The 288358-nt window shown below is 38.7% G+C and overlaps 1 protein-coding gene across 1 annotated transcript; it reads left to right on the top strand.

Moving 5' to 3' along the window:
* The first annotated feature begins 52301 nt into the window (after positions 1–52301).
* Positions 52302–236532, top strand: sgcd (sarcoglycan, delta (dystrophin-associated glycoprotein)). Its single transcript, XM_067608896.1, has 8 exons — positions 52302–52840; positions 85213–85398; positions 138113–138214; positions 149861–149948; positions 153135–153254; positions 207431–207503; positions 222825–222948; positions 231624–236532. Exons 1-8 carry the CDS (start codon positions 52838–52840, stop codon positions 231807–231809), a joined length of 882 nt encoding a protein of 293 aa, XP_067464997.1. The 5' UTR covers positions 52302–52837; the 3' UTR covers positions 231810–236532.
* Positions 236533–288358: the final 51826 nt, after the last annotated feature.

Consider the following 288358-nt stretch of genomic DNA (forward strand, 5'->3'; position numbering starts at 1 on the left):
ATATACGGATAGCAATGACTGTATGTCAGTCTGTCAGTCCAATACTTTGATCCAGGTTGAAATATCTCAATGGATTTTCATAAACTTTGGTTCAGACATTCATGTTCCCTAGAGGATAAATCCTAATGATGTTGGTGATCACATGACTTTTCATTTAGTTCAACCAAAATATCCACTTGTCCAGCACTTCAGTAAATGGTGAGATATGTCTAAAACTGAAACTGATGAGAGAATTTCCATCAGCCTCAGTGCACTTTGACATTAATTCTAACAATGTGCTTGCTACACATACTACATGTTAGCATGTGATTTTGGTGACATGCTAAATGTCACAAACTACATACATACTAAAAGTAAAATTAGACTGATGACCTGCTAATATTCATCCACCTCAGTGTCCACCAAGTCTACCTCAGACTGATGAAAGTTGAGTCTGAGACGCTCTAAAATGGCAGATGTGCTTAGGATAAGTCTGTTTGATTTATGTAACCACCCGACCTTTCCTCTGGTGCCATCCTCAGGAATAACTTTACACTTTTTGCCCATCTAGTGGTAGTAAGGTTTCAGGTTTGGCGTTACATCAAAGATGCCGTGTTATAACCATTTTTAAATGGATGTAGCCCTGACCTGGAGGAGAGGTCATCAGGTGTATTTCAACCCTTATCCACAACGCTCACCAGTCGTTCCTCTTATGCCGGAGCCTACAGGAGGCTCGTTCTGCCGCAACCCACAACCTTCGGGCAGCTGTTTTGCTCTTGTGGCCCCTCATTCCTACTTTTATCAGCAGATTCCATACAGACTGGGCTGGGAATCCACAACATCTCACCTCCACTCTAAACAGCCGTGCTGTCCACCCTTTATCCCGGCTATCCTGGACCAGTTGTTGGTCGTTGGTCTTCTTTCTCTCTGCCGCTTCTTCAAAGCCCTCCTCCCATGGAACTGTTAGTTGTCATTGTCAGTTGTACATTTTCCACCCATAAATTCATTGAACACTTTTGTTTTTTGGTGTGTAATGAACAGCGTTATGATGCTGCTATCATGTATCATATCAAAAAAAAAAAATAAAAGCTCAAGTAAAGTAAAGCTCAAATTATTTATCTGTTACTTTAAGGGAAAGTGTAGGATTACAGAATGAATACAGTCAGTAGAAGGTCCTCATAAGGACATACTGTAGGTACAGTGTGTGTGTGTGTGTGTGTGTGTGTGTGTGTGTGTGTGTGTGTGTGTGTGTGTATGTGTGCATTTAGTGCCAGGTTCATTGCCAGAGGTTCGCTTCACGACTAATTAAGCAGGTAGGCGGTGCAGACGGGGAAACTGCCTGCACAGGATGAGCTGATGGCCATTAACACGACTTCTGCCTCCACTTTAATCTTTCTTAGCTGGAGAGAGATGGATGGAGAGAGAAATGGATGGAGAGGGAGAGAGAGAGAGAGAGTAAACTCTGTGGAGCTGATGCAGAGCGGAGGAGAGATAGGGAGTGACCTAGAAATCTGGAGATTGGAGAGAAAGAAATAGAGACTCAGATGGAGAAAACAGATGGGAAAAGGAGTAACAAGGAAGAACATCTGAGAAAGGAGGAAGATGAGGGGAATAAAAGGAGCATAAAAAGGCAGAAGTGAAGTGTTGGATAAGAGGGAGATGGGGAAGAGAGAGTGAGACGATACCATGAGTATAGTGCGAAACAGAGGGTGAAAGGAAATAAGGGCAGACGTGAAAACAAATGAAGTGTCAGTGAAAATTATACGGCTACTTTTTTGTGTGCATCAGTTAAGACAACCACAGAGAAAAGGTTTCGTTTGGCTTGTTTTCCTTTCCTTTCTTTCCCTTTCCTTTCTTCCTCTAATGTTCTTTCCTTCCTTTCATTTATATTCCTTCCCTTTCTTTAACTTCTTTTCCTTCTATTTCTTTTCCAGACACTCTTATTCCTATTTGAGGTGCACCTTTAGACTGGCTGAAACATCTGGAGCAGTACTGTAGTGTAATCAAGTGTATTGTATTTCACCCACAATTATCCATTAGTTTAATGCATCCTTTATGCCTCCTCCAGCAGTTAATATAGTCAGTCACAATGGAAATTAAAAATAAATACCATCTTTTGGTGTTGAGGGCGAGACTGTGAAACACATGATTCCTCCCCAGTGGTGATGTTGGTTTCACTGTGATCCACATTTTCTGCCAGAGAGAACAGAAACTGAAAAGTCTAAATATATAAACCAAAAAAGAAAAAAAGAAGAAAAAAAAAGATGGCAGGGTCTTTGCTCAATGTCTTTTCCCCATCTCTGAAATCAGGTGTCCTTTCATGTGCGTGCAGCAGACATGATCACCCCCGCTCTCCACTTGAAAAAAGCTCGGAGTGTTGGTTCAGTGCAGCTTGATTGGTTTGCAGTAGCTCATTTCTCAGCCAGGCTCTCGCAGGATATTTGCAGTGTTCAGAGTTTCTGAGTCCTTTTGAGCCCCTTGTGCCATCAGCTGCTGCTTCTGCAGGCTGCCCAGGAAACTGAAGCTTTCATTTTCCCCAAAGGTTTTTGCCTTTTTTTTTTTTTTTTTGGGTTAAACAATTGGCTGTCAGTTAGAATCACATCCTCCCCTGCAGTCTCTTGCTGGATTTTTTTTTCTGTTAGCTTGTTAGGTTTGCAAGTTTGTTGATGTTATCTAGTTTCTCTGTCTGCCATGCGAATCTGAGGATTTGTGGATGTTTTTTCAGTCACCTGTTTGGGTTTCCTGACCTGTATTTTGCATTCGGATGAGAGCACATTCTTAATAGCTCCAAACATGCAGACACACTTTGAGCACTAAAAAGAACATTTTGATTAGGATAACTACGTTACAAGACAAACTGCAAACTGCTCCTTTGTTTACTATATGTTTATCAGCTCTTACAAATGTTCCACTTATGCCAAACGTCAGAGCTGAATCTTAGACTTTTCAAAGTACAAACGATAAGGTGTAATCATACCTGCTATTTTAATATACAAATACATTGAGACTGCTGTGAACACTAGAGGAAAGTGATGTTTTTAAAGAGAAGGTACAGCATGTCATTGAAGTTATAAAGTAGGTGTCTCTCCTCACTAATATCTGGCTGACTTTTGTAGGAGTTTTAGCAGAAAACTGTGGCAGCACAGGACCACACTGCAGGAAAATTGTTTCAAACATTCTTCAGATGCAGAGCTGCTTTCAGGACTGAAAAAACTTTAGAAAAGTCACACTAGTCTGTCTTGGTGTTTAGCCCAGCTTTAGGCGCCGGTTTATTACAACTTTTCACTCACCAACCACCAAATCATGCTTAAAGGGTACTTACTGGGACTTTCCAGGATCAAGGATGTAATTGTAATTGATGGATATACCTTTGTTTTAAGCAGAGTGTTTGTTTTTTCTCTTCTGTCATGTTTGCCCTGTAGTTAAAGCTGCACTCATTGATTTTCTGGCCACTCGGGGGCAGCAGAACAAGCTGTAAACACAAAAATGAAATATTTTCACTTTATTAAGTTAATATACTGAATGTGTTGGCAAACAATTGCCTGTAAGTCCAGCAGACACAGAGCAACATTAGCATTCGTTTGAAGTCTTGTTTTAGTTGTTAAATCCCATTTTTACTCCCCTTTCTGCTCTGTTTTTGGTCTCCACCAACTCCTGAGAAAAAAACATATCTGGCTGGCATACTATAAATCCAAAACAATGAGCTTAAAGATGCTAAAACACTCCATAGGGCTGAGGGGAATTGATACCTCTCACATCGTCAATTTATCCACTGTTAATATAAGAATCAGAGCAGCTTTAATGGAGTCTTTTTTGGAGTCTAAAAGTATGTGGTGCAGAATACACAGAGCCACACTCTAAGTATGTTGTTGGCAGACATGGTTAGGATAAGTGTGATGTTTTTAATTTGGTTTCATTCGGTCGCCTGTCAGTGGCATCATATCCCCTCTGAGCATGTGTCAGCATTGTAGTTGTTGCCTGAAGCTGCCACAAATTGAATTTTTATCTAGTTTTAATCCACACTTTTACGATATACTTTTCAGACGTTGGTCGTTTTTAACTATATCTTTTAACTGAATGAAGGATTTTAGTCATCAGACGTCTGGATCTTAAGTTATCGGAGAGACAAGCTGAGTAAATGTTAGCGACAGCTCAGCTCTCAGCCCCTCCAGATGTCCTGTGTCCACTGAACAGCGTGGGAGAAAAACTGATTTTAAACGTGAAACTGCTTTATTCAGTGCTTTTACTGGTTTTAATCACTGGGTCCATTTGTTTTGGAGAGAAAGAGACCTCTGTGGATAATTCGTCTCCTGGTAAAAAACCTCCTGAATAATGAACACTGACAGAATCCTGACCAGGAGAAGCTGATTACAATGATGAAGACGACTCCTCCCATGATCCCACGCTACTTCACAATGTCATCAAACTCTATCTTTTGTTATTATTTTGAATGATAGACCCCCTAGTGGCAGAAAATGACATATTGTGTGTTTAAGACGTGCACAGCAAGCACAAAACCTGCAGAGGATGGTCTTTCAATCCAACGTTAAACACCCGCTCTTACAACATATTCAGCAGCAAAAATATTTAGAGAAATTATTTCTTAATCCTAATTCTTAAATACAGATGAGTTCAATAATAGAAATCGTCCCCTCAAGTTCTTTTGTCTGTAAGACCTAAAAATCCTCATGTCAGGGGTTTCATAGCATTACATCATCTGTGGTGTGTGTTTTGAACTCCCTTGCACACACAAAAAGTGCCATTTAGATGGAAGAAGAAGTCAAAATTATGGTCACTGGGATGTGCTGATCTGAGGGGTGAATGTGATTACCGCCACTACTGTTGCACAGGATGACATGTTCCTTCATTACCATGGACACACACACTGTAGTTTATTTTGACACAATCCCGCATACACCGTGCTGCTGCCACAAATGTTCACTAGATCGCTAAATCCACAACTGACAATAATCCCAAACAAATGCGCAATTTACTCCTGAAATTATGTAGCTTTTTGTTAAAAGAAAAAAAAGAAAAAAACTTTGTATATTTGCAACCCATTTTTCAAGACTTACATTTTCAGTTTCAGTGGTCTTGGTAGACAAGCAGATTTCAGACAGCATTGATAGATAGACCAACATGTTGCTGGTTTTGTTCTTTTCATGGGGTTTGATGACAATAAGAAAAATACATATTCCATATACCAATTACCAGATCTGTGATACCAATGGACGCTAGTCTTCTAAACAAGAACTCTGTTTGACAGGTGTTGTCTTTTCCCTCTTGGGTGATGAAAAAGTCAATAAAAGTACATAATCAAACTGTATTAGGAAACACCCCTGGCAGTGTTATTTTCACTGTGACATTAAAATGAGGCTTGTAAGGATGGACATTTTTTGCAGTGTACTTCAGGCTTTGAAATGATCTAAAGTTGATGATAATTCCTCCCCTAAACTGGCATATAAGCATTAGATTACTTGTAAAATCCATAAAAATTTCAAATAAACATTCATTAGTAATTATTCTAAACATTACTTGCTCGTTTCTGCCTCTTTGCCCCTTCCTGCAGTAACCAGTTTATTTAATTTTCCTTGCATGAAACAGTGAAAATAAAGTCATGTTCAGGAGGCGACAGCCCCGCAGGGTGACAGCAGCCTATAAAATATGACACATCGCCGCCCGCCCTCACAGCAGCCGCTCAGCGCTGCATGATAATTTAAAAAGTGATAGCACCGACACAAGACGCCACTAACATGATAATAGCAGGGAGCAGCTGCCTCAGTGAAACTTTATTTGGACAGAGGATACAGTTTTTAATTTCAGCCCTCAGCAGATCAGCGCCACCCTTCATTAACCTGCCCCGACCTGCTCATTAATTCACATTCCTGCTCTAATTGGGTGGCGGTGTGTGTAATGGCTGCTGTATTCTTGTGCTCTTCATGTAGAATAGAAAAGAAATGATTAAGTAAAGTGACATCGGTAAGAGTGTCATGCATTCACAGCTCCGTCTCTGTCAGCAGGATGGCCATGAGCCACATGTGGGAAATGAATACTGTTTTCTGAAAAGATGAAAATCTAATTAAATTAAGGAGGAGGGGGTCAGCTCGCTCACTGCATCACAAGTATGAAAAGCTAGAGAGCTGAAGTGGCTCGAGCACTTTTGACTGGCTGAAGTATCTGAAGACAATGCAAAGAAAGATTTCTCCTCTACTGTCTTTTGCTCTTTGTGAGTGAGAGAAACATGATGTAATTGTTCTCTATAAGTGATTCACTCTGCAGTTATTGCCTGAAAATAAGGTTATGTAAATTTTTCATTAATTACTTCTCATTATGTATTAAGAAGTATAGCCCACCCACACATAAGCTGTCTGCATTACACTGCCAGTGTCTTCTGGAAACCTTGAAGAACTGTAAATTACAAATAGTTTTTGAGTATTCATGCCAAATGGATGGAAGAAGTTTTTCTTCAGGTTGCATTAGATATCTTGGAGCAGTGTATGCACTCTAATTGTTATGGAATTTTCCATCTTTAGGGGTTACAAATTGGGTTACACAGGGTCAAATCTGGGCCTTGAGGTCACACTGTAATTCTTAAGCAGGAAGGAGGACATATTCTCCTCTCCTTGAGACTCCAGCTGTCTGTGATGTTTTGGGGAAAGCAGAAACCTCTCTGATAGAGGGTAAATCAGCATTGCCAGGGTCACCAAGGTCACCAAGGAGGCTTTCCTAGACAACACAGATAGGTGGATGCGTAGATTCTATTGACACAATCAGACATTCAAACCAAAACTGCTGAATTTCCACGCAACGTGACCTTAACTGACACGGGTAAAATGCAGTTCCTTGTTTAGAAACTAGTGAACCAATTAGACTAATTTTTCATATTGTAGGCTGATAAAGACTAGGACTCAGACTTTCAGAGGACAGAACGGAAAGAGACAGCATCCGAGTTGCAGATGACTTCGATGTTCGCTATTTCAGTTCTCGTTGATCACGTGCTTCGATAAACATTTTCAGCCTTAAGACATCAAAGGCTCATGTGCGCTTTTCTCCACTGAGGTGTTGACCATTGCTCAAAATATCCACAACACTAATAGTCTGGATGCTATGGTTAGCAAAGGTTACCATGTTACTGATAACAAACAAAAAAAAAAGGCCTGTGTCCTCTACTTTCCCGCGCTAAAGAGCATTTATATAAAAATCCTCCTTGATCTGATCTACACTGTCTAAAAGGGAACATATACAGTAACATCTGACCGCTTTGTCAGGAACAGTGTGTGTGTGCATGTGTCTGTGTATATGCAAATACATGTGTGACATGACACAATTACATACAGACACATGTTCAAATACACACAGAGAGACCGTTTCAAACGTTCACCGCTTTTCACACTCTATAAGTCTTGAGATTCAAAGCGATTTCATGCGTTGCCGTTAAGTAAAAGCTGCTGATTCGTCCACATTTTAAAACCTCCATATGCTGCATGGCTCCACTCCACTGAGCTGCTATTTCCTCCAACTGTATTTTTATGACCCAACCTAAAAGGGAATCATTAAAAGGCTCAGTCGAGGTGTGTCACCAGTGTCACTGATAGCTCTGGACACTGATACTGGATTTGCTAATGAACAATGTTTTTTTCAGCCCTCGACTTTCAACAATACTGTAGTACTGCTGCTTATAATCCTCTGATGCTTGTTAGATACATAGCTGAGTGCTTGGCTGTATGTCTGTATGCATGGGCGTGGGGTCATCCATCGGAACAAAAAATAAAAACATTAATAATATTTGTAAATCTAACCCTGTGCGCAGGCAGGGTCGTTTGCGCATCCACTTGATTTGTATCACTATGAAATCAGGAGATTAAGAGGAGAAATTATCAATCAGGAGCACAGCGGGAGAAAGGGTTAAAAATGAGACTCTGCAAAAATCGTGAGTGTTGGCAGGTATGCCTTAAATAAAGGACATCAGCATTACACCCCAACAAGCTCAGCTGATCACATTGTGAGAAAGGTTAAAGATGGTTAACATCAGGATTGGAGCCATGGTTGGGATTAGAGTCTGTGAGAGAGTTTTTCCTGACAGACTCAACTCGGGGCAAAAAAGTCTAATATATGGACTGCTGCTTATGAAAGGTTTGGTGTGATGATCATTATACGAGTGTATCTGGATTTTTATCAAGTCAGCACATATTCAATTCAGGATTATGACAGCTGTAAATTTAGTAAATGATATATATTGGTAGGATTTTAGAAAAACATTCACCCAGCCTCCAATACATCAGAGATGCAATTTCACCATTGTGTGTGTCTACTTTCTGTCTTCTGCTGTTGTTTTGTGCTAAAAGTGACACTCATGGCATCGTTTCTGTAAGTTTTTATATTCATTATGAGTCTGGTAATATTAGACACATGCATCACTTTCAACAAGACAGATTTTGCCCCAGATTGGTTTATAGCAATGGTATCACTTTTATGTGGGAACATTTTTTGTCAGAAAATTCACAAAACATACATTTTGCTTCTAATTTGGACATCTCATCCAACTTTTGGAGAAGGATTACAGGAATTCAGTCACCTGTGATCTTTACTCTCCAGTTAACCAGTTCAATTCGGCAAAAAAAACAGTTATTTCCTGATACATGGTATATGATATATAACGTGACATCTTAAGAGACATTTACAATCTGTTACAAGCTTACTGGCCATTACTTTAGCTCCTCACCTTTCTTGTTACCAATAAAATGTCCCTTTCTCCATTACAACCAATAAACCCAACAATGAGAACCTGCCAGGAAAAGCAAGGACATATTGTTTATAAATGGCTAAACCACAGTGATTTAACATGAAAGCACAACAAAAGTCCACACAGTGCAACTTTCACTGAAACGAGGGCTGAGAGTAGAAAACGACCTCCAGAGGTCTGTGAAGCTTCATTTGTGAAGGATTTTTGAGGAAATCTGCTGATCCGGTCCCTCGGTTCTTCACGGTTCTGCCTTTTCTCTCTGTAATGAAAGCGATGACTGCGGGAGATTTGTGAACTGATCCCACATCAGCACACCCTAATTGGAGGGAACCTGGGAAATAATAATATGGGTCTGGGAAGAGATGATCAGCTTAGAGGCAGCCCATCCCTCACATGCTGACCGTATCTTTCTACCTCCTCATCTCAGGTGATTAGAGCAATCCCCCGGACCCTGTCAGAAACTTCGAATCAGCACACTCATACACTGAGGTGAGTGTGATTTGTGTGTTTCAGTTTGTAACCTGTGCGTGCATGTAGTTTGATGTGTGTATTTGTTCTATACTGCATGTCTGCTTGGGTATAAATGCACAATGTGATGTTCAGTGGCGGAAGAAGTATTCAGAGCTTTTACTTTAAAAAGTAGCAATACGATTAATAATAATAAAAGTCCTGCATTCAAACTTTCACTTAAAGGAAAATTCTGGTGTTTGTCAACATACTGTAGGTGTTGTATTTTTGTCTATTATATCTATTGGTTATGACATCATTTTTATTCAACACTTCTGTTGAATTTGGGAAGTACAGCAAGAACAAAGTCAATCAGGACCTCTTACACCTTCCCAAGACACATCATTTTAATAGAAATCAGAACAGAAAGTAGTGTTTTGGAGGTTCCCATGGCTGTTTTAGCAAACTGCATAGCATAGTGAGTCCTGTCTAGATTTCAGGTACAAGTGCTTTGATGTTTTGATCCAAACTGATGTACTTACATACTCTTTATTTGTAGAGCAATAAGCCACAGCTGGAGGCTCTTTATCGTAGCAGTTGTTGTGTGCCCCATAATTTCCTGTAATTACCAATAGTTCACTGTAACACCTACATAAATTTCCAGAGTTGACTTTCTGTGTTTACTTCCAGTGAGACTAAGAGTTAAGTGACTGAAGTCATCCTTGGTTACAAATGTTATCATGACAATTAGTCATAATAGACAAAAATACGAGAATAAGACCCTGGTTGACAAAAAATATATTTTTTTTCTCCAAAATGTAGTGAAATAGAAGCATACATGTAGATTCTCAAAGTACATGAAAACTGTGCTTAAGTACAGTACTTGAGTAAATGCACTAATTTACTCCCCACCTCTGGTGATGCAGCTTTCTAAATAAGTGAAGCAAAGCAGAAAAGCACAGTTTCCTTTTACTGCTGGTTTTGTTTTACTCGTTCGAATAAACACAAAGTCACAGTGCAGTCAGTTATATTCTGGCACATACTGTCATGTTGCCAAAGCGGTTAGACTGATTTCACAGGTGTTTCCTGAGGCAAGAAAACAGAAAATGGCTTTATAAAATCAAATAGAAGCACACAGAGAGAGAGAGGCTACGCCAGGAACAATAAAAAAATACTGTCGTGTTACTCGACTTGTTGACTCGAACATATTTGGCTTACTTTGCTGCCAACAGACTGTAAAATAAAAATGATGAATTTAACAGGAAATAAAGGTTTGGTAGCAATCATGCCGGCTGCAGTGTGCATTTACTCAGCATTTATAGCAGCATCTCATCGTGTTTTGGTTGCTTATCTTCGCTCCTGCTGTAAGACTTGAAGGAGCAGGGAGGTGGTTAGATTATCTTCAGTCTGAAGACAAAGATACTGGTCAGGTTTGAGTCAGCTCAGCCCCTACTTCATCTGAGGATTAACTCTGAGGAGACTGTGAATGCAGAGTGCACAGGTCTCTTCGGTTTTCTTATATCATCCATGAAGAGTTCACTGCACTGTGTATCAGATGGTAACTAGGCCATTGTTGGTGAATATGAAGCTGAGATTTAATTTCTTGTTTGAATGCCAAATCACATGCAAACAGCAGTTTTTCGATAGCAAAACACTCATTATAGCTTGTTGCTGTTTCATGCTACAAGAAGACACATCAGATGAAGATCAGAAACTGCTTTTGTTCATATAAAGTAAAGAAAACAAATGTTGGAGAAAAGGCAAAAGAGTCCCTCTAAAAGTAAATGCTTAAACCTGCGAGTGTTTGCCTTTTCTATAGAACAGAATTAGCAATGGTACTGTCCAAAACATATCATATGTAAGCAGGTTTAATGCATTGCATTCAATAATTAGTCACCTGAACTTAAAGGACAGGTTCACAATTTTTCAAGTCTGTCTTAAACCAACAGTCAGGTGTCCAAATGAACAGTGAAAGAGGTTTTCCTCGCTGTAATCATTCCTCCTGTTCATACTGGCTATCAAAAGATCCCCTTCAAATGTGCTTTCAGTGTAAGTGATGGAGGCCAAAATCCAGTGTGTCCACACAGTCCATTTGTGCAAGAAAAACAAAAATGCATTTAAAAACGTATGCATTATGTGTTATGAGGGGATCTTCTAATGGTCAGGAATGATTACAGCAAGAAAAAACCTATTTCAATGTTCGTTTTTGGGCATCTGACTGTTGTTTTAAGACACATTTGAAAAATTTTGGACTCCTTTAAGGTGATGCAAGCATGAGCTGCATTTTTCAGCATGGCCGCAAGGGGGCGCTGTACCAGTCAACAAGAGAATGACACTATCGTAACTGATTCCTGCTTTCAGAGGTGTTGCATGTTTTGATGTTTTGTTCTGTTGCTGTAACGCCATCATGAGGGTGTTTACCTTAATATAACAAAAACTTCTCGCCAGAAAAAAGCTTAAAACTATATTCACAATCTGTTGTAAAGAAGGAAGTAGCATAAGGTTTCTCAGACTGCCACAAAAAGAGTTGGAGAGGATGTCTGACTTTGGTTTTACCAGTCAGGATTTACATCTTTTCCCCTGTTGGTTTTGTTTAACCTTACAGTGATGAGATTTGTGATGCTGATGATTCACTTTTCTTTATTAATGTATTTTCTCCAAACCTTGGAAAGATGATTCTCCACAGAGACATGAATATTGACAAGTCACTCTTGGATTCAATATTTACCTCATACATCCGTCGTTCTATGTATGAGTGTGCACATTCCCCGGAGCAATCCATGTTTTTGTCTTTTGTTTTTTTTCTGTCAACTGTGCATTCTTGGTGTTTTCCAACAAGAGCCTGCATCATATTTCATCAGTTTCCAAACTTTCTAAAAGCATTCTGACATTGAATACGCATTTTTCAACACTTTGAGACAAAGTGCTTTGCTCAAGGGCAGGCTGTAGAGGGACCAGAAACTATTACTTGTGCAACTCTGTGTGGTGTTAGCATGCTAATGAGACTGAGGAAAGGTACAGTAAGTAAATAGAAATACATAAAATAAGAGGAGAGAAATGTTAGAGGATGGTGAAAGAGACAGGGAGGAGAAAGAAACAGTTGAGAGGGAATCTGGCAAGAAAAGGAGAGACAGACAGGGGGTAAAAAAACAGACCTTTAAAGGCAAGATGCTGACTGACAGATTGCGTGTCTGCCTGAGGTCCCTGATTATGAGACATTACGTTCGGAAATACACACCGGAGCACAGACTGCGCCGCGGAACAGGCACTGCCAAAATCTTCTGAGTTCCAAGTTGACGCATCAAATTTACGATTTTTATCCCCTCACTACCTGGAGTAAACAAAGTTTGTGTCATGACATTTCTTCAGCTTGAAAACCCCTTAAATGCTAGAATGTGATGTATGAAGAAGCAGGAGAAGCAAACACTTGGGGCAGGACTTCTATCAGCGTATTTCCTTCAGGAGCCGGTGGCCAGATTCATCATCACATCCAAACAAGCACTGACTTTTCAGTGTCAAACAAAAAAAGAGATCACCTATGACCAAAAACTTACCTTGTCTTTACGCAAAATATATATTTTTCTTCAATGATAATTTTATTAAAGGGGACGTATTATGCTTTTCCTTATTTTCAGACATATGTATAATGTCACAATGTCAGATGTTCATGTACAAAGTGGCCGACATGTCAAATAACGAGGTAAACGTATGTAGCAGTAATCCCTGTGAGCAAAAAGCAGCAGTTTCAGACTGCTCTGAATGCTTGGTTTCCAACGGTTTTTTCTACTTTCGGCCCGAGCTGACATCAGTTCATGACGGATTTCTTTATATGGACATCTGAAACATGCACAGCGTGTGAGTTCGCTGCTCTGCTCTAGGAATAGTTACGCCAAGCTACGACGCAATTACACAGCACAGCAAAGTAAAATAAGTAGTTTACCTGTTGGAGGTGTTCTGGTTGCCTGTAGCTCTTCATAAAATATCTCACTGTGGCAGTTTCTGCTTGTACTGTTCCTCCCTGCATTATTTCTAACTGATCCGCTGAACACATAGCTCCAAATAGCTCCATATGTTGTTGTTTCGACCGGTTTTTAGCGCCGCTGACGAAGCTCCGCTAATTCAGTGAGGAACACGTTTTTACTTCCTGTTAATTCTTCACAATAAAAGTCTCCCATTAGTTAGTCATTGAAAAGCTTTTAATTTGAAGCAGTAAAGCAGGAAATGTTTGGTTTGCATTGACAGTTAAGTTACACAACTCGTAACTGATACGTAAAGCTGACCAATCAGAACAGAGTTGGTTCATCAGGAGGGGGGCCTTAAAGAGACAGGAGCTAAAACGGAGTGTAAGAGAAACTGTGTATATTGAGGGGCTGCATAAAGGGCCAGTATAAGATAAATAAGGAGTTTTTTTTAACTTTGAATCATGCAGAGCTACTCTAGTGGAGTCCAATAATAAACATTTAGAGCTGAAATGAGCATAATAGGCAATCTTTAACTTTATAATATCAACAGAACCCTTATAAAAATACATTAAGACTCAACAACATAACAGCAACAAAAACAAAAACACAACACAAAACTGTCCAGAAAAGTCCAGCCGCATCCCGTACATCCTTGTCTTAGAAGACTTTAGCTTTTAGTCCCATCATCAGTCCATCACTGGTCACAGTTCAGTGTTCCTTCTCAAAGGCTTTCATTCCAGAGAACATTGTCCTTTCAAGAGGGTTTTGTACTGATCCTGGAAAGACCTCCAAATGTTTATGTATTATTGAGTACAGAGTTAGTTTTTTGATGCGGAAACACTTTAAAAACTTCTCAATACTACATTGTGGCAGTAGGAGGAGTGTCCTTAATCCATTTCAAAAGAACACATTTTCCTGCCAAAAGTAGCGGTTTTTCAAGTAGTTGTTTCAGAAAAGGAAGTGACACACTTTTAGCAGGTAGACTCAACAAAAAGAGTCCTGGTTCTTTCTTAATTGTGTGCATTGCCAAAAAAGATGAGGATAATTCTCTTGCTCTTTCTGACATTTAACACATAGAAGTGATTGATTACGATCCATTTTGTTTTGAATAACTAGAGTTATGTGTAACCTATGATGAATTTTATATTGAATTTCCCGCAACTCTATCGCAAGTTCGTCAAAGTCACTTTGTCACACAGGCTTTCAGTTAACATGACTAAATGATGCTCACAATGACAATGTTAACATGCTGATGTTATGTTGGAATGTTTACAATGTTCAGCACCTTAGTTTGAGGTGTTAGCATGCTAACATTGAATAATTAGCACAAAACACAAAAAACAGATGAAATTGTGACCTTATGATTGCACTAGTTGAAAAGTTCCCAAAGTTATAACAACTCATCCCAAGAGAATCATAAATATCTGAACCAAATTTAATGGAAATCCATCCAATAGTTGTTGATACATTTTACTTCAAACCAAAAATGTCAGAAGTCCAAGGATCACCAGAGATAGGAGGATTCGTCCTCTGGGAACCTTGAATGTCTGCATAAGATTTCATGGCAACCCATTCATTAGTTGTTGAGATATTTCAGTCTGGACTAAATTGGTGGACCGACCAACCGACAAGCCAACATTGTCATCCCTAGAGCCAAGCCGCTAATGTGGACAAAAATGGGTTATAGCCAAGCACAAGTTGAGATACTGGTAATACTGGTAATGCCATTTGTTAAGTAATTCTCTCCAACTTGTCAAACCTCACAAATAAAACCGGTGGAATGTGCCTTTAATAAACCAGGTATCATAGCCATATGGTGCTTATCTGATGAAAAACATTCATAGTTATTCTATAAATAACTATGAAACTGACACATTCTGGTAATTTACAGTACAGTACTAATGCGTACATCACAGTGTGAATTGTGATTAGTTGCTTGCATGCATCAATTAAAGAGTAATGTTGCTCTCCCTATTATTAGCACTACCTGAGCTAGTCTTGATCCTGAAGAGGAGAAAATGAGGTGTAAAAATGAGTTAATAAGGGAAAGAAGCTGAAGAGAAAGAGAGATGGATGAATGTTGGGAGCATAAAGTACTCATGTCAATGATAAGAAGTCCTTCTTTTTACTGCTGGACAACAGTGGCATTTGGTTGCCTTCCCTTGGATGTGTTCAGACAAAAACAGGTCGTCAAATTTATAATAGTTTGGTGAGCAGCTAGTAGAGCGCTGTTATAGTTTAGCTTCATGAAATCCCAATTTTGTTTTTGACAGTATAATGTTCAAGAAAGATTGAACAGTGATTTTACTGCGCGATAGATTCTGAAGGAAAAGAGCAGTGAGAGATGAAAAGATGGGAGTTGGAGAGGAGAGGTTGACAAGCAAAAAGATGCAGGAGAGTGAGGAGGGGAGATAAGTAAACAAGTAGACTGAGAGAGGGAGAGAGGGGGAGGACGGATGAATGGTGGCGGAGGGAAAAAAAAAAAGAGATTAAAATGTGTAGAGGAGGAGAAGCAGAGGTGGGCAGGCGTAGGAGGATAAAATGGAGAGGGGCATATGACGGCCTGGCAGGTCTCCAAAGGCTCCCGGCGGCGATCCAGCTGCTTCTGAAGGCCACTTCGAAAGGCCCGTTAGCAGTGCCAACAATACAGGAAGGAAAGCAGAGAGCCTGAGAACGAGAGGGAGAACAGGGGAGAGTGAAAAATGGTAAAGAAGGAGAGAGTAAAAAATGAAATACGGAACAAGAGAGAGAGTGAAGTGCAAAAAGAGATGCTCTGCCAGGACACGGGGGGGATGAAGGGAAATAATGTTCCTGAGAAAAAGGTGGCAAAGAGGAACAAAAACATAGACATGAACTCCAAATTCTCACCGCTGAGACTCCTGTGACAAACAGAAAATACTAAATAATTCAAAATAAGCAAGACAATTGTTCATTCTGGTGGTTCAGCTTTGAGAAGCTCAAATTGCAGGGATAAGCATTTAGGATGGACCTTGTCTAATTAGAAGTACTCCCAATATGTGTGTTTCATGTTTATTTATTTATTTGTTTATTTGATATTTGATAGGGACAGAGCACATTAATGAGCATCGGTATACAATACATGCCGAAGTTAGCAATGAATGCTAATTTACATCCATAGTCCCTACGCAGGTAACAAAAACAGAAACAGTTTAAGTAACAACACGCAAATACAAATATACACATACACAACATAAAAAGACAAAATACATTGTACACATGTCCGGTTAAAAATGATTACAGTTCTGGTTTGTCTTGAGCCGTAGAGACTTAGAGGTGGGATATGTGGGGCACTCCCGTATTGAAAGGCCGTTCCAATATTTACTTCCCTTTACTGATAGCGCAGTTTGTCCAGATGTGGTGTGTCTAAATGGCACCACACAGCCCCCTCTAGTGGTGGCCCGGTGTTATTGCCACTCTGATTAATTAATTCATTTAAAGGAGGTGTGGTATGCAAAACCATATACATAAAACAAGCATATTTTACATTTTCAAAACTATATAAAACTATATAAATTCGAGGATGTTACGATGATGGAATGAGAGTATTTTTATCAAGAATTTTTATAGCTTTCTTGAAGAGAAATTCTATTGGTTTAAGTGCCATTACACCTGTAAGTGACCAGTTAGTAAAACATTGAATGTAAAAATCATTGAGTGTAAAAACATCCTGGCAGCATTCACTGTCAGATATGGCCTGATTTGCTTAAAGTTTTGTAAATTAAATTTTACTGTGTTTGACACCTGTAAAACAAATAAATAAATAAATTCTTGACTCTCCACTGCGGTAACGCAGTTGTATAAAGTCCAGACTTTACAGCTTGTCTCTTCTTTTTTTCAGAGAGCTGTATCACCTCTGCATATTTTACATGATCAGACAAAGATTAAACAATCAGGAGTTCAGAAGAAAATTATGCTCAAATGAAATCAGGAGACTCTTACTTGCATCTTCACTAAAATATGCAAGTCATCTGTGCTTTTTGACATCCCAGCTGGCATATTCTCAGGGGATTGAAATCAACAATTAATTCCCCAGGTAATAATTATTGCTGTGGTACTTCAGGCACCAGTTGGAAATGTTCCAATTTGGGCCAGGTTTGCTGATTTTTAAAGAGTGTTTTCCAAGTTTGATTATGCAGTAGGGACACTTTTAAATTTTAACTTCTGTCAAAGCAGCAAAGACCTGCAGTTAAGCTCAAACATCAGTGTCGCTGTCCGCAGTGCTGAAAAGATTGAAACGATTGTGAAGTATCTTGGCAAATGTAACTGTGTGTAAGCTTTTTTGCTTTCTAAAATAAATCAAATACCGCACAATAAATATATAAACTAATATATTTTCAACAGTGACAGCTTCCTGCTTGCTTTGTTTTATATGACAAGTGTTTTTAAGTTGGACACATGATCAGAAAAGTCAAGCTACCTACCTACCTGCTTCACTTTATTAAAGTGCAGCTGCCAATGTCAGAGATGGGCTGTTTGGACGCATATTTGATTGATTTTGTTATAAATATGACATATTAAATTAAATCAACCAAAATACATTACAGTATTACCTTTAAGATTTCAGTCCTGGTAGATTTGGCCACAGCTGTGGTTACTGGGTGCAGCTGGGATGCATTTTGATAACACAGGTTTTATAGTAGCATAGTTCTCTTGGAAATGATGTGTATTAATGAAACAGACAAATAGCAACTAGTGAATCTTTTTGCAGTGCAGAGAATCAACTGTGGGCTGCAAGGATTCATTCTGCTTTAATAAAGACAGTAAAAAATGTCGTCCAACACAGAAATAGTGAACTCTTGCACATTATGTCGGTGCATACATTGTTTCTTCTAAATAAATCCAGTGTGGGGTAGGTAGACTGCACCAGTAACTGTGAAAACAACTCTTTACTTACAGAATGCAAGTACTTTAAATGGCTGAACATAAATAGTATCCAAAATGGAGTTTGATTTAAGAAACTCTTAAGGATTCTAATTTAAAACAGATATGTATTCATCAGCTATCTACAACTGCAGGTGGGTACCAAACGCTTGTTAATCTGGATCATTCTCAAGGTGCCTTTGTGTGCAAAGCTTTAAAGAAGCAGAAATGTGCCGTCAATGTAAAAGGATGAATAAGTTGGCTTCAAGATCATCTTAGACTCAGGATGCTTCTGAGAAAATGCTACTTTTCCTCCCACTTTCTCTTTCATATCCTACCTTTCTCTCTGTACTGTATCTTTGAAGCAGAAATCTTGTTAAGAATAACCAACAAACCCTATCTGCTCATCTCTTGCCTGACTACAAGACCATCAAATGAGTGAAAGAAAAGCCTGTTGGCATTTTAAAATGTTCCCTGTCACTTCCCACAGAATAATGGTTGCAGGAAATATCCTCCCACGAGGCCTTATGATAATAGGCCTATATATGCCGGACACACTGACGTTAATTAATTGCTACACAAAACTTGTGAGGTCGCTCTGCGGAGTACAGTGACCTCCAGACACGAGTTCAATGACACAGTGAGATTTTCACAGAGCAGAGAGCAGCAGAGAGCAGCAGATTAGTTAGCAATTTGACTTTTCCCAGAAGGCACCAGCTCATCGCCTTGTTCCTTTTGTCACTAGATTAGAGAATTTAAATGCAGTGGGAGGTCATCGGGGGATTTACTGCACAGTACTGTCGACCAGACTCTGTCACCAACTCTTCTCTGCGGTTGTGTCGCCATCTGAAATCCGCAAAGGCCCGGCAGATGAAGGTAAAGGAGACGAGTGAGGATACAGAGGAGATTAGAAGCAAAGGACAGAAAGAAAAAAGAGAGAGGGCAAAGAGGGAGGTGAATAAAGAAAGACATGAGCTAAGAGATGAGGAGGGAGGGAGGGAGGGCGGTGAAGGACGGGGAGGGAAAGAAAATCAGTGAGACGACAAGAGTGAAAGCAAGAGAACAGATCAGGAGAGTAGTCGGGGACAGGTGAAGAAAAGAGGAGAGGAGAGAGGATGAGAAAGCAAGGAAATGACGAAGAAGGATGAAAGGAGAGAGGGAAGAGAGGAGATGGTGATGTAAAGAGGAGTATTCAGATGAAAAGGGAGAGTGAAAGAGTTGTGAGGGAAGGACTGATCACAGATGAGGTGAAAAGGAAGTTGGAAGAGAGGAAAAAACCAGCCAAGGCAGAGGAACAGAGGGGACGATGAGAGGAGGGGTGAGTAAATGCAGGATGAAAGAGTGAAATGAGAAGAGGTGGAAAAACACAAAATCAAGCAGGGTTGTTCAGAATCACCAAAATAAATAAGTAAAATCAATGAACCTGCTCCTGGACTAAAAGAAACATGAGGGATTTTAGAGCCCTCTTATCTCCACATTATCAGTTTCAGTGCACTTGATGCTCTTAAAGCTGTTGAAGTAAAAGCAGCATCAAGAAAGCCTCTCACCAACCTAAAACTGGACCAGCATGTGCATCCTTTGATCACCTCTCTTCAGGTGCCTTTGTGCAAAGAAAGAAAATTGGGCTGAAGGTTTTGACATTAAAATCAGGGTTACAGTTCTACAAAACAACACATGATGTTCAATTATAACGATTTTGTGTCATTGTATACTGACGACAACTGACCCTGACTTGGAGGAATCATGACAGTGTATGCGACTCTTCTTGCTGACGCTTGGCCATCTCTCCATTAGCTCTCTGGTTGTTTTAAATACATGCTTTTGTAATGCAGCACTAGGCTATAGGCTTTAGCTGTCTTGCTACACTAGCTTAGCAGACAGTAAAAGCTCTGTGAATACTGCTTGTGTTCACATCTACGCCATATCCTGATCCTCACCAGATTTTAAAGTTATATAGTTTTCTAAAAGACAAATATAGATAGAAACTTTTCAAGTAATCCTTAAATTCTGTTGTTTCCTTCACGGAAGCTGACTATTGTTTTAAGACAGACTTGAAAAATTGTGAACTTATCTTTTAAAATGCTTAAACTACCCACTGTGAATGTGTGGAATTGTACAAAACTGGCACAGGGATTCGTTTTCTCAACAAGACTTAAGTCTAGAAAACATCACCACAGAATTAACGACCAACAACTATGTCAGCAAAGTGTTCACATGATGACATGACTCTCACCGCCTCTCTGAACCTAAAAGGAGAGCTACGGCTTGATACAACTTGAGTTTTATTTCCTTAGCATCAGCCATTGTTCTGTCAGTTATAACAACCTCATACTCACCAAAGTAATTTCCGAGATCTGCAACCTCGACAGTACGACTCTAAAAATAGGTCAAACATGGCAAGAAGAACTAGCAGATAGCTACAACAATAGAAGCCAAGCTGTAATAGACCTTCATTTAAATCATCACAACCGCTTAAACTAGATTTAATAGACGTGAACTAGACACCTGTTCAGTTTCTGAGTCATGTTTTATTTTGTAGATGATTTTGTTGGAGTTGCCATGTTTCGAAAAAATTGAAGTGAAGATCAAAGATGGCCCAGCAAGTTGCGTGTTTGTCCGATCAGGTGTGAGCTTATGTGAGGGTTGTGAGTTTTGGAAAGATCACTTTAACATTTGTCTTTCAGACCTCACTAAGAAAAATTAGATTCTTATCTGACATCAAAATGCTAGATCCCAATTTCCTTTACCATTTGAGAAAAAAAATTCTGACTGAAATTCAACATTTGTTTACACAGAAAAACTACAAAACAAAAAAAAAGCAACACCTCCACCCTATTATCAATCACTGTAAAGCTCATTCAGTATGGCACTTCAGCCTCTTATTGCTCAGCACCAGAAGTTCAAAGTGGAAAGCTTAGATGTACAAATGTGTCTTAGGTTTTAAGTGTGATGTTATGAAAACAGCAAGGTTCTCAGTCAGAGAAGATGGGGTTGTGGTGCTGCTGGGTGCCAAACCGTTGTCACGGCAACTCGATTGTCTTCAACCGTCTCTTGGTCCCTGGACACAGAAAAAAGCACGGAGGTCTCAGAGGACTTCGATGCAGTGAGTAAGGAGTCACTAAAAAAAAATCTGAATAAATTTGGCTGCTGGAGTCATTTTTAAGAAATAAAAATGCCTTTTATATCAAATCTGGAGGGTGATGAGAAAGTTCATCTCAGAGCAGAAAAGCTCACGATGTCATTTGTGTTTTTTCCCATTGTCCGATCAGAAGAATTGAGGGGCAGGTCTTCTGTGGTAGTGACATGTACCCACATAGATCTCCATTTCCCTGTGTCCAACATACTATAGGGGAACAGCCTCTCACCCTCAGTCAAAGTCAAAGTGCCCTCCACCTGTCCATTTTTTATGCAGATGTTTATTTACTAGGTAAGGTAACTAGCTACTAACTAGCTAACTTAGGTAACAGGCTAAGGACAGGTAGTTTGGTGGTTGCCTAGCGACAATAAATGTTTGTAACGTCTCGCGTTTTGCAACCTGCAAAAAGCGCTCAGTCTGCTTGGGGCTTAACAGTCATTTACTGGGCAGTCTTGGGAAAGATGCTGCTGAATTGCATTATGGGAATTGTAGTATGTAATGTTTCATTGACACTAGAGACTAAAAGTCAACATATTTCTCCCTCAGCTGCATGGATTTTGGCCATTCTATTTTTAATCTGTCTCTCAAGTGCAATACTAATTTGCTACAATAACCCTTTAATAACATGAACTTTTACATAAAGAATAAAAAATGATCAAGTTTAACTATTCTCTTTCCTTATTCGGTGCTTTAATAATGACGTGGGTCTTCGCTGGTCCCAAACTTTAGACCTGACCAAAAACCAACCCAAACCCAATGTACATAATCAAATTTTCAAAAAATACTTCAAAAGGGATCCAAAGAGAGTCAGTCTCAGCCCAAAACGACATGAAAATGACATGTTTTATATGTATATTTATTAATTAATTTGAATTAAAAACTGAAAAAGCATGATGTCAGCACTAAAGACTCCAAACTTTTGAAAGATATGGCTGGTGATTAGTGGTTAATTAATTGCTATCAAACATGAAGAAATATTCTGATCTAAGACACTGTGGAAACAGCTCTGGCTACATATTTGAAGAATGATGAAATATATCATTTTAAATGTAAAGGAAAGACATACTGTCACTTCCTGGGCAGCGGAGCTGGGGAAATAATGAAAAATAATAGAAATGAGTAGTGGACCTATTTGCTGCACAGCAATAATTTTATTGTTTAACTTTGGTGAACTTTAACAAATTTGCACCTTTGACCAACTGCCTTTAAAGTGCTGACCTTTAAGAGAACATCTTTCCAGAGTCCAAATTGGTGGAGGAGGTCTCAAACCATCCAATTTTATAATCTTCACTGTCAGAGTATAAACTGCTCCACAAAATAGGCATTGTTTCAAGTGTTGAGATACCAGTTGATAGTACAAATATGTCTCTGTATATACTCATTGTCCAGTTAGCAACAGCTTGCTTGGCAGGCTATTGTGGCTCTTGCATGCTTGCCGCTAACTAGCATGTTACCAGTTAGTTCACCAGCTACAGTAGCCCAGTAAGTGCTGGTACTCACTAGCTTCCAGCACCATTTATGTCACAAGGCTGCACAAAATAACACAACACAAAATATGTTTTCATTAATTCCAATTATTCAGTTCAACAAAGGTTTTTCAACTTTTTCCAAAGGCCATCAACAAATAAAACACACCAGTAGATGAATCGAGTAATTCCTGCAGTTTATGCACATAAAAAGAGAATGAATGAGCTATACTTGATTTCACAGACTACTACTACAGAAGGTAACTAGAGGGAGGCATCTGGTGTAAAAGTGAATTTTTATCATTACCACAGTGATTTGTGCTGTTTAAAATTGTGTGTTTTTCAATTCATGTATGAGTCGTCCCAACGTTATGTGACATCAAATCAGACTTCCAAACCATGTTTATGTTTAATTCTCTGACAGCCTGCAGTGCTGTTCGGCAGCCATCACTCTAATTTTGGTCCTGAGCTTCCCAATATTGAATGAACACATCACTCCAAACATTATGATTACTTGGGTCTGGCCTCTTGACACAGATGTGAATCCAAGTTTGACATTTTCAAGTATTTGTAAAGCACACTTTGATAGGGTCAAACAAAAGTAATGGTAAAAAAAAAAATCATGAAAAAACATTGTTGTTTGGTCTCCGTTCTAAACAGCAAGCAGTATCTTTCATGTTGTGAAAATTAGATTAATTTGCTTATGTCTATTTCAGGGTGCTGTTCTGCACCTCCAGAGGATGAAGAGTGTTGAGGAGGTAAAGTACAAGCAGTGAAAGAAACAGGTGAAACAGGGTTAATCGTTACTGCTGCAATTCCTGGTCGCTGACAGAGAGTAATACAGATTGTGAATTATCCACATGTACCTCTTAACTCTGCAGAAAGAAAAAAAACACAGGGTAACTTTAAATACATCCAGGCATACTGTACATGATGTTTTGAATGACAAAACACACACACACATGCACTCAAGATGCAGAGAACAAATAAAACAGACACAGAGGATGTTCTACTTTCTTGTGACTGGCTAGAGTGCAGATGGTAAAATTAATTAATTGGCTTTGTCTTCAGGCTGTTGTAGGTCTTTATCTTTTTCTTTCTTACTCATCTTTTCATCCTTTCCTTCTGTACACACTCCTTCACACCCTTCTAGATCAAACCTCACCCGATTCCTTCCCTGTGCATACAGAAACACAATATGTTGAACATATGGAGACACACTAAGCAACGCAAGGCAAGGCAAGTTTATTTGTATAGCACATTTCAACAACAAGGCAATTCAAAGTGCTTTACATAAAACATAAAAGGCATCAAGACAGAATGTTAAAGCAACACAAGGCAATATAAAAAGACATTTAAATACAATTAAAAAGTGTTAAAATGGAAATAAAAATAAGCCAAAATAGAATGAGACAGATAAAACAAAAAGAACTGAGAGTTGCAGCAGACCTGCAGTTTTCTGGGAGTTTCTTCCAGATATGAGGAGCATAAAAACTGAAAGCTGCCTCTCCATGTCTAGTTTTGACTCTGAGGACAGGAAGCAGACCAGTCCCAGATGACTTGAGAGGTCTGGATGGTTCATAACATAGCAGAAGATCAGATCAGATGTATTTTGGCCCTTGTTTTATAAAACAACAGTAGTATTTTAAAATCAATTCTTTGACAGACAGGAAGCCACTGTAAAGATCTGAGAACTGGAGTGATGTGATCCACTTTCCTGGTCTTAGTGAGGACTTGAGTAGCAGTGTTCTGAATCAGCTGCAGCTGTCTGATCGATTTTTTAGGGAGACCTGTGAAGACACCCTTACAGTAGTCAAGTCTACTGAAGATAAACGTATGGGCAGATTTTTCCAGATCCTGCTGGGACATAAGTCCTTTAATCCTTGATATATTCTTCAGGTGATAGTGGGCTGACTTTGTAATTGTCTTAATGTGTCTATTTAAATTCAGGTCCATGACTACAACAAGATTTCTGGCTTAGTTTGTGGTTTTTAACATTACCAATTGAAGCTCAGTGCTGACTTTTAATCATTCTTCTTTGGCTCCAAAAACAGTTACTTCAGTTTTATCTTTGTTTAACTGAAGAAAATTCTGGCACATCCAGTCGTTGATTTGTTCAGTTCACTTACTCAGTGCTTGTATTGGACCATAGTCCCCTGGTGATATGGATACGTAAATTTATGTGTCATCTATATATTCATGGTAACATATTTTGTTGTTTTCCATTATCTGAGCCAGTGGAAGCATGTAGACGTTGAACAGAAAAGGCCCCAGAATGGAACCTTGTGGAACTCCGCATGTTGTTTTGGTCCACTCAGATGTCTCAGTATCTCTCCTCTGCTCCACTGTTACATCTATCAGCAGGTCTCAATAAGGGGAGTCACATCCACCTGCTACATGACGCACATTTCCTTTTTTGGACATCACTCCTGGAGTTGGGGGTGTTCCCCAGAGATAGAGCTGAGCTACTGACACAAGTGAAGTGCTCCCAAGGGACTCTCCATAACCTGTTGTTCCCCTTCTCCTTTCAACAAAGTTAGGTTGTAACAAAATAGGCAATAAATGAAAAGTGCAAAGCAAGAATCGCCATTGAAGTTCTTCTCTACACATTAGATGCTGTGCTGTCTCTCTGTTATGGGTGTATAAATAAGAGGTCTGTTGGCACATTTGCGACACACTTGGTTTTAGCTCAATAGTCAGCGCAGTCGTCTATGATCTGGGAGACTGGAGTTTGAGATCTGGTGTGGGGACCTCCTTCGTAAGAGTTTATTCATAAACACTTTAACACTTTAATATCCTAAAATTAGAAGAGTAATAATAACAAAAACTTACACCTATTTCCACTTTTATTCAAATACAAATACAAATATAAATAATTTTGTGTCAACAAATATAGATACAAATACAAATACTTGGCTCTCTGCATATCCCTATTACCTATAGACACAAAGTAGTCCCTGTCCTTTAAGTAGGATTCAAACCAGTCTTGTACTGTGGGAGAAAGTCCCACCCAGTTTTCTAGTCTGTCTAGTAATATGTTGTGGTCGAGTGTGTTGAATGCAGCACTGAGATTCAATAATACTGTCTGTGTTTAAGTGGATGTCATTGAAGATCTTAACAAGAGCAATCTCTGTGCTGTGGTGTGGTTGAAATCCTCACTGGAAGACATCATAACAGTTGTTTAGTCCCGAGAAGTTGCTGAAAGCAGCTGAAAAACTAGCCCACAGGAGCTGATGTTCAAGGCTAGCGGCCTACACTGTAAAGATCTTCACATATGAATACATAGTGCAGATGGTATTGTATGTGTGAACCCAGTAATTAAACAATATGTGTTTTCACTATTTTAAAGAGCATACCACAACTTTTTGAATTGATGAAAACATTTTTCCAACCTTACAGCTTCCAGCACTTCACGTCAGCACAGTATGAAAATCAATTTACTGAGTTCTGTACAGAGTACTCCATCACAGGGAACATTAGCACTGCATTGTGATTTTCAAAGACATGTTATTGATGAAGAAGCACATATAGCTTTGAAAATACTTGTTTTGCTATATTCAAGTGCCAGTGCAAAGCTCTGACAATGACAGACTTACAAGTAAGTGGCTGCTAAATTCAAATGGTCCAGTGATAAATTTATTACAACTCAGGCTGTGAATGAAACAATCATTTATCACTCAGTTATTGTAAAAAATAAACAACATGATATATTCCTGAATATTGTCCCCCTACTGTGAAATCCAGATAAGAGAAGAGCTGATACACTCATCATATTGCCTTTAGTTGTTATTGTTTGTTTTGTGCTTTTTTTTTTTTTTTTGCCTTGGGTTTTGCCTCTCTGGCTACATACAGGTTACCCTTCCGTGTTGATGGAGGTTGTTTGGGCTGTATACAGCCTGAGAGGAATACTGCAGACACAACTAAGACCCTAAAGGAATTCCACCTCCTCTGCATATTTTAGAGTTTAAAATCAATGAATCCATATTTTTATTTACAGTTAAAACTCACCATGAGACACTAGAATTCATTATCAGTCAAAGATAATGCAGTAAAGGACAATATTCATCCAAATACATTATACCTTATAAAGTACCAGGTCTCAAAGAAACTGAACTGTTTACATAGCAGTTTTTATATACTACCATCATGATGGAAAGCACAATATCCAATTCCACTATAATCTGCAATTTCCTGGATTGATTTAAACGTATATGAATGCAAGATATAACAATATATAACATATTGCAACCTTACAAGGAGATATGTCAGGTTTTTATCCAATTCATTCATAATCAGACTGTGTGATGTCAAAATATTTTTGTGCTATGTTGCACTACTTTGACTTTTTAAATTGCCAAATATCCAGATAACTGAATAAGAAAATATATAATCATGGGAATTTCCCAGTAGTGGGTTTAGTCCAGTGGCGATTCCTGATGTATTCATCCAGTTGCCCGGCGCTATTACTCACACACACACAGCAGTCATACTCCCCGCTCAGTATTAATACCATCCTCCAGACTTGCCTTCGGCGTCTTCAGTCTGAAGGAAGAGAGAAGCAGTAGCTGAATTATTTAACAAATCAAGGTCCCAGGCTATGTATTTATATGATATTGGTAATGAGGCCGCTGGAGATCGTTCCGTCAGATGTAGAGCGAAATAAGATCTTTATAAGCTCTGCAGCATGTGTGTGTGTGTTGGCTTGATACTACATTGAACCTGAGCACAGATGATGACTTCGTTGAGTGCACCATGGTCTACTTACATGCTTCCCCCTAGACCTGCTGCTTGATCACTACATTCGTTCTCTGTAATATCTCAGCATACTCAAGTGGAGTGCCACTAAAAGTTTCTGTGTGCTGGTTTTGGAGGACATTTTCTAGTTCAGAGAATTTTTGTCAGGTAAATCAGAGCTTCAGAGCCTTTAATGGCAGGAATCCAGCCTCTTCATACAGTTGTTAAATCCATATAGCAAGCAATATGTTGACTTGTTATATTCTAACTCAACCATCTAAGTTGACAGTTGCATTAAAGCGGACATAAAATGCTTTTTGGGATTTTAAACATAGTTAAAGTTCCAAAACCTCAGGTGAACGTATGTATGTATTCCCCCTGCAAGTCAAAAGCCAGGGCGTCAACCTACACTGAACTCTTCATTTGCAAATTGACCTCTACTTCCTCTTGGTGATGACTTCAGATTGTTCATGCATGCCCACAAACAGCTGTCCGTTCTGTAGTCTTTGTTGCTAAGGTTGTTCCCTGGGCCGTTATTTTTAGTCAACAGCATGCATGTACGGATGTATTTGGGAAGTTTCCATTTTGAGTAAAGAATGAGAAAAGGAAGTGCAATCCTACTACCATGGTTTGTTTTATGGTTTGTTTACGTAGCCTGCAGAGAAGGTGGAAGTCAGCTGAGATGCAGCTTCCTGAAGCCGACCAATCAGAACAGAGTAGGTTCATCGGGAGGGCAGCCTTAAAGAGACGGGAGATAAAACGGCTTGTTTCACACAGAGGCTGAACTGAGGGGCTGCATAAAGGGCCAGTATAAGATAAATAAGGTGTTTTAAACTGTAAACCAGGCAAAAGATACTCCAGTAGAGCCCCAGAATATAAATATAGACCTGGAAATGTGCATGTTACGTCTCCTTTGAACATTTTGTTTTGGTTGATAAAGCAATCTCACCTCAACACAGACCTCATCAGCAGATTGAGTTTGCACAGTTGTTATGGAACTGTAGATGTTTAAACTTTCCATGATTCTTAGCACCTTCTGGACTTTTCATCCATGTTGACTTGTTGTTTTCAAGGTCAAGAATGAACTTTGAACAGGCCAACCCAGTAGCCCACTGGTTAAGATGCAAATCACATGACTACAAAGTCTGCAGTTCAATTCCAGCTCCATCTCTACCACTTTTTCCTCTTTCTGTACTGTCAACTGTGGAAAAGCCAAAAAATAATCTTCAGCAACAACAAAAAAAAAAAACTAAAAATCAAAGTCTGCTTTCAGCATGTGACCATGGACATGCTTGTATGTGTGTGTCACTGAAGTCTTTAGCAGCCTTTACTCTTGCTGCAACGTCAACACATGAAAGAAGAAAAAGACAAGCAGCAAGTTGGTCTTACATTTAATTTGTCTTTAACTAATCAATCACATCACTTCTCATTTGCAACAGCTCTATTTTACTGTATTCTCCTACACATTTTATACTGTATGCACTATATACAATTCATTTCAATCAGGGAGATCAAGATATTTTTTCAAACCACTTGATGAAAAACAATTTAATTAAAATTGCAAAGAAAATACACAATATCATTGCTAACAGTAGGAAATGTCTCTTTTCCGTTGTAATTTTCCTCTGGTTCTGGACTGCTACAGTTCAAAAAGTTATTACCTGTCTTGTCTGTCTCTAAAGCTCATATTTCGGTCCTCCACTACTCTTTCTGTGATCTATTAAAGCACTTCCTCTTTCCGTGGATCACAAACTCAAACACGGCTGCGGAGTGACAGAGTGAAACGAGCCACTGTAATGCTTTAAGTTCAGCCTTTTCCTCGCTCTCCTCCCCGAGAAACAACCGCCAAGTTGGAGAGAAAATACATGATTGTAAGTGCACACACACACACACACACACACACACACATTCTCTCTCTGACACACACTCCTCTCGCTACAGTCGAGTGGTTGGACGTGACGTGACTTCCCCCTGCACTCCGCCGTCTCGCCTGGTTGTCCATAAAAGATTAGTTTTCCCTGAGAGTTTCATCCCTGATAATTTTCTGCTGACGGGCAGCGCTTATCAGATCCCACCTCTCCCCTAACCCTGGCCCTTATCCCTCCATCCCAGTCTGTGAATCTCTTATTTGAACTGTGATTTAAATTTTAAATAACGGAGCCGGTGTCACGGTTCTGCTAAGGGACGACTGCGAAGCATAATCTCTGTCTAGTATTTTAGGAAATGTTCGCGCTTTACTGTAGCTGAGGAAATCTATCACAGTGATGACGCGCAGGATTAGACTTAGTCACGGCAGAGGAGAGAGGCTCAAGGATGAGGTGAATCTTTGGATGTAGCGTTAAAGCCTGGAAAGTTGTTTTTTTTTTTTCCAGACACGCTTAAATTGTAACCTCCAGGTGCATGTTTATGAATGTTAAATCACTGTAAAACACACTGAATCACTCATCTTCTCACAGACTGGGAACACGTGATTTTGTGTTTTGAGGCAAAACTACATGTATATCACAACTGTGTAATGTCCTTACTGTGAGTACAGTGTCTCTGCTTTGGGGGCCTGAAAGCTGATCATGTTGTCTCATGCATGAATTTGTCTTTAAGGAGCACCAGAACTGCAATATCATCTAAATCAAATTGGCAAATCAATCGATGATAAGAGATCATATCAAAAATATCACAATATGTTTTTAATAAATACAATATTCTTTAAATCTTGAGCTTTCTTGCTTGACAAATGCTAAGTAAAGTTTTTCTATATACTTTTTTTAACTAAAAGTCCATGATCTATATTTTAGCAACTCATTCTCCAGCATGTGTCATATGTTTCACATCAGCAACTTGTGTGTTAATGAGATGCCTTTCTGACTGGCAGCCATACTGGAGGAGAATGTTCTCAGGTTGTCATAGCATACATTTCTTAATTAGTACAGAGCTTCAACTGAACCGCCATAATGGCTGCTAGGAGATTTTGCGACACAACTCCAAAGCTTTTATCAGGATGAAAGGAAGGCGTTGCTGTATGTTATAAACACAACACCGACTCTCTCTTCTCTTCTCTCTCTCGGGCATAATGCTTAAAGAAGACGTATCATGCACATTTCCCAGTCCATACTTATATTCTGGGGCTCCACTGGAATATCTTTGCATCATCCATAGTTCAAAAAACTCCTTATTTATCTTATACTGGCCATTTATGCAGCCCCTCAGTTCAGCCTCTGTCTCAAACAGGCCGTTTTAGCTCCTGTCTCTTTAAAGCCTGCCTCCTATTGAAACCACTTTGTTCTGATTGGTCAGCTACAGGAAGCTTCCTCTGGCTCTGGAGGCTACGTAAACAAACAATAGTAGTAGGATTTCACCTCTTTTTCTTTATTTTTACTCAAAATGTCAACTTCTCAAATACATCTGTATGTTGGAGCCCAAATCTGACCTGGAATAATCTTGTTTTCCCTTCCTTTAAGAGGAAGGGAAGCAGTATATATTCAAAATGAAATACCAGCCAAAGTGAGATACAATTTAATGCCTGCTGATATTGAAGTACTTTGGTTGTAAATTAATTTATCACATTTTAAACCTCTGCTGGTAAGATGTTGCTACAGACCTCCGAATGCAAAGTTAATTTATTTGGATAAATTGTGTGGAATGTTAGATAAAGTGTGTGATCTTGATAATGAGATTTATTTTCTAGGAGATTTAAACATCGACTGGAGTATGTTGCACTGTGCACTTAAACAGAAGCTGTAGGCTATAACTAATGCATGTGAGTTAGTGCAAATGGTGAATCAACAAGAGTTTGCATAAATAAAGATAAGTCCAAAAATGCAACTTGTATTGATCATGTGTTTACAAATTTTAGTCATTTATGTTCAAATGCAATATCAATCCCAGTGGGGTGTAGTCATCATAATTTAGTGGTGCTTGCAAGAAAGACAAAGGTTCCAAAAGTGTAACCTAGAGTCACTGATAGATGATGTTAAAACATGTATGTTAGGAATGTATGCCAGAGAAGTATAATGCAGATGATGCCCTTGAAGTCTTTAATTTGTTGTTTATGCCAGTGATTGAGAAACACGCACTAATTAGAAAGAAAACAGTCCTGAACTTGAGATCACTCTCGATAGATGAGGAACTGATGGAATTAAGAGAAAAAAAGAAAAAGATTGTGAATTAAGTGTTTAGGGCATCTGAAACCTGGGCTTTGTCTGCCGGGGAGCATTTTTGCAAACAATCATGTTTAACATCCGACATCATAATAGTATATAAATGACTAAAAACCACAAAAAGAATGATATATTCTCTTTAATAATATATAATCCCAGAGTAGCTCACACACAAGTGATACGTGGCCACATTAAGGCCAAAACTAGGTGGACACTGCTGTTTACATACTTTTCTGGTCTGCATTGGAGAGAAATCTTAATGCTACAACATGTGGAAGAACTTGACCTTGACCCAGTTCAACACCTCTGGGGTGAACTGGAACTACGAGCCAGACTTTATCACCCAGTTTCAGCGACTGATCCCACTAATTCTCTTGTGGCTGAATGGGAGTAAATCCCTGCGGCCGGGCTCCAAAATCTTGTCAAAAGCCTGAAACCAGAAGAGCGGAAGCTGTTATAGCAGCATATTAATGTCCGTGGTTTTAGAATGACATACTCAACATGTAGTACATTACTTTGAAATTGCAGTACACACATGTAGTTCCAAAACAATTAGTAGATTAATAAATTAGTCAAATGAAAGAATATTCATCACTTTGATTTGATTCATTATTTCTAAAAACAACACAAATGTATGATTACTATATTTAGCGGTCGATATTTTCCAAGTTCTCTAGTGACTTTTATTTTGGTGTAGTACTGAATACTCAGTCGAACATTTTGTTTGCTCTGCTCTAAACTCTTTTACTCTGTTGTCCTTAGATTGCGCTCACAGTATGTTGCACATTGAGTATGAAAGCGTTGCACATAAAATGCACAGATCCGCTCATTCTCTCTCTCTTTCTCTGTCAGATGCTCTCTCTCTCTCACACACCCTCAAACAACTCACAGCTCAGCTGGTTGACTGCCAGCGCTGATACGTTGCTCAGTCTGCATCTGCCAAACGGTGCGACGCACGGAAGTGTCTGACATTCAGTAGCAACAATCCCAACAACACTGATCAAACAGCAGATACAAGGCTTACACACACGCACACACACACACACACACACACACACACAGCGCTCCGCTTATCAGCAACCAGCAGCACAGGTCTGCACTCTCTCTATGTTAGGTTCATTTCAATAGATGGCAAAGTCAATGGCACTTCACCTCACTTCAGTCCAAGTCAGTTCAGTTTGATTTTATTTCGCTCAGTTCGCTTCAGCTCAGTGCAATTTAATGCATTCGATGCATTTTTCACTCTATAAGAAATTAATGGCGTCCGTCCTCACAGGAAGAACGATAGTATAGGTCTAAAATTTAGGCCGACAAAGATGACATATAGTTACATTTACGCCATCTAGTGGCCGTAGTAATTATCACCCAGGGAAGTGACGCAGTTCAGATGACGTCAGTATAAGGTGAATTGATAAGATGATTTTGCCTTATTAGGAGGAGGCGGGTTGGGTGGATGGTTAGGTAGTTGTTCGCTTCCTGTTTCCGTTTCCAACCATGACTCGGGACATTTTTTCAAAAAACTGTAACAGCGTTGTGTTTACTGTAGCCATGATGACAATGATTGTGTAACTTTAAGGAAGTAAAAACCACATTTCAAGTGATCATTTTAACCCAGACCATGATCTTTTCCTAAACCTAACCAAGTAGGTTTTGTGCTTAAACCTAACCAGACCTTCCTGATAAAACAGTAATTTGTAAAAGTTTTTGAAAGCTGCTAGATGGCGTGAACGTAACTAACAGGTTGTTTTTGCCAGCCTGAATTTTAGATCTATACTGTCATTATTCTTGTGAGGACGGGCTGGACTGCTGCGCTGGCAACATTCACATTAAGGGGATTTGTGGATGTGTTGAGCAGTCTGTGTTTGTTACAAGCAATTTGATCTGAACAAAAGGGGCGTTTTAATCTGCACTGTAGTCCTGATAAATCATATCTGGACAGAACGCTGATATGAACACATGCTAACACTTATAGTACAACACTGCTGATTCAGTGAGCTACAGCCCCCTCTGTCAGGATGTTGTTGGACCCCCCAGCTCCAAAAAACAATAAAAAAACCAAACAGCTGTCAACTGTTTCATTCAACTCCATTATGCACATACACTGCTCTGTCAAGAACTGAAGCATATTGAACGGTATAAGTGCTGCAAGCTGTTGTTGAAAGGTGTTTTATGTGATGTTCCTCCAGTATAAATATTGTACTGTGTAGACTACACACTTCTGATGTGTATGGTTCCCTTTTTTTTGCCCAGATTTACAAATAAATTCCATCAATCAAGAGTCAAGGGTGTTACACAACATGACAGATCCCAGGCCAGATTCACACCCGGTCAGAGCATGAGCAGCATCAGCGGCCATGATTCATCACATAAATACAAAAACTCAAACTCAGCGTTGCTTGCTCTTGGTAGCATGGGAACACTTGTTTTAATTATTTAATTACTCCCTCTTTTTTTTTTTTCTTTTTATGACGTGAAGTTTTTGTTTTTGTCTGGTCTGGTGTGGTCTGGTCTGGTGGGAGCTCACCAAACCAAATTTCCATAAACTATAGCTGCATCTGAAATCGCATACTATGCACTACTTACGCAGTATGTGTGCTATCATTCAACATACTTTTGTGTGAATAAATAGTAGTATATATCTTTTCAGATGCACTGAGCTGTAATTATCACATCACTTACTGAGAGCCTCCTTGCCGGTTGGAGACCCGTAACCATGGTAACCCATGCCAACCGTAAAGTCTGAACTAATTTAAAAAATGTATTACACCAAGCAAAGTGAAACCTTACTTTTAATTTAAGTTAATTAAAATAGTATGCACCTCACGTACTATTGGTTTCATACTACGGTTTTGGACATACTAAGAAATCTCACATACAGTTTTAGTGAACTAAACAGCATGTTCATATGGAGTTTAGGACGCAGCCCATGTTGAAATAGCAATAAACTACTGAATCTTGAGAAGAAAATACAAAGAAGATACATCACACCACACATTACAATACAAGCTCCACTTTTAGGTTGCCAAGTGATCTCCGGGTAGTGAAGTGCAATTAATCCGAAGGAACAAAAAAACACAGAAGAAAGTATTTCCGCCACAGTTGCCTACTTTTCCATATTGTTTTTTTAATGAGAGAAAATGCTTAGAAATGTTTAATCTGGATCAACATCTGCGTTAAAATACACAGAATACACAGTGACAGAAAATCATAGGATAGTTGAATAAGTAGGTTCAGAAATGCTCTATAAACCAAATACAAAAATCTGCTTTTAAAATTAAACAAAACATATCATCATTGGTGGAAGTAATAAGCTCTTTATTTAGAAGAAAGAAAATGTCAGAATGGAACGAAAGATTATTTCAAGGATTGCACCTTCAACCTGGCAGCTTTACAATGGAGTAAAGTCACAGTTAATGGCAGATTCTGACATTTTTGGAAAATGAGAAATGTTTTGTTGTTTTCAGTCAAACCTTGGTAAAAGCTATGATTTTGTAATGAACCTTGAATCGACTGAATCATTACACCACCAGTCTGAGATGTATCTCTGTCTCTCCGTGCATCAGAATCACTTTGCTGTACTGTGAGAAATTAGAGCATCGCCAGCAATAGATGAACTTCTGATTCAGGATTCTTTTCTGCAGGAAACGGGTGAGAAGTAACCGCTTCTTCCTCTCTAAGTCGTTCAATAAGCCGTTTGTAGAACAAGGATTCCCATTTGCATTTGGAAGCAAAAAAGAGAAGATCCTGAGATTGTGGATTACTCCTCTGGCTTTACTTTTGAAAGGAAGAATTAAGAAGAGGAGTTTTGGGAGCTTTACGGAGCAAATGGAATTCAAAGTACTGTGTGTGTGTGTGTGTGTGTGTGTGTGTGTGTGTGTGTGAGCTTTCAAGCTTTCTTGTCCTATTTGTCTCACTCTGTGTGTGTTAACATGTCTTGTAAATCGTGTGTACGTATGTATAGGTGCACAGGTGTGAACTCTCCACAGTCGTTCTACAGCACTTCTAAATGAATTTGAAATGTGAAAACTGTGTAAATGAAATTTAAAAAGTAGATAAAAAGCTTTCATCGGTGTTTGAAGAGCTCTGTTGTGCAGATTCAGTCATCTCTCACTCAGCCATCCTTTTTCTCCTCCATTCACATCCTTTCTCTGCCATTTAAACAATTTATATTTCAAGTATTCAACTGAACCTCTTACAGCAAAGAAATAGAGAAGATAACTCCTCTTTAAAGGTCAGGGGCCGTATTCACAAACTGTCTGAGAATACTCTCAGAAAGCTCCTAACTAGAAGGAGTCCCAGCTTAGGAGTGATTTAGGAAAATTCTTAGAGAAACTCCAAGCAAGGAAGGAACAGAAACTTTTATCTTAATGAAGAGGTGTGGTTGATCCTGTTGCTAGTTATGACTCATTCTTTTAAAAGGTGTGATTGGTTGATCAAAAAAAAAAAAAAAAAAAAAAACACTCTTAGTGATAATGGGCATAGAGTAAGACAGTGAAATTGATATGCTTAATCATAAAATTTAGTCTCTATTAAGACATGATGTAATTATAAATACAATTTTATGTAATGAACATCTCTGTTGAATAAATTGTGAGACCTACTTTAAAAGTAGCCTATGAAATGTACTTGTGCAGTAGCATATTCACATGCTGATAGCTGTTATATTTATTTTCTTATGTTTATTTATCATGCTGCTCATTTTATTTAATCTATTTGATATTAACAAGGGAAAAATGGCTCAACATTCATCAGTTTCTGTGATCGCTGGCCAGTCTATCTAAGGAGCAGCGTTTTTCAGCTGCCAGCAAATTCCAAATTTTTCCAGTGTTGTGATCACTTTCATTTCTGGCGTTATAGCGTTATGGTGTTATTGCACTAGGGTGGGAAGATGTGAGTGCATCTCTAATGAGATCGACCATAAACATTATATGACTGTCTAATCTGTAGCATTTCATTAACTCGCTGTCATTCAGCGTTTGGGGAATATTTCTCCTTTGTCTTAAGAAACTCCTCTTTACTCCTAACAGTGTTTCACCTTAGGAGCTGTCATAAGGGCTTTTATCTTTAGTCTTAACTGTAAGGGGAAATTCTTAGAAAACATCACAATTGTAAGAATTTTCTTAGAATTTCATCTTTAGGAGCAACTCTTTGTACTAGCAAGCTTTATGACTAAGACCCCTGATATTTAAAAAAAAAAAACAACAACCAGAGAATACAGAGAAAAACATGATATCCTGTGTCTCCGCACCGCAAACACAATTAACTCAGTGGAAGTAATTTCCTGTAGAGTGTAAGTGTTTGCGCTTTCTAACCTTGTCACCTGAGAAGATAATGAGTCATCACTTGTCAGTAGAGTTCCTACTGATGCCATTTACAGGGATTTCTATTCATGAACACCAACCGCAAAACGAATGAGAAACTGATAAACACTTTTCAATCCATTGACTTCTATCCATGTAGTCTCACTCACATCCAATAGTAGGAAAGATGAATAATAGAATACAAGCACACAAATTCTTGGGAGTGATGGCAAACCCTGAATTAATTAACTTATTTTAATGCCATGTTTACGTCATCGGAGTCTCGTAATTATAAGATTCTGACTTGTAAATACCGCTAATGACAACTTCCAAGTCATAATTACGACTGACTCTTCTGAAAGCACAGATGTGTCCGACCTGGCGCTTCAAAATACGGAAGTACTTGAAAATGTAGCCAATAGAGACGCCTCACATCACCCAAAATTCGTTGTTCATGGTGATTAAACACAAATTTTATGGATGTATCTTATCAGTGCACAATATTTTTAATCATCATCACTGCCATGACAGAACAAGTCTGATTTATGCCCCCAACCAATGTTGAGCAAGTTTCTTGAAAATTGTAATTAATTACTTATTACATGTTACTCATTGTGAAAGTAATCACATTACTTATTGCTCAGCAGCAAAAGTAACAGATTGCATTATTTGTTATTTTACTTATTTTACTCAGTCGCCAGCTCTGTCAAAGTTTCCTTTAAACAACTCAAAATCCTCCACACACTGACGCTGCATCTTTTGTATTTAACACATGTAGAAATAGAAATGAGAGCTTTGTGGATTAACAAGCAGGCAGGATACAATTCATAAGGATTTACTGACCATCCAACAGCTAGCGATTGTATAATCTCAGTAGAAGAAAGAGATTGGCTGACAGAGAGTCACTACAGAAGTCCTCAGCTGCACGATTCACACACCCTCCGATTCAATTAACGTTCTGATTGTAGGCGTACCTGTAGCTAACGTTAGTAAGCCAGCTAAAAACACCCAATATGTGAATACTGCAAGTCGCATTTCTCAGTCAGCTGAATGCAGAGACCACACTGATATCAACAATCCATTAATCCTGCACTAAAAACATTGAGAATGCCGACTCCCAAGTGTAAAAGTAACAGAGCCTTACTGGAATTAGTAACTCTAATAATACGTTATTGCCCAACACTGGTCCCAATACAGTAAGATTTGTCAAAATCTATTTACAGATATTTGTGGGACTGGGCAGTAGGTTCCTGTGTGCATGCATAAAACAACTGATAACAGTGAACACGGTGGTTTTAAACCAGCTGCAGAGAGAGTTTGTTTTCATATGTTCAGAACATTTGGGTTCTGAATCTACATAGGTCTCTGCATCAGAGCTTGCTTATGATTTACTAGGGGTGTGCCCAAATACAAATTCATTATTCAGCAAAGCACAAATAGTGGGTTTTTTACGTATATTTGTTTCATACAAATATTTTAAAAATTATTTGTTTTCGGGAAGAAAAATAAGCCATGTCAAATTAAAAGCGTAATAAAAACAAAAACAGGATTTTTAAGCCTCTTTCCACTTTTATTCGAATACAAATACAGATAATTTTGCTGCCTAAACAAATACAGATACAAATACAAATACTAGGCCCTCTGCACATCCCTACCATTTACATCATTCATTTTATTTTAAAACTACATATTTGACTCACTTTACAGGATTGATAGACAACTTCCTGGCTCTGATTTAAACACTCTTCATGTAACTGTGACACCTCAGGTTGCTTATTAAACGTGGCATGTCAGTCCTCATCTACCTCTGACCTTTTCCATTAACCCCATTTGCACTGTGTGCTGTGGAAAAGAATAAATGTAACTGAAATAACAATAAATGCTCCTTGTGCTATTTAACAGCTGTTTACTGTTGGCACCAGTCCAGTCCTGAACGGCCCTGTTGTGGAGCAGTGTGTTTTGTAACAAGGAGAAAGGTGGAAAATCTAGCTGAAGGCGAAATACTCAGAAAGAGAAGCTGCACAGTCGAGGAAGCTAATGGCAGATTCTTCATGCTGTTTATGTGTTCTTGTCCCTGTCATCGCAGCATTCAGTGTCTAATTCAGTGTCTCGTTCCATTTGCGCCACAAAAACACTGAAACATCACGTCTAATGCTTTTCATCTGTATCCTATCACAGCTTTCTGCTAAAGCATCCTTTGAGCATCACTAGACAGTAAAAAGAGCAGTGTATTTCTAAAAGAGAGAAATCAGATGAGAAAGGACAAACGTGTGCTCTATCTCCATGCCTTTTCTCCCCTTTCCTCCTTCCTCCCATGTCCTTCCACCCATTTTCCATGACATGGAGTTGTGGTTACATTCAAAGGAAGTCCCTTTGATATTCTGGTTGTTGCAGACGACGGTTGTTCGTTTAGTCTGACAGAAGCTTTTAGATTGAGAGGTTCCTCCATTGCCTTTGTAACTGCTCCCATTATTGGTTGCCCTTGGTAGAACACACTTGATATGCGTTGTGCTTCAGATCCATAGAAGCCTCTTCTCCTGCTTATGCTCTTAAATTAGGATTTGAACTCTTATTTACCCAGTCAAGATGAGTAAGAACGGAATAAGAAGGTTCGCTTAGCATGCTTATGCACCAACTTGCCTTATGTATGACTTTGCCAGGGTAAGCCTCAATTTCTAGATTTGGATCAACTGATATGAAGTAGTGACCGGCAAAAAAGTCACTGGCAGTTTTCCTGTTATGCTACAATGATCATGTGAGAGCTGGGAGGAAAATGACTTGGAAATGTGTGCTAGTGAGGAGATGAACCACTTCACCAGCTTGTCCCACCGCAGGGCAAACTCAGCATGCTTTACTGTACAAATAAAGCCGGTGCAGGAGTCTCACACTGTACTGCTTAATCACTTTGCTGTTAGCCGGAAGATTTTATTCTCTTTTTAGAGCCCTATATGGTAACAATGGATCATATGATTACATGTAATGTGAAAGTAGTTATATTGACGAACCCACAGAGAATTATAACTAGCTTTGTAGCTCATTGTTTTGGTTTTACTGTAAATATGAGCGTTATGGTTCAGTCTTTTCGAGAAGCAGCAGGAAGCTGGTTTCAGAAAAAAAAAATCTGTGCAACCTTCCCAGAACCAAACAGCAGACAAAGTTAGCAACTGTCCAGTGAAGAAAGTGGAGCATTTTTCAGCTAAAGAGTCTGATATTTTTCTCAGGAGTTGGTGGAGACTGAACCAAGTAGAGTGTATATTGGACTTTCATTCATATTAGTCACAACAGCTGCATAAGGCTATATTTTATTTAGTTATTTGTCTGTTTGTTTGTTTGCACATTAAAAAAACAATACTTTTTTTTTACTTTAGAAAAACAAGATTTGATTTATACACAAGGTCATATAAAAACACGCTCTTAGCTACATACAATGAACTATACATGAATTCAGAGTGAACAAACACTCGCACAGGAGAGGTAGGGAGCTAACTCAAGACAAGATAAACAGAAATACAATAAATAAGAATAATGAGGTGTTGCACAGGCTACAACAACATTGATTTTTTAAAGTATTTAGTATTATAGAAATATAAATTATGAATATACACAGTATATAACATATTTTTCATTCCAGTTGTCCAACAGTTAATTCTGTACTTGAGAAGTAATCAATTTTTGTTTAAGATGTTAAACAATACCACAAAACAGCGACTCTGTATCTAAATAAAAATTTAGCCAAACTACTGGAACATAAAGGAAGATGATGACGTTCAGACTGTCTAGTCGAATATGAACGAATGCTCAAATAAGTTTGAAAGAAATTATGAAAGGTCTGAAGTACAATTGAGTGCTGAAATAAAATTTAATTCTGTATGTCAGCATGTAATGTGCAGGTTGTTGTGTTCTGCCCCTAGTGGTCAAAAGATGAATTAGTGTAACTTAAGTCAAGTTGCACAGGATATTATAGCTGGAGCTTTTTATTATTTTATAATCAACTTATTGTGCAACATTTATATAAGGGAGTGATGAAAAATTACTGCAGAGCAGACTGAGGTAAATATTCAGAGCTTTTTTAAAACAGCTGCCTCTGTGAATCACAAGATCGAATTTTGTTGATTTGAAAGTACTGCTCATCTCAACTGACAAATCCCCTCTGATGACCAGACAATGAGATGAGGGAATTAACAGCAGTCAGGTAATGTCCCAGTCTGAGTTAGTGAGCACTGTTTGGCCCCTTGTGGAAACCAGTTTATTGACTTCTTAAGGCCGGGTTGTCAGCTCGTTTCCTGATGCGCCAAGCAGTGATGCTTCATGCCAAAATGCCATTTGCTCAAAGATCAATACGGCTTTTCAAACATAATATCTTCAGGGATGTGAGAGTGAAAAACTGTGTACATACTGCTTGGGGATGACATTTTCTGCTTTCAGTTTTTGTTGTGTCGCTGAATATTTCACCTTAAACTGGCAGTTTATGTCACCGTGTTTTGTCTGTTTGTTTTTTGGGGAGACTTTTACTTCATAACCATTATCTCATCCTCTGCGTTTCTCTCTGAGGATCCAGAATGCAATCTGTCATCCGGCAGTGACAGTCACACCCCACAAAGACGGCCTCTTCGTTTCTGACTCATTGAACCCACGGCGGCAGTGCCAAGCGACACTAAACGCTGCACCATTTTTCATGCATTTTCCCGTCCCATTCTCCTCCAGCGGAGTGTTAGCTCATCAGAGCAGGCCTGTCTGCCGCCTGCCAAAGCCATCATCTACATCACTGCGCTCCAACAGAAACACAATCACTGCTTTCTATGGAAAACCAAACGCCAGAGTATAATAGGAGCAATATGTTTCTCTTCTGTGTCTAGTCAAACGATGAGGGTGAAATGGCCAGAGGAGGATAGTGTGTGAGGTAGGGAAAGTTAGTGAATTAAACACGACCAGACAGACTGCGGGTATAAATTCATTTGGCAGCAGCTGCTCCTCCTGAGAAGTTTACGATCTCTTTAGAATACACAAACAGAGTTTAATCTTCGTGGAGATTTACAATTTAGTTTGTTTAATTTTCCCAGTGACTTCATTAAGTTTTTGTTCCAGGCTAATAAGTTAATCTTAAGTTACAGCAGCATTAATTGATTTCTCTGGTCAAAAACAAGCTGTAAAAGTAACATTGACGTATCATCAGCTTAAAGTTTATGTGGTGAACATGTTAGAAAACAGTTGCCCAGACACGGAGCGAAATTCACGTTAATTTGGGGTCATGTTTGTGTCCACATGACAGATATAAGTCTAATATTCACTCTATATTTAGCTCTGATTTGATCTTAAACAATCTGCTTCTTTAGCTGCTAAATGCTCCACTTTCTTCACCAGCTAGTCACTAATTTTTTTCTGTCTGCAGAGACACAGTTCAATTGTTAATACAGAAGTATCAGTCAAGAATGAACTTTCTCACACAAAAGGAAGAAGCTGTGTGAACCTGTGTGTAATATTAAGTGTCAAAGAAGAGTTTTTCCATATAATGAGACGTTTCTTTTGCTTCTTCTAAAATGAGACTGACCTCCAAAGAAAAACAACACTATAGGTTGTGATGTTAATCGCCCCAAAACAACATATATTTACTTTTCAGTGACCCATATAACCCAGAGCAGTGGTGAAGTTCAGATGATGTAGAAGAGGGGAAGAGTGGATGGAGACATTAACCCAACAGTGGACTGTGCCACAGGAGACACATTTACAACCATTTTATAAAAAAAAACATAACTACAATCATCCTCTATACTTAACCCTGTGGTTATCATTGTAGCCATGACAATGAAGGTCGCTTAACTTCAACTTTAACACCACAACACCACATTTCTCTAACCTTAACAAATCATAAATCATGTCATCAAAAATAAAAAAGATCTCACTCACTTACCCCTAATACCATGACGCCATATATACAGTTCTGTTTCATGCCACTAAGGGAAACTTCCTGCTAATTATCTTTTGCAGTGTGGTTGAAATTATCATTTAAACAATCAGCCTACAGACAACAAAGTGTGACACATGACACACCATATGTTCAGTTTGTGCATTTTAAGCTGGTGAAACTGAAAGGATAGTGGAAGATGTGTCTTTTCTGTATCTTTGGCATTTTTCTTTTATTTCTAAGGGTATTAAGAGTTCAACTGGGAACACTGTATATATCATTACATGAAGAAGCATCCAAGAAGTTTAAAACCAGAAACCTTCCAGTAACCAGTAAGGAAAAAACGCCTGTGGTTGGGAATCACACCACCTGTCAAATGATCGATTCTTGTCAATTTCTTTTGTGATATTCTATGAAATCACAAAAGCTGAACTATGTGTTTCAGACTTCATGGAGTCTTGGTAACCATAAGGACAGCCTGTAAAGCCCTGCTGTCTGTCATGTCGGCAGGCTGCGCTCACCAAGAAGTGAAGATGCCATGGTCCTTGTAAGCATTGCTGTCACCTGTAGTTCATATCTTAATTAACTGGAAGCAAGCGCTGTACTGTACCTCACACCGTCTCTCACATTTCATCAGCATTCTCCACCGGATTCCTACCTCTTGGCCACCCTGCCACCAAATTACCTCCTACCTCCTCTGCAGCTTCTCAGTTGTGCAGGAACAGCTTCTATTACAAGCTAACCAGATGGATGCAGCCCGGCGGCGGCACAGTGATCATTAACCTGCTGGGCTTGTCTCTATGTGCACCTTGTCTCTTTTAATTTGAATCTCCCCTTCTTGACTCCCACATGTCAAAACTTCCCCAGACTCTCAAATTTGAGTTTAGGAGAGCTGAGATCTGTCTTTACAGTTTAGTCAGCTCACAGGGGATGTCATGTCAAGTCCATTATGTGAGGTGTTATATGGACGGTACATTTTTTGACCTTTTGTTTAATTATAACAGGGTTCAACTGTGAGCTCACCAGTAACAAACAAAGCTATTTCTAAGTCTTTTGGACCAGTTCAAGTGTGAAATCTGTCAGCCAAGTCCTTGAGGGGAAAGATCAAATCACAGGTCTTTAAAAAAATTTCACATCATGATGAAATTATTTCAGTGTCTAAATGCCATCAGGTATCAGGTTAAATGTTTATACTCTCAAGTCTTTAGGAAGTCAAGTCCAATTCAAGTCTCAAGTTATTTTTGTGACTTAAGTCCCAAGTCTCAGTTCTGACAACAAGCAACTAATGACGACAGTAAAGATGATCAGAGCAGGCCTGGAATTAAGTCATTTTTAGGGGAAGGCCTCTTTGGCCTTTGATAAATACAAATTTATTGGGGCATCACGGCCAAAATGTAGGACACCAAGGCCAAAACCAATGGTGCAACAACAATAAGTGATAATTAGTTTGTATGACAAGACAAAACAGTATACAATCAACAATTAGTAGACAATGTACTGAAAAACAGTATTGAGTTTATTAAGACAGTACACTGAATGTTTGACTTTTCCGCAAAATGCTGTCTGAAAAAAGGTGAACAATTCATTATATTAATCGTTATATTTTAATGATGAAGTCTATAAATGGGCAACGGTGATCAAAATAACCTGAACAAGTTTCATTCCTGCCCTGTCAGAGCCACAGTGACCCGACCATAAGGCCACGTTCAGACTGACATTAGCACTGCATCAAAAAGTGCAAAAAAATGTAGAGTTATCTGGCCAAAAACTGAACATCCATCAACACACTGCCTGGCAAATCAAATACATTTGCAAGGGTTCATACTAAGTAGAAAACCATGGAGCTTATAGCTTGTAGCATTGTGCTAAGTTTGCTGTTTATCTTGAAAGCATCAAGACATAGAAGACAAATCAATAACTTTACAGATATAAGGGGGCAACCTTCCTCAAAGTGGAAACAACCTCTATGTGGTGCTTCTGTGTCAGATAAGCCTTCCTAATTCATATCAACAGATCAAAAATAGATATGATATTTTGCTGAAAGTGTCCTCATCCGCATTTCTAGGGAATGAAGGCTGTACTGAAAATAATGAACACACAGTGATATATCTGTTCCAGACAATGTACCCAAGAGGATTCAGTCCAAAGTTTTAGAAACAGTCATGTGGAGGGCTGCATTCTTTCTCTGTCTCAGAGCTCAAAGATATTACTTCCTCTCTGATTCTGCAGCGGTGAAATATCTCTGCACTCATCATAGCTTTGCTACTAATGAGAGTTTAATGGGAAACAGTCCCGTATTTAGGTTAAATGGACATTTGGTGCAACTGAGTGTAGCCAAAACTCTGCTTTTAAAACTGATCCACAGCTAAACATGAAGTTTAGCAATTCCCCAACAACACATAATATATCTCCTTGTATATTTTAATGATGGAGTTACTTCATCCAAGGCTCAAACCATTAAAGGACCTTGTTCACTTCACGTGGTTTAGTATGGGAGCAACTGCTTCCTGGAGATGTTCAAGGCATAAACCTTATTATGACTACTTACTGAGCATTTCTGCTTAAATTGCACAGAAACAGAAAGGCCATTGTTACTCATTAAAAATGCATGCGGAGAAACTTTACTGATGCAGTCCTGTAAAATGCCACGCAGTGTGGCGGTTTGTTGCACACTGAAGTGTTTTGCAAGAACGGATGAGTGGTTTCTGTCGAGCTGTGATACAGCAAAAATCCTCTGTAAGCCATATAAATGCCTGTATGTGTAACTCATTAGTGTTGGAGAAAGTTGAAGAGAATGAAAGGGTGGGAATACAACTGGGGTATATGTGCTTTGCATCAGCTGGTGGTGACTGGCAGTTTCAGTGATTTTAGTGAATTCAGTCCCTCTGATGGAGAACGACGCGCCTCCCGGCAGAGAGGAAGAAACGGAGAACAGAGCAAGCACATCACCATGAAACCTGAGGAGAGGAAAAAAATATGTATATACTGTTAATAATACATTTCATACATTCACAAATTATCACAGGAGGATAGAAAACTTTTCATGGCAGATAACTACTGTGAAAGGGTCACATGTGGTTTTCTGTAGTACATAGAAGAGTAGCCGTACCAGTGCAAAGGGTTTACAACCACTGCAAGAGAGAAAATATAATATAATCTGATTTAAACACTGACAACATTGCTGCATTTTCTTCACTTTCCACTGACCCCAGCTGCAGGTGAGCTGTGGCCACTAGTGACAGTTTGCCAATCAAGACTCTGTTTTCCGGCAAGGTGACTTTCAAATTGACTAATTAACTGGGAAATGAACTCGAGGCTCTGAGAAGAAAATGAAATAGCCGAATTGACCGGCTCCATCAAGTGCTGAAGTTTTAGAGCTGTGTCAGCAGCACTGAGGAAGTTTGGAAATAAAATTAGTATTCAGTGACATACAAGGTACAAGTCCCCTTCACAAGTCAGTAAGAATCTTTCTCTATGGCTATATAATGTATATATTTTACATATATTTATTGAATGTAGTAGGACATGATAGTCTAATCATCAAACGAGCTGATGATGGACACTTGTCTTAAAAACACAAAAGGCAGCCTGTTAAAATCCTTAGATTTTCGACGTAAACACATGTGTGAGTGTTTCAGGAAGTATCACAAACTATTGATTCAGGTAAGAAAAACAGTAAGCAGTCCATCCTCTGTACCAATATGATAACTTTGTAAACGCTCAGATAGAGCTGCAGCTGATTAGTCAACTGACAGACAATTAATGGACTTAACTATGTTGTTAACTGAATAATTGTTTTAGTCTCTTTTTTTTTAAGAAAAACTGTCCAAAATTTGCTGGTTGCAGCTCCTCAAATATGATGATTTTAACCTTTTTTTCATCATACAGGAACAGCATTTTTCACTATGTTCTGACATTTTATACAAAAAAAGATGAATCAATAATTAAAACAATAGTTAGTTACAGCCCTACACTCAGACATTACTTAATGCACCTGCAACTGAACCACCACACAAACATAGCAAAACTACTGTTAACTCTGCTGCTGCTTTTCAAGTAGCATCTCAAAAGCCCACCTGTGTGCTCCCTGCTGTGGTTTATACATATTTTACATATTGTTTTGAAAATTCCTATTTCTTACATTTAGATTATTTGAATTTTGAGATTCCACGACACCAAGGCCAACTTCTTGTATGGCAGCAAACCCTTTTTCGATTCTGATTTTGTTTCCTTGTAACAAGGTTAAGATCGGTCACATGATTTGGCTGACTAAAATAATTTTATTTGGGTTTTTTTTCCCCACATCTTGGATCCAACTTTATTTATAAAAATAATTTGTTCAGAATCGTTAAATATATGGAGCAAGGAATATGAGGTAATGAGTTTCATCCCAAATGGAAATATGGATTTACTTTTTGGAATAAACAACCTCTTCAGCTTCATGCTCTAATAGGATTTAATAATAAACTAGAGGCCCCACAAGAGACGTTTAGGATGTTCAGTCAATTTCCACATAACGTTCACATCTGATTATGATAATCACCTCTTCTTCAGCTGCGCTTGGTTGTTTTGTTTTTTAATACTATCTCTTTGTGATCTGGCAACATCTGATCCTTTCGATATCACAGCAAGACACTGAGGAGAAAAACATGGTTTTTCTTTTTTTTTTACAAATCTAGATTCATTATTTTATCACAACACTGTGTGAACTGCTTAGACCTGCTTTAAAGCGAAGAGAGAGGAATCAGGCTCACAGAGGAAGACAAGACACAGTAAACAACAGAGAGAGTGTGATCTGAATCCAGTTGAAGTTAGAAATAAATAGCCATATTTATTCATGATGACATCTGTGACACAATACATATTCAACCAAGGTTGCGTTGCATTTGGACCGGCACTAAAACCCCATCGCCGGGCCGGTCTGGGCTCCTAATTGGCTGTTTTCATATACAGAGTTGAAGCAGGCTTGGAACGATCCGGACACTGTGGCTGAGAGGGGCAGGTTGGGGATTTTTCAGCCTTAGGTGTGATTCAACACAAAAAAAACACAACAACATTTATTATGTATCACTATGGGAACGGCACACAGAGACGTATCTGAGGGGACACGCAGACAGACGGAGGAGCAAAAGGTGATAGATGGATGAATGATGGACAAACAAAACAGAGAGAGTGGCATGTTGTTCAACACAACACAGTGTGATCTTGTTGTTCTCTCATCCAGACACACAGGCATGGGTTAACACACTGCCAAAAAAAAACCCCAAAAAATAGAAATAGGGAAAACAGACAGATTGCTTTATTTGTTATTCAGACATTTCTCAGAGGCAGAAATAATCTGATTGGATGAATTAAACATCAAAAAGGTGGAGCCTCAGAAGATAAGTGACTTCAGATTGAACCACAATCAAAGCGGCAGGGGGGTTGGACGGATGTTGTACCGGACTTTGATGGATAAAGGGAGAAACCTGTGTGACTGTGTTGTATGTTTTGTAAGCTCACTGTTCTTTATGCTGCTATCTTGTCCTGTAAAAGATATTTTTAATCTCAGTGAGGCAGTTTGTGGTCAAATAAGGAAGGGGCATTATGTAACTGACCTAAACACACGTTAACTAGAAGTGTTTTTATTTTTTTACAGGTGTAAGATACCAGTAAAGTGGAATATCCCTGAATTATTTGTAAGTTAGTACCACAATTTACAGTATAGGCTAATGTACATGACTTTATAGTACAATATAGGCTAACAACTATATTATTATCAAGGTTAGCCAGTTAGTTTAGGTCATTTTCCAAGTTCAGTTTAGTCTAAAGGTGTGTTCAGACAGATTTCGCCTCAATTTATGCCATCCCGGGTGAGTTTGTGTCCACATGCGTCTTTACTAGACTTCCCAGTAACCTGTCAAGCGCTTAATGTATGTCTTTTAAGAAGTTACCTGTTGTTTAGAGCTGGTTTTGGTGTGGTGCACATGTTAGATCTTTCTCTAATGGCTTACAGTGGAGCATGTAAACAGAACACAATCAATCGGACTAATTACTTGTAAGAAAAGAACACTGGCCTGCTGCAGCCGCTGTGGGGCCGGTAAGAACAAAGAAAAAACGTTTTACTCTGACTGCGGTGACCCAAGATGTACTTGAAATCTGACAGTTAGTTCTAAGCCAGAGACAAAAAAGTCAGACTTAAACCCCACTCACTGACATTTTCCTCTACCTCAACCCTGCTCGGCTGCTGCGTGCTCTAACTCCATCTATCTCTCCTCTATCTCCTCCATCGCCTCGTTTAAACTCTTGTTTAAAAATCTGTCTGTGTGTGTGTGAGATCTTCTGCCTCGCCTCCCCTGCGTATTTGCCTACACTACATCTTCATTATGAGACGGAGCCTCGATGTGTTCCTCCTCTCTTTACCAGAAGCCTATTAGGGATTTCCCCTTTTATTTATCGATTAATACATCATCAAGTGGAGCTCCAGCCACAGCCAAGGGAACAACTGTGAGATTCCCTTGGTGTCTGCCGCCTCCGTCCCGGCTGCCCACTTAAGATTCAGGACTCGCCTCGCCTGTTAGACAATGATTGCTATTATTCTTTTTTTTTTTCTTTTTTTTTTTTTCTAGGCTGCGCTGCTAGTGAGAGAGTGGCTGCATTTTCATTGTGGCTTATGTGGGAGTGAAAGGGAAAAAAAAACAAAACATCAGAATCAGAATTGTTGAAATTACCAGGCTTAAAAAAAATGTCTGTGAATTTGGGGCGCGGACATATCTGCAGCTTAACCTGCTTTATGGGCATATAAAAGGATTTTTAACCTCGTTTAATAATAAAACACCTTGCCTTTACTTATCAAAGGCACAGCACTGTGAAACTGCTGGATGTAACATCAAAGCATGAAGTATTTCCCTAACCTACAAAATCAGTCTCACCACAAACAAGCAGGCAGAGAGAATGGGATCAGTGTGGCTGTGAAGAGAGAGGGAGGAAGAGAGGAGAGGAGAGGAGAGGGGGAGAAAAGAAGGAGCTTTGTAGGAGAAGCTTTGTGAGGCTTTTTCCTTCCTCGCTGTCAGGCCACAGAACATTAAAGTGGAGGAGAGGAATTTGCATTCTCTAAATCGCTCCCTGTCTTTCTCTTCTCTTCTCTTCTCTCTCGTCAGCTCGTGTGTGAGTGCACGTGCACGGCTGGGCTGTCATGCACGTGCACTCACACATGAGCTCTCACACTTTGACGTATAGTTTGTTTCACTGAAGCTTCGCTGGCATGATGTTTTGTCACCAAAACATCAAACAATGACAGAAAAAGTACATGAATAAATACAATAAAGACTCATATACAGTATGAGGGTAGACTTAATATTATGAACGTTATGAAATATTAGAGACACCTCTCAGTGAAACACAATAACAGCCTCCAAAATTACCATAAAGTTGAATCAACAGCTCTCTAATACAGTTTGAACAGAAGCTAAATAGTATAACCTTCATGCAGGCAGGTTTTTATTGCAGTATTGTTGTATTACGCCACTGTAGCTGTATGTCTTGAACTGTCAGAACTTTTGGATGAGAGGTGAAACATCTTCAAGAATCTACAACAAGTCCAGTTGCTGCAAAGTAAGTGTATTTTTAAAGGGATAAAAAAAAGAATAAATGAATTTACTTGCACTTACATGGGTTTAGGCCTTAAAGGTGAACAATGCCTCCACTTTTGCAAATGCCAAAAAGCTGAATAAATGGTATTTAGAGGTCCGCACATACCAAGGAAATGGGAGTCTGGATGACATTAAATTTCACACTTTGTGTTCTAAATGGCCTGTGAAAATTGCACATCACAGATTGAGATGACAGTTAAAGGCTAAAATCTGCCTTGTCAAAATAGACAATCGCGGAGCCATCACTGCTCCGCGATTTGGCAGCAGATTGTTTATCAGTGTCTTCCAAAGTGACCCTTATATCTGTTCTAAAATGACTTATACAGACATTTTCCAAACTGTCATATGAGTATCTACAGCATCTGGCGGTGTAATGGCTACAGATGTAATGGAAGTGTAATGATAACCATTGTGACACACATGTACACTATACATATATATCACACACAAACAGGGGGGTTAAAATGTCAAACAAGAATGCAAAAGGACAATATGATTATGAGTGAACTGATTAAGCACTGTTAACAATAGTATAACTATAAAATGTACTTTTGTCTTGCTCTACAACTTATTTTTGAGGGAGGGTCATTCAATTATTATTATTATTATTTTTGGCAATCAAGCAAAAGACCCTTTTCACAGCAGACATTTTGACTTGTCACATTAACAATGGCTCCATTCCATTAATTGATCCAGTCGTTATTCATTTTACCTGTGCTTTTCCTGCTTTGACAAGTCAAAGAGTCTGCTGTGAAAAGCTTTACTCAATCAACAAAACAAGAAATGCACATAACCAAAGAAAACTCAAACGCCTACCACTGGGACATATAATAAAAAAGGAATAAGAAATAACAATAATAAACAATAATAAATTAATGAATTCATTAATGAATCATTCATAGTGAAGACAGACTGTCCTCCCATGAAAAATGACACAACAGGTGGTAACGTCATTCACTCAAAAATGACTCATAGTTACATTCGAGTGACAGATGGCATCTAGCGTCTGTGGTGCAGCCTCTCAGTTCATATGATGTATATATACAGTACCAGTCAAAAGTTTAGACACACCTTCCAATTCCCTTGAATGAGAAAGTGCATCTAAGCTTTTGACTGGTATTTAATGCTGACAGATTTCCTCAAAGGAGGAAAATTGAGGACTTTGTCACAGGAGACCGCTGTTTGTTTGTTTCCTGTTTCCAACTGTGAGTCAGGACAGTTTTTACTACAACTAACCTCGACCCCGTGTTTATTATTGTAGCCATGACGACGAAGGTCGCCTGATTTAATTTTTTAATTTAATGAAGAGTATGGTCTAGGCCTGCTCTATGTGAAAAGTGCCCTGAGATGACTTTTGTTGTGATTTGGCGCTATATAACCCCTCCTGTTGTCAGTATCCTGACTAAACTTTTACATATACCAGTCTGCCATAATACATCAACATATTTTCCTCTGATCTCAACTATTGTTAAAATAATTAATAATTTCTAAGACAGGATACTGTTTTGAAACCATTTCAATTTTTTTGATGACAGCACATAATGACACCTGTTGTCCTCCCGGGTCAAAATTGACGCGAGGACAACAGGAGGGTTAAATAAAATTGAATTGAATTGAATTGAATTGAATTAATTTAGGAAGTAGGAAGTAGTAACTTCAATCCACACTGCATGTTTCTCTGACTTTAACAAAGTGTCCATTTTAACCCAAACCATCATCTTTAAACCTACCCAGACGTTAACCACAACGTTGTCACATCATAAAACATGGTTATTTTTATAGTTGTAGAAGTAGCCTAGCAACTGATACACACATTAATTAGACAGGTCTTGCTGTATGACTGTATATTGTATTCATCTACACACAATACATGAAAAATGCCATCCACAAGCTTCCATGTATGTGTTCATAAAAACACAAGAGGGGCAGAGCTCAAACTACTGGGAAAGGAGGGGTCGTCATGACAACACAACACACTCAGTCAAGTCCCGCCTCTTTAAACTTCAAACCACAAGCCCACATGTGTCTCTGCTTCTAAATCTGGCAGGAAGGCAGGGCTGCAACTCAGAGAGACAGAGGGCTGGAGCAACAACACTCTCCACAGCAGAGCAGCAGCCTTCAAAAAAAGAAAAAGAAAAGAGGGAGACAGCCGGGTCACAGCAGTCCACGAAACGTCCAGGAAACAGCTCACAGCTTAGGGACTCGGCCAAACGAGCCAGGGAGCAGTTTGTTATTGGAAGAGCTGACAAGAGAGCAAGGCAGCACGGAGAGAAGAGAGAAAGAGAGGTAACTGCCTACTTTGAGTTGGTCAGTGAAGGCCTCATGCCGCTTCCTCTCAGTCCCAACTCAACTCAACGCAACTCAAGTCCCATTTTTATCTGCCTGACACACCTCGGCTCTGAGCAAATCTCACTAGGAGCCCAAAAGGGAGGAGAAGAGGGGAAGTAAAGAGAGGAATAAAGAGGAAAAACAAGAGGGAAAAGAGAAAGAAAAGACAGAGTCATGGTAAGTTTGGTTTCTTGTTTGGATTGCTAATTAAGTGTAGTTGTTAGTGTGGCTGCGGTGGGCGGGGACGTGGGCCGAGCTTTGAGTGCTGCTACCTTATTCTTTCAAAAAGTTGAACTAAATTAAAGCAGCCGTTGTGCCTTTTTAGTTTGCAGTTTGCTTGATTCTCTTGGCAGAAATGTTCTTGGTTTTCTTTTTCCCCTACTTTGTGCTTGCCAACTTGGGGAAAAAAAAACAACATTATAACCACTTTACAAAATGCAGAGCCCCCCCCCCCCCCCCCTCGAGACTGAAGCAGTTAAATTAATTTATTTTTTGTGAAGTGAGAGGTTGGAAAGGAATGAAGCTAGGGAACTTTCTTTTCTTTTCCTTCAGAAATGAAATTGCGGAAAAAAAGTGATTTCCAAGGCTGTTTGCTCTAAATCACACCCCTTTTCATGCAATCTTTGTGTATAGAGACGGAGAAGGAGGGTGGTGGGTGGGTGGGCTGACCGCCCCACTTCCCTATATCAGTCCCGGCAACACATTTGGTTTCAATTACTTTGTACCTCTAGGGAACAAGCTGCTATAAATAAGTAACAAGAAGCTGCGTGTGGACAGACGGCAGCCTACTGTTGGACTGTAGAGGGGGAGGCACATGCCTCAACACTGACTCTGGGTCTTTTCTGGGTGGGAGGGATCAGTGGCTGGCTCAGTTGTGGTGAAGGGGCGTGTATGTGTTTGGGGGGAAAGAGGTTTTGTTTAGGTCCAGTCTCCGAGTAGCTCAGTGAGTAAAAGCATGTTTTTTTTTTTAAGTCTATTGGGATAAGTTCAAGTCGAGTCTCTAGTATGTAGGAGGAAGTCTCCACTGCAGATTTATGTTTCAAGTGTTATTGTGCAAGTCTAACTTGGGAAACTGAATTTCAGCAAAATACCAAAAAAAAACTCTTCAATACTTTCTCTGGAATATGAACAACATTTTCCAAAAAATCTTTTTTTTTCTTTCAACAAAAGAAGCCAAACTTTTCAAATGTCACCTGAATTAAATGAAATAAAATTTAGCTTGAAACTGTGTGGTTAAAGGTTACTTAAAATTGCACTTCAAGATGCAAGTCTTTCAGGTTTTAAATGCTGACCATTAAAGTAATTTGGCAAATGTCCACTGTCCTTTCAAAGCTGTTAACAGTTGTTTTTTTTACATAAAAATAAGTCCTTTCAGTGTTTTTATTAATTTATTTATTTTTTATTTCAGGTGCCAAATTGCTACACAAGGTGTAGCTGTTGCTGTTTTCTGTATTGCTCGTTGATCTCAGACTTTGCAATTGGCCTGATTTGAGACATGAAAGCAAAAACATCTGAGTTAAATGTCAAGTCTAAACTAAACTTACAGCTCTGGCTAAAGGTTTGATCAGCACTGTAATCACTGTAATCAACTAATCAATAATTTGAGTATCAAACAATTACAGTATCACCTATAGGTTTAAAAGGGGGCGGTAAAATATTCATGAACATTTTTTCAAACCACTCCTGCAGTAAATGTCCATCCTTCAGTATACTTATTTAACACACTTATTTTCACCAAAATATGTCTGCATACATCCTGCTTCTGTCTCAATCTCCATATACAAACATGACAAGGTCATGAGAATGCTTTGGTTTGTGCACTTTAGAGTTCCATTACTTTCTAAAATGAGTACTTGTTTATATCTAGACAGAAAACCAACAAGTGGTGCCATTTCCAGAAGACCTCTTAAACTCAATATTATATACTTGTTACTTGTTTTTCACGCTATGTTTTTAGCCTTTACCTCTAAAAACAAAATGAGTCATCTGAACAAGTCTGTCCATGTTGTTTTGAAAATGAAATTATTTTTCCAGGCTCCATGTTTACTGAACTAGACTACTGAAAGCATTATTTTTTCCAGTTGTGACATCAAACTGATAATAATAATAATTATGAGCGGCAGCTCATAATGGGTTGTTCAAATATTGCAATTTAATATATATTTTTATACAAATTTTTAAAGTTTCATATTAACTACATAAAGAATTGTGGTGAAGCAGTGAGGAGTACCAGCTTCATGCTTTAACAGCACTAATATCACATCTTGTCCACCCAAGGAAAACACCAGTTCAGTCTTTGCTTCTCTAATTCTTCTAAAAAAAACCCAACTCATCTCTATTTCTTATGCCAAATGATATTATAAGATAGTAACATGTTAACATTGTAACGTTCTCTAATTAGAAACAAAGAAAGACATAAGGAGATCAGAGAAATTAGCAGCTACTGCTGTGTCGTACCAACAACCAGCAGCCGTTTACAGTCTCTGCACTTGTTTATACATTGATTACATTTGTCTGAGGAAGCCTCTGTCACCAGGAAACTCCTGAGTCCATTCACTCCCACTGTGACTCTGACATGTAACACAGCCCACCTGCTCCAGGATACACAGCAGCTGTCGCTCTGCACACAGTTATATTAGGAGCAGAGTCAGAGCTCTAAATATCCCCCCCCCCGACCTTCCAGCTCCCAACCCCGACTCTCTGGCTCCGTCTCTTCATGTGTGTCTGCCTGCATGTGTCTACTGTTACCTATTACCGAAACTACACTCACTCACCTGGATCGCATGCCTCCTGCTGCAGCAACAAGATGCTGATTAACATACTTCATCATATGTGTGATTTCCTCTTTTAATAAAAGCACCAAAAACACTAAAATGATTAAACTGCAGTGCATCTGTGCCACAGATCTTTTTCAAATCCGGTTTTTACCTGGATACTTGTGTTGTTGACATTTTCAATTAGATTGTTGTACTTTTTTAGCCACGGCTCTCAGGATGGCAATGTCAATCTGTTGGTCCACCACTTTCGAAATATCTGAATAATTATTTGATGGATTGCCACTAAATTTTGTGCAGATATTCATTGTCCCCACAAGATGAATCCTACTGATTTTTGTGATTCGCTGACTTTTCCTTTCGTGCCATTATGAGGGTGACATCAACTAGCACCATCATCAGGTCCAAATGTACCAGAAATACTTTTTGGTACGACCAAATGTCTGGTAAATGACTGACCTCAGCTGTACTCCATGCTTTGTGCTATTTAGCAAATGTTAGCATGCTAACATGCTGTTCCGGACCTCAACACAAATGTCTCAGATGAAGCCTTCACTTATCAGACGCCACTAAAACTCACTCAAAATAAACAATATTTATTGCAAAATTTCCTGGCAGGGAGCTAATCTCCCTCTTCCCTCTGTCATCACTCCTTTGTAGGCACTGAGCCTCAACCTCTCAATCAGCTGATCAGGTTCTGGGGAGGAGAGAACAACACATTTTAGCAAAGGGAAAGAAACAACAAAACATAGTGGGAGGAAATGCCAATGGAGAGCATGCATAACACACGAAGATGCTGACAATGTTAAGCAGCATCAGCATTGTTATTGTGAACATGTTAGCGTGCTGATGTTCACATTTAACTCAAAGCATGCTGTGTCTAGTATAGAGCTGCTAGCATGGCTTTGGACTCTTATTTAAACTCTTGTTAGTGTTAAGAATAGACTGTCAAACTTTCTTTTTTTTTATATTTTTGTAAAAAAAAACCCAAATTAATTAGCCTTACGCATATTATTGATGCTGTATAAAAAGAAAAGCTTTGAAACTTGCCTCACAGATGTTTTTGGTTTTGCAAAATGTGCAGCTGTGACAACTCCTGGCATTGTTTTAACTTAACTTTGTTGCCCCTTTCTAGTCGGTTTTTAACATCGGTTGATGTCTGAAGGTTGTCGGTGACTCTGTAACCCTGGCAGTGTTTCCACCCACTGAGCTTCACATGAGCACATTCCTCCCCAAGTGCTGCAAAAGTCGTGTGTTTCCAAGCCACCACTGAGAGCTTGTCTGCTGTTTGCTGAGAGTGTCTGGAGGTTTTATGCTTTCCAACAGATCTTTGCAGCAGCAGTTTGGCACATCAGAGCCACGCTTGAAAAGATCAGCCTCTTTCTCATCTGATCCATTTAGCATCTCACCAGCAGCTCTGCAATGAGGTTTTCACTGCTCCACTGAACAGGAGGGGCACAGAGACCAGTCATTTATGGTTATTAGTGTTTATAAAGTATTCTTCCAAGTCTTATTATTATAAAACGTTTTGTTTCTGCAGCTTGTTAAATGTTAGATAAGAGCATGAGAAAGGAGAGAGGAAAAGAAAGGGAGGAGGGCAGTATAGGAAAATAAGAAGAAAACAGCTGGTGACAACAACACAGCCAAAGTAACATGTTGCTTTCGTGCAAAATTGAAAGTTTTATTAAGAAAACTTCTGCTGCCTGTTTTTCCACATTAGAATCATGTGAATCTCACCAGCTGTGCCTTGTTCTGATGTACCGCACAGACTGAAGGTAGAGTAGAAGCAGGAATATGCCAGGGAGCAAAAATAAAACAAAAAAAAAAGGATACTCTTTGGTAGAGGATGTATGAAGCCATTGACAGGTGACCAAATGAAACAGACCTTGATTAAAATTACAGATTTCTCTAGGTTTGAAAATTGTTGGAGACATTTGGGATAATGTAAGTACACAATTCAACAAAATATATAAGACAGGTCTCGTCATTTTTAGACATTTTAATGCAGAATAGTTACATATTATAGCTTTAAACAGTATAAAATAATGTGTAAATTGGTTGCTGGGAAACATCTGTAGTGCCATCCAGTAAGAAGCAACCAGTGATGTAAACAGGAAGTGACTGTAGCATTACAAGCTTTAACATAACTTCCAAAAACTATAATAAACTTGACTGCCAATTCTTTGTGAATGTAGGTCTGACTTTATATCTGCATACCTGTAGAAATATGTGTATTTTAGAATAAGTAGTATTCATGCAGTTTACAGTAAGAGGGAAATATCAGATTAAGCTAAGCTAACTGTTGTTATTTGGCCATTTAGTCTAATGTTATTGGCACAACATTTTGTAATTCGAGGTATAATGTGTCTTTTTTTGTGAAATGTAAAGCATCATGTCAGATATGTTGACCACATCCAATATTACCTCTTTTATTCTTCAATATAATCGGGGCAGATATTAGCAAGCTAACATTAGCTTAGTTAGTTGGTTCATCCAACTAGCTTACACAACAGTTCCACCTATTTAGTAACAACTCATCTCTACATAACAACTAGGTTGTGTGGTACAACCAATTTTAATTTAATGATGCAGTTATCTACTTAGTAAACACTAACATTATAGCAAGACTTAGTCTGAACTTATGAACAGCGGCTGCAACTGGCTCCAGAACACCATTTTTGTACTCAGTATTGCCACAAGCAGTGGTAAAACTGTACAGCTGCTATTTGAGGTACAATAATTTGGTTTGTGCAAGTCTTATGGGGGCCAAGTCCACTGGGAAAACATCTTGGTAATTCTTATGTATGTTTTGTGACCTCAAATGTTGCAGATGGTAGAATATTGACACCTTTTTTATTCAAAATTAAGCACTACATATACCAGTAATTTTTTTTACAAATGTTACACAGATTTAGAGATTTTATTGGAGTCTGTTGTGGCCAACAGTATGCTAGCCAACAGTATCCAATACATTAATTGTAACCAGGAGCACCTTTTCAATTAGGGTTATGGTTAGTCACCTTTGTTAAGTGCACAGCTTCGGTTTCAGTTTGTTCTGACTTTGAGTCCTGCAGTCATAAGGTGATAGAGTGGATTAGTAATAACTTACTTGGTTTTCAGTTTGTCTCTACAAATATTAAGCCAAAACATACCAGACCTGTCCCCAGAGGTACCTCTTAATATAAAACAGCCCCTGATCAAGGACACTGTCTATCTCCAAAACAGCTTCTAGGCAATATGGCTGCCTATCCACAGCACTATATTTAACACCTGGCAACATGCCTTGTGCACTGTACTTACACTTCAGCTCTCTGTGACCATAAAACCACCCGAAGTGTGGAAAATTGTGAGGAATGACTCATCAGACCTTTATATTTTTGTGCTACTGAGAACTGCAGAGGACAGAGTGAAACATCTTTGCTGGTTGACATGTGATAAAAACTGTTTCTGAAGTTTATCGAAGCCTGAAAGAGTTTGAGTTTGTTTGTTTCATAGTTAAAGCTCCAATTAATCAAATGACAACTGTAATGTTACTTGTGGTGGAAAAACACTTTTACTGTATGTTGCTGTGTCAGTGTTCTCATCAATTTTGTCTGCAGTAGCAGCAGAGAGCTTTAGTTAACAAGCTCCGATATACCCGTTGTGTAGTACCTGCACAGCACCAATTTCATTTCACAAAATTCAGGAGATTATGCAGGAGTGCAAACCAGACCTTTTGGACTATATTCATATTACATATAACATACTTATTTCCATATATTCATCAGGTGCAAACAAAAACAACTCCAATGGGATGATAATGTTGCACCGGGCAATTGGGCGAATGCATAGCCATGACAGTTTTATAAGAAGTTTTTTCAGACACACATTTCTTACCTCATAAAACTTTTGAAACCTGAGATGTTGACATCCATTTTCTGTCTTCTTCCTCTCCTCTTGAACTGGAACATTTTAAAACACATTACCATCAACCATCGATTGTTAGCGCTCACGTCACCTCCATGCTTGTGGTGCGCATGCGCATCCTCATGCTGGTTGAACATGTGATGCAAACAACATGGAGATCTGCCCCTTGAAAAAAAAATGTTCTACAGGGACTGACTAGTGGTCAGAAACTCCACTGAGATACTTTTAGCATTCCTCTTATACCACCTTCAGACAGCAGACGTGTGTATGACGCGAGACTAGTGACGTGCGTTCAACCCACATTGGACCCATTCATGTCAAACGGTTGGATATGACATGAACACAAAAAGTAATGTTCCACAATTAGCTTTAATCAAAGATACAATCAAGAATAGCTGCTTTTGGCTGAGATTGAGTTGAGCGTTTACGTCATAATACCAATCAAATCCCTGATGGCAACCCGCGTCGAGGACCTCATTCATACAAAAATCAACCCACGTCCAACTGTGATCGAGAGGAAGGTCATGAAGGAGGGTTGACTGGCGCATGTCTGAGCGGGGTATTATTGAGCTTTGTAACTTTTCTTCTCTGCTGTAGCATTTTGTGACATTTTGTTGTCGATTTATGCAATTTTCCAGATTCTTCCTACACCCCATTAGATATGATTGCAGTTTTTATAAGACTCACACATTTGAGGTGACCGGCTTAAATCAGATTCATAACGGCATTCAATGAAACAACTGTGGTCCTTTCAGGGGATTTATTTTACAGATAAGTCTTCTTGCATGCAGTGTTTCTGTTATTGTCTCCACCCTCCTGCAGACAGATGGATAGATAGAGCTGTGGGGGGGCTTGAGAGGAAAAATGAGAGGCAGATGAGTCTGAGAGGAGGAGGTGAAAAGAGGGAGAAAAGTGAGGTAGGAGAGGAGATGAGAGGGGGATTTGCTGTGTGAGTGATAATTTGGGGATTAGACTTTGGAGCAGGAATAGAGCTGAGACGAGCCAACCTCTTCCCACATCCGCTTGGCACCACTCTGCAAAGTCATTTCCATGGAAATGATGACCCCGCCCCCGTTGTTTGTGACCATTTCGCCTCAGGGTAAATAGCACCTAAACCCTTGAAAGCAGAGTGATTGAGAGAGAACGGCAGGTTTTACTCAATTCTCTTTGTGTTTTTTTTTTTACTCACCATTTAATGAATCTGTAATACCAACTGGACACCTGGGGGTCCATCCCTTACAGTCTTCTTAGTATTTATTTAGGTCAATTAAGAGGGAAAGTTCCTATTTACCACCACGGCCTGCAGAGCCTGCTGTCTTATCACATCATTACAGCTTCCTCAGACCTCGGCCAAACTGAGAGACAAATGTAATTAGACTCCACTGGTCAATGAGTGTTTCTGGTTTAAAATGTACAGCATAAAAAAACTGATAAATAGAGAAATGAATTGAAACAGAAAGTTTGAAACTTAAAGTTTGTTGTTTTTTTTTCATTTTTTCCCCCTTCAAGTAAAACTTTAATCATTTAGATGTCGAGTATGTTCCATGAATCATACAAAGGCCTCTATCTGCTTTGCTCTCCGATAAATTGCTTTTTTTCTTACTGTGCTGATTGTGTGAGGTGTGAGTTCTGTGATTGCAACTACAAATTTGGCATCATTAAAATCATACATTTAACAGAACAAAATACCCTTAAAGCCTTTCTACCCACCAGCCTCTCAAATTGTCATAACTAAGGGCTACAGTGTGTCACAACTGTGATTTAAATGTCTGCAATCAACTTTACCTTTTTTTTTTTTTTCATCCCCTCAGACAAAACCTGTTGTTCACGAAACAAAGTAAAACCGGTTGGAAAGATGTGATTGGCTGCTGATGCCCACGCAGATGAATGTGTGTTGTGATGGAAATGGGCTTGTTCTGCCAGTTTCAATCTGCTAATTGATGGCGTCGCTCACAATGTGAACACGCAGCCAGGGTTTAGGTCCAAGTTTGCAGCTTGCAGCTTGATTTATTAATCAGTGGCTTTTGTTCAGAATTCTACAACTGAGAATGTTTGCTATATAAATGTTTCCTCTATGCTTTATGTAACTGAAATATCAGTACGGAAAGATTTGCTCTTATAAAATAAACTCCAGTTTTAATTTAAAAAGTTAAAAAACTTAAAGTTTAGGCCTTTAGACATCAAGGTTATGTATAGCTGTTGTTTTAAAGGTATTAAATGACTTTGTATTGAATGAATCTTTTGACCTGCCAAATAAGAAATCCATGTTTATGAAGACATGTTAGCATTTACATTTGATTTTATGCAATCAGAATAAATCATCCACTCCCAATACTTCTGCTAACATAAAGGTTGTCTGTAATGTTTTGTTAGAGAAGGCACTTCTTGTTAATCTTTTAAGTACAGCTTACGTCTTTATTCAGTTACGATAAACAAACTAAATGCCGAGCTTGCTGCCAAGCAAAAATAATCAATAGGTAGGCAGATTCTCAGATATTTAACATTTCCTATGATTAAAAGGCTGCCATACACTTAAAAACAAGTTTGTACTTTGATTGTAAAATGAATTCACTAATTTAACTCTTGACTGTGAATTCACAGGTGGGATGGTAGTGTTTCTATTTCTGCAGTATTTGCTGTTTATTTCAAATCAACCCTACAGACAGCTTTGGGTCTGCTCTGTGATCACGGTTCCCTTTTTAATCATCATAGTTCATTTTTACATGGTTATTGAGGTTATTTTACGTTACCACTAGATCAGCTGATTCTCTGAATGTCTCTCTCTCTCTTGGAGTTAAAAATAATTAGAGCTGGTTTGCATCCACTTCCTGTGACCTCTCCCTTTCCTGTCTTCCTTCCAGCCCGTCCTCACAGGAAAAAACGACAGTATAGGTCTAAAAATTCAGGCCGGCAAAAACAACTTATAGTTGCCATCTAGCGGCCATTATAATTATGACCCGGGGAAGTGATGCTGTTCAGATGACGTCAATGTAAGATTAATTCCTTATCAGAAGGAGCTGGGTAGTTGGCAAGATGGCAAAAATGGCAAAAAGTGGCTTTTGCTGCAGGAGACTGATGTTTACCTCCCATTTCCAACCACAGCTCAGGTGTGTTTTTCCCCACAAGAGGGAGTATATTTCACTGGTGAGTCGCTGCAGCTCAGGTGTCTGAACCACGATCTGTCTCTAACCCTAACCAAGTGGTGCCTAAACCTAACCAGACCGCAACCACAGCATTGTCATACCATAAAACATCATTATATTATATATTGTTCTTCTGGTCCCCATCCATCCTCTAGAGGGCGCTGAAAACACTCATATATATCAATCTGGGAGTCAACTGGAAATAGACCCATTCTGTTGTTTTGGTATGAGGATGTGTTGCTTCCTGCCTGTAGACTGTAGAATAAACAGTGTTTAAGCTCCCTCTGAAGTAGCTCTATGAGTCTTTCTCATTGTATATCTTTTAATTTAACTAATAGCCTGCATTGTTTCCTTTAGAGCAATCAGATAACACAAAATACATACAATCATATTCAGATATAACTTTTCAGAACTGCCATTACAAGTATTTGGAGACACATGTTTGACATGATGTCATGTGGAGATGCAACTTCCTGCACAGCAATGACAAAATCTGAAAACTTTTCTGTGATATGAAAGGCAACAAGTTGGCATCTGTCATATGGGGCTTTTTCTAAAGTAACTTTTGGAAATCATTAGCTGAAGTTCAGATGTTTTGACTGTAATTTTGCCGTTTACATGACTTTGAGGCTGATAGCTGCCACAGTTTGGCATGATGAGGGATTTCAACTGTGTTAATTGGGAAGATGTTTGGCATGTTTTAGTACCAATTAGGGGCAGACAAGTATGGTTTCAGGAGTAGTTTGTCCATATTTACAGGTAGTATAAGGATAAGGAGTTTTAGATTTGCATTTTTCTGTGTATTTCTGTCATATTTCCATGTTGAATGAAGCCTCTGATATGTTAGAACTCACATGCAACTTGTCCTCCCAAGAAAAACAGTGACTGTAACCAAGACCCCATTATTTCCCTACCATATGCAAGTGCTGTGAGTTGCCTAAATGTGATCATAAAAAAGGGGGGATGTCATGCTTTTTGTGATTTTCCATACTTCTATACTGTTATGATGTCGGATGTCTATATTAAACATGGTTTAATTTCTAAAACTTGAGGTGAATGTATGTAAAATTGCTTCCTGAAAGTCAAAAGTCAGGGCTTCAACCTGCTCTGAAGGCTTCATTTGCAAAGTTACCTCCACTTTCTGATGATTGTGATGACAACAGATTGTTTGCACATGCCGACAAACGCCGTCCATTCTGTAGTCTTTGTTGCTAAGGTTGTTGCTAAGGTTGTTGCTAAGGTTGTTGCTAAGGTTGTTGCTAAGGTTGTTCCATGGGTTGTTCGCATTGTCCACTCTCATATTTCAGATCAGATTGGGGCTTGAACATGTACTGGTATATTTGAGAGGTTTCCATTTCCAGGAAAGAACAAGGAAAAAGAAGTTAAATCCTGCTACTATAGTTTGATTATGAAGGAAGAAGCTTCCTGAAGCTGGCCAGTCAGAACAGAGTGAGCTCAACAGGAGGCGGGCCTTAAAGAGACAGGAGCTAAAACAGCCTGTTTCAGTCAGAGGCTGAACTGAGGGGCTGCATAAAGGACCAGTAGAAGATAAATAAGGAGTTTTTAACTGTAAGTCATGCAAAGATATTCAAGTAGAGCCCCAGAATATAAATATAGAGCTGGAAATATGCAGAGTATGTCCCCTTTAATAATGCTTTAGATGCCACAAGTGGATACTGTTGAAGAAGAAATCAATGTTATGCAAAATGTTAATTTTAAATGCAGTTTGCTGTGGCAAATTAGAAGTATATAAATGTGATTTTTTAGGAGATATAATAATGTTTTAAGCTTGAAATAATCTGAACCTGTCCTTTAACTGTCTTTCATTTTCAACTCCAGCTTCAAGGTTCTTTGTTTCTCCACATTCCTCTGGAACACGCAGATATCTCTTTCTCTACTCTGCCTCTATCTGTATATCTCTCTCGTTGTCTCTTTCGTTTTGTCTCTTGGCTCTTTCTCCCATGCTCCCTCGCGCTCTCATCTCCCTTCCATTCCCTTCTTTTTTTTTTTCATTCCTATGAAGTATTTCAGCCTCTCCCCTTGCTCTCTCTCAGTTTATCTCTCTCTGTCTCTTCCACTTTTGTCTCGCATTTCTCTGTTTCTCTCTCTCTCTGTGTACTTATGTGTCTTTCTCTTTTTTTCTTAACTCTGTCATGTCCTTTAGAGAGTACAGCATGACCGATTGGCACTTACCATAAAAATTGTTGTTCTAAATAGTCCCAGACTCCCAAACAACACAGCGCGGTGCATACCAATGAATGTTCAGTGTGACATCAGAGGAGATGGACAACTGGAGCTGAGCACCTATAATGATGATGTGGATGAGTGCCGTGTGCAGTAAATACCACGGATGTTTACTGGAAATTATGTTTGAAGCGCAGAGAAGTCAAACCCGCCATCAGTCAGCCTGTGAGTTGAAGGGTGAAGAAATTAATGCAAACAGGTTTAGTCCGAATTGAAATTTCATGTTACATTAAAAGTCCGCCGATACGCTGACAAGGAAAATGAGACGTTAGAAATGTTGAGCTACCAACGTTGTGTCACATATCAAAGTCTGACCCCCCAAAACTGCTCCTTCTGTGGTTTGTGTGGCTCAGTGAGAAGGCTTTAACACCTCGATGTAAACATTTGTCGTCACTGGGTGTTTGCTGACAGGACTCATGCTGACTGATGCTGATAGTATCTGTCTTTGTCTGAGTGCTTCATGTAACCTACATATTCTGCACAGCCACGCTCTGTTCTTAAATGTCTGACTTTTGTAGGCCAGTTTCCTGGTTCAACTTTGACCTACAAGTCCATGCCAGCTGTGTGCACAGACAGTTTATTGTATAATGACTATTTATAACTGACACTTTGGCTGCACCCACTTTACTTGCCACTTCTAAATCAGTGGTTTAGCTAATCTAGCTACACTAGTGATGGTCTGACTGATCCTCTTGAAGCAAAGCACAGCATTTAACATACTTGTCATAACTGAATAATGGTTTAAAGTATATCTTATTAAATGTCAAGGATACAAAGGGTTTGGACATGAGAGTCAGAGACATCCCCTACACTTGTGTGGGAGATAACACAACAGGAAGTAGAACAGATTGGCTAAATCCTCTCCCACTCAACCTGGAATTTTTCAAAGCACTTTTTTCCCACTGCAAAGCTTCAAAGTAAGCAGACAAATCCTCACACTTGCTTACCAATCCTGTGTCAAAAGTGTCATAACCTTAGACCTGGTTTCATCTTACAGTTAAAAATAAACTGAAACTTCAGAAGGCGGCCACACAAGGAGGTAAAACTCTCAGTATCTCATTTTCATCTTAAAGTATCTTAAGATCCTGAAAGACCTTTCTTTCTATTCCACTCCTGCTTAGTTATGATATTTAACCTTTTAAATCCTGGGTAGTTAACTTGTTCATCCGAATGTATAATATAATTCTTTCTTTCATTCTTCTCCATTTTATATTTTATATTTAAGCTTTAATTTCTTTTGCTGCACTCCACAAAGCACCTTACTCTCTGTATTACATTCTGAATCCCTCCTCTCCTCAATTGTGAGCAGCGCTGCAGGGTCAGCAGCTTTTATATTTGTGTCCACTTGTGCTAAATACCGAAGGACTCATGTAACTCTGAGGTACTTTGGATAAGAGTGCTCTTCAAAAAAGAGAACTCTTGAAAAATGAATGAAACGTGCTTTCATGCTGCAGTCGTCAGGGAAAGTTTATATGGGTCGATACTACTGCAAGTTCCTCCTCAGACTCTCTTCAGTTTATGAACTGAGGACTGTCAGACTGTGATAATCTAAGTCTCATTTTGTTACCATGGTGACTGAGTGGTCTGCCATGCTGTTGCCATGCTGCTGTTACATGTTACACATGTTTTATTTTCATATCATTTAAATGGATTGTAAAGTGTCCTGTGGCTTTTCCTCCATTTTCTTTGCTGGACATGAAGTTAGACTGTGTCTGAAATCATTCAACTATTTGCTTTTCACTACTTAATATGTTTTTAATCCTATGTAGAGATTATAATGTGTCTTTTTTCCTGTCAAGATTTACAATGGTAACTAACCAAGAGCTAGCAGTTTAGTGAACTATATAGTGAGTAGTGGATAAATTCAGACACAGTAATAAAGGATTTATATTCTGTATTTTTTCCAAACCAACATAAATTGATCTATTTACAAATGTTGTGTGTGTATTCAAAGCCTGATGTATCTTATTCCTTTATGCCGTAAACTCTCATTGTTGTCCAAAAACTATTAAAAACATGTCGAAGAGCCACACTGCTGTTTGGTCACATTAGTGAGGGCTCTGAAACGGCTCCAAAGACTATTACGTTTTCAGTCTCTGGAGAGTAGTTCTGTGTAAGGAAGATGCCACTGAGCATGTGCGAGAACGCTGGTCTGTTCACAGTGCTTTGCTAGCTTGTTGTGCTACATATCACATCCTCTTGACTTTATACTAGTTCCCTAAAACATATTCTTCACAAGCAGCCTCTGTACATTTGATTATCCAGTCTGGGCCAATAACTTTTTTATGATCTTAGTGCTCTTTTGGGCGATGTGATGAGATTAGAGCAGATGGATAGCAGCAACGTAGCTACAGATTTGCAACCTGCTGCCACCCACCAGCAGCTCGCTGTCTGAAAGGCACTTTAGGCTGGAATTGTACTTGTGTGAATATAGACATTAGGTGGGTGTTGACAATGCCTGTTGTGTCCCTATATGTCAAAGACGCCTGTGCACACGTTGCTTATGTGCAGGAGAAGCATTTCCAGCCTTTACTGTCTACTGTACATACATTCATTATATGCACGGAGACCCAAAACCAACCACTACTCCCAAAATTCTTTTGTAATTTGATTAAACACAACTTTATTCAGGAATTACACCATATGAACACAATAAAAATTAAAATAATTACGGTCTTAAAACCTGATTTCAACACAGGGTCACAACATTAGCTAATAAAGCAGCGCTTACCTTAGTTGATATTTCACTGACGTAGATTCCCCAACAAATTTATCAAACTACCAAACATATAGAATACAGTAAACCTATAGAATACAGTAAACCTGGGACTTTACGGGTGCCCCTGTGGAAGTGACCCACTTGCTCCAGTTGGTAATCAAGCCTTGTGTGAAATAATAATCAGACAGCAGTTCAGTCATAACTGTTTATATTATTTTTAAGGGGTGCATGATAGTGTAGCTATGCTCTTTTTACACTTATGTCATAAAAATACTTAAAAATACAATAATGACAGAACAGCACCATTAGCAAATATGTCCTTCACTGAGGGATGAGCTTTGATTTAAAGCCAGAGTGCTTGTTTTTGGTTGCTAGAGACCCCCCCGCTGAGTTCAAAAGAAATGTGGAAGCCCACAGCAAACACCACAGACGTGCTTCCAAGGATCTGTTTCCAGGAAAATGCTTTTGGCTGTGACATTAATATTTATTTACTCTGGTTTTGGAAAGAGAAGTTGTGTGCCATCTGGTTAAGCCACAGAAAATCCACAAGCTTCCTCTGAAAAATCCCCCACAGACTCGTCCAATAGGCAGAAAGATCCTGCTAATGGACGAGCAGCTAAGCCAGAAGAAGGTGTCTGATATTTTCTGGATCACTGTCAATCCCTGTAATACCGAGAAAACACTGAGAAATGACTGAGGCAGAGGCACTGAACCAACCATTTCTCAGCTGGAAATGATTCTTTATCTTTATGCGAACTGGACAGAAATTCTAACAGCAGAGAGCAGAACTTTCGCTCGAGCTGCGAACTACATTAGAATGTATTTGTAGTCACGTTAAAGTGTTATATCAAGGCTTTTACATGTCTAAACTCATAAACTAAAAGTGAACTCAGTACCGCAAACTTACTAGAAGATTCTGCTTTATTTAGCCAATGATAAAGTCTGATGCTTTGTTACCTGCTGTCAGTGTTAATTTCGTTGACGAATAAGATAACTAAATAAAAACCCGTTTAATGATGTCAAAAACTATGACAAAATCTGTCGACACTTAAAGAACGAAAACAAGACGAAAATATTAGGACTACATTCATATATATGGACTGGATTTATATAGCACCTTTACCTGCCAGTATTCACCCATTCACACACACACAGACATACATACATTCATAAACTGATGGCAGACGCTTCCATGCAAGGTGCCAACCTGCTCAACAGGAGCGATACAGCACTTCCTGTCCAAAGCTCCCCACAGAAACACAAACACTCACACACCAATGCCATCTTGCCCTTCGACATGCAGACTGAGGAGCCGGGGATCGAACCACCAACCTTCTGATTAGTATATGACCTGCTCTACTTCCTGACCCACAGTTGCCCCATTAATGCATTTAAATAAATGCATCTAAATACGGTATTACACTCTAACTAAACCTGTTAGATTTCAGTCGAGTAAATCTACTGTAGTTTTAGTTGATTAAAATCTTATATTTAGTCAATTAAAACTAGACTAAAACTAAAACAATTCAGATGAATAAAATATGAAACTAAATTAAAATTTGATGTCAAAATTAACGCTGCCTGCCATCCATCACGACCACCTGCCTACCACTTGTGTTACATGAGGTAAAAACTGTAATTCCTCACTTGTTGCTACTGAACAGTCAGCAGTTGCATTTGCCCCCAAAACATATTTGGCAAAACAAATTAGTAGTCTATTATCTTAATTTGTAGGAGACTGAGAATGCTCAAACACATACAATTTAAAATAAGTGCTCATCTAAATGTCACATAAGCTGTGAAAAACTACCACACAAACTGTCACTAAATACCATCACAGAAATAATGAGATTATTTAACACTTAATTATATATGATAAATGCAAATTACATGCAAAAAAGTCATGAAAACTCAAATGCTAAAATCGTCATTTATCCTTCTCAAATGCAAGCATGTAGATTCAGTACTGTTTTAATTTCCAGACTGACCTCATCAATATCAGTATTGCTGCAGGCATTAGAGTCAATGTTTTCAGTGTGGTATGAAAATCAACTTGCTGGGACCTAAAACTATGACATACAACATACAAAATCCTTTATTTGGGTCACTCTTAACACTTTTACACTCCACATTAAACTCATTACACTTTACTTAAAGCAGCTATAGTAGACACTTTTTATAATTACAGTGAATGAGCTGACAGTGTGTAATATGTCGGTCGTGGCTCGTAGTGATGAACCTACAGAGAATAATTAGCAACTTTGCAGCTCCTCTCAGCTTTATGGAGCTTTATAGTGAGTTTCAGCTTATTGTTTATCTGTCCGGCTGCAACTTTACTGTTCTGGTTCACTCTCAGCGCTCTCATAGCGTCGTTTTGGGTCGCAGCAGGCAGCTGTTTTCAGAGAAAAAGCTCTGAAAAGCCGCTGTACACTACCTGCTCAGCACCAAACGGCAAACAGACACAGTTAGCTGTAGACTAGCTGGTGAACATAGTGGAGCATTTAGCAGCTAAAGAGTCAGATATTTCCCTCAGGAGTTGGTAGAGAGTAAAAACAGAGATAAAAGAGAGTGAATATTGGACTTACATTCACCAGGTGGACAGAAACACGACTCCAAATGAATGATAATGTTGCTCCATAACTGCTAGATGTGGAAATAAGCAGCTGTTTGCTAACAAGTTCAACAAATCAACTTAAAAGTTGATGATATGTCAGTGTTTTGTTCCCAAGTGGACAAAAATCTGTAAATGCAGAATTAATATTAAGTTGTTTTTTAGTTTCTCCATATTGCAGATTTAGCTGCTTCTTCTTACTACTCTGTACATACAGTATCGACTGTGTCTGTCTCTCCTGGAAGAAAAGATCCCTGCTCTGTTGTTCTTCCTGACTTTTCTTCCTTTGTTCCCTGTTAAAGTTTTCTTCTGTGAAGTTTTCTTCGATTTGAATTAAGGACGGTGCTATATTTTGTAGAGATTGTGAAGCCCTCTGAGATTTTCTTTTTTTTTTTCTTTTGTCAGCAAACTATTAGTTCTCAGATGTTGAAGTGTTCTTAAATGGACCACCGAGGACCGTTGCATCGCTTATCATGTCCACCAGCTAGAAAGTGAATGAAACTTCGTTCTGTTTCTCAACAGTTCCTCATGAGGACGGATTAAAAGCGCGGCATTAGTTCAGCAGGCACGTCTTCATCTGTCCACACCGTCTCTCTCTCTGACTCACTCTCTGTCTCTCCTGAGATCTTCACAAGTAAAACAATCAGTATTTCTTTGTTTTGTTTTATCTCAAAGACAAAAGAAAAGAAAAAAAACAGAAATTCAAAAAATATATATAAAATATTTCTGACACTAACTCTCCACTGAAACCAGTATTACGTGTTGTACCTTGAAGTAGCATTTAGACCTAATATACCAACATCCAAGTACTGTAGGTTTTTTCCACTAAGAGCTGCTTAAGAGACTTTGACAATAAAAGCACCATTGAAACCAGTACTTGTGTACTAAATGACTCAAGAGTAAAGCTATAAAAGGGTTGTAGTTCGATATGGTCCTTTATTCAAAAGTATAATCACTTTTTGTACCAAGAAAACTGTGTAAATAAGGAAAAATGTGTCATAAGATACAAAATTATTGTGATCTTGGAAGATGTAGTAGTTTAAAAAAAAAAAATGTAATTGTTATTCTGCTTGAAGCACTGTCTCATCATTCTTTATTGTATGTAAATACATATAAGCTGTGAAAAGTTCTTCACAGAAGTGCTCTGCAAATAAAGTTATTGTTGTTATTATTCAGCACCATTACTTTCCCCCCCGAGGCTGCTTCCACGGCCAAGCGTATGAGTGTTTATGGTTCATGACACAATTATGATTAAGATGTTAGCCTCTCACAGCGAGGGGGACAGAGGGAGGGAGATAAAGACATACAGAGAGAGAGAGAGAGAGAGAGAGAGAAGGGAGGAGGGAGGGAGAGAGGAAAAAAAAGAAAGAGAGAGGGAGCAAGGAAAAGAGACAGGCAATTTAACATCACTGTCTCTCTCCTGGGATAAAGGCGAGCAGCACAGTGCTGACCTGTCACTGTGCTGGGTCTGATCTAAGAGGACTCTACATCTCTCTCTCACACACACACAAACCCAAATATTAGGACTTCTTCTTCTTTCTTCTCTCTCCCTCACTCTTCAACCCGTTTCTTACTACAATTAGCTGATTTTCCATTGGACTGTGAAGTTGGCCGAGGGGAGGTTACAGATATGTAACATTTATTGTCAGTGTGGTCGTATTTTGGGATTGTTTCCATAATATTGATTCATGACGATTTGTAATTTTGGATAAAAGTGCTATAAAAATACAGTCAATTTACAGTTTCATTTAACAACAACCAGGTAAACAGATCATGATGTACAGTTTCCAAAAAAAACCTGAAAGATCTACTTTACATATCAGAAATAATATAGTATTAATGATAAGCTTGATTTATATAGCGCTATGCAAAACAACTATAAAGTCCAGAACTCAGTATAAAAACACAAGAAGATTTAAATTAAATAAAACGCCATAAAATAATGAATGGTACACTGAAAATACATAATAAAAATTTAAAAAGTGGGTTTTTAAATGTGATTTCAAAAGAAGAAAGAGAGTTTGTAGTCCCAACTGCAAAGGCTCTATAACCTTTATGTGAAAGTCTGGACTTTGGTACAATGAGAGGAGAAGCATCTGAGAGTCTCAGGGAGCGGGAGAGGACATAAGGCAAAAAAAAAAAAGAGATAAGGAATGTAACTCAGGGTCTCTGTGGACTTTCAAAATAATCAGTAGAACTTTTTATCTTTGTACCAGTTAAAATCCTTGCAGGAATTTTGAATGAGCTGTAAGCAGGACAGATAGATATTTAGAGTTAAAATAGATACAGAGTTTCTATAAATTTTGCAAAAGCAAAAAGAGGCTTGAAAGTCCTTTTCAGTCTTTTATTCCCAGTTTTATTTGAACAAAAATAAAGAACAAATGATTTTTTTTTTTTTGTGCAGAGATACTTCTATATAAAATTTCAGTTAAATTTCAGTGGCACATTTTACAGAAAGTTTACTCCCTCATGTCTGTCCATCCTGGAAGAGGACATAGGAGGTGTTGTACGCTGTAGATTGTAAAGACCCTTATGGCAAATTTGTGATTTGTACATAGATAAAACTAGACTTGACTTGAATTTGCTCCTTCAAAGATATATGGACTTTAAATGTGTAGATTTTCTATCTCTACTTGCTTGCATACTTGGACATTCAGGGGAGACATAATGATTTCAGGTCCGTGTGCCCTCAGAATATGAGTGAATATGTTCTGGCTGGGGCTAAAACCTGGAGAATTGAGAACTATGAAAGCAGGGAGTTTGGCCCAATCCTAACCCCCTAAGCCCTAAACCCTGAACCTCGCGGACTTAATTGACGTCACCTGGTAAGTGCTTGAGTGTGAGAGGCTGCAAGGGCTCAAAATGGTATATAATGGGGTTTTTTTCTTTTTTTTAACACCTCCCGGCTTCCCCTGGTAACCCAGTATTTAACATCACAACGTTATGAACTGTGTGTAATTCCCTCAGGGAAAGTCTGCAGAAATGCACACTTACAGAAAGTGTGCATAAAGAGCTCAAAAAGTCAGCGAGAGAGCCCTCGTGCACTTGACAATCTGACAGTAGGACAGCCCTAAACCCTTGTGGACTTAACGGGAATGCGCCTCGAAGTCTGGGAGTCTATGACTGTGGACATGGGGATCGGGCCAATGTGTCTAAATTCTGCCAGCATCTTCCTTTTTTCCCCCCCCTCAGTCACCACCTCCCTCCTTCCCAACCCCCTACTGCTCCACCCTCCTTTCCCCTAAACTCTCTTCTTCTTTACCATCCCTGTCTGTTTGCAAGAGCTTTGGAGGGTTTTCTTCTCTGCCTGGTTGAAGTCCAACATATCTTAATCACCGCAGGGTGCCGATCCAGGCTCTGAGCTTGGCGGTGTAACTTCCACTTCTCTCAGACTCTACTTTCCCTCTGCTGATACTTCTGTGTCTCCCCCGCTGAAAGTGATATCTTATGGTCTCTTTTTTTTTTTCTTCTTCTTCTTTGCTGTGATGACGTCCTCTCTAGTTCTGTACACTTTGAATCCAGCCTATGATTAAACATTTAGTAGATAAAAAAAGACATGCTAACGGAGAGCCTGACAGCTTTGGTGACATTAAAGATTAAGTTAATTATACCTGTGAAGTATCGCCTCAGGGTTCACAGGTTTAGCAGAAAAAAAAAAATAGTAAATCTGTGATGAGGATCTGTTCTGTGAGGCTTGAATGGAACACTCTTTCAGCTAAAATCTGCAGACACACTGTTGTTAAGTGTGACTTTTAAGACCTGGAATTAAATCCCTGATATACTCCAAAATGGACGAGGCCTCGCACATGTGCGTACAGTTCACACGGTCATACATTTTGGCAAACACGCAGAAATGTGCACAGCATTAGAGCATCCAAATCACACACACACAAAAAAACCTTCAACCTCTTGTGGTATCTGGTCATGCAGATAGTTTGGTTTTATTTTCCCAGAACTGGAGACGCTGCTGATTAGACATCTGCCTCCACCACGGTATAATAAAGAAGAATGAAATGTCTTTTGTGGTGCTCCTAGAATTGTTAAGCAGGTATAATGTTTACCATGTTCATTATCTTAGTTTAGCATGTTGTCATGTATCTCCAAAGTAAGTAGGATACATCATGGAACCATGAATGTCTGCTCCATTTTTTTGTGCCAGTTCATCCAGTAGATGTTGAGATATTTCACAGGATAAGTGAGTAGATCAGTCAGGAGATCACCAAAGTCACATTCATCCTCTGGTGACCATGACTGTACAAAATGTCATGGAAATCCATCTAACAGTGGTTGAGATATTTCTGATATGGCTAAAACTACATCAACCACAGTGTGTATTTACAGAATCAGTGCTCTGTTAGTAAGGATCGTCTTCAGACCTCACTGTGAGGAGTAAACTGTATTTTCTTTTTACATCTGGTAGAATCTAGTTCCAAATGAAAACTGTTCACAGCGAGGTGCGCGTGCAGATTATCCAGAGTAACTGTGACATCGTTTCGAGAAGAGACAAACTGTCACTTTGCAAATGTCAAATGTCTTTCAAATGTCATTGTTTAATGCTGAAAGAAAACCTACTCACTTCTATTGCATTGTTATCAAGAGAAAAGGTTTAGCGGTAGACTTTACCACAACAGATGAATTTAGTTGAGCCTGACACACTGTTAATTTTGACAGTAAGTTGTGATTCTCAAGTCATAATAAATTCCAGTTGGGTATGAACCAGCGGCCATCATAACTGCTTAAAGACTGAAAAAGGAAATGACTCATTTTCTTTTCCTACCTAAAGAGCAGCAATACATTTAATTTTTCCTAAACTTCACAGTTCTCCATCTGCCTCAAAAAACACAGCTTTCTTCTCTGCTCTCTTCTCTACAAAAGTAAGTTGAAAGTAAGTAAGTCCCTGATGAAACTGGTACTAAAACTGACTTTGACTGCTGACTTCTATCGTGACCTGCAAATTGTGTTACAAAACAGCTTTTAACACTCTTTTTTTTTCCTATAAAAAAAAGAGTGTTTTATAACAGATCATACTAGATGCGGCTCTTCTCTTCTCATTGTAAATCTACACTTCAGCATCATATCTGTCACACAGGGCGCACAAGCAGTCAAGCACATAGCTTTGCCAAATTATCCTAATCAGGCGCTCGACAGTGCCAAAGCTACTTACAAAAACAGGGAGGACAAACAAAACCATTTTTGCGTTTGCACTGGATTAAAAAGAAACATAAAAATCCCAAGTTAGTCAGCTGTTTAAGTATTCATTATGCCTTCCAGTCAAGCTTGGCCCCGGGCCCCCAAGCTTCACGCCTGTACGGCAGAATTAGCCAGTAAAATCAGTTGTTTTCTTTTTCTTTTTTGTTTAGTCACTGAAAAGCAGATTTGTTAGATCCTGAGCAGGTTAAACCTCATTATACTGTTTACTGTGATTTCTGTGACCTTTTCGGCTATCTGTAAGTATTAACCGCACTTGTCTCATCTGTAATGGGCCAGTAAACAGTCGCGGCATGTGAAAAAAGAGCGCTGTGGACTTGGTGTTAATGAGGGGCAACAAAGTGGGACAAAAGGTAAAGCTGCTGGTGCACTTCAAACTAAGGGTCAAAAATCCCTTTGTTCACAAAGTACAATAAATATACAAGAGTTTATCTCAGACACCGGCGCAGGAACAATAAAGGATCATCCTGTTTGTTACAACCTTCAATCTTATTATGTGCAGTTTTGGCCATTATTCTTACTGGCTATTATGACATTGTATTCATCAAAATTAACTGCAAAGATCTGAGACCGAGGCAGATAAAACAGACACTGATCACACCTGAAATGTCAGTAATAATCCCTCATTGTGTCTGCAAAACCACACCAATTACTGCAAAGACAGTTTAGGTAACAAATTTACTGTTCACTTTCATTTTCTCTTCAATATAAATTTGTCTCTGTTGAGGAATTGTTTACAACACGTCTGATCGTCTGACTTCTTTCCAGATCTCAGCGATTAACTCGGTGCATACAATGTTGTTTTTATATACAAACAGAACCACAAAAATAAGATTCAAGATCTGGCAAATGTGGAGCAGATATAACAGAACCCTACATGTAACACAGATGCTAAATAAAAAAAAGACGTGGAAAGATAAAAAAAGGATAAATTTACTGTACTGTAAAATTCAGATAGTCTCTTTCAGCTCTCATCTGCCTTTTCCTATTAAGTTAGATTAAGTTAGAGACTTATATATATAAAAGCATTAAAACATCATTTGAATATATTTTGCTTTTTTTTCACATGCATATTTAATATTTTCTGTGCTTTATTCTCTACACGTCTTCAGAACGGGCTGATCTTAAGATAAACAGCGTGTGGTTGGTTTGGTGATGAGTCTGTTTTCATCAGTTTCATCTGGTGTGAACTGCATCAGTGCTACTCTCTGTTGTTGTTGTTGTTGTTGTTGTTGTAGTTGAGAGTTATAAAAAGGAAAACAAAAATAAAACTTGTAGTGAGGTCCTTGTGCTTCAACCGTACAATAAAAAATGATTGCTCCAGGGGCTCTCGAGCTGAAGGAACAGGACATCTAATAGCAACGCAGGAGCACTTTAAGACAGCAGCTTCAGTCTTGGTTAACAGGTGGAGTCGGGAGCACATAACCTTACAGAAAACCAAAAAAAAGAAAAGAAAAAAGAAATCAGTCCGACAATTCAAATAAACATAAAAATCATCTAAAGAAATGCTTTTTAGTGAGCCAATCACATTTCTCCACTTGTCTGTTCACCCACAGATTGCAACGGCCAATAAACTGCGTCTGGCTCTCGGCCATTTTGTGTATTCATACATTTGGAGGAGCGCGAGACCCAGCAATGGTGTATCCATTGGCAGCAGCCGTCGGGTCCTGGTACCGATCCACATGTTGTCTATAAAAGTCCTAATGAGGAGCTGCCTGGCTATTTGGCAGCAGGAATAACCAATAACATTTTGTAAAACCTCATTTCTCTCTCTAATCAGAGACAGACTTTGTTTTTGGACCGCTGGGTTTTCTTCAGGCTCTCTGAATGAATAGTTGGCCGAATGGGAGGCACCGTTGGACAGCAGCAGTGGAAGAAAAAAGACTCAAAGGCCAATGATTTGATTTTCCTCCAATTTGCCACTTATTTTCTTCCTCCCTGGCTCTTCAACTCTGCTTTCTTAACACACACCTCCACTCTTATGAGAGTGGTTGTTATTTAGCTTGTAACCAAGCACCATTTTCTGCTCTCAGTCAGCCTGTAGCCTAAGAGCTTATTGGAAAGCTATCAGTACTCTTTCTGCATGGATCAAGAGGCTGTCGAAAGTACAAAAGAGAGAGGAGTTATATTTCATTACTATACGCTTTGTGAGGGGAGTAAAGCCACAATGTAATATGTGTGCTGTAATAACAAACTATTATCAAGTTGTTATTGTGTTTAGATTTTTTTATGAGTCCTGTGTCTGTTTGTCAAGCTACTGTAGATGACTCATTCTCATGTCATTTAAACCAAATATTAGTTTTACAGTCCATTAAAACATATTTACACCCAACTTTAAAGAAAATATACTGAGACTAAGAATTAATTTTATATGCTTTAAAGATCTCCTCCAGACATGTTACTCTGCTCGGAATAATAAGTGGAATTATAATTTTAGTGCAAGTCTACTGTATATTGCTGTCTAATGGTACGGCAAACATTGCCACTAGTGTGGATTAAAAATTCAGACACGCTAATGTTGCACCACAAGGTCCTGCTCAGTCCCTATCTGTCATTGTAAAATTCAAATTTAACGATTTGCAAGTTTCTGCAGGTTAATGCAGAGGAGGTGTTGGGGCAATCCTAAGTGTTATGGGCTTATTTACATAAATCTCAACAGTGCGTCATGTCTGTCTCAGACAAGCAGATTGATTGATCCAACTTCCTGGGGAGGAAGGTTCATAAGATAAAAGAGAAAATATGAATGACACATCTCTTGAATGACACCCATGCACAAAGGGGACGTATCATACACATTTCCAGGTCTATATTTATATTCTGGGGCTTTACTGGAATATCTTTGCATGATTTACAGTTCAAAAAACTCTGTATTTATCTTCTACTGGCCCTTTATGCTTCCTCTCAGTTCAGCCTCTGTCTGAAACAGGCCGTTTTAGCTCCTGTCTCTTTAAGGCCCGCCTCCTGATGAACCCACTCTGTTCTGATTGGTCAGCTTCCAGCACTTCTGGAGGCTTTGTAAACAAACATTAGTGGTAGGATTTCACCTCTTTTTCTCGTTCTTTACTTGACATGAAGACTTATCAGATACATCTGTACATGTTTGAGCAGGAATCTGTTCTGAAATATGAGCGTTGACAACATGAACAACAAAGGCTATGGAACGGATGGCCATTTGTGGACATGCACAAACACTCTGATGTCAATTCGATGGAGTATTCAGAGCAGCCTTAAGCCCTGGCTTTTGACTTGCAGGGAGGATTTTACATATATTCACCTCAAGTTTTGGAACTTTGACCATGTTTAATATAAGTTGTGTTTCCATTAGATTCACAAGAGGATTTTAAGCAAACTTTTGAAATGTTGCAAAAAGGAAAATGCGAATTAGGTGCGTTACCATCAACTGGTTTGAAGCGAATAAACTACACTACGCAATGCATAGTTTCATCAGTAGATGATGGTATAGGCTTCAATAATCCGCCAGTAAACGGATAAAATGGAGAGAGGTCGGAAGGAATTTGTTTCAATTGGTCAAGTTGTAACTGTTCTTCCGTGTCAGCTGGTATTGGCCATGTTTCATGCTATCCAGAGCGGAATCAGCCGATCAGTCATGTGAGTTAAACGTTCGCTACGCGTTATTTATGCGACAAATCCATTTCCATTACCCCTATTTGCGCATAAACTCTTTTTCGACATTTCCATTGCAACAGTTCTGAAAAATAAAAGTCTGATTTCCCATTTCAGTTTTTATTTTCACTTGTACATTATGATTTTTTATCTCTCGTTCTTATGGTAACTTGATGTTTATCGCCAACTAATAACAGTTTGTCTTTAACACTAACTGGCTTCTTAAACTTTTTATCTTTTGAAATTAGTGCAATAGAATTATTGTCTCACATGCTCAACTGCTGTGGGCCATCCCATCATAATATGTCGTTCCCTCACTCCGTTTTCAAACCCACACCTTAAGACCGTTCTTGCTGCCTTGTTTAGTGTGATCTGCAGTCTCATTATCTCTCTGAGTTGCCTCTGAGCTGTCTCTCTGAGGAGGTTATTAGGTTCCATATATTTCCAAATGTGATCACGTACTACTCTTTCCAAAATTTTGCTTAAGGAGGAGAGGAAGTTAATTGGGTGACTGTTAGGTGCAATAAAAGCTATTTTAGCATCCTTAGGAATGGGGCAAATTTTTGCATGTTTCCATTCTGTGGGAAACTTTCCTTGTTGCAAAGAAAGTTCATATAGATACTTTACAGGTGTAGCAATATATGAGGATGCAGATTTCAACAGTTTGTTGACAATAAGATCATACGTCCCTGGGGATTTCAATTCAATTTCAATTCAATTGTATTTACATAGCGCCAAATCATAAGAAAAGTTATTTCAGGGCACTTTTCACATAGAGCAAGTCAAGACCTTACTCTTTAATTTAGAGAGACCCAACAATTCCCCCATGAGCAGCACTTAGCAACAAAACTCCCCTTTAACGGGAAGGAACCTCAAGCAGAACTGGACTCTAGGTGGGCGGCCATCTGCCTTGACTGGTTGGGTTGAGAGAGAAAGAAGGAGGGAGAGAGAGAGACACAGAGAAGCATAATAACAACAATAATAAGAATAACAACCATAATAATAATAGAGATATAACCAGTAATAAGAATAGCAGTATTATCAGGAAGTGAAATCAAAATTTTCGTCTCCTCAGTGTTTCTCCCTCATAATCTTTTTGTCTGTTTCACCTACCAGTAATTCATTTGAGACATTATTATTCATATTGGAACTGAGATCATTTACCTTTGATTCAAAATAGTCAGCCAAAGTAATTGGCAATATCTACTGGTTTTGTTCTAATCTTCCCATCAACCTCCACATTTGCACTATTGGCAAACCATTCACCATATGCATATATTCTGACGATTAAATTTTACAACAAAGTTTCTGCATTTTCTATAAAGCATAATATCTGAGTCTAATTTTGACCTAGTTGCTACAGCTTTTGCCTCGTCCCTCTGAGATATTGCTTCTCTTCGTTGTTGGTCGATCCAGGGGGATGGTTTGGCTTTAATTGTCGACAACATCTGTAAACAATTTCATGAAACAATCGACAGAACAATCTAAATCATCCTCATGTACACAAGGTCCCATGAAAGAGCAGCCAAATCTCTCTGGTAGTCTTCCAATTTAAAATGTTTAAAACTCCGTCTTATAGTCCTCTAGGAAGTCTTGTTATTACTTTGTGCTTGTACTATCCTGTACCATTTGAAATAAATTACGACTCTCTATATATTGACTAAACTTAGACTTGTTTCCATCTGAGTGACTACATTTCCAGTCAATATTATAGTCCCCAAGTATAACTAATTCCATCCTTTCATCCAGAGCAAGATCAATTTTCAACTTTCACATATTTTTATCCAGGTATAATGTGTTTGATTTCGGGAGCCTATAAACACATCCACTTAACATTAGTTGTTGGAAAGGAAAGTGAATCCACAGGATTATCTAGTCCATTCACACATAAATCATCCGGCACATTAAACAGCAGACGCTCTTGAATATATACATGCAGGGCAACACCTCCTCCTCCTCCTCTTATGTTCCTGTCCTTCCTTATAATATTGTATCCTTTCAAATCAATCTGTCCTTTTGCTATGGTTTAGTCAAGATGCAGATTATTCTTCCAGACAACATTTAGTATCTCATCCATCTCGAGTACCAAACTGTTCACATTCACATGAGAGATATGTTAACTTTTCTTTGGCAAGTGTAAATTAGTAGAGTCAGTGTGACGAGGTCATGTTTGATTAAATTGATGAGTGTAGTATTTCATTCCAAAAGACAGAACAGACAAGGCGGTCAGACTTTAAATCAGCCACAGAATGATCTCTGACTCTGTCCAACTGCCCATCAATGTATAATTTGTCCATAACTAAGGTTACTTTATGGTTTTTTGATCCTATATTCCCTTAGGATGGGAATTATTTTTCGCCACCTCTCATCAACCTCCATTAGGAAATGATAATTCATCCAAAAGTTTGTACCATTAAGAGCCTTGCCTCAGGTCTTCACTAGCTCCTTTCATTTAAAATGCTCGAGTGGCGAGTTTTATTCCTCTCTTTCTTTCCCAGCTTATGGACCCCTGAGAGGGAAATGTCCCTTACTGATTTCTGGGATAATTTAAATGTGTGACTTTTGTGTGACTGCCTCCGCTGTTCATGGATTTAACTGCATCTTGCGGATGTGTGGCGTTGTGAGGAAGTGCTCACCGGGATGCACAGGGTAGCCGTCACACATACACAAACACTTCATGGCTCAAACTAAAGTATTGCCAAACTGCTTCTTCAGCAAAAAGAAAAAATAAACTTTGTCTATAGGCTTACCTGAAAAGTAACACATTTACACATGAATGGCTGAGCATACACACACACACACACATTCTTCTCCATCTGACTTGTAAGCAGGTGACACTGATGTTGTTGTCACTGTGAGTGTTGCTCTCCTGCCAAGCTGCTGATGCTTTCGTCTCTACAACACCTGGAGATGCTTGGCAGCTTCTGCAGCATCCAGTTTTTTTTTTAGGTGTTTTCTTTTTCTGTCATCAAGGACATTTTTTTTTATCCACTTTACTTTTATAAAACAGACTTCTTCTTCTGCCACACAAAAGCACCTTAAATCTATTTAAATAAATGAAACATTTATTGAACAGTAACCTTATTACTGAATCAAAAACTGAGAGAGGAAATGTGTCTGTCTGTCAGTCTTTGTGTAAACAAATGTCAGAGTATTCCTGTTCTGGATCCCATTTTGAGAAGTGATTGGGCAAAACAGCGGTTCGTTCCATGACTCACAGTCGTATTTGGATGTCCATGTGAATGTGGATGAGCCAAGTGATATCAATGACCTCGATAATGACCCTACAGAAAGAAAGAAATACCTGGGACTCCCCGCCCGTCAGTTAGAACTGAAGGAGCCCTTTAGATGAGAGGCGAAACGTCTTCGAGTATCTACAACCAAGTCCAGTTGCCTTCGATTCAGCCCTCGTTGGATAACTACAACCTGGTTGACTGAGAATCTTCACAGACATATTTGGATGGTCTCTGCTGTGGCAGTCGCTGCTTGCAGATGGAAAGAGAAAAGAAAGTGTGACGCAGGCACGTTATTAATCCTCACTCACAGGCTGCAGCTCTCCACAAGGATTTTACCGGAGAGCTGATCAAACAGCCTGAGTTTTTTTTTGGCTCAGACAGCTGTCCTGTTTATATTTGAATAAGTCTGAACAAAACACACAGCTTGAGCAATCAGGTGCTGCTGTTAAACTGTGAGTTCAATCCCAGACACTTTGGGAAAAGGATTGATTATGAATAGACGTATTGAACTTTGTCCACAATCTGTTGATATTTCATCCCTGTTATCCAGATAGTGATATCTTGACACCTTATACTGGATCTCCGTATGCTTCCAGATCTCTGGATCACAGCCCATTTTTTAAGCAATTTAAATACATCTAATTTGCTCACTGGCAAATGTTGTAAGTCAGACTAACAGACATAACATCTCTTAAACAGATATTTCTTTAATTAACATGACAGATATTTAAGCTTGCTGTTCCTAGCAAGTCCTACCAGGTCCAAATAGACTGACAATGATAGGATGGACGTCAGTCACTACTGATTGGTCGGGCACACAGAAATTGGCTAACATAAAAACAATGTCAGACTGAATAATGGAGTGAAACCAATTGGCAGTTGAGTCTGATTATCAAATTATTCTTCACCACCCTAAAAGGATAGATTCACAGTTTTCTAAGTCTGTATTAAAACAACAGTCAGGTGCCCATATGAACACTGAAAGAGGTTTTGGGTGTTGTAATCATTCCTCCTGCTAATACTGGCCATTAAAAGACCCCCTCCTAATGGCCTTTCAATGTAAGTGATGGGGGACAAAATCCGCAGGCCTCGCTTTGAGAAAAAATGTATTTAAAACGGATGTGAGGTTCATATGAAGCTTCAGTTATCCAAATTAGTTAAATCAAGTGGATGTCTTCTAAAGTGATACGGCTCTAACAGAAGCAAGGGTTTTGGTGGATCACTTTTGGTATTACAAGGTTTAATGAACATTGTAGCCTTAAGGGGACACCGGTGAACTGTACGGTTTAAATTTATCCCAGAAAAAAGTAGTGCTGAGGTTGAGGTTGGTGAGAGCAATCTGAATTTGGACAGCAGTTGGTGTTGTTCTTTTTTTTGCTTTGTTTACTCTCCCAGCACTGATTTCCCGCTTTTCTATCAGCTGAGACATCACAAAGACATGCCTCTTCATTTCTCTGCATCTCCCATCGAACAAAAATGAAAATCTGACTGTACACAATGAGATTTCCTTGTTTTGCTGACTGGTGGTGCTTTGGAGTCTCCTCTGTAGCTTTCAGCACTTTCTCACCGGAGCCCTGTCTTGTGCCATTTGTTTCAGTTAGCGGGTAATGTGTGCGGTTGTCAAAAGCGATTGGCTTTGGTGGTCTGAAGCGCGCACTCCAAAGCGCGGCAGACAGTAAATTGTATTTTTCCACAGAGTTATTAGGCCATTATTATGGCGCTTGAAGTGAACAATGCCTCCTCGTCTTCACAGGCAGACAATTAGAATCATCATTAATTGCTACTATCAGCACATGGGGCAGAGTGGGTATAATGGAGTTATAGACCACTTATGGGGGAATCAATCAATGCGATTGCTAACTAAACTGTCTTTTATTGTGCCAGAACTGAGTGGCTGGTCAGTGGCTCAACAGACAGTATTGAAGTGTAGTATGTGAGAGGAATGTTTATGGCATGTTTTTTGTACTAATGTTCACGTATGACCCATCTTTTATGTAAAAGCCATTTTTTCAATAGAGGCTCTGCAGCTGCATCATAAATCTCTGACTAACCATGGCAGGCTCCATCATGGAAGTTCAATGGGTGCAAATAATAGCTAAATATATATAACAGCCAAAACAGAAAATAAGAGACTGTAAATTGTCTCGTGTTTGGAGTCAAACCAAAAATGATTTAATCTATTAACCAGAATTGTGTGTGTATCCAAAGCTTAATACATCTTATTCCTCTGTGCCATAGACCTCCATTGTTGTCCAAAAACTATTAAAAGCATGTCAGTGAGCCACACTGCTGCACTGGGTGACATGTTCCTTCATTACAAAGAGTTTGGGCATGTTAGTTTGTTTTAGAAATGGTTCCAAAGACTAATAACAGCAATCACATTTTTAGTCTCTGGAGAGTAGCTCAGTGTAAGGCGGACACCACTGAGCATGTGCGGTTTCATTTGGAGTAGGGGTTACTATACTTAAGTTCTTTGAGAAATTTACAATGTAGTTCAAAGTCAGAGAGTGCACAGTGCACAGTGCCATCTGCCTTACACTGAACTACTCTCCTGAGACTGAAAACATGATCAGTGTTATTAGTCTTGGAGCCGTTTCCTTCACCAAACTCTTGTGGTGAAGGTACATGTCACCATGTCATGGTTTTTAGACAACAACAGAGGTCTATGGCTTTGGATACACACACAATACTTGTTAGTAGATCAATTCAGTTTTGGTTTGAATTCATGGAATTTGTTGACAATAAGAAAATATAGAAAACCACCAGCTATGTCCATTAAGACAGCTTTAATGTCATGCTCCTGTATCACTCTCAGCAACACCACACATCAAACAATAACCCCCTGTGTTGAATCCTAGAGGGAACAAATACACAGCAGTGCACAAGTGCCCAATAAGAGCTGTGTATTATTGGCATAGTCAGGCTGCAAACATGCCTGAAAGATATAGATTGAGTGATGGCAAGAGTCTGCCTTTATCGTTGTGTCTGTAAATGTGAATACACTGTAAAACCCAAGTGAAGATGTTGCCCTCAGCCATAATCATTTCTTTCTTTTTATATCTTTTCTCTCTGTCTCTCTTCCAGATGACCCAAGAACAGTGCACTCATAGGAACAATGTCCAGAGTTCAGAGAAACCACAAGTGTACAAAGTGGGAATATACGGCTGGAGGAAACGCTGCCTTTATTTCTTTGTCTTGCTGCTGATGATCCTGATCCTGATCAACTTGGCACTAACTATCTGGATCCTCAAAGTCATGAACTTCACCATAGTAAGTCACCTTTTGCCCTTCTATTTGCCACAGGATCTCAACATGTGTGTGTTTGTGCTGATGAAATGGGAGTTTTCACTGAAAGCAAAACAAAATGATTGCAGCTGCGGTCAGGTTTTACTCACTAATGCAAACATTTCAGTTTCATCATGTTCTGCTGTCTTTGCTTAAAAACATTTTCAAATACTGACTTGTAGGTGAAGCTAACATGGAGGGTTTAATTCAACCAGCATGGAGTACAAAGAGACATGAACTTGTATGATTAATATTTGAGTTGCCTCACACAGTTCTTCCTGGATAATTCATAAAACTTTTAACAGTGACCCAATGACTACAAGGTCACAGCACTCTTTGATTCTCCTACCACCATATTACACTGACATGTCATACTGAAATACATCCAGCTCACACTGATGCCATGTTTCTTTTCATGACACATTTATGTCATCTACGTTACAGTTTGATCTGATTGCCATCTGTTGCTGCTGTTGGGATCCAAGTATGAATGTTTGTTTCTGTTTTTTTAGCGGCTGTATGTGATTTTTGCATATTTCAATTTCGTTTGGCTGGTAATGTAGTCATGTACTTGCAGGCTGGTTTCTGCAGTTGTTTTATATTAACTGGAGATACACAACATGTGTGCCTTTGTAGGAAGTTTGAGTGATGAGACCTTCAGTGTGTCTCGCATATGTTTACCATGGGGATGCAAATCCCTGTCTAGAAATGTAATGGTTGTTTTAGCCAGTAAAGGTATTTAGGTGTGTAGTTGCCACCTGTGGACTTTATTTATCTCCAGATGTGACTGGTACAAATACTGCAACAAGTCCTCTAAATAAGAGAGTAAAATACGTTGTTGGTCCATGCACTCCTGAATAACACATACAAGCATTTTCTGATCTGACGTCCCTATCAGCAGTAGTTGATAATTGACAAACATAATTTGTCTGTGCTTTCCTAAACCGTTACAAATCACTAATAATCATAATGATGTTTGTAATGATGTAATGATATTTTATGATGTGACAGCACTGTGGTTAAGGTCTGGTTAGGTTTAGAGAAGATCATGGTAATGGTTTAAAAAAGGGTTAGAGTTAGGGTTAGACTTATGGTTGGAAATGGAAAACGAACAGCAATGTCCATGTTTAAGCTGTTGACTCATCCATTCATCCCGACCTCCTTACTACGCTGACTTTGTTCCTTTATAATGACATTGTCAGTTTTTCTCCTTTGCTCCCGTCAAAATTACAATAGCCGCTAGAGAGCTTCTGTCACTCCATTGTATACATAGGTAATTTAGGGGCATTTCCATCATTTTTCTTTCTTCATGCACCTAATGAAAGTCATATTGTGATAATTCAGAGAGACATTTTTGAAAATATGTGATGCTCAGGATATTTTAACCAATTATTTAGTAATGAATACAGGCCCCAAGAACATCATGTGACCTTTTGTATCAACATGACATCTTGTGTGTGGCATTAGCCCATAAGAGACCCGCACTGCAGGGACATGTAGACTTCAAGTCTAATGCAGCACAGTGGAGGATCTCACTTTACACTCTGCTTATCACTATATTGATCAATCTTTATGTCATTTATAGCTCCTTTTGCTCCTCCCTTGCTGCTTGTCTCTGTCTTATAAAAAACAAACACCTTTGTTCTCTCCATCTGGGGTGCATTTAGTCTAAGTGAACCAGATCTCAAAGATAAAACTTCCACTGTAAAGCTGTCACCATCCTCCTGTCCTCTGAGCTCAGATATGAACCATTTAAACCGAGGATCACAGAATTCAGATCACAGATTTATTTATGCATTTATTTACATATTTTGTCGCTTCCCATTTCACATCGCTTTTGGGCACTTTTTCCTTTTTTGCATTTTTATATCCATCACACCACCTTCGTAGGTTTTGAAGGTTATTTTTTTACCCAACAACCAAAAAGTATAAAAGATCATTTCACTGCCTTTGTGCCCCAGGAATTTCGCTCCAGAAGATGACACAAACACAAGGTGTTAAATTAGGTTTTATGAACTGGTCAAATGCATCAACCAGTCCATCACTGTCCATCCCCATCTACAGTACTGCTGTCTGTCCAAAACCCTGTGAGATGAGTTCCCCCCTTCTGGCTTTCATTTTTTACTATTTCTTACACTCCCTGTCTGTTATACCCTGTCTTCTCTACACTCTGTCTCTCTCTCTCTCTGCTTAGTAATCCACTGTGCCTGTGATGAGTCAGATACAAGATACAAGAGAGTACAACACACACATAATAGTGTGCACACATAGTACATACAAAACACACATGCATGGCTGTTGCTGTGAATAATACATGAGGTCTGCTTCACAGTGGGGCTTTAATATGTGATCTACATAAATTCAGAGAGCGGTTCTCTCTCATGGTGAGCCCATGTGTTCTGGCACAGCGCTGCACTCACGTTGTAATGTTTTTAACGCATTTGCGTGCAGATTGAGGAATGGAAAAAAACATTTAAAATGTGTTAGAGAGGGCAGACATCAAATGTAAATTAAAGCAAGACATGATAACACTCCCTTTCCTCTGGTGACTATTGATAGTACAGAGGTTGTTTCAAATGAGAATAGTAACAAGGCTGACACAGTTTCTAAGCTTTTTTTAAGATTATTTTTGGGGATTTAGCCTTTATTGGAGAGTTGATAGTGTAGAGGCAGGCAGAAAATGTGGAGAGAGAGATGGGTATGACATGCAACAAAGGTGCCCATCAGAATTCAAATTGAGGATGTGATTGTGTGGTATGTGCCTTAGCTATTCAGCTATAGGGATGCTCTCAAATGTATTTTGTAATTCATTTTTATAACTTCATAAAAAGTTATATATATTTCAGCATAAATCCAGTTATGAAAACTCACAACAAGATTCACAATTCATCAGTCAGCACTTCGGAACAAAACAACCTCCAAGAAAAACTCATCCTTTTCATGATATAAAAGCACAAAAGCAAACACAACAGAATTTAAATCTCATTCTGCAGATTCAGATCAGAGAGCACACAAGCATAGATTCAAAAGCACAGAAAAAGAAAACTGATTTTTGTGAAAAAAACAGATTCTGATTACTTGAGAATATTAAATGATGCTAACCAACATTTTTTCCCCAATTAAGTTAACACAGACAAGGTTACAAGTGTAAGCAGTACCAGACGCTAGGCAGCTAGTTCACCAATAAAAAACAAAACACATTTAAGAAGAAAAAAACTGCATATAACTGAATAACCATATTATAAACCATAGTGCAATACACACCCACATCTCAAACAAACAGATACACTTCCATCTATATCAGCGCTTATAGCCTGCGTTCTTTTACGCCACGTCTTTTTTTAATTCTGGTGTACTTAGTGAAGCATAATGTCAATAGTCAGCAGTTGAAATCACTCACATTCATTCCATGAGTTTGTATTCATGTCTTGTCTTGTGTCTGGTGTAAAATCCCTGTAAAAGGATATATTCCAGAACAGAGCAGTCGCCCTCTAAGGTCAGCAGTGTCAAAACAAATTCAACAAAGATGAACCTTCACACAGATTTATTTGTTGCTGAAAACTGGTTCTGTGCACCTGGTGGCAATGCACTCCTCAAGGTGTTATTAAAGTATGCAACTGTGAAATATTTTGTTATCTCCTGAGTGAATCCAGAGCAGTGGGACACAGGACATGAATGGAAAAAATGCAGAAACCAGTCCACTGAAACTATTTTCTTAATTGGAATCCTGAGTGTGTAGTTCTACCCATGATGGAACAATGCCACTGAGAGCACTGCCACTCCCTGTCAGGGGCTCTGTCATGATTTGACTTTTTATCTAGTTTTAATCCAGTTTTAGGCCATGTTTATTTTAATACAATTTTAGATAATGGTTGTTTTAGCCTTGTCTTTTAACTGGATAAGGATTTCAATAATTGGATGCAAATTTTAAGCTGTTTTAAGGACTTGTATTCTGCAAGAGCACACATCTGAGAACGCCACTCTCACCCATCAGGGAATACTTTTACCTTGTTTTAAGTTTTCCATCTTAACGATTGTGTTGTTGTCACAACTGGTCTCTGCCTCTGCCGCCACTCTTTCCTGCACACCAGCACTGGGCCGAAGCATCCAGGAGTTCGCTCCTGCCCACCTGTGCAGGCCCTCCAACCTGACCATTGTCCATTCCAGGTAGCTCGCACACATCACCTCCTCGTCCTCTCATCCCCCCCACCATATTAATCATCAGAGATTCCATAACCAGGGACATCTGTTTCATTAACGTTATCACATGTTGTTTCCCTGGTGCCACAGTCCCTGCTGTTCTGGGCAAACTCCTGAATTTACTGCCCTCACTCCTGAAATCCATCACAAGAATAGTGCTGCATGTGGCGACGAACGACACATCCCATCAGGAGTCTGAGCACACTATACATGATTTATTATTATCTCCTTTTAACATTTTAAAGGACACTGGTAAGTCTGTTTTTAATTGTGGCCCCATACCCTCCTTTGGACGTGAAGCTACGTGCATTCTGAGCGCCGCTTTCTCAGCCTGCACGCCGGGTTCCAGTCCACATGCATCTCTCAAAACATGGATTTTATGACAATTTAACTTGTTCTGGGATCATGCTTCGCTCTTCAAAAGAGACAGAATTTATTCCAACAGGCAGGCTAGCCAAATGCTGTCGGCAAATATTCAGCATGTGGTCCAGTCCTCACAATGTGCATGACTGTTTGTAATCACCACCACGTGTCCCTGCTCAGGTCACTCGCTCCTCACTGGACATCAGTTCTTCGTCTATGCAGCCATCCATAGTTATTGCCCCCTCTAGCTCCCCCTACCTGTGTGGTAGTCTCAATACAACCTCTGCTATCCCTGTCAATACTGGACTCATCCCTCCTGTAAGAATTAATTACAGCAGACCAAAACAATGCATTTTGCCCCCCAGAAAAGGAAAGGCAAATAATTTGATCTATGTCCCCCTCAGCTCTCTCCCCTCTGCTCTCTCAAGCGTATCTGCTTTGCCTTGGCCAAAATGGCTCTGATCAATGTGAGATCTCTATCAAATAAGACGTTTTTTTGGAGCTTGCACCACTTATTGAATTCTGTCCTGATGACTGTACCTTTTTTAGCGCGTTTAGATCCTCCGGATGAGGTGAGGGTCTTGTCATTGTGTTCAAAAAACAATTTAACTGCATTTCTCTAGTTTCAAGGTGGAATTAATTAAAGTCCTGGCAAATCCCCACTTAATTGCACTTGCCTATTGTATGCCAAGAGGGATAAAGACTTTATCCCATAATTTTCTGACCTGCTCTCAAATACCATGCCCAATGTTGACAAAAATCCTGATTCTTGGTGATTTATCCCTCTAAAACCCTTGTGACTGATTTTATGCATCTGGTTGAATCTTTTAACCTTACACAGCTCCATACTGGCCCTATTAACAAGCTAGAGCACACGCTCAACCTAGTTTTATATTTGGTTTTCTCACTCATAATATGGAAATAGTTGATGCTTGTCTGTCAGATCATAGCGCAATTTTATTTGATGCCTCTCTGCCTTCTTCTGCAACTAATCCTCATCTCCCTGCTCACTGCTCTCGCTTCATTAACTCTTCGACTGGCAATAAGTTCTCTGGTGCCCTCATAGCTGCTCCCTATACCTGCACCATTGAGGCTTCTCATCCCCACTTTAGCACTCCAGTGACTGTGTCGCCCTGATTCTACTCAACCTTGATACAGTAGACCATAACATTTTAATCAACTGTCTCCAGTATGGAGTTGGTGTTATTGGCACTGCCTTAAACTGGTCCACATCCTACCTCAGCAACAGAAGATTCTCTGTCAACATAGGCAATTTTTCCTCTCCCCCAGCTAGTCTCTCCTGCGGTGTCCCACAGGGTTCTATCCTAGGTCCCACCCTGTTCTCTTTTTACATGCTTGGTCAAACCAGTACATTTCCTTCCATTGCTATGCAGGCGACAACACAGCTGTAACTCCCCCTGAAGCCAAACAACCAGTGCAATCTATTCAGCCTTATGAACTGCCTTGAGGACATCAAGTGTTGGATGGCACAAAATTTCCTGCAGCTAAACAAGAGCAAGACTTAAGTTGTCCTATTTGGTTCCTCTGACTCCACCAAATCAATTTCCAACAGCCAAGGTAATAGGAGTGTGCCCGAATACAAATACGTTATTCAGCAAAGCACAAATAGTGGGTTTTTTACGAATATTTGTTTCATACAAATATTTTAAAAATTATTTGTTTTCGGGAAGAAAAAAAAAACATGTTAAATACCAGCACACAGGTCAGTTACATCACTATCTCAGTCTCTCTCCTCTGCTCCACTGTTACATCTATCAGCAGGTCTCAAAGAGGGGAGTCACATCCACCTGCTACATGACGCACATTTCCTAATTTGGACATCACTCCCAGAGTTGGGGGTGTTCCCCAGAGATAAAGCTGAACTAAAGACACATATGAAGTGCTCCCACTCCATGATCACTTCATGAACACTTATTGTAACACTTTAATTTTCTAAAACTAACTAATAAAAACAAACACAGGATTTTTAAGCATCTTTCCACTTTTATTCGAATACAAACACAAATACAAATAATTTTGCTGCCTCAACAAATACAAATACTGGGCCCTCTGCACATCCCTACAAGGTAACCTGTAACACCTTTGTCAATCCCCATGTTAAAACCTCAGGGTGATATTTGATTCCACCCTAAAGTTTGACAAAAAGATCAATGCAGTAGTAAAAGCTAGCTTTTTTTAGCTCCTCATTATTGCTAAAATCAAGTCTTTCCTCTCATTCAAAGACCTTGAAAAAGTCATCCACGCCTTCATTTCCTCCCACTTAGACTACTGTAAGACTACTGTACTGCCCGTAAGAGAGACTATAGTAACCCTATTGTGGCCTCTCCCCACTGGCTTCAAGTGCGGTTCAGGATCGATTCAAGGTTCTACTGTTTGTTTTTAAAACCCTAAGTGGGCTCTTATATTTCTGACCTATTTAACCCCTTATTCCACCTCCAGGACTCTAAGGTCATCTAACCTGGGGCTCCTGGCTGTCCTGCGAACAAATCTTAAGCTAGGGGGGACCGCACCTTTGCTCTTGCAGCCCCTGGACTGTGGAAACAGCATCCCCCTCTCTATCAGATCTGTCCCTTCCATTGATTTCAAGTCCAGGCTCAAAATGCACTTTTATTCTATAGTGTATGGATCCACTTGAAATGGTTCTCATTTAACTATGTTTGTTGATTTGTGCTTTATGTTATGTGGTTGTTTTGTTTTTAGTCTTTCATTCTGTTTTTATTACCTGATTTTATTCTGTACAGCACTTTGGTCAACTTGCATTGTTTTTAAATGTGCTCTATAATTAAATGTGGCTTGACTTAACTTGTGAGTTAATGAGTCAGTAGAAATTCATGAATGTATGTTAGATCAGCAGATGCTTATAGATTTATCTTTGCATTCATAGCAGCTAAACTGAAGGAGTTTGAGTGAGGAGGAGAAAGAGGAAAGTTGATGGTGGGTGAGATTAGAGAAGAGTTTGAAAAGATTAAATATTTAGATGAACTGCAATTACAGAGATGAGTGTGAATAATGAATAATGAATATGGACAAGCAGTGGACACCAGGGAGAGTGGCGTTTGTGTGTGTGTGTGTGTGGGTGGATGTGAATCTATGAATTCTGTGTTTGAAATATTTATATAAAAATATTTTTTGGTAATTTAAGGTACAATACATACATACACACAGAATCCCTTTTGTGGAAATTAAAGCAGCAGCGTGTCAACTCATCAGATCCTCTTTATGCAGCTGCAGGTTGTTAGACCATAAACAGATGTGTTCACACATATTACTGCCTGGCATTTTCTCCATCCCGGGCCATGCTCTCCGCTCATGATTTGAGCTATTATGAAAATGTGTCCAACATGAGAGCTCCCTGCTCTACAAATGTCTCTTTGAAAGAATCTGCATTAGCACGGGTCAACAGCTTATCAAGTGGTGTAATTGGGGCACACACAGGAGCACAATAACTGTACAAATACACGGATGTGTCAAGGCAAGCTGTATATACACAAAATCTTGCGCTGTAGGAAGATACATATATACAATCGTGTACATGTAAAAGTGCAAAAATCATACTACTTCTCGGAGTCATAACTCAGTCAAATCTCGTCAAATCAAATCAAATCCACTTAGAAATCAGAAAAAAAGAAAAAACAACTTCATCGTTTTTTTTTAAGTTTTCTTCAGTATCAAAGTAATCCTGTGACAGTTGTCTGTACATCCATGGCTACATTGCAAACAAGAGCTGCTAATAGCTAATTGGCATACTTTTAACGGTGTCAAAATAAAAACGATATTTTCACGTGAAAATATCAGTACCTACCTGGAGCTGACATTACAACAGCCCATTTGATGAGCTTTGATGGGGTTTTGCTCTCGTGGTGGTTTTATTTTTTTCTGTTTTCATATTGGTTCCCACCTAGGTCTATATGTTGGTGTTAACATGTTTCCATCTTTCAGATTAGCAAAAATCATTTTTGTAGTCGAATGACAAGCAGCTCTTTGTGCAGAAAACACTGAGAGATCCACTTCAAAATATAAGAGTGTCACTCCAGATGGGATTTATATCACAGGAGGAGCAATGAGTTCACTGTAATACAGTAGGTCATTGCAGCTGTAATTATTGGGTTATTATGAGGGTGAAGAATTACCCACATACGCACCAGACTGGATTACAATCACCCCACCTCCCATAGAGTAATAAATCCCCTCCGAATGGGGCTTTAGTATGAGAGATTGATTCAGGCCATGTCACTCTAAATGTTTGTGCATCTGCCTCTTTTTCTCATAAAAATTCCCATGCATGCATACATGTTTGTGAATCCCTAGCTGTAACACAGGCACACACAAGATTGTTAAGAGCATAATTAGATTCGTGCACAAGTGAAGACAGAACAGATGGTTTGAGCATGCAAGAGGAATTGTGTAACTACATTTGAGCATTCTCTCGCTCGTAATTATCAAAGCTGCTCGCTCTCACTTTTGGCTGTCTGAATCGCCTGAGTGCAAACTCAAACTGAAAGCAGAAAATAATCTCTTCAATTGGACCTGGAAGTGAAAAGCCTTCACTTGACTTTCAGAATAAAAGCTTGGCAGTGGCACTTTTTTAACCTACGGATGGATACAAAGAGAAATGTAGTCTAAAGCCTGAGCGTAGGGCATGTGCAGGGTTTCCACTGTGCTCTCACCAGTTTGTGGTTTGGTGTGATAATGTACTAACAATGGTGATGTAACACAAGAAAATAATAACTTCTCCATTTCCAAACAGTGCAGCAGTGTTTCTATCAATTTGCAAAAAGAGCACATCCCACCACTCATAGTTGAACAAAGGTGAACTCTTGACCTGTGAATCTGCCAGAGTTGGGTGGGCAGCCTGCTCTGAACATTTCGTTTGTAATGTTTTTTTCTACTTTGCCAACGTCAGATTGCCACACATGCCCATAAAGGTCCATCCGTTCCGTAGCCTTTGTTGCTAAGCCTGTTGCTAAGATTTTTCCATGTGTTGTTCACACTGTCCGATCTCAGATTTCAGCTCAAATGTATTTGAGAAGTTGACATTTTGAGTAAAACATAGTGAAATCCTGCATTATAATTTGTTGCATAGTTTGTTATAGCCTCCTGAGAGGATTGAAGTCGGCTGTGACGCAGCTTCCTGGTCAGAATAGATTGGGTTCATCAGGAGCAGGGCCTTAAAGAGACAGGAGCTTAAACAGCCTGTTTCAGACAGAGGCTGAACTTAGGGGCTGCATAAAGAGCCACTGTAAGATAAATAAAGATATAGAAATATAGACCTGGATATGTGCATGATACGTCCCATTTAAAGGGAATTGTCATTAGACATTTATTGACTCTGATAATTCCAACATATGACAGACTGACTGTAATGCTGACCATTTTATAGTAAATTAACTGAAGCTGCTAGGACTAAAGCAATAGCAGTAAGATGTGGAGCTCGTGGTTGGGCTTCATAATCAGAGTCAGAAACTATAAGAGCTCAGGGCAGAAAAGTTATTAAAAGTTAATGACATCCCCGTAAATTTTAAATGAGGGGTTAAAATGCTCCCAATTAGGATTTTGCTTAATTAGGTGCAGCCACTTTTCACCCTGTTCACGGATTTTATTAAGCTGTCAGACACAACAACATCAATGTGGCTGCTGTTCCCTGAGGGCCAGAGTTCTCTCCAGTGTGGTCTGAGTGATATTTGTTTTGCTTTTAAGAAAATTAAACCTCCAAATGAACTACTGCATCAGTTGTACAAATACAATAAATAATATGACAAAAGAAAAAGAAATATAATGTGTCTATCTGACTTTTATCTGTGTGTTTGTGACTGTTAATGTTGGTGCGTAGATGTGTGTGTACAGATAATGTCTGCTGTTTGTGGTGAGGGTTTATTCTGCTGTCAGGTGTGTGTGTGACAGCTACAGCTCATACAGCTGCATTTCTAGTTTTCCATCATGTTAAGTATGCTTGTTGTAGCAGCAGAGACAGCCTGTGGCTCTCAGATGGAGACAGATTAAAGTGGCTACACCTCATGTACATGGCGGTCCAGAGTCTGTGTGGTAATGAGTAAAAAGAGATGGGGGGGGGCAAGGCAAGGCAAGGCAAGGCAGGGCAAGTTTATTTATATAGCACATTTCAGCAACAAGGCAATTCAATATGCTTCACATAAAACATTAAAAGCATTGAGATAAAGTGCAAAACAGAATAGAAAATAAAAACAAGCTAAAATAGAATAAAACAGATTAAATACAACAATAAAAGTGCAGTGTAAGAAATGAATGATTATTTGATTTAATAAAAGGCAGCGGCAAACTGAAAAGTCTTCAGCCTTGATTTAAAAGAACTGAGAGTTGCAGCAGACCTGCAGTTTTCTGGGAGTTTGTTTGGAGCATAAAAATTGAAGGCTGCCTCTCTATGTTTAGTTTTGACTCTGGGGACAGAAAGTAGACCTGTCCCTGATGGCCTGAGAGGTCTGGATGGTTACTTCAGCTTTGTCTTTGCTTAATTGAAGAAGATTCTGGCACATCCAATCGTTGATTTGTTTAATGCACTTACTCAGTGCTTGTAATGGACCACAGTTCGCTAGTGATATAGTCATGTAAATTTGTGTATCATCTGCATATTTGTGGTAACATATTTTGTTGTTTTCCATAATCTGAGCCAGTGGAAGCATGTAGATGTTGGACAGAAGAGGCCCCACAATGGAGCCTTGGGGAACTCCACAGGTAATTTTTGTCTTCTCAGATGTGTAAATACATATAGACACAAAGTGGTTCCTGCACTCTAAGAAGTATTCAAACCAATTTAGTACTGAGCCAGAAAATCCCACCCAGTTTTCTAGTCAGTCTAATAATATGTTGTGGTCCACCATGTCGAATGCAGCACTGAGATCCAGTAATGTATCAGCTGCCCTCATATACAGGTCCTTCCACTCCAGTGAACCAGGCCCATTCACCAGCCGATGTAACAGAGAGGCTTCAGTGCTGTTAACATTTCAGTGTCAGCGCTCCTGCTGATTAGCTGAACTTCATCTGCCTTCAATTCAAGCATTGACCTGAGTCAAAAGTAACATCTTTTCTGCAAGAAAAATGCAAATAGGAAACTTTCAGTCACAAAAATTATCATCTATAAATACTCAAAATGCCTCCAACTATTTCAAACTTTGACTCTACACCTCAGAATTAAAATTAAGACTCAATTAATCATAAAAAGTTCAAATTAAGCAAATGTCGACTTATCAGATGCCAGCTGTAGCAAAAGAAAGTACATTTTTAACATTTTAAAAATAAATTTATACCATTTAGTGCAACTGGTTGACTTACAAAGTGACACTACGCTGACAGAAAGGAGTTAAGTCTGTTACTCTGGTGTGCTTTGAAAGGACACACACCCAGGGACAGTCAGCTTGGTCCTTGCTGCCATGGAGAGATTAATAAAAGAGAAGGATATAAAACACAGAACACTTTCCATTTTCTGTACCCAGTATCCCCACTGGAGCCTGTACTTAAAGTGAAGTGAGGTGAACTGTTGTGACTGTGTGATACGGATCACTGCTCTTGGGAGACAGAACTGGAGCCCACAGGAGGAGGTGTGCAGCAGGTCCACACTGGATTGTTGAACCAAGAGCCTCCACCTCCCCAAATCCCGGGAGGGGCTTAAACAGAGGCTGGCACTGCCAACAGCTCTGCCTCTCTGGGCCAAGAGGGGGAGCTTGACCTTCCCCTCTTAAGCTAAACCACCAGCACTCACCAACTCCCCAAAAGCTCACTTTTGGATGTTGTTTATTGATGTTTGCTAGTTTGCTGAATACAGATTTCAGCAGTAAATATGGCAAGGTCATACTGATGTCTCTGAATTTGAAGCGGGAGCTGTCATTTTTAGACTGAGAAAGGAAATATGGGAAAGAGAGGCAATCACACTGCTTTCAAATGGACCTTGAAGTCGTAATTTTGACCTGAGAAGTCACAATATGAGTTGCATTCAAGTGGTTCGAGGGTTGTTCACCTAGATTACAAAAATGCCTATTTTCTCTCTAGCCAGGCATACAGCTTTTGTTTTATTTGATTTGAGATATTTCTGATTTCTGCCTCTACCCAGCTGAAAATCAGTATTCCATCTGACAAACTGGACACAAACAGATCGCACAAAAAATTTCTGAACATAATACTGAAGAAAAAAAGAGAGGCAAGTGTCTCGGTTGTAGACTGAAATGAAGCCCACGTACAAATGCTCAGATTATGTTTCTAAATCAGCAGGGATGAACCCCAGGAGCTCTTCGAGGGTGAAGCCTCTATGAAATAGGACTTGTAGGCCATTACCTCTCATTTATGTGTTGATCTATACTCTGATATAACAGTAGAGGCTTTGAAATGCTTCGTTATATAAGCAGTCGGGACAAGAGATGACCTCAGAGCTGCTGAGATGTTTACTTCCTCCTGTAATCTGGGTGAGGAGTGCAACTCTTATATATGGAGACATACACATACGGGAAAACGCACATGCAACTCTGTCAATCTCTGTTTCTCCATACATACACACACACACACACACACACATACAGAGTGCTGAGCTAAATATGGCCTGTCAAGAGCTGTGGTGCTTGTTGGTGTGCTGGTTTACGGATGGAATGATTCGGGCTGGTGCAGTGCTGTCAGCCTTAAAACGGTGTCATTTTCCATTAACCTCTGAATGAGACTGTTTAAGTTGCCCTGGAAGCAAAATATTTGCATTGTTTCTTTTTTTTCTGTATCTGAAATCACTCACTTGTTCCCTTATTAAGTATTTCCTACCTAATTAATGCTCAGTAGTTTACTTTATAGTGAACAGTAAATTGAGAATTTGGACAGTTATGAATCATCAGTGTTTTGACACAGACAGCTGTAGGGTTTCACAAATGTAATCATCAAACGCAACACGTTATGGAATTGTAGGATGATCATGTACAAGCCAAATTTACTGTTTTTCAGGGCAGTATATAGAATCTACATTTCACACTCAAATTTTAAACACTTAAAATGCAGTAAATGCAGTCCTCTACATATCAAATGGTGATTTGAGACACAGCCTACATGTCTCCCACATTCCCTTCTAAGCTCCTCAGGGCTCCATTTGTTTTCCCTGTTTTTGAGACAATACTCAAACATGTTGTCAAAATTATTTCAGTGTAATATGGTGGAAAGCTAGGCCATTCATAAACATTTTTTAAAGAGGACATAACATGCATATTTCAGGTCTATATTTATATTCTGAGACTCTACTGGAATATCTATGCATGATTTACAGTTCAAAAACTCCTTATTTATCTTATACTGGCCCTTTATGCAGCCTCTCAGTTCAGCCTCTGTCTGAAACAGGCCGTTTTAGCTCCTGTCTCTTTAAGTCCCTCCTCCCGATGAGCCCTCGCTGTTCTGATTGGACAGCTCCCAGAAACTTCTGCTGGCTCTGGAGGCTACATAAACAAACAGGGGCAGTCATATTTCGGTTCTTTTTCCTCGACATGTGGACCCAAACCATGCCAGCAAAATGCCCCCCAAAGCATAACAGAGCCACCAGATCCCCTCACTGGAGGGGTCAAGCAATCAGAGCGGTACCAGTTTTTCCTTAAATTTGTCACCCATCTGTATGAAGAGAACTGGATACAGTGTCAGAAGTGGGGCCCCGTTCATTCTTATGAAAGTTGCTCAGTGGTGCATGAAGTCAGAAAAATTCAGCTTCTTGGGGCCCATAGAGCAAGCATACTAGTGACTTCCACCAGCCAAGCCAGCTACTTCCGGTTTAACTTGAATGGGGATAAAATGATTCTAGACTTTCGAAATGTGATCGGACCGGATGGATCAAATTCTGATAATGAGACACGTCATTTCGCGAGAGTTGTGACGCTCAAAGAATTGATTAACAGACATCTCTTTCACAATGTAAGTCTATGGGAAACAGTCTTTTTGGGCGTAATAGCATCACTTAACATTGTGATTACATGGTTTGGCCGCTATATCAAATTGTCTTCACAGTTTGGTGCTGTTCCTTGGGGCTTGGAGTGGACAAAGTAAACAACACATGGAACAAAGCAAAGCAACAAAGGCTATGAAATAGACAGCCATTTGTGGGTGTGTGCAAATGATCTGACATCAGTTTGACAGGGAAGTAGAGGTAACTTAGCAAACGGAGCATTGAGAATTTGAGAACTGAAAAATTTTCACTAAATTTAAAGAGAATCTGGCTCATGCATCCATGTTAATCTCCATGTGCATGTTGTTATCGATACGGATTCTGGACGCAGCTTTTAAAAGGTTCTAAACATCTCTTATTATCGAAATAATTATTTTCCAGGATTCTGAAGCCTCAGAGCAATGTACTCTTTAGAGTTCCTTCTAGTTTATTTAACATTTCACCAACCTAAATGGGTCATTAGTGCCGCAACGAGGACAGAATACCTCACCAGCTTTCCACCAGGAAACATAACTAATTGTGTTTATCGGAGCACAAAAGGAAGAAGGAGGTATCAGTTCCAGGAATCAAAAGGACAGGACAGGAGTTTTTACCCCTTTGCCACCCCTGTGCCTAGAAATCACTCACTAAGGACATTAGTTTGCTGCTTTCAGCTATAAGAAGGCCTCCCAGAAGAGGCTCAGAGATACAACAGTGTACTACATGGAAGTCTTTAGTTAGATGGATATTCCCCTTCTAAGACACATATTAGATAGACTTCAGTCAAACAACAGAAATATACAGCGATCTGAGCTCAATATATGAATTGAATATGAATGGAAATAACTGAGAGGTTTCAATCCAAAATGAGATATCTACGTTTTAATTTTATGGACAGTGAAAGTGGTCAGTCATCTGGAGACAGCTGTAGCAATCATTTTTGAGCACAAGGTTGTGTATTTGTCAAATATTGACTGATCACTTAAAGGAGGCAGCATTTCTTGCAAAATGTGGGGCTTTGAATTCTTCAACCTTTTGAGTCCAACCCTTTTTCTCATGAAAACCTATGTAATTATATCTACTTTTGTTCTGGGGAAAAAGGACAAGCCACATTATGAGACCACTTTCCTTCTGTGAACAGCAGTTCAGTCTTGCAGTAGATAAATATCCCTGGCTCTGCTCTGCTGTGGATTATTATCTCTGCCAGGCATAAGCCTGGAGGGGATCATGCATTTGGTCGTGTGTTTATCTGTCCACAGCTAATCTCACATACTACTGGACCTGTCAGCCTAATATTTTTTGTGCACATTTATGACTGTATGCTCAAGGACCTCCCGTGGTTGCAGTGATTCACAATTTTTGGAAAACCTATTTTATAATGTGATTCCTTATGAGCCTACAGTAAAGCTTAGATGCTCATCTTTTCAGCAGTCCTCGCCATTTTACAGTATACATTATGACATAGCAAAAGGCATTTCTGGCAATCGGCTAGGCTAAAAAACAAGGCTTACCCAGTCTGTTGCATTGGATGTCCATAGAAAAGTTTGGTCTCATCTTGAACTGGAGCATGTGCAGATTAATTCTATACCTGATGTTTTGATTCACTAAAGTAAGGCACGATATGAGATGAATAAATCCCTGTTTTTGTTATCTTCACTGCTATCTTGACTGTAAGGGAGCCGGGAGGGACAACTGAGTGAGAGTCAACTCTTCTTTGTTTGGGAGAAGAGAGGGAGGTAGAGAGGGGTTTTGTGTTACAACAAAATGTTCTAAATAAATAACAATGTTTAAATTGAGAAGTGTGGACTTATCATCCCGTTTATTGTTTCCTTATCAAAGGTGCAGTGTGTAGGATTTAGTGGCATCTAGCAGTGAGGTCACAAATTGCAACAAGCTTAATATATACTATACTATACAAAAAACACTATTACAAACTTTGCATACATCTATATAAGAGAACTTACACACCTGGCAGAGATCTGCACTCTACTGAGTGCCCTCTTCTAGTTGCTGATAGTGACAGGAGAAAGAGCAGTAATTTTCTCTCTGATTGTTGCCTGCCTTCCCTCGAGTAACGTTGATAAGCTTTTTCATGCATTTCACTCATGGAAAAAAAAGGGGGGTTGGTAAGGAGAAGTCAAAGATAGAGGAAGAAGAAGGAGGAGGAAAGGCAGCTGATGAGGATGATGATGACTGCTTTTGACGGCGATAGCTAAAATAAAGAAATATATCCCCATCTTAGCATTTCATCTCTGGTTGCCAGTTTATATTACTATGATATTACTGACTACTTCATTGGCTTATCTGTGTTATCCTCAGGCGTGAGCATTCTGAGTTATCCTGAATCTGGGTTGAAGAGGAAAGATACCTATCATACTCAGGCTGTCAAACTTAACTTCATCACAGAACCTCTGAGTGATGCATATGTTGTATTAATTTCCTTGTTTTTGCTTTGTTTGCTTTTTAATCCAGTAATTTCATGCTTAAACACTTCCAGTATGGGATTTTTGCCATCCTGCAACAGGACTGTCACTTTTTCATGATCTGATTTCAAGAATTTGTGGTTTTGTTGGTTTTGTTTAAGAAAAAAAACATACTTTTGTACAACCGAGGGTCCTATTTTTGCAGTTTTGGTGATCATCCCATTTGGTTACGAGAACATTTTGCAGACTCAACTCACAAATATGGTGATTTAAGACTCAACTTGAAAAATTCAAATATATTTACAACTCTACTTTGACTATAACACCAATGACACCAAGACTTTACTCAGACTTCAGCCTTTTTGACTTGGAATGAATTAATATCCCAAGCCCAAAGATTAACAATTCATAAAACATGTGCAGTGAATCAACTCATTTTCCAGACTGCATTCAGTTTGAATTAATCAGACAACAGTCAATCACATTGCACAAGAAGGGGGGAACATATTTGGCAATGCAGCAGACAGGCAAGAAATTAATTGTTTAGGACTTGAAACACAAAGTTTTGGACTTTGGACTTGACTTGGGAGTAAACAGCTAAGACCGTAGACTTACATGTGATTTGACAAACTTGCAAGACTTTGTCCACCTCTGATGGTGTCTGTGTAGAGAAAACACAAAACATGGTGAAAGAGGTGAAAATTGCAGATATTCTTTAAAGGTCAACTTTTGCAATGTGGTGTCATGCATCCAATTTTCATTGCATTGGTCAATTGTAATGGATGGTCCCCATTTTTCACTGGCCAAAGAACAAGGAAAAAATTTGATGACAATCTCTGGGAACATCTGATGGGCATTTTTCAATATTTTCTGACATTTTGATATCTAAACAAAAAGTAGCTGACAGATGAATTGATATGCTTTAATAAGGTCAATTTTAATGCATCCCTGGGTCTCCATATTGATGTCTATCTAATGGAAATGACAGCCAAAACAACAAACAAAGGATACAGATGGTAAAAAAAAGAGTGGAAATTTGTCTGTGAGAATAAATTTAAGTGAACCAGATTAAAAAAACAGATTACCAGCCAGGGTCAAGCCTCCCACAGTTTTCCTCGTTCAGGTTCACCTCCTTCTCCCATGAATTAGTCCCAAGCTGTATCCAAACAGCCTTTTCTTACCACAAGCCGACAGGATGCAGAATGGGCTGCTGGCGGCATTAAATCCCATGCTGTTGATGAGATCGGAGTTACTGGCTCTCATTGGGGACAATTAAACCTCAGTACCACCAGCAGCCTTTACTGAAAGGTCAACAGGAGGGAGATGGAAGAAAGAGCCAAGAGGGAGAAAAAGAGGAGAATAAAAAGTAGAAACCGTTGACAGCCTATTCACAGTTCATGTGCAATTCATTTTAGCAGAATGAAAGGAATAATGAGAGCAGGACAATAGGCATGCAGTGCATTTCAGAAGTGTGAAATGGAGTTACAGGCGAAGACACTAATTACATTTGAGGCAGACTCTGCTAACTTCATGAATTCAGTGCACAGGGGATGACTAATAAAGCTCAACTTCAAGATTTTATTGTCCCTAATGGGAAAATTAGCTTGCTGCAAGGCATCCAACAAAATGCATTAATTAGGAAAACATGAAGAGATTAAAAACACAGCAACATATGGATGTGACAGAGAATGGTCTGGCAACACACGAGCTGAGAGATATTTGAATGTTACTGTGAGAATATTTAAGTCTGATCCTGCTGTTTAATCCCCAAAAAACAATCAGGGTTTCTAATGAAGGACAGATTTGTACACTTTCTCCTGTGGTGTATCGTTATAATTTGACTGATGAGTGACTATAACATAAATACCCACAAAAAGTTTAAGTTAAAGAAATGTCGCTAAATGCAACAAGACATCAATTCCAAAATACAATCATAATAATCAAGTCATAATACAGACCCCCTACACATTTAATTAAAAACAAAGAGAAGCAATTAGGGGCCACCATTATTACTACCAGAATTAAACTGTTAGTCACACTCAGTAGAAAATATAATCTAACAGAATAGGAGAATCAATTCCAAAGATTTGACTTGTGGCAGTAAATTAAAATACAGTCATGTTGGACAAATGAAACATCTTTAAGCGGATGCATGCACATTTCCAGCTCTATATTTTCATTCTGGGGCTCTACTGGAATATCTTTGCATGATTTACAGTTAAAAACTGCTTATTTGTCTTATGCTGGCTCATTACATCAAGTCAAATCAGTTTTATTTAACCCAATCACCAGAAGAAAACGTTGGCATTGAACATTTCTGTAAACCATGCTGAATATTTCAACACGTGTAATACGTATCATATCAACATTTCTACAAACGTAGCATATTAACATTTCTACCCGTTGAATAATGATGTTTTATGGTGTGACAACGCTGCGGTTAAGGTCTGGTTAGGTTTAGGCACAAAGACCACTTGGATAGGGTTAGGGAAAGATCATGCCGATGTCTCACTAAAAACACCCGGTTTTCTCGCCAGAAAAACAGCTGCAAATGTCCTGACGTCTCGCTAAAAACACCCACTTTTGTCGGTTGAAACGTGAAGCGAGCATGGGTTTCGAGATGGTCTCGAACCATGCTCTCTGCCCTTCCGCCTTCTAATAGGGAAGATCAGCTCATATAGATCGCATGTGAACTACGTCACTTTAGAAATGTTGAGATGATACATTTTGTTGACATTTTGATATGATGTTCAGAGTGGGCTGAGGCCCTGGCTTTTGACTTTCAGGGAGCTTTTTTACACACGTTCACCTCAAGTTTTGGAACCTTGACCATGTTTAACATAGATATCCAACATCATAACAGTATAGAAATTAAGAAAAATTTTAAAAGGCATAATATATCCCCTTTAAAATTCTGGCAGTTAATGCATGATGATCTTTATTTCACTTTTTTGTACAGTATGTGCTCTGCAACATGCCTTGTTTAGTGACTTCATGACATTATATTTACAAAAGTGCTTGATCGTTCTGAAAATCTGACTAACTTTTTCAGGATGTCTTCTCACTGTCAGAGCGCTTTCGAAAAAACAAATGTCCTCTGATCTATTTGGCCATGGCCACGATTCAGATGGTGTTAATTATTTTAAGATCCCCATACAACACCAATGTAGAAGCCTCAATACCTTCAGCATTAAAATTTTTGCAGGGAGGCTGCTGGTTTTAATTGTTACAAGACAAAAGCCTTTTCTATTTGTAGTGGTAAAGTAACATTTACTCCGATCCACAGATTAGTTCTCTTCTGTGCCTTCCACAGGTTGATTTCTTAAGTGCAGCTCATCAAAGTGATCTTTGGATCCAGCTCATCAGGTGGCAAGAAAAAAATATAGCTCTGGGTGTCATCAACAGAAATCAATGAGGTCTTGTGTCCTGATAAGATGACCTGGATAGACAATCATGTGCTATAGAGGACAGAGGGTCTGCAGGGACGTGTCAATGAAATCACCTCCTGATGTGATTGGTTTGAGTGTAAACCTATAGACAGTCCTCCGTGGCACATACACCTGCCCAAGACAGAGCATATAAAAACTGAACAAGATGAGGAAAGCAATTCAGTCTTATTGGAAACTGCATATAAATGTGAACTTACCTGGAAGTATAATTAAAATCATCGCCGGACCCTCTGCAGTTTGCCTACCAAACCTCATCTGGGAGTGGACGATAATAGTAATAAATTGATAATAGGATCAAATAAATAAAATATAAAGAAATAAAATAAAAGTTTCTAAGCGATGTAAGAGGATATGATCAACTTAAATCTAAAAGAACTAAAATCTAGCAGTCACCTCTGTCAGCAATAGGTCATTAGTAACCTTAACAACAGCTGTCTCTGCACTATAAAGTGCTCTAACACCAGACTGGAAACAGTTAAAAGCATTATTATTATTCATAAAAGATATCAGTCGGGATGAAATTACTTTCTCCAGAACCTTAGATAAAAAAAGTCAATTTGGAGATTGGTCTGAAGTTACTTAAGGACAGGGGGTCCAAATTAGGTTTCTTTAGTAGCGGGTGAATAATAACATGCTTAAAACTATTTGGAAAAGAACCAGAAGCAAGATAATTTTTTTTAAAAATTGCAAAATAACAGAGTCAACAGTGGAAAATACCTCCTGGAGTAGTTTAGTGGGGATGATGTCTGAGATGCAGGAGGAAGAGTTCATATGATGAGACTGTATCCTCTAACATTGAGACTGTGATGGGTTGAAACTGGGAAAAACAGGTAGAACCAACATGAGAAATAGAAAGAATGCAGTGGTCAGGTTGGATTTGGGATACGATACTCTCAACCTCATTAACAAAATGAGCGAGAAATTTTCCTCACAGTCAGGTACAGAAAGAGAAGTGGAGGGACCATTAATTACTGAATCAATTAAATAGAACTTTAGGATTGTGGTAATTTCAGGATTCCTGGAGAAATAGGCCAATCTCCCATCCTTAAATGCTTTCTGATAAGTCAATATATGGTTTTTAAGGGTGTTATTTGTTATTTCGGACTTGTTTACCTTCCAGTGATGTTCAGATTTCCTACAGTCTTTTTAGTGCTCGAGTGTGATCGTTCAACCGGAGGAGGTTATTTGATTTTTGTTTCCTAGTTTTAAACTGTGCAATTTGGTCAAGGATGAATGGGCACTGATCGTTACATAAAGTTAACAGAGCATCTGGATCGAGAGGAAATAAAGTGGAATTAAAGGAAGATGAATTAAAAGCATTACAGAATTTAGCTGCAGAACCAGCGTTGAGAATGTGAGTATGTGTTGTAGGGTGGAGACTAGGAATAGAAAGCTGGAGTGGAAGTTTGGAAACAACAGCTTTATGGTCAGTTACCAGCATATCCAAAAATGACCTTTAGAACATTTGGCCCCTTTAACAGATTGAATAAGGTTAAAAGACTCTATAAGATCTAAAAAAAGATCTAAAAAATGAGAGTTGAGGGAAGGGGAACATACATGAGTATTAAAATTACTAAGAATAAGCACCCTGTCATATTTAGGTATAACAACAGATGATAAGCATGATAAGCTACATGTGTATTGTATGAAAAGTTTGCAAACAGCATTTTAGCCCCTAGAATATTTGGATGTAGACCATCATTGCCTGTGTTCCCAAAAAAGGTTAAAATTGTCAATGTAGGAGACATTATAGAAGGTGCAGGTCAAGGAGAGCCAAATGTGCATCAATAGTAGCCTGCTGAAATGTCCGTAACCATGGTTGTAATTGGGGAAAGCTGATTATGGATGTCATTGGTACCAATATAAACAATAACACTGGGAAAACTAGATAAAACCTCAGTAGCAGATCAGCGTGTTGTTGCTATTCTCACTCTGATATTTTTGATTATTGTATCACCTAAGATTAAGCTTGTAGGCTGACTTGAGGATCTGGGGGACTCTGGTTTCTCAGGTCTGGCAAAACCACAAAAACAAGTGTACCAGATTCAGTATTGATTCCTCAGTTGCCGTCTCACAGATCCATGCTGACGCTCTCCAAAATTTAAATTCTTTTTTTTTTGAATGTCAGCACTAATCTTTTCCTTTCAGTGAGATTTGTAACTTGGTCCGTCATTGTTTGTGACAGATTAGTCTACATTACTTTGTTTGAGTTTGGTCTACCATCTGTTCAGAGTGGAGCGGCTGACTGCGCACGTTTTGGAAACAAGACTGGAACGAGTTCAAGACAAGTTCAAGATCTACAAAGACATCAAACTCTGCTGAACATTTTAAACTCATCCACAGTAACGATCCATCCATCACACACCGTCTGCCGTGGTCTGGGCTGTATTGAGTCTGATATTGACAGTGTTAGGATGAAAGAAAACTTTTTATCATCACTGTGCGAAGAAAAAAGTAATTCTGCTTCACAAGTTAACAGGCAGATAAATAATGTATTTGTTGTCAGGTGTTTTATGAGGTGATGTGAGTATTTGATCACTCACAAAACACACACATACAAACACAAATGCTCTGCTAATGAGGCATCAGGTGGCTAATGTGAGAGATGAATGATTGTGACCTGGAAGTCATTAGTTTGAGCCTGACAGACTGAAACACCAGCACTCCTTTTCCCGTAATTACTACTGCTGACATACCCTTGAGCAAGGTCTTTCACACCTGTTCCAACATAATAACGTGTGAGTATAACTTCCTGCTCTCTCATTCAACCTGTCTTCAACAGCCATCTACGCTTTGCAACGTTACGCTTGCTTGACAAGTAATTTTCTTCTACTTATTTTTGTGGCATCTTGCAAACTTATCTAAATGTATGTTGTTAATAACCAATAAGTAGTTCAGTGTTTTCCACCACAATATAGAAAACGCTTAATAATCAATAATAATCAGTTCAGCAATACAAAACTTAAGACATTTGATTTTAAAAATACCATTTTAGAAACAAAACTGTAATTTAAGTTACTGCATATTCAGCAGCTAATGTTTATATCCTCCCCACTTGTGTCTTTATAATACTAAATAATAGTAGATGCATTTTTTAGCTGTCCTCACTTTTGATTAAAGAAAAAGAAGACAAAAAAAGCTGCAAAGTTTAGTGAAAATTAGTATATAAACTCAATAAAGATCATCAGTTGTAAAGCAGCAGATCTTAGTGAAATTTGGTGAAAGAAAAAAAAAGGATGCACCGTAAGCAGAGTCTTCTTCAAGTAGTAAATAAAACCACTGTAGTTGCGGAGATGAACAAAACCCAGTTTATTGAAAATGTAATAGATCACCAGAAGGAAAGCGGTCACAGTGACCAAAAAATATAGAAGGACACATTCTTCTTTCCAGTTTGTCTGCATGCCTTATATTAGGAATCAGTTACATAGATGTTCATTGGCCAACGGCTGAAAATGTAGTTGGCTTCCAGACCTCTAAATCACAGCTCACATCTTCAATTTTTCCATTTCATTGCCAGAATTACTGTCATCAAAACCTTTCTCTGCCAAGTACCTGACACTTCAATGCTGTGCCACCATGTTACTGTGACAGTAAGCTAATATAAAAAAAAAAAACTTCTTCATCATTGTTTCTGACTTTATTTATAGTAGCAGTTAGACAGCAGTGCCACCATGATGCCAAACAGGAAAACAAGCAACCTGCTAAACCCTATTAACTTCTCAGCAAAAAACATTAGAAAAACAGTTCAACAACTTTGACATTTTTACACTAAAACATGTTAAAAACAAATAGTTTGAGGAATAGCAGGGGCGCTGAGGACTTACAGTTTTTCTCAGCTGCTTTGATATCCTTGACATTTGCAAAACTAAGTGCATTTCTCAAAACAATTCGTACAAACAGCACTACACTACACAACCTGCAAAAGCCCGTAACTTGCTCAAAATCCTTTTATCCGTTTATCTCTCAGAAGTAAATATTTATGTCAGTGCCATCAGAATGACAAGTCCTTGTGTAATTGTTTACAGACAAGTGTTACAGTATATGTACAGCATGCATCTATATAAAGTATATTTACTGTTATGGTAAAATGCAAGTGAAATACTGTAATATGAAGCATTACAGTAAGTATACAGTATTACAGTATACAGTATATGTTGGATAACATACCTGCTCCGTCTACGAAATGTGTGAATGATTGAGGACACAGTTGTTCTCCCAACATTTTGGCTGCATCCTTTGACCTTTTGACCTGCCTCGGCTGTTGTAAGGTCACGATTGAGAACATGGTTCACAATCGTGGCCTTACGTATTTCATCAGGAACGTGCTAATGTTCTTGGCCTCTTCTACCTCTTCCTCTGTTTTGCTTTCCTGCCCTTCTCCACACAGCACTTCTTCTTCCCGGCTGTTGACCCTGTTCATTTCCTTGTTGTTCTTCCATTGTCAGAAATTGTAACACTGTGTTGTGCTCTGTCTATATACGCTCACCAGTTGAAGGTTCATGAGATGCAGCTCTGAGCTATTTTAGAGAACGGGTTGATCATTGGTTGATCTAACACTTCACACATTCCCCCTTCATTAGTGAAAGTCAAATTTCACCTCAATCAATTCAGGACACATTTACAAAAAAGAAATGTACAGAAAATATGCTTGACAGATTATGACAACTGGTTCAACCATTTTGCATGTGATGACTTCTGCAGTGCATTAATGCCGAGATGTTTTGTTTGGTAAGACTATTCAACAGCGAACCAGTATAATACATTTTCATCAACATGACAGCAAACGATAACTTAGGAAACAGCAGACAATTGTAGAAATCATTTGCATGAATGTGCCAAAGCATTTTCAATTTGCTCAAAAGAATGAGAAATTGCTTTTATGATGTACACAAATGACTAGATGATGTGGAGGTTGAACAAGTAGTTTTGACAATTTCAATTTCAAGCGACTGAGAAAAACTGTAACTTTATAAAATTAATTAATTAATATGGTCTCGGGTCACTAAAGACACGCATTTAAGGGGTAAATGTTAATTGATCCTGGCCACCACAACAGAAAATTATACTGAAAGTTGTCTCTTTTGCTGCCAATCAGTTAGAGCAAAATAGCTCCTCCTCCTAAAAAAAAGAAAAAAGGCTATCCTGAGCACAATGTATCAAGGGCTGAGTAATGACCTGAGAACCAGCGGGTTTAGTACAACCTTTACTACTTTTAATAAAAGCTACTTCAGCTATACCAAGTGGAAGAACATCCTTTTCCATGATGCATCAAAGTCATCAACCCAATCTCCAGGGACATGACTCCTCTCTGGCACTCTCTGACTTGTCTCCACTCTGTTATTACACTTAAAAAGGTACCTCAGCTTCACAGGCTTACACACTTCCTGTTTGGCATTCTGCTTCCCAGGTAATGGCTGGAATTACATCAGCTTTCCTCTTTGAAGACTATATTTCACAAAATAAGCTTGACACAGCACAGTTTTAGTTTGCTGATGAAGTGAGACTCAACTGTGTTACTCAAAAGCACTTAAAGTGGATTAAATGATACAAGACCTGTGAGCTTCCTGCTACATGCAACCTCTCTGACCTTGACCTGATCTCTGTGGTCTTTCTGTACAAAAGAAAGCAATCATTTGATAGATCAATGCCCTTTCCACAAGTCAGACTGAAGATTAAAGTGCAGAATAAGAAGAGGAAAAGAGCATCAAACAAGAGGTAGAGGGCAAAAAGATGGACAGAAGGCAAAGGACAAAAAGAAGGGGAGAGAGCTTTTGAAGAAAAAGTAGCAGGTAAAAAAGCAAGAGATTATACAACAGGAGCCTGTAAGTGGGCGTAAAATGGTATAGAGAAGAGCAGAAGAAGAGCAGAGGAAAAGAGAAAGTCAGAGTTTCTTTGAAGTGGTGTTGGACTCCCAGCGGACTGTAAAGCTCAGTAGTTTTACTCTTAATGGGAGGATTGTTCCTCCACTGTGTTTCATTAGTTTAGGTTGTCAGACATTTTTTAAAACATCTAGAATAATTTGCAAGCGCCTCAAAATTAAGAAAGCAAAACAGTTTTTTGGGGTTTTTTTTTTTTTTTGGTTCATTCCATTTAGCGCCGCCTATCTGGGGTCAGGCCACAATGGCAGCGGGCTAAGCAAGATCCTCCAGACATCCCTCTCCCCAGCAATATCTACCAGCTCCTCCTGGGGGATCATGAGAAATATAATCTCTCTAGTGTGTTCTGGGTCTACTCAAGGTTCTCCTAACAGTTGTCATACCTGGAAAACTTCCAAGATTAGCTACCCAGGAGGCATTCTTATCAGGTGCCTGAACTACCTCAGCCAGCTCTTTTGGATCCATCCATTGGATTGGCAGCTCCTTACTCCATCTCTAAGGATGAGCCCAGCTCCCATTGTGGAGGAAACTCATTTCAGCCGCTTGTATTCATGAACTCATTCCTTCAGTGACTACCCAAAACTTGTGACCACAGGTGAGGTTTGGAGCATAGATCAACTGGTAAATTGAGAGCTGAACAGTTACCTCCAGAAAGGTGGTTTTGAATGCAGTCCGCTCGGTTTCCATGTCCCAAACCTGATGCATAACAAACGACTCCATGTGTGGGAGTTAAAGACAGTGACCTCCCCCAGTTCACCCTAACTATACGTTTTGGTTTACCAGGCCTGTCCCACAGTCACCTCTGCCACCTGATCTAACTCACAGACAGGTGGTGATCAGTTGACAGCTCTGCTCCTCTCTTAACCTGAGTGTCCAAGATATACGGCCACAGATCTGATGATCACAAAGTTCATCATCAATCTTTGACCTAAGGTGTTCTGGTTTTTGTTATTGGCCATAACAAAGATGGTTTTATGGCCAATCCATGACTAATACAGAAGTCCAATAACAAAACACCACACAGGTTCAGATTAGGCTTGTTGTTCCTCCCAGTAACATACCTCCAGGGTTCTCCATCTTTGACTACATGAGTGTTTAAATCCTCCAGCAAAGCTATGGAGTCCGTAGGCAGAGCCATGTCCAGCAAGGAGGCCAGGTACTCCAAACTGCTGTAAGGTGTACAGATACTAGAGCCTTCCCCTCAGCAACACAGAATTACATAGAGGTGACCCTCTCCTTCTCCAGGGAAAACTCCACCATGGTGGTGCTCAGCAGGAGATTCATGAGTATCCTCTCTCATCCTGGACAGCTTTTGTTATTGAAAGAAAAAAAACAGAGAAAATAGGTGCCAAATCAAATGGCAATTTACAACAGAATTGCAATTCGTTGTTCACAGTGATGAACCCAAATGGAATTATCACCCACTACAGGTCTACTGAGCCTTGTAACATTTAGCTCATAGTTTTGGCTTTAAGGCACATTTACTGCACGGTTCAAACTTGTCTCCAGCAGCAGCATCTAGCTCTTTTTTAGCAAACAAGCTCTGATTGAGGTTAGAAAACTTTGAAAACTTAAGTGCTTTGTTCTTTTGCAGCCTTTGAAAGTGGTAGGTAGTTGGTAGTAGTAGTAGTTGGTAGTAGTAGAAGTAGAAAGAAAAAAGCTGACATTCGAGGAATTGTTGTTTTCAAGGTAGGTCAGACAGGAACACTAGAAAGAGGAATCTTCTCTCTGCCTCTTTGACGTGCTCCTGTCAGTGTTGTAATCTTGTTTCATACAGATAAATGCTGTCTGTCTCATGACCTACTGTGAGGATCAATATTAGCATTGACTGATCTGGTTGCTATTATGTCCAGCCTAGCAGGGAGGACTGCCCGGTTTTTATACTTAACACACCAGGCAGTCCCGTCAGAAAGAACTCAAGTGTCTGAGTGAATGAAAAAATTGTCCAAGTGTTCAGGTTGAAGCAAATAAGAAAATTCAGATACAATCAGGTCCATTTATTTCTGCCTCTGCAGAACAGCTTGTGATGCTGTGAAACTGTCTGAATCTCTTTGTCTCTTTCTGTCCTCTATGGTTCGTCTTTACTGTATCCTTTATTTCAAGTGCAGTAAGGAATAACAGACAAAATGTAGCTGTCCTCGGCCTTTGATGCTGGTTCTTTCACTCCTCGTCTCTCTGTCAGCCCCATCAGTGATACAAGCCCCCTCCCAGGCGTTATTATCGACCCCACCACAGAGACACTACTCACACCAAACCATTACCTAATCCCAGCCATCTCTAATCTTAACCTAAACAAACCTGTTTTATTCTTCAAAAAATCTCCAAATCTTCATTCTTAAAGAAAACATATGTGATTCCTGTGATTTCTCACTGTGACTTTCTCTTTACTTTGTCTTACTGACTGTGATTAGTGTCTTCCTGCAGGAAACACAACATTTGAATGTGTTACACTATACAATACTGGAAATAAGCTTCAACTAAACAATAATTTTGTAATTTTCAAAAGTTTGTTTGACCAATTACGGCACTTTTACCCACAAAATCCTGGTTAGATATGTAAAATTACCCTCTAGACAATTCAGCGGCAAGATGCATCTTCCCTCCAAGGTTTGGTAAAAATTGGACCACTCATGGCCCATATGTAATTATAATTATGGGCTGAGATGATTAGTCAGTTTATTGATTGAACTATTTTTATTTTTGCTTAATCATTGGAACCATTAATCCAAATGCCAAACATTCTCTGTTCCCAACTTCTTTAAAGGATGTGAGGATTTGTTGCTTTTCTCTGTTTTATATCTGAACACATTTGGGAATTGGACTGTTTATCAACTGGATTAATCCAACAATAATAAAAATAATCATTAATTGCTGCATAAAACAGCAGAACATGGAGCTTCAAGATGCCTTCAAGATTTTGTCAAAATTAGAATGTGGTGCAGTAGCATTTATGGTGTTTTAAAGTAACTAATACGGTAACAAAATTGCTGCTTGGATTATGTTCACAGGCAATATTTTCTTGAATTAATGAAGTGCTACATTTATATATTCACTCATATGTTCAGTATCAACATTTTTACAACTCGCCAAATACTTTAATTAACAACATTTTCTCATTATGTTGAGAGAAAACATAATCCATTCCAGCAAACACATTTACTGTTGCAATTTAGTCGTATATGAACATTTTTAAATACAAGAAAACATAATCAAACACTTGAAAGCTTCACATTTAATCAAAATCAGAGCAATATGGTTTAAAATGGAATTAAAAAAACAAGGTTTTATTTCTTGGATATGTGTTCAATATTTTGAGCGCACGTTTATATGTGCATCTCTCACCTTTTTTTTTTACTTTTCTGTGTGAATTTGTGTACATGTCTTTGTGGGTGTATGAGAGAGAGAAGGCAGAGGTGGCAGATAAAGCTGACAACTTCCAACCATACTCACATACTTTTTCAGACGGGGGATTGGAGGTAGATAACATTGGGAGAATACACATACAATTCACCACACAACCTAGTGGACTAAGCGAAAGGGAAAGTAGCTGCATTTTTCATGCATAACCTACACATTTCAGACATAGAAAAAGTCAAATGAAAATATATTAAAAAAAAAAAAAAAACATGAAAGGAGAAAATAGACTTGAGTGCTTGGCAATCCAAAAGCCGAATAAGAGAAATATGGATGGCCCATCTGTATATTTTCATTTGAAAATAAATTTATTACTGCACTGCCACATGGCAATTCAATCCATAGGGAGGACAGAAATAAATATATGAATATCTAAACAGGTGGACAGATTGGAAATTCCTCCACACTCCTCTCTATTGGCTCCTTCAGATGTGAATAAAAGCAGGAAAAAACATCTCCTTTTCAGAAACACAACAAGAGGCTGAATAAAGGCGATGGCAGGCCCAGATAAAGTATTGCCAAATCTCTCTATCTACTTTTCTCTTTTTCCTGTTAACCTTTATTCATTCAGAGAGACTTTCCCTCATGAGCTCTGTTTTTCTGTCCATGTTTGGCACTATGGGTGCTGAGCTGTTTGTCTCCTCTTATGTCTTTTATGTAAATTTAACTGCAAACTAACACACATAAACTTTTTCAGCCCAATCCCGACCTTGATACCTGAAAAAAAAAATACACATACCAACACACTGGTAAGCTGGGTGCCACATGATTCAAGACACTTAGATGAATCAATGAATCCATCCATCCTTCCAATACCACCAGTTTTTGGAAGAACACACCTTCAGTTTATTCAGATACTTCAGTTCAAGTCCAAGAAGATCTTGAAATCTTTGCTACTAACAAAACACGCTCTCCATTGAACTATGTGTCATTTTCAGTCCTTTGAGACGTTTCTAAACAGACTAAAAGTGCCCAAACTCTTTGTAAAGAAGGAACATGTCACCCAGTGCAGCGGTGTGGCTCATTGATGTGTTTTTAATAGTTTTTGGTCCATGGCACAGAGGAATAAGATAAATCAGACTTTGGATATACACACAGTACTTATAAAGAGGATTAATTCACTGTTGGTTTGGCTCTGCACATGAGATTTGTTGACAATAAGAAAAATACAGAGAATCACCAGCCATGTCCTTCAAGGTTCAAAAGCCAAAATTCAACCTAATTTTTCCAGAACTTTTCCAGAAGATTTTGGCAGCACACAGACTGTATAACGTGAATGTTTCTCTCAGGTCAAAACAATAATCAGATGGATCATTTTAAGTCAGGAAAGCCTCCTCAAAACCACAAGATTTGACTTGAAATACAAAATGGGAAGGAAACAGTCAGAGGGACAATAAGAGAAAGTAAAATATCCCAGAATAAAATATCCCAGATTTTTCATGGCTTTTTCCCAATTTTTCTGGGTTAATATTTCTGACCTTTCAGAAATATTTCAGTCAGCGTGAACTGATCTTCCAGGGTTATCCTAAACTTTTTAAGATTATTTTTGGATGATTTCAGTGATATCACTGTTGTTTAAAAGATATTCTGGACTTTTTAGGGTTATCCCGGTCTTTTCAATCTTATTCTGGACTTTATGCAGGTAACTCCACACTTTTAACATCACTTTGGTGTGCATACATTTTCACTCTTGACCTATAGTCTTATTGCAGACTTGTCAATGTTATTCTGGACTTTTTAGGGTTCTTACTGATCTCTGAAATGTATGTGGCTATTCTCAGTATTTTACCAAATGTCTGTACTGTCTAATCCAATTCTTGAGCAAATGCAATCAATTGATCAATCAACAAACAAACCAGTGTATTATATTTTTCTGGAAGTCAGGAAGAATTGTCCTGATAATCCAGACTCTCTGCATCTCCATCCTAACTAAAACCCATTTTTCCTTCTCTCCTTCCACAATTGCTGTACTTTTGATCTTTCCATATCTTCAACCAGACTCCTCACTATACCTTAATTTCTGAGGCCAACTTCAGCCAGTCCAGATTAAAGGAAGATCAGAGGAGTTGTTGGAGGGTTGTCAATTGTAAAGCCAATGAGCTGATGAGCAGTGAGATCTGAACTTATACAATAGTGATTTGTCTTGCACCATATGGAAAAAAAACAGTTTTCTGAAAGTAAAAAAACTCTTTATATACTTCAATAAAAGTTGTATTGTACATACATTTAACAAGAACATCTCTGTGACAGACACTACCAGTTTTAAAACACCCACATTGTTCCAGTTTTTGTTGAAATTTAGGCTGTTCAACTCCAGTGAATAACCTTAAATCCTAAAATGGTACAAAGGGAAGTGGTAAACTGTCAGAGGTAAAAAATAGATAAATAAATAAATAAAATAAAAAGGTTTAGGTTGCCAAAAATTGTAAAATAATGTTATAAAATGGCCTTTTTCAGGGATGACGTAATGGTTTAACAACTCACAGCTTTTCTGCAGCAATGGACATAAATTAAGTCTTGAAAGTTGATGCTTACAATTACTACAGGTGTTCCCCTGTCTGTATAAAAGCCTGGATGATGAAACATGATGGTCTGGGGTCTCTTTTGCTGGATCCAGATTTAGTGACTTGTACAGAGTGACCGGCACTCTGGACCAAAAGGGCTACCACAGCATTTAGCAGAGCTGTGCAGTGCACTTTGGTCTACAGGGTCAGCCAGGGGTTCATCCTACAGCAAGATAATGACCCAAAACATACGTCCAGGCTGTCAGAGCTACCTTAGAAGAAAAGAACAAGACAGTAGGCTTCAAATCATGGAGCCAATACAGTCATTGAGTTGGTTTGTGATGAATTGGACAGAAGGGTGAAAGTAAAGCAACCTGCAAGTGCAACACATTTGTGGGAACTTCTGCAAAAGTGTTGGGTTGAACTTTCCAAACAATATTTGATTTCCATCGAAGAAAGAATGCAACAAGTATGTTCAGCTGTCTGAAAAAGGTGGCTACTTCGAAGAGTTAAAAGTTAGATTAAATTTTGTTATTGTTAAAAAGATTCTTTTTTTAAAACCTCCAATTGTTTATTTGTTCAATGCTTTAATGTCAGAGTACACTGAGACATTAAATTATGTACATTTCAATAAAAACTGGAAAAATTGAGGTGTTCTAAAACTTTTGACTGATTGTGTATAAGCCTTTTTATAACCAGCTGGATGACTTTTGAGTTTTGCCTCGAACCTGTAGTTAATGTATGTGGAGCCCCTTAAGTTATAAAATGAGACTCTTTCAGTACAAACCTACAAACTAAAATGTCAGTCAGCTTCTCGTCTCTCTGTCATTGTCTGTCCGTTCCCCTCCCTCCCACCATCTGTCTGAACGTACTGAGTGCTTCCAGGTGTCTGCGTCCCTTTGATGGCACTTGTGCCTTGAAGACAAGGCCATTCAATCTGAGCAACCCTGAGATTCAATGAAAGTTTGTGTGTCATAAATTTCTACATGGTGCAGAGAAGGGCAGGGTTTTTATTGAGGACCTCTCTGATGGTGTCTGGAGCTTCGGGCGCAGCACAAAGACCTCATTTAAACTGTCTCTTCCAAAGAAAGAAAGGAGGAAAGAGCAGGCAGGAGACGTAGATCAAAGGGAGAGTTTTGTTGATGCTGCAATGCCGCTTTGTAACTCAGCTAAGAGGATTTCCGTGGAGATGAAGGGAAGTTAAATTTTGTCTTTTTGTGATTGTGTGTTAACGGATTCATCCAAAGCGTGAGGGCCAAGTTCAAACTGCTTTTACAGTTTTGGGTTGCTACTGTGTGATAGTATTTAAATGATCTGTTTGCATGTTTTGACAATGTTGAACTTAAAATATGTGTTTACACAGTATGTGAACACGTTTTTGTGCTTTTTCTGAAAGTGTTTAATAAAAAATTAGCAGGTTGTTATACTGTAAACTTTTTCGGGCTGACATCATGGGTGTACACCACTCAGTTGGGTTTGTCACCTTTTCTATGATACCATAGTCCTTCATCCTATCAAGCTCCTCCTCTACAGGTTTCATGAGCAGGATGGGGACCCTCCTAGCTGTTGGGACAGCATATAGCTGTGTGTTATTTGCACTATGATTTTCACTGGTTCTGTCTTTAATAGGCCAAACTCTCCTCCTTGGCTATTGACTTCATTGACCTGTTTAATTAGGCCCAGCTCAGTAAGTTGTTCACACATTGTCCACTGACTACATAGATGTCAAATGTGTACAGTTTATCTTTATGTTCAGTGGTCACTGGGAATCAGCCTAAACATCTCAAATGACCACTGGAGCCTGAAGCCACTGGCCTCTCAGTGGAGTCATAGCCCTAAGTGGTTTTCTCTTGGGAATCAATGTATTATAAGTCCCTTTGCCCATAACACTGACATCAGCGCCGGAGTTGGTCTTGAATGTAAATTGTGTATCCTCAATACAAAGCTGCTCTGTCCATTGTTCATCGCTTGTGTCTATTTCAGTAACTTAATCTAAATAGTTGAACTTCTTGTCATTATTTTCAGACACTTCACTCACCGATTTAGTTCTGTACATTCTTTCCCAGTGTCCCATTTTGCTGCATCTGTTGCATGTAGACTTGAAAGCTGGACATCTCTTTTGCTTTTTGTGTTGCATATTGCCACATCTGCTGCACTTTTCTCCCTTTTCCTTAAAGCATTTGCCTTTGTCGCCATAGGTTTGTTTTGGTTGCCGTCTTGGATTTATGCAGTGACTTTGCGTTACCTCTTGTACAGCACACACTGCTTCCCCCTGCTGGCTGACTTACACATTTACCTTTTCTGTCTGACGGGTTTCTTGTACTGAGTTGCAGTTTCTGAGACGATCAGGTCCCTAATGTTATCATCCTGTAGTGCCAAAATCTCAGTGCTCCCATAGCTCATACCAAGCTTGAATAAAAGTCACTGCCCTCTCTCCTGGCCGCTGCGCTTGTTGGTAAAAACAGGCTCGCTCATGGGTAACGTTCCTTTTTGGGACAAAGTAGGCATCAAACTTTGCCATTACCAAATCATAGTCATTTTTCCCATCTTCTTCCTCATCAAATGAAAATGTTCTCAGCCTCATTGCCCATAGCATATATTAGGGTGCTAACTTGATGAGGAAGTAGAGGTAGCTTTACAAATGAAGTGTTCAGAGCAGGCTGAAGACCTGACTTTTGACTTTCATGCAGTATTTTCACATATGTCCAGCTCAAGGTTTGGAACTTTGACCAGGTTTAACACAGATATTTGATATTATAAAAGTATAAAAATGACAGAAAATCACGCATGATATGTCCCCTTTAAACCACAGGAGCAAATCAATATAAATTCAATATTTAATTTCCGCCCACCTGTTAAGTTACCAGATAATTCTGGATAAATGATGAAGGAAAAGGTTTGGGTTTAAGCAACAAAGTATATTTAATAAAGTACTGTAAAATACCATAAAAACTGTAAAAAGTAAAATTCTGTTTCTCAAAATTTTACTGTACTTCTGTGTGACTTCAAAAATTTTACTTCACTTAATATCCATGGGATATATTGTATTATATATAATATTATATGTAGGGATATGATACTGTCTTGTTTACTCCTCTATATTTGACCACTGGAGTCAGAAGTTACATTTTTTAACAAACAGAATAAAATATGGTATATTAGTGTAGTTCAAAACATGAAAACAGTATGACATGCCATGTGAATGCATGAATAAAAAACTTCTGACAGTTACCATTCTTTACCATGAGTACTTTAGCACTTGATTTTTAAGTACATTTTCATGCTAATACATCTATTTTTCCCTGTAAAATACCATGTATTTTTTAAGCATTTTTTCATTGTAGTTTTGCTTTTACTTAAGCAAAAGATTTGACGACTTTTCCACCACTGACCAACAGTTTCTCTTGCAGTTGTAGCAGCAGTTTAGCAGTACTGCAGCAGGACGTATGACTCCATCTTTACACACTAACACACACACTAAACTAAATGGTGCTGTGTCCAGATGTGGCCGTGACAGTGACCGAAACTGGTTTCTGTTACAGATGAAACTCTGTCACAAAGCTGCTCCAAGAACCATAAAAACAATAACCACTTCCAATTAGCCCACAGTAATTGCTTAATAATTAGGAGATAATTACACCACTTTGACTACTGTTATTCATAACAGTGTGTGTGTGTGTGTGTGTGTGTTGGGTACTGCACTATGTGCCTATCCTTACAGGGACTGAATGTCCCCACAATGTTTGAAGGTGAAAAATGTAAAAAAGTGGGTTCAATGTGCCAGTCTCCACTTGGATCTTTAGTTTTAGGACTCAGATTTAAAACTGAGCTGAGTCATGAAGTGTTACAGACAATGATTATTTGACAAAAAAGTCTTTTCTCAAAACAGGTCAACACATTAGTCTACAGCACAATTGCAGTGCAATTCGACATGTTTCCTACAGTATTTTCGAGAAATTGAAGTCAGAATTTTAAATTTTTAAGTCCGAATGAGGCAGATTTAAGCACAAGAACAAGTGATTTGTACTGAAAAATATTGGACCATTCCAGCAAGATTTTAAGGCTAAATAAAACACAAAATTTACTTGAGTCTGGGTAGACAGGTAGTTCTAGGCTGTTTAGCAGCAAGTAAACTAAGATGAAGATATTTGCAGTATGGTATCACTTACACAATCGCAGACTGATCAGGTCAATAAGCATTTCCCTGTTATTGATTAACATGCAAAATGTCAGGTTATTTTACATTCAACAGTTCCCTCTTGCAGCCCTTTTCAATCACCAACATTTAAAAATTGTATTGTTCATCTCATACAACCTTGCATGTCGGTGTGTTTGTGAATCCAGCGGCGCCCATGGCATCTCATGTACAATCCATGCACCTCGCTGTGTCTCTTATCCAGCACAGTCAGCCTTCAGGCTTGTGTATTCACACGTCAATCACTGCCGGTGTGAAGACCTTGATGCTGCACTGCCATCAGCCTCCGAGGGCCACGCAATCCGTCCCAGATGAAGATGAAGTTAATAGGAAATCTATCGGCCTGTGACACTGACATGTGGCAGCTGCAGGCACTGGGAGCAGGGATGGAGTCTGTGAAAACACCCACAACACTGTAACCTGCTCCTGCTGCTGTTCTTAATCATTTAATGAGACCAAATAAAATGTTTTGAGCCCTAACTGGCTCTTTAACTGGCTATTTATGTAGTTCATAAGGAGGCACAGAGACTGAGCTCACAGTTATTTGGACAAAATAGAGGTTAATGTGCTTCTATTCTGTAAGGAGATGTTTTCGGCTGGTTAATGTGCAAACAGTCTCAGGTTACAAGAATTTAGTTGTTTCTGCCACCAAGTGATGCTGGAGTTAAGCTTATTTGACTACGTAACAGAAAGAGTGCAGTTCTGCTGTAGCCAGTATGAAAAGAGACATATTGTGAAGTTTGCTGACAGCTTACTGGAGGAGGAAGAGACACGCCATGGTCCAGTTGTTGATGAGTATGTTGCTTGGTGTGATGCTGCCTTTTTACAGCTTGATGTAACCAAAACCAAGGAGATGTCCATTGATTTTGGACGAAAACCCCTGGCTCCTGTGCAAACCATCATCAAGGGCCAGATGGTGGAGCGTGTCGAGTCATCTATGTATCTGGGAACTGCAAACTGTGCTTTGACACGAATAATGATGTCTTATGTAAGAATCGTCAACAACGCTTGTTTTGCTTGAGGAAACTGAGATTGTTCAATGTTGATAGGACACTAACGAGCATGTTTTACAAATCTTTTAGTATTGTGTTTATCTATGATTCTATGATTTGTTGGTTCTGAAATCTAAGCGAGAAAAGTAAAAACGATCTTAGCTGGATCGCGAAGCACTGCAGCAAGGTTATATGAGTCAGACAGGCTGGTTTGCCCGAATTATTCAAGAGACGAGCCCTGCAGAAAGCCATCCTTCTTGATGTCAACCACCCACCACACTCAGAGTTCAAGACTCTCCCCTTAGTTGCCTGTTTCAAGGTACTGAAGATTAAAACAAACAGACACAAGAACTCATTTGTTCCAACAGCGATTAGCTTGTTAAACAGATAGGCACTCGCACTTTGTTGTAGTAATGCTTTACTGTAATGCACTGTACTTTGCCCTAGACTACGACCCACTGCAATGTGTGTTTGATTATATCTAACTTTTGTATTGTTCTTTGTGCTGTCTACTGCTGTGTTGTTCTTGGTTTGCGAAACAACCGCCCTCTGGGACTTGAACGTGAACAGAAAGACTGCAGTGTAATCATGGAAGTTCACATGTTAGTCTTGATTAAGTTTTTAGTTTTTTGGTATCCTAGCAACCAAAAGATGCTTCATTTCTACGTTGGTATGAAGAAGAAGGTGTCTCCTATGAAAAATAAACATGCTTTTTTGTAAAGAGGTACCGTTTCACATCTAATTAAAAATTAATTTCATGTGTAGGAAATTCACACATGTATTGGAAACTCTGTTGCAAGACAAGAACACCATTTCTGCATTCCAGTGTTGCGTTCAAAGACAACTTTTTTTAATGTTGAATGCCAGCATTTAAAAATTGATTCTTTCTTAAATATCTGCAAATGGTAACTACAGTATAAGTAAATGGAGCATTATGTTAGTACAGGCAGTGTACTGAAGTTGGCTGTTTTCAGTCTCTGACTGACTCCAATTAAAATCACACTTCCCACTCGTACAGCTGTCCGATGATGATGATGATGATGATGATGATGCTATATACATGCATACATGCATATGCATATATATATATTAAAAAAGAAAAAAAATCCCCCTCTCACCCCCCTCCCATGGGGGTAGTGGTGTGTCTTCCTCAAGCTTGGGTCCTCTAGCTGTTCCTAGGACTGCGCTCTTCTAGACAGAGACCTCAGATGTTGTACCTGAAATCTGCTGGAGCCACTCTCCCAGTTTGTGAGTCACAGCCCCCAGTGCTAATTCTAAGAAGTCTGCTACCCACAGACTTCTTAGAATTGCTGAACTTTGCCTGTGTTTGTGAAAGCTTTACAGACAATCACGCTAAAGTGGTTTTAAAAGGCTCCTTTCTTATCCTCTATACTGCAATGTTAGGGCAGCCTTTTTTTTAACTATACCTTGGAGAGTTTTTTAAGCAGTGGCTTAAAGTGGATGTAATACCAAAACAGAGAGAAAAAGGTGGCTTTTCAAATTCTTCCACATTAGGTTGGACATGAACGCTCTCTCACTGCTTGTTTCCTCACTCTTTCTCAGCCTCTAATTCAGTCTCTCAGACTTTTTTCCTCCCTCCTTTCTAATGTTTTCATCTGAATGTCCCTCCTCTCTTCTCTCCCCCTCTCTTGACTCCACTCGCAGTCAGCATCTTTTGCCTCATTTGCGCTTCAACACATCGTCTCTTTCTCGCGTTCAGTCTCATTTTCTCTTCACCCTTATCTTGCACTCTGTGTTTATCTATCTATTTTACCCAGTCTTATCGCTCCCTGACTTTATCAATACCACCTCCTGCTCTCCTTTCTTTCATCTTTCATTCTCGGGTACCCTCTCCTCCTAACCACCCTCCCCATCTCTTCTCCCATCCCATTGATGGATGATGTGGTGCTGCATCGAGGGCCTCAATCAGAGGAGCGGGAGTTCGCTATAGGAGAGCAATCTCAAAGCCAATTCCACTGATAGCCATCGCAGGGTGTTGCTACATGACGTTGCAGCTATCACCTGTGGAACGAGAGAAAACGAGCAGGCTTTCGGAGTTGCTGCTCCAGGTGCTGCCTCCGCTCCATTCAAACTGTAGGACAGGAGGGAAAACTTTTTCTGTTGTTGTTGTTATCAAACAGATCAATTGAAAAATGTATTAGTTTGGAGTTTGGCCATGTTGGCGCCTGGCAGCCACACAGGGCCAACAGAGGCTGATTGAAAGAGCACTCAGTGTTGCAGAGTTGGAGAGGGAATGGATTGCAGGAGACGCATTGTTGCTGCTCGTCGACGGTGCTTCATTTTACTCTCTGAGTGCTTTTTGGCAAAGGGCTCACAGGTGGCCAGAACGCTCTTTCATGTATTTCATTTGCATCTGAAACACCAACGCAGGTTTCGTTAGTAAATGAAATAGATAGAGAATAAATGAAAGAACAGCTTCTTCTCATAGCCGTATGTTTACCTGTGGCAAACACACATGGCTCAGTTTTACCTCAGAGCCACTCGTCATTATTTGCTGACATCTGCTGGAAGGAGTTAAAGTGTTTAAGCTGCCTGGAGGGTAAGATTTATACATGCTGTAATTTAAATCTGGATAATCCGCAATGGTACATTATTTACAATACCCATTTTCTGATTGTCATGGTATCTGACACCCTGCCATGGAAGTACAAATGAAATCCCCAACAAAGAGGTTTGAAGGATGAGGCACAGACCAGCAGGTGAAGACAGCTTTCAGCATCTTGTGGTGTCGAGTAAAAGTCCCCAAACAAGAAACAGTTCACCTTTGGGGGTATTTTACTAGTTTTACTGCTTACTCAAATGGAACAAGTTCATGAAAGCCTTTGTTTTGTCTCTTGCTACATCCCAGTTCAGGGCCAGATTATCTTAAGTCATATTTTAAAAAGACTCCATCAAATGCAGCCAAGAAATGCCCTGAATTGGGAGGATTCAACCAGTGTATCTTTGCAGCTTTCAGTGTCCCACAATCATTCTGGGTTAGTCAGTTCTTTGAAGCCGTGATGTGTAGAGTCTTTTGTGAACGCAGCATCGTTCAGATTATTCTAATGACACAAGTTTTTGTTGGAAGAAAAATGAGACAATCCTGTTTCAAAATTGGTGCAGTTTCAACAAACTGATATTTGACGATTCTGGGAAAGTCTAGACTTTATTCAAATACGTCCAGTTACTTATTTTTAAAATCTCTTTTTCTATAATGTTTGTGCACAGCAACAGCAGTATGGTTAGGGTTCAGGAAACGCTGGTTAAGATAGGGAAAGTTTCCAGTTAATAAAAAGGAAAACATTCTGTGAGGGGACCCAATCACCACTTCAACCTCCTCACCATTATCCAGTTGCACCTCACAAGGCTGCACAGTTGTTCGCTAAATTCGCTAATGTTGTCGGGCTAGTTAGTAAGCTAACTACCTAAGACCTAGCCTGTGGAAGCAGGTGGTAATTCTGTCAGTGTCCTAGATGTTGTTTCAATTGCTGGCTCTGCTTCTAGTGCTGCAGCTGGAGGGTTTGGGGTTCTCAACCTCAGGGCTTGCAGCTTTGAAATATCCAGTCAGATTGGGGATTTTTCTTAATAGGTGTTTCTCTCTTTGGTTTTTGCTTTTTTGAGCTCCACTCTCACATGTCTTTCCAGACATTTTTGCAAATGTGGCTTTTGAAGTAAATTTTTACTTAAAAGCCAGGAAACTGCCATGCATATAAACAGTTGAAGAACAGCAACTCAGTTACTGGAAAATAAAAACATTAAAACAGCATTGGCACCTCGTTACATGAAGGTAACACTACTTTTTGGACTGGCACTGATCAATTATGTAAATTCTACAAGTAAACCTGGAAAAAAAACACATCACTGATTAATTTTTATTATCTCCAAGGCAAAAACATTTATTTGCAGTGTGTGGGAATAAAAAATAAAAGTCACAGGGACATTAACATCATCTACATGGGTGGTCCGCTGTTGGTGAATATATAATATAAAGTAAACTGCCATTCCCACTGTTCTGTCTCTGTCTGTAGCTCTGTCTTTATTTCAGAGCATGATGTTGAAATAATTTTAAGTGTAATTTTTCTTTTCATCTTCCTTTTATCGCTACAATATAGATGTGTGTAGTAACTCCCTTTTGCTCTGTTTTTGTTGTTTGTTTCTACAAGATCTCCACAAGCCACAAGCAACTATTGACAATGTAACTCACATTATGGGCACATTATGCAGTTTGTGTAGCTTTTCTTGTTCTTGCAGATGACTGCCCAAACAATAGATTTTACCTTTAATCATGCGGCATTGTGACTAGGTGTGCAGTATGCATTAGTCTGAAATCTAATATTTTCCCCAGAGCTTCAAGACGTCTATATTTGCTTTAGCCTCGGGTGGTGGCTTGATACATATTGATGCAGACACTCAATAATAGGCCGAGAGCTCTACATTATTGACAGCAGCGACTCCCAGTTCTCTGAAGATGTCGACTTGAGACAGATGGTAAAGAAACAGGGATGGATACAGATAAAAGGACAGATATAAACAGGGCGATTCAAAGATGCAGTGTTACATCAGTCCTTTTGTATATTTATTTATTTGTCGTTGCTCTTCTTCCTCCTCCTTACTGCCGACCCCCCTCTTTCTCTGCTGTGGCGCGCACAGCTGGGCCAAATAAATATGGAAAATAACAGAGGGAACTGCTGGCAAAAATGTTATTTACAAGACAGATGTTTTCTCCTACATTCATACACCCACAAACAGTCAGGTAAACAGAGCACACACGTCTCACAGCACACACACACACACACACACACAAAATCAGTCCAAGAGGCACACATTCACAAAGAAGCCAAAGTACACACACACACACACACACACACACACACACACACACACACACACACACACATACACAATCAGTCCAAGAGGCACACATTCACAAAGAAGCCCAAGTACACACACACACACACACACACACACACACACACACACACACACACACACACACACAAACACAATAAATTCTCAATAACTATCAAGCTAACAGAGTGGTGACAGTGGAGGCAACGCTGGCTTGAGTGTAGATCAATTTAGTCCTTGTTGCAGCAAATGCTGTGGTGAGAGAGCAAGGCTGAAAGAGGAAGAGAGGGATTAAGGTGGGGGGAGAGAGGAGGAAGGCGAGGGGGAGCTTGTGCAATGAATTATGTCCAAATCTCTCACGACTTCAGACAAGCAAAGGTAAAGAAGGACTCAAGGAGTCGGGCCAGCTGACATCTCCTAGAGGCTGCAGTAAGTCATTGCACCTGACAATTCAAATAACAAATACTGATCTGTTTGCCATTTCAGTGGTTTAAGTCATGAGAACACTGTTGCTAGTCAGCTGACTAGGAAAACTTGCTTGCTCCCTGCTCAAAGATGGTCAATGATTTTGTGTTAATGCATTTCAGTGTCATGCTAAGAACAAGGAAAGGGTAGAGAACAAAAAAGAAGAGTATAAAAAGTAACAAATACTACATCAATGGGTCATTCAAGTGGACTCATGTTGTGAATGCTGTAAACACAACCCCACTCAATAGTCCAGTCAATCTGTTGTTTGACCCAGGGAAAACTGCAATAGTAATCATTCAATGTCGTATGTGATCCTTAGAGACATCCAAATATCATATTAAAAGTATACCATTATATACTTAGTGGATCAAGGTAAATTCAGGGGTCAAAATTTGGGGCTTTCATGTCACAGCGTCACACAAAGAAGTGTGTATCTCTGCTTCTGAATATGCTATTTTATGTCTGCACATTGGTTTTCTAGGGTGTTCTTTCACATACAACCATCAGATATGACCTCTTCTGAGTATATATGTGCACTTTGGGGGTACCCTTATGCCAAAATTACCTTTGTTTAAATCCAAACAAAGTCAAACAAATGAGGTCATAAACCTTTTATTATCATTGAATTTTCTGCATATCCAAATTTGTCTTAGTAATATGTTTTTCCATGAAAACTATTATGCAAAGTATGTTCCACTAAATCTGCCAAGGTATATTTTTAATATATGATGCAGGAGGGTATTAGGACCAATAATAATCCTGGCTTGGGCCCTTTTTTGAGTTAGATTGACTGGACTACAAAGGCTATGGATAAAAAGCAGTTTGTCCAAGCTGTATTCTACCTTTTGCCCAGTGCATGCTGGGAGAGGCTGAAGCCCCCTGAGTGTGACTCTTGAAAATGAGAAGCAGTTTAGAAAATGAATGGATGGCACCTAATCAGTTTTCATGCATGCAAAAGGGATCATTAAAATGAAAAATTATGCCCTTTTGAGCATGAATTCACTCAAAAAATTTGAATCTACCAATCAAATTATGAATATGTTGTGTGCAAAGCTGGCTTTCTTTCCTAAGAGTGTCCAAAATCGAAAGGTTTCATCCTCTAAGGAGCATTAATGTACTCGATAAATTCTGCCAAATAGATTTAAAGAGTAGGGTATTATGGAGAACAAAAACTTTTTTTTTTTTTTAATAGATTTTGCAAGTGAAAGATCACCAAGTTTTTGACTGCACTTCCTCTGAATGTAATGTTACATCTGAAAAAAACAACAACTAATGACTGATTTAGTTAGAACCATGAATATCCGCAGCAGACACTGGCTGGCTTTAGGGAGATGAACGGCCTTCAATATTCAGTTTATGCCAAATTTAATGGCCAGTAGTTCACAGGAAGGGGGGAAAAGGGGAAAGAGACGGATCAAGAAGAATCAAAAACTGACAAACAGGATGATCAGAGAGGGGACTGAACAGGGGAGAGGATTTTGTGAAGATGAAAGGTAGGGGTTGAAGAAGAGGAAGAGGAGTAGAGGGCAGAAGAGGAGAGGAGAGGAAAGGTGGCACACCTGAGTGTTCAGATACGTCTGTCCTCGTAAGAGCTGCTCTGAATTATTCATAGATGCTCGCCTTGCCTAACTGTGCCGGCTGCAACTGCAATGCTCACTGCAGAGAATAAAAAGAGAAAAAAAAAAGAAGAAACTTTACTAGAAAAGAAATTGCAGACAGTGCAGCTCTACTCAGGGTTTTGAGTCAAGTCTAATTGCTATTTTTCAGTGAGCTGAAGATCATGATTGATTCATGCAGCTGGATTACGTTAAACAAAATGATTAGTGTACTTTCTGGATAATGTCCATTATTATTACTTTTTTGTATTCCGCCACACTTAACTGGATTTCTCTTTAGCTGTCTCTTTCTGTTTCTTTGATATGAATCACAAAACATCTATGGACTATTCAATGCTACATATTTTGCTGGAATTATGACAAAGAAACATTAGAGGAAATTATTGATATTATTTTTGTCATTACTGCATGTGGCAGCTGAAAGTGACTAAATAATCTGCTTCACTTTGCTCTGTCTGTGGTGCTGAAACATTCAAACCTAGTCTCTATTTGTGTCTCTTTCCATGGTGCTGAAACAGTCCAACTGACTCTCTCTTTGTCTTTCTCCATGGTACTGAACCAGTTAAACCCAGTCTGTCTTTTTGTCTCTCTCCATGCTGCTTAAAATAGTTAAGCCCAGTCTCTTCTGTCTGTCACTGTGGTGCTGACACAGTTAAACCCTTTTTACACCGAAATTAGGGCATATATGCAGGTTTTTTAAACGCAGGTAAACCCGCTAAAAATAGGCAATTGACTCCTTTACCACTGCCAGTGGACAAGTTTGCCTTTCTGTTTTTTTTTTCTGGTGTGTTATGTACAACGTCACAGCTAGCAGCTAGTTATCATGGCTAGCATCATTAGCATAGCCATGCCATGCTGTGTGTAGCACATAGACTGTGTAAAAATAAGGTGAAGCCGCTGTGTTTCTGATTTAACAGCAGCATGCTGGACAGGTAACAGGTGTGTTTACAGTGTTTGTGTGCTCTGACATCATGGTGCAGATATAAAGTCACACAGCTGAGTGTTAGCCTAGCATGCTAATACTACCTAAACATATGGATGAGATCATATGTTTATAGACATCCACAGATAGTAAGAGCAGCCAGAAATGGGGCAAAAATTAACGTGTCCACCTGGGTGTCATGTTTCCATCACTGCCAATCGGAGTTGGAGCCGATAAATATGCGCATCTACTGCAGAGTCAATTGATCCAGGACAGAATGCCGATTGTACCCTTTCCCACTGAAGCCAGAAGCCAGATGTTAGTGGGTGTTAATGGGTTTTTTGTCCAGTGTGAAAGGGGCTTTAAACTCTGCTTTCTGTATTTGTTTATATACATTTCAGTTCATGTGGGCACAAACACACACATATCAAATGGAATGTGATATATATCAAATGCCGTGTTTTCACACTCTTCATTTATCTGCAATAGCCAGCATACATATCATCAACTTTTAAGTTGACATGGCAAACATTTTAGCAAACAGTTGCTTATTTCTACATCCAGCAGTAACGGAGCAACATTATCATTCATTTGGAGTCGTGTTTCTGTCCACCTGGTGAATATAAGTCCAATATTCACTCTCTTTTAGCTCTGTTTTCGCTCTCTACCAACTCCTGAGGGAAATATCTGGTTCTTTAGCTGCTAAATGCTCCACTATGTTCACCAGCTAGTCTACAGCTAACTGTGTCTGTTTGGAGATGAGCAGGTAGTGTGCAGTGAGGCTTCTTAGAGCTTTTCCCTGAAAACAGTAAAGTTACAGCCGGACAGATAAACAATGAGCTGAAACTCGTTATAAAGCTCTGTAAAGCTGAGAGGAGCTGCAGAGTTGCTGATAATTCTCTGTAAGTTCATCACTACAAGTGACACCTCTGACATTACATAATGTCAACTACTAGCACTATTAGAATTGCATCTGAAATCAGCCTTGTGTCGCTCCAAGTGTTAGCCTTTTTGCAATTACCCATTATGTTTCAGTAAAAGAATAGATGGAGAAATGGAAAAACATAATAAGAATTCCTTGTGTTTCCAGTGCAGCTAAGGCTGTTGTTGTTGTGTTTTATGGGCATTTTTATTCAGAATGTGTCTTCATTTCTGTACCTGACAATCATCACAACTTTTCTCAGGTTTCCTTCTTTTTCTCATCCAGCTATTGTGCACTCACAGTTACTTGCAGTCCTCCACTGAAAAAACGTAAATGTCTCACTTAATGCAGTCCTATTATTCTGTTATAATGCTGGCACTGCTGTCAGTCATTTCTTTATTAAATTGAACCAACTGAGTACTGTATTTGAAGTGTCTGTATGAATTGGATTTCGAAGTGTGGCTTAATATGATATCTATACAGTGAAAAAGAAATGTGTGAAATGGAAAGGCAGAGATGCACACTGAAGCACAACATTAATTTTCAGCTATTATGTATCCTCAGCGATTATCCAGACTAAGATATGAAGTAGCCAGTGGGAGGAATAACTGATATGCTGTACCTTTCAGTGAAGAGGGACCACATGAATCTGTGATAGAAATCTGTCTATGAGGAGCTGTATTTAAGGATATTTTGTTGAGAATCTCCAAGTAGGAAAAATGTCTCCTTTCTTACAGTTGGTTTTCGTCATCAAAGTGTCGGAAATTGAGTTTAACATAAGGTCTGCCGGCCTTCTCTGACAGGCCTGCTGATTTCCACCTGGGGATAATTGACAATCACAACACGTCCCCCCCACCCCCACCCCCCCACTTGCACAACAGGGGAAGAATTTCAATATATTTTACACAGTGGGGGGAAGGATTACATGGAGGAGGCTTGAAAACTCAGTTACTTTGGGATTTCAAGGGGTCTTGATCTCCATTCGCTCATCAGAACATGAGGGATCAAAAGACGGCGGGAAAACAAAAATGTCTTTGCAGGAGAAGATCACATGATCAGATAGCTTGCTTTTTTTTCCCTCTCTCTCTCTCTCTCTCTCTCTTTCTTACTCTTCTATCACACTGACGTCTATAATCTTTGAAATGATTCAGCGGCTGATCTCATATTATATATATAAATGACTGGATGGAAAGTGAAGGGTCAGTCTTGCTAGAAGTGTTTGAATCAAAGCAGCCCCTGAGCCAGTCTCCTCTCACCAAATATCTTCTTATCATCGCCGGTTAATATCCTTTGGTCTGTTGCTGTTCTGGTACACAGACTGAGACAACGGGATCATCTGTAACACTGCTGAGATACCTTTGACTCACTGCGTTCATTTGTTTTTATAAGATTTTTTAGGGGGAAAGGGCAAAGAAAAACAACGTGCAGGGAAGATGATACCTTGACAGTATTTGGTGAGGTAAAGGGAAGCATTTCTGATTTGTGAGAGTTTATTTCGGTGACCAGCTTGTCATAAATGCACTTTCCTAGCCTGTGGGTTGCTGCTATGCTAATTTATTTACCCGCTTGTATTAAATAATATTCTACGCTTACTGCCACTTTAAAATAACTCACTTTATTTACCAAATACAGCATGCATAAGCATTTGGTGTTTTGCCGTGTTTAAATGAGTTTGGCTTCCAGAGACAGAAACTAAATTCATCCTTTGGGTCCCTGTCTGGAAAAAGAAACAAGACTAAGAACAAAATATGGAAGTATTACATTCAATTAGTCAAGGAGGCAAGTTTGACTTGGGATAATCAAATTTCTTGTTGAAATTAAAATTAAGTTGTTTATACTATAAAGAGTCCAAGAGATACATTTAATTCAACTAGGTGGATGTACACTTTAGTGCAAAAGTTTTAGGCACTAAAAGTAAAGTGAGGATGTTTTTAAATATAAGGTCATGAATAGTTTTTATTTATTAGACATCTTCATACAAAGTTGAGTAAACGAAAGAAACCTAAATGAAACAATATTTGCTGTGAGCAGTTTTGCCTTTAAAACAGCAGCAGTTCTCCTCAGTTTAGCTGCACACAGTTTTTCCAGGTACTCGGCAGGTCGGTTGTTCCTGCATCTTGGAGAAGTTGCCACAGGTCTTCTGTGGATTTTGGCATCTCAGCTGCTTCTGTCTCTTCATGTTAATCCCAGACTGACTCCATGATGGTGAGATCAGGGCTCTGTGGGGGCCAACCCATCTGTTGCAGGACTCCTTGGCCTTCTTGCTGCTGAAAATAGTTCTTTATGACTCTAGCTGAATGTTTGGGTTTGTTGTCGAGCTGCAGAATAAATTTGGGACCGATCAGATGCCTCCCTGATGGTCTTGCATTATGGATAAGAATGCCTTAAACATGCCTTAAACTTTTGCAGAGCATTGTATTTCTCTAAGAAGTTTTGTAAAGTTGCACAGAAAATAATATCTTGGAAGTACCTATTCACTATCTACTGAGTAAAACTATTTATGTGTGTTATTTTGTTTTAGACTATTAAACTTAACGTTTAGGACACAGTTGGAATTGTATTGAGATATTGCTCACACGATTAGCATAATATCACACTTCTTGGCTCTTGGATCAGTTTGCATTGACGGCACTGAATACAAAGTGTATATTTAAATCTTTTCATTATAAACAACACATACTTGTCTCCCCGTCAAGTCACTTGAAGTTCTTATCCTCATGTACAAATGTCTTCATCATGTGGCTCCTGAATACGTCTGTGATCACATCTACACCCCTTCTCGCACTCTGTGTGACAATGGACCCCTTGTCACGCTTCACACTAGGCTGAAGGGTGCAGCGCCTTCAGTGCTGCTGCTCCTCAGCTGTCTTTAAAGCCAGACTTAGGACAAATCTGTTTAGCCAAGCTTTTCATTAACTCAACTTTGTGTGTGTGTGTGTGTGTGTGTGTGTGTGTGTGTGTGTGTATTATTAGGGCCTTCACACAATAGGTCCTTGAAATAGGTATTTCACAATAGGTCCAATTATTCCTTGAAATAGGTATTTCAAGGAATTATTGATTTATTTTATATTTTAGGTACAAGGGGTGCTCGAAAACTTATCACATGCATTAGAAGTGGTGAAATTCTATATCTGATATGGGTCTTTGGCTAGGGTGTGGCAAGTTGGCTCGACAGCACCCCCTAACATGAAATTTGGATGTAACATCTCCAGACTTTTAAAAAAAAGCCTCTTGGAGCCATACCCTAAGCCCAACACATGTCATTTTGAATTTACTGTGTAATTTTTGTGCAGTTTTTGCTATTTACAGGTGTTGTACTTTAACAAACTCCTCCAAGAGAATAAACCACAGCAACTTCAAATTTGTTCAGTGACATCTAAAGACCTTTGCGATGCTAAATTGTGAAGCTTTTGAGTTTTCATGGAACGCCCTCGTTCTGACAGTCAATTTGCATGTTTCGCCATGAAACAGGAAGCTGTTGTAACTTAACTTTACATTGTCCAATCTGCCCCAAATTTCACATGCTTGATTGGAGTCCAGGCCTGAATACATCTACATGTAATATTGAGTCATAGTCATAGCGCCACCTACTGACAACAGGATGTCAGCCTTATGTGACAAACATCATCCAATTTACATGAGCATGCACATGATATACAGCAACATATGTGTTCTGTACCACCAGATATGTGCAAATGAGACAAAAAGACAGTGTGTAATTCACAAAACACCTGCAAAGGATGGAATGCAAACTGTGCTGCCAAGCAAATAGCATCATGGTGCACCTGTTCCATTTGCATGTATGTAAATTAGATGATGTTCATACATTCAGCACAAAATTGGCCCTTTTCAATGCAAATAAGCCTTGTTGCAGTCTAGTTCACAAAGACCAGCGCTAATAGCCACATGCAATTAGGGTGGAGTTATTAGCATCTTCACATAGTTGGTGTTAACTGCGCACACACTCACTCCTCTCTCTCTTTCTCTCTCTCTCTCTCTATCTCTCTCTCTTTAAATCTTCAAGCTTGTGAGGCTTGAATCATATTGAATTGATATTAAGAGTGAAATCTATAGTCAGACATGGGGGGGATCAAGTGGGGTTGGGGGCTTATCTCGAATTTAAAAATAAAAATAACAGCGCTGATGGAGCTCAGGATTCATCCATAAATCAAAGATGTTGTTGTTTGATTGAACAATTCCACCGCATAAACCTGAATCTGTGTGTGACAGCTGATCTGTGTAGATGTGCAGCAGAACATAGAACATTAATTACCGCCAGATCCTGACTGATCTGGTGTTAATGAAGTGCTGCTGGGCCTCATGCGTAAATGTGCACATCCTCTTTATCAGTTTGGAGATGCACTTATCGTATCAGCTGCTGTGTGATGCTGCAGCCAGCTGTGACACACAGCCAGCTGTGGCCAACAAACAGAACATCAGTACTGATGATTCTTCAAAATCCCGGATGAGGTAATGTACATTTAGTGTGTGTTTTCTAGCACCACATAGTGGACATGGGGAGTGATAGTTATCTCCTACATGCAAATTCCAACATTCATGAAAATGTATATCCATGTTAGTCACCCTCTGGTAAATGTATTGCTGTATGTCAACTGACCTCCACGGCTGCCGCTATTAGTAATACTAATACTGAAGTCTTTAATCAACTGATATGAATCCATAAAAAAGATTAAGAGATTAGATGCAGCTGTTCAACATGGGAGGCTGTTTATGAGACTCATGTGGTGTGTGTGTGCATTGTTTAGAGTTTGTACCTGGTAATCTGTGATTGTGTAACAAAATAACATCTTTCCTCACACCGTGTGTGATATTAACTTTATTTTTTTCCCAACGCAGCCATCTCTCCACACAGATATATAACAGGTGTTTTTTGTTAAACTGCAGGTGTCAGAAGTAAAATGGCAGGTGTTGGACACAGCCAGCGATTCATGTTCATGACTCCGCAACATATTGCCAGGAAACTGGGAAGAGTGCTGCACAAATGCTGCACTGACTCATCTTTGATGTTGATAACAGTCGTAAAAATTATTTAAAAAATGAGAACTTCAATCTTAGTTACCTCTCTGTAACTTGAGTGTACATGAGTATCCTGGTTTTGAGTCCTGTCCTGGTTTTGATCAAATTCTGGATATGGCGTTTACATGGAGGATGAGAAACCTGGTTATTCATATCCCTGTTTACATGATTCCAACAGTATCCAGGTTTCTGATCATCGGTGTCTTCATTCATCAACATCTCCGCCTCTCCTTTCGCTGTTTCCAATGTTTTCATGTCTCCAGAAACCTGGATCAGGTGTTTACATGACACAATATACTGATTTCTATTGGAGTTCTCCAAGTAGCATGTAAAAGCACTGTTTTCTATAATCATCCTCTAACTTCCTGTGACTTTAAATTGAACTGGGTCATGTTTAATGTCTGTCATTCTGATCTATGAGTGACACCACCTGCTCCTGTTATTTTATTTGTTATATTTATATAACTGTTAACGGGGCATTGCTCTAAAAGGGCATGCATGTTCAGCCAACCTACACTGTGTAAAAAAAAAGAGGTTATGTAATTGAAAAATTCTGTCTGGATAAATTATTGTTGTTGCTGCAACATACATGTGATATTTACAAGAACATTCTTAAGTCTGAGTGATGTCGTCTTTGCTTTTACACTAGATTCTGTTGTGGGAAACTGGTCTCAAGTATTTTAAGTGATTGGCAAACAGCCCGATTGCCTTTCATAGACTGGTAGTCAAATTGGTATATTGTGTTCCCCCTTCCCCCCACCATTGGCACAATTTTTGGGCATTTTTGCTTTTATTCAACAGTTGACAGTAGAGAAGTAGACAGGAAACAAGGGGGAGAAAGAGAGGAGGGTCCCCAGGTGGAGTTGAACCAGGGACGTCACAGTTATGTTGCATGTGCTGTAACCATTTGGTTACCATGGCACTCAGAGCAGGTTAATTTTTGACCTTTGGAACACATATCCTTAATAAAATATTCCGAACTAAAGATTCACTTACTTGCTTTTTTAATAATGCAAACAAACAAAAAAAATGGATATGTGACAACAAGTGATTGTATATGATAAAGGAAGACAGCAGTTATAATCGCCACCTCATGTCATCTGACCAAATATCCATACTGAGGTCAAGTTATAGGTAGTGAAGGCTGTGAGATCATTTTGAAGGCCGTGGAAAAAAGCTATTAAATGAGCCTCAAGTTTGAAATATTTTATCAAAAATATTTAGCATTTAGGAAGAGCTCATAATCAGTTGGTTCAGAGAGGTTTGTGGATCATACAATATGTTAACCTGTTAAGGTGATTGTCATGATGATCATGTTTTTGGCATCGTACAGAAAAATGCGAATACAGTGAGTTGTTTTTATAATGGCTGAATCAGCAATTTGACAGGCACATCAGCGTCTTGTGTTTGTTCACCAAACATGGATATGGATAGATATGGATGTGTGTGGAATTCAGGAATTGTTAATATATATATATGTATGCTCTTAAATGAAGAGAACAGAATATGAACTAACTGTGACTTTGTCTTTGTTCCTCACAGGACGGCATGGGCAACCTAAGAATAACAGAGAAGGGCCTGAAACTGGAGGGGGAATCCGAGTTCCTTCGACCTCTCTATGCCAAAGAAATCCAGTCCAAACCAGTAAGTCAGTAACAGAAAGACACTTTACAACCCACCCTGCATATTAAACATACACACACACACAGCATTCAACAGTCAACAAGTTATCCAATCTAAATGACGAAGCTTATGGATGGGGTTTGGTTTGGTTTAGGCATCTAAAACTACTTGATTACATTTAGGAAAAGATCCCAAATGGTTCCAAGAGATCAAGGTTGACTGTCAGTCAGAAATTGGATGCAAACAGTCATCTCCTATGTCAAAATCCCACATTTTGTTGACTGCACTATCCAATACCTCCACCCTAACATCCCAGAACTTATGATTGTACTGTATGTTTTGTTTGTACTCCATGCCATGCAATTCACGGTCCTGGGTCAAATCAGGTTTTGTGACAGGATATCAAGGTGATGCTACTTCTGCCTTTGCTTCTAATAAACAATTGTCATTATATACACATAACAGAACATTATTTACTCACAATATAACATACGGGTCATTTTAAATGTTTGAATGAAGCACCAATGCTGTCGTTTTTTGGTGAGGACAAAGAAGTAGGCTCTACATACAGTAAATAACTGTCACACGTCAGAATTTGTTTCCACTTGGTTTGTGTTTGTCAGCGGTCTATACAAACACTAAGCTACCCATGCTACGTTCACAACATCTTTGATATCCAGCAAGTTTAAGCTACTTTAGCCCCGGAATAATCAGCATAAGCATGTCATTACATTAACAGTGCGTTAGTGTCATTTAACATTGCCCCAGATGAACATAAAACTCCCTTTGTTACCTAAGTGTAGCTGTAAAGCTGTACTAATGTACATGCAATAATTAACCACTGCCGCAGAACACAGGCTGAGAGTGTAACACTGGGTGAATGACAACACTCAGCACGAGGTGAGAGAGCACAATAGTGTGAATCTTGGGCCTGATGCCTATATCTTTCACAGTGGAAGCATCGACTCCACCTTCATTCACAACTTTTATCGATTTCATTAAGTATCTAAATGTTGCTCAAACAAAGCTTAAATTCTGTTTGCAGAGGCTTCCCAAACCACCTTAACAGGAGAGGAACATGTTTTCACAATGGTTGCTGAAAATCATCCATCCATTTTTTTATTTTTTATTTTATTTAATCTTTATTTAATCAGGTAGTCTTACTGAGATTAAGATATCTTTTCCAAGTGAGACCTGAGAACAAAAAAAACATTCATAAGACAAGAACACAATCAGCAAACAGTAACAACACAAATACACAACAAACAAAAAATTAATAAGAACAGTTACAAAAATCATTAAAAAAACATCAGATAATAAAGCTTTAAAATCTCCAAGGGGAGTGAAAGACTCAAGTTTGAGGTCAGTTTTCAGTTCATTAAATTTAAGAGTTGCATAGTTCCTGAATCCAGCTCTGCCAACATTAGTGCGAAGATGAGGGATATCCAAGGTTAAGTAGTTACTGGATCGTGTTCTGCAGTTACTAGATTTAAATGAGAGAAGAGATTTCAAGTAGTTGGAAGCTTCAACAGTAAAGCTTTATAGATAAATATCGTGAGATAGTTATTCCTTCTTGTATGTAAGAAAGACCATCCGACCTTGAGATACAGAGAACAATGATGAGTACAAAATTTGTCATTTGTGATAAAGTGTAATGCACTGTGATAAATAGAGTTTAACTGCTTAAGTGTTGATTGGGCAGCGTCACAATACAGAATATCTCCATAATCGAGGACAGACATATAGGTGGACTGCACAACTGTTTTATGGTTTGAAGAAGATTGACATCCTTTAATTCAATACAGGAAGCCTAGTTTAATTTTTAATTTTTGAGTCAAAAGTTGAATATGAATCTTGAATGATGTGATGTCTGCTGTCAAGCCAGATTCCTAAGTATTTGTATGACTCAGCAAGAGTGATATAGGTGCCATTTAAAGTTTTAATGGCAGGATAGTCAGAGTCACTGGTGGAGGTGTACTTATAAAAGTGTGTCATCTGCAAAAAAATGGACATTGAAGTGTTGATTGTGAAGAACATTGTTATGCATGTATAACGTAAACAGCAAGGGACCAAGGATAGACCCCTGTGGCACCCCATTTCTGATGGTACGAGGGCTTGACTGAGCGCCATCAGCAACAACAGTGTGAGCTCTCTCTGTAAAGTAAGAGTGTAACCAATTAAGCATCGCTTCATCTAGACCTATAGACTGTAGTTTGTAGAGTAGGATTTTATGATCAACAGTATCAAAGTTGAGAGGTCAATGAAGAGAGCAGCATAAAAAAAAATTTTTACCCAGGGAGGAGACAATGCTATCAGGGACTGAAACTGCAGCTGTTATTGTGCTGTGACCTGAGCGAAAACCAGACTGTTGTGGCTGTAATAAGCTTAGTGACTCAAAAGGTGCGTAATTGTAAATTGACCAATGATTCTAGGATCTTTGTTAAGAAAAGGAAATTTAGATATTGGACAGTAGTTGTTGAGATCAGTGAAGAAACCACTTTTGTGTGAGGGTACTACTAAGGCAAAGCTGCCTGTTAAAAAGGTTTGGTTTTGACTGGTACTGTATGCAAGATGTGCTCTGATGTGACCCAGTGCGACCTGTCATGGTACATCAAGTGGTCTTGTGTCATGTCATGACAAGACCTAACAAGAGGAGACAGTTCAAGATGACACAAGACAAATTCTGTCATGTTATGACGTGTTGTGTTGTGTTGTGTCATAACAAGACTTGTCATGTCATGTTATTACACGTCACGTCAAGACAACAAGACATGATAGGATAAGACATGACATCATGAGAAGCACCATAGTGCATCTGTTTTCAGAGCAGTAGTGGTCTTGGTGGAGACATATACGACAAGTCTGGCAGTGTTATCAGCATGCTTTGTCCAGCGTACTGCACAGACGTCAGCATCAGTTTTCTGGCAGGAAATCTTAGATGCCTGCTGATCCAAATGCAAAGTCTGTCTGAGGTCCCCTGGTATGTTCTGTTTGAGAATTAAACATTCTGATGTGCTTCCTGCTGTCCTTGTTACAACTACAGGAGGAGTATGCAAGCCTGGAGATGTCAGAGAAACGGGGGCGATATGCACGATAAAGTGATAGGCACTCTCCAGACTTCTCTCTTTTTTTTTTACTCTGGCAGTAATAATAGCTGTGTGCAAGTAGTGGACGGATGGCTTGATAATGCAAGAGAGCAGTACGCTTAATCTCTGTTGTGTAGGATCTTATGCAAGCTGAGAAAGGGGAGGGGGGGGGGGTTGAGTGATGGAGATGGGAGAGCAGAGAGTGAGGTAGCCAAAGAGAGCAGGATGGAGATGAGGAATGAGAGAGAAAAAGAAGAAGCAGTAATAGAGACAGAAACTGGGAGACAGATGGAGGAGGACTGAATAAGAACGAGAGAGATGGGAATCCAGTGAGCATATTTTGACAGGCGACGACACACAGGAGGCAGCCAAGTTCAACACCATCTCAAACAAGCACAACATTTTCACAGCGTGTTATGGCACAGTAAAATATTCAATATCAGATATATAGTCCCTATGTCACAAAATGATGCAAGAAGCTGCTATAGATGACAGCAGATTTCTAGTGCATTAATTTGGCAATGTGTTTAGACAGGTTTTGAGGCTGGATGCCAATATTTATTATCAAAATATTAAATATAAACACAGGCTGGTGTAGCTGGATTATATAGCACATTGAAGAAGAGTGGAGTATTCACTGCTAATGAAATAAAAGCATTTAGTGCAGCCGGACAGGTACTGAAAGTGCAGATGATTTCTTCTACTATTGTAAATATCTGAAACATGGGACTGGCGTGACATAGAAAACAGAGATGAATATAAAAAGAGGCTAAAAATAGATAAATGAAAGCGCAGACAGGGAGTAAGTGGAGAGACAAGATACAAAAGACTGGAGCACTGGGAGAAATAAACAACAGAGAGGACTGAGAGAGGGATGGATGCCTGGTTGCTTTGGCAGAGGTGATGAGAGGAATAGTAATACTGAGGAGGTGATGGGAAAAGACAATTGGTCTGTCCAAAGAAGAGGATAAACAGACAGAAAATAAAATAAAACCGAGGAAACCTGGACCCTGCTGTTACTGCATTGCTATTATTCCTCGTTCATGTATTGCCCAAACACTTCCTGCGCTGTCTCTTTCTTATTTGGTCTTCTGTCAGTTTCATCTCAGGAGGTTTTCCTTTTGTTTTTTAACCCTCAGCCTTTCTCTGAGTTCAAGTGAACCCAGTCAAGAAAAACTTTTTTGATCATCAATTAATCATTTGTTATTTTCAGGCAAGAATGCCAAACATTTGATGGTTCCATGTTCTCACCGCAACTTACCTATCGTAAATTAAATATCTTTAAGTTTTGAATTGTTTGTTGGACAAAGCAAGATCTTTGAAGATGTCACCTTGTGCTCTAGGATCTGGTTTTCTGGTGTTTTGTAAACCAAATAATGAATCCATTAATCCTGAAAATAATTAACAGATTGTTCATTAATGAAAATAGTCATTAGTTGCGTCCCTGTAAGATAACTTACAGTTCAATATTAACATTTGTAACTATTTGTAAGCCTTTTCTCAACAGCGTGTTGTGTGGCTCGCTTCATATGTTCAGATAAGGATGGTAGTTTTTTTGAAAAATGATCTAGTATTATTGTTTATTCAATAGTTATGTTTTTGTGGCGGAGAAGTTAAGAAAATTACAATCACGAACTCTAGCATTCAGGAGACATAGAGGAGACATGATCGAGGTCAATAAGCTTGTTCATAGAATGTATGATGTCACAGCCGAGCCTGTCGTCCACCTGTGGAATAACAGGTATGATTTAAGACTCTTTAAAATTATAGACACTGAAGTGTCTCTCTGAAAAGAGAAAAAGCTTATTTATACTTCATACTCATTTAAAAGGCCTTGCATCGACTTGCACCACCTTACCTATCAGAGCTAATTACTCCATATACACCAGCACGCCCTCTGCGCTCTCTCAATGCTGGTCTCCTGGTCGTTCCTTCATTTAACAAAAAATCAGTTGGCTTCAGAGCATTTTCCTACCGTGCCCTATATCTCTGGAATGGCTTTTATATTACATGTTAAAGAGGCACGTTCAGTAGAAATCTTTAAATCAAGACTGAAAACCTACCTTTATTCACTACATTACAGCCTCCCCTAAAACTTAGCCAGGCCAATCACCTTTTAACATTTATTTAACACTGATGTTTTAAATGTGGTTGATTCACTTTAATTTTTTTATTATTGTACATTGATTACTGCATGTTGTCCTTCTTAACTGTTGAGTGCATTCACTACAACTTGTCGGGCCCATCTCATTTTAACATCTATTTAACATTGATGATTTTAATGTGGTTGTTCCACTTTTAATTGTTATTATTGTTGATTGCTTTATGTTGTTCGTTTTAACCGTAAAGTGTGTTGGGACCATGCTGCATGGTGATTCTGCACTTTAAATAAAATTAAATTGAATTGAATTGACATTAAAAATAGACTGGATAGATTCTGGTCAGCTAAGGACATTTTATATAACTATAAAGTTGATTTGTTATTATTTGTGGAAGTATATCGTATGTTTTTTTTTGTTGTGGAGTCTGGTGTGGAGGATTTGTATCCTGTACCAGAAAAATTTTCTAAAATTTCAGCAGCTGTTTTTAGAGAAAAAGCTCCAAAAACCCACAGTACACCACCTGCTCAGCACCAAACATCCAACAGACAAAGTTTGCGACTAGCTGGTGAACATAGTGGAGCATTTAGCAGCTAAAGAGAGAGCTTTAGCTACTGCTAGCAGATATATCTCTTCTAGGAGATTGATGGGGACCAAATTAGAGAGAAAAGGAGAGCAAACATTGGACATTTGCCAGGTGGCCAGAAACACTACTCTAAATACATGCAGAGTTTCTCCTAATCTGCTGGATGTGTACATAGACAAGATTGCTCAGCAGGTTCCCCATATCTGACAAGACGACAATTTGTCAGTGTTGTGTTTACAGCTACAGCTACAGTCTCTGCTGCCTCCAAGTATCCAAAAACATCAGACAGTGTATGTTTGATTATTAGCTGGATAGCTTGAATTAGCTGGCTTAATCTTGCCACACACACTCCTTATGAACTTGCCGTAACAAATGATTATGGTCTCGTCTATGACAATAAAACATGATAAATTCTTAACACAAGTTACTGTTAAAAGAACAGTTTACAATAATTTAATACAATAAATTTACTTAATAAATTAGCTTAGTTTTTAAATTAAAAGTTAGCAATCAATTGCTCAACTAGCCATCCACAATTTTACATTTTATAACAAGCTATAGCTTTATTTTGATGAGAACGGGGTGAATTTCTGAACAAGCTAATTTACTGTCTTGGCTCAGTTTGCTGAGGTTTAATTCACCCAGTGAGATTTCTGCAGCTCTGCCTCCAAGAAAGATTTCTATAACCAACTCCAATCCACACGCCTTTCTCCTCATCTCTCATCTCTCTCTTTTTATTCTCTCACCCCATTCCTCTCTGCGCGAGAGACGTCCTGCTGAGTGCAATATGGTCTGTTGCATTAGTAACGAAGAGAAGAGGAAGGCGGAGTGGATCAGAGGCACCACGCAACAACAAACTAAACACAAACAGCCCCAAAGGACTCCGGCAGTGGCATCTCTGAGGCTATGGCAGGAAAAAAAAAACTACAGAGAGATGGAACAATAGGCTGGCTGCTATGAAACATTCTCACACTTCACCCTGCCTGTGGTGGATGTGAGGAGAAACATTATCGCATTAGCTTGGCTGATAAGCAAAATGTTTATCCAACGTGTCTCTCATCAAGCTACTGTAGCTCTGAATCGATCAATCTGAACGATCCAAGTGGTATCAATGACCTTGATAACAATCCCCAACAGAGGTTAAATACCTGGGACTCCCCACCAGTCAGTTCAAGCTGAAGAAGCCCCTCGGATGAGAGGCGAAACATCTTCAAGTATCTACAACCAAGTCCAGTTGCCATCGATTCAACCTTCCTTGGATAACCATGATCTGGATGACTGAGAATCTCCATAGACGTTGTTATTTATTTTTCTTTTAGTTGAAGGGAGGGTTTTTTGACGTTTTGTGAGGGAAGCAGAGGGAGTTTATATTTTGCTTCAATTTTTCCTTGTAGATTAAATGAAAACGAAAGGATCAAATGCAAAAAAAAATTATAGTTAAATGTTAGGGTTAAGGTTAAGTTATACAATTTTCAATTCTAAAAACATTGTCTATGCAGCCATCAAAGGCAGGGTCTAAATAAAATATTAATAATGTGGAGCATCTTGCTTTTTTAAAAGGTTAAATATAAGTTTCAACCTTCTCCACACCAATATTTTTTGTACAATTCTTTAGTAAAACCGGACTGTTAAATCAGTGGGGCTATATTGTTATTATCTGTGCCAATGTATATGTTGGCTGATAAATAACCAGAAATAGATGTACAGGAATGCAAAAAACATGTTTGAAATACTGAAACATTGTCCCCAAAAACATAGTCTGTCCCTCAGAGAGCACTGACCTGACAAGTTTACTTTTCAGCTGTAAAATGTCCCACTCATCTTGATCACAGGTCTTTAATGTATTAGTATATCGACAGTTCAGTACAACTGCAGCTCTTTTATGTTGAAAGAAGCCAGGTGGATTTATTAACAGACAGATTAATGAATGAATGGGTTAGTTGATATTAATCATTGTGACAGTCAAGTCAAGTTTCTTCACAGTTTCTGTTGGACAACATTGTTGATGGATGTGACGTATTTTTTCATGTATGAAACCTGCATTTTCCTTTTTTGTCTGTTATTGAATTCAGCACAGCTGCAGGTAATGAGAGCTAATGAGGAGCAATGAGCACTGCTGCAAACTAAACATCTCTATGCTGTGAGATCTTTGTATGCCGCAGACAAAAGTAGGAAACTGAGAGATTGATGTTAACTCGGCTTAAATGTAAAAAAAAAAAAAGCTTCTCCGGTTGACTTTTTTCTTGAATCCTAAAATAGTTTTCTTAAAACAAATGAAACAAACTATGACTAAAAGATTTTTGCACTGTGTTTTCAACGCTTTTTTTTAGAATTACCTTTTTTTATCCATTCATTTTTTTAAAAAAAGTCTGTTTCTTACATTACGGCAGTAGTTCACTGTGCTGAAGAGTCATGCCACATTCACATCATATGGGATGGATAGTAGAGATGGGAAAGATCCCCATGTTATCCAAGAGTTGTTAAAAGTGTGAGGATTAAAATAAAATATATTGACAATATAACACCGTATCTATTAAAACCGGGCTTAATTACATTTAACAATGGTGTTTGGCCGATGTAAAGGCGTCCGTATCTGTCTGGTTTTCATTCACATCCATATTATTGAGTGCCAATTCATATATTTTAGAGCTTTCAGCAAAATTTTCCTCTTCATAATTACAACTTGGTTGTAAACGACATTGACATGTTAGAAACACGTTATTATGAAAAATCAAATACGATATGAACGTGCTACTGCTGCTCATTCGTCACCTCTCATTGCCTACAGCTGTGTTTTACAGAGCCTCAGTTTGTCTGAGCACACAGTCAGTTCCTTTGTTGTCTTCTGCCTGTGTTTGGGCAGCTTCTAAATCCCCAGGCTGAACTCAACAAACTCCAATGTAAACCCATCCTCATCTTTATTAGACACCATGAGACCAACGACGTCTATATAAGGCGATATTTTCCTTCTTAGGAGGAGGTGGATTGGGAGGATGGCTGCTGCAGGAGACCGCTGTTTTCAAGTCATCATTTTAACCCAAACCACAATTTTTCCCTAAACCTAACCAAGTGTTTTTTGTGCCTAAACCTAACCAGACCACACCAGTTGCTCTGAGTGTGTAATATCGCTGCATTTAGTTGAAAGCCCAGCGCATGGCTATACAGACGCCAAAGGGCGCCTTCTTGTGTGTCTGCATGAGATGCCAGAGGGGCATGACAAGCATCAGTATTTGACGACCTGGGATAAAAACAGGTTGCATCCCTGTGTAGTTTTAGTTTTGTCGGTTAAACTGCCTCACTGTAAAAGTTTTAGTTGGATCCCTGCTGGGTGGCTTTCAGCGGTTCTCTTACTCGAGAGCACTTGAAGAGCTGGGCTCGGTGTTTGTGCACTGGTGTGAGGAAAAAATGTGCTTAAAATAAATGAGGGTAAAACCAAAGAGTTTCTCTCACCCAGCAACATTTAACAACCGTTGGGTTAGACTCTGGAAATTGCCAGTAGTTTCAAATGTTTGAGAACTGATTTAGAGTCACCTTATTTTCACAGAAAATCTTTCTCTTTATTTAAATGATTTTGAAGTTTGCAAGCATATTTATAGTTATAACTAGAGCTGCAATGATTAGTCGATCGACAAGACATCTCAGCATGCCAGATGTGAAGATTTGCTGCTTTTCTCTGTTGTTTGTAACAGTAAATTAAAAATCTTTAGGTTTTGGACTGTTAGTCAAACAAAACAAGCAAACTGAAGACATCACTGCGGGATCTGAGAGAATGTGAAAGCCATTTTATCCATTTTTTAACATTTTATAGACTAAACGATTAGTCAAGACGATAATCGGCAGATTAATCAATGATGAAAATCATTTTTAGTTGCGACCCTAACAGTAACTAACTAATAGTGTATAAGTACCTGGCAGACATCATTTAATTCTTTAATGTTAAAGCCTTTCATGCATGAATTATGATAACCTCAGTCAGGATTTTTGTGTTTTTATTCCTCTTCAGGCATGAAAAGGAATATTTGAACTTCATTTTTTTTAAACATGCATTTTTCAAGGAGTTTGCCCAACTTGGTGGACAGATGATTAATTGCCATTTTCTCCCAACATTAAATCAATACTTGGAAATTTTAACAATTGTATTACTCCTTAGTTGTTACTTGATGTTACAAATTTTTATTTACCTGCAAGGGTCTATTACTATAGAGGGATTGGCAAGATATTCTTGAGCTGACGAGCATTTCCGGCCGGCAGGCGGCCATCTTGGTTTTGAGCTTTTACAGTCTATGGATTTGAGAAATTTGTGTTTCACTTATAAAGGCTGGCCCATAGATGGCAGTGTATGGGATGACACAGTAGAGTCCACTGTGTTGGCTGATGTGCAACTATACCATTAAAATGCATGAGCTGGCTCTCTTACTGCTGTTTGTGATTTGCTTTAAATCAGTTGTGCATATATTAAACACTTTGTTCAGTCACTAGCTTAAATACTGCCTTGAAAGAAGGAGTACATACGTCAAACTTGGCACATTCAAATGACTCTGGTTAATGTTGATGTAATTATCAGCACTGCAACGCCTTCTATGTATCAACTGCTTCCAAACTTCTTGTTAGTCTCAGTCTCAGTTCACACCGCATTGTTATTGTAATAACTTCTTGCCTGCATATCATATATTTAGCGTATTTACTGTGGGAACTTCAATGAGTTTGGCAAGACCCATAATGTTATCAGTAATATACACACAAGGCATATCCCCTCCTCGGCTGCGAGCGCAGCATGATGGTCAGGCCGTTATCTCTAATTAAGAAGTTGACTGAGGCATGAAGATTAGTCGGGCACAGAAAGAGCAGAGTGTCCGACGTGATCAGCATTACAGATTGGTGCAGGCCACTCTGGGAAATGGAAGTTATCAAACGGAGCAGGAGGTTCAAGTCTCTGCACTTGGACAGTTACGGTGTGTGTCTGTGTGCTTGAGTGTGAAGTCTTACCTTTGTAATCATGTTACTGTTACAGTTTCAGTCTTAGTCCTCGTTTTACTGTAGTCAACATTGGTCTCTTTCAACCATGATGGAAATGACTTCCCAACCAAAACCATGACTACGATCTTTCCAGAATCTTAATCATGTATTTTTTTTGGTATTTTGTTTTTCATTTTTTGCTTAAACTTAAAGGATGATACTGTCGATTTTCTATATTTTTCTTATTGTCAACAAATCTCATGTGCAGAGCCAAACCAACAATGAACTGATCCACTAACAAATATTGTGTGCATGTGTATCTAAAGCCTGATTTATCTTATTTGTTTAGAAACGGCTCCAAAGACTAAGAACACATTTTTAAGTCTGCAGAGAGTAGTTCTGTGTAAGACAGACGCCACTGAGCATGGATGCGGTTCCATTTACAGACCTTCATTATCTTGTTGTGCTACATATCACAACCTCTTGACTTTGTGTCATAGTTCTTTATAATGTACAATGTAGTACGAAGTCAGGAGGTTGTGATATGTAGCACGACAAGACCTTCACCTCAAAGATGGCAGATCAGAAAATGTTCATTTGAGACATTTTTGTACACACTGACAAACAATCTCTTTTGTTGTTCAGGTATGAGCTGTTTGAGGGGTCCAGACTTTGTTTCAGGGTTGAGATTAGATTTATCTCACCAAGCAAAGACTAATCAAAGGTTAGGATGATTCTGCTGGTCAAGGTGAGGGTTAGGGTGTAGGAAATGTAAAGCAATGTAATTGTGTCTCATGAAAAAGATCACATCCGGTGTTTTGTCTTCAGCAGGTGAATTTTCCTTCTTCTCATCAGCACTTGTTCTCAAAAGAACATTAATACTTGAACAGCCAAGGCTACAAAATAAAAAAAATATATAACCATGTCCATCTCTCTGCAGGGCCGCCCACTGTTCCTGCAGTCGTCCAGAAACGTGTCGGTCAATATCGTCAACGCCAACAACCAGCTGCTCACGCAACTTGTTACAGGTATGGCGCTGCAGGAGAAATATGCTGCTTTCATGTTGTTTATTGATGTTTTCTTTGATATTATACATCTTTTCATTTTTTTCAAAAAGCATCAAACCTTGCAATGCTGACGACATCAGCTGCAACAGATGTACGACATGCAATTTCTATGCGGCTCACTCGTCATGAACTTGTTTCTTTTTCTTCCCATCGAAACAGCATTTTTGTTAAGTGTTCCTTGGACTATTTTACATGTTTCAGTTTTGTTTTTGTTTTTTGACAACTGGACCATAGGCAAAACAAGGCCAGTTTATTTGTTTAGCACCCTTCAACAAGGGCATTCAAAAAAGATATTAAAGAAACACAGGTCAATATAAAAAGACACATTTAAATAAAATTTAAAAGAGTAAAATTAATTTGATTGCAGTGCAGTTACAGGGCAGTGTGAGGTAAGAAGAAATAGTCACAAATTTGATATAATAGAAGGCAGGAGTAAACAGAAAATTTTAATGAACTGAGAGTTGGAGAAGACCTCAAGTTTGTCTGTTCTGTCTGTTCAGATATTTGGTACATAAAAACTGAATGCTGCTTCTCCGTGTATAGTTTTTTTTTTACGTATGATGAAGCTTTATGGGGTTATTGGATCATCTTGTTCACTGTTTAATCTCTCAGTGTTTTCCTTTTCTTTTTAAAAGTATAAGCATCAAAATATACTTTAAGTATTATTCAGAATGGCCCATTTCAGAATAATATATACATTATATGATATTGTCTTACATGATTAGATTATAATATTGATGTATCATCGTGTAAGCATCATGAATGTTGCAGCTAGTAAAGGTGTGGGTTATTGTAACTACTTTATATAATGCCGGGCAGCTTAATCTGGAGTAATACATAAGAATTTATTAGTTGATTATATTTTTTATTAATAATCTGAATCTGAAAAGTAACTAAAGCTATCAGATGAATGTAGTGGAGTGAAAAGTATAATATTTGTCTCCAGTATGTAGTGGAGTAGAAGTCAAGTAGAAAAAAATGGAAATATTAGTGCAAGTACCACAAAATTGTAGACATTCTACCACTGCAGATATGTTATTTCCCATCATGTTAATCATTTTGCAATTCCTTAGATTTATTTTGGGACCCTTTGGGGAGTCAAGTTAGGTACCGCTGCTCTAACTGCCAGAAGTCATTGCCTCATTTCCACGATTACACATTAGCGCATCATAAATTCTTCCTCTGCTCCCTTTAACTGTGCCAGCAGAGGCCTCAGTCACTCCACCATAACTCTGTGATCTGACTTTCGTCTTCACATTCCCCCCATTCTCCACCTGTCACACTCTAATAGAGTTGGCAGGCTTCAGTGAATGGAAATCACTTTGGGTAAACATGCACAGGAAGTGTCTCTCACGTTAAAAAGTGCGCTGACATTTGCCTTCTGGGTCTGAAGAGGAGGAAGACGAAGTCTGCTCAGATGTCTGTCGTTGATGACTCAGCGGCGCTCGTGTACGGGAAGGAACTTCAGATCCCAGACGGAGAGTGACAGAATCAATTCTGCACGTGTCAATCAGTCACACCCGGCGCCGAGTGTTTTCTGACCCTGCGTGAGACAAAGCAATTTGAGTTGGAGGGAGTTGTCTACATTTTCTATTTATTTGTCATGATACTAGCCACAGTTTTGGCAGCTTCAGTATTTTCTCAATTTTCTTGCAGACTTTCAGTGAAATGTGTCTGAATGTTTTTTTTGTTGTGGTTGAAACCTCTTTCGCCAACAGGTCACATCACTCTAGATGAAACAGTTTCTGAACATTTTTATCACAAACCACTCCAAGCTTCTTTTTGGCTTCTTTTATTGTATTTCTTTCAATGTTTTTGATACTCAAGCTTCTCTAGAATCAGAAGTGTGAACTGAAAACCTTCAGGAAGTTGAACGTTTCAGAAGGTGAAACCAAAGCAGGTGCATACAGTATATCTGTGTTCGCGACGCTGATGTTTCCAAAGCAACGTGTAGTTTCCTGCTCTGCATCTTGCTCTAAAACAGCTATAGTTACTGTATATAATATATCAATATAAAGTCAAAGGTAGTTTAGAATGATTAAAACACTGAATCTTTTCCAACAGAAATCATACTCGCAGCTTTAAACCCACAGAGACCCGCAAATATGATTTCTATTTAATTTAATATTTAATAACCTGAGATGGTGCCACTCTCCAACAGTAAAAACAACGACGAAGGGCAATAAGTAAATACATTTACTGTCAAATAAAACTAAGATGGACTCTACTCACCTTCTGCCTTCCTCCCTCTTGGGCTACCTCTCCTTCTGCTGTTTTAGTCCCCATCCTAGTGGCCAAATCTAGCCTCACTCTCCATTGCTCCATTATTGCTACTATCAGTTTCTCATATGTATCATTTAATATATTTAATTAATTTTTTCTTGATGTCTGTATGTTCTATTCTCCACCTATTTGTTTTGTCACATTTCACCAGTAAAAAAAACAAAAAAAAAAACAGCAGACGGACAAAGTTAGCAGCTGTCTGGTGAACATAGTTGAACATCTAGCGGCTAAAGAACCATATATGAGAAAATTAGTCACTATAAATCTTTCAGTTGTATCCTTCTAATCCCTCTTCATAGTACTGTCCTTCCTGCTGTCATCTTTTATCACTGTGTCTAGAATTTTTTCCTGGATTTCTTCCATGGTGGTGAATCTTCTCCCTTTCAGTCCAAAATTTTAGTTTCACCAAGCTGTAGGCATATGCTACCTTGAAGCAAATCTGATAACTACATCCTACTCCTGTGCCATCAATGGCTGCCAAGAATTTTTTGGGTTTCCCCTTCGTTTTGGTATGCTTACACCAACACAGGAGTGTCAAGAAAAATCATCTGTACTGCCTGAAAGTTTGGAATTTATTGCATTTGTGAACAAACAGTGATGTCACACTCTAGTGTAGTGCTCTATAGACACTCTATACACACTATAGTACAACATCACACCAATATTATGATCCTCTCGGCCTGTTTCACTTGGTTTGTTCAACATTCAGTAGTGTCATGAATGAAACCAAAATGCATTATACAATATGGTGTGTTCTCATCCTAAAATGCATTTTAAAATGTCTAATACTGATGTAATTCAGTAGGAAATCAACTCTAGCTTTGATGTCTCCTCTGTGTGTGTGTGTGTGTGTGTTCGATTTAGGATCCAATGGATTTAAAGCGCGAGGCAAGATGTTTGAAGTCAAATCCACCTCTGGGAAGCTCCTCTTCTCCGCTGACGAGCAGGAGGTGGTAGTGGGCGCCGAAAGGCTCCGAGTGATGGGTGAGTGACCGCCTGACATGTTCGGTTGTCATGGTTTTGAAGTGTGAAATCATGTTCGCTACGTACATCTGGATGCTGATGCTGTTGGTGATGTTCTAAGTGATGATGTTTAGCTTTACATAAAGGTACACTGATATTTCTTGCTGTGACTTTGGCTCTGGTTTGGTTGTGTTGGGTGTCATGTTTGCATCAAGGAGTTGAAGCTGGTTCTTATTGTTGAACTCACTTTTGGAAAAGAGTGAAACAGTTTAAACTTGAGATTTTTAAGGACATGAAAGTGGGCAAGTATGATTTATTCATGAGTTGTATTTGTTTATTAAACCAACTGGAATTCGCCACTTCATCTATCCCCAAACATACTGTATAAACACACTACATTTCTGTGATGTGTCAAACTGACATACAATAAACGCAAAGTAGAGTAACATAATGCTTATATTAGCATCATAAGCAGGCAGTGGTGAGGAGAGCAGGGCTTAGATCTGTGCTGGTAGTACTCGTGTATGAGAGAAAAAAAGGTGACAACTAGCAAGAGAAGATGAGGGGGAGGGAGAAGAGGAGGAGGTGTCTTTTTTTTTTGAAGGGAAGAGAGAAAATTCAAGCTCAGTCAAGAAAATGATGGTGGAGAGCTCATATTTGCCAACAGGACTCAGGGGGGAGAAGGTGACATGTAGATGTAGTGCTTAGACAAATGAGTTTTGTGCTCATGACAGGAGATAAGAAGTGACGGAGCTGTTCTGACTGCGTTGGCCAGTCGGCCTCTAAGTGACGCCACTGCGACAGATGATTTCCTGTGAGAGCGGAGGAGTGTAACTGAGGATAGCGAAGGCGAAGTTAGTTCACTGCGACAACGTGAATGCAAGGAGACAAAGAATCTGCATATAATTAAAGCTGCAACAGAGAAGATTATCACATAAGTCTGATGGGAAATGTAGTCTACACACAGGAAGTGACAGATTTAAGCTTCATGTCTGAAGTTAAATTGCCCACACATCTTACACATCTGCTCTGTTAGTCACTTGTCCTGTGTCCTCTTCTGAGGAAAAAAATCACAAACCAAAAGGGAGAAAGTATATTTTATATTCTTTGATTTCATGATTGTGCCCCCTAGTTTTACATTATTTATCTTACATACCATTAACTGCTTACGTAGATGGAGTCCTTATTTTGATACAGCAAATCAAATCTTTGCATAAAGTGATAACATGTCGTTCTATCATTGGCAGAGCGGACAGTCACACTGAGCCTGATTGCATCCTGCTACACAACACAATAGCCACAGACTCTGAACAACAACCCACATTAGCTTTCCTGCTAAAGTCTCCTCCTTATCTAACACACAAACATGAACACACGTCTTGTCCTGCAGTTTAGCTTGTTGAACGAGCCACCGAACAAACATTCACCGGGGTAAAGTGCACCGCTGACGTCAATTAGCACTCTAGACAGCCAATTAGCTGCTCAGCTGCAGCACATTAAACAGCATGTGAACATACCTGTAAATGTCACTTCAGACCCGTTAGATGCTGTTTTGGTTCTTACTCTTCAATCCAACTTCTAACAACACACTGTCTGTCCATGACTTGTAACTACAGCACTTTGTTTACTTTGTCTCTGTTCAGTACAGTGTAACACCGTTAGCCTGCCAGCTGCTGTCAAAAACAAACACCGACACGTCCTCCAGCCGGCTGAGACAAAAAGGAGCATTTCTGACATTTCCCCAAAAACTTTTTTTTTGCTTTATTATAATGAAACAAAACTATTAACAATACATTAAAAAAATATGTTGACATTGGCTGTAAAAAGAGAGAGAGATTTTAATGTTGACATCCCTTTTCTTGAGTCTTTGTCACAACAACTGCTGCATGAATTTAGATGCAAAACTGAACAATGTTTGGCTATGCAGCTTGAGTTTGGTCAGTGAAGTTTAAGAGGTTGACACAGCTTTGGGATATTTTGAATTTACATCAACAAAGTTATTTCTGGTATGTTTTCGGGAGTGATGCATATAGTAACAATTTCCAGGTTTTGATCCCTGTAGCATTTTGCTGTCTATTTATCATGTAAATATTTACTAGAATTAAGCCAGAAAAGTGTATGTTAGTAAGAATAATTGCAGTGAGAGACCTTGAGTACCATGCTGTATGAAATGTACTGAATAGAATAATAGGGTGATAATGATAACTTGAAATAATTCACTGGGTGCAGACAGCAGGACTAAACTAGAAATGCTGTAAAGACTTAAAAAAAAACCTGTCTGCATTAATTGGGTTTAAAGAAATCAGCCACTGTGCTGCACAAGGACAGAGTTAATCTTTTTTTTTTTTTAATATTATTTTGCACATATAGCAGGATAATTAGGAGGGAACTGAGATAACTTGCAGTGAGCATAATTAAGATATCAAAAACTCTGAATGTGCTAGATGTTAAGCACCAGCCAGTTAAAATCACATGTTTTTCTGAAGTTAAAGTCTTTGATTCAGTGTTCATTGGCTTTTTAGTTTTTTTTATTATTATTTTTGTACGTCCTTTTCCTTTTTTTTCATTTGTAATTATTTATTTCTTTAATTTCTTCCTCTTCTCTCTCCTATTATTGTCATTCCCATTTCCTCTCTAACATTATTCACCATTATACATCCATCTGCCATTATTCACCATCACTCATCCATCCGCCCACCTTATCATCAATCCATCCATTCAATCTCATTAATAGATAAACAGATATTTGAAGTGTCTCCCTCTTGACTGGGCCACACATTTTCACTTAAGAGCTCCCATGGGTGCACTATCTCTCTCTCTCTCTCTGTCTCTCTCTCTCTCTCTCTCTCTCTCTCTCTCTCTCTTTCTGACACATACCTTTCACAGCCCTCTCTGTGGGCAATTACTCTTCATCCTCATCTACATTCATTTACATCCTTTCCAGCCTCACTGAGTCAGAGTTCATTACTGTCACCCACCTCAGCAAAGTGCTGCTCTTAACAGAGGGAGACACAGATGGAGGGTGGTGATGGAAGGTGGGGAGGGGAAGGTAAGGACAGGTAGTGTTGTGAGTTTCTTGACAGAAGTGAGTAGTTTTGTCGCAGCATTTTATTTCAAAGTCAAATCTCTGCTACTTTTCGAATAATCACCTGTTGCTGCATATTTAAACTCTGATAAACTTTAATAATCACATAACAAACATCTGTATACACAGTAGGGATGTTCCCAAATACAAATACATTATTCAGCAAAGCACAAATAGTGGAGTTTTTTTTTTTTTTTTTTTTTTATAAATATTTGTTTCATACAAATATTTTTTAAATTATTTGTTTTCAGGAAGTTTCCACAAAGTTAGGTTGTAAAAAAATAGGCAATAAATGAAAAGTGCAAAGCAATAATCGCCTTTGAAGTTCTACATGTCACATGCTGTGCTGTCTCTGTGTTATGGGTGTATAAATAGGTAGAGGTCTGTCTGCAATGAGGTGATGAGTAAAGTTTTATCTCAGTAGTCAGCGCAGTCGTCTATGATCTGGGAGACTCCAGTTTGAGACCTGGTGTGGGGACCTCCTTCATAAGGTAGTTTATTCATGAACACTTATTGTAACACTTTAAGTTTCTAAAATGAAAAGCGTAATAAAAACAAAAACAGGATTTTTAAACCTCTTTCCACTTTAATTCGAACACAAATACAAATACAAATAATTTTGCTGCCTCAACAAATACGGATATAAATACAAATACTGGGCTCTCTGCAAATCCCTAATACACAGCACACTTATGTTTACCAAACCTACTGCTGTGATCACTGATGCGTGATGTTTGCACATGCACTTGTGAGTCCTCTTTGATTTCCATCTTGAAACTAGAATGCGTAGGGAGCAAAAACAATATGTTTTTTGAAAATTCCTCAGATGTCAGCAAGTCTGAGCAAACAAAGAGAAGCAGAAGACAGCTTTATAACAGACAAAACTAGCGCTAAAACAACAAATAACGTACTAATTATTTTGCTATTCTTGGAAGTTTTACTAGCAAAGGGGTTAAAACTACACTAGAAGCCATAGGGTCATTACAACTAATTGGTTTTATCAAGCAAATGTAATGGCAGTCATACAGTATGAAATATTAAAGCTGACACTTTATGAGGGTACAAGATTTATCAAACCTACATGGATTAAAGCTTTAAAGCAAGGGGAAAGGTCTGGGTGTCACCAAAATCATTATTTTTTGGGATCATGAATATTTTGACAGTTTTTGACAGAACTTGTCATGGAACAACTACTACCCTTTAGGTTTTTTGCACTATAACTTGCATATTACATTTATTTAACACATATTTTGGACCTCACACATTTTTTAATTAAAAAATTATATATGATCTCACAAGACATGTCTGTGTCCAATGAAATGAGGGGATGAAGTGGATTTGACCTTTTGTCTGGGGATAGAGCGGTCCTTCAGGAAGAAAAGTCACAGGAGACACAGTGCCAGCAATTGTTAAGATAAATATCACTTGTATCACATGTTTAAATTCAAATAACTTCATATAAAAATATATGCATGTGCATGTAAAGAAGTATATTTGATTGTTTAAAGACATATTTTGTTTTTATTTGTGCGTTTTTATATTCATTACCTCAGGGCAACATTGTGCAGTTAAACCACTCTTATTAGGGCAATACCATGCATAGAGATGTGCTGGAATGTATAGTTATTACCACAGACAATTACTTTATTATCTACTAAGTAGATCCCAGAATCACAGTTGGGAGGTCAAGGGTCAGTCAGTAGAGTAACGTGTGTGTGTGTGTGTGTGTGTATGTTGATAATGTTGAAAATGTTGATAATTTGACCTGACAGTAGTGCGTAATAAAGGTCACTGGGTTTCCGAAATCATGCAGTGGGAATCATGAAGATCTGTAACAAATTTCATGCCAATGTGGTCTTGAGTTGAGATCAAAGCGTTGGATGCAATGACCCACACTGCTGTCATAAATTAAAAGGATTTGAGAACAATCAATTGCTGCTGTTGGTGATCTGATACATGTGGATTTGCTGAGGAGATTTATATCTGAGATTGATAGATTCATAGTTGACCTTGGGAACAACAGGTGCTCACCACATGGTCCAGCAGCAGTTCTGGAGCTTTTGATTGTTTCACAGGACACAATCTTCCTCAGTCATGAGAATGTTAATGTTCATTATTTCCATTTTTCTGAGGATTTCTTTAAATGTTTTAAAAGTATTTAAATGTTAAAAGTACATTCTTGACCCTGGAAACAACAAGTTATTTCATACCTGCATGTTTTTTTTTTTTCAAATGTATTGGTTGTATGTTGCATAAGACTTGGGTGAAGTTTGCTCATGTTGTCATGTGTAAAACCAAAATGTGATTCCAATTTCCACTGAAGCATTTCTTCAAGGATCTGTGATTTGACCACATTTTGAAAGCTTTGGTTCACATAGTGTTTTTTTTTCTTCATTTTTTGTGACAAATACTGGCAATAATAAACTAAACAATAGTTACAAAGTGCTTCAAGGAGTAAGGCAACAGAATGACTATAATAAATAAAACATATAATAAAATATTAAAAACACTAAAATAAACATAGTGAACACGGTGAAAACATCAGACTGCCAACTGATGATTAAATGTTACATCAGTGTCCCACAGTAAATTTTATACTTCAGGCTCACATCTGTGTGCATGAATTAACTAAAAGTATAAAAATGTTAACCTTTAGAACCGACATTTTAACTCTGAAATTAGCAAATTGTATCTTTTTTGCACAGAATATCAATGCTGCTGTGGTGAGGATGAAACTAATATGATCTGTGAACTTCTTGATACTCAGACTTTTAAGTCTAAATACCTTGTTGGGGTCCATTACAGTCAGTGTTAACACAAGTAACCTAGCAAAGGCTCTCACACTCATTTGGTGAGGTTTTAAAGAAGAAAATGAATAAAATTTAAGTTTTAAGTAAGTGGACATGAAGTGGACTTTGCATGTTTTTAGTTACACTGACTGCAAGTTTACTGGTTCTATTTCCTCTTCCCTCTTTTAATAATACAGTCCAACAGCCAATCATACGTACAGGTTGTGCCCTCAGAAGGTGACATTTTTAAGCAACTTCAGTTCACAGACATGGCAGAACCAGAGAGAAAAAAAATCACTATTGAATTCAGTCTTTGACAGCACTTCAGTCAGTTGGTGACAACACTAAAAAGCCATTGGGAGTCGGAATAGGGAGATTGCAAGGGCGGAAATACAGAGGGAGAGGGAGCCAACAATTTGCCAATTACTCCATTTATCTCTGCAGCCGTTTGATGAGGCCACTTAGGGCTATGAGGCTAATCAAGCACCTTGGCAACTGTTGCCTTAGCAGACAAAGATGGCCATTTGAGTTCCCAGAGGACTTCTCTTGAACTAAGTTTGTTTGTGTGGTACCTGAGTGTGTATTTATGTCTGAGATTATTTTATTATTTTGTTTCTGTGTGTGTCTTTGAACCTTCATGTATTGTCTCATCTCTAAATAACTTTCAAGTTAAGTTTCAATTATAACAACACAGCTGCCAGTAAGATACCTGCATTTCAGTACAGACACAAAAACAATACTTATCTACTTAGTTTTAATACAATTAGCCAAACTTTTTGAATTCATCAGTGTTCAAACCATGCGGCAACCTCTGGGGCTGTAAAATGAAGCCAATGCAGAAGTGCCAAAAACTGCAGTTCCTTGAATGGCCACTTGAGGGTGGCTCCAAAAGCGAGTCATTCCCCATAGACCCCCATGTTAAAATGCCCAACTTTACAGCAGAAATAAACATGTTTACAGCCTGGTACAAAAAACAGTTTTGGTCTCTATAGCTAATTTCCCCTTTCATGACAACTGTACGGGGGGTGAATTTTTTTATAACTCACCCGTTTAAATTTTATTAAGCCGTAAAGTTATGCATAATGAAAGACATAGCTGCTTTGAGTGACAGGTCCGCCAGCCGCTAGGTGGCTTGTTTCAGCCATTCGGCCCGCCTCTTTGCCCATTTTTGATTGGCTGGAAGTTAGGCAGAGTCACGTACTGCCAAGACGGCGACAGCCGAAGCGGCTCACTTTGAGCTTCAAAACTGCTCTTCAGAAACCAACGGGTGACGTCACGGTAACTACGTCCATATTTTTATACAGTCTATAGTTCAAACACCCATACAACCAGACCCGGCCTGTGGCATAGGCAGTGTAGGTGAATGCTAGGAGCGCCATCCATCCATAGGGGTGCACCCAATGAGGGAAGAAAAAAATATTCAAAATTTTAAACTTTTACTATTTTTTACTGATACTATTAAAATATTGTTATTTTGAAATGTTACAAAAAAAGCCCACAACAGCATAACTACATAGCATAGCTTATAAAATAGACCCTATTTTCTGGTTTGCCTGCAGCATCACCCCCTCACCCACTGCTCCAATTCTGGAGGATGGGTGAGTTATCTGAACTAGTGAGTGACACTGCCTGTGGAACGTGATACGATTAACATCAGTAGCCTAATTCAAATATATCATGTCAAAAAGACCAAAGCCCCCAGGGAAGAAAAAGAAGAAGAAAAGAGGAGGAAAAACATGAAAAAGACAGAGGTAATGTGTGATATTATCTATTACACTGACAGTTGGCAGCAGTTATCATTGGAGCAGCGTTACAAGCTGACTTTGGATGATAGTAATATTTCCTAATTTAATAAATAGCTGTAGTTAATGTCAGTTACTCCCACTTTAAATTCATTAGGGAAAGTTGGAAAGACTATTCAGGTGTTTGGTGAATAACCTACAACATAAGTTTGAGAGATACACATTTTCTTTTAAGTGGGCTGACCACCAAATTGGTCAGGCTCTTCATAGAAGAATTTAACCTTGAATAAGTACAAGCCTAAGCATAATACAGTCTAAAATGAGCAAAACCATGACTGAAATCAGAAAGTATTTGATCAAAGAAGGAACCAACCAAGTCATTTTAGTTGCCTAAACTTGATCAAACCTTACAAATGGCTGATCAGAAGACATGTTAAACCTGCATAACAGATTTTTTGTCCCTTTGTTTTCAGCAGAAACAAGTTGTGAACACAACACTGACATATCATCACCTTGATATGTTGAACTAGTTGGCAAATAGTTGCTCATTTCCATATCCAGCAGTCACAGAGCAACATTATCATTAATTTTGAGTCATGTTGGTGAATGTTAGTACAATATTCACTCTCTTTTAGCTCTGTTTTTGCTCTCTTCCAACTCCTGAGGGAAATATCTGGCTCTTTAGCTGCTAAATTCTCCACTACGTTCACAAGCTAGTCTACAGCTAACTGTGTCTGTTAACAGTCAGCAGGTAGTGTACAGTGGGTTTTTAGAGCTTTTTGTCTGAAAACAGCTTCCTGCTGTGGCCAAAAACAATGCTATGAGAGCACTGAGAGTGAACCAAAACAGTAAAGTTGTATCTCAACAATGAACTGAAACTCACTATAAAGCTCTGTAAAGCTGGGGGGAGCTGCAGAGTCGCTGATAATTGTCTGTAGGTTCATTGCTACGAGCCACGTCTCTATCATTACACACTGTCATTAGATATGTTGTTATGGTGAAAAATATCCCTTATAGCCGCTTCAAACCTGCAGCGCGGACCTTTAACATATAAATGAACGTCCGTTACATTCAAGCCCTTGACAAACAAGTTGACATAATGCTGATTAAGCCTTACACCACCAGATAAATCGCTCTGTGTTTCACAGTATACAGAGTTTTTTCGGGCGCCACTTTCTCACACTGGCCGTTTGGCCGTTAATCATTATCCACCAACAACATTCTTGGTGATATGAACCATTGCACATTGACAAAAACACTGAGAGACTTCAACTAGTATATCACATGCCCAACCAGACAATAAGCTTCTGGATTTGTGTTATGGTACAATTGAAGGCACATCATCCATCCCCCTGCTGCCATCCCATTGTACTGATTGCATCGACTGGCATATGTTTAAAGAGTCATGCTCTGACATTTATGAATTGACTGACGTTGTTAGTAGCTGGATATCATATTGTGGAAATGTTGTTATTCCGGACAAAATTGTTAAGGTCCTAACAGCAAGCTGTGAGTATCAAAGTCTCTTAAAATGCCACTGTAGAAAAAGAAAAAGGACCTTTAGAGAAGGGAACATCTTGGAGCTGTGCAATCTGCAAAAAGAAATTAAATGTGAAATCGGGGCTGGTAAAAGGAAGCATAAGGACAAAATCGAGACACAGCTCAGGATGAACAATCTGGGCACCGCCTGGGACAGCATGAAAACTATTGTAGGGTTCAAGAAAGGTAGCAGGAGTAATATAGAGCTTAATGGCTACAAATCAGGCCAGCAGCTGGCAAAGGATTTTAATGAGTTTTATGTGGGGAAAAGCCCAGGCACAGATAATATGTTTAAAGTATGTGCAGAGCAACTAGGCCCTATTTTCAGTTACATCTTTCAACTGTCAATCACTCAGCAGAGGGAGCCATCTCTATGGAAGCGGTGCATTGTGCTAGGGGTAACCACCTTAAAGCCCTCAACGACTTCAGGCCTGTTGCCTTAACCTCTTTGGTTATGAAGTCATTTGAAAAAACTTGCTAAGGGAGGGCTCTTAGCTAAAACTGAGTGCATTCTGGACCCTTTTCAATGTGCTTATAGGGCTAAGGGGGATGTGCAAGATGCTGCCTTCACTTTACTTTCTATGTAAACACGTAGAAGGTAGCAAGAACCACACTAGGCTGCCTTTTATTGACTTCTCATCAGCCTTTAATACTATTCAGCCATACATGCTAGTTGAGAAATTAGTTAACAACTTTGGCTTAGACTCAAGCATTGTAGGCTAGGTTCTTGATTTCCTCACTAACAGAACTCTGAGAGTAAGGGTGAATGGGAAACTGTCTAGTGAGCTAACATCATCCACCACCTCACCTCAGGGTTCTCTACCCTCTCTTGTACATTTTATACACAAACAGCAGCCGTTATGCCAACAGGCACATTATTAAATCTCCTGTCAACTCTGTAATTGTTTGCCTTCCTGGTGACGATGAAGTTGGTCATTGCCCAGTTGTCAAAGATTTTGATTCTTGGTGTGAAAATGCTTTTCTACAACTTAGTGTCTCTAAAACAAAAGATATGTGTATAGAGTTCAGACGACCCCCTGCCCAGCTCCTCAGAGCAGTGTTGTCAAGGGTCAAGCAGTGAATATTCTAACTAATTATAAATATCTGGGCACCATGATTGACAACCACCTGAAATTTGATTCAAATACTGAAAAGTTGTGTAAGAAAGGCCAGCAACACCTTAGTGCCCTAATGACACTGTCCTATAGAGCTTTTATTGAGTCTGTTATCTCATTTTCTAACATCTGCTAGTATGGCAACGTTGGTACCAAAGAGAGCCCTTGATAAGATCGTCAAGGTGGCAAGTAAGATTGTAGGAGTACAGTTCAGTAGTTTGAATCACATATTCAACAAGCAGGTGCTTAATAAAGCTATGACCGTTCGATTAGAAAAGTGCCTGTCCTCTTAGTTCAGAGTACAAGTTGTTACCATCTGGTGTATGTTTAAGTGCCTCTATGGCCACAAAAAAAATTTTCCCTGTCGCCATTCGAGCTGTGAATGCTGTTGGCAGGAGGAGGTAACTGCTGCTGTTGTTACCTTGTTGCTACCTCGGTGATGGTAATGATGTTGATGATAATGATAACAATGATAAAGAGACTGTGACAATTATTAATATTGAAGGGCAGACATTATATTTGTAGTGATGATTTGCGTGGAATGGGTTATGGTGGATACTTGTCTATGTAAGCCGTTGTATGATTTGTGGCATGTTGTTATGATTTATTTTATGTGTTTTTATGCTTTCTGCAGCAAAAAACGCCCACTTGGGACAAATAATAAAGTTGAACTTGAACCTGAATGCTTTGTGCTCCTATTTACAGTAGACATGTCTCTGTGCATGTGATCCTGTCTGTACAACACACACGAGTGAAACAACAGCTGTTAGAGTTCAGATCAGACCTGAGGATGAGCTGCTAACCCTGTCTGATCCTTCGTCCCTTTGACATATGAAAGGATTGAGGAGGCTTATAAAGCTGCCACATGTCATTACCAAGCCCATCGTTCCTTCCCCACCCATAAAATACATAATTATACCCTGCATATAACTTTAATTGGCCCAACTGAGGTCATTGGAAATCTATGATACTGTTATCACTGGCTTCATTATGGCTTCTACAGCTATTTACAGTCCAGTCAGACAAGCTGACTGGTTCCCTGCAGACACACAGTAAATGAGAACACAAACACAGGGAATATTATGATAGGCTGGGTCAAATCATAGTTAAAATACTTTTTACGGTTTGTTTCAGCCCACTTTGGCAGCAGATGGTGGTTGTCACATGAGACGATGTGCTAAGAGCCTGAAACACACAGACAATCACAGAATTGTCACACTCAATTTAGTCTCATTTTTAAACAACATTGCGCACAGGCATCATTAGCTAAAAGGCAGATTCTTTAAGACTGGGAATCAGCAACACCATCTTGTTTTCAAAAATGGTTCTATGAACAGACCTTGAAATGTCAGTGCACATGGGATAAACAGGGCCAGAACCAGGATTTTAGAAATACTGAGGTTATGAGCAGCATTGCCAACTTTTCACTAGATATAGCAACATTTCCGACCCTTTTAGAGACTTTTTTTTCTCCAAAAAGCGACTAGCAACATATCTAGCAACTTTTTGGATGGACTTTAACTCCTCTCCTTGAAGGGAGACGCCAGTATTTCTCAGTGAATGAGCGCTACAGTGACTCTCTGGATTGACTGTTCAGTGGGTGAAACAGAGCAGCAGCACATTCAATGAACCAATCATCAGCCAGAATGAGTCGTGAATGAGTTGTGAATGTATGTGCCTAATGACCAATCATTGATCCTCATTGTTTTTATTCTGAATGATTTAACTTTATTATCTAAGTTTGATTGTCAAAATAGACAGAGTTTACAATAGTGAATTTATTCCAGTGCATGATTATCTCTCTTTTCATGATACTTAAGTTAGAGTTTATACAAGAGCCTGCATAAATATTATGATAAGAGTTAGATTTAGATGAAACTGAAAATAGATGGCAACACTGGTTGTGAGTCAGTGTTTTGATGGACTACCAACCAAACACTGTAAAAAGTTCTGTCTTGTGGCAATTTTTCATAGTGAAATGTTATATTTTATTGTCATTCAATAGTTGTTTCAAAGTCAGATATGTAGGCTAATTTTGACATTGCCTTTGGTTTAATTAATTAGTTCCAACAGTCAGTTTAAGATGATAGATGACTGGAGACTACAGTGCAGACATGAATATAGTACTGTGTTTTCTTGCTTCCCTTATTATTTTCTCTAGCATCTGTATGGAATATAAAGTGTTTTGTAAGCCCCTATGGGCTGGGAACCTTTGGTTGTATGACGCTTGAATAAAAGCATTTATAATTATTGCTGATATTCTAAATATCAGAATAAGCCTTAAACAAGAATCTACAACCATGCTAGCAACTCTGTAAGGCTATACTTAGGCACAGCTGTGCTAAATGCTAATGCCAGCATGATAACATGCTCACAATGATAATGCTAAGCAGGTATAATGTTAACGATGCTAACCATCTTAGTTTAGGGCATTAGCTTGCTAACATCCGCTAATTGGCACTTAACACAAGGTACAGCTGAGCTCACACTAGATGACAAGTCAAAGGATTGTTGAAGTTATTAGTTATCTGTACCAGATCTGTGCCAATCTATCTAGTAGATGAGATATTTTACTCTGGACCGAAGTGTTGGACCAACCGAATGACCAACAGACTCATACTGGCATCCAAATAGCTGCTAGCATTCTTGTCAGTTGGTTATAAAAACTTGTTAAATATGACTAGTCAGTGTAAAAACTTGTCATGTCAAGAGAATAGTTGAAAGGAAATATGAGATTAAGCTAAGACATGCAAAAAATACTGGTAAATACTTCATGACCTCATCCTGGTTTTCTTCTTTTCAACATCTTGGCCTGACTCATGATGTGATTTCAATAAAAAATTAAAATCTGTCAGGAGAATCACTCTCCAAAAATTCTCACTCTATGCTGATGTGAGTGAAATAATATCCCAAAGGGCAGCAGCCTGGTACTGTAGCACAGGTTTGTAAGTCACAAGGTCAGCTGATATTTCCCTCAACATATTTTCCTGTCAGCTGCACCCACTCAGACCAGCCTCGAATCAAACTTCACTTCCATAATAAGCACTGCTCGCTCATGCGATGTGATCATGCTGTTTTCACCTCAGAACTCAGGAGGAAACTGCAGAGCAGCAGACTGTACTGATAAATACAGTATACAGCTTATATAGAAAAGTGTGGACAAGGCCAGATGTATTTAAACTTTAACAGGCAGAGAACCCAGTGGGAGAAACGCAAGAGTCACCTTGATGCTCAGGATCAGTCATGTTAACATCTCTGCTTTGGAGAGAATCAGCAGGAGGAGGGCAGGTTGTGATTTATACAACACATAATTTTCATTTTTTTGATGAACATAACTACACCTCTGTGGTTAAGTAGTGATCTGAGCAGGGCTAAGCAGGTCTTATGCTTCATGTCAACGCTAACATGTTCTAATTCTTTAACCAAGACCACAATTTTCCCTTTTTGTGCTGGCAAAAAACAAATCTTAAGTGCAGAATCTTTTGTAGGTTCAATACATACCGGGTCTGTTCTGCCTCCAGGAAGTAGCCATATATGCACACTTTAAAGTCCAACACTAACAACAATCCTGTTAGTGTGTCCTGAAAGCTGATTAACACCCAGTACTGAAAACTCGAAATACTCAATACATTTAGTTTGGGACCCGTATATTGAGACAACACGAACACTTGAACTTCCCAGCTTCCCTTAACCTTCACTGAGTACTTTAAATTGCCTAAACATAACCAAAAACGATGTCAATCATGCTTTACCTGCCAGAAGTACATATGCAAATGTTGGCAATGTATTTTTGTAGAAACATTCAATATGAATATACATAAAATTATGTTTCCACCAGAATGTATTAGCCAGTGCAAATGAGTTGACTCACTCTAACAGTGATTTTGTCAGACTTGTGCCATGTGACAGGCTGGAACAATGAGTGTAATTACAAACCTTTTGGTTTGGCCTGAGTTGGAAACTGAACAAAGTTGAAGGAAAATGTATTCACAAACTGAAAAGAAACCCTTTTCTGGTTGTGAGCTCTGTTTGAAACACAGGTCAGTGTTCTCCTTCTATTATGTTTTCATGCACGCAGTTCATTTTTCTTTCTCTTGCCCCCACATGCAAGCACATGTCACACAAGTGTGAGGTTCTTTTAAAAATACCAGCTTGAATTTCCACTGTAAAAAAATACAAAGCACGCACAGTGACAATTCAGGAATTTTAAAAATCAAGGAACTCAGTCCAGTCCACCAATCCTGAGTAAAGGGGGGTGTGTCATCCAATCACTCATCGGTGTTCTCACTTAGTCCATCACTTGATCAATCAGAATTCAATTCACTCAGTCCAAGTCAAAACACAATATCAGAAAATATAAAACCATATAAAAAAGTATGCAGGGCAACTCACTAAAACCAGATGCATATACTAAAAATAAGACATACAAAATATAAGATCAAGTATGTCTACAATTATGTCTCACTTTGACACACACACACACCCAGCACCTCTCATTGCCTTCATGATTATGAGGACTTCTATTTTCAGAAACGATGCACAGATACCAACGCCCCCCCCCAAAAATAACGACATTACTTGCTGATGTTTTTTTCTCTCCTCTTTTGTCTTTTGTAATTATAATTATACTCCATTCATACTCCTTCAATTACGTCACACTGGCTGAAGTCTGCACTCACTCAAAATGAATTCGAATACTAGAGAAGAGCTGGCTGTAGGGGGAAGGAGTGAGCAGAGGAGGAGAGGAGAGAAAAAGGTAATTGGAAGAGTCTTCACCCTCTCCTTCCTCCATACGAAACATGTTATCAGCAGCCGGTGTGCTTTGATGCACTCACAAAGTAATTACTACTCCACATTATGGTACTCGGCCTCTTTCATATTCTTCAGAGGCAAATCAAGGATGGTTGTATGATCACAGAAAAACACTGTGAAAGAAAAAGATTTTCATTTTTTCTTTCTTGTCTACTTTGAAATAAAGCCTTGTCAAATATGAAGCCTTTTACTGCAAGACTCTGATTTTTTTCTTTCTCTGGCAGTCTAAGATCAGAGTCAGGCAGCTCTTTGGTGAAAAACACAATCAATGATAAATCCATGTTCAGATTTGACCACATTTACAACCTCAGAATACGTTTAGCCACAGGATGTTACACATGGAGAGATCAAAATTATTCATAGAAAACAAATTAAGAGGAAACATCAAAGCTTCATGCTGCAAACGTCTCAGAGGAATGAGATTTCAAATGTTTTGTGGAGTTTCTGAAGCATTCCTTGTTGTCTGACAGTTGTCAAGAAATTCACATCACTACGTGACCACTGCTCCACTAAAACAGTACGCATCCACTGTTCTTTTATACTTTGAGCAATTCTATTTTATATTGCTCGCCTAGAGATATAATCCCAACAAAAAGTCTTTCAAAGCACACAATCTTTATCTACAATTCTCCAAAATAAAGACATCCAGACAAATCACAGCAGCAGTTCAGCTAACGTGTAGTCATGTGGGACTGAGACAACGTCTTCATCTCCCACTCTGACCAGTCTGGATGATGTGCTGAAAGCGAGATCCCAGTTATTTATCTGTAATGTGTACTACCTTCATGTGGGACTTCTGATTTTACACTTTAAATAAAAGTCAATCAGGGAAGACACAAGTTGATATGAATTAAAAAGTTTTATTTGATAGTCTTTGGCATTAACCCTGTCGATTAAATTGATATATAGTAATGGAGCCCTATAAATAATATCCAATCAGAGATCCTCCCTTAGGGGAGTCATAGACAGGGCCTTGGTGGTGGAGGGATGAAGTTCAGATGCAGCATAGACTGCAATGACAGCAGAGAGAGACAAGACAGGTAAGGTGGTTTAAATTATTCTTGGTCAATTATTATTCTTCAACTAAGATGATCACTGGATGATAGGAAAGCCTGCGTGCAGAGCCCAGTGAAATAATTGAAGATTAGTGGAAAAGCAGAGCTCAGTGTAATGACGAAATAGGCTGACGGTTGTCCTCCTGCTTGAACTTGCGCTAAAAGTTTAATTTACTTACTTATAGTCAGAATTTCAGATGGCAGATGGATGAGACAATACGAAACTTGTAACTCTTTCACAGTGTCTTTGTGTAATGTGACACTCCAAACTTAGAGAGAGAATAAAAAACATTAAATATTAACTCAAGAAAATAATTTTGACCACTTCCAAGAGTATGACAGGAGAGAGTGTGAGTAAGATCCTGTACATAAATGTGGGAACGTTGACTCAGAGTCAACAGGTGGATGTTGGGGTGGGGGTGAGGCTTTTGAGATGTTATATGAACAGCAGCAGTGGCAACAAGTGTGAGAATAGCTTTCAGGTGAGCAGTGCTGCTTGCAGGCTTTGCTTAATTTATGATATTGTACTTACAAGCCTCATTGTAGAGACAGCAACATAAAGCTTCATGACTTTATAACCCACTCTTACTCAACCTTGTACATGAATAGGTGATGATAATAACTATTCTCATTTAGTCAAAATGACATCTTCAAGGTCTTACTGAAGATGTTTCAAAAATGTTTTTATATTAATATTATATTCTGTTACTTACATTATTTATGAAGATGTAATAAATAAGTCCTTTCCAGGCTTTTCCCCTCTTCCTGCACATCTCATTCCATTGTTGATTTAGCATCAATCAACTCCATTGTTGATTCCAAGAAATGGTGGTGAAAATTGCCCCACTGCATGGACTACTGTCAAATCTAATCAGTTTATTGGATCCACCTAGCTAAAGCTAGTGCAGTTTGTATGTCTACAAAGCAGAACCATGTATTGCATGTATTGTATTGGGCTTTGACCATTGATTTCAACTTGTTTTGCAACACATTTTTAAGTGGAAGAGGCAGGAGAAATTCAGGAAATAATAACTTGGATGTTAAATTTTTTAATGCATTGTTTCACTGTTGATTTCCCCTCAAGAATGATCCAGTATTTGTTCAACCAGCCCTGAGCATAAAATACTTTAAGCCTGCTAACAGCAGCTTAAACACATATTAAAGTTCTGCTGAACAAGTTATACAGTAACAATTAACGTCAGCCTTATGTTTAATATGTTTCATCTTCTTTCACCTTGTTCGTGCTGTACTCTAAAGCCTTGTCTTAAAGTGGTAAAAAAGCTCTGGGGTCACATTTCTGAACTGTGAGGGCAAATAATTTTGAGCTGATTTTGATGTGTACGACTCAGCAGCTCCTCATATCATCAATGAAGCCCAGAAGCTGAATTTGTGCAATCACTGGGGTCACAATGTGCAAAAACTAAATCTAACAAGAGCTCGGATAATAAAAACACCGATCCTTAAGGGAGACAAACAGGGAAACTTCCAGAAATTAGTTAGAAAGTTTCAAAAAACATAACAACTCTAGACAACTCTGTCTCTCTGTGTTCATCTACAGTTGAGTGCTGGGATTATTTTAACTCCACCTTTGACCTCAGTTTTCTTTTCTCCAGGCTCTGCTTTATTCTATGTCATTACTGAAACAGCTCTGACCTTCAGCCGCTGTGAAAAAAGCTCTTCCACAGCCTCCACCAGACTCTTGATCACAGGGTCAAGTCTGAAAAGGGCTCAAAGATCAGCTGCCCTCCCACACTCGCTCCGGGAGGTCTGACCCTCTCTGCCTCAGTTGTTTTGTAATGAGGGAAGTCTGTTTGTGTTTTGATGTTTTCCTCCCAGCTGCTCAGAGGGAGCTAGGATTATTCTGCGTCTTTGTGCGCCCTGTGGACCCTCAGTAGCCTGAAGCTAACCTTGCATCAGCCTTTTGGCTCCAGGGTTGCCTTAGATGTTATGAAGCCTCTGTTGAAATATATTAGCCTTTATGTGCCATTTATAAGGGAAGAAAGGCAGGAAAGGTGGGACAAAAAGAAAGAGTGGTGCTCACAGGACAATTTGGAACCCAGGAGGTTAAATTGAGCCAATTAAGCCCTCTGAGAAAAGTGTCTTTTTGCCTTGAATTGAGCATCCTAGGAGCAATCCTCTAGGGCTGTATGCTGCTGCTAACTAGGTTAATTCTCTGATACTAGAGTTGATATGAAACCTGAGTTTAGTAACTGATGCCAAAATGATAGTTTATTTCAAATACCTTACTTTGAGAAACATAAGTTTGTTTTGTTTTGTTTTTTACAAAACCCTCTTTGTCAATTAAAACAAGAAGCCAAACTTGTCAAATGTTATGTTAAAACAAGCAGTCATACAAGAACTTTGCCTGAATAGTTTACATTCTAAAATTGGCAAAATTATATTTTAAACCATAGAGCAGCAGGTGAGCCAACTGTCAATCACAGCTGTCAATTAACTCCGACATGACAGACATAAAAGCTACTATAAGTCTACATATCTTATTAACGGCGCAATAATTTCCAAAATCACCACTCGAAGACTTATTAGAGGGCCTGAATGTAGAGATTGAGACCATTATGACTCATTTACAAAAAAACGATTGACTTAGTATTTCTAGAGAGAAGTTTAGGCTTATTGAATGGGAGTCATTTGGAGCCAGGGATTTTTTGGAGACAGCAGTGGCTGTCTGTGACTTTGCACTTTAAAATACTTTCACATTGGCATCAGCCTTAAGCCGTGGTATTTGCCGCTTAGCTGGCAGCCTGAGAGAAGTTCTACCAGGAAGTCTCAGCTCAGGGCAAAATATATTCCCTTTGCAAGTGGAACATATGTCGAATGAATTTTACTTGAATCATTACAACATTTCTCTCTAAGTCTGAATGTAAGTAACTACAGAAACTAGCCCACTGGAACGGCCATTACGGCTAACTGCACACGGATCTACTTCCAAGATTGGAGTTACAATCATAATCAATAAAATAATCGACCGTGTATATGGCAGCCCTGTCTGTATGCCTGCTTTGCAAAAATAAAAAATCATATTGACTATGAGTGATAATATAAGGAAATTCTGGCACTTCCACAGTCGAATTTGTTGTAGCCAACTACAAATCCAAATATTACTATGAAATTTACCAGCCCATCCTCAAAAGAAAAACAACAGTATAGAGTGACCTATAGTTGCGTTTGAGTGACAGACGCCATCTAGTGGCCGTAGTGACGTCAGTATAATGTGACAAATTAATAATCAGAGGTGGTGGGTTGGGTGGATGGACTTATCTGCCGTTTCTAACCACGAGTGTCATGTTTCCAACGGCAAGTCGGGACAGTTTTTTAAAAACTGTTACTACGATTGTCGTGGTGTTAACTGTTGCCATGACGACAAAGGTTGCCTAACTTTAAGGACGTAGTACCTTTAACCCACACCACGTTTCAGTTGATCATTTTAACACAAACCATGATCTTTCCCTAACGCTAACCAAGTGGTTTTTGTGGTTAAATCTAACCAGACCATAACCACCTCTGCACTGTCACACCATAAAACATAATTATTTTTTAACAGTAATTTGTAACGGGTTTTGAAAGCATCAATAAAGGCGACATATTAGAAAAAAAGCTCCTATGGGTCTTCTGGAGTGCATAGTACAATCGACAATTTAATCACATTTAATTATGAAAACGTGTTGAAATCAAGATATAATTATTTCGTGGGCTTGTGATTTGCATGTTCACTGTGAGCAGTTCAAAAATGATAACAGCTCCAGGAAATATCATAAAACATCTTTGTAATATTTTATTTTTCAATACTGAGAAATGTTTCTTATCAGTCAAGGATCCATAATAAGTTACGGGTGGCAGCTCCAAGGCTGCAAGTTTCAAACTTTAGTCACTGCAGGGACATATTTTTTAAAACTTTATGCAGTAAACCATTCTCCTGTGTCAAGACTGAAAGTTTTGTATAATTTTCCATCTCATAAAAGCCCTATTTTTAGCACAGCAAAGATGACAGCATCATATTACATTTACAACATCTATGGCAACATTACATCACAAGTTTTATATCAAACGAGAATTGTGCAGTGATGAGGTGTCTGAACTGTTTGGAGGCCTGTTTGAGTTGAGGACGACACAACAATATATTAAACATATTGATCCACGGTGAACCTCTACTAACAATTCAGCACTTGAAAAAAAAAATCTATCTCCTCATGAAACTACCTGGGTGATCTTCATCTTTAAGTTCCATCAAACCTCTCTCAGTCTCAGTCATTTATCCACCTCGACAGCTTCAGACTCAGACTTTTATTTCCAGCTCTCCTTCCTGCAGAGTGGACACCGTTAAGCCGTAATAGGACCATAAAAGACACTCCAGAGTTACTGGGTAGGGGGACGTCACGGCAGAGAATTTATTTAAGGAAAGACAGAGGCAGCCTACATTTCATGGTTTTATCTGGAGTGAATGGGAAATGTGCTAGTGTGCGAGCGACCATTGGATTCCTGTCAGCTGACCACGTTAAGGAGATGATGAAGAATCCATTAAACCCCAGTGACTGCACCTACTGTTGACTGTGTGTGTGTTTGTGTGTTTGTCTGTGTGTGGTTTATAACTGTTCATCTCTGCACTGGGTTTCAAGCACACCAGTAAACTGAGCAGACACTTGTAAAATGCAGTTGTAATCCATGTGAGTTTTGGAGTTATACTGTATGTTGGACAGTGTTAACGCAAGAATAAAAACAGTGATTGCATCATTGTTGGAGCATGGGTGTTCATTCTTGGCCTTTATAGTATTGTGTTACAAAGAATCGGAGCTCCATGTTCTGCTAATAAAATTTCAAAATGTTCAACTTTTTAAGGAGGCCAACAATATTCCAACAAAAACAACCATTCTTAAACATCCTACAGTCATCCATCAGTAAAAAAGATGAGTAACTGTGATAGAAAAAAATTATGTGCACAGTCTGAGCCTGTGTACATAAAAATTGAATGAGAGAGAAGCTACCACTACCAAGGGGCATTTCAGTAAGAAACATCCATTCACAGAGCTTGAAATTCTGTTGCATGCTGAAGCTAAAGATTACACTGTTTGAATCAATTCACTTTCAGATTCTGAGTCAGTTTTTGGATGAATTTGGCAACAGTAGAGCTTGTTAGGAGTAGGGCTGGGAACTGAAAGGCAATACTTTTTTTGGTACAGACCATAATATGTCTTTAACCTTTAGAGAATGAAAAACTGTACGAAAAGTATGAAAATGTGGTATTGAATGCCTGCAAAATCGGCTAAGGCTCATGGGTATCTAGAGCTGTCCATCATACCAAAAACACAGTTTTTCAGAAATTACTTTCTGAAAGACATTGTTTCTACACTGAGAATATGCTAACTTACATTTAATGAGTAAGTAAGTAGTTTTGCAGTAGAGGTCTTAAGGGGTCCAAAATGTCTGACCTGATCCGAAACAGACCTGTGGAAAACCTACCAAAACACGCATAAATCCATTTTTGAAAAAGAGACCTCAGCGCAGCCAGATCCAAGCCAAATAGACCAAATGATAACATAAATTCTGTAGCTAACTGAGTGTTAGATAAGATGAGAAGATAACAATTCCTTTCTAACCAATTTATCTGATCTGTGGATCAAATTCCAAAACATTATAATCAGAACCGGTTCCAGCTCAAGACACATGTTGCATGTTGAGCTGTGTGTTTTAGAAGTTTTTAGATAGAAACACTTGATAAAGAGTTTATATTGAGTTTAACAAGTGCCTCTTTTTCTGTAGAATCTGCATAACAGCATAAATCTTGTACATAAGTTACTAAATACTTGAAATATTTCTTTCTCTGTGACTAAGGCTGATACTGAATATGCTCAGATCCATTTTTAGATACTCGAACACAGCGACCCAACCTGACGCAGCTAGACTAAATATAATTTGGATCGGTGGACTGATCTTCGCAGATTACCCAGTTCCCTCGCAGGGAGCCCACCTGTCTCATATCTTCTTCATATATATTTATTGGCAGGTTGTGTATGTGTGTATTTGTGTACCTCACACCTGGCTGGCTGCAGGGGTCGAGGACATCTCCCCCAGCCTTGTTTCATGGTTGACATAAATCCAGGTGCCAGCGGTCTCAAAGCCAGATTAGATTGTAAGCGTGGCAGAGGGAAGATGCTCCCTCCTCCCCTCTGCTCGGGGCATCTGCAGCTGGCACCATCCCTGACAAATGAGGAGCGTTCAGGAGCCCTGGCAAAGCTGTTTGCAAAGATCACGGCTGGTATTGTTTGTTTTTCAAAGGCAGTTATATGTCAGTGGCAGGCAGTCTGCATCCTATAGGCAGTAGGAGTGTAATGTGCTCTCTGTCTTTCTCCCACCCAACACGTAATGGACCATCTGTGTGAGAGAAGGCGAGTGCAGTTAGTGCTAATGCAGTCATAACATCTAGCATGGAAGCATAACCAACAGCCACAATGCAGCTCCTTCAACACTGACAGCTGAATTTACTCTAAGGTGACTTTCACAGTCATCTTTATGTGGTTAAGAGGAAGGAGGAGGAAGGAAAATATCGACTATATAGCTAAATCAGCTCTATTGTAACTTTTTTAAGACTTGTGGTCTTACTTTGCCTTACACAGACAGATGTGAAATTAAAGGAAAAACCTGAAGAAACTAGAAACATGTGTGCAGATGCTTTCATACAGGGCAGGAGACATCACTGAATGCTTTGATAGGAATGAAAATGATGTGAATCATATGATATGGTCATTACAGTCACCAGATATCAACCCAAGTGAACACCTAGACAAGACGTGAAGTGAAAGTCAGAGGCAGTGTAATTACATTTAAAGCCAGACAACTTAAAGTCAATACAAGGTCACAAGTGGATTCAAATTCATCCCCGTTGGTGCAAATCCTGCAGTTATATGACTGGTTCTGGTGTTATGATGTTATGGCTCTGGAGGAATATAACTGGACTGTGTTGTAGGTTACCAGCTGTTTGTAAATTCATCACTATGTTTGTGCGTAAAGTTCTTCTTCTACTAACTAGTTCAAACTAGCAATTTACTAAATAAGTTCACACCACTAAAACTTAGGAAATATCTTAAGTAATGTGTAAATTGGTTGCTAGAAATCATCTGTAGCACTGTGCAATAAGAAGCAACCAGCAATGCAGGAAGTTACTATAACATTACAAGCTGTAACATAACTCATAAAAATAACAGTTTTAGGGGCAAAAAGATGAAATAAATTTAACTGTCAATCCTTCGTTAATATAGGTGTGACTTTGTTTTATTAGTGTCTGCATAACTGGAGAAATAGTGTGTTTTAAAATTAGTAGGATTCATGCAGTTTACAATGAGAGGGAAATATCAGATTATGCTAAGCTAACGGACGTCATTTGGTCATTCAGTCTAATGTTATTGGCATTCATTTTTGTAATTTGAGGTTTTGTTTATTTTGGGGTTTTTTTGTTAAATGTAAAGTGTCAGATCGGATAGGTTTACCATACATATTACCTCTTTTATTCTTCAATCTAATCAGGGCAGATATTAGCAATATTAGCTAACATTAGCTTTCTCACATGGTTCATTCAGCTAGCTTATTCAACAGTTCCACCGGGCAGTTAGTAGTTGCAAATATTCAGTAACAACTCATCTCTACCTGACAACTGGTTTGTGTGGTGCAACTGGTTTTAATTTAGTGATACGTAAATCTTCGCTTACGTTTTAAGTAGGCTAAGTTTTAACTTTAGAACAGCTGGTGCAACCGGCTCCTGTGGAGATCAGTCAGAGTCTGAGCTATCAAACAAACACAACACAGACACACTCCAACACACACATGGACGCTGTGTACATTGCTAGATTACTACTGTACATTTTATACATTTAGGACGTTGCAGTTAGGTACCCCCAGTGTTTCCCCTATATTCATTAATTATGAGCAACGCATCAAATCCCAGAGCCCTCCCTCTCCTCATTCTTCACAGGACATAAGGTACTATTATTAGAGTAGCGTAGCTCCTTTAGGGCAGTGTGTAATGTGTGTGTGTAGCGAGTGTGTGGTTGAGCAAGTAGAGTAAGCAGCAGAAAAGTGACGGTGAATGCAAGCGGAGCAGAGGGAAAAGGTTAGCATTAAGTTGACTATCTGGCAGTAAATGTACAGTACAGGCTACATTTTGTCCTTTAATAAATGCTGCAGCTTCTCAAGACCAAGAAAAGTGTCATCAGTTGTTTCCCAAACTGCTGGAAAAGTGCAGGGGGTTAGCCCAGAAGGTGGACTGACCTTTAAGGTGGACCACTTATTCTCTTTTTATTGTTCATCTCAGCTGCTCCTGTGAAATGAGAACAGAGGAATGAGTTTCAGGAGTCAAACTCGGGGAAACACTGATATCCCTGACATCCCTGCATTTTTTGGCCTCTCTGGTGGGTTGGAGGCCTGGAGAGGAAGCAGCTACCACGTTGTCAAGGTGTAATTAAAAAATCTGTTTCCATTAGCCTTTATTAATATGCCAACTTTTCCACCTCAGCCAAGCATAAAACCGTTTTTGCAACATTTTGGCTTTTTGTCTGGTGTTTTCCCTCAGATTCTTGATGTGCAACAGATGGATGGAAACATATCAAAGATGTCATTTTTTTTTTTAGTCTTGAAGACCCAATCTGCATATCAAGTGACTAAATTTTGGTTCCCAATCCCTCACCTTTCTTCCCTTCTCCTCCATTTGTTTCACTTTGACTTGAGCAGCTGCAGAGATGCTGATTAATGGGCACACAGGAATGTAAACATGATCACACAAGTCGCCCCACCTTCCTTCACATTGCGTTGTAATTGTTAGGATGGATATTTTTTCTGTTGCGTAAATACTCTGCTTGTCATTTGCCCGAGCGCTGCCCTCATTTGTGTTTGTGTCTGCCATATGGCTCTTTCATTATCGTTATAACAGGCACTGATTGAAAGGGAGGGATACACAGTGAGGATTTTACCACAAGTAAATTAAGGAAAATTCAGACTGGACACAGGCCAAATAGTGAATCATTTCAAAAAAATGCAGTTATTCCTTTATTAGAAAATAAACATCTGACTGACAAAAGTTAAATCATGACTTTGACTGAGTGAAACTGAGGATTTTGTGGATAAGTTGAGTTGTTTGAGTCCATTATGTCCTTTGAAGCAGAAACCAGTCCCCCAGGATCACCGCTGGGCTGTGAATAGATAGATACATGTATCTTAGCATCTTTCTTTTTGTACTATGAGAATTTGATACACCGGGTCAATCAAGTTGTTTTCACACTATTCTTGTTTGCAGGGATTTAACAGGAAGTCATTTTCACTCTCAAGGCACAAAAAGAAACCTTTCAAACATTTTCGGTGCATATGGGGAGAGAGAAACTTTCATTGGAATAAATGGGAAACCATTATTCTGAATTGAACAACATCAGGTTTTCATTTCATACATTCATGGATGAAACAGTACAGGCCACAAGTCAAATCATCAAGTTTCAATCATTTCTATCTGATTTTTTTTTAAAACGTCTCAGGCACTTTAACTTGCACTGACTTGACTGCCTGCAGCTAAAAACACAAAGTTGTATTACAGTTAATTAAGCGTCAGCACTTCAGAGTATCTCCTAAAATTCTTGGACTTTTAGCTTTTTACTGTACAAACAGGACAAAAATGACACTTTTTTCATCCTAATATCATTTACGGAAATTTTACAAGTTTTGGGTCACAAAAGATCTGTATTTCTATCTCTGTTGAAAGAATTATGAATGCAGTGTTAAACTTTTTGAACTGTTGTAAGTCTCCTTATCCTATTAAAATAATAATAAAAAAATAAAAAAAACACATACACAGGAGCAGCATGAACAGAAGAGCAAACATCCAGTTTCTTCTATGTGCCTGTAAACAACCACAGCAAAAACAAAAAAAGTACGACAAAGTATAATGAAAATGGAAAAAGATAAATAATTAACCAACAAATACATGTGTAAATACACCAAAAACAGAAAGAAAACGTATGGAATTAAGAGTTAGACAAAATTACATGTTTACTTGTATCATATCATGTTTGTTTCTTTAAATATATGTACTTCTACTAGAGAAAGATTTTGAAATTTTAATAATCACATTTCCAGATTAATATCAATAATTAGCTCTAAGTTTTTAACTACAAATAAAACAGTAACAATGTCTATGTTATATTCCTCATAATGAAAAGTAGACAGTGGTACATGCACATGCTCCGAGTCCACCAACATCCAGCACAGAAAGCATGATTTTGATCTCAGCCTGCTGCTGCAGTGATACTGTAGAGGGTCTGGTAGTCGAGGATGATGTTATTGCATATTGTGACACTAAACACACACACACACTCCTCAGCTTCTCCAATAATAAATACGTTCGTCGCACCACAGGAAAGTGTATAATTAACCACCCAGCCAAATTTGAATGATTAAAGAATTCGCAAAATATATAAAATTAGGTTTCAAAATCGTGGAAAAATAAACAGTATTATCAGTATAACTGAACAGCCTCTGGGTTAACAACACTCATACCAAACCCCCGTATAAAAATACACAATTTAAAATTGGCCTTGTTTGTTGGCGGAGGCCGGTGTCAGCTGCTGCCTGCGCCGTGTCCATTGACTATACCCGTCCTCCCAGCCGCACAGCCAGCAATGGATGCTTCAGCTGGGTTTAAAATAACTCCTTGAGCACTAACATTGACTGAAAATGGCCTCATTCGCCAGCAACAGCATATTATCCAAAGTGAATCCCAGTTGTCTTTACACCATCATGGATCCACCATTTCAGACCCACCCAAAATATCCTGAACACAGAAATGGTGAAAAGCAGTTTAACGCTGTACCTCCACAATTCAGTACTACATAGTTCACAGTCTTTTCACGTGTCTCTCATTTCCGCTTGTACGGACTTTAAACCTTCTTCATTCACACTCTCATTACAGACACTAACACTCATTGTCTTTCTCGGTGGAATACTTTGACATATTTCCTGTCTCAGTAATAATCGCCCTAAGGAGATGTTTAGATGAAATATTAACACGATTCGAATAACTTCGCATGGAAATATTTCATGATTAATCTGTCAGTCAACACTCCAATGCTCCGATGTTGTTCACTGTCTGCTTTCTGTTTTATGTGTTTTATGACCTGAAGTGACTGACAACATCATTGCTAACAATAGAAGCTGAGATGTTCATTATGAAAGTGTCGAATGGAACAAACAACATACTTATGATTCATATTATGTGATTTTCATAGTTTGCAAATTGATCTGATATGTAGCACAACCAGCTAATGAACCACTGTAAACAGAAACACTTTCCCTCATATGTTCAAACATATATATCTATGATAATTATTCTGTAACTGAAGCCAACATCTGAGTTATATACTGAGGCAGGGCGATATAGTTGGAATTAATATCACAGTATTGAAAATAACATCATGCCTGTGTCAATATTACATCAGTATATATTATATAAAATAATACAAATGATGCTCAATGCAAATGCAGTGAACTGTGTTCCATTGTTATTACATCAGATCAAAGTCACTCACCTCAAACAAAAACTTTAATAACATTTTGTACAATTTCCATTTTCTTTTAAATAATTACCTGAAAAGGTCATGACATTACTAAATGAGTCACTGGGTCACTGCTGTTCTTTCGAACACACACATCCCGCATGTACCGTCCTGCTGCTGAGTCTAAGTCTAACATATTGTTGGTTTTGTTCTTTTCAACCAGCCTTTTTCTTTAGATGCAATGTGGCTAAATTATATAACTACATCACAGGTTTTAACTCCTTATATGAGAAATATAACCATTCAAAACACACCTCACCTTTTCAGAAACATGCTGTGCTCATTAAGAAATAAGGCATTTTTGACTAAAGTTCGATTTTTTTTTCTTTTCATTTGTGAAGGAAGAAATTTTAATCATCAGTTTGCGCTACCGGCTCCTCGCCCCCCCCCCCCCCCCCCCCCCCCTCTTGTTAAATGTGTCCACTGGCTTGTTCTGCTCTGTTCTGCCCAGAACCTCCTCCAGCTCTCTTTGACCTGCTGTAATGAGATGGAGAAGAGCTAAATATATTTCAGTATAATGTGCAGTCTCACTGTCCTGTTGTGAGACCAAAGCCTGAGGCCCCCCCGGGCTCTGTCCAGTCTCAGACCATCATCAACTGTACATCAAGTCCAACATTCACCTTCATCCTCATCCTCTTTCTCCTCATAACCACCAGAATTAATAAGAAAGGATTACCGCAAAGACCAAAAGAAAGAGCAGAAGAGGAGGCAAAGTGAGATAGGAACAGATGCAGAGAGGAAAGTGGAGGTTGAAAAGGAGAAAGGAAGGTAAAAAGAGATAGAAAAGGAAGGAAAGATCTGGGATGGAGTGGGAGATGCAAGAGCAGGTTGAAAGTTGAGGGACTGAAGTGTTGGATGAACTGCTGGATGAGTGAAAGAGAGAAAACAGGACCCTTAGCTACTTACTAAGCTTTCAGCTGCTCTTGTGGCTTCCTCAGATTCAAATGTATGTAATTTTTGGTAAATGGATGGGGATGATTCACAGACAGACGGATGTTGCCAATTTTCCCTGCACTTGGCCACCTGGAGCATTTTCAGCAGCCAATTGCAAGAGGTTTCTTATATCAGAAGATGAGGTAACATTTTTTGTGTAAATCTGGCTTGCAGCTAATGGAAGTCATTGGATTTAATGAAGGGCTGCAAACAATGAAAAAAAGTGTTCCACTGGTAGCTAAATTGCTATAATTGCTCTTTTTCTCCCACTGCGGCACAAAATGTCTGCAGAAGAAAGATATCATTAATGACAAGAAAATAAAAGTCCAAATAACTGAGTTAATAACTGTTCAACAGTTCAAAGTTGCTCTGATCTGAAATAGCATTTATTTTTTATTGAAAGGGGTTTTCTTTTCATTTTCAATTAATCTGTTAAATGTCAAGAAATAGTAAAAAAAAAAAAAAAGTCTCAGAACTCAAGATGACGTCTTTAAATATCTTGTTTTCCAGCCAACAGTCCAAATCTCAAAGATATTGAATTTACAATATTATAAAACAGAAAAAAAGCAGCACGTTTTTTTTATTCTGCACATTTCTAAGTTTGTATTTATTTTCTGGGGCTCTACTGGAATATCTTTGCATGATATATTTATCCTTATTTATCTTATACTGGCTCCTTATGCAGCCCCTCAGTTCAGCCTCTGTCAGAAACAGGCTGTTTTAGCTCCTGTCTCTTTAAGGCCCGCCTCCCGATGAGCCCACTCTGTTCTGATTAGCCAGCTCTGGAGGCTGCGTAAACAAACAGTAGGAGTAGGATTTCACCTCTTTTTCTCTTCTTTACTCAAAATGTCAACTTCTCAAAAACATCTGCACATGTCAGAGCCGGAGTCTGATCTGCAATATGAGAGTGGACAACGCGAACAACCCATAGAGCAATCTTAGCAACAAACTTTGCAACAAGACTACATAACAGATGGCCATTTGTGGGCCTGCGCAAACTACCTGACATCAGGGGGAGCAAGTAGAGATAACTTTGCAAATGTTTTTTTTTTTTTTTACATACATTCACTACAAGTCATGTTTAACATAGACATCCAACATTATAACAGTATATAAATGACAGAAAATCACAAAAAGCATGTTATGTCCCCTTTAAGTAGCTGAAACTAAAGAATGTCTGACATCAACTAAAATTAATGAATCGAATTTCTTCAAATGTTTTGTCAATTCAATAATATAATCTATTACTCTATTCACCAACTAATCATTTCAGCAGTAGATACTGTAAAAAACATAATAAGAACCCAAATGGACACAACATTTCTGTGTAATATTTAGATAGATGAACATTTACTCCAAACTGTTGTCGCCCACCATAACTTAATACATTCTTGGCAGTTATAGTCTTGCATGCAACCTGACATTTGCAGTTTGCTTGCAGTCTTTCATCTTGTTAGACCAACAAAATCCACATGGACACAAACATTTTATGTAGTGTGGCAAAAAAGTAACAAAAAAATGTATTTCCTGTATGATCAGGATCTCTTCACGCTTTGATGCTGTTCTCCGTTGAAGCCACTGATGAATTTATTTAAATACAGAGAAATAAATCCACCCAACATATTTGCCATTTATGATCATTATAGACATGCATGCAGCCTGACATTTGCAGGTTGCAATTAACTTTGGATGGTGTTTGCATTGCTTTGACACAGTGTAAATGTGCAGATACAATCTTAATGTAAATGCTGTGCTTTGTTCCCAGGAGAGAAATACAGCTTTAGAAAATTCTAAATCTCTGAACTTTCAGATAATATTTTCTTTCATATTCTCTCACATTAATGTGCTCATTCATACTTTATCAGGAGTGCATGTCCTCTGTAGGTTGCTTTGTGTCCATGAACCACACCTCTCTTCAGACATCATTTTCCTCTCTACAGTCACTGACACATTATGATGGGCTGTTACCTTGAGCTGAAAGAACTACTGAGGTTATGGTTCGGGAGTGAACGGTGCTACAGTATGTGCTTGATGGGTAGTGTTTATTTCATTCATGGCCAAGTGAAAAATGTGATCTATAAACTATCAGATTGGGATTTGCTATGCAGAAAATAATTGATGTGTTTCATGTACTCCAGCATCTGTTGCCTTTTTTTCCAATTGAATATAAAACACAAGAGGAAGACATGGTTTGGCAAGGTCGACCCATCTGCTACCAGGCACCAGGTAGTCTTTAAAATGTAGATGCAATCAAGGACTTTTAGTTATATTTATTTACATAATATTCACCTCTTCATGTTCAGCTACTGCATCAAATATTTTGCCTCTTGGTTGCCTGTTAGCATTCAAGCTGAAACTCTAGTGAAATATGAAATGTGATGTTTACATTGCATTACAAAGATGGCAGAACATCCAGAGAAGAAGGTCACACTGAGCCTGATAGTATCCTGATACGCAACACAAGAGCCACAGACTCTGAACCACAACCCACATTAAATGAGTCACTTTATGTGCAACAGCTCTCGTTTGAACTTTGAACTGGCATTGTCAGTGTAGAAATACAGTAGAAAACACATAAACCACAGTCAGTGTGTAAACAGGTTGCTGGTTTTTTGATATCCAGTGCAGTCAAAGTAATACAATCAGCTGTAGAGTTTGCACTGACAGCACTTGGTGGAAGTATTGGGATTTACAGTAACAGTAGTGAGTTCACATTCAGTTTCACCGGTGAGGGGGAGTGTGTGTGTGTGTGCGTGTGTGTGTGTGTTGGGAGGGAGGGTTGACAGCTCTTGTGAAAAAATTTTTTAAGGTGGTGGTAGTTGTGGTCGTAATGGCCCGGTGCGGTCTCCCAGAGGAACACTTTTGGAACAGATGGTTGGTTGGGTTATAGACCTGATAGAAAAATACATCAGAGCCTCCACAGCAGTTTAAAGTGCTGCCGTCACCTCCTCCAGTAGCTCGACCACCACATCATCTGACTGACAGTCTGGAGCGAAACTCCACTTCTCTGCACAGAGCCTCTCTGGACTGAAACAGCCATGAAACCGCGGATGACAGGAGTGGTTTAATGTTATTATTGTACTAGTGCGACTTGTAGATCATTGTAATTAATTGAAATTGTATCATGATATGAGCACATTTGCTATCATGTTAAATAAAATCTGTTGTTAGAATTATTATTATTATTATTATTATTATTATTATTATTATTATTATTATTATTATTATTATTATTATCAATAATAATAATAATAATATGCCCTGTCTAACCTCTGGCCAGTCGATTAACCTATAATCAATAATCATTAGTTGCAGCCCTAAACTCACAGTTGAGTAAAGTTATGTTCCAGGGTTGTATTTTTAGTTATTTGTGTTATTACAGATGAAAATGGTTTTCTTACTATGTGTGTGTAATCACATTGTCCAGTCTTATTCTGTAGCACTGGTTTACTGTAGCACAATTAATTCACTGGTAAATGAATACTTTTAATACAATATTATTACAATATAATATAATGTATTAATACAGAAAAAAACAAAAAAGTGCAGTTCACACCAGAAATGTATTTATTTAGTCATATACATCATATTTGTGAGCTAAGAACACATTTAAATGTACAATTTTACACAATTTTAAACAATATTTACATATTAATACAAAGATTTACATTGTTGTAATATTTTGTGATGACAGACATGATGTACCTGGTTGGTCAGTTATGTGAGGCCAACATCTTCTTCCTCTGCTTCAGGCCATTGAACTTGGTTGTTGTCTGATAATATGATAGCGTAATTTTCACACTAATTTTTCACAGACACCCATTGATTACCTGTGGTGGTCTATGGACAGTAGTTACATCAACCAAAAATATAAACCTGGTGACATCCAAACATTATCGTCAGCAGCTTTCCCCTGCTTCATTGTAATTTTCACATTTGTTTCAGAATTTGTGAGCAATTACTACTTGATCTAATAGTCTAATCTATATAACACATGGTAGGATTTCACTCTCTGTATCAGTATTTCACCTTGGCAGCAGCTCACTGTACATACACTTAGGTATACAATAACCATGGGAGAGGTTAGATTTGTATGAAAGCTCTGCAGCTTCCCCCCTGGGTCTGTAATATCTCTGCAAGTCTTCATAATACCCTATTTTCTCCATAATACCCATAATTCTCTGCTACCAATGGCTCGGGTGTGGATAAACAAAATAACTTCTCAGTGGCAGATGGCCTGAAATTCGAGTGTGAATGCCATCTTACAGGGTTTATAAAGACCGTTAATCTTTCTTCTCCAATTTTACTTGGTTTTATTTACTCTCTTCACTCGGGGCGTTTTTCTTTATCCACCACATTTTTCTCTCCGCCCCCGTTTTCCTCTCCCCTTGCTCCTCCTCCTCACCCCTCGCAGATTTCTCTCTTTCACTCTTTCACTCTCCGATGCTGCTCTTCCTTATCCGTACCGCTCGCCTGCCGACATGAAGCCTCCAAACATCACTGATTTATCCTGCTGCACGCTTCGTAAGTTCTTGATTGATCCCAGCCGCCAACAACAAAAAAGTGAGGGAGGGACAAGAGAGAATGCAAAGGGAGGGAAAGAATCTGAGAGGGAAAGACGAGGAAAGCACAGAGAAAATAAGTGAAATAATACCAGACGGAGGAAGGTGATGAGGCAGAGGAACAGAGTAAATAGAGATGAAGGGAGGAAGAAAGATAACAAGCAGACACAAATGATAAAAAAAGGAAGAGAGACACGGAAACAACACATGGAGGAAGGAAGTGAGGATGAAAGTAAAGGGAGGATGGCAGGAAATAATAAAAGACAGGAAGATTAGGAAAGGAAAACAGGAAGAGGGAAAGAGTAGAGTGGAAGAGAGCATGAAGAGTGGGAGGTGAGGAAAGAGAGAGAGAGAAGGAATGGGATGTAAATAGAGGAAGTAAAATAGAAGGTATGGGGGAGAAGTAAGAAAGTAAAAAGGAAAGGAAGGACAAATGGAAAGAGGTGTGAAACCAGGGAAAAGAAGAAAAGAGTGAGAGAAAAAATTAATGGAGGGAGGCAGGGGGAAATGAGGGAAAGATGAGTGGAGGAGGTGAGGTAGAGAGAAACCCAAGAGGATGAAAATGACGAGAGGTAAAGAAAGAAGGAGGCAAGAAGGAAAGGAAATGAAGGGAATAAGAATAAATGAGGGTGGAGGGAGCAAAGGAAGGAAAGGAAAGGATGGAGGGGGGGAGAAAATAGAAGATCCCTTTTTGAGAGGAGGCAGGGAATGATGGAGGGAATGAAAAAATGAGGGAAAGATGAGTGGATGAGAGGAGGCAGAGGGAGAGCAAACAGCAGAGGAAGGAAATGAAGCAGGTAAAGAAAGAAGTAGACAAGTCGAGGGAGGAATCACAGGAAGAGAAATAAATGAAGGAAGAAGAAGAAGGGAATTGAAGAGAAAAACTACAGGGATAAGAAGGTGGGAGAGAGAGAAAGAGGGAACAAAAAGACAGGAATAGATGAAAGCGAACAAGAGGAGAAGAAAAAGAGAGATAGGAAGTGAGATTATGGCCGAGGTCACATTTTGGAAACCTACTGATGAAATAATTTCAGAGGAGGAGGCGTGATATTTTGGCTGGAGGAAGTGGAAATAAAACCCCGGGATGGCTTTTATCGATCCCTCTTGCAGTCTGTTTGTACATGTTTATGAGGCAAATAGCAAGAGGAAGATGATGAGAGGAAGGATGGAGTGAACAGAGTGGTAAAGAGTGAGCGTGGAGGCGGCGAGTGGTGTGTAAATGCAGGTGGGCCGTATCGATCCGAGTCTGCAGGCTCCTCATCGACTGAGCAGCAGATGAGGACTGATTACACCACAGTTAAGAAGCACATGAAAGGAAGCGGACAGACAGGTTACCTCCTCCCCCAGCCTCCCCTAAGAGGCCATTGATGGCTTCATGAATTCAGTCGTTTGTCCAACGTGTGTCTCCGAAGCCCCCGAATTGAACATACAGGATGGAAAAGAAAGGACAGATGAGAAAGATCACAATCGTCAGTCATATATAGATGTTGTTGGCCCATCTATACTTATCTCATATCTTGATAAAACCCAGAAACCATTTGTTACACTTTCACTTACATTTAGCCACATGGATGCATTTCCATGTGCCAGATAAGAAACCCGAGCACCTCCAGATGGAGAACACTGCACAATGTGATTTAGCCAAGTAGGACATGTTCCTGGATCAACATCCAACATTGCAACATTATCAACCAATCACAACCCTCTGACATCAGTGTGCTACTACCTGCTTCTTTTGAAATTCCTTTGTACTTCTTTAGAGGTATGCTAAGTTTTCCAAATTGAAGTTAGTACAGTTGAACAAAATCCTTAACTTCTTCTTTAATATTTAATATTTAATCATTATAAGCTAACTCGCCAAGATTCTAGCCTATTAGCAAGCTTACTTGTTAGCATAACCTACGTAGTTAACAAGCTAACTCGCTACCCCTGCAGTAGCTCATAAAGATTTTGTTCAGTTACACTGAGTATTTTGTTCAATTGTGCTAATTTCAATTTGGAAAACAGCATACTTCTGAAGAAGCACAAAGGATTTTTTTTTTTAAAAAAAAGTACAGGAGCAGCACACTGATGATGTCAGAAGGCTGTGATTGGTTGATCCTCCTTGGCTAAATCATGTCGTGCAGAGAAGATTCTAGTCCAGATGGAACTGGGTGGAATTTCTAAAAATTTTCAAAAACAGGCAGACTTACAATTACACTTCATGCAGCAACTGGCCCGGTGTACAGAGGTGAGAAAGCAGGCGGGATTTGAACTTCTCTCTCTTCTACTCTAGTTCTCGGTCATTATCTGTACAACTGAGTGCAACACCACTTACACCTTCACGGAAAAACTGTCAAAAGTGTGTGTGGTTATTCCCGTTCATACGATTCATTGTGTCTTGCCCCTCTCTATTGCAACAGGCTTTTCATTCTGCCTTCAAGTGTGGCCATTCAGAACAGACACTTTTGCCTTTAGTTAAGGTCAGATGACACATAGTACAAACATTTTCCTTTGAAGCAAACTGAGTCCTTAAAGCTGTTTCAAAAGTGCCCAAAAAGCCAGTAAAATAGAAAGTGGCAGCTGTAGTATACTAGCTGGAGTGGGCTCTTTGGTAGCCTGATGTTTTTAGGATAACATCCTCTAGACCTTTAGCCTTGAGGATAACATCCTAAAAACATCCTCACATAAACAGAGTAAACAAGAGACCAAAGTTTTGCTCTTCATCATGAGCAGAATAACTGTATCCTGTGGAGTTTCTGACCTTTAGTAGCAACATCGGAGCAGTTTTTTATCGGTGAGTTCCCATTTTGTATGCACACAGGTGACACGATACACAGTCCCGCCAATGAATTTACACTGTTTCACTGATCTACAGGTGGCTGTAATGCACCGAGGAATACAGGATGTAACATGGATGAAACATGGATGTAAACAATTCAGGATTTAAAATACTTTTTCACAAATCTACTCAGTGCTTTTACAGAATCTTTTACAGACAATTTTTAGCCTGATTTCACCGTTCAGACATGTTTTGGCTTTTATTTCATTTCAGTTTTAAAAAAATACATACAATAAAAACACTTACTAAACTTATTAAATGTCCACTGTGACTGGAATAACTATTCAAATCTCTGTAAGTTTATTTTTTATAGTGAAACGAATGGATGTAAACCTGCCTAGAAGGTAGGAAATCAGTCTAAAGTTCAGTCAGCAGTGATGTATATATAAGTTATAATTTATGACCTAGTGTATAACATTAAACTATAATATTTCATTATAACATGAGGTGGAAATTATACCCATGAGACCAGAAAATTGCATTGTTTCAATGTCAAACTACTGTCTTCCTTCATTTTTTGGGCATTGAGCACAGGTTTTATAAGATACTCTTCCAATTTTATGCAATTTGATGAAATCATTGATGCCTAAAAAAGATTTCAAAGTTAAACTCTGCATAAACATCCCGCTACAGTCTTGTTTTTTTTTATCTATCAGTCCTCTAGAGGATTTTCAAAGTTCCTGCTTTGAAAATATTTGCACATGCATGAGTCTGATGTCCACAGTCAGCCAATAATAGATGTCAGTCTTGTCTTGGTTTAACAGGAAAAAAATTTGACATATCTTAGTCATATATATTGTGAGCCATAATGCATGTTTGACTGTTAATATGAATGTACACATGGTCAGATGTGTTCCCACATTATAGTATGATAAATGATTTGGTTGACTGCATGTGAACCAGTATATAAGAAAATGAAAATATAATAAAATGTGCATAGGCTGTATAATCAGAAAAATACTAAATTAATTATATATATATCTTTTTTTACAAAATGTTGTTCGATTACATAACTTTATAACCTCTTTTACTTTTTTTATAACGTTTTGTTTTGCACATAAAATGATAATGTGTGAATACCGATTACTGAAAAACAGATAAAGAGTATTTTTACCTGTATTTTTATGGTCAACGAATATGGTCAAAAGTATGTGGACACCCAAACGTGACACCAATGTATGATAGTTGAACATATTCTTGTAAAAGAAATCACGTATCTCAAGAGACTTCCTGGTTGAATAAAGGTTAAATCTGCTGCTCTAGCAGCCTCTAGAAAGCACAAGATTTTGGAACCTGGCTGCAGGGATTTGCTCCCATTCAGCCGTGAAAACAACTGATGTTGGTCGATGATACCTGGCTCGCAGTCAACGATCCAGTTCATTTCAAAGGTGTTGGATGGGATTGAGGTCAGGACTCTGTGTAGGAAAGTCAAGTTCTCCCACAAAAAACATTTCTTTATGGAGTTGGGTTTGTGCAAGGTTGACTCAAAATTTTTCAAGTCTTAGGCAGTAATCAGGAGCCCAAACGAACGTTGAAACAGGTTTTGCTGTAATCATTCCTCTTGTTCATGCTGACCATTAGAAGATCCCCTCCAAATGTGCTTACAATTTGTGATAAGGGGCAAAATCCACAGCAAAAGTGCTTATCTGGAGCTCATATAAGGATTCAGATGCCTGAGTCAGTCAGATAAAGTGGATATCTTCCACAGTTACAGTCTTTTTAGAAAAAATTTCCCTCTTTGTGTGATGGACAGTCTTTCCGTTCAGCTGCAATCGCAGGATGGTAACAAAAGACTTGATTTGACTCATTTGGACGGCTGAAGCATCGTATTACCTTCAAAGAAACTTTTAAATACATTTTTGTACAGAAGGAGGACTGTGGATTTTTTCCCCCATCACTTCCATTGTAAGTGCATTATGAAGGGATCTTCTAATAGTCAGTATGAACAGGAGGAATGATTACAGCAAGACAAAAAACATACCAGTGTTCATCAGGTGCCTGACTGTTGTTTTAGGACAGACTTTAAAAAAACGTGAACCTATTCTTTAAAGGTGCAGTATGTAGAATTTAGTGTCATCTAGTGGAACAGACTTAGCAGAAATGGAATATAATGTATATATAATATGTTTTAATTAGTGCCTAATCCCATGAAAATAAGAATTATTGTGTTTTTATTACCTTAGAATGAGCTCTTTACGTCTACATAGGAAGCAGGTCCTCTTCCACTGAGCCCCACCATGTTGCACCATCATGTTTCATGTTTCACTGTAGGTTCTCCCACACACTGGGGAGTGGAGAGGTATTCAGTTGGTTGCAATCTGCAGCCTCACTGCTAGATGCTACTGGACCTTAAAGTTTTCCGCTCATTGGAATGAAGCTCAAATCATCAATCAATCAAACTGCCTCAGAACAAGAGAACAGAAATATTCTGACAGCTGTGTCCACACGCACCTTTGACCATAGAGTGTACACTGTTTAGAAAATATCTAAGGAATTCCACTCTTCAGTCATTAATTTAGTGCCACCCTAATCACACCCTAACTCTACTTCTGTAAAGTGTCTTTTGTAGTCACGCAGGTGGCGCAGATGAAAGGGGATATTTAATCGGCTGCAACTGTGTTCGTTCTTTATGATACAGACTCATCAAAATATGTTTGCCGCCACCATTCGGAAACTGTTTCATTCAAATTTTATTTTGCACAGAGCAAACGACTGAAGTGAAATGAGTTTAAAACACACACACACACACAGACACACACACACACACTGCCATGCTAATCAGCTTGGCCGAACACTCTTCAAGTCAACGTCCCCGGCAGGCCTATTTGCAGAGGAATATCAAACGTCCTGCTCGCTATCATTCTTTCCAATTAGAGACTCAGGACTTCATTATTGCCGCCCCGCCGGCTGCAGGCTTCAAACACTTACAGACAGACAGACAGACAGACATGAAGGTCCAGGTTTTTAACTATCTTGAACAATCGCTGTCGAGATTGGAGATTGAAGGACATTACAGACTGTCTCACTTCAGCTTTGGCTGTCCTTCACTGCTTTGTCTGCAAGCCGTCAGGTTATTCTTTAGATTGTACCCTAAAAATATTCTTACTGCTCCAAGATGACTTCTTTGTCACATTTCACATCGAATGGCATCTTCTTGCAGCTCAGAATACATTTCTAGTGATAGAAAGTGAGGGACAAAAGGAGAGAAAACACAAAGAAGCTGCTAATAATGCTCAACAGCCCATCACAGTAAGTTAAATAATACTATGCAGATGGTGTCTTTAACAAATATATATATAAATATACAAAATAAATACTGAAAGTTGATTATTCAGTTTTTCTATGTTGTTGTCCATCTATCCGTGCCATAAATATGAGAACCGTCTTCATGTGAATTGTATAAAGTTTAGGTATTGTCCATGGATAAAGTTTTCATCCATGGATTATACTGGAGTAGAGACACATACTTCACTGGAGAAAAGTAACTCAATGCAACATACTGATTCAAAGTTAATTTGAAAAGGTTTCGGCTCTGTGAGGTGTGAGAGAGAAATCAGAATCAGGACACATCTCACTGCAGTGTGACAAACATTATTGAGCCCCTTCATCCCTCTGTACTTTTGTTTCTCTTCTATCTTTCCTGTGTTATTGAGGTAGCAGTGAGGGGACGGAGAGATGATCCGATGATCTGCTCACAGAGTCACTTTAATCATCTTCGTCCCAGTGCGGGAGGTTTGAGTCAGTGTGAGAAAGAGAGAAAGGGGAAAGACAGAGAGAGAGATCCCTAAGAATGGATAAAAGATTATTTTTTGTCTGATTTGATAAACATGCTCCAGTACCAGATAAGAATTATATACACTTTGATCTAACTGTATCCATTTTCGGTGCTATTTTGTGTGAAGAATGGAGTTCATGTATATACTGATCGTGTATCACTGAAGTGCAGAGAGTCAATATCGTCAAATTGCACAAAACATACACACAAAACAAGCTACAGGTGTAAATGATAAAATCAATATTAGCTGCATTTAAATTATAAATACAATACCAGGACTCTGACTTTGTGTCTGGTGTCTCGCTGACACATCTAAATGGAACAGAGCCATCATTAATGTTGTAATTTACACCTGTGCTAGGATAATTAGTTACACTTGTACAATCATTAATGTTACTAGTTTCACTTAAGCTATTCTGGATATTATTAGTTACACACCTGCTAGCATTGATTTTATTAGTTTTAACCTTGCTATTATTATTAGTTACATGTGGGCTGTTAATAAATAAATACATTCATTAAATGATATTAATGAAATACACCAAAGATGTTTGCCATGAGAAGGCATGATACTTTAGTTCATGAAGGCAAAGTAAACTACACAATTTAAGCATAACAGCCAATAAAAATGGTCAGGATGCTTCAGTTGTTGCCAAGTTAAGTTATACAGTAACTGTCGATTTCGTCCTCAAGTTGCATCAAGAAATCAAACACTTCCTCTGTTTGTCAGTGTGAAAACCAGCGTGAGTGTAAATCATTCTCTAGTGTTTGGGTTGTCGACCATGTAAACAGTGAAGAGAATTTATCATTTAGAGAGAAAGCCGATGTAAATTATATGTAAATATAATTATTATTTAGCTGTACATCAGGCGATGCACTTATTTAACATAATCTAGAGGACTGATTGATCGTGTGTTGGTACTTGTATATATATATATATATATAACTTAGTGAATTAGATTAATAACTGTAAGCAGCAGAAGCTCAAAAACAAGAGAGTAACAGGGAAAGTCAACTGGTTAATTTTCTAAATGTCCACAAAGCATAAGAAATAGCCAAAGGCAGAGTCTGAGCAAGAGAGACTTAATGTGAGGTATCGAGACAAGCTTGTATCCCACAGTGAGCTGTCTAGTATCAATACTCTCATACACCCCCCTACTCTAAAAAAATAAGAAAAAAATGACTCTCTCATCTTTATTCTCACATCTCGATTCAAGTTTACAAGTTTCCTTCTCATGATTTGGACTGTTTATCCAAATCAAAAACTCTGTAAACTTTCAAATCACTTGTAGTGCCTGTAAAAAATGTGTATCCACTGTTATTGTTGTTGTTTTTGTATTATTCTGCATGGGATGACAGCTCTTCACTCGGTGCAGGCTGGAAGGATGTTGGCGCCGACGTCGTGGATGGCTGCTGTGTATCCGCTGACGCCGATGCCACACCGACATTGTTAAAATGTCTCTCGTTCTCTCGCCGATCACTGTCGGGTTCGCCTGTCACTCCGGCGGCAGACACTCTGTGCTCTGTCAGCATATTTAGGCAGAAAAAAAAAGAGAAAACAGAAGTTGGGGAGTGATATGACCAAGGGTAAATGATTTATATTCACCTGCAGTGTGCGAGAAACTGTCAGCGGCTTGTCACGTCTTTCCTGTAATCCGCCGGCTGCATACTGTATGTGACAAGTTGAACTAGAGTTGAGCAAGAGAGATCCATCTGTCACCAGGCTGCCATAGTTAGCTTCTCTTTCTCTTCTGTTTTCTGCTCTCTCACATTTTTCTTTCTGCTTTTTATCTGTTTTTTCTCCATTTCCACCCTTTTTCTGCTTTGCTCCCTCTTTCTTCTATATTCAGTACTTTGATCTCCCTTCCCTCTCTTTACTTTCTCTAATCCACAGGCTGCGTACACTATCTGACAGCGTACACTTACTGTTGAGGTGGAGAATTGCCCCCTATCATAAAAGCCGCTGATTTCCTTATACCATTCAGAGGAGAAAGGGCAAAGTATCTCAGTAGGGAGCGCTGGCTATTTATTAGAAAGGGCTGCTGGCAACACCTCCAGTCTGACTGAAACACTAAAGGGAAAGAATATTATATACTCTGCAGCAGAGAAAATGAGAGCAAGCAAATGATGGAACGAGAGGGAAAGATAATATGGGGCAAAGAGAGAAAAATATTAAATGGGTGAATATAAAACTTCCTTGTCCTGCAGGGTTCTGGAGGAGAGGTCTCTCCATCTTCAGGATGTTCTATACTCACCTCCAGGAGTCGACAGTTTTGTTGTGATCACTGTGACCTAAAGTGTTTTACTGTGGTGGTGCTGAAAAAATGTGGGTTTCTGAGTCAATGTTCCATTTTTCAACCCATGGTGCAGTTCCATTAGTTTGATTTTAGCCACGTTAGTGACTCTTTTAATGTCCTTCTCTCAGTCTGTTCAGCACTTTGGTCTAAACTGAAATATCTGGACAACTATCGGATGGATTGCCGTGAAATTTTAACAGTCAACGCTTCAGAGGATGAATCCTAATGACTTTGATTATCTCTTTCATCTAGCGCCAACAAATCAATATTCACAACATGTTAAGTGTAACTGTATGCTTAGGAAACAGTTAGCATGCTAATCTTTACATGCCAAAGCTGTGCCCAAAATCCCTATTTAATAAATATAAAGTGCATTATATTTACCTTCCACCATCTCATTTGAGTTGATTTTCATGTGAATGGTGACAGTAGTATAGTATAGTAGTTGTATACTATACTATACTACTGTCCTCAAATGTTTCCATTGCATTTACATTACTTTTTGCAAACACTCCCACAAAGTAATGCTTTTTTTGCTGAACTGTACGGCTGACAGTGACGACACAAAATGATGATTATTAGCCAGTGTCCAAAATCTCAAATTGCTGCTCACTATTGATTAAAGTATTTAGTGTCTGCTGTATAGGAAGTAGTGAATGAGGGACTGATTTTGGACAAAGCTTAAAAATCTTAGCATGTTAACATGCTAACTGTAGGGGAGACCAGGGACAGTTGTAACCAAAAAAACAATTTACAAAAAACCATTTACACTGGAATTGTCTATTTGCTATATTATAAACTACAGTGTGTCAACTAGTGAAACAATGTATTTAAGTGGTTTTATGAAATATGTACAGGTTGCAAAATTGATTAAATACAGTCACTCCACTGTTACAACTGTCCCAGCGGTCAGGGACAGTTGTAACATGTCAAAATGTCATATACATAATTAATCAATCAAATACTCGGAATGAAAAAGATTATTTAACATTCATGTTATTGTGACTATTCACCTCTTTTTTTTAAAAAATAATGAAAACCTTTTTTCACACTACATGATAAAAAAGAGGGGAAGCCATCAAATGATAATGCAAGATAATTATTCAATGGGTAGAACACACATCCTCAAAAAGGTTTAAACATGAAATCAAAATGGATTAGTTTGAGGACAACATTCAGTACAGAGTCACATGGCAAATGTCGTATGATTTGGCCACTTTCCTGACTGATTTATCCTGTTTTATGCCATCTGAAGCCCTCTCCAGCAAAGGAAGTGAGACTTTCCTGTCTGTCTTCCTCTTTCTGATATTTAGCACGCTGTAACCAAACACGTGTTTCCACTGACTATTAGCATGCAACTGATTATAATTAATTTAGCATGTAATTTTATGACATTTTACATTTAATTTGCTATCTATCTATTCATCCATCCATCCAGTTCATGTAGGCCTTTTATAAATTAAACTTGGTTTAGGGCAGTTAACAGTAACAAGGCCAGTATCACCAGCCATTCTTTCACCTCATGTTAACTAGCTTGACTGCTAGTTTGACACATGTTAGCCATTTTTATTTTTAGCTTACAAAACAGTGATCATAATAATACTTTTTTGGATTCCTAGACATTTGATCTCAGGGCAGTATCCAAAAAAATACATCTGATAGAAAAGTTACATTTTTACCTGAGTGAGTGTAATCACTATAGCTTGTTTCCGAATTCAAGGTGTTACAATGTTACAACTGTCCCTGGTCTCCCCTACTGTACAAATATATGCATGCTGGACGTTAATTAACATACATGATGGTAAATGTAACATGCTAACAAGCTAAATATTATCTACTAAATGTTGAACATTAGTGTGCAAACATGCCACAAGGTTCTGCTTTGAGTAACAAAGTAATAAAGGACTTTACATTTATTTTTGATTAAAGGCTGATGGAACAATTTCCTGTCAAAATACAATACATAAAATGTCTTATTTATATTAAGAACACTGTCTGATTTCTCAGTTTAAAAGCATGAATTGATCACATACTGTAGTTTTGTTAATATGTTTTAAAAAAGACAATTTTGCTGCCGTGTGTTTTAGTTATGTGGCTACGTTGTCATTTTAATGACCTCATGTAAAGCTTAAATACCAGATTTTTCTTAAACAGTGAAGATTAAATTTGGTGTTAAAGAAGAGATTTTGTCTCTAGACTTCAGTGTTTATATTGAACATTTGAAAAGAGAGGAAGAGGTTATTTTAATAACAGTAACTCAGTCATCATGATGTTTTTATTGTTAGGAATCACTTCTTCCTCTATGTCTGTGTTCTCAAAGTCATTCTGGGAAATGTAAGCAGATCCCCAGTTGCAGTGGAGGTGGTTGAGACAGATTGAGAGAAACTGAGTAGCACAACGTGATAGTAAATTACAACACTTCATCACAAAATCACTACAGAGCACAAATCACAAATCAGTTTCATCTAACAGCGTGAGAGTGGGTTTCATGCAGTTTGCCGTCCAGTCAATGGTCATAATTTCACTGTTAGACATCAGAACAGCATCCCGGATTCATTAGGCTTCTGCTTGCGGTATTTGTGCCCAGCTGTTAACTCAAATATCACAGGTCCCGGGTGGTTTAGGTCATGCTGAGCAGGCATAATTTACATCTGTAGATTAAATATGATTTAGTTTAGAGATGGACATGTCACCGGTGGTTAATTACATCTAGCAGGACTTTATTCCTGTTAATATCCATGCATTCATACAGTGTACATACCATAGTAAGTTAGTTAGAGTTATAGTGAGCTGTGTGACTGCACATGCTAATCCAGCTCAGATGTATCAGGGATGAACGTGACATTAATATTCATGTATGATCTCAGTGTGTGTGTGTGTGTGTGTGTGTGTGTGTGTGTGTGTGTACCATTTAAATGGCATTGTCCATTACCATAAGGTCAAGACAGACTTAACTGTGCTTGTAGATTTCATTTTCTACTTTTATCATCACCAGATCAAAAGCAGCTGTATATTTTCACTCCAGCAGGAGATGTAAGAAGCTTCTAGGACAGATTTGCAGACATCTGTCATGATTATGTTGATATAATATGATTCTATTTATATACAACATAGTTATAAGACAAAGAAGCCAAAAGTGAAATGGAATTTGAATTCTTCAACAAAAAAATTATGTTTATGTGTTCAGTGTTGTCAAATTTGTAGCCCAAGTCCTCAAATAAAAACAGAGAATACGTCAACCAATCAAACTTTATTTGTATACCACCTTTCATACAGGTTAGTGCAATTCAAAGAGCTTCACAGATAACTGACAAGCTGATAATAAAAAGAACAAAATAAGGACAAAATAAGACAGAGAATTTAAAAAAATGTAATCAAATCAATAAAATAGATAATTAATAAAAAAATAAGAAATAGTTCAAACAGATAAAAGACAATGACAAATAAAATAAATAAGCGGAAATAAAACATTTTAAAACATGAACACAATAAAAATAAATGATTATATAAGGTAAATAATGGCCATAAAATAAATAGGTTGGTTTTATGTTTTTTACTTTTAAAGAGATGTAATGTGAGAGACATCACTCGTAGTGATGAACCTACAGATAATTATCAGTGACTCTGCAGCTTTAAAATGAGTTTCAGCTCCTTGTTTATCTGTCCGGCTGCAACTTTACTGTTTTGGTTCACTCTCAGCGCTCTCATAGCATCATTTTTTTAGGCCGCAGCAGGCAGCTGTTTTCAGAATAAAAGCTCTAAAAAGCCACTGTACACTACCTGCTCAGCACCAAACAGCAAACAGACACAGTTAGCTGTAGACTAGCTGGTGAACATAGTGGTAATGTATTTTTACTATACTTTTATAGTTTTTATAAAAACTTTAGCTTTTATACTTTTTTTACTTGTATACTTTTTTGTGCCAGATATTCCTGGATAAAAAGGACATTTTAAAGCAAGACAATGAAGCATTTTGCACAGATATCCATCAAGATAAATGCAGGATTTTGGTTTCCAGTTATTGTTGCGCATGTATCGTTCACGACTTTCACCAATCATTGAAATTATGCCTGGAGGGTGTTTCCTTTCGTGTCTTGTGTGTCTCAGTATTTCATCACCTCTGAGATACTTCAGGCCACGACTGATGATATCTGCCCCTGGTCGACTACTGACTCATAAACACACACACACACACACACACACTGATACACACACATGCACATATATATGGACACACGGAAACACAGATGCTCACACAGGCGCATTAATCTTCAGTGGCATCATTTATTTTCTCACCCGACCACCACCACCGCCACCACCACCAGCGGTCCATGAACATGTCAGTGCTGTAACGTATTGCTGCTGTCTGCTCAGTATTCATGTGGAGTCTGTGATCAGAAAATCAGATAAATCAAGCTTTATTCACAAACGTTCACATGAATGGAGTCGTCACACTGTGCTGAGTGAAAGTATTACACCACAGAATACAAATGAAGACAGTATGGCAGAAATATAAACATCTGTGGTGTCACAATGTCAATAATCTGTGACGTTTAATGAGAGTAAATGTCTTGTGTTCAAACTCTCCATCAATGTCAAACTACAGCCTGACTGATACTGATACTGATACTGATGATTGAGAGATACAAAAAGCTTATAAAAATAAATCAGGTATGTTTTTTACAGAATTGTATCTAAAATATGCACTAAGCAAGACATTTTAAAGTGAAAACATAAACTTGTCAGTCCTCTCTGGTTTCTCAGTTACCTCAGATATATCTTTTATATCAGCTGGCTAAGGTTCTGGAGGTTAACCTCGGATTAATATTGTTCAAAGACAGATGTTGGATGATTGACCGAGTATGGACACAAAAATCTCTGTACCATATGTAGAAAAAAAACTTGTTTGTGATTTGAGAAAAGGTCAAATATACGAGACTGTGAACAGAACAACTTAAGGAGAGAAGTCAACTGCAAGTCCTAGAAAACAATGTTATTAGAAACATCCGATCTTTAAACGTCATATCGCTGTGATTGCAGGTCTGGTTGATTTGGCCACAACTGTAGCTACTGATTATAACATTTTTTTGAATATCACTGTAATAATGAGCTGTACTCTGTCAGATGTATAAAAGATTAAGAGCAACTTTTGTTTGTTAGTTGTTTGTAAGTTAGTCAATAATCAGATAATCAAACTTCTTCGGCTGAATAGTTTACCTCGAGGAGTTAAAGGTGTGCAGCCACATTTTTAATCAATGAGCTTTGTGGTGTGAACGTTTTCTGAGGTTGCTTCACGATAAAAAAAAAAAAGCCAGTGCTTCACCAGTTGAACACTTTCAGCAGAAAATGATCGGTTTGCATTAGCGGTAACTTAATAGCTCTGAATCTTGGAGGAGATCTACAAGTTAGCAGCGAGGTTGATAACAATGAGATAAAACTGAACAGTAACACTGAAATACACGCTTCATGGCTTCCTGTGAATTGTGCATATTTATGCAGTTTAAATCCTGCACCTGACTAGCAGACAGGGCCATAAACTATTATATAAAGTGGTAATTTAAACATTAATTGTATAAATCTTTTTAATGAGGTTTCTTTTACTTACCTCGTTGTTTTTGAGTTTTCTGATTTATGTGAAGCGGTTTCTGTAACACTGTACTTTCCCCTTTGTATTACTAAAAATACTCTATTTGTCTAATTACTGAATGTCAATACACTGAATGACTATTGCTGAAAAATGCTGACCATAATAGTATCAAAAACGCGGACTGATTTCATGAAAACCGTATAACTAATAGCAGAGTGAACTTAGAGGTTGACCTTTGTAGAACTAAATTCAGCAAGTTGAATTCCTCCCTTTATGGATATTTAGATTAATTTTGGATCAATCCAGCAACACAGTGCTGTGTTTTGTTCTGGATTGCAATGATAAAACATGACTCTGGGTGCTGTCTTCTCTTTAGAAATGGTTCTTGAGATTCAAGTCTTTTGGACGTATACCAAACAACAATAAAAACATATTTCTCAGAAATAAAGCTGAATCATTTATCCATGACGACCCCTTAAATAACGCTTCATAATTCAAAATTCTAGAAATCTAAATCAGGGAGTTTTATTCTCTGTGTAGGTGAACAACAAAGTTATCATTAAAAATAAATGTGAAGTTTGAAATAACTCTTGAAACAAAAGAGGAAAAAGAAAATTTCTACACGCTGCTGACTGTGGTGAACACATCACTGTGTTTGAACTTTCAACATGGGTGATAAAAAATGATGGTAAAATAAAATGGCACTAGTTTTAACATTTTAAACCAGCGTATTAAGGCAGAGTGACAGCCAGAAGCAAAGTAAAGTGCTTTTTGTTCTTTTTTACTTCCAACTGAGAGCTGGGATTTCTAATGTGATGCTTCTGTTTTATCTTCACTCACTTTACTGCGGGAAAGAGGCAGTGACATGCACCGAGGCTTCCACTTCACTTTACATCCTTCTCTCTGTACTTCTGCCTCTAACTGACTAAATAGTACGTATTTAAATGTCACCGGCGCTTTCATAAGTTACTGGAAATAAGAGATTTTTTTTTCTTTTGTAACCCTTCTGTTTTGTTACACTTCTCAGGAAAGTTAGGTGAAATTCAGAAAAACATAGCACTTCACAATACTTTACCTGGATGGTAGATGGTAGTGATAAATTCATTCATATAGCACCTTTCTAGTCTTCCAACCACTCAAAGCACTTTACACTACAAGCCACATTCACACACACATTCATACACTGATGGCACAACCTTCTGGAGCAATTTGGGGTTCAGTATCTTGCCCAAGAACACATGTGGACTGGGGGAGCCGGGAATCAAAAGGCCGGTCTTCCGGTTAAAGGACGACCTGCTCTACCTCCTGAGCCACAGCCGCCCCTGAATGGTGAAATTACTCTGTATATTGTAAATAGCTTTATTTATTATTGACTGATTATGCAGACAGTATTAAATATCCATCCATCCATACATTTTCTTCACCGCTAATCCTCTAGAGGGTTGCGGGGGAGCTGAAGCTAATCTCAGCTGACATGCGGCGAGAGGCGGGGTATGACCAGGACAGGCCGCCAGTCAATCACAGGGCAAACATATAGTATAGAGACAGACAACCATTCACACTTAGATTTCACACCTACAGGCAATTTAGATTCACCAGTTAACCTAAGCTGCATGTTTTTGTTCTGTGGGAGGCAGAGGAAGAACATACAAAGTATTTAAGTTCAAGTATTTAATATCCAGCACTGAATTTCATCTTGCTACTGCAGGCATACTTTCTATCCATTTGGGTAAAAAAAAAAAAAAAAAAAGAGTAGAACAGAAGTGGCTCCATCTGTAGCAGTCATCAAGAGCAGAGTTATCTATCCCATATGGGCGAGCTGAGGCTGCACTTTGCATAAAAATATTTATTTCCCTGACTTTTCTACAGGTTGTGCCATGTTATGAACAGCTCCCCCGAGGAGCGAAGGTGTTGTAAATATCTCCACAGACACCACAGAAACTCAACTATTAAATGTCTGTTTATTGAAAAATACTCAAACATGTCAAACTTGTCCTGCCACAACCCAGTCTGTCCAGGTGGCTTCAGAATAAATCATTTGAATAAGAGAAAGTTTCTCAAACACAGGTGTGTACTATGTGATGATAATATAAGTGGTTAGATTCCCTTTTGTCATACTTTTGGGCTGTAGTGTCTGAGGTATGATTAATTTTCATATTTTATTTTCCTTTTTGCACCTCTCTAGCATTGTGTCACGAGTGCTTTCAAAGTTAAATAAAACTAATTATTTTCAAAAACTGCAGTGTATCAAAATTAGATACTAACCAGCTGAAAAGACCTAATGTTACTTCACTCTCATATTCTAATTTACAGGATTCTGCTTGCTGATTTTCTATATTTTTCTTATTGTCAACAAATCTCATGTTTGGATCCAAACCGACAATTAACTGATCTACTAACAAGTATTGTGTGTGTATCCAAAATATGTTATTGATATATTTTATTCCTCTGTGCTGTAGACCTTATTTGTTGTCCAAAATCTATTAAAAACACACCAATGATCCATATCGCTGCACTGAGTTACATTTTCCTTCACCATGAAGACAACGGTTACGGTAGTTTGTTTAGAAACGACTCCAAAGACTAATAACAGAGATCATATTTACAGTCTCCAGTGAGTAGTTCTGTGTAAGGCAGACACCACTGAGCATGTGCAAGAACTTCTGTTTACAGCTTCACTAGCTTGTTGTGCTACATATCACAACCTCTTGAATTCACACTGAAGTTATTTACAAAGCACAATGTAGCACAAAGTGCAAAGGTGTTGCTCACTGACTTGTTTTTAAAGATCTCCTTCAGACGTGTTTTAAGATATATAAAAATACTCTGCTTTGAATCTGCTTTTCCCTGCAAAAAAACGTTCAATTATCATGTTAAAATCTTTAAAAGGACATCTCCTTCTCCCTCATGTAAATTCCAGAATCTATGAATATGTAAATATTTTTCATTTCAAAGATGTCTCCTATTTCACTGTAAAGCCCACTCTCAGTGTTTGTGCACTGGAGTCTTCAAGTTTCCACGTTACGTAAATACATACTGGACCACGACTGGCTCCAAAACTAGTTGTGATGTCACAAATCCCGCTTGTAAGTACACACCTTAAACTGAGATTAAAGGTGAGCAAAGAAAAACTTTTCCACTTTCAGAAGAAGAATGTGAAAACAGCCTTCGTCAATCTTTTTGTCAAATTGTGCACATACATCAGTCTGCACAGTGAAGCTCAAACATTCAACTGAAGGAATAAGAAGAAAAACACATTTTTGAGTGGAGGGAGATATTCATAGTTTTTGGACAACAACAGAGCTCTACGACACAGAGGAATAAGATATATCAGGCTTTGGATACAAACACAACACTTGTTAGTAGATCAGTTCATTGTTGGTTTGGCTCCAAACATGAGACAAACATTTGTTGAGAATAAGAGAAAATTACCAGCCTTCAACATCATTATCTTATTCTACAGATAGGTTAAAGCTGGAACCTGTAAAATATACAGATATTAATGCTGTACTCCCATATAATGATAACATTTTATAACTCTAATACTGCACTATTCAGTCATCGGATATGTTTTTTTTTCTGAACATTGAAAGCTCAACAGTCAAACTCCCCTGTCACTGCAACATATATTTCCCCTTGTTGTAAGCAGGGTACTTTGACAGTCCCATAATAGAGATGTCAAAGGTTTGATGTGTTGAGTGAGACACTGGGCCCTCACCTGAACTCTCTCTGGATTGGGGCTAAATGCCAGCAAATATTGCATTTGACAAGGAAGTTTTTGTTCTTACTGGTGAAAACTTCAATGTGTGTCACAGCGCGAGAAGCATTTGGATTCCCAGCGGTGCCTCAAAACTCTTGAAAATACATTTAGTCATGGCCATTGATCTGCGCCTGATGCTTTGTTGATTTGATGTACCTGAATGATTCGGTCTATTCTAGCTGTGCTGCTGCATTGACACTACAGTCAATCAGAGCCTCAGAGTGAGGGCCAGCCAAGTATTATGTCATATGTTGGGGTTTTTTTAATGCTCTAGGTTTGTGCTTCACCACAATAAAGCAATGTAATGTAAGACATATTTCTCCTAATGTATATAACGCTTGATACTTTTGCGTCTCTAGAAAGACAGAAAAGGCAGGAAATGATGCAGTAAATACCAGCGACAGAAGAAGTATTCAGATTCTTTACATAAGTAAAAGCAGAAATACTGTAGTCTTAAAAATCCTCCATTACAAGTAAAAGTCCTGAATTCAAAATGTTAAGTAAAAGTACATAAGTATTATCAGCAAAATGTACTATGTACTGTAAATGTAAAAGTAAAAGTACTGATTATGCAGTCTGGCTTCTTTTAGAGTGTTATGTAGAGGAGAATTACTTGATCACTCAATAAACACACAAAGAGAACTAGAAGTAGAAGTCAGAAGAACAATGCATCATATTTCTGAGAGACAAAGAATTAGTTAAACTTAAACTTAAACTTAAAGTTTTTGTCTGACAAGTAGCGCTAAACCCTCAACCCTGAACAATCCTTAAACAGAAACAAAGGTCCAGAGTTCAACTAGCCCAGGAATAGTATTTCTTCACAACCATATATGCCAGAATGACAGCACACAGGTGTGGACCAAAGCAGCATCACAACATAACATTGCTATCACATTAAATTAAAGAACAAACAACACTGTCTTCTAAAGGCTTGTCAAATCAACACACAGAAATCTACATAAACTAACAATCAACTGTCTCATTTTACACAGCAAGGAACTAAGTTTAAAATAGACACAGCAGGAAAAACCAATATAAAGTGTCTTAGTGAGGTGTTGATCCACCAGAACAGCTTCAGTGCACCTTGGCATTGATTCTACAGTCTCTGGACTCTACTGGAGGGATGAACATCATTCTTCCAAAAGATATTCCCTCATCTGGTGTTTTAATGATGGTGGTGGAGAGTGCTGTCGAACACGTCAGTCCAAAATCTCCCATAGGTGTTCATCTGGGTTGAGATCTGGTGACTGTGAAGGCCATAGTATATGATTCACATAATTTTCATACTCATCAAACCATTCAGTGACCCCTTGTGCCCTGTGGATTGGGGCATTGTTGTACAGGAAGAGACCACTCCCATCAGGATAGAAATGTTTCATCATAGGATAAAGGTGATGACTCAGAACACCTTTGTATTGATTTGCGGTGACCCTTCCCTCTGAGAGTACAAATGGACCTAAACCGTGCCAGCAAAATGCTCCCTAAAGCAGATCCCCTCACTGTAGGGGTCAAGCATTCAGACCTGTACTAGTATTTCCTTTAATTTGTCGTCCATCTGTATATACATATTCTAACTATACGTAGTGGCCAAAGTGTCAAATAGTGAGGTTAACGTATGTAGAAGTAAAAAACACTGGCTTCAGACTGCTCTGAATACTTGGTTTCCAACGTTTTTTTTCTCCTTTTAGCTTTCTTTATATAGCTATAGCTTTTCTTTATATGGTCGTCTGCTCCACACACAGCGCGTGAGTTCACTGTTCCGCTCCACTAACATTATGGCATTTTATATTGTTTTGGGTTGTAACGCTGAGCCATGACTCCATTACACAGCAGGGCAAAGTAAAATAAGTAGTTTACCTGTTGGAGATGTGCTGGTCGTCTGCAGCTCTTCATCAAACATCATCATCACTGTGGCTGTTTCTGCTTGTACTATTCCTCCTTGCATTATTTCTAACTGATCTGCTGAACAAACAGCTCCGAATATCTTGTTGTTTCAACTGGTTTTTGCTAATGAAGCTCTGCTAAGTTGCTTAGGAACACATTTCACTTCCTGTGAATTCTTCACAATGACAGTTTCCCATTATTTAGTCATTTAAAAGCTTTTAATTTGAAGCAGTAAAGCAGGAAATGTTGGGTTTGCATCAGTGGTAACTTAACACAACTCTGATATGGCTGCCCCTCAGCAGGCTTCCAGAAAGCTGGCCAATCAGAACAGAGTGGGCTCATCAGGAGGGGGGCCTTAAAGAGACAAGAGCTAAGTCTGCCTGTTAGAGACACAGGCTGAACTGAGAGGCTGTGTAAAGGACCACTATAAGATAACTATAAGTTTTTTTTAGCTGTGAATCATGCAAATCTACTCTAGTAGAGTCCAAAAATAAAAATATAGAGCTGGAAATGAGCATAATAGGTAGCACAGAAAATGAAGCATATTGAGGTCACATTCAGCTGTTGTAGCAACTTTTTCTTCTTTTTCCTTCTTGATAAAATAACATTTTTAGTTTTAAAATACCCTTATAATATTCCATCAGAGTATACTTCCCTATCAAATGTGTGTGAGTCTGTGGTATCAGTGAGGCGAGCTGAGGGCCGCTGTGCTCGCTGACTGGAGCCGTATAGATCGGCAGAGTCTCACAGATTATGTCCATTGATTGGACAGGAGGGGTTTTTGATTTCAACTGACAGCAGCCTCCTGTCTGACGTCTGTTGTGTTCTGTGATTTCAGGGGCCGAAGGAGCCGTGTTCAGCAAATCAGTGGAGACACCACATGTCAGGGCCGAGCCGTTCAAAGAGCTACGGTGAGTCTGTTTGTGTCATAGCATGCAAAAACATGCAAAAAAAATTGGCCATGTGCAGTAAATAAACAGGTGTGTTAGAGTGCAAACTGAGGCAGACACACAGACGTCAATGAATATAAATTGTAAACATCAATTATAAAGTCATCCTGCATCTAGTGTTTTAATGTAATGCAATATAATGCTCAGCTCAATATAACATAAACAAACCAAAACCTCCATAGAGATAAATCATTCACTTTAGGACCAACATACACAGACCAGCATTCATAAACAAATCTTTCTACTCTATGGTCTACTGCACAGTGTGTCTGTGTGATCTGTACTGAGGTGATCAATTCAAGTCAAGCAAAAATACCAAAAAATTAACTGGTTTCAGCTTCTCAGATATGAAATTGTTTTGTTTTTCGTCATCCTCGGTGATAGTAAATTCAATATATTTGGGGTTTTGGCTGTTGGTCACACAAAAGCAGCTTGGTACAAATGAATAATTGAATTATGGAGAAAACAGTCAGCAGATTAATTAATTATTTAATTAGGAACACAATATAAAAACAAGAAGATATGGTTAAGACAGTAAGTAATAAAATAATGGATACTACAAATAACAAATTTGCCTCAGGGGGCTTTATAAGGAAGAGCAAGAGAGGAGGAATCCCTCTTCCAGGACGGACAATCATGCAATAGATGTTGCACCGTAGCGCTTGGCAACAGTATGTAAGTGTGTGAAAGACAGAGAGATTATAAAAATACATTTTAAAAGTAGTTTTACTAGATTATTGCTAAAAACAGATTTTAAAAAAAGACATAACAGACCTACTTTACATATTTAATTGGCACTGTGAAAGTTAATGCACTAGACTGGAGCTGCAGTGACCAGTGCGATACAGGAAATTGCACCTGAATTTGTAAATCTGGAAAAGCAGGTGTAAAATTAGTTGATTTAGTCTTCAGTAGAAGTTCAGACAATTATTTCACCTAAATGACGGCAGTAAAGAATTTTGCATCAAACTAAAATATGCATACATGGTTTTACATTTTATTTGTTTGTTTAGTTTGTTTGTTTATTGGGATTAACTGTTGCCTTGGTAACTGGGGTCCATATTAAAATATAATACATATAATTCATGTTTGCAGTTACATTACATACAGTAAATATTATAAAGTAGTTACAATATTACCACTGCATCCAACAATGAAATTACGTCACGATCATACATATACAAAACAATTAATAAATAATAAAACGGTTTAAAGGGGTTAACAAGTCAGGCAAAATAAGAATAACAATATCGGTTCAACTAAACACACATTTAAAAAAAAAAAGCTTATTTATTTTGCAGGCCTCTCTTTAAGAATAATAAACAAACAAATCTTCAGCTTCTTCTTAAAACTTTTTTTTGTAACTTCTTGAGATATAAAGCATGGCAGACTGTTCCAGTGACATGTTGCTCTATACAACACTGTTCTCACCTTTGTGTTTCCCTGCAGCCTCCTGCTTCAGTACTTTGTGTTTTTCTTAACTCACTGCCGCTCTGCTTTCAGCAATAATCTAGTAAAAATACACTTTTCTATTTGTATAATCTCTCTGGATATGTCTTTGTTTTTCACACACCAACTGTTGCCAAGTGCTACAGTGGGGTCTAATATTCGGTACTAATCACAGAAATAACACATCTTGATTTCTCTGCCAATGTTTAGTTTTATGATGCTTATGGCTTTAAAACCCAGTTTGATCCATTTGATGCATTTATTGGACCTTTTTTAAACATGATTTTGCCTAAAAATGTACCCTTAAGTGAGTTAGGAACTATGAACTCATTTCAACATTGACTTTTTTTAAAAGTATATTGTATTTGCATGTGATTCAGCCCTGAGGTCACAACACTGACTCAACTCAACTCAGATGCACAAAAGATCTTGTTGCATCTCAGTTGAGTGGGGAGAAAAACAGTGAACACCTCGTAAAGAGGCAGAATTTAAATGTAGAAATCTATGAAGTTGTGGAAAGAGCAGTTTTTAATGGGCAGTTAGTGCTCCTGTCCAGTAATGTTTGTCTGTAGAGGCCAGGATGAGAGCTGTGTTGGGTCATCTTGTCTCAGAGATCAGTGGGTCAACAGATACCTCTTCCCTCCCCATCTTCTTTTTCCTCTTTTTCAGTCCTTCTCTGTTTCCAAATAAACACTCAGATGCTCATCGGAATTGACAAAATATCAGAGCTACATGTCCTGTGTCAGGGGTAAAAGTAAAAGGAGAGACATGAGAGAGAAACCAGAACAAGATTTGGTTAAAGAAAGACTTGGAAACAGAAAAGGTTTGAGAAGAGGTGAGAGAAAGAATGAGGAGGGGAGACTGTGTGTGTGTGTGTAGTGGTGTATTCAACCATATTTTGGTGGAAAAATGAGTTTTTGGAACATATTGATAAACAGTAGAGAAGTGGATTATGCTGCTGCAAGGGTTTGACATATATCTAAGGATGTTTTGATCATTTTTCAAAGCTGCTGCTCAGTAATCTATTTCTGATACTTGCTACAAATGAAAACTGTACAAGTCTTCCATTAGAGTTCAGCATGTTTGTTTCATTTCAAGTCCTCCAACTTAAACAACAAAATATAAATACAAAATGCCTTAATTAAAAAAAACTTTCATTTTCTGATGTGACACCACTGTGGTTAAGACATAGTTTGGGTTAAATAAAAGTTACTCTGTTACACTTAAGTGGCCTTAACTACTTGGTTTAGGTTGGAGGAGGATTGTGGTCATGGTTAAAAGAAACTAACTGTGAAACATTTTGTTGACTCGTCATTAGACAAGACCTTTACAAACTTTTGTGCTCAAGGGAAAGTTGGGTGAGTTGTTCAGCCATGACTTTGAAAATCTTTTAGATAAAACTAAGCAACACTTTCTGTACTCGACAAACTCCTCCCAGCACTCCTCTCATGGCTGAATATTTAGCTGATTCAAAAGAACAACTTAACTCTCGCTGGATTTCAGAAAGAGACTTCTCCTTGAGTGAGACTTGGTTCGACACCATAACAAACACACCAGATCAAGTGAAAGTTAAAGAAAAACATTTCATTTCAGACACTTCTAATAACAATCTGAGCCTGTCAGTGGCAAAAACAAGCACTTTTATTGGACGTACATTGATGTGATTGATATTGCCCCAAAGGATTACAATGCAGCCCATTTCACAACTGCCAGCTGCAGCTTTCTCACTCAATACTGGACCAATTTCAACAATTGTTGTCCCCTTTAGTCACTTAGACACAAAAAGAAAAAAAATACCAAAGTTTCCCTTTAACAGGTTTGTTATTAAACAGAATTTTTTAATCTTTGACATCAGACAAGACTCTAATTCCACATAAAAACATACATTGATGTTCACAAAAAAAAAATCAAGGCACCGCAATGGTTCATCAAGGTACAAAAGTTTTAAAGTCTTTATTATAGCGTGGTGGTCAAACAATCAGACACTGAGACAAGTGAATTTAGTGCTTCAGTCACACATGTGGGAATTTTCATACTCACATTTGCTTCCTACATTATACTTGTACTCAATAAATGTCACAGATAATAGTAAAGAAAATAAAAACGAATACACTGTCAGTGATAATAGTAGTAAAGACATTTATAGAGATAACCATATAACTATAAATATTTGTCCTATATTTGACCTTTTTGGGAATTTGTTCCCTTTTTTTGTGGACTTGTGCATCAAGAGCACCTGCTTTGTGTCACCTTGTTGTCAGATCCAGAAAGCACTTCCTCCTCTTTTTTATCATAAATCAGAGCTATAAGGAGAGTCAAGGTTGGACTTACATTTATCAGGTGGATACAAACACAAGTCCCACGGGATGATAATATTGCTCTGTGTCTGCTGAATGTGTAAAAGGGTAAGTGTTTAATAAAATATCAGGGCTGTGTGTCTGTGAGCTGAATATTCACTTCTTCCACAACCGAGTGATGAAAAAAAACACATATGAATGCAGCTGTAAATAAATCCATGTTTATTTTACGCCTTAAATCCAAGCTGACCACAGTCTCACATTTCTCTACAAGGGGACATATTACAGCCACTTTTCATGCCTGAGGGTTTGCTAATCAAAATATTTTGGGTGGAATATCACTTTAAGGCAGACAGGTGTCACAAGTTATCAGCTCCCTGACAGACATCAGTCAGATTCAACTCAGACTGACTGTGCGGCTGCATCCTTCCTTCAACCTTCTCCTCTGTGTATATGTCCTGTGTGTGTGTGTGTGTGTGGACAGCCAAGGATGTCTCCTCGGTGTAAACGTCTTGTTTATCATCTCACTTCTGCCTCTGCTGTCAGATGTGATGACAGTCAATCAGAGCAGAAAGAGAAACAGAGAGAGAGGGGGATGTTTATGACGGGACAGAAAATAAGAGAAAGAAGAAGAAAAAAGACAGAGAGGGAGCGCTGCGGTGTACAGAGTGACAGTGAAGGAGCGAGAAAGGAAGCTGAAACAGAATAACTAAATTCATATTTGTCTGCATACTTATTATGATTTAAATCTTGAACCTCTTGACTTTTTCTTCCTGGTAATTCAAGTATTTATTAACCTTTTCTGAACTGAAATATGGCAAAAATATTACGGTGTCAAAAACATCCACATTAGCCCCTCAGTCCACCCGCACAGGTGTTTTCACACACCTTAGCTCTCCTCAGGACTGAGTAGGTGTGTACAGGCAAACACAGCTTCTGTTCTGTTTGTGTTACGGTGAAGTCGGTCAGTTTGCCCTTTCTGTCCACTTTTGCCCACAACTTCTGATCAGATTTTCATGATTTTTAAGGTTACTTCTTGTGCCTAAATGATTTTGGTAAACCCCCGTGCTTTCACCTACCATACTTGTACACATTATTGGGGTGGCTGTGGCTCAGGAGGTAAAGCGGGTCGTCCACTAATCGGAAGATTGGCGGTTCGATTCCCAGCTCCTCCAGTCCGCATGTCGATGTTTCCTTGGACAAAATACTTCACACTAAATTGCTCCTGTGTGTGAATGATTAGTGTTCCTCTGATGGGCAGGTTGGGACCTGGCATGGTAGCCCCTGTACCCATTCTACTTTTACAACTGTGTTGTTATTGAATGAGTGAATGTGATTCGTAGTGTAAAAAGCACTTTGAGTGGTCGGAAGAGTAGAAAGGCGCTGTACAAGTACAGCCCATTTACCATTTACAAGTAATGTAAGAATGCCATGAAATGTGTTTTTTTGTCCTAAAAACCAGCAATTCTCCTGCTAAAGCCTCGTACAGCCACCTTTCAAGTAGAAACCAAACCTAAATGCTTTTACAAATGCTTACATTGTTGTAGTGACTGCTTTGATCTGACTTGAAAGAGAAGCAGACTGAGAAAGAGGTAGAAATACTGAAGTGAAAATAAGAAAATCTAGAAAGAAGGGGACAAAAGAGATCGCAAAAGTGTCAAGATAAAAGAACAAGAGGGAGCTTGAGAGGACGGAGTATAGGAGACTGGAAAAACAGGGGGGGGAAGAGTAGAATATCAGACAAAAAAACTGAAAGAAAATCTTCATTTTGAAAGAAAAGAATATATAGGTATAAAAAAAACAAATAAGAGATTTATGTGACAGGAAAGAAACACTGCAGAGACGAGTGTGACGGGAATAAGGGGTCAGATAGAGAAGGACTTTGATGACGGATATCTAATAACAGTGTTTCAGTGGTGTGTGCAGCAAGATGAACAATGATTCATCAATCACTGCTGCTTTCCTTTCTGAATCGTTATTTCAAATAATAAAAAAAAAAAAAAAGTAGGAAAACATCCCATCAGTGATGCACAGATCATTTTTGAGCGACGCTCCAAAACCTCTCATTGTCCGTATAATATGACAGTCAGAGTCTCTGGTAATATGTTTTTTTCTTCCCTCTCCCCCCTGTGTTAATGCATCTTTGGTGACAACCAGCCAATTGAGAATGAAATATAGCCCAAACGATCCAATTATGTCAGAAAAAGGGGGAGCGAACTCGTTGGAGCATGGCTAAAATCTAATCTTACTCTAATCTCTTCCAACCCCTTGGCAGGTAGCAATCGAGGATTCAAATCCTATTTCAGGATATCATATTAACCACAAACACACACACACACACACACACACACACACACACACACACACATCCCACCCAGAGCTGTCAGTTCTTTATCAGAACCGTAACCGTCATATCCACCTGGTTGTAATGCCTTGTCAACAGAATGTATCCTTGCATCAGACGAACGCCTTTGTGGAAGTAAAATAGCAGCGTGGGTGAATTTGATTTATTTCCTGACCAATTTAGAGCAAAGACAAAAGGAATACATATGAAGCAATAAGTAGGCGAGTGAAGGTGGGACAGGAAGGGGGGAAAAAAAAGCAATAGAAGAAGAGAGAGGAATTGTGAGGTTTGTTTTTTTCTTACGCTGGAATGAGATGGGAAGTGCTTCCTGCCGGAGCCGAGACGCCAGAAGTTTTCACATCATGGAGACTGTGATAGACTCACATTAGGCCACGACTCTTCCTGTACAGAGATTTGTTAGTGCCCCGCAATCTTCGCTCTACATGGGAACATGATGGTCCTGAGATTGAAATTGCGCTAACAGGCAGAGGCACACAGCAGGAGGTTAAGTTCAATATCATTCAACATAAAATGTTCACAACATGTTATTACAGCAAACAGTCATACTGAGACAATTGTGTTTTCATCTCGTACATCTGGTATTTCTACTGTTTCTAAAATCGCTACATGCTCTTATCCTACTTTAACAACTGTGTTGTTATTATTATTTATTTTCATAATTACTATTGTAGTAGTATCTCATATTTGTATAGTAGTTTAGGGTAATGATGTAAAACCAATCAAGGGAATGCAGATGAAAATAACTGTTAATATTTATTAATAAAATGGTCTCTGTTAAGTAAGCCAGTAAAATAAATAGATTAAAAACTCAAAGGTTGGTTTTCAAAGTGAATATATGAAATTTGGGGTGTGAAAATAACATTTTTTGACCTGCAAATGACTGTTTTGTGTGATAGAATCTTCACTCAGCTTGTTCTGGAGGTTTCTAACATATCACATTTGGGCTTAATAGACAGATAATCAGTTGTCATGGAGCGGTAGATGCTCAGTAGTTGACAATTAACTATGAGATTGTCCTCTAACCTTAACAAAATGATCAGCTTAACCCAAAGTATGATCTTTCCCTGAACCCAACCAAGGTTTTTGGGCCTAAACCTAACCAGACCTTAACCACAGCGTTGTCACATCATAAAACATTATTATTTTTTAACAATGATGTTTAACAGTTAACAGAAAGCAGACAAATGATGTTGTTCTGCTGGTTACTGCCGATAGAAACAATACTGTGTGTAGTTCTGGTGTGTGTCTCTAATGTGGTCGAAAGTTCAAGAATAAGTGAGTTATTGAGCCTCGAATGTGGATTGTTTTGTCAACATATAACAGTTTTGTGATGTACTTTGAAGTCAGAGAAAAAAGACGCTGCTTATAACTTGAGATCTTGGATCATAATCATCAAATTTTTGATTTTTCCTCCAGTAATTATTTTTTACAGTTACATCCATGCCTGTGTGAACTGGAAATGTTGACAAGCAAATGCAGCACGTAACTCTGGAGCAGATGCGTCTATGCGTCGTATATATTTATTTTATTTTTGTATATAACTGATACTGTTCTACGAGGACTGATCCATATCCTTGTGAGGACTTGTTCTGTATTTCTGAGGACCCTCATTGACATAATTCCCTAGCTCCTGAAACCAAACATAATTATAACATTCACCCTAAAAACAAGTTTTAACTCATTAATTGCCCTTTAAAGAGGACCAGACAAAAATGGCCCCCGTCTTAAACCTGCATTAACAGATTTTTTGTCCACTTGTTTTCAACAGAAACAAATAGTTAACACAACACTGACATATCATCATCTTTTCTAGTTGATATATTGAACTTTTTAGCAACCAGTTGCTTATTTCCACATCCAGCAGTTATGGAGCAACATTATCATTCATTTGGAGTCGTGTTTCTGTCCACCTGGTGAATGTAAGTCCAATATTCACTCTCTTTTAGCTCTGTTTTTGCTCTCTACCAACTCCTGGGGCAAATATCTGGCTCTTTAGCTGCTAAATGCTCCACTATGCTCACCGGCTAGTCTACAGCTAACTGTGTCTGTTTGCCGTTTGGTGCTGAGCAGGTAGTTTAGAGGAACTTTTTCCCTGAAAAGTTCATGTTCATGCATTGTCAAAAATATCAATTATAAGCGCTTGAAGGAGTAAGACTCAAATTGGTCCTCCCAAATATAGCAATAAAAGAACACATACACACACTTCGAGGACCTGCACTGTGACTGGAGTATAAATTGAGAGGATCTGACACTTGAACACTACAGCCCACCTGCATGCTGTGGCTATTTTCAAATTTCTGTGTGAGGATTAAAAATCATCCCACTCTTCTTGACGTTGTGACAAAACCACTCAGAGCCACGAGCCGATATTTACAGGAAGCGGTAAAGGTGTCAGAACGCTTCAGTAGATTCAGACCTGCAGAGGAGGTCTCTGTAGACTTCCTGTCTTCCTGTCACTACGGCGGTTGTGGATAAAATACGTGATTTTTTTTTTTTTTTTTCCACAGGGATGGTTTCCATTGATATCAACACACACACTGTATTCAACTGGAGGATTGTGAGTTTTTGTTCTGAGAGAAGAGCAGCTATTAAAGGCTCTGTTTATGTGGACAGATTCCTACATGACAGCCAACCCTAGCTCTAGTGTTCTGGGTGGTATAGAAGTGTCATATTTTCATGTGGAGTACTCTGTTAAAGGGTTTATTTATTTCAACAGGGATTATCTGTCACAATATATATATAAAGGAAAAGCCAAAGATATTTGATCAGAGGAGGCAACTCTATGCAGTGCTTGTTGGAGCCGTGGACGGATTACCGAGCTGGCCTACCGGTGAAGAGGCTCTACGCCAGAGGCTGTGATTGTTGTTGGAAAGTCAAAGAGCTGAGCTAAATGGCCTGATTACATTTGTTTTTCATATAGAGTTGGGAAGTGGGAGTAGCATGAGTGGGAGACGCTGGTTCTGAAAGTGTTTATCCCCACTGTAAATGTCCATTATCATTTTTTTTATTGGTATTCTGGATATAACTGTTATAGCCATTAGTTTGACTTATTTCAACTTCATTTCAGAGAGTTTGGTGAGGTGGAAGGCTCTAAATACAAAAGTATGATATAAGCCTCGGCTGCAGTTGCTGTGAAGGAGAGGAAGAAGCCATCCAAACATAAAGGATGAGGATTTTCTATATTTTTCTTGTGCAGAGACAATCCAACAATGCATTGGTCTACTTATTGTGTGTGTATCCAAAGCCTGATATATCTTATTCCTGTGTGCCTCTGTTGTCGTCCAGAAACTATTAAACACACGTCAATGGGACACACCGCCGCACTGGGTGACATGTTCCTTCATTATGAAGAGTTTGGTCAGGTTAGTTTATGCAGAAATCAAGTCTCTTTAGAAAATTCTAATATCAGCGATCACATTTTCTGTCTCAGTAGAGTAGTTCTGTGTAAGGCAGACGCCACTGAGCATGTGCAGGAACACTTTGATGTTTACAGAGCTTCACTAGCTTATTGTGCTATATATGTTGACTTTATTTGAGAAATTTACAGTGTACATAGTCAAGAGGTTGTGATATAGCAGACATGTTGATTTGGAGTACAGACAGTTTCAAGAAAGGTGGGAAATGACTATATTTTGTGGAATGTAATGACAGTACTTTGTGTCTCATTTTCAAGGAAAAAGCTGTCATTCTCCTTCTCCTCTTGTGAATACAATCTCCAGGGTAGCAGTACGTCAGGGAGAGGAGTTGCAGTGTTCTGGTCAATACATGGCAAAGTAAATACATAAAAGTCACAGGTACCAGAGATTCAATATAGTAGTTAATAACTTTAACAATGACAATCAAGAAAGAATACAGCTACTCAGATCGAGTCTGAAGGGCGATCGGCTGATCTGTGACGACTCCCCACGGCTTTTCTTTCAAAGTGTCCTCTGAGAGTTGGATTGATATGAGTTTTCAATCTTAGGGTAAGTTTAATGAGGTATGTCCCACTTCTGTGGGATGAGAGCTTGTCCAATATACAGAGCTGTTCTATCAGTTCTAGATATAGATTATTTCAATTTTAAGTCCTACAGAGATTCGAAAACTTAACTTATTAATGTCAGATCCTCCAATGTGTGTTAGATGTGGTACTGCTGAACGGTATTCTGGTTCTGTCCAGTACTCTGTAATTTCTGGTGTGACATTAATTTAATTGGTTTTCCAAACAATATAAAATAAACATTCAGCCAGACTCTAATTTGGTAATATTAGGTTGCTCTGCCAGGACAAGAGCTCTCAAGGCAGCAGCTAAGAAATGAATAGCACTAAATTAAACGTCTCCATTGTCCCCGTGTTTCAGGAGATGGTTCAATGAAATGCTTGCTATTGTTAAGATGGAACAGATATAACTCATGAGCTCTGCTGCTATGGTGAATCTTTATTCTATGCAAACTACCTTACCCTGCATACTGACTGATATTCTGGCCGCACCCATGTGTGTTTTCTTTTTGTTTTGTTCTGTTTTTCTTCCCGTTGACCTTCCTGATGGAAGGGGCAGGCACCTGTTTTGCAGATATCTCCTGTTGATTGGCAGCTTTGGACTATTCCTGGTAGTACTGGATATGACTCCTTTCTGTTGTCTGCTGTAATGGTGTTGGGTGTTTTGTGTGTGTTTATTTTTATTGTAAAAAAAATTCTGCTTGAGTTGTATAAAGGACAGGAGGCCGAAAGCAGACATGCCAATGAAAAAAAAAGAAAACATCCACTGACAGGAGTGTGAGCAAGTTTCCAAATTAAAACTTTAATCTCCTTCGCATTACCCCTTGCTCTCTGGACCCACAGAGGGTTAAGCCTCAACACTTATTAATTACAAGTCGGGTAATATGGAGATTAATTAAATACATATCATCTAATGCCTTATCTTTGTGGTTGTTTGATTTTAACACGGCGTTCAGCCTTTATGATAAGACAATTTAAAACAAGTGCTTTCAATTAAATTCATTTCCGACCATCAGTTTTTCAAGTGTCTTCCCTTCTCAGTGTATCTGTGTCAGTTTCTGTCTGTTTTTGTTTGTGTTTCCGTCTGCATCAACAGCGCTGACACGATCTATTAGTATTCTCGCTGAGCAATGTCACCAGAGGGAAAATAAAAACAGATTAGAGCCAGCACAATTTAAAAGTGTTGTATCTTGACATTAAGTGAACATGGACAAGACTTTAATCTTATGCCTTGCAAAAACAAGAGAGTAAAAATTGATCTCATGCAGGTTGTGGTGAGAATACTTGAAAGGCTTCAGACTAGAGAGAAGCTGAGCGACGGAGAACGAACGAGCGTCTCCCTCCTCTCGTCCTCCTCCCACATCCTGGTTTTAAGTAGAAGTGGACGGCGGTGGGTAGAGCTCAACGATTAGTCAGTAGACAGAAAATGAATTGCCAAGTATTTTGATAACCGATTTATCATTTTGAGTCATTTTTTTAAGAAAAAAATACAAAAATTTTAAATGTGAATATTTTCTGGTTTCTTTAGTCTTCTTTGACAGTAAACTGAATATTTTTGGGGTTGTGGACTGTTGCTCAGGATTAAACAAGACATTTGCATTTTGGGAAATTTTTCAACAAATAATCGAAAGTAATCGACTGATTAATCTGCTGCGATACGCGAGACTACACACTGAACCCTGATCGATCAGAGCTTTTGGTCTCTGACAACCTGCAACACATATAAAGGTGATCAGAGACAAGAATAAGAATTTTCTCCAAGGTTGCTCCTCAGTGAGTCAGTCAAAAAATATTTCTCTCTCAGGGTTATATTCTTATTCATTTCCTCTTCATCGTCCCTGTGAATCGAAACTTTGTCACATGTTCTTTTTCCATTTCCGTCACTCTTATTTCTTTCATCTTTCTAATATAAACAGTTTTTCATATTGCATAAAAATCTAGTCTAAAAAAGTAACTCTCACTGAAAGTAATATATGTAAAGCACATAACAAATCTGGAATTAAAGAATATTTGCATTAAAGTCATCTTACCCATCGTTACTGACAAGATTTCCTGTTTTAATGATGCTTGTTGTGCTGTCTATTTTTGTTTATTTGTTGCCGATCTCTATCTTTATTTTCCTCTTGTCGCCTATTATTTTTGCAGCTGTCACAACCTCATTTCCCCAAAGCACAATCAATACAGTCTCATCGTGTTCTCTTTCTTGTTTTCTATTCCACTTCTGCACACCCTTTTATCCTTTCTCTCTCTTCTTGGCAGCACTTTATATCTACAGCTGGGATCAAAGGTTAATAACTTTTCATGCTCCGTCCTCATATCGCCCGCCTTCAGATAACAACGGAAATGATTGGATGTTTTTGACATGGCAGAAATTGTAAACCTGCCCGCTTTCCTGCTCTTCCCTTTGCTCCACTCCTTTGTCCTCGCCGCCGACGCCTTCTTCAAATGATCTGCCTCCGTTCCTTGCGCGGTTTGAACACCGTGGTCAGAACAGTTCAGTGTTATAAATATATAAGCGATGGAGAGTTGAAACGGGCCACCGTCGTGTCACACAGAAAATCAGAGGTTAAATGGCAATCTTGGCAGATACCGGTGCAGCTGATTGCTTCGCAGGGCTTTGTGAACAGCCAAGTGGACAACCTGAACGCTCAGCTGGGAAAATAACCATCCTCTCAATTATTTAGATCCGTGTAAGCTGAAGGTGAAGACGACAATGAGGAGGTAGAGAGGAGGAGAAAGAAGGAGCAGCCATGCCGTTACAGAGGCTAGAGAGGAATATGGAAGGGGAGGAGTAGAAGACAAAAAGAAAGAGCGTGGACAACATGAACTTCTTCTTTACACCAATTAATTAATTATTTGTTCTGCTTCGTCTCTCTTGTTCTGATTGCGGAACGCTCACAGGTCCTAACGACGCAGGAAACAGGCCTCCTTGACTCGTGATCTCTTTTGTGGTGATGTTAATATGCTGCTTGTTGCTTGTTTTTATCAGGAATGTGTCGAAGCCTTTCTCAATCTGCGTGTCAAAGCCCGACTACTGTTCACAATGCAAAGTCTGCATCTAGACAAGTACCAGAAAATGACCAGAAGTGTTCTTGCTCTGCCAGTTTTATCGAGGATACTTTGGGAGCTGACTTGGGATAGCTAAGTATCCCAAGCTTTTGAGCCATGCTAAAAACTGTTCTACGCCTGTTATTATGTTACTTTATTAAGTTTTAATATTTTTTCAGGTGATAAAATAACCATTTAGATTTCCGATATGTGGCCAATTTATCTGAATAATGACCTGTTTGTAAATGCTGCTGGCTGAGTGACACCGGCCGCTTGCAGCCTGGCTCCTGAGATGATCAGCTGGTCAACTTGTGTGATCATCCTGTGGAGAACAGTCTTGTCATGTTTTCATAGTATTGTGGTATAAAATTCCTCTCAGAGGACAAATGTAGGTCCCAGAGATGAAACCTATGTGTTGCTGCCTTGTTAGTCTGTCTGAAGGTAAAGTGAAGCTTCATGTTTTTACTGGACAGAACAACAGCGCTGCATCTGTGGACTTTGGGCTCCTTATAAGTACAGATATCTCCACATTTCAATAAAAATAGATAAATATAAATATAGTAAAATGAACAGATTGGTCTATATTAAATTTCATTCTTTTTTAATAGATATAACATTGGCATAATTGACTGCCTCTCACTGTCTGGGGTTATTTTTTTCTCTTTCTTGTAGAGATTTGAGTTGAGATGATTTCATCACAGTACAGTCAAGTACAATTGTGTTGAAGTGTAATCACCAGAGCTCAGCTGGTGGTGTCAAGAGCGCTGCTGTTTCAATTTCAAATGATCGTACTGTGTCCTTCTGTTCTAAGAAGTTTGGACCAATTTACCAAGTTCAAACTCTCAAGTATGCAAGTCTGAACTTGGCATTCTCTATAGTGAAAACCAAAAAGTGTTTTTGGTTTTCTGGGCCTGATTTCCTATTTTTGTTATTTTTCTTTCCTTTTCTGTAAAGTGTTACATGAGCATCTGCAGTTACATGTTATGATAAATGAAATAAAAAGAGTGTAGGGTGAAATTTAGGGTCAGAGATTAAGATAGGGACATCAGATCCAAAAGGAGCACAATAAAAAACAAAAAAAAAGCGACAGACAAGAAGTGAGTAGAAGAAGAACATGAAGAAAGAATCAGAAGATGGCTAGAAAGGAGGGGTGAAGCTGGGGCAGGAAAAAAAGAGGATGATCAAGCTAATTAAGGCAGAAGGAGAGCAGAGGAGATGCGAGGGCAGGGTCAAGACGGACAGAGGGAATACGAGAGGAGAGCATATGAGATTAAGGTGAGAGAAGAGACTGAAGACAGCAGAGTCGAAACAAGAGCAGAGGCGGAGGAGAGGAGAGGAGAGGAAGACCGTGGAGAGAGAGGGGCAGAAAAAGCAAAAGAGCAGAAAAGAAGAAAAGAGCTCAAGGCAACGTTCACTGAATCTCTGATCTCTGCGCAGAACACAAGGGTCAGGTTTGGTTTGTAGTGTCATGACATCCTTCTAATGATTAAAAATGTCTTCGGCAGCAGTGTCCTCTGATGTTGACCGTGGAGGTCACAGTGAACTTTCTGTTTCCAGACTCATACTTCAGTCCCTCTAATTAAATACAACAGAAAAAGATGATATTATCTGGTGTTCTTTCTTGCTCGTTTTTGAACTATACATGCTGCAGGTGACTTTCTATCGGGGAAAAAAGGCTTTAAATGTAATTTAAATTTTGTAATTTTTTTGTCATCCCATCCCCAGTATCTCAAAGAGTTGGTTACTGTTCTGCGTCTGTTCTTATACCTGCAGTAAATATATTCAAATGTTGGTGAAGAACAAAAGCGTTGGTGGTTCTCATCACCTGAAGATTGTTAATATTGTGAGTGTTGATAAAAATCTCCGCACAGCCACAATCTGCACAGTGTCAGGATGACAGATTGCTAAAACAGGCTGCTTCAAAATTGTGATTGTTGTTTACAAGATCTTGTTAGATTCCAATTAGGCTGTTTGACACAAATCTAAAAAAAACTTAAAAAAAAAAAAACTGTTAAAAAAAGCGTCATAACAAAGAAAAAACTTCTTTCTTATCTTGTTTCCCATGTTTTGGTTTTAAAGACTTTCCTACTCATCCAAACATTAAATAGAAGCCGTGATCACTAACGGAGCTGTTCTGTCCTCCAGGCTGGAGTCTCCCACTCGCTCCCTGCTAATGGAGGCTCCTAAAGGCATCCAGATCCTGGCCGAGGCCGGAGACATTCAGGCCATCTGCAGGAACGAGCTGCGACTGGAGTCCAAAGACGGAGAGGTGCGTCAACCAGCAGTACAAATGTGTTTCAGTTCTGTTTGAAGGACCAAGACTGCAACAAGAAAATATAGGATAACTACGGTTTATTACATTTTGGGTCCAATTTTCATAGATTTGGTATTAATCAGATATATTTACTAAGTCAGTTGCTGAGATCTGGCAACACTGAGACTGGACCAAGAATTACAAACAGACACATTGCAGCCAAACCAACAGGTTATCTAAGTGTGTTAGGAGGAGAAAACAAAGGCAAACTGTAAAATGACTCCCAAACTGTTCTTCATAAACTTCCATCACAGTTTACAGACTCACTTCCTTCTTCAACTTTGACCTACTATACTTACTTTGGTTGTGTGCACAGTTTTATAGTGTGTTGGGGGATTATTACTGTACCAACATTTCAGTTTTACCTGCAACTAACAAGGTTTAGATAAACTATTGGCTTGCACACAACCTGACAAATCATCTGACCGCCCATCACTTACATTGTACACTTACATAGATCTTCTAATGGCCGGTATGAACAGGAGGAATGATTGCAAGAGAAAACATGTTTCAGTGTTCATTTGGACACCTGATTGTTGTTTTAAGACAGATTTGATGATGAACCCATCCTTGAATCGGTCAGGATCTCTAAATGATTAAAACAGTCTGGAAATCCTCCAGGAACCATGAATGTCCGTACAAACTTTCTTTGCAGTCCATCCGATAGTTCTTGAGATATCTCAGTCTAAAAGAAAACATGTGAGATTTGTAAAATCATGCATATCTATATCTATATCATATCTGCATATCTTTCCCTCTATCATCCTTTCCTTCCCTGCTCCTAAATTCCTCCAACCATCCCCTGATTCGTTACACACATCAGTCCTTGTATTCATCACGGTCGGCCGCGCTGATAAAAGGATTTCCCTCCTTAGTGTGCACCAGTCGATGGACGACTACATATCTTATTTGGAACAAAGTGTACTCCAAAATCAGATAAATCAACCTTTAAAAAAATGTGATGTTTAGTCACCAATTATCTGTTCCATTTATTCACAAAACAGTAACATTTCCAATATAGTCATGTTTTTAAATACTAGGTAATTAACACCATAAATTAAAATTTAGCCTGCAGTGTTTTTAAATCAAACCTGTCATTAAGCTGTCTACTTCATGACATATTGATGGAGCTCAGGGAGCTAAAAATATCCAGTTTTGTCAACAAAAATTATAAATTCTTTGTTACTTCAAACCCGCCTTCTAAACAAAGATAAAACCTCCCACTCTGTGTACTGGCACACTGAGAAATTAACTTTTCTTGTCCTCTGGCCATACTGACTGATAGGATTCAATTCAATATCTCTACTGTCCAAACTTGTTTTTAGCCAAAAAATGAATAAATAAATAAATAAAAGACAAAAAAAAAAACAATCCAAACAATAGTTAGCTTGCTCAGCCAACATGGACCAGCATTTTGCTTATTGGCTGGTGGCAATTACCCACATACTGGACATCCACCAGAATCTGTTAGAGCCTCCCAGAAATGCAAAAAAAAATACAGAACAGACGTTGTTTTTTCTCTTTCTTTCTTCCTCTCATCCTCCCTTCAGTCACAAATACTTTCCTCACTGAGTCTTTCATGTGCTTGCTTTAATAACTTTCTCTTTCCTTTCTTTCCTGCCCTTTTCTTTCTTCTTTCTCCTTCTTCCGCTGTCCTCTTTCTGTCTTCAACTTTGCTTATTTATCATCTTTTTTTTTTCCTTTGCGCTCATCTTCATGTTGCTTCTTTTCCTTCTTTCATCCTTTCCTTCCCTGCTCCTAAAATCCTCCAACCATCCCCTGATTCGTTACACACATCAGTCCTCGCGTTCATCAAGGTTGGCTGCACTGATAAAAGGATTTCCCTCCTTAGGTTGCACCAGTCGTGTCATGTCAGATCTGTTAAAATCAGCGGAGGAGGATTAGGGAGAAGAAAGTGTTTAAAAGTTTCCCACAAAAACAGTTTCATACATCAAGACAGGCCGCTGATATGAGACGGAGAGAGAGACTGTTTCATGAAGGTGCCCTTGGATTCTCTTCGTCCCCGAACGGTCCAATTAAATGTAACCAAAGCAGCGGTCTGAAGCCACGCCTTCACCGTGGCTTCTCGCAGTTTTTACGGATGTGTGGTTGAAAATGAGGCCGTTGAGCTCATGATGGTCAATTCATATAATTAGAGTCACGTTCTCATACTCCATTAGTGTTGCAAATGTCCATTTGTCAAACCTCTGTCGGACTCACCCCCCCTTTGGCACCTCTACCGCAATTACCGAGAGGTTTTGGCCATTAGACACCCACAAACCACACAGGCAGATACAGAAATAGCCTCACACACACACTCAAATAGAAAGTGAAACAGTCACGATCCCTGAAGCCGCTCATAGTCACATAACTGACAGTAGAGGACACATGAAAACTCTTTTAAGGCTTATCTCACGGGCGTTTTGGTCGCCATTTTCAATCAGTCTCTCATATGTCGTACAGAGCAAATACTCTTCTATTTTAAGCAAATATTTCATCAAATAATATCTTAACACAGGACACACAGCCATAGTATAGCTGTTCCAGATGTACGACTACAATGATTGTGTTTTATGCTCAGAGTGCTGCTAAAACACATCCTGTATAGACACAGACAGAGGACTGAAGTTGCTGCTGCAGTCCTGCTACTGCTACTACTTTCACTATGCAGCCTGTGTAGATTTTGTGTCAGCCTCATTGATATCTACCTCCCAAAGTGGCACACAGAGTACAATGCAGAGGCAGAGTTTAATGTAGGTTTATATCACAGATGTGCGCCAGATAGCAAGAAAGTCCCGGGAAATTAAGAGAAAACAATGAGCCTGGAAAAGACTGCTTGTGTCTGTAATTAACACATAAGAAGACACTGGCAATTACACTACAGTGAGAAAGACAAGAAACCCACAGCGTGCGGGTGGTTAAAAGTTTGTTGTCTTGCGAAGGAAAATGGAGATTTGGAATTTTTCGTCCACCACGGGGCGTTCTCAGATTACATTTTGTGGACACCTATCATCACCGACAAATAAGGTCAAAGTCGAAACTTTAAGTGCAGCAGCGATGCATAAAATTCAAGCAGCGCAACACGCCGAAGACACTGCAGCAGCACAACACGATTCAGCGTCTTTTAAGGAAAACAGTGAATCATGCAAAGCCGTAAATGTGAATCTTAAGGTTCATTAATTTCAATGTATATATCTGTTTATTTTGAGTTTTAAAAATGAATGAATGAAAACTGTTGTTTTTTTAATTTTTAATTTATATTGAACCACCTTCTTTGCAGCAACACACAACTTTGGCACGCATGGGGACATAAAATAAAATAAAAAACAAATGTAAAATTTAAAAATCTGTTCAAAAAAATCAGGGAATGTGAGTTTTACCTTTACCTGCCTTATCTATATGTACTTTTGTCCTTCACTAGTGCACATTCACACTCTCAGCTTCACACACACATGAAGATCATCCAGCCACACACACACACACACACACACATTTACACACAGATTCTCGAGTGTTTCACACCCTCATGGTGAAAGATTTGTTCAACAGCAGCTGTCTGAGGTAGTCAGCTGAAACTCTGCTTTAAACGCGTTCTGGGTCATTTGTTGGCGATGCCTCCCCAAGGCGCCTGGTAATGGCTCCTTTACCTTTTTATGGCTGAAGAGCTCCTCCTCTCCTCGGCCAGTGAAACACCGGCCCTGTACGAGCCCCAGGAGGCCGGCGGGGAAGCGGGGAGGAGAGGGCAGGGAGATGGGATTCATGCAGCAGTGGTTTGTGTCTGTGCAGAGGGAGAGAGGCAGTTTGTTCCAATCAATGTGGGGTTGAAGGGAGTGAAATGAGGGAATGAGTGCTTTGTGTGTGTGTGTGTGTGGCAGAAGACATTTTCTGGAGGTTTGCTTTCTCTTTATTGCTCAGGAGACAAGAGGATTGACCTGGGAATCAGCACAGTAAACTTTTTGTGCTTTTTTGTTGTGTTAGTTGTTTAACTGGACAGGATTTCTCTGTCTGACAATGGATTATTTCAAAACATCATTTTCTGTGAATCTTTGAAAAAATCTTGGTTATGGGTCAACAAACCACCTGCCCAAAAGATTCATAATAATTTCTTAACACGTTGAAGTGACACGGTCAGAAGTTGTGTAAATCCTTCATTATTAGCCGTATCTCTTGATGACGGCATCACCATGACATTATGAAACAACATGAGGCCACTGCAGAGCTCATTTCAGGTCATACATCACCATGTGGACAGTGTTAATGAGCAATAAATACAGAAAATGTTTAGAATTTAATTGAATAACAGAATTTGAACAAGTCTGTCTTACGTCACACAAAATCGGAAGCATTTTTTAATCGATTACTTGCCAACTCGTAAATTAATCGCCAACTCTTTTTAATTGTTTGGAGTCATTTTTTAAGAAAATGTCCAAATTCTCTGATTATCTGGTTTCTTTATTCCTGTATGACAGTAAACTGAATGTCTGGGTTTTGGACTGTTGGTCGGGACAAAACAAGACGTTTGAGGACGTCACCTTGCAGTGATCGACATGTTTCACCATTTTCTGACATTTTATAGACCAAACGACTAATCGATTAATTGAGAAAATAATCAACAGATTAATCAATAATGAACATAATGGTTAGTTGCAGCCCTAATTTTTTATTTATTTAATCCTTTATTGAAACAGGAAGTCTCATTGAGATTAAGATCTGTTTTTAAGAGAGATGTGTACAGGATTAAATATACACAGTTTAAGCACAGACAGACGCACACATTTGACATTGTTTTCACATTAAAGAAAAACAATTACAAGTGGAATAGCCTTTTAAAATTCCAAGTGAAATGCAAGAGACGTCAAGAACTGAAATAGTTCAAGCTTTTGTTCTGGAAAAGTAATCTAAGAACATTTATACTAACCAAGAAAACAAATGAAACAACAAGAATTTGCTTGAGAGTGGCATAATTTTAAGTAGGCTGAATGAAGTAGGCTTATGAAGACATAGATTGACGTGAACCCTTTTCAAACCTGATTGGATCAACCCAAAAATGGCTGGGCTTTCATTGGTCTTTACTTCAGGTGAAAAGATGGCAGATATTGTTGTACTTTCTCCAGAGTTCTCCACTAAAATCAGAATCTAAATAAGCTCAAAATGAGAAAAATGGCCGTGCTGCTGCAGTATTATGCTTCAGTTTTGAACCTCCAGGAGGCATCATTGGCTGATTTGTCTGCTACACATCTCACCACGCACAACTGATTTGTAGTAGATATTGTCTTAACATAAACCTGAAACCTAAAACTGACTTTGTCCAATATACGCTGGCTTTTCGACGCTTGGAGAGAATTACTTTTATCCTTCACTTGTGTCTTTTCCTCTGCTTCAGGGATTTAAAGTGGAGCCTTTCAGGTGACAATCCTGCTTTGCTATCCTGTAGGCCGCCACTTCCCCAGTTTATAAGAGATTTCTCGACAAAAATAATACCAGACAAATGCATTCAGGGTGGAGTGGTGTTGAAACTGAATTGAAATATGCTGCAAGAATGGGATGGATGGAATACACAAAATACTATGTCAGAGAAGTTGGATAGATGCTGCTATTGAGTGTGACTTTCAATTGGATCACTTAATAGTCTATGCAACCCACAAAGTGAGTGCACAGAGTGCTGAAGTGTTAAGAGCCAAATGAAATATTTGTGTGAGTCCAGTCCTGTGAGGTAAAAGTCCTGGGAAGAAAAATAAGAGTCAGCAAAGGAGAGCAGGTGAAGAGATTTGCTTTGATAGCAATTAGAGTGAAGAGAGAAGAGACACATGATTCAGCATGATGCAGCATTAGCTGAAGTAAAGATGAAAGGGAAAAGCTGAGTTTTTAGCCTATAAAGACAGAAAAGGAGTAACTCCTCTGGTCTGAGTAGAGAGGAAGGGAGGGAGGGCCAGTCCAGTAGGGAAGATACTGTATATGTAGGTTGAATATACTGGATAGTATATGATGTTTGCAGTCACACACACACGTTTATTGAGGAGTGACGGGTGAATTACAGGAGACTGAAAGTGAATCGAGCTTTAGTTGATTCTCTGCCAGAGGTTACACATCCTGACCATCCATAGAAGAGTCCTGTCCAGCTGGTCTGAGTCCAAAAATGTTAATTCACAATCAGCAAGAGACTCAACTTAACTTAGATATGTTACAGATCAAAGTCTTTCCAGGTGCTGGGGAGTACTACTTTTGCGTCTCCAGAGGGAGCTGTGTGAAATCTGATAAATTGACTCAAGTGATGTAACTTGAGTCAGTGTTGGTCGGGGCCACAGACTGTAAAAAATATGGACATAGTCACCGTGACGTTACCCATTGGTTTGCAAACTGCCGTTTTGAAACCTTGAGTGTAGCGATTTGACCATCGCCATCTTGGATTTGGCCATCGCCATGTTTGATTTTTGGAGCCAGAAGTGACCATATTTGGATGAGAGGGTGGAGCTGACCATAGTGCTAGCTGCTAGCTTGGTTAGCACGGTGCATTTACAACATGGATGTATTATCCATGATTTACAAACCATGGTTAACAGTGATAATGCTAATGCTAATGCTAATTTTCGCTAGGGAAAAATAGGCCTAAAACCATTAAAACAAAATGTACTCACTGGAAAAACTGATCATCCGACTCATTGGTGGGTCGTTTATCACAACCAAATGCTGAGCAAGACTTTTATTTAGGTGACTTGACTTTAGGCAACATTGTTACAATTAACTTTAGTGAACTGAAAACACACTGTGAAATAGCAGCAGCTATTATAGCAATGGTTACGTTACATAAGCAACATTGTCGCTGTGGTGGCGACTTGTCAATCACAACATAACCACACCCTAAAGCAAACCCTTTTTTTATCGTTTATTTTACTCTAAATGGGACTATAATTTACAAAATGAACATCATGTTGTATTGAAGAAGACTTGGAACTAGTGATTGAGACCATAAACTTATTAGGAAACAGTTTACTGAGGTAATAAATCAAGTGAGAAGTAGGGTCATTTTCTCATAGACTAACATACAATCAGACTTCTTTTTGCAGCCAGTGAAGTCGCCCCCTGATGGCCATTAGATAGAATGCAGGTTTGGCTTCATTTTTCAGCCCTGGACGTGGCTGCTTGGTCGTGGCTGGAGATTACAAGTTTGAAAATGAAAAAAGTGGACGGACTGGAAGATCCGCCACCTGGAAGTAGCCTATTTTCCTCATCATATTAAGGTTTTCTTTTAATGACATCTTTAACATTTCTCAACACAAAAACACGAATGTGTCCTTGATAACTCAACAATATGATAGGTTAATGTTAAGGTCATCCGTTTTAATTATTTCTCCTTCCATTCTGAGCAATAACGTGTTTGTTTTGGGGTTTTTTGTCAGTTTTTGATAGCAGAGGGCTACAGAAGAGCTACTGTTTTGGGTCATCTGCCATCAGAGGGCTTCATTCCATTTCAAATTGTCACCGCAACCCAAATCCAAACGTCTTTATCTCTGTCAATAAAAGGTATTTTATAGCCTGTGATTGTAAAATGTGAAGTTGCTCATTTAATTTTGTATTTCCAAGAATATGTGGATGAGGATATTTAATATGTCTTTCTTAAAACATGGTCTTCCTCAATTAATACTGAGCCACGTCATCCAATAAAGCACTCCAACTGAGCTGTGAGAGCGTTAATCACGGATCCTTTCTAAGATATGGAACAAAACCAGCTGAGGCATCATGGCAGACAGGCTGGAAATAAAGCAGCTGACATTAGCTGGCCTGATTCACTCAACACTCAACGGTTCATAAAAACTTTTTAATCCCGCTGCTTTTGTTGTTAAACTGTCACATTCAGTCAGTCTGTCAGTCAAACTGTCGGGTTTTATCATGTTTTATGTGAGCAGCCTGCTTTCAGAAAAGGACAGCAGAAAACGGTTCTTCTGTCCGCCCATCAGACTGACAGGAACCATTGACTGTACTGACAAAATTAAAACAAAGAAATAAAAACAAGGATAAAATCTTGTAATTAAATGTTGAGTAATGTAGTGGTTGTAATTTTAAAAAATGAACAACAAATGAGAAAAACAATACAGCCTCTCTGCTCCCGAGTCCCAACTGACAGAAAAAAAACACATGGTGCAGGCACGAAATATTCTTCCAATTTAAATACGTTAGTTTGAAAGTCGTGCTGAGTGTCATGAAGAAAATGGAAAATTCATGTCCATGTACATGAATCTATAGATTAAATTTCATGACTGTTTCACAAACTGCCGTGAAATTGGGTTGTTGAGACTCAGATTCAGCTCCATTCTCGCCGCTCCTGTTGCCTTCCACTTGCCTTTTTTTCCATTGACTTAATTTGTATGCAATCACCAAAACTTTGCTTTGTGTTCAGCCTGAAAACACCTTGAACCTTGGAAAGCAAACAAGCATCTTTCCAAAAGTGTCAGCAGTAAATGCCAGAGTATTTCTTGAACAACCTCAAACTGAAATTCCTCATTGTCAACGTCCTCTTAGCCATCTATTTCTCTATTTTCTTTTTGTTTGTCCCACCTGAGCTCCACTAATTGTTTACCCTTTTTCCACTCTCACCAGTTTTCTCTCTTTCTCTCTCCCCCCCCCCCCAACAGATCTCTCTGGATGCTCGGAGGATTCGCCTAATGCGGCTGCCTGAGGGAAAGGCCTCCACCAGCTCCTCGTCCTCCGGGACCAGGCAGACTGTCTACGAGGTTTGCGTATGCCCCAACGGGAGGCTTTTCCTGTCCCAGGCCGGCACCGGATCCACCTGCCAAATCAGCAACAACGTCTGCCTCTAGGACTGATCCATACAAATATAAATAAATACACAGATATCCTGAAAGAAAGACGGGCAAAAACAGACAGATGTACACACATTGCCTGCCTCTAGGACTGATTCACAGCAGACACACACAAAGAACACAAAGACTGCCAGATATGACAGAAACATATAAACAATCATAGATACCGCACCTATACAGACACACCTATATATACACCGTACAACCACAAACACTCAGACTGATATTTAGGCTCAACCGATATGTTTTAAAAGACCGATACCAAACCTTTGTGATTGAAGCTGCCAACAGCCAGTATTTTGCGCTGGTGCTTCAATGCTACACTCTCTCTGAATTTTTTTACATTTCAGACTGGAAAAGCCTCTGAAAACAGCATTTAAGACACTGAAACTCTCCACTGAGTCTCATCCACATCTCTTTAAGCTCTTTATACATACAGTATAATAGGAAATATTAGGCTTTTAAATTGAAACACGTAAATAACAGAAACATTTGCAAGTTTTAATGACTTTTTAACGCAATTGAGGTACCGTACTGGGAATGTATTACATTGAATGGCTGATAACACTATTTAATAAAAAGCCAGTATTGGTAATATATATCGGTCTGATCCTAACAGTCATACATGACACACAAATACAAATGCACACAGGCTTACACACACACACACACGCATACACACATATTTCAACACACAAACACACACACAAACTCTTTGCTCGTAGGAGCCTCCTGCTAGAAACTGAGAGCAAAATCTCCAGAGATTTACTAAAAGAGACGCTGATCTGCTCTCTTACTCCCTCAAGAGTATTTCAGTACCAGAATCACTAGAGTGATCACCTGCGGCAACAGGCCCCACCCCCTCCCCCTCTCTTCTTCTTCTTCTTCTCCTTTTTCCATTCATCTTCTCCGCTTCCTTTACTGATGCTGAGATAATGAAAGGATTTTTACTTTTCTCATTGTTCATACGGCATTTGAAGTCTTGTAGGCACATTAGAGCACTTAATGATTGTTAATACTAATATAAATTGGATCAATATATAAAATAGTACAATTAACTTTTACCTACAATCAGTATTTTCCAAGGCAAACACACCTGAAACAGCAAAACACATATTAGATCCAGATGTATTTTCTCTATTTATGTCTACTTTATATTTGCATTAAGTGCCATTAGTGTGCCTACGTTTCAGTGCATTAGTAGTGACTTACCACATTTTGGTTTTGAGGAAAGCACTAAACGCGATAATGGGAAATATTTCTAACCAAACTTTGACTTTGGTTCAGTTAAAAGTCAACAAGAGGAAGACAGAACATGTCTTTTGTGCATTGAGACTCAAGTTGTATTTCAGTAAGTGCATCCTGTTACAATCTGCCCATGTTTACATCATACATCACATCAAATTAGCTACACAGTGCTAGTAGCAGTTCGTTCATGGGAATTATTTGTTTAGAAAGTGTTTGAGTGGCTGTAGATTTAATATATATTTTTTTTTATTGTCAACAAATCTCATGTTTGGAGCCAAACCAACAACATGTCACCGAGTGCAGCGGTGTGGCTCATTAACATGGTTTTAATAGTTTTTGGACAACAATGGAGGTCTACAGCACAGAGGAATAAGATATATCTGACTTTGGATACACACACAATACTTAGTAGAGCTCAGTTCATTGTTGGTTTGGCTCTAAACATGAGATTTGTTGACAATAAATAAAGAAAATCACCAGCTTTATCCTTCAACAACAGCAAAACTGATCTTACCATCTTGGATTTGGATGTTTAAAAATGTCAAACAGCTGATTTTTCTCTATGTTGTAGCGCAAAGATGTCATCCAGTTCTTATACTTCTTGTGATATGATGTGAGCACTGTTCTGTTACATAGGTTTTTTTTATTATTCTGGTGTAATATTTTGAATGGAGATCTGATTTAAGACTGTCGCTGTTCTGTTTTGCCTGCATAAATTCTGTCCACACCGTTTCCTGACAAAACAGCATCATCCTACAACTACTCTGACAAAGAAGAAAGTTATAAAAACAACTCAACACTATGTTATAACCCTTAACACAGAAGGGACACTGGTCGAACCTCGGTGGTGATCACCCTACTTGTTTCTTGCACTGGGACATTTTTAAAAAAAAAAAAAAATGGACAAAATAACAAACAAATGCGAGCCACTCTGTTGAAAGAGGGGAACTGTGCCTGTGCCTTATGTCGATGCACTTGTGGCAAGAAGAAGCACATCACACAGACTTTCTTTGACATCAGCGAGTACATGGTCTCTGATTTCAGTTCATTTTCATCCGATTCACGACTCTTTCCCTCTGTGCGAATGCAAAGACCTTTAGCCTTTAGCTCCCCCCCTGCTGTCAACACCTGACTCTGCAAAAAAAAAGGATGTGTCAGTTTTGTTTTCATTTTTACCACTTTTTAGCTTCCCCAGTTTGGGATGATGCACTTGATACTTGGCTTTTCGTGTTCAGGCACTCGGTGTGAAAACATGTATGTGTTGCTGTTAATATTTAAATGCCAAACATGTGATCCTGTGGAGTTTAGTTGGCAGTTTATGGCAGCGATGGGTCTGATTTCCACCGCTTATCGCAGCTCAGTTGGCCAGAAATATCTAGTTTCTTGTGTATTTTAGCAAGATCAGAAGAAGTTATTGCGCCTTTGTTCAAATCAAACATCTATGTTAGAACATTCACTGACAATATATTTAATTTTATATGCATTTGTGGAAGCCTCAACCTTCTCTGTAGATTCATCACCACACCTCTAACATTACACATTGTCATTTGAGACATTGTTAATATAAAAAATAGCGATTATAGGGGCATTTGTATGGTTATGTTTAGGCACTCAAAGCAATCTATTAGGCTTAGGCAAAGATTGTGGACTTGGTTAAATATTGAAAAAGTGAACAATGACTTGGAACATGACACAGGACGTGTTTACTTTTTTAATATTTCACCAAAACCACAATCTTTCCTTAACATTAACTGAAGTGTAAACCTAACAACACGCATGCTGGGAATTGCCACCTACCTATGAGTTTTGTACTGTACAGGAACGTAGCACTTCTTATAAAAAAAGGTTGTACGTTATCCAAGCAGCAATTTCCTCCTAAATATATTTGTCAAGGTCATTTAGTAGCAAATAAACATACTTTTTAGGAGACAGGGTTAAAGAGGGTGGGCAATATTCAACACATGAACAGGCTCAGAACTTTGAAAGACAACAGATTTTATGTGAAAACTCGCATGAGATACTAGATATTTTTGGCTAAGCTGCTTGTCATAGCTGTTGAACACGCTCATAGTAGCTTTATTTCTATTCTCTGATGTTTAAAGTGTCACATCCTTATTCAAGAGTCAGGTGTACCAGCCTTCTCACTGTCTCAGCTTCTCTGTCGCTGTATATTAGAGAACTTTCAGAAAATATTTCACAGCAAAATTGAACCTATCTGATGTATTTGTTTTTTTGAATACACGTACACAAGAGAAATACATCTTTTTATACGGTTGTATATGTAAATAATGTACACATAACCGCATTGGTGCGCATCAGACAATACACGCCGATGAAAGAAAAATACTGCTCTTTTGCAAAAAGGAAAACCTTTTTTATAATGTACATCAGTATGTGTTTTTATATAAAAAGGGTAAAAAAAAAAATGAAATTTATTGGGTTAGCATGTACAGCAATGTATACAGTGTTCGCCTGTGGAGAACAAGCTAGTTTTGTTTTTATGCCTTCTCCTTCCTGTACTCTCCTGCTGAGCTCAGATGTTGCACACAAACACAAACCTGCTTTTCTTTTTGTTTTTGTTCTTGTTGTTTCTGTTGGGCCCGAGGTCTTTGCATTCTCTCCTAGTGTGCTGTGTGTAATATTTGTGCTACTATGAGTGAGCTTTTGTTTTTTGTTTTCCTGCTCCACAGAACGTGTTGAATGATTCTCAGAGAAGCAAAACACAGAAACCAAAAGTAAAAAAGAAAATTAAGCAGAGAAGGAAATGATACACAGGGTTGTGGAGAAACACGTTGCAAAGATCAAAATCAATATTATCAGACTAAAAAGATTTGAGAAAATAAGTCATTTCTCCAAAGGGGATGAAGTTCATTATCATTAATTCTGTAGTAATAAATAACACTTCTTTAAAGTAGCTACACATAATTGTTATTTATTAACACTTGTTTGTTAAAACCCAATCAAAATCACTAATTTCTTTGAGCCCAGAATCCACAAACTTTGGTGTCAAAATGATCTAAAGGTGATCAGATGATGTTACTGATCAGGCCTGACCCAGTGGGTTGTGTTGCCGATCAATAATACTGACCTGATCACATTCTATAAGCGGCTCTTCCAGCCCTGTGTATTCATGATGAGCACTCTGCTCCTCCTTTCTCTGGCTTCTTTCTGGCATTCATTTTTCTTCATTCTTCAGTCTGAAACTGCCGTTCATGGAGTAGTTTTCAAAGATGCCAAAATAAAAGGCGTTGTTCAAATTGATTGCAGTAGTCATTGGATCTTCCCTGACAAGAAAAATAAATACTATTAATTCTACATATTGAACTAGAAACATTTTCACTGCAGGGTTTTTCATGAAATCTGTTGTTTTGAGCGTGGATCTGCCTTCAATAGAGGGTCAAAGTCCTGCCTATTTTCCATTACAGCTGAATGAAATAAATAAAATGTTGTGACTTGTGTTGTTTTAACACGACTATAGCCTACAATGATCATTTTGTTAGTATTCAGCAACTACAACCTCAATTACCCCTTGACAATGTGCCAACAGCTAATGCTACAGTAACTCCATGTTAGCATAATGAAGTTCTGTTACGACTTTACAGCGTTCATGCCTTTGTCTAAGACAGTTTAACACTGCTAGCTCCATAGTTACACCAGATAAAAGGAAAATTAGCCACTGTATACATATCATTGTAGTGTTGTTAATCCAGATAAACCAGCTAGCTTCTTTTTGTTTAGCTTTTGATTAGCTGAATTGGATGTATTTGTATTAATGTTGAATTTAATTACTATTCAACTGGCAGTGGTGGCTCACCAGTTTGTTGACATTTCTGAAGTCAAGTGAGAGATATCGTAGAGTTTTCTCTCAGAACTTCTGTTGCAAGTTGTAAAAGGCTAATGCTAATGTTTTTTTTCCACTCTGCTGCTTGTACGGAGAAGGGTCCAGCACCGTATGTCTGTGGGCGTAAAGAGCTTCACTTCCGTTAGCGGTCTTTTTAAAGTTTTATTTTAATTTTACTGACTTGAGAAAGGTCTCATTTCTCTGCTCAAGTGCCTTAGATGTGAAAGAAATAAACTAAATTACCAAAAAAACACAACCTGGCTGACATTACGTAAAGTTTAGGTGATGTTAGCCTGTTAGAGAACAGGAACATTTATGTTAGCCCTATAAAGTCATGTGAAACAGATTGTTAATATAAAATATCCACATGAATGAAACTAAAAACCTAAACCTATTGTGTTGCTGTCAAGAGTTTGATTTTAGTGATTTATATGTGCCTAAATTCATACTGCCTTCAAAACCTCTAATACAGGAATTAAAACATTATGTTCCAGTATTTTTAAGTCCTTCCCAATCAGGATTAGCTGACTGATGTTTAATGTTAGCATAAAGTTGGATCCTACTCAATTTTTTTTCCTGCACTTTGCTAATGTTAGCTCCAGATGTCTTTATAAAAGACTGAAAATGCATTTATGTCAGCCCAGTAATACTTGAACATTTCCCTTCTTGGATTTTTATTTCACATATATACATATTTTTACATAGAAGATGCTGTCAGCTTCTCATTCTGAGCAAAAAGGAGTTAAAGAGGACATTTTCTGCACATTTTCAGGTTCATATTTATATTCTGGGGTTCTACTGGAATATCTTTGCATGGTTTAAAGTTAAAAAAAACTCCTTATTTATCTTATACTGGCCCTTTACACAGCTGACCCTCTGCAGACCTTCAGCTGCTCGGGAGGCTATGTAAAGAAACTATGAAACAAACTATAGTAGTAGGATTTCTCCGCTTTTTCTCACTACGTCAGCTCGTTGGCAAGATAGAAAAAGACATTGAAAATGAAGCATTGAGAGCAGGTTGAAGCTCTGGCTTTTGACTTGCAGGGAGCATTTCTATATATCGATGGCCAAAACGCAAAACCTCCTATCTGCAGAATTTTCTGATTGGCGGATTTCACTTTGGAAGATGAGAACAAGGAAGGCTGCTCATATTCAGTCTGTCTGCAAGATAATCCCGCCCTTTGTTGTGACAGAAGAGTCACACAACAAAACAAAAACACAACGCAGAGTCCCTGGATGTGTAGAGAGGCTACAGCACGAGTGTGTTACACAATCACTGAACATTAATTTCCAGTGGACAAGGAAGCAAATACACTGAATTTAAGGAATTTCCCACTTAAGGAATTCCGACCCTAGTATACTACAATGTAGTAACTATTACATTTACTACATCTTTTTACCTGAAAAAAAAAATATTTTATTTTTAATTTAATTTTAATCATTAACTTAATTTAGAGCATCGTTTTGTAGAACCTCTTCCAACTTGCACCAAGTGCAAAAGCTCCTATCTGCACTTTGCGAGGCATTAATATCTAGTCAGTATTGTTAACACATAATATAATAATATAGTCCAAAAACAGTGTATTATGTGTTGGGTATCCTTAATAAATAGCATTCTGCAAGAAAACAAGTTTTTTTTAGTTTTCTCAGAAAAGTGCATTTTTCAGATAGGAGGTTTTGCTCTTCGGCCATCGATATGTCAAAGTCAAGGTTTGGACCTTTAACTATGTTTAACATCCTACATTATAACAGTATATAAATAACAGAAAATCCCAAAAAGTATAGTATGTCATTTTAGGGTCCAGTACAGTAGTAGATACTCATTTAATTAGGAATATGGACCTTTTTTTAGAAACGCTAATGAAACAAACACTACATACATTATGCTACAGAAGCTAATGGAACAGAGGCTAGCTAGCTTTTCTTTGGCTCTCTATAAAAGTCAGAGACATCACAAAAACACAAAACTAAACAGTAATCATCCGTAGGGAATGCTAAAGTATCAACATTTGAATCATAGTAATAATATTTATCATGTTTCCCTTCTCTACTTCTTTTTTTTAATGTTCCTGTATAATGTAGATGCGAGTGTATCGCACAGTGATAAAAGTAACACAAAGTCATAGCAGTGAAGTCATTAAAGAGAAAGTCTAAACACAGATATTTCAGTTTTCAGATGTTCATAAGCTGGTTCTCTGCAATCTGAGAACACTGTGACTTTCATCTGAATTTGACAGCGTTGGATAAAAATAAAAACATTTTATCCTAAAAGAAAACAGGAAGTCATTCGTTCCCTCAGGCTGGGCATCACTTGACTGATTTCCTTTTTATCTGCTCTGCAAACATTTTTTGCTCAAAATTAGAGCATCCAGTCCAGAGGGGGGTGGAGGGACGACGGCTGAGGTTATAGAGCATTATAAAGAAAGTCATTTCCAACATAACTTTATCTTGTTTAACAGTGTTTTATTTCCTTTCAGTTCACGACACCGACACCGGCCATGTTCTCTCTATTTTTCAATGAATTTAGGGGGTTTAAATACCCTGAAGGGAGTTCAGTACAACTTTTTTTGTTTGTTTTTCTAAATTATATAATAGAATAATAACACTTTTATTTTATAGGCCTCATTCCAATATTGTTTTAAGGCTCTATATACTTAATTTGACAACTAAAAATAGGAGGGGCCATGAAGACAAAAATAACTCATTTGTGTTCTTAATTTAAAAGATTGTTCTCTAAATGTAGGAAATTGTGCTCTCGATTTAATAATTTGTGCTTTCTATTTAACAGGATTCACCCTAATGCCGTTCTCTTGTCCTGTATATACCCTCACTATGGATCATTTTGATTAAATGAGGTTTTATTTTGATCTTGGACTAAGATATGTGGATACACAACACTGTGTTATCTCAGAGATCCCTTATAATATCCAGTTTATAAGCGTATTCTACAGGATTACGGACTGTTTTGCCATAAAAACATTCATGCTGCTGCAGAAGTCATCCAGTTAATAAAAACTAAGCTTAAGGGAGTGTTTCATGGATATAGGTGGATGCTCAATAAGTGCAAAGAACATGGCCTTTGGCCTTCTTATGAGAGAGGAGGACGTACAGCTAATCCTGGCTGCCTTCAATCCAGCTTGGATCAGTAAATGACGTTACAGGGGAGAAGTCATTCTTCATCGCTTTCTTCAAACTTCCAGCTGACTGAGGTGAAATAGTTGAATCATGAGCACAAATTATTACTTCAAAAGCACAAATTAGTTTTTCTTTTCTCTGTGGTCCCTCCTGGGCTCCATAGGATTCAATATTTCCCCACCAGGAATTTATTCCCAGCAGTGTGGAGAGGGCTTTGAAATGCATTTAGATTTTCAAATACCATTTACAGACTTGAACATCTAACTGAATAAATAAAATATGAAAAAATATCTATTGGAGGGGTGGGGGGAACTTGAACCTCAGTATTTCTACCATCCTTGATACGGCTTTATACAACAACAATGCTACAGAAATTAAATTGTGGGAGAAAATATCAAAGCTTGAAGATCTACAGCAGAGTGGAAGCAATGAACAAAAGCTTTTCTTTTTCTTCATTCAAGGACAAAACAATTCTATCATCCTTTAAAAGAAAAATCCACCAGAACATTTTTATAAATTATCAAAAAAATGTGACAATTCACACACTACATGTTGGTAATGGATGTACCTTAGTTTTCAGGGCCAACATTTATCATTATCGTCAGTTTGTAAGCGCAAGTTTTCACATAACAGCTGCATTTTGTCTAAAAAAAGAATGTTAGTTAGACAAGACTAGACAAATACGTTGAAAATGATTCATCCTTTTATATTTTATGCTACACTGTAAAAAAAAAAAAAAAAGCGTTATCTCACAGAAATTTACTGTATTATTTTACAGTTGTTGTTTTTTGGTTTGTTTTTTCTACATTAAGTGTAAATACCATAAAAACACAGTAAATTATTTTTATTAAAAATATTCACCATAAAATAAAGGCTGTAATCTGTGAATTAATATAATGGAATATTATAATTTTTTAACAGAATTATTCAATTACTTAATGGTCTTGAATGTTAAATTACATTGAATTCTATGTAAAAATACAAAAAATACACATCCTATTACTGAATGTAAAATTAAGGCAACTTTCTGTTTTTTTTACAGCAAAACTTAAAATTTAATGTAAAAATAAATAAATAATGGTAAAAATTCTGACAGCAAAAGTTGCCAAACACGAACTAAAAAAAAACTTTAAGTTATTCTACAGAGAATTAAAAAAAAAAAAAATACAGATATTTACTGTAGACATTTTCTGCATTTTTACAGTCGAACTGTTGTAAAATAAAAATTACGAAGTATACTTCTTACCCATCATGATATCAATGATGATCCATAAATAAACTGGAACACTGAAGAGTTATGCTGAATTTCATCTACTCAGACAGCAGTCCACTGTGTTTTGTCTCATGCTGTTTCCTGTCTTGCCTGGTTTTCACATTTCGCTGATGTCTTCATCATCTTTATGAGTAATCATATGTGTGAAATTGGTTTCTTTGTCTCTGAGCGTAAAAGCAGCTGACATGCAAATAAATACCACTTAAGGAAAAGAGACAGAAACTTTAAAAAAAAAAAAAAAAAAAACATGCCCTGGAGCTTTTAGTTAGGTGTTAATGAGGCTTTTTATTCCAGAGAACATAGTCATAACTGTCTTTTAGCATTTTTTAAGAATGAAAAACGCAGACTGTTATTTATGTCCAGGCCTTTTGGCCTTCTGAAGTAAAGTGGAAATCTCATTCTTGTAAGTCAAAGCCACTGCCATCGTCAAGATGCCAAGAACAGCTGTTTCAGAAACTGTCCAGTTACAAAAAGTCACATTTGATCCCACATTTGAAAAACAGACAAATAATCCAGTTTTAAGCCGCTGCAGACATTGAACTTCCTTCGGTGTATTTTAATTTGATCGTTTTCACCCGACCCGCATTCTGAGCTCTGGCAGAGTTCAGTCTGGGTCATACATCCTCTCTTGTTTGCCATGATATCAGCGGAGTGAGCCACCCCAGATTAAGACGCGCTCCTCGCTTTCTTTGGTTTATGATGGCGAGGCCAAGCTACAGAGAGAGAGTGTTTGATCTGTGTTTCTGAGCAGCTGGAGGCCTGAAAAATGGGCTTCGGCGACTTGGCTCATTAGCCGATCTTCACTGAGCAGCAGCTAACCTCGAGCTACAGATACACTGCAAAAAATGCTCATCTTAGCGTGTCATTAAAGCCTTTGTCCTCTGCAGAGTGGAAATGGCAGTGAGTCAAATTTAAACATTCTTTACAAACCCTTCCCTTTCTCTTTCTTCTTCATAACAATATGTTTCAAAGGATGAAGGTTAGCACCATTAGCTTCTTCCCGATAAATCACACATTCAATATGCCAACTTGACCCTCAGTTATCAGGATTTTGACTAGTTTTCTCACTCAGCAGCTCTATTTTGGTCATTTCATGAATGCAAATGGCTAACAGGGAATTTCAAGGTCGAGTTTCTTTTTCACACAAATGGAGAACATGATTTCACATGATTTTTTTCAATTTCTTTGGGTGGGAAGTCTTGTAAGAAAAGAGCTAGCCTTGCAATACCAGACAATTAGAGATCTCCGCCTACTGAAGTCTGGGGATTTCTAAATGCACGGTAGTTGCTTGAATGGCGACGAGAAAATGGCCGCTATCAAACCTACACCCCTTACATTTTATCAAGGACACACCTTAGTGGAAAAAATGCTCTCCTTCCATTCTCCTCCATAGTGACCTGCATGTCACTGCCCTAAAGAATGCAGGGTCTTTTTCTAAACTCTCTAATTATTTCCACCGAGTTTTAACAATGAAACCTGGGAGATTGTCTTCAGTCTCTATGAGTGAGTCTAAGTGTCTGGAGAGCGACCTGTAAGCTTGGCATTGGTATAAAAAAGCCCATAAAGCTGAGACTGAGTTACTGTTACTTACTGTATGTGGGAAGCTAATTAGCTGCAAGTCAGGTTGCACATCAGCTGTGACCAAACATTTCAGGCAGCACAGCTTCGGTCTAAAAGAATGTTCAGTGTTTGATGTCTTGCCGTCTCCTAGCCCGAGTGTGTCATCAGTCAGTGCTAGCACCTCACTAGCACCTCCAGTAGAGCTGCGACACACTGTTCTCTTTGGCAATAAAGGGAAAGATGAGTGTCACAGAGCGGTAATGAGTGAAAGTTGTCGAATCTCTGTGATTGAGGTCAGCAAAGTTAAAAGAAAAAAAAGTTTGTTATTTTAATGAAACCATAAAATTCAAAGTAAATTCTTAAAAGACTAAAAACAACTTGTTATCTAAACGTTTGACTTCTTTTTTTTTCCATATTGGAATTGAACCTGGAATAAGAACCAGAATTGAGAATCAGAATCAATAAAATTCCTACGATAGCCAATCCTAATAGGGGGAAATGTTTTTGTAATGTCCACCCTGTTGCTAATAAACACAAAGGTTTGGTTTCATGCAGGAACAAGTCGTCAATCCTTGACACTGGTTACAGATTACAACAGTTTGGAAACTCAATGTTTGCATGAATTCAAATTGAGATGTTTAAACTCCTCTGAGTATAACGTTTTAATTTTATGCTTTTTTTCCCCAGTTTGTACCATTCTATGGTCCAGTAGACCACATTGTAAGAATGCAATGAATTATGTCAGCGAACTCTCTTAAATTTATTATACTTTCTGTAGTTTATATTTATGAGCTATGTGTTGCAATGTAAGCTGTATCAATAAACTTATTTTAAAAAAGATCACCTCCACAGTGATAAAGTTATTGCACTTTATAGTTCTTATTGTCTTTCACTGTAAACAAACACTTTCATAAACTTACATTTACTGTTTCCACAGAAACATGTAATTACATATACTATATTTACATTTCAAATCTCAGTACATAGATAAGCAATTAATTAGTTACCAGCAATAATCAGATCTGGTAGAGTTGTGATTATGTCACTTCATGATGACAATAAATATTGGAGGCAAAAGGCATTTATTTTAGCAGTGAAATCAGTGTCTGCAAGGTCATTTATAGACTTTTGTTCCAATTCTGTTGCATGTTCTTGTTTGAAGCATGGCTGTACAAAGAGAGCTGGATACAGCTAATAAGACACATTTATTAGGCAAAACAGACACAAACCAGAAAGAACTGAAAGAGAAAGACTTTTTCCATGGTTTGAAGTCATTTAGAGCTTCGCCATCATGAGGTATTGGTTCAAGAACTTTGAATTTGGTTTGCTATTTCATTGTTCCCACACATATTTAACCTAATTGTTCCCAAACAACATATTGCATTAATACTAATCAGAAGTCTCAAGGTCACGCAAGGATTTAAAACGACGAAATTTCATAGCAAATTCAATTCAGTCCAATAGAATCACCACCAGCTCAGTACAATTCAAGTTCAATTTTAGTGAACTTTCACGCACGACAATTGCAAACCTTCTTGACACTTCTGACGTTTCGAGTCCAAAATGGTGGAAGCTATAGCTGTGTTGCATCTTTCACTTTAATTCAACCTCCTCTGATGGATTTAAACTGCTCCACAAAATAGCAATGGTTGGCAGACAGGTGTGAGACAGAACTCGTGGTACAAATACATCTTTTGAATAAACTGTGTGAACTGCAACAATTAAACTGTTTTTTTTTTTGTTTTTTTTAATAGTATACTGAAGGGGGGCATGACTGCATACAGGCATTGCACATGGGCCCCAGATGGTGCAGTCAGACCGGATTTGGCTGGGTGAAATTGACTCAAATGCTGCAGCAAAAAGTGAGCAGGAAAGCAAATAGTGTGGTAATGATTGCAGGTTTGCTCTCCAGGAGCTACCAGGTACACTATGCTAGTGATTTCACAAGTTGTAAATTATCTAGAATTCCAATAATTCTCTACTATATCTTTGATGTTCCACTAGAAAACTACATGTCTTTTTCCCCTCTGAAGGCCTCATGAAAGAGTCTACAACAAGCCAATCTTCCCCTCCATTTTTTTAAATCATTGTAGTTTGAGCTGACGCACAGCTTTTGTAATGTTCAGATTTTCACCCTCTGCAGGCTGCGAGGTGCCAACATTTTATTCTGCTTCGGGCTCTGTATTCACTGGTCCTCTGATGAAAAAAAACTGCTCCACTTTTCTCATCCAGAGTGCAGTGGGAGGAATCACGACTCAGCTACAGTACTGGTGGTGACACAGTAGCTGTATTCACACAAGGGAACAATACTCACATTCATGCATGACTAAATAACAACTAAACGATGTGAAGAGGGCGAACGTCTATTAAAAGGGCATTGTTGCAACTAATGTTTCATTCACAGTCACTTTATGAACTGTGAAGGGCATCTTTGTCCTGAATCTCTATGATTTTCTGATGCTAATGCTTACTTGCATACATTCTTTCAGAAGGGTCAAAGTCATGTGATCTTGGAGAAGTTTACTCGGGGGGTTCTTTGGTAAGGATGATGACAAACACTGAAGTAAAACTAGACACTTTGTAGTAGTCAGATTACTGAGAGTTATCATCAACTCTGCACCTCCACAGTGATTTTTAGCCTTGTAGTTTTGATTTTACAGCAGTCACTGTATGGTTCATCACTCTCTCACTCTGTTTCCAGCAGAAAGCACTGATAAACCCATTGTATGTTTATCATCTTACAACCCTTCAAAGTTATCTTGTGGCTCCTCGGAGCGGCCCCGGTCTCCAGGTTGAGAACCACAGAGTCCCCGATGAAGGCCACACGCCGAAATGTATTGCTCTCATAATAAAGTTGTTCTTTATACTGCAAATGTTGCTGGAGTTTTACCTCTTCAGTGTGTTTTTTATCACCTTGTTTTAGTATGCTATCACAGTGCCAGACTACAAACTCTCATACACTGTTTACCATTTGTTATCACACTGATCAATATTTCAGAAGTGTGAAATTACGTCCTTCTACTGGGCTACGTGCAGGGCAATAACATAAAATGGAAGGATAATGTGACCGTATCTTTACTCCTGTTGTATCAAAAGTACATCACATTGTAACACTTGTAATGAATCAAACTGTTAATTGTGTTATAATCTTACACCTCTAGCTGCCTGAGCACATTCAGGTCTTGACTCTCAAACTTTGTTTGTTGACACGTTTGTCATCATGATGAAGAGCCATTAATGAAAAGAGGCTCAGAACAGCAGGAGGTGTGCAGTTCAAGCTGTGGACTAATTAGCTGCAGGTGTTGAATGATTGAAAGCTGCTGTACAGAAGTGAGTCTCCCTGTTAAAACTTACATCACCACCTTCACCTCTGTTACAAGCTGCGGTCTTGGAAATACTCTGCGGTTGTTTGGCAACAAAACATTGGGCTTCACAAGCTTTTAAAGTTTTTAATCTAATTAATTTAATCGTCTTTTTTTGCCATTTAAACAGCCAGACTTTGGTAATTTGGGAGAAAAGATCAAGAGATCTAGCAGTATGTTTGGTCTTTGGGTAGCTAAATAAACTGAATGGAAGCTGTGGTTTATGTGGGACTCAGAAGATAATAACAGAAATTAGTTTGTTGTGAATTATTCTTTTGATCATCTTGTGCCCCAAACCAGCTTTTCCTCAGTGTCCTAACAATATAAAATTATGATATTTAGAGGATATATAAATGGGAAGCTCATCCGGAATAAGTAAATTTAACTTTTTGTTCATTTGGAGTTTTGCTAGCTGATGCGACTGATTTGTTTTAGCTTTAGTTCAGCAAGTAAATTGTGTGTGGGACTCATAATTAGTCTCTATATCAAACATCTGAACCAAAAATCTATTTTTCATTCATAAATACCTCATCAGTCATTAATAAATGAGTGATTAATCCTTAATGAAGCTTTCAGAGAGCTGAGAGAGTGTATTAATTTAGGTTTTATGTTATTTGTTCATAGAGAAAAAAACATTCACAATCAGTGAAAAGTTTAATTATGGTCCTATGTTACATAAAACAAGATAACCCTAACAATGATTTCAATTAATTTTATTGAATGGGAGGAATGCAACAACATTTCTGAATGTTTGAATACATATGGGTCAAATTTAACCCAAAACACTCTCTATGTACAAAAATCTTTAAAAAGTTGAAATATTTCAAAGAAATATCTTTGTCATTAAATTTAAAGCTAAAAGAAAAGTGTTTAATGCGTTTTTACTGCTCTCAAATGTAAAAATGAGTCAAATTTGACCCAAATAAACTCACATACAGAGTTTTGGTGTACGGCAATATCGGTAGAGTTAGAAGAACGTTAGCTGCAGGATGCTAATAACCAGTCAGAGAGGATGTAGTGTTTTTTAGGTTTAGTTTGAGGGAGTCAGTATTTGGCATTTGACATTGTTTGTGCAGAATGTGTTTGGTGGTTCAATTTTGATTGCGATTTCTACAAAGTGCTGCAATGATGGATTGATTACTCCATTTGTTGCCAACTATTAACGACACTGTTCCACCCGTGGGAGCCTTGTTGGCATTATTTTCAGGATCACTTATACTCATTGAAATTTTACATTTTGGTGGTAAAATTTCAAGTTACCTTTTAAATGAGACCGGGATTATAACTATAATCAAAAGGGTAGCCTTTGTATTGTGGGTACATTATTTTCAGGATTGTGCACAAAATGGGGTGCCTGGTAAGAGGTTAAATATAAATGGCAACTATTTTCATAATCAAGTAGTTGTTTTGAATCATTTTTTAAGAAAAACAAATCCAAATTCTCTGATTCCAGCTTTTCATATGTGAATATTTCCTGGTTTCTTTAGTCTTCTATGACAGTAAACTGAATATCTTTGGGTTGTGGACAAAACAGACATCTGAAGACGTCACTCTGGGCTTTGGGACACAGCGATCACCATTTTTCACTATTTTCTGACATTTTATGGACCAAACAACTAATCGATTAATCGAGAAAATAATCATAATAATGAAAATAAACATTACTTGCAGGCCTAGTGATGATTAAGGATGTGCAGAGCCCAATATTTGTATTTGTATCTATACTTGTTGAGGCAGAAAAATTATTTATTTGTATTTGTATTCAAAGTGGGAATAGGTGTAAAAATCTAGTTTTTTAAAAAAAAGATTAGGATATTAAAGTGTTAAAATAAGTGTTTATGAATAATCTATCTTATGAGGGACATCCCCACACCAGGTCTCAAACTCGTATCTCCCAGATCATAGATGACAGCGCTGACTACTGAGCTAAACCGAGTGCATGATCAATATGCAGACAGACCTCTACCTATTTATACATCCATAACACAGAGACAGCACAGCATGTAAGATGTAGAACTTCAAAGGTGATTATTGCTTTGAACTTTTCATTTATTGCCTATTTTTTACAACCTAACTTAGTGAAAAGGAGAAGAGGAACAACCATAGACTGTATAAAAATATGGACGTAGTTATCGTGACGTCACCCGTTGGTTTCTGAAGAGCGGTTTTGAAGCTCAAAGTGAGCCACTCTGGCCGTCGCCATCTTGGCAGCGCGTGACGCTGCCTAACTCCCAGCCAATCAAAAATGGGCAAAGAGGCAGGCCGAATGGCTGATACAAGCCACCATGTCTTTCATTATGCATAACTTTACAGCCTAATAAAATTTAATCGGGTGAGTTATAAAAAAATTAATCCCCCATACAGTTGTCATGAAAGGGGAAATTAGCTACAGAGACCAAAACCATTTTTTGTACCAGGCTGTAAACATGTTTATTTCTGCTGTAAAGTTGGGCATTTTAACATGGGGGTCTATGGGGAATGACTCGCTTTTGGAGCCTCAAATGGCCATTCAAGGAACTGCAGTTTTTGGCACTTCCTCATTGGCTTCATTTTACAGCCCCAGTGGTTGCCGCTTGGGAACAACAGGTTATGAAGAGTCCCTTGAGAGCACTTCACACATGTCAGTAGCTCAGCTTCATCTCTAGGGAACATCCCCAACTCCAGGAGTGATGTCCAAATTAGGAAATGTGTGTCATGCAGCAGGTGGATGTGACTCCCCTCGTTGAGACCTGCTGATAGATGTAAAGGTGGAGCAGAGGAGAGACACTGAGACAGAGATGTAACCGACCTGCACGCTGTTGTTTGACATGTTGATGTTTTTTTTTATTATTTGGGCACACCCCCAGTAATGATAGCATAATGTCTAAATTAAATCGCAATGGCAGAACAGGAAGAGTTTGGTTGGTTTGGAAGAAAATATGGCAAAGCCAGCTATAGCAGCATGATTGGTGGAAGATTTAGGTTTAGAAGATATTTGGATAGAGAAAAAGAGGTGATATAAAGTTGTGCGCTATAAAACCAAAACGCTAAAACACTCTCTGGAGCTAAAAGCTAAAACTCAAGAGTTGGGTAATAATTATTGGTTTGTCAGTAGTCATTTGATCAACTTGTTATTAAAAAAAAATGTTAATGTTAAACTAGTGCAGCTTTAAGTCCTTCATGTCAGAAGCAAAATGCGAGAGATGAGACCAAAACTTATATTAGATACAGATATTTTTCTACAATGTGTTTTGTTTTTAAGGCTGGATAATTTAAGTATTGTTGTCGGTTCTATTTTATCTAACATGAAAGGAAAAGTCTGCTGGACATACAGAACTTGTTAAATACAGAGCAACCCTCAAACAGCAAAACATTACAACGGTGCAAGGCCCTTATAGTGATACAATGGCAGGTATGTAAAAATGCAATAGCTAAACATAAAATATTTAAATGCCATGATCAAAGTTCACTATGCTTCTGAATATGACCAGAGGAAGGAATCCTGGCTGAATATAAGGACTATAAACTTTTTAATTACTGGCTGATATTCAGGGAGACCTGCTGCTCTGCCCAGCTGTAAAGAGAATAAAAACAGATATAAACAGAGAGAAGACGAGTGGGTGAGAGTGTGAGACCGCCGGGAGCCGCGAGACTGATGATATCCACTGTGGCTTCCTGCCTTGTTGGGATATAAACAGAGAGAGACAAAGGAGCCTTTTAATAACAACTGACATTAACATGCGTCTCATATCAACACTGTGTACAGATAAGATTTAGAGGGAATACATTTATATCTGGCATTAAAATATGCCTCTAGTAAACACAATGAAATCAGATCCCCCAGTTCCTCATTAAATGCAGCTTTATAACTAATGTATCCATGAAAACTGACAATAAACACATCAAACTATTGCTTCATTAACAAAAGTCATAATATTTCATTGTGTGTGTTTACTGTTTGCATCATCAAATCTCTATTTAGTGGTTATGTGTAGTCATTTTACTGATATTGTCTTATTAAAAATTAGTTCACCAAATAAATGAAAGTTCTGGCCACTGGTCAGTTAATTTACAAGAATAAATTGTCTGCCAGGGACAGATATTTGTGTCTGTTTGCAATTTTAAGGCTTAATCTTTACTTTTTGTGATGGAAATTGGGAAAAGTAGGTTAATGTGTCCACGTGTTTTAAGCTCCATAGATGGGAAGGTGAGGAATTAAATATTTACGGGTCTGGGTGGCATTTTAACCACAGAGAAATGACAGGATCTGGTCTGTAATACACATGGACATGCAGCAAGATAAATCCAAAAGAGAAAGCCAGAAGCCTCCCCAGGGGGGGCACTGGAGAGTTGAAGGTGAGGCAAAGATACTGCATGAGATGAACTTGAGTCAAAAATCCTTCTAGGAGTCATAACTCAGTCACATCTCAACACACAGACACATATTGATTGCACAGTAAAATTCAGTTGTAGCCCCCTCCACACTACACGTTTATCATCTTTATCCTGAATAGTTATTGATTGTTATTTTTATTTTTATTCTATTGAAATTTAAAATAACAAGACACACTTATCGGCAATAAAACAGAACAAAAGTAGCAGTCAGTAGCAGTTTGGACACACCTTCTCATTCACTTGAAGGAGTATCCAAACATTTTACTGGTACTGTTTACCCACAAGTGTTTACAAAATGTGCAAAATAAATGTTATATGCAAGTTATAGTGCAAAAAAACTAGAGTCAGTAGTAGTGTCCATCACTAATAAAGCTCTATAACTCAACAGAACTTGCCTGAGAATCATCATATTTTTTAGTTCTCCTCAGTATCAAAGTAATCCAGTGATAGTTTTCTGTGCATCCATTGGAACATTGCAAACAGGAACTGCTAATAGCTAATTCGGCATACTTTTAGTGGTGCAACTTGCCAAAATGTAAACAAATATCAGCTAAAAACAGAGCTCAAAAGAGAATATGAGTCACATTAAAACAGCCCATTTAATGGGGTTTTATGGGGTCTTGTTCTCCTGATGGTTTCATTTTTTTTCTATCATCATATTGGTTTCCAAATAGATATATACTGTATGTTAGTGTTAGCATGTTTCCATCTATCAGATTAGCAAAAACATTTTTTGTAGTAGAGGTATTGTTGTAGAAGAAATCAACTTTAAAATACACGTCGGTCCAGATGGGATTTAAACTACAGGCGGAGCAGCGAGTTCACTGAAAAACAGTAAGTCATTGCAGCTGTAATTATTACTGAGGGCGAGGGTGAAAAAAATCTCTCACATTCAGGCTCCAGACAGGATTAAAATCACTGACCAGCGCAGGTAATGTTTAAATCACCCAACCTCCCCTAGAGAAATAAATCCTATCTCAATGGGGCTTTAGATTCTTTCCAGAGTTAAGTGTGGCTCCTCAGATCATCAGAGTGTCTTTGGTGTAGATTTTATGGATGTTCTGCTCTTCAGACAAGTTATAATCAGATTATCTTGGATGATAATGGTAGAAAGGCATCAGATGTTGGGGATGGCAGGAGGAGAAAAGGAAGTGACACGTGGCAGAACCAGAACATGCAGAGAAAAAAAGAGAGGCGAGAGGTGTGAGAGAAACAGTTGGAGAGAAGAAGAATCCTGGGATTTTTCTGGCATGCGACCTGATTTTTAAAGCGCTGTAATTTGCATCCCTGTGGCAAGTAAAGAGATGACAAGCTGTCATGTGAGTATGGTATCATTTCAACAACATGCATACATCACCAGCTGGAGTATATAGACATAATGATATATTTTGAAAGAAAGAGAGAGAGAAAGGAACGAAAATAACATTTGCAACAACAACAAGAAATAACACACACAGCAATGCATTCTAGTGTTTTCATTTCCTAAAAATGCAACCCAGAGGACAACAAACATGGAAATCTAGATAGTAATCATGTGAAGATGGCTGTAAAAAAAAAAGTGATGATGATTTCTATAAATTATCATATTTAAAGAACAAAATAGGCATTTTCTCTGATCTGTTGTACTTCTGATTAGTGTCTGCATTTTTTAGGCAACTAAAAACAACAAATCTCATGTTTAGAGTCAAACCAACATTGAATTGATCTAATAACAAGTATGATGTGTGTATCAAAAGCTTGATATATCTTATTCCTCTGTGCCATAGACCTACGTTGTAAACTATTAAAAACATGTTAATGAGTCACACCGCTGCACTGGGTGACCCTTCATTATGAAGAGTTTGGTCATGTTTGTTTAGAAATGACCAAGCGGCAACCTCCGGGGCTTTAAAATGAAGCCAGTGCGGAAGTGCTAAAAACTGCAGTTCCTTGAATGGCCACTTGAGGCTCCAAAAGTGAGTCATTCCCCATAGACCTCCATGTTAAAATGCCCAACTTTACAGCAGAAATAAACATGTTTACAGCCTGGTACAAAAACGGTTTTGGTCTCTAAAGCTAATTTCTCCTTTCATGACAACTGTATGGGGGATGGATTTTTTTTTATAACTCACCCTTTTAAATTTTATTAAGCCGTAAAGTTATGCATAATGAGGGACATGGCTGCTTTGAGTGACAGGTCCGCCAGCCGCTAGGTGGCTTGTTTCAGCCATTCGGCCCGACTCTTTGCCCATTTTTGATTGGCTGGGAGTTAGGCAACGGCTGCCACAACGGCGACGGCCGGAACGGCTCACTTTGAGCTTCAAAACCGCTCTTCAGAAACCAACAGCTGATGTCATGGTAACTACGTCCATTATTTTATACAGTCTATGGAAATGACTCCAAAGACAAATAACAGCGATCACGCTTTCAGTCTCCAGAGAGTAGTCCTGTGTAAGGCTAGCTTATTGTGCTACATATCACAACTTTGAGCAAAGTTCTTAATCTAAAATTGAAAGTTTTAATCATTTGGTGAATGAGTATAAAAAGACAACACAAAGTTGGATATCTCCAGCTTTGCCAACACTCACTATATCAGTTCTGAGTCCCTACATTTAAAAACACTTTTATTAATCGTGCTTTCAGACTGTCGTCCTCTGAAGTGTCGGGAAATCGAAACATCCACCAGCAATTTTCTAAGGTAAAAAAAAAAAAAAAGCTGTCAAACTATCTGTGAACACTCTGCTCAGCAGTAACTTCATTATGCTGCCATCTCGACTCGAAGGAGATAATTAGAAAAACACTTTGTAGAGTGTTTTCTGTCAAATGTTCCTGTGCTGGAATATTGTTCAGTAGGTGTTGTAATTTGATTTTTTTTTTTTGGTTCATAAGGAGCAAACAACATCAAGAGTGAAATGTCAGTTTCTCTTTACAGTGCATTGTTTTATTTATAAATGCAATTAAGAGTTATTCTGACTTTGAGTGGTAACAGTAGCTGCTGTCACCTGATTCTTTCAAAATAAGGCAAAAGTACTCATGCGATGCAGCGCAGAAACACTGCTAATGGAGCACAGGGAACAAGAGACATAAAACCAGTTTTATTAGACTAATTATTAAAAAGATTTTCTCTGTCCTCTAATTGTAAGACTCCACTGAAAATAACCCTTTTCCTCATCTGAAGGGCACTTCTTTTCTTTTCTGTCGAGAAGTTATTAACGTGACATTTCCATCTTATATTGAGTCAAAATGTTAAACGATGCTTCTTCTCCATATAAAAGCTCTTATCATCTTGTCACGTTGTAGAAGAAAAAGCATCTGAATCACTTGTATTTATTCAACTGATTTCTTCTTTTCATGTTTCTATCGGGGGTGAAATCCTAAACACACTAACTGCAATATGATATGATGTGATAATCAAATTCTGTAGGCTTTTATCTGCATTTATTCATTGTGTCACAGAGTGAAGGTCGTGTGCAGTTTATACTTTTCATTGCAGGCATTCATGTGAAGATGTATTTTATTGTTTCCCCTCGACTGCATCCGTCAGGCAGTCGAGTCACCGGATGCAGAGTCATCTGAAGTCTGGATGGAGTCAGTGTTATGCTCAAGGACACTTCAGCAGGGCTGAGATTGTCCAGTTGATACCAGTGGTGGAAAGTAACTAAGTGCATTTACTCAAGTGCTATAGGGGAGAACCGGGTTGAAAGTAACACATCAGCACGCAACAAATCATGTGGATACATAATACTTTCACAGGGTTTTACCCAAAAAGCTGTTTTCAATCACTTTAAGTAAATTCACTCAAGCAGTAATTTTTTTTGAACGACATGTTGTGTTTATTGTTTCACATCCTGAAGTTTGCCATGTCAGAGTCTTTCAGTATAGAAGCAAATCAGGTTTAACTGTCAGGAGTCATTGTAACAGGTATTTATTTTGTCCTTCTACAGTAACAAGTGTTCTGTTTTGTTTTTTCGCTGTAATTATAATATATAATATATTTAACTGTAAATCACTCAATATGATTTGAAGCAGGAATTTAAGGAAATGCAATGTGTTAATGGACTGATCTACACAACTCTATTAGGCTCTGTGTTCTAAAAATTAAGTTTAATCATTTTTTTATTAAGATAAAGGATATAATATGTTTGCAATTACATATTAATGAGAATTGTCAGACATTTTTAATAAAAACATGAATAATATAAATAATTCAACTTTATACCCTTGCCTTACTTTTGACCTACCTGTGTATTACATCTTCCTGACTGACGGGGACAAAAGTAACAATGTGGAACTTCTGTTCAAAGTAAAATTATACCGAAGTTGTTCCACATTTGTACAAGATAGCACTTGTCACTGATAGAACACATGAGTTGTTGATAACAAGGAAAATTAGTTTCTGTCTGTAATGTTATCTTTTAAAATGACATTTATCTGAAAAGTGTTACTTACGTCCTGGTTCTACCCGACTTAAGTACAGTTTTGAGGTACTTGTACTTTACTTGAGTATTTCCATGTGATGCTACTTTATACTTCCACTCCACTACATTTCAGAGGGAAATATTGTACTTTCTACTCCACTACATTTATTTAACAGCTTTAGTTACTTTTCCGATGAAGATTTGACACAATGGATAATATAACAAGCTTTTAAAATACAACACATTGTTAAAGATGAAACCAGTGTTGACATCTTATAAAAAGCAGTGTGTAGTCGGGGTGACATTTCACATGTCTATGAGTTGTTAACAGCTCAACCAAATAGTGATTTTTCCCTCTAAACTTCTCACATGCTTTCATTTCAATAAATGTTCAAATGATCCAATATTTCACCAAAAATCAAAGATTAGAGAAAAAGTCCAAAAACTGAAAACAGATTTGTGTATCAGAACTTTGTTTTTTCTTCTTTCCTCTCCCATTAATCATCTCACGACCCCTCAGATTTATCTGCTTACCCTTTTGAGGGGCCCGACCCCTAGGTTGGGAACCACTGGACTAAACAAGCTAACTGTATATAAAGTAGTGTAAACTAGCTCCACCTCCAGCAGCTACAACAGTAACATGCTGCTCTAACACTGATGCTTCACTATTAATAATCTAATGATGTCATATATAATAATATATCAGTCAGAGGGACCAAACCACTACTTTTACTGCAATACTTTAACTACATCAAGCTCATAATACTTATGTACTTTTACTTAAATAATATTTTTCACGCAGGACTTTTACTTGCAATGGAGTATTTTTACATTGCTGTATTGGTATTTATACTAAAAAATCTGAATACTTCTTCCACCACTGATCGATACTCACTTCAGTACACCAGAGGAGGAAGCAAATACTATTACAAATATTGAAACAGTCGGTTTGCACTATTAAGGCTGTAAATCAATCAGTGCGCTCCAGTCTTTCCTCTTCTGAAATGTTAACACACATTATTCTATTATTGGTTGTATGAGCATGATAAAGAATGATACAATTGGTCACACAAAAGCAAATTAATCAATATTAACATTTTACTGCATGGCTGGTTAAATGCCTAACTTAATTTCATTATCTCAGTATTTACATTTTGTGCAATGACATTAAAACTGAATCTAAATCATTTTTCAGATGCAAAAAGTAATCACAGTCAGTTAAAGAGGCAAACAACATGACCAAACAATGTTGTGTTATACAATTAGCACATCTTATACTGTTATCTCTTTTTTTTCTTTTATCACAATGTTATTCAAATACAAGTGTTAGAGGTCTACTTCCACTCAAAGGTCCAGTAAAGTGCATTACATGATAATATTTCAGTACAAAAACAACATTTCTGTATTAATGAGAGCCAAAACACTTCTGTCCTTGACCCTGACCCTATAAAGGTGCGATTACCAGACGGAGACAATGGTGCAAATGTTCATTAGTGAGTTCTTCACTGTAGTCATTGTTGAAATTGTTTGATTCTATAATTATTCTGCTTCAGCCTTGATATCACGACCTCAACTTGTTTACGTTTGTGGTTCTTCTTTGTGTGTTTTTGTGATAGTTTTGTTCAGGTCAGGCATGTTTTGTGTCATAGTTGCATTTCACTGCAAATCAAACACAATGGTCTCGTACTTCCCTCCAACAAAATGAATGCGTATTTCTCAGTCTAGAATAAGAGTATGCACGCACATCCAAACCGAAGCGGGCAGGTGCTGAGCCGAATGTGAAACAGCATACTCTTCATGCTCTTCATCAGACTCACAAGTCTTCATCAGACACTTGAGTCTGATGAAGAGCAGGTTTGCTCGAAACATCATAAACTCTAGTGGACATTGAATCTCTGCAGTGTGCGACCTGTTTCTGACCAGTTGACTAACCAACTGTGCCAACTGTGGCAACTAGCAGGCGGCTGAATGATGACAGCTGAAGTGATGTGAAAGCGATATGTGATCTGGGTCAGGTGGCAGTAAAATTTTGTTCCCAGTCCCGATCCACAGTCTGGCTATTGAGTACACATGCCTTATCATATCACCCTGAGATCGCTCTATAAAAACATGTACATCTGGTCTGATTTATGTGTGAGGTATGCACATGCTCACACATTTCCTGGTCTGTAGAGGGCTCACATTGTTTATACAGCTGGAGTCTTAGAGCCTTACTGCTTGGTCTTGGTGTGTATGTGTGCACATGTATAGCTGGGTTTTTATCTGTCTTAGTGACTACATGTGCACATCAGTGTGTTTCTGAGTGTGTGTGTGTGTGTGTGTGTGTGTGTGTGTGTGTGTGAACGCCTGAACGCCTCAAACTGACAGCTGAACTATCCACCCAGCATTAATTGAGTTCACATACACACATTAGGTCGCTCTGAGGGCGGGACGAATAACAGAAAAGGAAAGAAAAAAACCCTTCATGCCATAATTTGTTTCTCTGTTTCGCCTCCTGACACTGTGAAGATTGAGGCAGAATATTAGCGAGAGATTACGTCAAATTCAGAGAAGTTGTTTTGCCCACGTCAAGCCATCGGACTGACAGATGAGGACGAGCTGTTGGGAGTGTTTATTGGCTCCGGAGGGGCTCCGATGCAGACGGCCGTGTGGAGGGAATCTTCTGGAAGGTCTGACAGAGCGGAAAGAGAGCGGGGAAATCAGATGGATGGAAGAGGGAGTGATGAATGAGTGAATAAACGAATGATGGAGCGTAGGAGCAGGGGAGAGCGAGGGGGAGTGACAGAGGGATAAAGGGAGTGAGAAGCCATTGAAAAGAAGGAAATAAAGCCAGTTTGGTGTCTGTCTAGTTAAAACTTATTCATTTGTTTAATAAATATGGACTCTACGAGTGTGTGACTGTGTATTTCATGTTGTGTTGACACCGGTGACCTCCAGAAAAAGTGTCATTCCTCAAACTCCTGCTGCTTTTGCTCTGGAGAAATATTGTTTCAGCCTTCATCTAGACAACAGATCACATGGATCACAGTAGATTCACAGATCAGATATTCTCTGCAGTGTCAGAGGAGGATGGATGTGCTTTGGGAGGAGAATTGTTTGTTTGTCTGTCCCAGAAGGATGTGTGTGAAATAAAATCACAAAATCATCTCACACAGACACAACAAACATAATTTTATTCCATCTCTCAGGGTGACGCCACTCCAGCCTCTATAGACTTTCTACCAGCTGCATTTCACACCTTCCCTGCCGTTCACAATAATTACAAATGGATACATCACAACATCATACATTATTTTCACCCTGCAGCCAAAATTAAACTGTAAAGCAGGACACAAAATTGCTTATATATAGAGTCTTTTTGTCTCTTAGTATTTGCGTTTTCTTCTGGGCTTAAAGGATGAACATGATGAACAGAACGTCTGCAGCAGCTCTTTAAATCCACAGAAAACCAAACCATCAAAACGTCTTTATCAGTTACATTTTCCACGACTCTTTGAGTGTGAATTTTCTGTGTCTATTTTGTTGTTTTTTCTGTGCCTGATCAGCTTAGAAACGTGCTGGAGCCATCTTGTTCCAAATGTGATGATAGTAGTGTGAAAACAACATTGAGCATCATTTATTGTTTTCTGTTTTGTCCAGGCAGACATCTGTAGCCCGGTTAACAACATGCATAAATAATTAGCTGTCTGTGATAAATAAATAAATAAATAAATAGAGTATGTTAAAAGAGTACGGTTAAAATACATATTTCTCATTGTGTGGTAAAAACAAAAGTAATGGGTAAGAATGTTAAGAATGTTAAAAATGCATATATGTATTTTATTTTATTTCTGTGTGTGCGTGCAGACCGGGGTACATCCCAAGTCTCTTCTTTGATTGTTTTGATCCAAGTCTCTTATTTCTGCTCTGAGGAGCGAGGAACCATGAGAGCAGCCTTCACACCAGCCGACATGCCCCATTATTGGATATCAGTTATTGAATGGATGCTGCAGCTGATCGGACTGATCTGACGCATCACAACATCACTGCAGTTTCATACCGACGTGGAGACAGAAAACAGATTAAATTTAAATGTATCACTCCCAAGTTTTATATTTTATTTGTTTTCTGATTCATCATCTAGTTAAAAATCTCTGTTAATTGTCGGTCTGATCAACTTTCTTCATTTATTTGAAAGATTTTTCTTTTCATGATCTTGTTATTTCCCCCACGAACTGTTATTATGGACAAAGTTAAAGTCGGGGAGAGTCTGTCTGTCAGCAAGAAACACATTTTAAATTTTATATTTTACTTAATTTGTTGTTATATCCATTCAGTCACATGTCAGACTGAAAATTCCTGAGCGTTGGGTTTGATAAAAGTTACATAATTTCAATTTTCCCTGAAACATTTAGCCTAATAAATAATTTCCAATGTTCAAAAGACACTCTGATCATATTCTGAGTTATTAAACAATGAATTAACAATCAGAATATCAATAAATACAGACTCAAATAATCAATAAATAATATAAACACATTCTACCAGTAGAAAGGATTGATGTGCCTCTGTGCAGGACACAGTATAAATACAGAATGAAGGTTTTTGTTCATGTGCAGGTGTTTGTTGAACAGGTAACAAGCTGCAGAGAGAACTGATAACGTGCACCTTTATTAGTATTCTCACAGTGCAGACTAGGGATGTGCAGAGGGCCCAGTATTTGTATTTGTGTCTGTATTTGAATAAAAGTGGAAAGAGGCTTAAAAATCCTGTTTTTGATTTTTATTACACTTTTAATTTTAGAAAATTAAAATGTTACAATAAGTGTTCATGAAGTGTTCCCTTGGGAGAACTTCACTTGTGTCATCTCTGGGGAACACTCCCAACTCGGGAGTGATGTCTAAATTAGGAAATGTGCGTCATGTAGCAGGTGGATGTGACTCCCCTCGTTGAAACCTGCTGAAAGACGTAACAGCGGAGCAGAGGAGAGAGACTGAGATAGCGCTGTAACCGACCTGTGCGCTGGTATTTAACATGTTTTATTTTTTCTTCCTGAAAACAAATAATTTTTAAAATATTTGTATGAAACAAATATTCGTAAAAAAAAAAAAAAAAAAAAAAAAAACACTATTTGTGCTTTGCCGAATAACATATTTGTATTCGGGCACACCCCTAGTGTAGACACAAACGCCATCAAAAGTCGCTACAGTTGTTAAAGCCGACTGATCAGCTGCGCCGTCATCATCAGAAACAGACGTCGCTTCACATAACGCTTCAGAGGAAAGGACGTCTCATGTCTCTAAAAGCAAATTTCCTCGTTTCCTCTCTCCTCGTTTGGTTTCCTTGCATCTCTCCAAGGAAGAGTCGCAAGTGAGGAAAACATGGATGCAATTTAAGAGACTTGGGATGCATCCAGGGAGTGAGTGAGAGGGGAAGAGAGGAGAGACTGGAGAGGAGGTCACTCTCCTATGCCCTTCCTGATCACATGATTCCCCTCACCCACCTGCTCACCTGTTCCCCATTCCCTCATTAGCTCCATTGTGTATATATGTACTGGTCTACTTTCCTTCTGCCAGGTTGTCTATTGTGCCACATCAGCTGCAGCTTTCCAGCCTTGTTTTCATCCTGTGTGTTTTTTGACTTCCTGCATGTTTTTGGACTCTGCCTTTTGCCTGCCTGCTGACTTTGTCCCTCACCTTTTCCTCCATACTCACACTAAATAAAGGTGAACTGTCTTGAGTCGTGCACTTGAGTCCTTTGTTTCTGAGTCGTGACAGCTGCATGTTAATTAAAAATAAATTTTAAAAATGTAATTAAAAAAATGACTACATTTTGGAGCTTACACAGTAAAGAATATAAATATTACATAACATGCAGACAAATTTGTCCTGCGTGATCACATCAGTGCAGCTGGGATGAATCAGCATCACAAGTGTTTTTAAAAAGCATTTTGGCACACACGCATGCAGCACGAGAGCTGCTGCAGCCGGTTGCAGAGCTGCCAAGAGAGCAGTTAGAAGATGTGTAATCAAGACAGAGGTCGGCTTAACAGCTCAATTAGCAGCTGTAATTAAAACACTTGCTCAACGACAGATAACATGGATCTCTGTCTTTCTCTCTTTCACACGCTGCATACACACCCTAAACTGGCTTGTGCAGTAGAAATAATGTACAGACAGTAGAAATAATGTACAGACATTTTTTTCTGCACACACACACACACAGTATGCTGAGAAAATTAAGCTGTTTCATTCACTCAGTGACGACAGAAACCAGAGAAAAGCTACTCATCCGAGTAATTATTAATCAGCATGACCAACAAACCCTACATCAGCGTATATACTGCTGCTGCTGCTCTGAGAGGATATTTCCCCCATCTTCAGGTCTGATGCTTCACAGAGAAATAAAACCTGTGGTAACACTTTCTGTGACGTCCATGTCTATAACGCCTTATAAACATACTTATAATGCATTATAATCTGCTTATAGTACTCTATAATTATAGTTATAAGCGTTATAAGTCATTATAAAATGCTTTATAATGTGTTATGATTATTGTTATAAAGCATTATGAATATTTATGAGTACTTATAATTATAATTATACAGTGCTATAAACAGATTATAACACATTATAAATATAAAATGCATTATAGACATGGAATAGAAAGTTTTACCAAATATGTTTTATATCTCGTCTCCTCATGAGTGTGAAGCAGAGGGAGGAAGTGAGTCTGACTTGTTTAGTGAGTGGAGGGGTCATTAAAGTGTAAATAAAAATGTACTCTGTGCTCATTTTTATGGTTTGAGTGGTGTGTTCAAGTGCTAGTGTAAAGCTCAGGACAGCTAAGTACCATGTCCACACTAAGCCGGCTGAATCAGTAAACACATCTTTTTTGATCTGTTTTGGCCCTCCGTCTAGACTAAAATGGTGTTTTTCTCCCCTGAAAATTGAGTTTTTCCAATACGGCCTCCAGAGTGTGTAAATAAGAAAACGCTGGCTTGACATTGTAGAAGCTTTGTAGCTTTATAGAATGCTGTCATATCAGTGACAAAACAGATGGTGGCAGTAACGCGGCGTTTCATTGGAAGAAGTAACACACCAACAACAACAACAATGGCGGACGGCTGCATGCGAGTGTTGTTGTCTTTATTGTCTACTTTGACAGTTAAACGTAACTATCTACCACCTTTCTCTCTCTGAAACGGTTGTAATCTGCTTGCAATAAACTAAATATCAGGAAGCCGCCATAGAAATGGAAATAGTATACTGTTTCGCTGGTTTTCTGTGGCTGTCTTGCTCGTCTGTCCTCTGCACATGCTAGGGATGTGCAGAGAGCCCACTATTTGTATTTATATCTGTATTTGTTGACGCAACAAATTATTTGTATTTGTATCTGAATAAAAGTGGAAAGAGGCTTAAAAATACTGTTTTTATTGCACGTTTCATTTTAGAAAATTAAAGTGTTACAATAAGTGTAAATTAATAAACTACCTTACAAAGGAGGTCCCCACACCGGGTCTCGAACTGGAGTCTCCCAGATCATAGACGACTGCGCTGACTACTGAGCTAAAACTTTGCACATCACCTCATCGCAGACAGACCTCTACCTATTTATACACCCATAACACAGAGACAGCACAGCTTTGCACTTTGCACCCCCAACTCGGGGAGTGATGTCCAAATAAGGAAATGTGCGTCATGTAGCAGGTGGATGTAACTCCCCTCGTTGAGACCTGCTGATAGACGTAACAGAGCAGAGGAGAGACACTGAGATAGCTATGTAACTGACCTGCGTGCTGGTATTTGACTTTTTTTTTTCCTCTTAAATACAAATAATTAAAAAAATATTTGTATGAAACAAATATTCGTACAAAACCCACTATTTGTGTTTTGCCGAATAACGTATTTGTATTCGGGCACACCCCTAGCACATGCTCAGTAGAGGGAGAATGACCTGTTTTGGTGTTTGATGTGGACGGATGTATTTGCTGAAACGAGCTGAAACACCTGGTGTGGATGCATGTCGTCGTTTTTGCAATTTTTAAATTTAGTTACATCTAACGGAGCATGTAAGGACCCATAGTGCTCTCTCAGTCTATAGTGTCACAGTCTTGCTGTTGAAAAATTGTTTTCTGATTCATTTGTTTATTATTGATTCCGAGCAGAACAGTAAATAACACATCATTTAGCACAAGCTTTTTGCTCCAGGCTCTTTTGATCCTCCAGATTGAACCTGTGTGGTTTCCCTCGGTCAGAGGTGGGTGGATAAGTCACCAGAATCTGTGATGTGATTTCATTACAGCGTAATAATCCTTTAAAGCTCGTCCCCTCCCACACTGCTGTCATCTTCTTGCAACAACAATAAATCTAATCGGCTGGGGTGTTCGGTGCAGCACAAACAGCCATTGAGAAATACATTTCTAAAGCTTTACGGCTGTTTCCACCATATTTATGTTTTATTGTCAAACTCTGTAGAGTTTTTATCATCCTGATTTGTTGTTGTTGCAACTGCTGTTTCATTTCTTCCTTTTGTCTTTTCTTTGTTTATGAAGTCTTCTAAAAATGATTTTGTTTTGTTTGTTTGTTTTTATCAAACACACTGCATAATAATTGGTAAGTTTTATTTCTTTTGGTTTTATCTTCACAGTCATAGATTTTTTTTAAATTTTCTTCTGCATTTGAAAGAACCTAAATAAACAAAATTAAACTCTCTTACTTCAACTATCAGGGAAAAAGCTACTTACTTCAAGTGCCAAGCAACACAAATGTAGAAAATTACAAGTGAGATGGGTTATTGCTGTTGTTTAAGATCCAATAGAAAGTTGTCAGTTACTGATCAGAGGTGTTAACTTTTCCATGATTTCCTGAAAAACATGAAGACTACATGTTCAACTCTGTTTGTGGGTGAGTTTCACTCACAAAAATGTCACCAAAGAGTAAAAAACATGAGAATTTCACACAGCAGAGCTTCAAGTCCTGTTTTCATAAATCAGCAGACGAAACATATTTAGTTATATAAGTTTCGGGATGTGATTACTCAGGTTTGGAAACAATTAGAAAATATTAATACGACATGTCATCAGAGCAGCACTGTACTGTGACAGAAATAAAGAGGAAATGGTTTGACATGACGTTAGATGCTAAGAAACATATTTATAAAGCGAATAAGTCTAATATGAGAATATGAGATATTAGAGCAGAGAACATTAAAGGCTTCGGTAGGTGATGTTATACTGTCAGCTGCAACACAACATGATGCTGGATAGAGAGACACTGAGGCAGCTGTCAGAGTGAGAGAAGTTTCCTAGCAACTACTGAAATGTGGAAGTTGTTGTGCCAAAATATGTCAATAAAAATATAATAAAAATCTAAAAGAAAAAACCTTTCAGTAAAGCCATGATGATGATAATATGGTGAACAGAACATTAAATAAGACATTATGATTCTAGGTCAAACAAGTGTTTTCTCCTTGTGGAGAAAGGCAGAGACTCTCTGAGTATGAGAAAGTTTCCTTAAATCACTCGACGAATCTGTTTGTATGAGTCGTTCTTGCATGAGGCCCATTGTTGTCCAGACTTTTGCGGTATAGTAAATACAGATAAATTCACAGATTTCATTGTGGAAAAACTAAAATAATGAGGCTTCAGTATGACATAAATGAGCTCAATGTCCTGAGAAGAGAGAGATGGAGCAATATCTCAGGACTTAGAGCAATAAATCAACCAAGAGGAGGATATTGGAGAAGTAGACAGTCGTTGATGTAACTGAGTCGGTCCTGCAGGCTGCTGCACAGACAGACAAGAGCGGGGAGGGGGGGGGCTGGTTATTAACATGGCACACTAATTGGCAGTTTAAGACGTGTTAACAAATTACATTGAGGCCTAAAACATTAACAAGGAGTGTGGATAACAGAACACATTCAATCAACGTTATGAGCTGCGAGTCGGTATCGATACGCTGGAGGTACTGTACTCGGCCAGATTCTTCTCTGTTCATATGCATTTCACTAATCGTATTCTCTCTCTGTGAGCAGAGTCTGAGAGTCCCGCTGAAGTGTCCTCAAGCAGAATCAATCCACCTGGAGCTGAGCCCGACCTTTCATCCATGCAGCAGAGCTCAACCTCATCTCTAGTCCATGTGGTCAAAATATCGGAAACCCATGAAAGTTTTTAGGAAATGTACAACTTTTTTTTTTCCAGTCCAAGGTTTCTTTGTTTTTTTTTCTCTGGAGGATCCTTGTGCTTGGTGAGAGAAGTTAGATTACATGTAAGTAGGTAATCAAGTAAATGTAACAATCTTCAGTCAAAGCTTATTTTGTAAGTGTAACATGGTTAAAAAGGTTCATTTTAAAACCCACGACGCCATCTTCTGTCAGATTGTACCTGAACTGAGTGGTAATATAAAGGGATTAGGGGTCATTTGCCAGTGAGGTTACATGTCTGTGATAAAAAATAATGTGAACTAACTTGTAAAGCACATAAAAGTTAAAAGAGCAGCTTTATTTGGTTGGATATTATTTTCATCAGATAAATTTTGCCATGGTTTTGCCAAGTTACCTATTTGTTTTTTGTGGTTTTATTGCCGAGTGAAGTCAGTTACTTACTGCACCGCTGTGTTGTCCTTACTTCAGGTATTAGTTAACTAACAATAATGCAGTGCCGTCTTTACAGACAGACCATGCATTTTGTCCAGAAACTCTAAATATACGGTTGAGGTATTTTATATTCTTACTGTATACTTCAAGTAATTTGTCATTTAGCTGAGTAGGTAACAGTTCAGTGTGAAATATCTGTATGGATATATATTTTTTTAAATATATTTTTTTCCTTTTGAATGTAAGAGAGAGACAATTTTCTGTTCAGTTTTATTAACAAAAGAATTTTAAACCCACTATGTGTCATGCCCCGGCTGGAAAGCTGAGTTATCTTTTCGTTTCTCCCAGTGTTCCTTGTCTTGTACATCCTGTTTTATTTTGATACTCACCTCTTGTCTCGTTCCAGGTCCTTCACTTCCTGCCCTCATGTGTCTCCCTCTCGTGTGATTACCTGCCCTGCCCAGTGTATATAGTCTCAGTGTTCCCTTCCTTCTGTGCCAGTTCATCTTGTTCCTTAGTGTCAGCGTTTTCCCTAGTAAGCCTTATAGTTCCTGACCTGTTTTGTCTTTGACCTCACCTTTTGCCTACGGATTTGGATTATCTTGTTGTACTGACTGATCACCTGTGTACCAACCCTGCTGCAATTAAAGGACTGTTTTTTGAACTTGCATACCGTGTTAGTCTGCATTTTGAGTCCAGGCCATTGTTCAGTTCTTGTCACTATGCAATTATATAAAAAGATTGTTTCCCTATTATCTGATTCCTTTTTACTCAGAAAATTGAAGGGTTGGTTCACCCAAATTATAAAATCATAAAACAAACATTTATTTTCTAATTTTGGTTTTATTTACAAAGGGTTTCAATGGCAACGTGTCCTTCAAGAAACTGATCCGGATAATCCACTGATATTTCAGCACTTTTTGTAGGGACTATTTCTCAGTAGATGAAAAATGTACACAGCGAGGTCTGAGGATTATCCAAAATATTTCATTCAGATACAAGAAAGACTAAAAGAGAAAAGCATTAGAACAAGAAGTGCAGTGAGAAAAGTTAGAGAAGGAGCAAAGAGGAGCCGACAGGATTAACAAACAAGAGAGAGAAAGATAAGAATTAGAAAGACGATGGGAGAAAAGAAGGTAGAGGTGAAGTAAAATGCTCTAATAAGCTGCTGCTGACTCACATCATGCTGCCGGATTAATATCAGCTCTGGACGACCTAATTGAGAAATCTCATTGTCTTAAATAAGCGAGGAACAGCCAGCGGCCAAGGACACTAGAGGAAGAGCAATTTCCTATTTCCTGCAGCAGTGTTTTCATCAGTTATTAAGCTGCATTGATCTTTTCCTTTTCTGTGCTGTGTGGTTTGAAACATTTTGAACAAATAAAGAGAGAGGAAGCAGCAGTTTAAAGCTCAGAGCAGTGACTCTGTGACTGGAAAGGTTGATGGTTCCCTGAACTTGTTTTTCTGCACATAACTGACTGTACAACCTGTATATAATGTTAATGTAATGTCCAGATATTTTCAGAAATGTATTTGTGAACTAAAATAGCAACAGTTAATTAGAGTTCAGCACAGACCTAAAACTGAAACCTGACCCAAGGCAATATTTTTGATTATTGATATTATTTCTCCTTCAAAGACAAACTTACATGATAACTTTGGAAAGGCTATCTGACACATAAAAAAATAACTAATCTGACAACCGACCAACACAGAATGTGGCGCGGCGGCCCACCCGCACAAAAAATTACACATAACTTCTATTAGCTGATTAGCTGTAAGTTTAGTAGCAATACACACACTGTAGTCAACTACCAGCATGTAACACAGAAGCATCAACTTCACCTTTTCTGAATATCGTCCAGATGAACATGGCTGATAAACTCAGAACGTCTTTTCCAATGTTTTGCTTCATTTCATCCATTACTGGCCGTTAGCTCACCAGGCTAACGCTAACGCATTGGCTGTGCTGTGTTTATCTTTGCGCTTTCCAGTAGAGATAGAGTGATAGAGTCAGTGAGAAAAAGAGAGAATAGTTTTCTTATTAAATTAGTAGGGTTGCGCACTAAAAGTGGCCGAGTCAATGCATCAGTTGATAAACCCACGAGTCGACTTTTTGTCAGTCGAATCATTGACTTTTTTTAGCCACGTCATTACACACAGAGTACCGCAGCATGTCAGCATGACAGGCTGTAAACTTTTACAGATTCTTGTCTCTAAATGACCTAAATACATAACTGTGACTCTTTCCTGCTCCATGCTCTCAGCTCCAGTGTTAAATGCAGCAAAGCCAGATAAAATCCTGTTTAAACAGATGTGTAGCAGCATCTCTTTGATCGACTCTTCAGCTGACAGCGCTTTCAAGAGCTGGCAGGAGAGACCCTCCGTCAGTGGCAGAGCATTCTCAAGGTCATTTTAGTAAGTCATTTTAATATTCACAACTGCAAAATAGCTGCAAATAGCTGATATATCCTATCCTATCCATAAAGTCAAATTGTCACTCGTTGAGCCAAGCAAGGCTATGTCTAAGAAAACATACAGTGAAGCCACTTTGTCAGACAAAGAGAACAAAAAAAGAAAACAGGTTGCCAGGTTTGTTCAAATGTTTATGCACTGAGGACAGCTCTCAGCACTCTATGTGCATCGATTTACGAACAGTTCAGCACCACCGCCAATAGACAGCAACAGGCCAGGTGCATTGTCTCAGTACTATGTCTTTCACACAGGAATATGAAACATAATAGATATAATAGACATAATAAACACAGAGGACTACAACACTCCAAGGCCTATTCAAATATAAAATAGCATAACATTCTTACTGATTTCCTCATAACCTAAATAAGTAGTTAATAAAGACTTATTATGGATGTTTCACTCACCAGTTGTTGTCCCTGCTCAGCCTGCTGTAATTTAGTGTGGTCCATTTGTGTATTCCACCATCATCCATAGAGCAAAATAATCTAAACAGGTTAACAAACTTTGTACATATCACAGTTTTTAAAACTTAATCCTCCTCTCCGTCATGGTGGCAAACCTGCTAACCACTTTTTTTTTTGTCAGTGTTTATGTTCTACTCAACACACACAGCAAAGTGAGGTTGGATAGTCTGGCCTCATCCATGAACGAACGCAAATATGAGCCTTAATGAGCCTCAAACAGCTCATTAAGAGCTTTGTCTTTGTCTTGCGAGTTTCATCCATCAGAAACATGGGAAGACACAAATATCTCATATCTCGGCTAAGTTTTCAGCGACATTACTTTGAATTGCTGCCTCACAGTCAATTCTCATATTTAATACAGACTTCCAACAACTTGTGTAGCAAAAGACAATGATTCTCCCTAATCTAGCACCTGGAGACAGCCCTGGCAATACACACCAATACAAGAAGATTCCTTGCAAGGACACATCTTATCTTTATGACTGGGTCCGTAGTATAGAGGAAACAGTTATGAACGTCATGAACAACCCTGATCCAACAGAGACTAAGCTTCTCAGTACACAACTTCAGCATCCCTGTAAATTTCCATCACAGTCAGTAAATAAACCACAGTTTCCCCCCTTTTTGATCATGAGATCAACATCAACAACAGATAGGTGACAAATTATTATGCTGTGAGGGGCATTTTGCTGGCATGGTTTGGGTCCACTTGTCCCCTTAGAGGGAAGGGTCACTGAAAATCAATACAAAGTTGTTCTGAGTGATCACCTTTATTCAATGATGAAACATTTCTATCCTGATGGGAGTGGTTTCTTCCAGGATGACAATGCCCCAATCACAGGGCACAAGGGGTCACTGAATGGTTTGATGACTATGAAAATGATGTGAATCATATGCCATGACCTTCGCAGTCACCGGATCTCAACCCAACTGAACACCTATGGGAGATTTTGGACTAGTTAGACAGCGCTCTGCACCACCATCATCAAAACATCAAATGAGGGGATTTCTTTTGGAAGAATGGTGTTTATCCCTCCAGTAGAGTTGCAGAGACTTGTAGAATCAATGCCAAGGTGCACTGAGGCTGTTTTGGCAGCATGTGGTGGCCAAACACCTTACTAATACACTTTATGTTGAGTTTTCCTTTAATTTGTCACCCGTCTGTTTCTACCCTATGGCCTACAAGCTCCATCCGACCCATAGACTGTAAAAAAAATGTGGATATAGTTACCGTGATGTCCCATTGGTTTGTGAACTGTTGTTTTGAAGCCTTGAGTGTAGCGATTTGACCATCGCCATCTTGGATTTGGCCATTGCCATGTTTAATTTTTGGAGCCAGATGTGACCATATTTGGATGAGAGGGTGTAGCTGACCATAGCACTAGCTGCTAGCTAGATTAGCACGATGCATTTGCAATCTATGGTTAACAGTGATAATGCTAATGCTAATGCTAATTTTCGCTAGCGAAAAACAGGTCTAAAACCGTTAAAACAAAATGTACTCACCAGAAACACTCAACATCTGACTCATTGATGGGTCTTTTATTATAACCAAATACTCAAGACTTTTATTAGGCGACCACAATGTCACAATTAACTTTAGTGAACTGAAAACACACTGTGAAATAGCAGCAGCTACGCCTGTACGCAATGGTTACATTACGTAAGCAACGTTGTCGCCGTGGTAGCAACTTTTCAATCACAACGTAGCCACGCCCTAAAGCATACGCTGTTTTATCGTCTATTTTACTCTAAATGGGGCCATAATTTACAAAATGAACATCATGCTGTATTGAAGAAGAATAGCAATTGAGACCATAAACTCATTAGGAAACAGTTTACTGAGGTAAGAAATCAAGACAGAAGTAGGGTCATTTTCTCATAGACTAACATACAATCAGACTTCTTTTTGCAGCCAGTGGAGTCACCCCCTGATGGCCATTAGATAGAATGCAGGTTTTTGGCGCTTCCGCATTCATTTCCACTTCATTTTTTAGCCCCGGAGGTTGCCGGTTGGTCTGACCCAACAACAGTCAGGTTCATAGGATCATCACTGAGAGGTGAAGAGTCATAACAGGGGTCACCGGTCATAGGTACACAGTGGCCAAGCATCCCCTCTCATAACTGATGAGAGAAGGGTAAAAGACCACTGTGTCTAGCTAGTCTGTGCAACGAGAGAAAAACCTCAAAGGCTGGAAGAGGCACTCGACTACTTAAAACACACACAAACATCAAGTTAATCGGTATAGATAATACAAATGCAAGCATGATTACAATAAAACAACTAAATAAAATTGATCAACAACTGAGTAAACATAATCAGTAACAACAAGTCACAGCATTTTTAGTGGGTCAGCATTCACTTTCTTACACTTGAAACAAGCCTGTAGATTAATTTAGCTCAGGTCTTCTGGTTACAGTGACATACAGGACCTCAAACAACTTGCACACATTAATTGCCTGAGCTACGTTGTTACCACATCTACATCTGGATCTACCTCATGATACCAGCATAAAGAACTGCTACCTGCTGATTAAAGAATTCAAAAATGATTAGAAAGTGAATAAAGAAAATCAATTTAACAATCAATAATTAAAAAGTTGACTATAGTCTCTGATTACTGGTTAAATAATAGTAGTAATGATAAGGCTACAGGTCTCTTCCACTCCAAAGTGTAGTCTGGGTTGTTGTTTTTGTTTGTTTGTTTTTTAAGCAGCACTTTACAGCTGATTTCAATTTGGCTTGAGCTACTGACTCAGTGTTGAACAGATCAGCTATACGATAATTCTCACTCATTGAATATCAGAGTCCTCATCTTGGTAGTAGTAGAACGCCAAAGGATAGATGGGCAACGACATTTCAATGGCACGCCCCCCCCCCCCCCCCCTCCCCCCCCCCCCCCCCCTTCCGAGTTGATGCATCGGTCTGAGATCCCGACTCCGAGTGGACTGTGAAGGTCAGGTTCAGGTCAGGATGCTGAACTCTACAGTCAGATTTTGATTTCAGTCCCTAAGAACGAAAGAATGAAGGCTTCTTGAACCACAATGAACCGCTGAACTTTAAAGAGAGTGCAGGAACATGTTTATCAAATGTTTTTGATCATTTCCAGCTCACTGTTATCCGAGTTGTCTCCACTCATCTCTAGAGTCCCAAGAAGAATATCAGTGTGATCACAGTTTGTTTAATTCAGGCTGAAATAAATTGGAAAAATGTACTTTGCAGGATTTCTGCTTTGTTTAGATTCACAAAGAAAACCAGGGCATGTAAACAAAAGTTGAATAATTCACAAGTAGTTTGTTCACTGGAGTTTTTAGTAACCTGAACTGAATGGACTTATTTCTGCTTTCCAAGTGCTGATGATCAGATGTAAACATCCATCTCATTACACCCACAAACCCTTTGCTTTTTCTTTTCATTTCCTGTTGTTAGTTTGGATCTTATCCTCACTTTTGAGTAACAGCCCAGCAGTTCCTTTGGACGAGGACTTATACCCAAATTTCAGAGCTTTAGTGGTTTATAGCCAGCTGAGTTGGAACAACTCTGTGCCCACTTTCCACAACAAACTCAAGTAATAAACACCGAGGAAATTGAACAAACTCCAAAACATGTGAACACATCCAGAGAAAAACACTTCCAATCTGTTTAGCATGCAATGAATAATTTACCAGAACAGAAGGTAGCAAAAACTGATCTATTCTCTGAAAGCAGCTTTTTCTTTGACACAAGCCTTTACTTCTATATTTAATTATAATATTTTAGTTAGAAGCTGCCTGTTTTCTGACCTGCTCCTGTTTGCTCTGCGGGCGAACTCAACACTTTCTCTGTTTATTTTACATCAAAAGGTCTTTTGACAGTCAGAAGAGCTATTCATCATGACATCCAGATGTGCATTCCTCAAACCTGCATTAACTGATTTTTTTGTGCCAACTGGGGGCAGCAGAAATAAGTTGACAACATAAAACCAACATATCAACCTTTTAAGTTGATATGTTGAACTTGTTAGCAAACAGTTGCTGATTTCCACATCCAGCAGTTACGGAGCAACATTATCATTCATTTGGAGTCGTCTTTCTGTCCACCTGGTGAATGTAAGTCCAATATTCACACTCTTTTAGCTTCTGTTTTTGCTCTCTACCAACTCCTGAGGGAAATATCTGGCTCTTTAGCTGCTAAATGCTCCACTATGTTCACCAGCTAGTCTACAGCTAACTGTGTCTGTTTGCCGTTTGATCCTGAGCAGGTAGTGTAGAGTGGCTCTTTAGAGCTTTTTCTCTGCATGCTATGGCCAAAATTGACCCTATGAGATGCGCTGAGAGTGAACCAAAACATTAAAATTACAGCCAGACAGATAAACAGTGGGCTGAAACTCACTATAAAGCTCCGTTAAAGCTGAGGGGAGCTACAGAGTCACTGATGATTCTCTGTAGATTCATCACTCTGAGCCAAGCACAACACATTACACACTGACAGCTCGTACAGTGATATTATAAAAAAATACAGACTATAGCTGCATTAAAACTGTGTAATCTTTGGACTTGATTTGACCCAGGTCTGGGTCTCTTAAATGTTTCACACCCAACTTAAACAACCTCACTGGAGAGAAACAAGTCCCAGCTGTTTTCAGTTCAATGTTTATGCACTGCAGCTCTGGGTCTGACTGAACAAAAGGCTTTGGTTTAAATTCAGCAGCTATTTATTCAACTTAATATTGTTTAAACTGCAGCCTTCAGGGCAGGCAGCGAACCACAGGGTCTAGTTTTAGTTATTATTCATTGATTCAGATTTGCTCTGGTGATGTATGCGCGCCATCCATCACTGCAGTGAAAACACAAGTTATCTGCTCAGGACGCTCCTTCCTCGACCACCCACTGTTTGTTGCGGCCAGCTGATGAAATATGCAACTCTCCGTGCACTTCCAGAACTTTTTTTGCATGTGCCCCTGTGGTTTGTTTTTGTGTTTGTCAGGTTGCAATTAGCGTCTGCTGTTTGTCAAACAAGCGACTGTCAACACTGCGGGTGTCCAAATAGATGCTAAACAAAGCATGTCAGCCATAAAATGTCTCTGCTTAGATTGCGTCAATATGTGGCAGAAGATGCCTGTGTGACTGCGCAAAGCCAGTAAAACCTTACAAACAAATCCTGCTGTAAATGATTGCATCATGCCAGTATGCACACAAACGTGCACATAAACACACTATTGTCAGTGTACTCTGAGCTGTACGCAACCACATGCAAACATAGTGCAACATGGGCTAATACTAAGGCTGAATCTAAACGTCCTCCCTCCGGACTTGCGGACTTCAGTTGTATGTAGTTGACGTGTTCACCATCATCACAACAATCGGCGAGGGCTCCAGGCCACCAGTGGATAAAATGCGCTCTGAGATGGGACCTCAAGTGAATTGAATTTCCTGACCATGTAACTCATTTCAAAGTGTTTTTCTGAACAGTTCTTTATGATTTTGGCAACTTATGCAGGATATGTGCAGGTGTGCTGCTTTACACAGCAGCTGCAACAAATCTGATCACAATACTCAAAGATACAGTATTTTCCCTTTACATGAATTGATAAACACTCCTAATATTATATTCACGTTTAATACTCAACTGAAGACTATCGTATTGTAGATGGAATAAAAAAAACAACCTCTGCCCATCTCATTTAGCAGATTATAATGAACAAATCCACATTATTAAGCCTACAGGCCTGTTAATATTCTGTGTGTACATTATCAAACCTCACTACATCAATTAACTTATACAACAAAAATGAAAAAAGCCACCATAGTCTTTTTAACACTCGAGTGGTCGGGTGAGACTTTCCACTGATGAGCTAAAATGCTCTGTTGTTGACTGTAAAGACCAGCACAAATCAGTACATCAGCCCCCAGCTGGCACACTGTGAGTGCTTTTTTACACTGCACAGCACAGCAAAGTAAAAGAAGTAGTTTATCTGTTGGAGGTGTGCTGGTTGTCTGCAGCTTTTCAACAAACATCATCATCACTGTGGCTGTTTGTGATTGTACTATTCCTTCCTGCATTATTCTAACTCATCCGCTGAACAAAGAGCTCAAAATATCTCCATATCTTGTTGTCTCAACCTTTTTTATTGAAGAATAGGGGTCACTAATGAAGCTCTACTAATTTGGTGGTAAACATGTTTAATTTCCTATAAATTCTTCACAATAAAAGTCTCCTCTCATTTAGTCATTTAAAGCTATAATATGTAACTATTCCATGTTAAAATGTCTAAAAACCACTAGACCTGATTTCATCACTTTCTTTTTGATGTGAAACTGCTTTATCCACTGTTTTTACAACTTTGTACATTTTTTTGGAGAGGAGGACAGGAGAGGAGGAGACCTCTGCAGATAATAAAAACCTGCTGAACATCTGGATCTTAAGTTGTCAGAGAAACAAGCTGAGTAAACGTTAGCAGCAGCTCGGCTTGCAGCCCCTCCAGACATCCTCTGTCCACCAAACAGCATCAGAGAAACACTAATTTAAACATGAAACTCCTTCATTCAGTGTTTTTACCAGTTTTAATCACAAGGTCTGTTTGTTTTGGAGAGGAGGAGATCTCTGCGGATAATTCCGCTCCTGGAAAAAATCTCCTGAACGATGAGCACCGAAGGAATCCTAACCTGGAGAAGCTGGTTGTCTAACAATGGAGACAATGACTCCCATGATCCCACGCTACTTCACAACATCATCAAACTTCGTCTTTTGTTATTGTTTTGATTGAGAGACCCCTAACAGCAGAAATTACATATTGCGGGTTTAAAAGCTTTCAGTATGAAGCAGCAAGAGCAGGAAATGTTCATCAGCAGTGACTTAACACAACTGGTGCTGCCCTTCGCTACGCTTCCTGAAGCTGGCCAATCAGAACAGAGTGGACTCATCGAGACGGGGGTCTTAAAGAGACAGGAGCTAAAATGGCCTGTTTCAAACAGAGGCTGAACTGATGGGCTGCATAAAGGGCCAGTATAAGATAAATAAGGAGTTTTTTCAAACTATGAATCATGCAAAGCTACTCTAGTAGAGTCCCAGAATAAAAATATAGAGCTGGAAAAGAGTATAATAGGTTCCCTTTAATCAGTTTAATGGTGTGTCCAAGAGTTGTTGGCATTATTACACTTCAATATCTCTCTTCGGTTTTACAGTTGAAAAAAATTTCTGTGCTCCATGTGATCAGTTTTGTGAAAATAAGCCATCTGTTCAAATTTTGACACATGTATGGTTTAAGAGGAATGTTTCCTGTTGTGTGTGTGTGACTCACTGGTTGAATGTCAAGCACCGTAAACAGCCAATTGAAGTCAGATTCTCCTACTACACCCTCTAGTATGCCTGCTGTGATTATACTATCATAATGTTACACACAGTGGTAAATAATTGTTGTTTAAACTGACAGTTTTTCATGAAGAATGAGACTGACACAAACTGCAGTTGTAAGGCCCTGATATATTGATTTGAGTCTTTTATTATTGACATTATTGTATAATGTGTGGCCTGTCAAAACAGAGTGGCAACTACCACGGTTTGAGGCTGAAGCCAATGCTAAAGTACCTCAAAGTGCCATCAGTCACTAGATGCTCCAACTGACTCCCATTCAAAAAGCATCAGCTTCTCTCTAGAAATACTAAGCCAGTCATTGTCTTCAACGAGTCATTATGGTCTCAATCCCTAAATCCAGGCCCTCTAATAAGTGTTCTGGTGGTCATTTTGGAAATTGTTGCTCTGTTAATACGTTTTGAACTTATAGTAGCTTTGATGTCTGCCGTGTGGGCGTTGATTGACAGCTGTGATTGACAGTTGGCTCATCTACTGCTCTCCCCGGCTCCAGGACTCACATTGAGTCGGACTACTGTTGCAATGTTTCACTAAGTTTAATGTTACTTGCTTATGATACCTGCCCTGGTAGCACAATTTAGCTAAAGTAACTAACATTGGCACAAGGATTCAGCGCTCAGTGTTCCCAGTAAGTCAGTGCATGGAGATGGAAACGGAAAAGATGGTGCTGACCATAAGCTGCAACTCTGGGCTTCAAATCAGCCCCATTGCAAACCAATGGGTGACGTCACACCTTGTAGTGTCAATCTTTTCTACAGTCTATGGTCAAACATGTTGTGTTTAGCTTCCAGTGACTTAAAAAATCTAAACATTTTATGCCTCATATAATGTTACTTTTGAAATAACAATTTATATTAACAAATCATTAGGGCAATAAGTGTTTTTTCAACATTTAAACCTGCATTTGAACATCCAGAGCATTTACCCTAGAAAACAGTTGCATTGATAAATTACAAAGAACAACACAATGACTCTTTGTATTTTTTGCCATCATCTGCAAAAACAGAAATATTGCTTTTTAAAAGCTGTTATTGGTCTAAGGTGCTCCACGATCCAGATGTGGTTGAAAATAAAACTGGGTTTAACTTTTGCTGAATTTAGTTTCTGTAACTCGTTGATCGAGAAAGGGCCATAAGTGGCCCACATGAACCATAAGCTGCTTCTCCCATCAGGGTTGGAGGCTTACATTAACATTTTTGAGATATGCTTTTATAGACGAGTACAGCATATGAACAGGGTCACATTGAGTATTTGTTAAGACAGTCTTAACTGTGTGCACTCAGCAAACAGCACTTATCTCCTTAATTTATGTATAATGTATATCAGCCATCACAGCCATGTTGTTTTGGGGATGACAGACGGCAGCAGTGGATGTCAAACACAGGCAAGCCTATTAAGCATGCATTAAAACTGCTGATGGCCTATGTGCACCAACGCAATTCATTTCTGTGAGATGGAATAATATCTCTGCCAGGAGAGATTGAGAAGGTCATCAGCAAACAGAAGAACAACAACAATGCTCATTACTATTCATTGAAACTGGCATGTAAATAGAAAAAAAGTGGTGCATGTGAGGCTCAGACTGCCACAACACTGCCAGAAGCTAATGAAGAGCCTGCAAGTCGAAGTGTTGAGAAAACAGACAATGCTGGAGCGATGTTTATTTGTTGCTGTGTTCCTATAGCGCTGCAGGTGCTGACGTTAACCTCTGGCATCAATCTGTTTCAGTCAAATATCCCAGTAAAAGTTGTGTGTAGCATGAATGGCAACAATTACACCTCCACGTTCTGCTGCTTCGCTCAAAATACTAAAGAACTACCAAGCTTATGTCCATGGCATTGGGCTTCATTCAAGCAAATTTTTCCATTCTTATCCTAAACTTGACTTGCCTTTTTTTCTTGTACGCTCATGCATGAATTCTAACTGGGCAGTGGTGGAAGAAGTACTCAGATCCTTTACTTAAGTAAAAGTATCAATATAGCAATGTAAAAACAGTATCACACTCTCTTGCTATAGCTCTCCTCACCTACAGCTGATCACAACCATGAGTTAGGAAATCACCAAAGGCCCCTTTACACTGTGTGATTTTGGGTTGTCTGAGACTAGTGTTGACATTCATGAGAGGAATGTGGTAAAATCTTCGGTCGTTTAAAATTGTGCCCTGGATCACACTGTGAGACTCATCCATCGATGACCAATGTGGAGCTTTGGCGACCAAAGACAGCCTGAAGCAAAATTTTGATTGTCAGAAATTTAAGGCCGGATGCTCAAGTGTGACTCTTGCTATGACCCACAACTACAAACCAACCAATCAGAATACGACATGAAATGACACAGAATACACTGGCCGGCACGGCATTTCATAATTTCATTTTTTAATAAGGTTTTGGCAGAAAACACACTCATTCTCCTTAATACATTCATGACACACAAAAAACAAACTAATGGAGGTGAAACAAAAACATTAAGTCTGGCACAGTGTAAAGGTGGCTTTAGAGGAGGACAGAGACTGAGACAAAGTGACAAAACTACACAACACTTATTTACAAAATGACTCCTGAAGTGGACGTCTGTGGAGTATCCAAAACTGGATTACAGAAAAATAATTTAGAAGCAGAATCAGAATCATCTTTATTGGTTTACTGGCCAAGTATGTTTACACACACAAGGAATTTGACTCCAGTTTAGTGGCTCTCAGTGTACTTACCCAGAATAACAACACAACAATCTTCAGAAATATACACAAGGAATGACTACAGGTGAAACTGTTTCTGTGAACTGTAAACAGGATACAAATAGTGCAAAGAAGTGAAGAGTACAAGGACTGCTGAGATAAATACTAAATGGTAAAAAAAATGGTGATACTTTATATACATATAGTAGGTGTTTATGTACAATTTACAGCATGTTCAGATATACAGTAGGTGAGTGAAATTTACAAGCATTATTCAATGCCAAATTACCCGTGAACCTCAGCCTCTCTTTCCTTTGGGCCACTAGGCTCCCAAAACAAATCTTTCCCAACAACGACCTGCAATGAGCTTACTGTTAAACCTTTGTACAGCAATATGCATGACACAGTTTCAATTTGAGGACACAACCTGCAGTGCATCAGCATTCAGTGAACCGCTCATAATGATACATGTTTGCATATGCAGTAGACAGTGTCCTGCCAGAACTGATTCATAATTCAGTCAAGTCAAAGTCAAAGTGTTTATTCTCATATGCACAGTTAAAACAAGTTTCCCTGTACAACAAAATTCTTCCTTTGCCTTCCACTCTGAATGCTGTTTATCAAAGAAACACAAGGAATAACATGGTCAATAGAAATGAAGAATATAAAGGTACCAAACAAAGCGTGACTCAAGAAAGACCTTAACAGCAGAGCAGATGGAGGATGGTGTCCAGCAAACAGGCGGATCGCTACAATGGCTGTGAAGGTGGAGGAAGGCTGCTGTAGGGGGATACCTCCAACTGTCATCAAGTCTATCCTGTTGGTTGCAGGTCTGTCTCTGTCAAGGGCAGTGTGGTGACTCTCTGTGCACCCTCCACATTAAAAGAAGTCACGCACAAGCCTCCACCTAAAGGGGATAACCCACACTAAACACCCCAATCCCAAGCCCTGTGGCAATCAGCAAGCTCCTAGTCACAAACTGGCACACAGGCAGTGGGTGAAGTTTGAGTCGCTGGATTCTCAGATTGAGGCACCTTCACCTATGACTTAGCAGCCCTTTTCAGGGTCCACACTGCTCACCTCAGTTGGGGAAGGGGCCTAGAAAAGGAGCCCAAAAATCATCTGCCTCACCAACTTCCTGGCAACCAGTGGGATCTCCTCTATGTGGTCAGAAACACAGAAAAATAAATTTTGGAGCCAGGAATGTGCACACTCTTCTAGACAGTGACTCTAGCAGAAGAAGGACAACCAAGGGGAGAAAAGGGAAGATATACCCTCTTCTGGAAAGGAAAACCCACTGGTGAACCCAGGATGTATGGGGTTGGCTTCGCCATCAGAAACAACCAGGCCAGGCAGCTAAAGCTGGACAGCAACCAGATGGCCACTGTTGTGAGTGCATATGTTCCTACTCTGGACTCACAAGAGGATGTCAAGGAAGCTTTCTATGCGAGTCTAGACAACATCCTGTCAGGCATCCCAAAAAACAAAAACTTCATCCTTCTGGGGGACTTCAATGCCAGAGTTGGTTAGTTGGGGTACAAATCCTCACCAAATATGCAGAATGCAATCTTATTATCACCAACATCCTCTTCAGACAGAAAGGCAAATTCAAAACATCCTGGATGTGTCCTTGCTCCAAACATTGGCATCTGAATGATTATGTCATTGTCCGAGCCAGAGACAGGCATGATGTACATCTAACGAGGGCAATGACCAGCACAGATGGATGCTGGACAGACCATCATCTCATCTGTTCAACTATGGCCATCAGACTAATGCCCAAAAGAAGAGGAAAGAAAAAGCAATGCCACCCCAGCCTAAACATCAGGACCCTAGAAATGCCTGAGACACAGGAGCTCCTCCAAGCTGCAGCCTGCCGCCAGTGTACCCCGATGATGTTGAGGCACAGTGGAGTTAACTGAAGACCATCATCCTAGAGATTGGCCAAGAAGTCCTTGGTTTAAACACACAGAAAAACCAGGACTGGTTTAATGACAATGATTAGGAAATTGAACGTCTTATTTCCAAGAAACGACGGGCCTTTTGTGTCTGGCAGAAGGACATCACTTGCCATGCCAAGAGGGAAGCTCACTCTAGAGCCAAGGCCTTTGTCCAATGTAAGGGAGCTTAAAAACAAATGGTGGACAGAGGAACAAAACAAAAATAATTCACCTAAGTTTAAGGAATGTAGCATTCAGCAACACTCTGGCACCCTTTGGCCGCATTGTAAATGCAGGCTTATGCAAGGAGCCAAGTGAAAAGCAAACAAGGATAAAAAACACCTGTTATAGTTCACATAAGTTTAAAAGAATGTGGCATTCATTTTAAATGACTATCAGCATTAAACAGCCTAATAGCAGAAGGAATGAAGGACTTAGAGTAGTGGTTTGTTTTCCTAAGGGGCACATAATAACACCGGCCTGAGGGCATTACCGTGAGTTCACTGAACATGGTCAGATTGGCTGATAATTCCTTTTGCTTTCTGGGCCACATGTTTCTCCCAGAGGGAGCACAAGTCTCTTTGCTGGGATCCAATGATCATGGAGTAGACCTTAACAATACCATTTAGGCTATTCTTGTCCTTCTCAGACAACCCATTAAACCAGCAAATAAATGAGAAGAAGACTAATTATCTTTCAATGAATGATTGATAAAAACTGCATAAAATAGTGTCGCAGACATTAAAGGAATTAAGCTTCCACATTAAGTGCATTCTTTGTTGATTTGCTGAGAGTTGAACACTGTTCCAACATACTTATATGTGTCGACAATTTGAACATCCTTGCCATGTATAATGCTAGCTTTTGGTTTGTCACTATTTTTCCTAAAATCAATGATTAGTTCCTTTATTTTTGACACATTAAGGTCAAGGAAGTAATCATTACACCATTTAACAAAGGAAGGCAGGGCTTATTTATGATCTGACTCCAAGCCCTTAAGAAGAGTCAATAGGGCTGTGTCATCAGTTAGAGAGACAACCTAATCTTTTAAAATCTTCTCAAAATTTTTCATCAAAAGGGATGTAAGTGCAACAGATTTGAACTCATTTAGTTCCTTGGGACTTTTTGATTTGGGATATTATAATGGATGTTTTCCAAATTGTAGGTATCTGGCCATGTTCGGCACACATCTGGAAGAGTTTGAAGACCTTACTGAGCACAGTTAGTGCAAAGTGCAATGCAAATGGCATCTGGGCAGCAGCTTTTCTTATGTTCACCCTCTTAAATAGGGATGTGACACATTCCTGAGATATCACAATATCAGTCTGAGGTACAAGAGATCCTCTCAGCATGGAAACATTATCAGAGACATTATCAGACCTTGAAAAATTTAAGTTAAAAGTGTTCAGCAAGTCAGCATCCTCCACACCATTTACACTGATGAATTGCTTCGTCTCACTTGCATATTGATTAATGGAGGCCATTGATTTGATCTCTTGCCAGACTGCTCTAAGGTCATTGCTGCTATATTGCATTTCTATCGTGAATTTCTATTATCTTTTTTTATACTTCATTTTTGCCTTCCTTATTTTCATTCCTTACTTCTCTGGAAACAACCTTTTTCTCCAGAGGATCATCAGTATAAAAAAAACATTTTTATTGATAACTGATTTAAGCTCTTTAGTTACATAAGGTTTGTTATTTGTGTAAGTAACAACCTTTTTAGTTGGGCTGACTTGGTTGACACAGAATGTGATATATGACACTGTCCTCTGACCAAGTCTTTATTGTTCTCTCCACACACTCAAGGCATCTGAAGGAGGGTTTGTTCAGCAAAAAGTATACACTGTTGTGATAGGACGCACCAAAGGGAGGCATGGGCAAAGATTTGTAAGTACTGCTCAGTGAACCATAGCAAAGGTCGATAATGGTGTTCTTTTGTGTAGTGGCATAGGTCACATACTGTTCATACATCCTCAAAATCTTGTTTAATTTACGATGATTCAAATCCCCAAGGATAAATTTGGGCGCAGCCGGGCATTGAATCTAGCCTGTATGTTACCTCAGCAATCATCTGTGCAGCAGTGGATGCATTGGCTCGCGGATGTATGTACACAATTGTGAAAAACAGCTTTTGAAATTCTCGAGACAAGTAGTAAGGGCGGAGTGAGATTGTCAACAGTTCAATATCTGGGGGACATACCTTCTCTCGAATCATGACAGTCTTACAGTACCTTATGTTGATGTAAAAACACACTCCCCCTCCTTGACTCTTCCTGGTAATCCCTGGTGACTGGTCCAGTCAAAGTGGGCTACCAAACCCACTTATTGTCAGGTCCTTGTCCCAGTCTGATTCACTGAGCTATGTTTGAGTGAAGACAAGAAGACAGGTTTCCTTCATTTCGCATTTGAATTTGGCCCATGCTTCCAGCTCCTCTACCTTGTATCTGATAGATTGCACATTGGACAGCAGGATTGGTGGCTATGGAGGGAGCCTGATCATCGAGATTAAACTTCTTGAGTCTTCTGCATTTACCCACCTTCTTCCTCTTTTTGACAATTAATCTTTATATCCAGTCTATCACACTTAAGAGTGCAAAAAAACCTAGAAATGTCACCATAGTCAAACGCCATCATCAAAAACACACTGTAAGCCTTGAAAATGTGGACCAGTTCCCCTACCTTTGAAGTCAGCACTTCTCAAGGGCAGACATTGTCAGCGAGGTACACCATCACATCTGCTGTGCCAGTTGGGCTTTGGCAAAGCTCTATAACTCTGACCTGCTTGCAAAGACCAAGCTGGTGGTCTACAAGGCAGTTATCTTGCCCACACTTATATGGTGCAGATACCTGGACTACCTACAGTAGGCGTATAAGAACCCTAGAGTCCTACCACCAGAGATTGGGAAGGAGATTGATAGAGGTAAGAGCTTGTTCTTGAGGAAGCAAACAATGACAGCATTGCCACCATCATCATTAAACACCAGCTGAAATGAACAGGCCATGTAATACAAATGCCTGACACATGCTTCCAAAAACAGAACTAAATGCTGGCCAACGAGAACTTTGAGGTCAGACAAAGTGTTTCAAGGACAACATCAGTATCAACCTAAAAAAATTCCTCATAAACAGTTTTAACTGGGAAGACCTCGCTCAAGACAGAGCCGCATGGAGAAACTGTTTTTACATGAAGGAGCCACATTCCATGAATATGATGTCCAACAGACTGCCAGAGTCAAGCAGCAACAAAGAAAGGAGAGAGTCTCCACCAAAAAGGCTATCCCACATTCCACTTCCAGCCCCTTACATAAATGCCCACACTTGGCCTCTTCAGCCACCTGAAGACCCACAGTAAGGACCCCCCAGGAGGATCATCAAGTCAACTTCAAGTGACCACTGATGATGATAATTGGGCAACAAAATATCTGTGCATATTTCTATATACAGACAGTGGATGTCTGAGCTGTGCAGTGTAGAGTATGTATGTGCATCTGCTTGTGTATGTGTGTGTATGTGCGTGTGTATCAGGGGGTGGGGGGGTGAAAAGTGCAGGGCAGTGGGTTGGATCTGTTGGATTAGTCTGATGGCCTGAGGAGAAAAGCTGTCCTTCAGCCTAGAGGCCCTGCATTTCACACTTCTGTACCTCCTGCCAGAGGGCTTAAGTGTGGAAAAACCCGTGTTGGGGGAGTCTCTGATGATGCTGCAGGCTCTCCTATGGAATCTCTAGTAGTAAATGTCCTGCAGAAATGGTAGGGGCACCCTGACAATCTTCTCAGCAGTCTTTACCAATCTCTGCAGGCATTTGCAGTCCATGGTGGTGCCGGTCCTATAACACACACTAATGCAGCTGGTCAAAATGTTCTTTATGATGCAACTGTAGAAGCTGCTGAGAATCCTCATTGACATGCCGGATGTCTCTTTAGGAAGTACAGCCACTGTTGTGCTTTTTTGACCAGTCAGTGATGTTACATGTCCAGGAGAAGTCATGACTGATGTGGACGCCCATCAGTGACTGACCCAGGATTTTATTCTAGAAAATCCTCTGAAACAGCATTTTTAGCATCAAGAGACACTTGAGTCTATTTTGAGCTTTTTAAGGTAAAAATTATCCAACATAACCTGCTCTTCGGCAGTAGGGGAGTTGTATTTCAGACCTCTAAAAGAAGAGTTAATTAACTGTAACAAAAAGCATGACTTTTCTCCCAAAATAAAGAAAATAAACATGTGGTTAAGAAAACATGTATACTGAGAAATACTGATGTATCAGTTTATGCTTTCTCCATACAGTTGTCCTAATTTTGTAAGGGGAAAGACCATCATATTAGGTACTGCTGTGAACGAGGCCAGCAGCAAAACATATTTTAGCCACCTGAAAAAAGGCCCACCTTAAAGAATCAATATCAATTTAAGTTAACGCTATATTTAGAATATTTTCACCGCTTTACCTTGCTGTCAGACATATCTCTCCTTTGCCACTACGTTTTCTCAACCATAGAACTTCCGTATTCCTAAACATGCTCGCAAACATTCAACATTACAAACTGAATTCCAATAAAGGAGGCTGGGGAGTTGGAGGGAGGGAAGTTCTAAAGTAAGCAGCAGTGTGGCATGAGCCTGAGTGGTCAGAATGTGAGGAGATTCGCGTCGGTGGACCCACGGGATCTCACTGACAGAGAAGCGTTCTCTTTCACACTTTGAAAAGTTACCAGGTCTCCGTTTGTCTGCTCTTGAATAATTTAAGACTCTCTCATCCATGTTGTGTGTGTGTGTGTGTGTGTGTATGTGTGTGTGAGCTGCCTTTACATCAGTACTGTCTGTCTGACCTTGTGACTCAGAAAACATTCAGATACTCAGCATGCCTTAAGGCAACAGGAGCACAGCAATGACGAGCTTTCTGAAAATAGTGCTGTGGACTGTGAGCCAAAGAAAAATAGTCCTTTTTTTGCAGTTTGGTGGTTTACATCCCTGCCTTATGAAAAATATGCAACAAGACAAACTATATTCAGACTTACATTTACATAAAGGCGTTTGGCAGATGCTTTTATCCAAAGCAACTACAAGTGCAATGAGAGAAAAAGCTAGACAGAAGGTTTTTTTTTAAATTAAAGTAAGAAACAACTGGAAGTAGACAAGTACATAAGAAATACCATTAACAACAAGACAGTTGTGCAACAATCAACAAAGTGCTTAAAGGTTAAGGGGCTCAAGTGTTGACAGGAGGGGACATACAGGTTTGATGAGTGACTTGGCCGTGGCTGGTGGTTGGTGGTTCGATCCCTAGCTCCTCCAGTCCACATATCGAAGTGTCCTTGGGCAAGTTACCGAACCCCAAATTGCTCCCAAAGCTGATGGCTGCACCACTGGTGTGTGAATGGGTGAGTTTAGAAATATTGTGGGTCGCTTGGGATAGGAAGTGCTGTATCACTCCTGGTGAGCAGGTTGGTATTTGCATGGCAGCCTCTGCATGAGTGTATGAATGTGTGTGTGATTGGGTAAATGTTGGCATGTACTGTGAAGCATTTACCGTTTACCATTTACTAGGGCCTGGACTATAAGTTGTGCTGCATGCTCAGACAGGTACTGCCGAATCCTCCTGATGTTGTAAAAAGTGAATCTACATGACTGGGAGACTGCTGCAATGTGTTCGGGGAAGGACAGCTGATCATCTAGTATAACCCCAAGATTCTTTTCAGACTTAGATGTTAATAACAGCTATGAACCGAGAGACAATACTTGTGTTATTGAAATATTTGCAAAATGTTACAGTAGTTTGTGTAGCCATCCTACTCTTCCTCCAACTGGTGATTTAGGAAGTTTTAATTTGGAACACCACTGCATTTCCATGACTTTGTATGTAGATAGCTGCTAAAAACTCTTAGTCTGTGTCATTTTGCAGGAGTACAGTACATTAGAGCACCAGAATCTTGGTAATCCACTGGTTAGAGAAACCTTGTGCTAGCTCACTGATTGGCCAATCCAAGAAAACCACCCTTGACATGCAAAAACCAACAGCATCATGTGTGAGGTTTGAGAGGGCAGCTGTGCATTTATTCACCATTTTAATGAGTGTTTGAAACACATGGAGCATATGGATAGACATCAGACAAGTTGATTTCACTGGTTTGAGAAGTTTCTGTGGATATATTTGCAATTGTCCCCGCTGTAAAACTGGGTAACCATTGGAAGTTGCAGTTATCCACAAAGGAGCAAATTAAACTTTTAAAACAAGATTTAAGAGTCTACACAAGGTGACTTTTTGATACTCAAAAGATAGCCTCTTCTTTCTGTCTACCCTGCTTCTCTCTTATTGTTTTTCACTCGTTCTCCCCTCCTTCTCTCTTCCAGACCTCTTTCTCTGTAATGGCTTCCATACCGAGCAGCTTTTTTTTTTCTTCACTAGCAAAGCGTGGGATTAATGTTTGCCAGTGGAGGCAAATGGCCGTCCAGGGAGTTACCTGTCAGGACCCTGCAGTGTGCTGGCTTCTCCACGGGGCGATGGATGTTACACAACAGCAAGAGACGTCACCTCAGAGGAATGTGGGAAAATGAGAGAGGGTGGGGGCGGATCAGAGGAGGAGGGAGGGGAGGTTTGAGCAGAGTGCTTCAGTGACTTTTGTGGTACCCAGACGTGAGTCACAGGGACATAAAATGGGTCAGTGGATACCAACTTGAGAAAATCATAATCCAGTTACACAATGTGCTGTAGTGTGCAGACTGAAACAACCATGAGTTTAATATATAGAATTTAATTTCCTCTACGGTACCTTACAGTTGCATAGGTGCACATATTCATACAACATCATAAACAAAACATGTAATTAAACTTTAAACACTACTCTCAGATTCAAACAGGTCTGGTGTTGCACTTATTGATGTCTGTTTCTAATAAATATAAAACCAATAAAAGCTCAGTAGAGTTATCTTTCAGTCTAGGGCCAGTATCACAGATATACTGATATGGATATGTTTTATTAACAAAAATGGTTTATATTATTATGTAGGGGTGGGGGGTGGGGGGGGGGGGGGGGGCATGTGTCATGATTTATCATGTAAATGTGTAATTAATAGGCTACTTCTGAACACATTTACATTACCACATAATGATTTTCAAAACATCACACAAATAGTAAAACAGAACAGTTTTTATGTTAAAAGTTTGGGATCTGGCGACTCCTCCTTCTCCCTTCCTTCGAGTTGCAGCTCCAAGTTCTCTCTCGTGTGTTTTTTTTTTTTTTTTTTTGTAATATGCTTAAAGAGTACTGCACATTTCCAGGGCTATAATTTAATTCTAGGTCTCAACTGGAATATCTTTGCATGATTTACAGTTAAAAAAAACTCTTTATTTAACTCAGCCTCTGTCTGAAACAGGGCATTTTAGCTCCTGTCTCTTTAAGGCCCGTCTCTCAATGAGCACACTGTGTTCTGATTGGTTAGCTCCTGAAAGCTTCCACTGGCTATGGAGGCTACATAAACAAAACGAATTTCTTTATTCCTTCTTTATTCCAATTTGTTGATTCCAATTTGTTCCAATATTCAAAAGTGGAGATCCCCTTTCTACTTGTAATTACAGGCCTATCAGCATCCTGAGCAAATTGTCTGCCATCTGACTACTAGCTCATTTGCTCTGCACCAGTCTGGCTTCAGAGGCAGTTATTCAACTGGGACAGCCAAATGTTTTTTTACAGAAAAAATCAAATCTCTGTTGGATAAAGGTGGTTGGATAAAGAATTCTCATGTCTAAATTATCTAGCTTCAATTTTCTTCAGATACACTTAAATGGATAGAATTATATTTGTTAAATCGATCTCAGCATGTCCAAGTACAGAATAATCAATCAGCTGTCTTCTGTCTGTCCACAGGTGTCCCAAAAGGA

This window comes from Thunnus thynnus, chromosome 13 (assembly GCF_963924715.1).
Source record: "Thunnus thynnus chromosome 13, fThuThy2.1, whole genome shotgun sequence".
In the NCBI taxonomy this organism is placed as follows: domain Eukaryota; kingdom Metazoa; phylum Chordata; class Actinopteri; order Scombriformes; family Scombridae; genus Thunnus; species Thunnus thynnus.

Coding starts and splice junctions, on each gene's coding strand:
- sgcd (XM_067608896.1), top strand. Junction 85,399..138,112: donor AAGTCATGAACTTCACCATA/GTAAGTCACCTT, acceptor TGTTCCTCACAG/GACGGCATGGGCAACCTAAG. Junction 207,504..222,824: donor GAGCCGTTCAAAGAGCTACG/GTGAGTCTGTTT, acceptor TCTGTCCTCCAG/GCTGGAGTCTCCCACTCGCT.